Source organism: Rhinatrema bivittatum, chromosome 16, assembly GCF_901001135.1.
Source record: "Rhinatrema bivittatum chromosome 16, aRhiBiv1.1, whole genome shotgun sequence".
Classification (NCBI taxonomy): Eukaryota; Metazoa; Chordata; class Amphibia; order Gymnophiona; family Rhinatrematidae; genus Rhinatrema; species Rhinatrema bivittatum.
In genome coordinates this window covers 24,285,823-24,525,494 of record NC_042630.1, presented here as the reverse complement: position 1 = coordinate 24,525,494, position 239,672 = coordinate 24,285,823, and the positions used below count along the sequence as shown (strand labels likewise).

Here is a 239,672-nt window from a genome sequence, read left to right as displayed (position 1 = left end):
GTTTACCACTCTAAGGTAGGCTCCCAACTTTGGCTTGAATGTAGCCACCTACGTTTTCAGCTGAAAATGCACATGCACTTCAGATCCTAGAACTCGGGAGCCTAACTTTCAGCCCCTGCTGTTCGTTTGCTTAGCTTCCTAGTTCTGAAAGTCTGTGCTAAAGCTCCTAGCTCTGTTTCCCCCACCCTCACTCTGCCCCTACTGTCACCCATTTTTTAGGTGCCTAGGTTTAGGAGCCCAGTGAATGTATGCACTCAGCTCTAGTAACACTTGTCATAAAGGCCCAATTTAAGAGCCTAACTCCCGAATTTAGAACCCTAAATCCTTTGAAAACTGACCCCCATAGTAAACAGCGGGAGGTGAAGAGCCGACAAACAGGCAGTTGGAGACCGTCGGGCCTACCCACTCTTTTTTTTTCCCTGTCCAGGAACATTAATGAAAGGCGGCGGCTAACGACTACCCAAGCTGCCCAGTTGAGGTTCTCCACTTTGCGCACGTGAATTCCCCTTATCCAGCTCAACCCCAGCTCCCAAATCTCTCCGCCCTATCACTGCAGCTGCCCTCCCGCCCTTGGCCCAAACATGCTCAGAAACGGTTACAGTGAAATGGTAGCACGAGTCGGGCCTTGTAAGAAACAAGCCCCCCAGGACTTCCTCTGTGTCTTATTTACCAGGTTTAATGATAAATTCCCAAAGTCATCATGGTAAGTGAGGGCTTGAGACTATTCTCAGGTTAGGCTTTAAGCATGGTCCCCTCCTCTCCAGGCCTCTTGGAAGCTCAATGCCGTTGAAGCGCTGCTGTGCGCAGGTGGCTCTCTCCTTAATCCTCCCAGTTAAGCATAAACGCCCAGATAGGGAAGCTTGCAGTCTGGAGACAAATGAATGACTGCGTAGAGGGTGTCGAGGTGAGTGTTTTTTTGGCTTTCTGGAGCATGGGATGATATTTCAAGGATTGCTGAGCAGAGATGGGATCCACTTCTCAAAGGAAGGGGATGCAGCGTCTTCCAACACAGAATGGCAAACCTAGCGAGGCGGGCTTTAAACTGGAATCATTGAGGATGGGTGAACGAAACCGAAGGTAGGTAAAAGATTAAATACTCATAAAGAAATGGGAAATATGGGGGGAAAAAAAGGCCACGTTTGGAAAGCTCTGTACACTAATGCTCATAGTAAGAGGAATAAGGTCCCAGATCTAGAGGCAGTCATGGAAGAAGCTGATTTAGATAGAGTGGATGTCATGGAGACCTGGTAGGTGGGAAACCATGGCTGGGATATAGTTATACCCGGCTACAATCTGTTCAGGAAGGAGAGGAGGAAGAGTGGAATTAATGTATAAAGAACAGTATTAAAGCAACAGCATTGCTGGGTTTACGAGGTAAGGAGGAGGCACTGTGGGTTAATCTGGAAAGAGGGAATGGAAAACTATTTATATTGGTGAAATATACAGACCTCCATCACAGACAGAGGAGATGGATAGAGATTTAATGGAGGATACTCAGAGATTTAATGGAGGATATTCACAAGGATTGCTGTGAAAGGGGAGGTGCGCCTGCTAAGGGATTTTAATCTTCCAGATGTTGATTGGGACAACCCAATGCAGTATCTTCTAGAAGTAGGGAGCTCCTGGATTCTCTGGGAGGAGAACTTTTCTGTCACCTGGTAACAGAACCCACACGGGAGGGGGCGATACTGGACCTGGTGCTTACCCACGGGGACAGTAATCCTGATGTTGTAGTGAATGATCATCAGGGAACCATTGACCACCGGATGGTGTGGTTCAATATTAGGACACAAGAGATGAAGGTTCATTCTAAGGCGAAGGTCAAAGTCTTCAGGAATACAAACTCTCTCATATTGGGGGAGCACCTCAAGGAGTTGTAAGCTGGATAGGAAAATCCAGGAGAAGTAGAAGAGCAGTAGGCAGTAGGCAAAACCAAAAGGAAACATCATAAGGGCAATTAATCTTTCTGTTAGGAAAGTAAATAAAGAGGAAAGAGACAGTTTATGTTTTTCTAAAGTAGCAGCTGAAAAGGTAAGGGAGAAAAGGTTCGCATTCATAAACTACAAGAGATCGCAGAGAGAGGGAGACAGGTGACAATATCTGGGAAAGTAGGAATGCGAAAATGTAAATAGAAAAAAAAAAATCCGGTAAGACAGGGAGACGACCTTTTTTTTTTTTTTTTAAGACATGTTAGTGATAGAAGAAGCACAAAAGTGGCAGTGTAAGACTCAAAAGTGAAGGGGAGGAATATGTAGGAGGCTGATGAGGAAAAAGCAAAAATTGCTTAATATTTGTTTGGTGTTCACTGTGGAAGGGCCTGGAACAGGACCACATAAAGCAAACACAAATAAGACTGGAAGTGAAGTAAACTTCAATCGATTTTCTGAACAGTGTGTTCGTTAGGAGTTAACTAAACTTATTGTAGATAAGGCGATGGGGCCGGATGGGATACATCAGAGGGTACTAAGGGAACTTAGAGATCTCCTGGCAGCTCCGCTGGCTGAACTTTTCAGTGCTTCTTTAGAGTGTGGAGTAGATCCGGAGGACTGGAAAAGGGCAGATGTGGTTCCTATTCATAAAAGTGGAAGTAAGGAGGAGGCTGGGAACTACAGGCCGATTAGTCCGACCTCTGTGTGAGCAAACTAATGGAATCGCTGCTAAAACAGAAGATAGTACAGTTTTTGGAAGCCAGATCCAAGGCAACCACAGGTAAATCTTGTCAGATGAATCTGATTAATTTCTTTTATTGGGTGACCAGAGAGTTGGATCAAGGGAGCGCGCTAGATGTAGTGCACTTTGATTTCAGCGAGGCCTTTGACACAGTTCCACACCGAAGACTTATAAATAAATTGTGCGCCCTTGGCATGGATCCTGGAGAGACTGACTGGGTGGGAGGCGACAAAGGGTAATGGTAAGTGGAGTTTTCTCTGAGGAGAGGAGGTATTACTAGCGGTGCGCCTCAGGGATCGGTCCTTGGACTGATTCTTTTCAACATTTTTGTGAACGACAAACGCTAGAATCCTGACGGAAGGATTGTCAGGAAAGGTTTCTCTTTGTGCCCATGATACCAGGGTGGACAGCCAGGAAGGAGTGGAAAACATGAGGGATCTAGTGAAGCTCGAGGAATGGTCTAAGGTCTGACAGGAAAGATTTAATGCTTAAAAAAAAAAAAAGCAACATAATACATTTATGATACAAAAAAAACTCACTGAAAGGTACAGTATTGGAGGTGAAATTATTCTAAGCACAAAGGAAAAACCATTTCTGGGGGTAAATGTATCTGATGATCTTAAGGTGGCCAAACAGGTGCATAAAGCAATAGTAAAGGTCAGAAAGATGCTTGGCTGCATAGGGAAATGAATGGTGAGCTGGAAAAAGGAGGTGATATTGCCCCTGAATAGGTTCCTGGTGAGACCTCACTGGGAATAATGTGTACAGTTCTGGAGACCGCACCTTCATAAGGATATAAACAGGATGGAGGCGGTCCTGAGGGAGGCTACTGAAATGGGCAGTGGTCTTCCTTCTAAAGTATAGGAGGATAGATTTCAAGATCTAAACCTATGTGCCCTAGAGGAAAGGTGAGATAGAAGAGGATATGACAGAGCCATTCAAATATCTCAAAGCTTTCCATGCACAGGAGCTGAGCTTTTTACAATGGAAAGGAGGCTCCAGAACGAGGGTCATGCGATGAGGATGAAAGGGGGTAGACTCAAGAAATATTTCTGTACAGGGAGGGTGGTGGATGTACAGAACAGCCTCCTAGTGGAAGTGGTGGAGATAAAAACAGTATCTGAATTCAAGAAAGCATGAGATAAATACAGGGGGATCTCTGAGGGAGTGATGGGAATTACAGTGCTAAATTAATTGGATGGATGAGCTTTATCTGTCCAGTTTCTGTGTTTAGGGCTGTAACAGCTGCTCCATGCAGGATAGTTCAATGCTATTAGAGAGCGCTGCCGTTTTGGGCTGAACCACACATGGCACTAACTGCGAGCACTCTGCCTGCCACCCCTTTTATCATTGGTAGAAGTACTGGAGTGCTAATCTGATGGCCCTTATCACCAATATGTTTATTGATCATAATGCTTCCTCCTCCCTCCAACTTCCCTGGCCTCTGCCTGGCCAGTCAGGCTGCCATCCATGGTTAGAACAAGCCTAGTGGGAGATTCAACCCCCGTTCCAGACTCTTGTCCACCACCTGAGAGAGGCAGAGCTGGCAAGCATCGTTCTGAGAGGCGGGGGGCTAGCGCGACGGCAGCGATTGTTGTAACCGGGCCACAGGATTATCATTAAGCCCAACAGCTGAAGATAGCCCCTCAGGTGAGGAGCGAGGTTCTAGCTCACCTAAAAAGGTAATGTAAAAAGCTCCTCCATTTCATTATAAAATGTAGCGCAGCTAGTGAGGTTCTAGGCTTCCACACAACCCTGACAGCGCCTAAAACCCTGCCCCCACCGATCTGCAAACAATTCATGCATTGATATCGCACATGCATACAAAAATCAGAAAGATTATGCACACAAATTTCCACATTGTACTTGTCTTTAATGCCGATTCCAGTGACTTCCACCCCACTGTCCTGCAGTTAGCAGCCTGTTCCCTCCTCCCCCTGCTTGTAAGGAGAGCTTTTGTCCTCTCCTGTCCCCAGGGCCTGCCTTTCATGAATCCGCATCTCTGCTCCTGTCCTGAAGAAACGTTGGTGGTCAGCAGCTTTATGGACTTTCGGCCTGATTCATTGTTGGCTTTTATCCTATGGACAGGGAAACTGCCTTCAGGCCCTCAGCACCTCCTTGTCTCCTCTCCTGTACTTAAACAGTAGTAGAGTAGTCTGGGCTTGGTTCACAAGGCTTTTTCCCTTTTTAGTGATATTGGGCTCTCCATCATCACATCAGCTTGTCTATTTTCGGTTTTATGCAAATTCTCTTTTCTGGAAACAGACCAAGAGCTCCTGCCATTTGTCTACAGTCCTTCCCCAAGCCCTTCCGGCACTTCTGCACGAAATGTTTTATGCAGATTTAAACACTTTGGCCCAGTACTGACCTGATTTAACAATGGGGTTTCTCATTCAACACCTCTAGAGCAGAAAGAAATGAGGCAGAAAGGAACGGTGCTGGCGGGTCAGGACAATATCTAATAACTCTACTCTGTCTTTGCAAAAAAACTGGTCGAACGGCAATCAACACATAGAAACGGGACAGCAGAGAAGGACCTTGGTGTGCCCATCCACCCAAGTAATGGCAGGGCTGATGCAAGAAAGTGCAAGCAGTTGGACGTGTGTTTTGGAGGCGCGAGGCTTACCCCTGCTGCTGTAAGTCCGAAACGTGCGTAGCTAACAGCGCTCATCATGTGTAAATGCCATGTAGATGAGGCTATTGGCTGGAACCCCTCCCAATTCAGGAAATCGCCGCTCGCCCAACGCGCCCTTGTCAATGCAGCAAACGTTTAACGCCAGCCCTGGAGCTGGCGTTAAGTCACCGCACGTTAAGGGGCCCGTTAGCCCAGCAGCGATTTCCTGCTTCCTCCTACCGACTGGCAAAACCCAAGCCCAGATTACCCCGGTGTTGCGTGAACTGCGCTGGCTTCCTGCTGTAAAAAAAAAAAAAAAAAAAAAGTTTACATTTTGCGAGCCTGCAAGGTTTACGTTTTGTGCGGCTGCTCTTTTGTTACCGCAGGGGATTTCGCACGCCAGCTTTTCTTTGGCGGGGCATGAAAACGGACGCTCGAATTGAGCGTCCGTTTTCCTAACCAGCGCACTGCCGCCTCCTGGGCGCACAATGGATCCCCAGCGCATCCTTTTTAGCGTGGCAGCTCATTATAATACGGCATTGAGTGCCCATTTTACCACCCGTCATATCTGCATTGACACCCCCCCCCCCTCGGATTTCCAAACCCTATCGCTCCCTCAGAGATCCCCCGTGTTCAGCCCATGCTTCCTTGTCTCCAGCATCTCCACAGGGGAGGCCGATCCATGCATCCACCACCCTCCCTGTAAGGAAATATTTCCTTACGTTACTCCTAAGTCTACCCCCCCCCCCCCCCCCAGAGCCTCCTGTGCCTGGGAACCTTGGAAGTATTTAACTGTCACCATCATCCCCATCTTCTAGGACAGAGGTTCCCCAAGCTGTCCCGGGGGGACCCCCCAGCCAGTCGGATTTTCAATATGCCTGAGAGAGACTTACACGCCTCGTGCATATTCACTGCAGATGTCCTGAAAACCCGACTGGCTGGGGGGCTCCCCGGGACAGCTTGGGGAACCACCGCTCTAGGATAAACATCTTTAGATGCTTTAGCATGAAGACCACTGCCCATTTCAGGAGCCTCCCTCTGGCCCGACTCCATTCTGTTTATATCTTTATGAAAGTGCGGCCTCCAGAACTGTACACAGTATTCCCAGTGAGGTCTCACCAGGGACCCATACAGGGGGCAGTATCACCTCCCTTTTCCTGCTGATGACCAGTCCTCTGCATTTTTAGCATTAAATCTTAGCTGACAAGCCCTAGAACCTTCCCTGAGCTTTGCTAGATCCCTCCTCGTCTTTTCCACACCTTCCTGGCTGTAAAGCTTGTTGCAGACTCTGCCAAACCTTCCCCAGTGCCGCTCAAAATACTGGAAAGAAATCAGTCGCCCCGTTAACCAACAGTCTCGCGCCTCCACCTCAGGGCGAGCTCCGTTCACCATGAGCCTTTGTCGTCTCCCACTCAACCAGTTTCTAACCCATCACTCACTCTATGATCCATACTCAAGGGCGCTCAATTTATTTAGGTCTCCACTGTGAACAGTTTCAAAGGAAACAACTCTCCGCCGATCCAATCCTCCGCTTACCCAAATCAAAGAAACTGAGCAGATTTGTCCGACAAGACCTCAGTGTCTACAGAGGGATTTCAGACAGGACATCTGAGGATTGGTTAAAAAAAGGTACCAAAAGTACAGTAGGGCTCATTATTACATGTGCAGTCACTGACCCAAGAACCAAAAAAAGCAGAGGCTCTTTAGAAGTAAGGGGATGTGACTGCTTCTATATAGTTTAAATAAATTGAACTTGGTTTAATAGTATTTTAGCAGATGACTACGGGGAAGATAATTGATTCTTTTACAATTGTTTTATTTTGGATTTTATGTAGTATTGGAATTTATGTATGTTTGTGTTTCATGAAAGGGTGATTGGTGGTCTAGAAATTTTTTTAAATAGAATAAGTAAAATGTCTGATCGGGTGGAAGAAAAGCATGGATCATGCACAAAGCGGAACAGCCGCAAGACTTCTGGGCAATATTTCAAAGGCACTTACCCACATCAATCACAGCCCTCCCTGCTGGAGCCTGGCAGCCCATAGCAGCATGGAATACATCAACACACGACGCCAAGCGTGGGGAGCACGTACCCCACATAAAGGCTCCACCTGTGCATGCTGGGTACAACTATCCTCTATCTTCAGCTATGCCAGGACTCAGGGACCTTGTAGATCATGTCAATCACCCAAATTGGAAAAGTGATCACACACACCCTTTGATAAATGGATCTGATGCTCTCCTGTAGGGGATAAGACTGCAGGATACCATGCTCCTGCTCATTGTCTGACAGCACAGGCCAGTAAAGATGTGCGTGTGATGTAAGGTTGCCACATGTTGCTGATGGGTCCAGCATGGTGGAAGGGTTAGAGGGAAAGGTAAGGGAGCCTGCGTAGTTTGCTGTGAACAAAGTGATGGTTTTTCTGACTGACCCACATCTGCTTTGGGCACCACACTGGAGCGCACCCTTGCTCATGGCGCTCAAGAAGGACCCGTTCATTAACTGGCAGGTGTCCCAATGCTCTTGGAGAGCTCTGAGGAACAGGAATGGGCCAGGATCCCTGCTGCAGCAGATTATGGACCTCCCTCCCAGAAGTATGGAGCTTGACAACACTCTGCTTGTTCGTACAGGGCTGGGAGAGTGCTTTCAGTGGCAGATGTGCCGTTATGCTTTTGGCACAAGCAATGAGCGTGCAGTCTATATCTCCCCTCTGTGCCTGTAGATACCGTTTCAATTTTGCACTTTACGTATGGTTGGATGTTGCACGGAAGGGTAGGTACTGGGCCTGTGAAGAGTGAGGCTCCCGTCTCGGGGTGGCCACAGTCTGACTTGTCTGTCATTTCACTCTCATCTTCCAGCTGTCCGTTTTCCATTTATGTTCCTTTTTGTAATGGTTGCGACCTACTTTCTGTTTTCGTTTGGCTCAGTAATTTGTTCCTGTGTAGTCTGCCTCTCATAAAGGACCCGAGTCCTCCAGTCCAGCTTTCCCCGCTAGTGGCTGCATGGCTGTATACCCTACAGATTTACCCCGGAGTGGGCGCGAGATGCTCTTTCAAAGCAGCCTCGCTCTGTATGGCTGCAGTTCCGCTGGGTTTGCGGCATATATTAATAAAGTCGAGAGATAATGCCCTGAGGAGAGACAGAGGAAATGCCTGCTCCCAGGAGGGAGCAGACTCCCTTGTGCCTGGACAGGGCAGCCAGAAAGAAAATGTATTTTCAGTAGCTGGATCTATCCATTTGTAAATCCCTTAGTGCAGGTTTCGTGGTTTGTGAGCACGACTGTAACAGCGTGCATGCAGGGGAGGAGGCCACGTGGGATATCGTGATTGTGCTGCTTTTTCCACAGGCAGGACAGCCAACGCAAACAAGAGAAGCAAAATGTTGTAACAGCCAGTGCTGTTTAGAAACCCTTTCTGTCCTGGCTGACCGATTACTGAAGGCGTTTTCTTTTTGACGCTGGTGCTAGCTTTCATGAATTATGGAAGGAGAAGTTTCCCTGCAGTATTTTGGTGGGAAGGGGGGGGGGGGGGGGGTTTATTGAAAAAAAAAGTTTAATTAGTTATTAGCAGTTGATTTTCGACAAAACATTCTTTTCGTGGCAGATGAAGGTAAAGGACAGATGATGTCCGATTTCCCCGCCTTTTCCATGGGAGCAAAAGAAAAGAAGTGCATGATGTCTCTTCGAGCCCGATGCACTGATTCTGGCCCCGCGCAGGAGCTGAGGTCTCCCTTATGGGCCGGAGCAGATAAGGACTTGGGGGTCTGCTGCAGGTCCCAAATATTTAATTCTCAGGTTGGGACGTGTGTAGCTTTGGCCGCCCCGAATGCCTCTCTGGCACAGACCTTTCTTGCAAGAGTTGTGATCCGCTCAGGAGCTGTCCTGAACAGCAGAGGCAGAGAGGAGGGTGAAATCCATCCCCTGGGGGTGGTGGGTTTTTTTTTAAAGGTTTTCTCTAAAAAGAACTACCCTTGACCTTTTAAAAACATTTAGTTAATAATTTAGTGGCCTGATGACCAGCACCGTGCAGAAGTTACTAATTAACCGGCAGCGCTTTCCTGCTTCCATGAGCCTGAAAGCCTTTTCTTGTTTTTTATTTTTTTTTTCCTGAAGGCTCGGGCTAACGTCTGCCGCACCACCCGCGCAAAACTGTCCGGCGATGCCTTCTGACCGAGGAATAGCCCCGCGCAGGAGGTGAAACTCGGGCGTTCCGCGGGGAGGGTTGATTACAAAAAAAAAAAAAAAAAAATCATCTTCCCAAGTTGCCAGCACTCCCGAGTTTCAAAAGAGTAAAAAAAATGTGCAGCCGCCTGAAGCTTTCTCAGTTCCTCAAAATGTTTTCCTGTTGCTAGAGCCTGCCTTGTTGTACGAGCGGGCGCCCTCTGCACGTGCGCCTCGCATAGTTCAGACTTGCGGCGGCAGGAGCCACTCCGGACTCTTTATCGGGAACCGATCTGAGGGCGCAGACGTCTCCCTGTGGTTCTCTGGGGGGGTCTCTCCGGCAGTGCGGACTATGGTTGAAAGCGGAGTCTGCAATCCAAGTCATGTGGGCTCCTTTGGCCGTTAGCCTGGCTGCTTCTCTGCTCCTGGCCCCAGAGGGCTTCCACCTGAGGCCGTGCCCCAAACCAGGTAAAAAAAACTGTGTCTGAATGTCTGGGCTGGCTGCTGAGAACGTTCTCCCGCTTCCTGGAGCCCATCCGTTTGCAGTCTCCAGAGCTGCGGGGGTCTGTTGAATGCACAGAAACAGTTTTGATAGTTTAGACATTAGGTCTAGGCTGAGAGAAGACCCAGGTTCTGTTAGCTCCAGTGGGGTTTCAGGGCTGCGACCGTCGCAGAGTAATCCAGGGGCAGGAGAAGAGACACTGCACTTGCAAGCAGTTCTGCAGCTTTCTTCCCCTGCTATAAAGCTGGTGAGGAGCTTAGAATCCCTTGGGTTTGCAGAGGGCCCTGGAGCGCAGCTGAACCCATCACTGTTCCTTGCCATGGGGGCGGCAATCGTAAATGCTTTCACCTCCGCGTATAAAAAGCTCTCCCACCGGAGGTGGTCCAGATCCAGGTCATGAGAAAAGGAGTTGGCTTTTGGACCTCTTTTTGGCTAAGAGCAAACGTTAAGTCTGAGGCTTAAGTTGAGGGCGGTCGCCGAGGCTGTGAACCTGCAGAATATCGGGGGATCACCGGCCTGCCACCTGACCCCATCGGGAGCACAAACCTTGACAGGATCAAACCTCTATTTGATCTTAAAGACCTCTATCTGGGCATCCAAATGGCAGATGAAATTTAATGTGGACAAGTGCAAGGAAAGGCTGAAGAGGTCAGGGCTGTTCAGCTTGGAGAAGAGACGGCTGAGGGGGGATTATGATAGAGGTCTTTAAGATCATGAGAGGTCTTGAACGAGTAGATATGAATCTGTTATTTACACTTTCGAATAATAGAAGGACTAGGGGGCATTCCATGAAGTTAGCAAGTAGCACATTTAAGACTAATCGGAGAAAATTGTTTTTCACTCAACGCACAATAAAGCTCTGGAATTTGTTGCCAGAGGATGTGGTTAGTGCAGTTAGTATAGCTGGGTTCAAAAAAGGTTTGGATAAGTTCTTGGAGGAGAAGTCCATTAACGGCTATTAATCAAGTTTACTTAGGGAATAGCCTCTACTATTAATTGCATCAGTAGCATGGGATCTTCTTGGTGTTTGGGTTCTTGCCAGGTTCTTATGGCCTGGTTTGGCATCTGTTGGAAACAGGATGCTGGGCTTGATGGACCCTTGGTCTGACCCAGCATGGCAATTTCTTATGTTCTTATGACACTTATTGGGCAGCGGAAGACTAAAATGAAACAGCTAGGACTGCAGATGGGGGATATCCAGCTGGCTCACTGCTGCTTTTATAGCATGGGAGGCTGTAAACACAGCAGATGCCATGCGCTCTTCCCAGTCACTGGAGTGTGGTTGATTCTCCAATTCTGATATTGCTTGAAAGGTGGATCCCACACGGAAAAACGTGCGTGAGCTCTCTGCCCGTCCCTTTCCAAGTAAGATTACAACTAGCATTCAGACTTCCAGGGCACAAATCAACAGGGTCCCAACGTTCAGACAAGAGCTATGGGCCAGGGAGAAGAAATAACTGCAGTTATTTAAGCAATAAATTTCTATTTCACAGTAATCTAAAGGAGTTGTGGCAACCCAATTAAATGAAAGAAACAGAGGGAAGGTGGTGAGCGATGAATCAGTGATATCAAGAACTGCTCAGCTCAGCAAAAAATCTGGAACAGAAACAAGGAAGGAAGAGGCTGGGGCTGATGAAATATTGCTGAGATTTAAATCCGAGAGTGGAAACAGAAGAGGCTGCACAATGTTCCAAGGTGGTACACACCGTGGGAGGAAGTGGTGAAAGCTGGGCCTCGCTTGCAACGTATCCATGCCATTCACCCCGCTTCCCCTCTGTGGGCCACTCTTGGGTTTCTTTCCAAAAGCACAGAACTTGCCAGTAACTTGCACAGATGGGGGTTCAGTTGCTTTAAGTGCATGAGTTCACGCTGCACCTCCATTTGGCCGCATATAAACAAGGTGTTCTGGATTTAAACGCACAAATATCCAACCCTTATTAGCACAGCGGCCCTGCCGATAAGGGGCTTAAGTTGACTAATCGCTTTACAATGGGTTAATTTGCAGACATTTAACAGCATAATCACCTGAGATTCTAACCCACTTTATGCTGACACCTTGAATTTATGCATGCTAATTAGATGGGCTCCTCTTTACAGCTCTAAGCACATGTGCACACATGGCGGTTCCTCTCGCACAGCAGCAGCAGTAGGTAGCTCTGCCCGTGCGCACACACAAGTCGGCGGGTCCTCGCACAGCAGCAGTAGGTAGCTCTGCCCGTGCAATCACACATGTCGGCGGGTCCTCGCACAGCAGCAGCAGGTAGCTCTGCCCGTGTGCACACGGCGGTTCCTCTCGCACAGCAGCAGTAGGTAGCTCTGCCCGTGCAATCACACATGTCGGCGGTTCCTCTCGCACAGCAGCAGCAGGTAGCTCTGCCCGTGCAATCACACATGTCAGCGGGTCCTCGCACAGCAGCAGCAGGTAGCTCTGCCCGTGCGCACACACAAGTCGGCAGGTCCTCTCGCACAGCAGCAGTAGGTAGCTCTGCCCGTGCGCACACACAAGTCGGCGGGTCCTCGCACAGCAGCAGCAGGTAGCTCTGCCCATGTACACACACTCACACAAGTCGGTGGGTCCTCGCACAGCAGCAGTAGGTAGCTCTGCCCGTGCACACACACAAGTCGGTGGGTCCTCGCACAGCAGCAGTAGGTAGCTCTGCCCGTGCGCACACACAAGTCGGTGGTTCCTCTCGCACAGCAGCAGTAGGTAGCTCTGCCTGTGTGTGTACACAAGTCGGCGGGTCCTCGCACAGCAGCAGCAGGTAGCTCTGCCCATGTACACACACTCACACAAGTCGGCGGGTCCTCACACAGCAGCAGCAGGTAGCTCTGCCCGTGTGCACACACAAGTTGGCGGGTCCTCGCACAGTAGCAGCAGGTAGCTCTGCCCGTGTGCACACACAAGTTGGCGGGTCCTCGCACAGTGCAGCAGGTAGCTCTGCCTGTGCACACACACAAGTTGGCGGGTCCTCGCACAGCAGCAGCAGGTAGCTCTGCCCGTGTGCACACACACACCCAAGTTGGCGGGTCCTCGCTCAGCAGCAGCAGGTAGCTCTGCCCATGCGCACACACAAGTCGGCGGGTCCTCGCACAGCAGCAGCAGGTAGCTCTGCCCGTGTGCACACACTCACCCAAGTCGGCGGTTCCTCTCGCACAGCAGCAGCAGGTAGCTCTGCCCGTGCAATCACACATGTCAGCGGGTCCTCGCACAGCAGCAGCAGGTAGCTCTGCCTGTGTGCGCACACAAGTCGGCGGTTCCTCTCGCACAGCAGCAGCAGTAGCTCTGCCCGTGTGTGCACACAAGTTGGCGGGTCCTTGCAGCAGCAGGTAGCTCTACACATGTACACGGGTTTTTGTGGCAGCTGCGTCTCCTCCCTGGTGTGTGCGAATGTGCTCACTTGGCTTGTTGCCTTCCTTCCTGTGTTACAGGAGCAGGGTGCTCCTAGCAGTATCGTACAGACAGGGAACCAATTTGTATATTTTACCTACCGGATAAAGTACTAATGTTCTCATTAGTGGGTCATTTTGTGCATGTTACACCAATTTTCAAAGTTTTGTGTGCAAAAATTCACTTTGAAAATTATCTGGGAAAACTCTGTCTGCACACACAGTTACAGCTGCTGTTTGGTGCCGAGAGAATGTATACGCATACTTTTTAAATCAAGAAGCGTGCACGTAATTCCATACCCACCCAGATTTCCCTCCCCGTGCACGGAAAAGGATGCATTCCACAGGGCGGCTGTGCATAATTTTACACACATGTGTGCAAATGTTGTGCAATTCTGCGGTCAAGCAAAGCAGCCCTTCTGAAGATTCCCTTCTAAGAGGTCTTTGGGCTTGGATGTCCAAAGGATGTTAAATCCCAGCCATAAAATGTTAACTTTTTTTTGTCTTTGGAACAAAATTTGTACTCGACATGAAAAAAAAAAAAATCAGTAAATTCTCCCTTTGCTTGGACTGAGAAAGAGCCGGCGTTTCATGCCAAAGAAAGGTGGTAAAGGGAATAGCTTTGGAAGCTGTGCAGAGGTTGATATCATTTGTGTCCCGCAGAGCCCTGGCCGGAGGGACTACAGGCGGCTAATCCCTGTTTAGCTCTCACTAGACCCGCTCCAAGGAAATGGTCTAGGCTACCTCCTTTATTTTATTGTCTCTTCAGTCTGCACAATGCATTTCTGCCTGTCTTACAACATCTGTCCATCTGTCCAGCCCTTCCTGCAGAGGCCTGGCTCAGGCACCTTGGGATGGATGTTAATCTGACATGCCTGAGCGAGAAGGCAGACAACTCCTCAGTTTCCTGGAAGCTGCAGAATCAAACCCTGCACCCGAAACAGTCTAACAGAGTGGTGACGAGAGGGCAGCTACTCCTGAAATCTGTGCAGCCCAGGGACTCTGGAAATTACAGCTGTTACAAGGACGGCCACTGGGTCCGGAGCATTCAGCTCCTGGTAGGAGGTGAGTGCAGGCTCAATGCCGTGAAACTCGAGTCTTCCACTGTTTCCATTCACAGGTGCCAGATGGCGACAGGTCCCCACCGCCATCCCTTATGGACAAAATGCACATCCTGGAACGTCAGAAATAATTTCTTGCTTATATGATTGGAAATGGCGTACAGGCAAAGGAGAAAAGGACTGTATTGTCAGTACTAGTGCCAGCTTGTCCTCTGCCATTCTGCAGACCCCAGCACAGGCTCCTCAAGGCCCCCAACCTCTAACAAGCTCCTTTGTTTTCAGAGGCCCTGGAGAAGCCTAAACTCTCCTGCTATCGGAGGTTTCCGGTCAGTAACATCAGGTGTGAATGGAGACCAGCTAAAAAACTGTCCTCTGCAACAAAGGCAGTTCTACAAGTGCAGAAGGGGTAAGTGTGAGAGAAACGTCAAAATGTTCACACCAGTCATTCTGGGGTCAGTTTTATAACTTCACGCTGAGATGAGACGTGCCCAAGGGATCCCCTACAGCTTTCCGCCGAGATGCGACGTGCCCGGGGATCTCGTGTACACACACACACACGCGTTCCCGTACAGCTTTCCGCCGAGATGCGACATGCCCGGGGATCTCGTACACACACACACACGTTCCCCCTACAGCTTCCCGCCGAGATGCGACATGCCAGGGGATCTTGTACACACACACACGTTCCTGTACAGCTTCCCGCCGAGATGCGACATACTCTGAGATCTCGTACACACACACACACACACACACACACGCACGTTCCCCTACAGCTTCCCGCCGAGATGCGACATGCCCGGGGATCTCGTACACACACACACACGTTCCCCTACAGCTTCCTGCCGAGATGCGACATGCCCGGGGATCTCGTACACACACAAACGTTCCCCTACAGCTTCCCGCAAAGATGCGACATGCCTGGGGATCTCGTACACACACACACGTTCCCCTACAGCTTCCCGCAAAGATGCAACATGCCCGGGGATCTTGTACACACACACATGTTCCCCCTACAGCTTCCTGCCGAGATGTGACGTGCTCGGGGATCTCGTACACACACACACACACACCCACACATTCCCCTACAGCTTCCCGCCGAGATGCGACATGCCCGGGGATCTGATACACACACACACACGTTCCCCTACAGCTTCCCGCAAAGATGCGACATGCCCGGGGATCTTGTACACACACACATGTTCCCCCTACAGCTTCCTGCCGAGATGTGACGTGCTCGGGGATCTCGTACACACACACACACACACACACACACACACACACACTCCCCTACAGCTTCCTGCCGAGATGCGACATGCCCGGGGATCTTGTGTACACACACACACACGTTCCCCTACAGCTTCCAGCCGAGATGCGACATGCCCAGGGATCTCGTACACACACACACGTTCCCCTACAGCTTCCCGCCGAGATGCGACTTACTGTGGGATCTCGTATGCATACATGAGAATTGCCATGGGTACAGAGTCCCTGACATGTTTGCACTTGTTTGCCTGTGAATATTTTTTAATGGATAACACCACAGATTTGACATTATAATTTTCTGATCCCATCCAAAACAGGCCCCCAGAAGACGAGCCCCCTAAATGCAGCTAAAAGTGTGCACCTTGTGGAGTAGCAACTTTTTCTTGGCATTTGATATTCCGCTTGTTACCATGAATGGCCTCAAAGTGGATTACAAGAAATGTAAAGGAGCTTACAACAGTGTTAGATCAATAGACAACACTGGTTGAAGAGCTGCGGATTTAAAGAAAGGGGCAGGAGGCAATTTATAAAAGCAGACAAAGATTTTTAGCCACATCCATGCTTTTGAAAACTGTCTGTGTGTAAAAGTCTGTGCTTTCTGCACACGTTTCAAGCACATAAAACAGGATTGCGCCTGCTCTACATAAAAGGCTCCCGGGAGCCGACGCTTCCTGGGGTGGAAGCGGCAGGGGAGTCCTCGCACTTGCCCGCCCTGTCGTCCTGCTGCTTGGGGTGGGGGTGAAGCTTTCTTGGAGCAGCTGGGCAGGGTGGGCTTGGCCTCTCCGCAGTGGTTGCCTTCAAGCTTTGCAGCCCCTGGGACGAGAACCCACGGCAGCAGGGTCTCCTTTATGGCGCTTGTTCCGATTTAAAACAAACCCCGGTTGCACCGGCTATGAAATCCGAATACGGAACAGGACCACTAGAAGACGTCCCAGAGGGCCGGGGGGAATCAGTAAGAAAGCTGCTTATAAGGAGGGAGACATTTCACACTACAGTTGTACAGTGCTTTGGGCATTTTTTTATTTTATTTTATTTAATTTTAATACCCGGAGAAGCAGCGTAAGAGTGTGGAAAGAAAGCAAACGAGGTGAACATATTGGGGGGATGTTCCCGCTGCTAGCGACGGGTTTGCATCCGGCACATGGGACAGCTGCCGAGGACTGGCTGGGCCCTGGAGCGATCGCTCGAGGACTTCACGCTCCCCCCAGCAGTGCGGATTTTCTGCCAAAAAAAACTTTCCCCACTGCGGCTGGAGTGGAAGGTGTGAAGGCAGCCTCTAGGCCCAATCGGTACTTTTATTTAAAAAAAAACAAAAAACGGAATAGAAAAATTACCACTGTTCCTTGAAAGAGTTTTGCTGCATTGGGGGGCAACCAACATGAGCCATGAAGACCCCAGCCAGGTTTGGTTTTTCCATGAGATACAGCTGCAGATGTTTCGTCAAAGAACCAAGTGAACTGGCATATCTGGTTATCCATGAAAACCAAACCTGCCTGTATCCCTCCAGGGCTGGAGATGGTCATCCCTGCCTTAAAGCCTCAGACGCTCAGGTGATCTCAGCCCCTTGCAGCGGCTTTGCCTTCAGACAGGAGTAGCAGGGAACTGCTTTCTCCGCTGCCTGGCACCAGATCTTGCACCGTTTTCACAACATTTCCTGTTGCCTGCCTAGAAGGACAAACTACACGGGAAGAGAACAGGAACGCGCCACCCTGAAGATTTAATGTTTCACCTTTTGGGTTTCTGCAGGTTTAATGGCGAGCTCTTCACGGAAGCGTGTGCTTATTACCAGAGCAAGCAGGTGTTCAGCTGCCGGCTGAGGCCCAGCGAGGACGACGCCACCACCTATGTGGTATCCATGTGTGTCACAAACAAGGTGGACAGCCAAGGCAGCAACGAGGAAGTGTTAACGGGAAACAATATCCGTACGTAATGCATGCAGACAGGGAGCACAATCGCGCACCCAGGCCTCTCCAGGGCGCACAAGGCAAAATGCAAATGGGCTGCCGCGGTAAAAAAAGGAGGCGCGGGGGGGGGGGGGGATTGCACGCCCCTAGCGCCCGGGAGAAGGTAAACGGACACTCGTTAATTGAGCATCTGTTTTCCTAGCCTGGCAGCCGGCACCTATTTTTTATTTTTTTTTTTCTGCTTTTCTGTACACTTTTTGGGCTCCTCCAAAATTAACCAATGCTGGGGGCAGGCGTTGATTTTGGCGAGTAAAAATGTGCACGTCGGGCACACTTTTTTTTTTTGCATCGGGAGGGAATAGATAATAGCCTCGTCGACACGCGCGTCCAATTGTGGGCCGAGCCATACGCTGCGGCCAGCGCACGGTATTGCATCGGCCTGACTGTCAGCTATGGAGCTCAACAGGCAAGGAACTGCCACGTCTCACAAACTTGAGAACGGATGGTAAGCAGAGGAGCCCTTCTGATAGAAGAAACTACAAACCCTTTCAGAGACAGGGCAGGACACTAGTGGACTGCAGTTTTGTGTTATAGAAACATAGAAACATAGAAATGACGGCAGAAGAAGACCAAATGGCCCATCCAGTCTGCCCAGCAAGCTTCACATTTTTTTCTCACACTTATCTGTTTCTCTTAGCTCTTGGTTCTAATTCCCTTCCACCCCCGCCATTAATGTAGAGAGCAGTGATGGAGCTGCATCCAAGTGAAATATCTAGCTTGATTAGTTAGAGGTAGTAGGGGTAGTAACCGCCGCAATAAGCAAGCTACACCCATGCTTATTTGTTTTTACCCAGATTATGTTATACAGCCCTTATTGGTTGTTTATCTTCTCCCCTGCCGTTGAAGCAGGGAGCTATGCTGGATATGCGTGAGGTATCAGTTTTTTTCTTCTCCCCTGCCGTTGAAGCAGAGAGCTATGCTGGATATGCATCAAAAGTGAAGTATCAGGCACATTTGGTTTGGGGTAGTAACCGCCGTAACAAGCCAGCTACTCCCCGCTTTGTGAGTGTGAATCCTTTTTTCTTCTCCCCTGCCGTTGAAGTTATGCTGGATATGCGTGAAGTATCAGTTTTTCTTTTCCCCTGCCGTTGAAGCAGAGAGCTATGCTGGAAATTCGTGATGTATCAGTCTTTCTCCCATGCCGTTGAAGCAGAGAGCCATGCTGGATATGCGTCGAGAGTGAAGTATCAGGTACATTTGGTTTGGGGTAGTAACCGCCGTAACAAGCCAGCTACTCCCCGCTTTGTGAGTGCGAACCCTTTTTTCTTCTCCCCTGCCGTTTAAGCAGAGAGCTCTGCTGGATGTGTGAAGTAACAGTTTTTCTTTTCCCCTGCTGTTGAAGCAGAGAACTATGCTGGATATGCATTGAAAGTGAAGTATAAGAATGGAGTGATCAAGCTAGTTGAAAGGCATCAGGAATAGAGGAAGGTGGAGGTAGTAATTTGGATATTTGGTTTGGGGTAGTAACCGCCGTAACAAGCCAGCTACTCCCGTCTTTGTGAGTGCAAATCCTTTTTTCCACATTTCCTCTTGCTGTTGAAGCTTAGAGCGATGTTGGAGTCACAGTAACCATGTGTATGTTTATTGACTAAGGGTATTGTCTCCAGGCAGTAGCCATCATTCTGGCGAGTCACCCACTCTTCATTGGCGGCCTCTTGACTTTATGGATCCACAGTGTTTATCCCACGCCCCTTATGGAGGACAACCAGCTGTATATGCTAGATCTTTGCCGCCTGCCTTGCTTCCATTCCTGCATCTCATCATGTTTCTATTACAGGATTACAGTAGGCCTAGAGCAGGGTTTATTATTCAGCGAGGTGACAATATCTCCTGGCTGAATGAGGGCTCTGCTGCTACTGGGAGCAGCCATTTTGTCCCGTTCCAGAGTCTGTGATGTCGCACTTCTCTACTTCCGTCACTGGGGGAGCAGGGCTTCCTGGTAGGCCGGCTGAGAGCCCTCCTCAAGCTACATTTTAGTTCTCAGCCTGCTTGACTTCAAAGAAACCTGATTGTTCTGGCCTGCACTTTTAAGCATTCAGCTTTCTTTGGGTGCAGCTGCCCTTGCCTTTGATTTCGGAGATGTCTTTCCTTAGGATGCAAGCAGCATTAAAAGTCTTCAGGAAGGGCTGGCCCAGCGCAGCCCACATGCTGAGAAGTGGTCCCTCATTTATTTATTTAAAATGTTTTATACACCGTCATCCCGTGTTCATAACGGTTTACAGGAAAGACGTGTTCATAAATAAAGTTAGAGAGTTACAATGCGGATAGACCTTCACGGAAACGGAGCAAATGCAATGGTAGACGTCTAACGTAGGAGCAGGGCTAGGTTAAAGGGGTTAGCGAGGGCGGGAGGTTATTGTTGAAGGAATTAATTAGGTGGCAGCGGCAATGCCTGGCAGCCAGGCCCGTGACCTGCAGGACCCTTGGAGGGAGTCCTGGGGCGCGACTCTCTCTCCCAGATCTTTAGCCGCCGTGGCTGGGTTTTAAGTGAGTTGGGAGCGAGACGGAAACTAAGGGAAAATCCCCGGGGAAGTGTGAACGAAGGCGCAGCTTCAGGGTTCATTCAATGGAGCTGCAGAAAAAGGGCTGGGCCAAGAAAAAAAAAAAGACTTTAAGGACTAAAATGATCTATGGGAAGCTATGATCCAACCCTTTCTTTGAATGCATTATTCCTCCTTACATAACGGGCTCTAGGCGACTTAACACCTACAGCGATAAATGTTAAAATTACGAATCAGACCATTGCAACCTGTTGCATGCCTCTGACCACGATGAAGCAGATGCTAGAAGCTGGCAGAAAAAAACCTTACTTTCAGCCCTTAAAAGCAGCAGTGGGGCCCCATTTCACGGAGTCCGCCATCGCGCGGGCTTCTTTCGGCAGGGAATTCCCCTGGACTAAGACCGGGGCGAGAAGAGACTCTTAGTGTCCACCGGGATCTCACCTCTTTCCAAGGCAGGCAAATCCTGAAGCGAGCGGAAGGTCCTTGTTGGAATCTCTCCTAACAGAAGGTCAGGGCAATCCCCGATTCTGTACCCCCCAAAAGGGAAAACAGGGAGCCAGCCGGGGGGGGCAATCTGATCCCATCAAGGAAAGCGAGCTAGGATCACGCAGCAAGGCCTGCCTGACACGACATCCCCCCCCCCCTCTCTCTCCGCAGTCCAGCCCGACCCCCCGGCGAACGTCACGGTGAAAGCGGTGGAGAGGTCCCCCCAGAAGTTAACCGTGTCCTGGCAGTACCCGGTAACCTGGAGAAATTACTACTACAGGCTTAAGTTCAAGATCCGCTATCGGGCTGAGCACGCCACAGCGTTTACTTTGGTGAGTTTATCCCTCCTCAGGTTTTGTGTCGCTGTTTCCCCCCCCCCCCCCCCTCGCTCTCATCTTTCCTCGTTATACCACAAAGATCGCGGAAGTCAGTGAAAGGGGACCTGGGCCAGCATTTGGGTTTAGAAGGGCCCGTGGATATTCTTTGTGGGAGGTTGGGGGGGGTGCTCCCAGCACTTATAATCATTTCTCTTCTAGGTTTACAGTCAAGAAACCTCGATCTTGATTGCGGACGCCTGGATGGGTAAAAAGAGCGTGGTGCAGGTGCAGGCGCGGGAGGAGTTTGATCACGGCCTCTGGAGCACGTGGAGCCCGGAGGTCACGGGTACTCCTTGGGCAGGTAGCATGGGCCAGTGGCGTCTCACCCTGGGCATCAGTGCCTGCTGTCGGGGCTGCTTAGGGCGAGGATGGGCTGTGTTGGTGTTCAGTTTCGGGGTACGGATGGGGCAGTATTTCAGATATTTTGGGCGGCGCTTGGCTGGTGAGGGTTGGTGCGTTACACGAGTGATGGGTTCCGTTGGAGGTGGTCTTGGACTACGTTTCGGTTTTCACGCACTTACAGGCCCCGATGCAGTAATCGGCGCACAGGTTAAGCAGACGCTCACGACAGAGTGCCCGCTCTCTTAATATTTAAAAATCGGCTGCCACGGTAGAAAGGGGGCGCTAGGGAACGTTTTGCGTCCCTAGTGCCTCCTCGGCAGCGGGCGCCCAGGAGAGGTCGGCTGTCAGCGGGTTAGGAAAACGGACGTTCAATTTTACGAGCGTCCCTTTTCCTAACCTGGCACACTTTTTTATTTAAATTTTGTTTTTTAGGGTTCTCCTTTTCTGTAGTTCCTCCGACTTAATGTCACCATGATATGAATTCAGAGGCATTACAGAAAAGCAGTATTTTCTGTAAACATGGCTAACAGCCTCATCGACGTGAATTTACATGGGATGAGCGCGCCGTTAGCTATGCACGTACCCCCGTTTTGCATCGGGGGGGGGGGGGGTGGTTATGGACGCGCGGCCAGCGCACGGTATTGCATCGGCCCATTTATGAACCGAGAAAGGAGTTTAGGGGATGTTTAGGGGTATTGATGAGTAGTAAACGTTACTTTGTAGTAGGGATTGCTTGATAAGTAGTAACGTTGCTGCGTGGGTCTTGTAATTCCAGGGAATCAAGATCAAGGAGACCTAGAGATGGAGTCGACCCCAACGCTGGTAAGTCAGACTCGAATATCTGAGCAGGATCCTTCACAAAATCTTCTTCAGACCATTTGCACGCAGCAGGAGGCTGAACGACGGCAGCTGTAGTATCGTGTCTTGTCCCTTCTTTCTTCATGCAGCCGCACGCACATCCAGGTAACACACATCCTGCACAGAGAGAGGTTAAAGACACCCACAATGTGCTCCTCGGACAAAGGAAGGGAAAGGAGGAATAGACAGAAGCATTCAAATATTTAGCAGGCCGCAGGAAAAAGTACAGAAAGGCGCAATTTTCCATAAAAAAAAGAAATCTGCAGCCAAGGAGTCATGACATGAAGTTGGAGTGAGGAATTCCTTCTTTACTGAGAGGGTGACAGATGCCTGGGGAAGCAGAGGAGGTAGCAAGCGAGACGCGAGGCAATAAGGGGGCCTGGTACCTTACAAACGAGGTGCATGTCTCGGGTATCCGAGCGGTGGCGAGGCTCAGTGGTAGAGCACAGGCCGTGGTGGCTCGTTCAAAGGCGAGGGTCCTGGACTTCAGGAAAAGTAACTTTGGGGGGGGGGGGGGAGGAGGAAGATCGAGGGGAAGTAGAAGAGCAGTGGGCAAAAGTACAAGGAGAGATTGTAAGGGCAACAGACTTTTTTGTTAAGAAAGTAAATAAAGGTTAAGGGGAAAGGCACTGCGTTTTTCTGTAGCAGTAGTTGAAAAGGTTAAACGTTCATAAACCACAAGAGATCGCAGGAAGTGGAAGATGGGCGACAATATCTGGAAAAGCTAAGAGAAGCTGGGAAAGCAGTCAGGAGAGCAAAGACAAATAACTCGTACAGTAAAAGAGGGGACAGGACACTTTCTTAGATAAATTAGTGATGGGGACGGGTAGAAATGGGATTGTAAAACTCAAAGATGAACAGAGAGAATAGGTAGAGGCTGATGAGCACAAAGCAGAATAGCTTAACAAAGATAAGGGCATGGAAAAAGACCACCGGAAACTGCCACAAACAGGAATGGAAGTGTTCAGAAAAATGTTTGCAAGCAGCTTGCAAAGCTAAACGTAGATTAAGCAATGGGGCCAGATGGGTATTAAGGGACTTTATGGAGGTTTTGGCAGCTCCGCTGTCTGACCTCTTTAGAGCTGGGAGCAGTTAGAAGTCAGAGGTGTTTCCTCATCACAAAAAGTGGGAGCAAAGAGGAGTGAGAGAACTACGGGCTGGTTCACCTGACCTTGGTGACGAGAAAGTTAATGGAAACGCTGCTCAACAAAGGCTAGCGCAGTTTCCAGAATCCAGTGGATTACAGGACATGAGGCAGCCTGGCTTTATTTATTTAAAAAAAAAAAATCATTTATTTATCGCCCGACAGATTATATCTTCCTAAGTGATTTACAACATGTATTAAAACAATTAAATACACAATTTCTTCAAGAATAAGTGAAAACCCCCCATAAATCCATTAACCTTGCTGAATAATATCGTCCATCAGGCAGGTTTTTCGAGCCTTCCGAGGTTTTAATGCATCCACCTCCTCTCTCTCCCAGGCAGAGGAAGGTGCACTGGGTGTTGATTTAAGTTTGAGAACTTCTATTCTCATCGACCCAGGACAGCAGAGGATTAACGAGGGGAGGGAACAAAACTGCAATCGCCCGCAGGCCATCAAGCATGACACGGGAACAGCTGGGAGATGTCCTCAGCCAGAGAGGAGGAATAGCCTAAAGGTTACAGCAGCCGGGCCGAGGTTCAAATCCCACTACCGCTTCCTTGTAACCTTGGTCAAGTCACTTCACCCTCCGCTGCCTCAGGTGGAAACTCTGATGGTGGTGAGCCCTCTGGGGACAGCGCCTGCTTGTAACTCACCTCCAGCTGCCGAGGAACAGGTGTGGGCTAAGGGTGAATCAATAAAAAGACACGGAGTAGCAGAGACCGGAACCAGGAGTCATTGGGTCCCTATCTGCCGTGATGTTCTGTGTTGCCACGTTAAGCGACGCAGTTTTACATTGTTGTAGTCTACTTGTGTCAGGGGACAGCACTCCCCCTAATGGTATCTCCATGGCTGAAGTTAGACAGGTCTGTGTAATTTCTGAGATCCTTGGGCCATGCCACTACACCTGCTCTCCTCCACTGCCGTGTAACCTCCCTGTCTCCAAAGACGAGGGGAACGGAGCAATCAGCACTCCCTTGACCTCTTTCGGTACCCCCTTGGGTCCGATTACCCTATCCACTTATGCTGCCTTCATAAGTAGAAAAATGTAAGGGTTTGCATCATATCACCATAAAACCAACAGCGGACAGATTTTATTAATAGTCAGACCACTTGCAGAGCAATTTTACGGTCTAACAACATTTGTGTGGTGGTCTTTCTCCCCTTTCTAGCCCACTGTATTTGATCCCCCAAATCCTACAGGAAGCAGGGGAGCTAGGGCAGCGTCCCAAATCCTCAGTAGCACAGGGCTACCAGCCTCCTGTCCTCTCTATACCTGGGCCTGTGTGCGTGACCTCCATCCCAGCCGTGATGGACAGGGCACACAAACCTGGACCACCAGTGCCTAAGCCATAGGATCGGACCCCTCCCAAAACAAAAAACACAACACTCATTGTCAGTGCATTAATGCATAATCACAGCAAACCAGCATCCTTCAAACAGAAGAGCAAGCGGTTCAGGGAGCCTGACAGGGGCACTTTTTCATGTTATCATACAAAATGAGCGCGCATTTAATTGGTCGTGCGAGTAAACGAAATAAGAGAATGGACCGAATACCGCACGCAACAAAAAATAAACAAATCTGCTTTTTCGTAACGCTTTAAAGAGCTTCAGTGCAAGCCTGGCCCTGGCCAGAAAGCCCCTCAGCCGAGGAGGATAAATCTCTCCCAATCGGCGTGAGCTCGGCTTTCTGTCCAAGGCTTGTGCACCAAAGGTCAGAAAAGCAACGTTACCGGCTGCCATGGAGTGAGGGCCAGCACCTCAGGGCGCCTCGGTCCTACCTCGCAGCAGCGCATGGTAAGTCTCGCTTCTTCTTCTCTTTCAGTTTTCCGACGAAGCTTACGCCGAGGACGTGACCCGCAGTCCCTTCGACGAGTACTACAACGCGCACACAGAGGAGTGGGGTGAGAGCTCCCCTCGTACCCACCCCACCGCTTGAAAACTCCCGCGAAAACCCCGCGAGCCGCCGCGTGGGCTTCCCGTTACCATGGAAGCCTTGCTGGGGGGGGGGGGGGGGAACAAAGTGGGGTAAAGTTAGCACAAAGGACAGGGTGCTGGGCCCATACCTGGAAACCCCACGACTCCAGCTTTTGATGGAATCTCCAGGCCAAACCCCTAAAATTACAGATACAGCAAAGAAAAGCCTGTGCAGGCCCCAGAAGAAGAAATCATTTGGGCCTGTGCAGGCAGAAGGGAGGAGGAGGAGTATCGACCGTGTGGGTGGGCCGGCTGAAGAGGGTGCCTGACTGCTGTGAAGGCCAAAGAGGAAGCTTGTGCAGCTGGTGGGTTCAGGCTGGGAGAGATGAATGCGCATGAGAGAGTGAGGATATGTATGCGAGAGTGAACCTGTGTGTGTGTGTGTGAAAGAGGAAGAAGTTTATGCGCATACTGCCCAGATCTGCCCCCTGCTAATCAAGGAAAATCTGAATGATTCGACCTCCTCCCTACCTCAAAGCTCTTGTGGGGAGGAGAAGTGTTGTGCTGGGGGCCACCAAGTTCCCCTTGTTTTTCTTGTGGGAGCAGTGGTGTACCACGGATGGGCCATAGCCCACCCACTTGGGGCTCAGGCCCAGGGCTGCCCAACACCAGAAGAAGAGGTCTGCAAAATGGCTGCCACGGGACCCCATGCTGCAGCAGCCAAAGGAGAGGGCCGACCCAGGACCCTATTCCACAGTGGCCGAAGGAGGAGGTGTCTGATATGGGACCCCATCCTGCAGTGACTAAAGAAGAGACCCTGTGTGTATGTGTGTGTGGGGGAGTCTGTGAGTCTGAGAGCCTGTGTGTGTGAGCATGTGAGAGAGTGCGTGTGGGAGAACCTGTGTATGTGAAGGAGGAGAGAGGAAACAGATTCAGCAATTAGCAAAAGACTGGAACCAGCAGCTTAGAAAAAATAAGTTCAGACAACAGAAGATTAAAAAAAAAAATTAATAAAAAAAAAAAAAAATATATATATATATATATATATATATTTGGAGGTTTTAGTGATTGGAATGTGCATTTCTTGTATTTTGCTCTTTGTTGAGCATTTTACCGTGAGTCTGGTTTCCTGTTTTGGCTTTGTCTGCCGCGGATTGTTTCTAATTTGTAGTCCCTTATGTGTCTGTATTAGGTCTGTGTTCTGCCTGTGTGACTGAGGAGCAGTATTTCTGCTAGCTTGCAGTTTCTCTGTAGGGATTTGTAGCAGTCGGGCTTGTTCTGATACTCCAGCAGGTGGTGCATTAGTGTTCTAGGGCCTGATGTAATATTTGCATTGCTGTCTTTTCATAGATAAGTGCTATTATTTGATCCTAAAATATAGTGCTGTGATCGAATGAAATGGCAAGGGTCTGGTGCAGACGTTTCTAGTGATAATTAAACTTGAACAACAATCAAACTGTATATATATATGATGTATAATCCTTGCAAAAATTCAAAACATCATCATATTTGTCATAGCTACATATAGCTGATACCGTGTAGTCTTAGTTAGGAAAGCAGAGAAACCTCATACAAAATGGTGGGCTTTGTCAGTGATAGCCCAGGAATGCCACATATGTAATTGTGCAGTCACAGCTCGATTGCCGACTGTCACTATCATATAATCATCGGTTTCTCCACTAAAGAATTCAGAAGCAATTTTTTTAGAATTTTAAATTTTAGTCATTTCACCAACTTAGAGGCAGTATAAATGCACTTATCGTAGCAGAACTTGTGCAGCGAATACATCAGCCTGGCCCGACACGGCTCGTGTTTCTGTCGGCTTTATCAGGGGCCGACAGTGTGCCAAATCTATAATTGAAAACAACATCGATTCCTAAGTCTGCCCAGAGGTCTGATCTGCTACTCGGTCGCAGCTTTAAGCTACACGGTATCAGCTAGATGTAGCGATGACGAATATGATGATGTTTTGGGTTTCTAGCGATAAGGCATTTAGCAAAAGTTAATAAAACAAGTCATATAAAAAGGACCCTTGCAACACTTTGGACTCCCCGCATCCAAATGTTTGGAATTTGAAGTTGAAAGCTGGGAACCGTAGCAGGATTGGGAAGGGAGCGGCAGCGCTGTGCCCCGTGTGTACGAGAGCCCCCTTCCCCCAAGGCACCAATCTTCCATTTCCTAGCTATACTCGCGCCACCACGAAACAACACGATTCCTGGCAACTCCCGTGAATTTCCTTCCATAGGAGTTGGCAGAGGTACGGGGGGAAGGCAGGTGGGGGTTACTTACCCTAAATCCGCAGCGATTACCATCAGGGTAAGATGGCTAGGTGGGAGGCAGGTCCCACGGGCTGGCATTTGCAGATTCTGTTCCGAGCACATTCAGAGACGTTGTGCTTCCTGTTTTTTATTACGTGACTGATGTGCCTATGTCTTCTCCCTCACAGCAGAAGATACATTAAGCAGACACGAGCCCCTGGTCCCTCGCTACGTATTTTTCCTAGCTGGAGCCAGTCTGGCCCTTGGTGTTATCTTCTTCATGGGAATAGTCATCAGGTGAGTGCTGTGGGCACTATTCACTGCCAACAGCAAGCAGGTGAACTAGTGATAAGTGCAATGGGAGTAAAGGTGCATTTGATTTAACCAAGAAGCAAAATGCTTTTTTTTTATCCATGAGCCATCCATTCTTCTAAAGTACAATCACTCTTTCTGGAGATACTGAGAAAACTCTCAATGTTCTTGGCCTAAATGCCTTAAGAGCAGTTAATGCTCTGATTTCTGGATAGTTTGTGTACCAAAAGAGCGACCCTGAAGCCAAACTCTGCTATAAACTTCATTAACATACTAGAAATATTTGGATGGGCACAGCCTCTTAAGTAGGCCCCTGCATGCACGATGGCTGAGAGGAGTCATGGGTGCGAGCTGTTCACAGTACAAATTGAAATTTTGCTAAGATCTTATATTTTGTTTTTCAAGGTATAACAAAAAATGGAAGAGAACTCTCAAGGGAGGAAAGCTGAGCATTTTCTTTCACTATTCCCCCGTTCATTTGGTCCCTAAAGGATTGAAGCTGAATTCAAATGCTACAGCCATCTTCTTTGCTCCTTCAGCGCCAGCCCTCAGCGACATCGCTCCCAACTCTCCACCAGCACTAGCCCTCACGGACACCGCTCCTGTCTCAGCACCCGCCTTCCATGACAGCCCCTGTGTTTCAGCCCCAGTACTAGCCCTCAGTGTCTCTCTGTCCAGTCTGCTCATCAGTGCTAGCACTGCATATACAAAAAGCTGCTGCGGCGAGGACCCCGTCAACTCCAGTTTGTATGATGTTAGCAATATGGATTATTTTGCTAAAGGCACAGAACTAGCACCTTAGAAAGAAGCGAGGTTTTATAAGCTTCTCTCTTAAGCTAGCAGGCAGGCAGGCAGTGCAAATAGGAAAGGGAATCTAGACTTAAACACCAGCTCCATAATAACTGTGCCTTATGGGGGTAGTGTCCCCTTTTCTCATTATCACAATAGCTGTTCGTTAGGAGTGGTAACCTGCATTCCTGCAATGTCCTGGGGTAGCCACAGTCTTTGCACAAATTTTCAAAGTGAAAGTGCATGCATTATTTTTACTTTGAAAAGCAGCTGCAGAAGATTTACACCGGCCTTTTCTGTAGATACACTACAGGTTTGAAATTCCTAAAACTATACCCATCTTCCCCCCACGTCTACCCCTTCCACCTCAGTGCAAATAAAGGTGCAGGTATTGTGGAACAATGGGCGTAACTTTGCCTGCATTCAGGATGGGCAAAGATCTCTCTCCCAGGGAAATAGCGTTGAGCCTAAAGCAGACTATCATAATGCTCTGGTATAGATCCATGGTGCTACTGCAGCTTCAGTATTAGGTACAGTTTTGATTGCTTCAAAAAGGACAGAGAAGGGCAACAAAAATGATAAAAGGGGATGGAAAACTGCTAAACAGGTTAGAGCTTTTTAACTTAGCAATCCAATTGAGTGGGATGGATCGGCAGTAAGAGCAGGGGACACTCCATGAAACTAGCAATCAACGGATTTAAAACAAAGCGCAGGGAAGAACCAACTTTTCCTAATTTTCATGCCTGAAATAGCACGGATCAGCCCAGACAAGTAGGTTTTGCCTCCCTACCAGCAGACGGAGGCAGAGAAACTTTTCAGATACTGTGCCCTAAGAGGGCCACCTGCAGCCCTTCAGTAGGGACTTGTACCCAAGCCAAGATGAACCCTGGCAACTTTTAACTGTCCAGCTATCAACTGTAACTTAAATTCCCCCTCCAAGGCGAGCAGGGCAAACAAAGGCTGGGAACTCCTAAACTGCAGCAAGAAAGGAACCTGAAAACCCCTCTTAAACTCTGCCTTATTTACAAAAAAAAAAAAAAAAAAAGAAAGGAACCTGAAAACCCCTCTTAAACTCTGCCTTATTTACAAAAAAAAAAAACCAAAAAAAGAAAAAAGGGGCACCTTAGGGAGCACAATCTTCCTCTCTTTTTTTTAAGTCCAGGCTGCAGGTTTGCACCTCTGCCATCTGCTGGAGACAGAGAAATACTGAGGGACTGCAGGTGGCACTCTCTGTAGCAGTGTCTGAAAAGTTTTTTCTTTGCCTCCATCTGCTGGTAGGGATGCAAAACTCACTTGTCTGGACTGATCCGGGGTATGTGTAGGAACATAGAAAGAATTGTCACGTGATGACTTGGGAATTCAAAACAGGAGGGGACAACTTCCTGAAGGAAAAATTCATAAACAGTTATTAGCCAGGTAGACATCCCTGGGAGTGAGATATAAGAAATAGATTAACTAATGGGGATACGCAGACTGGTCACTGTTAAGAGACAGGAAGCTGGGCTCAGTTGACCTTGATCTACCGCAGCGGTGGCACTTCTTACGCCTCGTATTATATCACATAATATTTAGCATAAGAGAGGGATTTGGTCTACTGAGCAGAACACCTTGGGGAAAGAAGTGTTCAAATCCTGCCTTTGCCAGATAATCCTTATGATTTTGGGCAATTCTTGCGTGGTCTCAGTACTCACTTAAACAATAAGCTTCTGGGGGCAGTGACTCAAGGTACCTGTACATCATTTATTGTAAAGCAACTTTGGGACAATGCCTACATAACATTGTACATAAACCCAAATTCCAGTGTCCTCACTGAGTGTAAATTGAAACAAAGAATGATGCTTGTACATCATTATAATAAAGATGTGAACTAAGTATTCTGGATGTACATACTTTTGAATATATGCACATTTTAAATGTCCCACAGCTGTTCATGCAAGAAAAATATATTAAAGTCATTACAAATGTTGACTAATTTGGAATATCTTTTTCGGTTATGGTACTACGCGAGTCTGCCTGTGGTTTTCTGGCTGTGTAGGAGCGTCGGTCGGCAAGTGATGGTGTACTTGTGTGCGTGCCTGCATACACACATAGGGGAGGAGCTGCTCATGTACCCGTGTGCTACTTTGGGTGGAGATGATGTATACAGAGATGTGATTCTGCCAGGGCCCAGACAACGGATACCAATTATGCACAAGGGACTTCATTACACCAACGTTACCTTTAGCTGCTGGGAAGGCCGGAGATTAGAATGGGCTTTGAAAAGCTGCAGGCAGGAACCATTTTGGTCCTCCCTCGCCTCCATATCCTTTGACATATTTCCATAGCTGTGGAATTCCAGTACGAATGGTGAACAAGGACAAGCAAAACAAATTCAGAGGGGTGCATGACGTCACACACTGAGACGGCAGCTTGATCTGAGCGCTCCCGCCGACTCCTTCCCAATCTTCAGCAATCTGCGTCCTTTCCAACCAGCTAGCTTCTAAAATTGAACAGAGCGTCTGCACCAATACGGAGACATGGCAAATAGAAAAAAAAATTCGGACTTTCAGCGCTTTTCTTATCATAAAGAAGGTAATAGAGATTTGCCCGATCGCGAGGCCGGAGATCAAGATGGCGCTGGCTCACGCTCTGAGAGCCCCGAGCCACCCAAAATATGCCCCAAACCTCCCGATACCCAATCTTCCGAACACCTGACTCGGGATGAATTTAGGGAATGGTTTGCCATTCTCAGGGCTGATATCAAAGCGTATAGACAGGAGCTTTTAGTTCATGTCGAGGAAATGCGGGAAGATCTTACGTCCCTTCGCCACCGAGTAGATGAACTTGATGTGTGTCTGGAAGGTCAAGCCAAACTATCTAATCTAAATAAAAGCTCCTGCGACGTTCTTCGCACGGACAATGCCTAACTCTATGCAAAAGTTGTCGACCTCGAAAACAGAGCACATCGGAGCAATCTTAGATTTAGGGGCTTTTCTGAGGGGTCGGCGCCAAAAGACTGCCACGCGCTCATTAAGAACTTTTGCCTGTTTATGCTGCAGGAGACACGCAGAACCGACAGCTCCAATAACCCTGCAATTCAACTGGATCGTGCGCATCGGGCTCTGCGTGCACCCCAGACAAATCGACCACGAGATATTATTGTGTGTTTCACTGATTTCACTACAAAAGAAAATATCGCAGCAGCAGCTAGGGAGCGAAGCACATGGACATGGGAGGGTCACAACATTACCATCTTTCCAGACCTCTCTCTTGCAACCCTACAAAGTAGGCAATCCTTCAGAGAAATCACCTCTTTCTGAGCAGTAAGAACATCAAATATAGATGGTTGCACCCCTTCAGGCTCTCTTACTCCTTGGAAGGCACTACTCAAATGTCTAACCCCTGAGGAGGCCTTTCCCAGTCTGTCAGCCAGCGGTTTTACTGCCTCACAGATCCCACAGAAAAAACCCAGGACCACACACTGCCCGTCCTTCATATCCTGCCTGGCAACGGGTCAGACAGCGAAACAGCCGTCTTCACTGGCATGCAGGAGGCTCTTCTGCCAGCCAAGGCCCTGGCTGATTCTTTTCCCTCTACCGTTGGAAACAACTAAGTGGTTGGAAGATTACGGGACACTAAGTCTATATTTCCAATTGGACACATTATTTGGACTCGATAGTTAAAAAGTTTCACAAATGTGTTAGAAGCAGTTATGATGGTTATTACTGTTATATCTTAAGTTCTGAGGGTTGGGGGGAGTTAGTGGAGTAATAACTCTCTCACCTGTGACACATCTCTACCCCCACTCTGGGATGGTAGTTAGCCTGCATGGAGGGTTTTGCAGGCAGTTTCTTGGGGTAAGGAGGGCTGATATAGTCCTCATGGGGATCATGCTATTCTTGATATTTCAACATATGTCAGACCAGTCTTTTCCTATGTTCACTTTCTCAATAGCAGGAGGTTGATTCTTATTCCCGTCTTTTTATTGCCCTTACAGAACCTATGCTCCAGACCATTACCAACTTATTAAGGGATACCATTGTTGGTATTATTAGTCCCTCTCCCGGAGGTGACGTACCTAGAATTTACATAGTACCTTATTTCCCAACACGATCAGGGCAAAGCTAAAAATTCTCTCCATCCATGCTAAGGGTCTTAAATTCCTCTCAAAAACATTCCCTTTTCTATAAAGAACTGACAGTCTCCTTCCCAGACATTGTCCTTGTGCAGGAGGCACATCTCACCCACAGATATGCATCTCTCATGAAATCATCTAAATTTAATAACTAATTCTATTCAGCAGCTACCAAAATTGCTAAATATGCGGGAGTGGGAATCCTATTTCCATCTCACCTGGTTTTTGAAAGTAAAAAAATGTATTACAGATCCCCCAAGGGCGCTTTCTTATGCTTTGCTTTACAATGTATGATTCTGATTTTACTATTCTCAACGTGTACACCCCTAAAGGGGAACAGGCTGTTTTCTTTAAAAACATATCCACCATACCCTATTGCAACATGCGGATGGCCATTTGATCCTGGGAGGTGATTTCAATGTTACACTCTCTCCCTCTATAGACACCTCAAGGGGTCACTCTCATACAGCCATGGTCCATACGAGAGCTCTTAGAGCCCTACTGAATGAACATAACTTGCTAGATCCTTGGAGAATGACCTATCCACATTCACGCTCCTACACTTTCTACTCCAAAGCACATGACTCATATTCCAGAATTGATTACCTCTTGCTGGATAAATTACTCTCTCATTCAGTCCAACAACCAGAGGTGGGAATAGTTTCCTGGTCAGACCATGCTCTGATTCTTATTACGCTCCACATACCAGGGGGAGATCATGGCTGTAAATTCTGGAGGCTTAATGACTCTATACTACATGACCTTTCTTTCATTAGTACCTCCACACAGACAATTTGTGACTTCTTTCAAATAAATGAAAACTCAGTCACCTCACCGATAATACTATGGGATTGCTTCAAATCCTTCATTAGAGGTCATTTTATTTCTCATTCCGCTTTTCTCAAAAAACCGAAGGAAGCGGCCTGTTCCCTACTTCGTGATAAGATTTTGTCTTTAACTCACCAACATGTTCAAACAGGCTCCAAGAAAGTGCTTACTCAACTTTCTAAGGCTAGGGACGACCTACACAGACTAGAGTTGGATCATATTGCTCATGTGTTAAATCTTACTAGACAAACCTTCTTTGAGGGGGGAAATAAAGCTGGAAGGATCCTAGCCCACCAATTAAAAAAGCAAACCTTTCAAAATCATATCCTCAAAATTAAAACTGAGCAGGGTCAAATTGAGTCTACCTACTCGGCTATTACTCAACAATTTCTTAAATTTTATCAAGCCCTATACTCGGCTGAATCCCACATCCAGACTATAGATATTAATCATTATCTACAGTCTACTGAATTGCCCCATCTCACACCAGAGATGACAGACTTACTCAATGCAGAAATTACAACACCAGAAATTCTAACAGCCATAAAAAACCTTAAGCTGGGAAAGGCCCCGGGCCCAGATGGTCTAACCGCCAAATTTTACAAAACCTTCGGTCCCACTTTAGCACCATACATCCAACGTCATTTTAATTTCTTGTGTGGGGGAGAAACATTGAACCCTGATTCTAACAAAGCCGGAATTACTATCATAGCCAAACTGGGCAGAGATCCTACTCTTTGCACCTCATATCGCCCAATCTCTTTGATAAATCTTGATCTTCTTGCCAAGATTTTAGCTGACAGGCTTAATTGCTTTATAGCACAAATTATTTATCCAGACCAGGCAGGTTTCATTCCGGGCCTCATGGCTAGCGATAATGTCTGCAAAATTATTATTATTATCTGGGGCACCGCTAAACAGAAGACGGATCATCTCCTACTGGCCATAGATGCAGAAAAGGCCTTTGACATGGTACATTGGCCCTTTCTATTCCAAACCCTTCACTATATGAAATCTGGTACCTCCTTTCATAATTGGATTAGAGCCCTGAACCATTCACCTTCGGCCTGTCTTAAAATTAATGGTAGATATACAGCTCCATTTTCTGTTTGCCGAGGTACCAGACAGGAATGCCCTCTTTCCCCTCTCTTATTTGCCATCTTTCTTGAACCTCTGGCCATTCATATATGAAACAACCCACAGGTACCAGGCTTCTCCCTTAACTCCCATCAATTTAAAATGTCGTTATTTGCGGACGACATCATATTCACAATGAGCAATCCCGTTACTTCTTTACCAGCAATAGAACATGAACTAGCACATTTTAGTGCTATCTCTGGCTTCAAAATTAACTGGGACAAGTCAAAGATTTTAAACATCTCATGTCCATCAGATATGGTGCAATCTCTACAGTCCTCACACACTTAAATGGGCACACACTAAACTTAAATATCTTGGGGTTTATCTCAGCAATAACATCTTGGATCTGTTCCAGCTTAATTATACCCCCCTTATAGAGAAGATAGATAAAGATTTTGATAAATGGAACTCTCTTCCCTTCAACTGGTTGGGCAGATTGGCAATAATTAAGATGAACATACTCCCCAGATTTTTATATCTTTTTCAAACCCTGCCTGTCTCACAGTCAGTAAAGCTACATTGATTCAATGGCAAAGAAAACTACTTCGATTTCTATGGCATCATCGCCCGCCTCAAGTTGCACGAATGATTCTTTATCAGCTTAAGACGTCAAGAGGCTTAAGTCTACCTAATCTGGAATGGTATTATGCAGCAGCCCAACTTCGTCCAGTCGTGGAATGGCATCATGTTGACGATCCTAGACCCTGGGTGACATTGGAACAGGAATGGCTAGCTGCCATGCCGCTTTTCTCTCTAACTTGGCAACCTGGAAAGACTTGGCATCCAGATCTTGTCTTGACCCCTTCTACATGGCATACTTTAAATATGTGGAATAGCTGGAAAACCAAATTAATGGGCAGTGCAGACTATTTTTTTTACAGACTTCTCTATTCCACAATACTTCCTTTACTCCAGGTCTACCCAGTTCAGCCTTTAACAACTGGAAATCTAGAGGCATCACATGTATATCTCATCTTCTACAACAAGGATCCATCATCCCATTCTCAACTCTTATTGAGAAACACCAATTGCCTCACTCAGAATTCCTCTCCTATATGCAACTCAGACATTTTATCCTCCAGATACAAACACAGGGCTTGTCGTCACTGACGCGTTCCTTGTTTGAAGGCTACTGCATGACTCCCAAAATGCCTGGCGGCCTACTATCCAACCTTTACAAAATTCTGGCTTCCCGACAGTTTACTAAATATGCACATATGACAGCATGGGAACGCGATCCGGCAAGGTCCATTTCTGAAGAGGAATGGCTAACAATCTTTTCAAGAATTACCCAAGGCAACATATCTGCCTGAATTATTGAAGCTAATTACAAAACACTGTATCGCTGGCATCTCACCCCGGTCAGGTTGCATCACTACTATCCTAATTTGGATCCACAGTGCTGGCGCAATTGCCAACTAGATACTCATCTACATCTTTGGTGGGACTGTATTTATATCCACAGCCAGTGTGGACATACATCTCAGAGGTGATATCAGAAATACTTAATATTCATCATGTCGTTTCTAAAGACCAGGCACTCCTCTTTATATTCAATGATAATTTACTGCCAAATACCCAAACTTTCATACAACAGGTCTGTACTGCCACTAGGATGGAGATTGCGTTCCATTGGAAGCGGCCCCATCCACCCACTTCAGATGACATTCTGCGACGATTGGACAGAACTTGCACTCTTTACCGACTAACTGCACTGAAATATCATCGTCTTTCAAAATTTAATTCAGTCTGGGAACCTTACATCCTCTGGAGATTGACCTTCATCTCTCAATCCTGAATTGTTTGGCTATCAACTCCTTCACTGATTCTATACAAGAACCAGCCTCTATGATGTTTCAACAGACTGGTTATTACTACTACTTTTTCCTATAGCATGATGGGGGGGTAGGGGGACACTGTATGTATGTATGTATGTTTTCATACTTTATTTGTAATATGCTGTTTGCCTCTACATATATTAATAATACTGTTTATATCTGTTAATGATCAACAGCAATAAAAATTGCAAATAAAAAAACAAAACAAAAAACAAATTCAAGGCAAGAAAAGTAAACAGACCTCCAGAAAGCCTGGAACAATCGCAGAAAAATCCTCCGTGCTGTGATGGGAAAGGCAGTGATCAACCTCTGGCACTGGTACATTATAAGGGAAGCAGGGCAGATGCGATAGGCCTTCTTAAAGAGTTCTTATTCCGGGTAAGGATTTCATTACAGAAATACAAAGTCATGCCAAAATCCATGCAAAGATGTATGATTGGGCTATTTTCAAATCTGAGCAGGTAAATAAACTGCTTCTGTTCCTTTACAGAAATGCACGCAAGTTACAAACATGCAAGTTCTAGAGCACTGCGGTAGTAATTTGCTAGTTCACCCCTTCTGCAGTGATCCTGGCATGGCAGGACTATTCCAGGTGGAACCTGGAGGTCTGGCCCTCGTGTGCCAGAGGGGAGAGGAAGAATATTAGTGCAATAGCTAGCACAGTTTTTTTTTTTTTATGTTTTTATTAACAGCATTTGTTATGACAATTACTTTCCTGCATCCTTCAGCCTATAAAACATTTTAAGATACATTTGTCATGTAAAATTATAGTCTCCCCTTACAGCGATATCTCATAGGCAGCCAATACACATCACATGTTAGAGAGGTGGGATAGTGCTCCACGAGCAGAAAGATTTATTAAAATAAAGGACTCATTTACACAGGCAAACTGGGAAAATATATATCTGACTTATCCCAAGATTCTGCATTGTGCTTGTGTCATACACAATCATATTTGATGTGGCCCGCTGGCATGGAAGATGCCACATCGCAGAAGGCACTATGGGCTCAATGCTACTCATTTCTTCAGGGGCACGGAGATGGCTGGGCCTAGTTCTCCCCCATGTTTCTTTAAATCTGTTACACAGAGTTGAGGCGCTTGCTTACAGTACAAAATTGCCCAAAGCCCCGGCTATGAACTAATTTGCAATATTAAAATAAGACACAAAACGGTTTTCTAATTCGCTCTTTGATTTGTGTTGGGAAGGGGGGGGGGGGGGGTCATGGCCAGCGCTCACACCATCAGTCACTCTGCCAGAGGCCTACAGGAAACTGGTTCTTCACTCAAAGTGTTGTGTAATAGACACGGGGGGGGGGGGGGGGCATTTATTCCCAAGGCGCCTGTCGGGGCACAGGAAAACCACAGGCTGAGAACTGTGCAACTGCTTTTCCCCTTTTGGAGACGCGTATTACCATCGGGAGCACACCGGACACAGATGGCCTCAGAGGATGGTCTCCGAAGGGGGGAGGAGCTCGCAAAGAAATCTGATCAATTCACAGCAGCAGCAGCTGCTGCTGCTCCCCTTCCCGGTTACCCTGCTAAAGTAGTGCAATTACGTGTTAGTCCAACATAAAAAAATACATCACAGCTGCTCTCTCCTCTCCGGAGCAGCCCTCGAGAGCTTTCCCAGTCACGAGCAGGCATCGTTGTGGGATAGGAGAAGACAGGTTACAGAAAGCAAGAGGCGGCACAGGTTGGCAATCTGGTTTCTCGCCAGAGCTAGCAAGCCCCTGAAGGACTCGTAGCCTTAAGTATCATGAAGGCCAGAGCAGCACACCAGCACCACTGCAAATGGGTCTCCTCCCAGCCGTGGCCATCTCATTACCTCTGCTACAGCACTGAGTCACCAGCTTCCTTTCTGACACCAAAACAGTTTTAGGTGAAAACCCCAAAAGGCAATTAAACACAGACAGAGAACAGAGAAAGTATGTTTGCAAGGTAAAGTTCCCAGAACTAGTGCACAGCTAGCACAACAGATCTCTTCCTAAATTATGCTTATAGCTGCGTTTCGCCAAGTGAAGAATGCTAGTCAAACCGGCCATGCAGCACCGGCCTTTACCAAACGGTTGCTTTCTACTGCTACAGCGGGTCCTCATTTCGTGTTAATCGTATGCTCCCTGATTTCAATTAGCAACGTCTACTTTACATGTTTGGGGCTCTGAAACAACAAGACCCAAGCTTTGCATAGTGGGGAGGTGACTGGTGCACTCATTCATGCTATGTTTCACGGCTTCTGGCTCTCTTCCGTCCTTGCTTTCTCTCTCTGTGACTGACCCGCCACCTCCTAAAAGACTTGGGAGGACACACATTAGTGAACAAAGACCGCATCTACAGCCTAAAGCTGAGAGACTAGGGGCCCAGATTTAATTCCACCTCCGTCACATGCTACAGAGGATTATTAAATCATCAGACATTACTCTACTCTTCCCCCTCCAATTCAAAATCCTACACGGAAATATTCAGAACGAACAGGCTCCTTTTTTTTACGGCATAAACAGACTGCTAGTGATTTGTGAGTTGAAGCATCTGTATACTTGTCTTTCACACATCCCTTTCAGGGGCCAGAGTGACTACACTTACTGCATTAAGCCTGTCAGGGAAGAAGGGGGGCTAGGCCAGTAGCTTGGACCATGGTATTGCTCCTGCCCAGGTCCAAGCTACTGGACATCAGACCTGGCAGGAAAGGAGGGTGGCTGCTGCGCCTACGAAGGACCCAGCCACCAAACCAGTGAGCACAGAGCTGCCCCTAGATGCCATCAAGGAAGGGGAGATCAACCATGGGCAGCAAAAAGGGAGGGAGGGGGGGGGGGGGGGAGTAAAAAACTAGAGCCGTTACTTGTTATCTGTGAGGAGAGCATTCCTGTGCGGAAGCTTCTCAACATGCAAAGCTCCTCTCCACATCGGGGAAGCAGCACAAAGCTAACTCGTGGCTAGAGGGGTGCGGGATAAACTGCACCAAGCTCTGAAATGCACATTTTTACCCTAAGCAACCTTCCGAAAGCCTGGAAGACAAATTTAATTAAATTAGGTTAAATCTGGTACAGTGAGAAATGGCAATCACCAGCACCATCTTGTGGTTACTTCGCTCAAAGGCAGTGAAGTGAGTAGGATTAAATATTTGATCTGCACACGGTACACTAGTAATTAATAGGGATGTGGATTCATTACTTCATTCGTTTTGGCGGTAAACGAATCTCACATGAATGGATGGTAGGCACGCAAAACTCATGTTTCTTAAGTGTCCAGTCAGATGAATCCAAAACAAGTGGGTTATGCACCTCTACCTGCAGATGGAGTAAACTGATGTTGCAGTGACATCAGCCTGCCAGTATTCTCCATCTCCAGCAGATGGTGGATGTGCATCTCCCTAATGGGGATTGTTTCATTTTAAAGAAAAGGAGAATTAAGGAAATAAATTCAACCTGCTCTCCTGCGGTGATACTAAATGGCCCCTCCCAAGGTTGAGAATTCCTGAGGTGATTTTCGTGGTCCCTCAGATGAGTACCTTGGTCCGGTTGCTGGTTTTTCAGCCAGCGAGGACTTAGCTGCTTAAATGGCTGAGCACGGCGGCGGCAGCATATGCCCTCTCCCCCCATAGCCGGAGACTACCTCTGTACTCAGCCAGGTAAGTTTAAAAAAAAAAATAGAGACTTAAAAGGAGGCTTTTTTGTAGCATATGGCTCTCTCCTTTTCCCAATCTCCGTGCTCGGTGCACCGTTCCAACGTTCATTCCGCTCCGTGGGAAGTCGAGGGACATGGGCAACCTGGTGGGTTGAACGGCCTTTTTAGGCTAGGCCCTGCTCTGAGGCTTTTCGCTACGTGCCGGAACGTAGGCCACAAAGGCTTTTCGCATACTTTTCTTAAGCTGCCCTCTACAGGATTGTCAGTTTGGGTTGTGCATCCAGTCTTGGACGCTTAGTTGGGCCTTGTATACCATGTGTCTAAGTTAAGTGGCGCTTTAAGTGGCCATACGCTTGCCCGTGCGCCAGAGTTTCCTTGTGCGCTTAAGCTTATGGCACTTAAGTTTTGGAACACCTAAGTGTTGGATGCCCAAATTTTTGGACACCTAGTATTTTTGGATGTACAAAAAAAAAAAAGCTAGACAAATGCCTCCGGCTGCTGCTAAAGTGCACTGTCAGGCATAATGGCGCCTAAACCTAAGCGCCTTTCTCTTTGCGCTGCCTGTCATATTCAGGCATCTCAGCCAGGAGTGCTCGCTAACTTGTGACAGCGCTGTTTGGAGGTTCAGGGAGAATTGCCTCCTCCTGATTTCGCTAAGCCTGGTTCTTCCCAGCCGGATACAGGCCCGAGTACAGACGGCTCAGGTGGGACACCTGATTTTGGAACTCCCCTAACCGGTTCCTCAGCAAGGGATGGTAGCTCAGTATGTACGCCCCACGTACCTCCTGGATTGGATGCGTCTACCTTTTCGTGGGTAGAATTTTTTTTCACAGTTTGCAATCCTGTCTCCAGGCACAATCTTCACTCATGCTCCCAGGATGGAACCTTGCCGGGACCTACTGTTAAGTGGAGTACTTCGAGTGGCAGTGGGACTTCCCCATGGAGCTCCTGATGGCACGGATGACGACACCGATCCTACTCCCTTGAGGATGGTGAAATTCCTCCAGGATTAGAACCATATAGAACTAGGCCAACTCTGATTTCACAGACCTTGAAAATGCTCGGGGTTCCTGGGACAGACACTGTGACTGAGCCAAAGAAAAATCCCATTTTAGTTTCCTTGCATAAAGCCTCTTGTTTTCCCCCCATTATAGAAGCCATTCAAGAACTGATCTAGTTTCAAAGCGGGTCGGATTTTGGAAGACATGTACATCCAGTGGCAAGAGAGCATTTACATTTTCCCAAGGTGGATGAACTTGTGTGTGCAGTCTCCAAGCAGATCACTATTCCCATGGAAGGAGGAGTGGCCTTGAAGGATGCTCATGATAGTCTCAGTCCTTCTATCCTTAAGTAAGCATCTGATGCTGTGGCAATGACCTTGCAGCTTGCTTCTTGTTGTTCCCTGGTGGCTCGATCTTGCTTGCTTCTCTCCCAGGAGGTCGATGATTCTGGGGTGAACTCCAGGGAATTATGGAGCCAGCTGCTGTTTTTTTTTGGTGGATACGGGCTGTGATTTGATCTGCTCTTCAGCCAGAGAGGTGGCTTCCATAGTAGCAGCCAGACGTCAGTTATGGCTGAGAAATTGGTTGGCAGATGCGACTTCCAAGGCTAACTTTACCAAATTGCCCTTTAAAGGCTGGCTATTATTTGGGATAGACCATGCTCTTAACATGAGGGGGCATACTAGAAGATCCAGGCGTTTTCATCCCTCTAGAGGAACGACCCTTCAGAGAACTCGATCTTTTGGTAAGTCTCAGTCCTTTCATCGACAGCCAAGAAGGGACACGGGTTTGGGTAATGGACCCTCCCGATCCACCCCCAGCAACAGGAGATAGAGAGGAGTCTCCCTATCAGAGGTGGGTCAAGATAAAAATTGGATCAATGGGTCCTGGAAGTGATATGAGAAGGATATATGCTGGAGTTTTGCAGTGTTCCTCGGGACGTTTTCATGGTGTCTCCCTGCCACTCACCACTGAAGAAGTAGGCAGTAGAAACTACATTGGCAAGGCTTCTCACTGAGGGCTGTGGTACCAGTGCCCACTTCAAGAAAATATGGGTCGATATTCCATTTATTTCATTGTGCCCAAGAAGTTGGATTCTTTTTGTCCCATCCTAGATCTCAGAGGTGTCAGTCATCTGTGGGTGTCTCATTTTTGCATGGAAAGTTTGCGCTTGGTAATAATAGCCGTGCAGTTGGGGAATTTCTGACCTCCTTGGATCTGTCCGAGGCGTACCTTCACATTCCCATCCAACTGGAGCATCAACCCTTTCTGCAGTTCGCAGTTCTGGGATGCCATTATCAGTTTCGGGCCTTTCCCTGTGGTCTGCCCACCACCCCATGGACCTTTTCCAAGAGAATGGTAGTAGTGGCAGCAGCATTGAGAAAAGTTGGGATCCTCATACATCCATATTTGGACAATTGGCTAATTCGAGCCAAGTCACTGGAAAAGAGCTGCAGAGTGACCTGCAAGGTGATCTCCCTGTTGCAGGAGCTCGGCTGGGTGGTGAACCTGGCCAAGAACAGTCTTCAGCCTGCTCAGTCGTTGAAATGCCTCGGAGTTTGGTTTGACACGAGGCAAGGCAAGGTTTTCCTGTTGGAAACGTGCATTCAGAAGCTGATGACATAGCTCTGTCTGTTATTGAACACTCTGCGCTCGACTGTATTGTCTTACCTGCACACGTGCTTGGCTTAATGGTGGTGACCCCAGGGTCAGTGGTCCCATGGGCAAGGGCGCATGTGTGTCCTCTTCAGCATTTCCTGTTGTCTTTGTGGAACACGCATTCTCAGGACTATTCGAATCAGCTCCACCTGCTTATGGAAGTCTCCTACCAACTGCAGTGCTGGCTGCAGGTGGATCATCTACAGAAGGGAGTTTCCTCAATGCCACCGGACTGGATAGCATTGACAACATATATGAGCCTCCTAGGTTGGGGAGCTCACTGTAAGGAGTGACGGCACTGGAATACAGAAGTCTCGCTGGAACATCAATCCGGTCCGGTTGGCATGTTTGCAGTTCAGCGACGGCTGAAGGGTCGGTCGGTCTGGATAATGTCGGACAATGCAACAGCAGAGAGGAACCAAGAGCCAGGAAATAGATCAGCTTATGGAATGGACAAAAGTGCATCTCTGGATGATCTCAGCCTCACACAACACAGGAAAAGACAAACAATGTAAGAGCAGACTTTCTCAGTAGAGAGAGTTTGGACCTAGGAGAATGGGCTTTGTCAGATGAGGCATTTCAGCTGATTCTGGATCTCTGGGGTACCCCATTCCTACACCTGACAACTTCTCGCAATGCAAAAGTTCCACGATTCTTCAGTCGCAGAAAAGATCTGAAGTTGTTGGGGATTGATGCCCTGGTGCAAGAGTGGCCTCTCTATTGCAGGCCCCTCTCTCTGGAATTCCCTCCCTGTACACATGCGCCTCGAACCATGTTTATTCAAATTTAAAAAGAAACTAAAACCGCTACTATTCAAACAAGCCTATCCAGAATAGATTCCCCATCCACCCCATCTCTACACCGCCTCATGGTGATAGCAACTTCCTTATATTAAGGAACTAATTATACTGTTAACTTATGCTTGTTCCTGTTACGTTAATCTTTCTTTCCACGCTGCTCCTTGTTATCCCCCTCCCGGTTCACTTTCCTTTTGTTCAAATGTAAACCGGTATGATGTCCCCACTAATACCGGTATATAAAAGGTTCTAAATAAATAAATAAGACAAGTTGTTGTATGCCTTTCCTCCATGGCCCGTGTTGGGCAGATTGATCCAAAGAATCGAGCACCACAGAGGGATGGTGTTCTTGGTTGCTCCAGATTGGCCCAGGAAGCCGCGGAACGCGGATTTGTAGCAGCTCCTGGGGGACTCACCCCTTCAACTTCCAGCACACAGGAAGCTAATTCAGGGTCCAGTTCTTCACCAGGACCAGACTATTTTTGTCTTACGCTATGGCCCTTGAGAGGGCTCAACTGCTGAAACATGAATACTCTGGGGCAGTGATTTCCACCTTGCTTAGAGCTAGAAAGTTCCTTGACCTATGTGTGAGTTTGGTGAGTGTTTGAGGCCTGGTGTGAGGAGCTCATTCTGGAATTTTTACAGGTTTGGTCCTTAATTCCTTAAAGGTACAAGCTCTCGCCAGTTTCAGGGGCCTGGTGAATGGTGGCTCCTTGTCAGCTCATCCCGATGTGGCTCGTTTCCTGAAAGGAGGAGTGAAACAGCTTAGTCCTCCTTTGCAGTCTCCAGTACCCTTTAGGGAGTCTAAATTTGGTCTTTGATTTCTTAGCGATTCCTATGTTTAGACCGATGCATACCCTGTCCTTGTGGTTACTGACCGTGAAGGTGATTCTTGTAGCAATTTGTTCAACCTTTTACTTTTTTTGAATAAACTAACTTGATCCAACCTTAACAGAAAAACACAGAGAGAAACAATTGAAGGAACTAGTCTTCATGCAGGGGAAGCTCCAGGTTCCCCTACTCCTATCTGCTGGAGTCAGAAAGATACTGAGGACTCATGGAGGGTGCACTGGTTTATATGGCAGCACCCTCCGAAGCCTTGTCTGACTCCATCTGCTGGACGGGGGACATAACCCACCGTCTGGACTGATCCTGGTACGTACAGGGAACATCCGGTATCTGGAGGTTACCGAGCCCTTACGAAAAACAGATTGCCTGTTTGTCCTTCATGGCGGTACTAGAGAGGGAGAACCAGCCTCGCGGGCTACGGATAGCTCGCTGGATTAAGGAGGTAGTCACGGCAGCACACGTTGATTCTGGCAAGCAGTTACCTAATCAGGTTAGGGCTCATTCCATTAGAGCTCAGGCAGTGTGCTCCTTACACACCTTTTCCAGGTTTTATCATCTGGTTGTGCAGGCCGGGGAGGACGCAGCCTTTGCACGTGTGGTTTTGACTGGACCGCGGGCAGCCTCCAGCCTTGTTAGGGAGTAGCTTGGGTACATTCCACTTGTTCTGGATTCATCTGACTGGACGCTAAGAAATGAGAAGTTACTGCTTACTTGATAATTTCCTTTTATAGATATATATATATATATATATATATATATATATAGTGATGTCAGTTTGCTCTGTCTCCATCTGCTGGTAGAGGTGCATAACCCACAGCTTGCAAAGGATCCAATTGAAGGACTACACCTTCATGCCTGGAATGCCCTTCCGGAGGAGGTGGTGAAGACGAAACAGTGAAAGAATTCAAAAGGGCATGGGATATAAACAGTGTGGATCCCTAAAGGCCAGAGGATGGGAATGAATAAAAAGGGTGCATGGAGTAACCTGCTGGTGCGGCACTTACTACCCTAAACCAATATACCTTGATGCTTTTGAGGAGAGGCTTTGCGAGGACAACATTTTGATTGTAAAGCTCTTTCTCCGACGTTACTTACACCTGTATTGTGTCACTCAGTCCCTGGCTGCAGCCTCAAGCATTGATTAAGAGCAGGGGCTATCGACTACGTCAGCAGATTTATCAGATATGGAAGCAGCCGACAGCCGAAGAGACCAGGAAGTTCAGATCGAAACTAGGGACCGAGTTCTTCACTTTCTGGCAGAGACCCAACACCTGCACATCATGCAACGTTAATGCCCTACCATCCAACTCCACTGGGGACACAAACACATTAGGACCATGACCAATCCAGGAGGATTAAGCTTCCTATTTAAAAAAAAAAATGTTTTTCAGATACACTGCTGCGTCCCCTCCCTCCACCAGGTGCTGGTATTCTGTTCAGTACAAGCCAGAGGCCCTGTCAAAACGCACTACTGCAGCTTGTTGTGCAAGGGAAAGAGTAAAGTCATGTGTTCGGCCCCTTTGAAGGGCAGCTTCTCACTGGAGTAGTAATGCACCACCTCAGGAATGCTGCAGAACACGGCACTTGGCTGGTTCAGAGTGAACTTGTTGTCTTTGGTCTGGGCCACAATAATGTGGACACATCCTTGACTTGTTCTGGGAAAGAAAAAAAAAAAAAAAGAGTCACTGTGAACAAGAGAAGCCAGAGAATCCCGACACTGCAGGAAAGGGCCTGCTGGCAGTGTTTTACACATTGCACACTTCTATACATCAATGTTATAAAGCTAAACGCAGTGTAACAGATCTGCATAGAGTTTCAGCCAAACAGCAACACACGTACAGAGAGAGCCATGCACTCACCCCCAGGGGAGCCAGAGCGTGTCCCAGCCAGACAGCGACACACGTACAGAGAGAGCCATGCACTCACCCCCAGGGGAGCCAGAGCGTGTCCCAGCCAGACAGCGACACACGTACAGAGAGCCATGCACTCACCCCCAGGGGAGCCAGAGCGTTTCCCAGCCAGACAGCGACACACGTACAGAGAGCCATGCACTCACCCCCAGGGGAGCCAGAGCGTGTCCCAGCCAGACACATACAGAGAGCCATGCACTCACCCCCAGGGGAGCCAGAGCGTGTCCCAGCCAGACAGCGACACACGTACAGAGAGCCATGCACTCACCCCCAGGGGAGCCAGAGCGTGTCCCAGCCAGACACATACAGAGAGCCATGCACTCACCCCCAGGGGAGCCAGAGCGTGTCCCAGCCAGACAGCGACACACGTACAGAGAGCCATGCACTCACCCCCCAGGGGAGCCAGAGCGTGTCCCAGCCAGACACATACAGAGAGCCATGCACTCACCCCCAGGGGAGCCAGAGCGTGTCCCAGCCAGACAGCGACACACGTACAGAGAGCCATGCACTCACCCCCAGGGGAGCCAGAGCGTGTCCCAGCCAGACACATACAGAGAGCCGTGCACTCACCCCCAGGGGAGCCAGAGCGCTGTCCCAGCCAGACAGCGACACACGTACAGAGAGCCATGCACTCACCCCCAGGGGAGCCAGAGCGTGTCCCAGCCAGACACATACAGAGAGCCATGCACTCACCCCCAGGGGAGCCAGAGCGTGTCCCAGCCAGACAGCGACACACGTACAGAGAGCCATGCACTCACCCCCAGGGGAGCCAGAGCGCGTCCCAGCCAGACAGCGACACACGTACAGAGAGCCATGCACTCACCCCCAGGGGAGCCAGAGCGCGTCCCAGCCAGACAGCGACACACGTACAGAGAGCCATGCACTCACCCCCAGGGGAGCCAGAGCGCGTCCCAGCCAGACAGCGACACACGTACAGAGAGCCATGCACTCACCCCCAGGGGAGCCAGAGCGTGTCCCAGCCAGACAGCGACACACGTACAGAGAGCCATGCACTCACCCCCAGGGGAGCCAGAGCGCGTCCCAGCCAGACAGCGACACACGTACAGAGAGCCATGCACTCACCCCCAGGGGAGCCAGAGCGTGTCCCAGCCAGACAGCGACACACGTACAGAGAGCCATGCACTCACCCCCAGGGGAGCCAGAGCGTGTCCCAGCCAGACAGCGACACACGTACAGAGAGCCATGCACTCACCCCCAGGGGAGCCAGAGCGTGAGATGAGATCATTGCTACTTGAGGAGAGGCAGCTAAACTGAGGCAATTAGTCACAGAACTGTGGTTCTTTGCTTTCCTTTCGACCCATCAGTTTCCTTTGTTCCTTTGGACCTTCAACTTGAGTGGAACCAAGGCAGGGCTCTGGCACCATGAGCATCCACTCACAAGGAGCTCGGCGTTTTTCTCCCTTTTTGTATAACTTCCTAACCTGCCCTGAGTGTCCTAGGCCAGAGGTCATGAAGCAGGGATCACAGGCCCGGATCCAACCACAAGGAACAGGGGGGCTGTGAACGCTGCATTTTTTAACATCTCATTGGTACTCGACTTACTTCAGAGCTATGGAGTACTTGCTGTTTCCCGACTCGCTGTTCCGTACAAGGTAACTCGCCTCCTTACACGACTGGAGACGGCTCTCGGCCTCCGCTCGGGAAATGGCGCCATGATACCAACTGCAAAGAGGAGGAGGAGGAGATTCCCATTATCGGCAAAGTGGCAATTCCAGCTGGAGGAATCACAGAGCCTATGAGCGCCGAACAGCAGTTACAGACACTGTGGCCAACGCCGGTCATTCAAGTGACACAAACAGGACTGGTCTTCAGGGTATGCAGGATGAATGTGTACGAGACAGATGTGTACACACTGGGGCATGCAAATCTGGCTCATGCATATTCATTATAACTGTAGTGAAAAGCAGACTTGTTTGTGGCTCTTGAGGACCAGAATTGGCCACCACTAGACTACATAATGAACACAGGCTTCTGTCAATTTAATTCAACTCCTGTCTGCCTGACTTAGCCTTGAACTGTATCCCCACATCTATCACCCTCTCCTGTATCTGAGCCCTGGAAGGAAAATGGGTTCTTCCCTGCTGATTTTTGTTCCTGTAAATGACAGATCAGTCCATTGTGACAAGTGGGTTTTGCATCCCCACCAGCAGCTGGAGGCAGACAACTAAAAGCTTTGAGGCTCTGCTACATAACCGAGTGCGCCACCTGCAGTCCCCTCAGTACTGACCTGTACCCAAGCTAAAGAGCAGAGATCATCCCCCTTTTTTTGGGCGAACAGAAAACTCAGGGTTGGGACCCCTCGACCTGAAGCCTCCCAAACTTCCAGGAAAAAAAAAACCAAACAAAAACCCCAAACCACACACACTGATAACCACATAACTCAAAGCTCATCAACTTATTCACAGTTTGTAAACGTTCTGCAATTAATTCCAGGGCATGGAGTCTTTCCGAAGCAAAAAAAAACAGAGTCGGATCTCTGGACTGATCTGTGGTATTACAGGAATGAAAATTAGCAAGTAAGAACCAATTTTTCCTTTCCTGTTCAAATCCATAATCAGTCCAGACAAGAGGGACGTACCAAAGCACCCATAAACTGGACGGGACCCCGAAAGACCTGCGCGCAGAACCCTCGCGCCAAAAGTTGCATCTTCCTGCCCCCAAACGTCCAATCAGTGACGCTTGGTGAAAACATGAAGCGCTGACCCACGCCGCTGCCCTACAAATCTCCTGACCCTCGGCCCAGGAGGCCGCCCGCAGCCTTCCAGAACGCACTCGCAGGTCTGCCAGAACCTCCCCACCTTTACAAAACAAACGTAGGAAATGGTTTCTTTCAACAAACGAGAGATTGTAGCTTTTGAGGCTTTATCTTCCCTTCTTCACACCCCGGAACAAAAAAAAAAAAAAAAAAGAGGTGATCCGACTGCCAGAAACTGTTAGCGACCTTAAGGTAACACAAGAGTCCTGAGCACATCCAAAAGAGGAAGCTCCCTCTCCTGCGGAGACTTCCCCTAGACCTCGCTGGAAAATCCAGAAGTTGCACTCTCCGATTCAAATGAAGAGAGGAAACCACCTTCGGTAAAAGGGGGACAACCATTCGCAGAGTCACCCTGTCGTTATCAGCCGCAGCCCCCCAATGACCTAGGATCCCTCCCCTTTCACCAGCTGCGCGGCTGGCACAGAGGGAGTGTGAACTAAGCCTCGAAGACCAGAGGCCACACACGCCCTTACACACACCGCCATTCCCCAGGAGGCACAAGCTGCAGCGCTGAGGGGAAAGATTTGAAACTGGCGCGCGCCAATCAAAAAAAAGAACAGGCCGCACACGCGGTCAGCAAGTCAAGCCGCGTGGCCGCGGGGCTCCAGACAGCGCACAGGAAACCTCTTCCAGACCCCGGGACCCTCCCAGTGGTAAAAAGAAAAAAAAAGGCGGGCTTCCAAATCACTCCCTGCTACCACCACCGAGCCACCGCAACTGAAGGTCCTGGCTTCACATACATTTTTTTTTTTTAAACTTAAACAAAAAAACAACCAGAAATATTTCCCTGTCCGGGGAAGACGGCTCGAGGGAGGAGACCTCTGAGGCAATGAGGGAGCCAGACCCCTGGCTATCAGGGCCTCCAGGGACAGCAGGCTACAGACAGGGGTTACCAACACCCCCAGTCGTCCGGCTCCACCTGAGGGATGGGCCACAAAGGTACCTAACACCTCAGGGAGCCTCAGTCCAATCTCGGACTTTCCATTAACACTAAATGCTCCTTTTCTTTTTTTTTGTCAGACTGCAGGTTTGCACCTCTACCATCTGCTGGAGACAGAGAAATACTGAGGGACTACATGTGGCACACTGGGTTATATGGCAGTGTCAGTGAAACTCTCTCTGTTTCCATCTGCTGGCAGGGAGGCAAAACCCAGGAGTCTGGACTGATCTGGATATGAACCGGAACCGTAGCCCCAAATTCCTCACCTTTCCTCTCAAGGCTGTGACACAGCCCGATCATAGGTGCCACGTCTGTGGGTCATGAAAGTCCTTGAGCACATCCAACACCCAGGAAAATCCTGCACTGTGTCCAGGGTGAGGTTATTTTATTTTTGTGTTGTGTAACATCTCCAATCGTTTTAAAAGCTGGCTCAGCCCTGTAATTCATCTTCATATCCACTCTCCCCTCCTGTACCTCAGCCCTAACACACCTCCCCATACCCACTCACCCCTTTATCCATTCATCCCCTCTCTTCTGTATCTCGGGGGTGTCAGACTTGGTCCTTTCGCCATCAGGACAGGGCAGGAGTAAGACAGGACAGGGTCTGCATGGCAATGCTAGCTGGTAGCAGGGAGGAGATTGTGTAACATAAGAACATAAGAAAATGCCATACTGGGTCAGACCAAGGGTCCATCAAGCCCAGCATCCTGTTTCCAACAGTGGCCAATCCAGGCCATAAGAACCTGGCAAGTACCCAAAAACTAAGTCTATTCCATGTAACCATTGCTAATGGCAGTGGCTATTCTCTAAGTGAACTTAATAGCAGGTAATGGACTTCTCCTCCAAGAACTTATCCAATCCTTTTTTAAACACAGCTATACTAACTGCACTAACCACATCCTCTGGCAACAAATTCCAGAGTTTAATTGTGCGTTGAGTAAAAAAGAACTTTCTCCGATTAGTTTTAAATGTGCCCCATGCTAACTTCATGGAGTGTCCCCTAGTCTATTATCCGAAAGAGTAAATAACCGATTCACATCTACCCGTTCTAGACCTCTCATGATTTTAAACACCTCTATCATATCCCCCCTCAGTCGTCTCTTCTCCAAGCTGAAAAGTCCTAACCTCTTTAGTCTTTCCTCATAGGGGAGTTGTTCCATTCCCCTTATCATTTGGTAGCCCTTCTCTGTACCTTCTCCATCGCAATTATATCTTTTTTGAGATGCGGCGACCAGAATTGTACACAGTATTCAAGGTGCGGTCTCACCATGGAGCGATACAGAGGCATTATGACATTTTCCGTTTTATTCATCATTCCTTTTCTAATAATTCCCAACATTCTGTTTGCTTTTTTGACTGCCGCAGCACACTGAACCGACGATTTCAATGTGTTATCCACTATGACACCTAGATCTCTTTCTTGGGTTGTAGCACCTAATATGGAACCCAACATCGTGTAATTATAGCATGGGTTATTTTTCCCTATATGCATCACCTTGCACTTATCCACATTAAATTTCATCTGCCATTTGGATGCCCAATTTTCCAGTCTCACAAGGTCTTCCTGCAATTTATCACAATCTGCTTGTGATTTAACTACTCTGAACAATTTTGTGTCATCTGCAAATTTGATTATCTCACTCGTCGTATTTCTTTCCAGATCATTTATAAATATATTGAACAGTAAGGTTCCCAATACAGATCCCTGAGGCACTCCACTGTCCACTCCCTTCCACTGAGAATATTGTCCATTTAACCCTACTCTCTGTTTCCTGTCTTTTAGCCAGTTTGCAATCCAAGAAATGACATCGCCACCTATCTCATGACTTTTTACTTTTCCTAGAAGCCTCTCATGAGGAACTTTGTCAAACGCCTTCTGAAAATCCAAGTATACTACATCTACCGGTTCACCTTTATCCACATGTTTATTAACTCCTTCAAAAAAGTGAAGCAGATTTGTGAGGCAAGACTTGCCCTGGGTAAAGCCAAGCTGACTTTGTTCCATGTAGCACAATAAAAATGTTGCGTGGTAGTAATAGTATTAGTAGTACTTACGGCTGTTTTTCCAGGGGTATGCTGGGCTCCACCTTCTCACTGTCATTGTGCTCAGACACTGCTTGCTTCAAGATTTTCTGTGTCCAGCTCTTCTGCCGCTGGTGCTGTCTCCCTGTCTCTTCCTTGGTGGATCCCTCAAACTGAACTGCAAGAAATCAGTGTTTTATTTCTGCCTTTCCAGTTAGCTAGCAGTTTCTTATTCATTCCACTCCTCCCTCAAATTTTCTCCATAAGCCTCTCCTTACCAGCTCAACTTAAAAGCCCAAAGGCTCAAACTGTCCCCCCAAGGCACCCCCCGCGTCTCTGTCATCCTTACCTGCCCTGTGGAGCCTCTGGGCTCACCTGTCCTGACAGCGCCTCTGACATTTCACAGCCTACTTACCTGCCCTGGGGAGACTCGGCGCGCTCTCTCTCTGTCCCACTTTGCTTTTCTCCACCCTCTGCTCCCTGGGTGTCTCCTCACCTGACAAGGCTTTCACAATGTGCTCCTTCTTCCACTCCCACGGCTGTTCATACTCCCCCGCCGGCCGCTGGTCGTTCTCCGGCATTCTGCCGTCTGCAGCGCGCCCCTTCCTCTCGGGCGCGCAGTTTGGCGGCTCCTCCAGCCTGGGGTCTTCTCCCACTTTTGGGGGCTCGTAGGGCGTGTCATAGAGCTGTGGGCCTTTTCCCGGCAGCTCTTTGGAGCCTGCTCTCTTCGCGGGAGGCACATCCGACTTGGGCTCACAGGGGCTGCCCAGCTCCAGCAGGATGATGGCTTTCACCAGAGGATCCTTGGAGCCTCGCCTTCGAATTTCTAGGAAAACCAAAAGCAAACGAACGTAAACTAACCAGGTTAAAGAAAAGTGTGCGAGTGTGTTAGGAGGGGTGGCAGCAGAAGGGAAGAGGTAGAGGAGCTCCACCTACGATCCTTCCTGGGACACAAAAAAAAGTCCCTTCCCCTACCTGACAGTTATAGTACAAATATACATAACTTATTTCATACACTCACATGCCTAGGACCTTACAGGAGAAGTTTTCTGACCTGTTAATTTCCTTTGAGTCCTGCTACACCAGACTAGACAAGTGGGTTGTTTCCCCCTCCTACCAGCAGATGGAGGCAGAGAACAGTTTTCTCTGTCATCATCACCACGGCCACTTGTATCAGGGCCTGTGCTAGCTTTTCTGCTGCCCTCCCCCCAATTCATTCATTGTCTCAGGCCCACCAAAAAAAACCCAGCTCCCTTCAGTGATACAAACTTTAAAAACTGACACCATTAGGCATTATGTGTATGTGTGTGTGTATGTATGTATGTATATATATAATCTTTTTTTTCTTTTCTCAATGCATAATTAAGCTCTGGAATTCATTGCCAGAGGATGTGGTGAAAGCTGTTTCTGTAGTTCCGTTTAAAAAAAGGTTTGGACAAGTTCCTGGAGGAAAAGTCCATTAACCATTATTAAGGGAGAGTTGCAGAAATCCACTGCTTATTTCTGGGATAAGCAGCTTGGGATTTATCTACCCCTTGTGATCCTGCTGACCTGGCTTGGCCACTGCTGGAAACAGAATATTGGGCTTGATGGACCTTTGGTCTGACCCAGAATGGCAAGTCTTATGGTTTTACCTTTAAACTTGGAAAAAAAACAAACCCCATTCATAATTGGATCCTGAGAGAACCACCTCTCTATTTGAATTGGCAAACACTGCACACCAGGGCTGCAGTGAGCATGTCCCCACAGAAGTGTGGGGGACATGTAACACTTAATATCCCACCTTGTTGGTCCCATAGGAAGTCAAAGTGGTTTCATATATATAAAATACAAACTCAAATCTACATTATATAAATACATCATTCAAGAGACAAATTCAAACAACTCAAACACAAGTTCAAACAAAAAAAATTCTAAATAGTTCAGCATGAAGGTTCCTGTCGCTCAACTACCATGTCAGTGAGTGGATTAGATTGTGGAGCAATGGAACTCTCCCGGACAGGAGTTGCATAAGTGCCATTGAACTGGACGTATGAGTAGGCATGCCAGAGGGATAAAATGCACCATGGATGTCAAGAAACGCAGCAGTTGAAGACGACTCTTGGCAATCATCTATGGTCTGGTCGCAAATTATGTTCTTCAGACTGACTCTCGTCTGCAGCGGAAGGTACGCTCTTCCGTTTTTCATATTGTGAAACATCTCGAACTCTGGCTGCTGGACACAAATGACTGGACACAAACTTATGGAATGAATATCAAATGCTAGACACAAACTTATCGAAGTTTACCACAAAACCCAACTGATGCATGGTATGCACTATGAGAGCTGCATCAATATTATCCAGTCATTCAGAAATGGAAAGACCAGCACGTTCCCTCATTGTAAATGCGCTATTACTGCCAGACATTTCATGAATACTCTGGGGGCTGATGAGATACCAAAAAGAAAATTATTCCTTACCTGCTAATTTTCATTCCTGTAGTACCACGGATCAGTTCAGACAGTGGGTTATTTCCCCCTTCCAGCAGGTGGAGTCAGAGCAAAACGCGAAGGCTGGCCTCTTATAAGCTGGAACGTCCTCTCTGTCCCTTCAGTATTAAGAATATCAAAGCAAGAGAAAAACGTTTGGATGGATCAAGGAATCGGTATAAAATACTTAACGTATGAACCGCGTCAAAATTTTGGAAGAAACATGCCAACAGGCAAAAACTTGCAACGTGAACCAACTGGTAAGAACAATAATAACAGCAAAGAGCAGATAGGAAAACAGATGCTGGTAAGGAGAGCCACTATCCCAAACCCATGATTCTGAGGGTGGGAGTCTGGATTGATCCGTGGTACTACAGGAATGAAAATTATCAAGTAAGGAATAATTTTTTTTTCCTTGTATGTACCCAGATCAGTCCAGACAGTGGGATGTAGCAAAGCTTCCCTACATAGGGTGGGCCCCGTATAGCCCGGCTTGAAGGACCTGGTCGCCAAAGGAGCCAAACCCAGGAGGTTGCAGATTCAAGCGATAGTGTCGTGCAAAGGTATGCCCAATGTAAAAAGTTACCGCACGCTGGACGCGCACTTTTACACAGGACGTGCAAAAATTGACGCACAAGTTACACAGCGGGGAGCTAAGTTTATTTTACGTTTCCCTTGTAGATGTATTGTTCTCTATCAAAACAATAGATATATTTTTAATCAGGTTGACCAGCTACGAGCTTTCCTGGACTCCTAGTCCTATAGTATCTCCTAGTATAATATGGGGGATTAAGAAAGATATGGATCAGACACATTATCTTTGAGATTTTTCTTTGGTATAGCCTGCTCAAATTTCTGTCCAGGACTGACACTTTAAGCCATGCATCTGTTCAAGATTCCCATGGCTGAAGCTAGAGATGCAGTATCAAAACTGTCGTATGTGGACCTGGTCCTATATTTGGTGCAATCCCTGACATCAGTTATTACTTTTTGCACCTCAGATTGGACATCAGAACTAAGACGAGTTAGGTCTTCCAATCTCTGAATGGTGTTACACATAGATTACGCCATCTGCATTTTAGGTGCGACAATATAGGATACGAGAGTGGCCAATTGAAAGATTTTCTTGCCAGTAAAATCCAGTAATTTGGGGTCTTTTCCCACATGAGTAGACATTTGCACTGTAGTCCTCTTTGCTCTTCGTGGAGCGGTTTCCACAATTATGGAAGAATCTGGACTTTTGAATGACCTGGGCAATTCTGTTATCTTGTACTTAGGATCTACAGATTTTGATACTGCAGAGATGGATTAAGGAGTTGTCCACATCTTTCTTTGAATGTCCAGGAGGGTTTTGTGCATTTGGGGTGGCTGAAGAAACTGACAGATGCCGTCATGGCCCTTAGCAACTGCATTTTCACCCATGATACTGAAGTTAACTTCTGATATCCTAGTAAGAAAAGCAGAATACGTTGAATCTTCTGGCAGGGTTGATCCATCTGATGGTTCTGGTGATGGTGAAGAAGAAACGTCCAAGGAAGACGGTATATCTGAATAAACAGGGAACTAGAAAGAAACTAATGACTTTTCAGAATGAGAGTGTCTGACGAGAAGTCACAGGCCTAGTTATCATCTTGATAGTGTCACATCCAGAAGATATCCTATCTTCTAATCAAGTTGACCTAGTGCCTTTAAACGTAACATCCGATATATAATTGTTACAAAACGGCTTCCCATAGTTTCCGTAAAGTCGGATCGTATGTAGTGGAGGCGGGGAACCTCTTCAATCCCCTGTGAATATCCAACTGGGATCAGAAGAGAATGGTGGAGAATATATAGGGCTACCTATATGGTTGCAGCTTCGAGATATTTCTAAAAAAGAGAATGAGGTTTAACGGGCCACTGAGGAAGAGATGTGGATCCCATTGTCACATGTGTTTCAACTCTGAATGCAGATGCTTTCTCTGTGCTGAAGGTTCCTTCTGCACCAGCATCATGACAGATTAACTCTTCATGGATCCTCTGCGCTGTGTCGTCAGTGCCTCAGTATAGCATGGTGCATCAACTCCGTGGTATTAGCGCGATGCATCAACACTATTTGCGGCGCATGGAGCATAAGAACATAGCAGCCTTTAGTGCAGGTAGCTTTGTGCTGTATTTCAGGAAGCCAGAGTCACTTTCTGCGCCATATCCTGGAGCTGACGAGGAACTGCATCTACATATAGCGCTATTTTCCTTGTGTCGTGTTAGGTCTACTACAGGAGACAAAATAGGCGATCAGCTAGAAGCAGCGCTGCCCTTGCTACCCGAGCTGTGGGATTTACAGCATGTATACAAGTTTCCAGGAAAGGATGGCCATTTCCTTTTCTGAGAGTTAGACTTAAGTGATTCATATTTCATTTTGGATCCCTATAGCAGTGGGCCCGAAGCGACAGGCTTCCGCACGGTCAGCAGAATCATGGTCAGGACCTAAGTAGAAGGTATGCTGGTCTGTGCGCTAAGCCCTGCGCCAGATTCCAACCCCACCCCACCTATGGCCTCCGCGACAACCTCTCCTACCCAACCTACCCATGGTGTGCGACCCACCTTCTCCAACCCCAATCCGCCAAGGGCATACATGCTGCCTTCGCCAACCACGAACTTGCTTATGGCACGTTTGCCGCCTTCTTTGGAAGTATCCATGCGTCTACACACAGTTTACTGTAACTATTTTAAGTAGCAACAAAATGTGCGGCAAATAATTATACTGGGCAATAACAGTTTAACAAAGAAAATAGTTTTTTTTATTCTGTTTGTGCACAAGTGTTCAATACCACAGTAGACCAATGCTTACAATTGGAAGACCCCTGACACGACCGTGTTTCGCGTCAGGCTGCGTCAGGGGGACAAGAGTTTTCAAGATTTGAGATTTAAGAGAGCGGACGGATGTCAGCTGATTACTTAATGATAAAGGGGATGGAACAGCTCCCCTATGAGGAAAGGCTGAAGAGGTTAGGGCTGTTCAGCTTGGAGAAGAGACGGCTGAAGGGGGATATGATAGAGGTCTTTAAGATCATGAGAGGTCTTGAATGAGTAGATGTGAATCGTTTATTTACACTTTCGAATAATAGAAGGACTAGGGGGCATTCCATGAAGTTAGCAAGTAGCACATTTAAGACTAATCGGAGAAAGTTCTTTTTCACTCAACGCACAATAAAGCTCTGGAATTTGTTGCCAGAGGATGTGGTTCGTGCAGTTAGTGTAGCTGGGTTCAAAAAAGGTTTGGATAAGTTCTTGGAGGAGAAGTCCACATTAATGGCTATTAATCAATTTTAATTCAGGAATAGCCACTGCTATTAATTGCATCAGTAGCATGGGATCTTCTTAGTGTTTGGGTAATTGCCAGGCTCTTGTGGCCTGGTTTTGGCCTCTGTTGGAAACAGGATGCTGGGCTTGATGGACCCTTGGTCTGACCCAGCATAGCAATTTCTTATGTTCTTAGGTGTGCAGTTCAAATCACGGCAGTGACTAACACCAAGGCGTTGAGGAAATCGAAAACACTTCGAAATGTGAAGTCCACAGGGACTCTCTCATGTGTTAATAATTCTGCACAACTGGAAGAGTGCCATCGCTGGGACCATCGCGGGACAAAATCTACTTACAGCAAACTGTGAGCCGGACTCGAAGGTCTCCTATATCGTAGCTTATAGGTTTGAAGATATTCTCATGTTTGACCGGCGGGTTATGACCGCCCCGGGAAATTATCAGAGAGGTGACTTTAAACAGACCGAGAGGTCTTACGAATCTGTAGACGTGGTACCTAAATGTGTGTGCTTTCTACTCCGCTCTCTCTTTGTGCTTTCGCCCACTATTTTAAGTAGTACACCCATAGGGCTCAACAATTATTTTATCATCAATCATCATTAGGGATTTTATGTTATTTAAAACTCAGAGGAAGGCCGTAGAAAAATAAAGTTCACATTAAGGAGGGTGTGGATAGACAGACTAGATGGGTCTTTGTCTACCATCATGTTTCTAAGTTAGCAGGTTCCATGGACAATTCAGTTTCTTATTTCATCCTATTCTGAACATGAATTTAGTTTAAAGTGGAAAGATAAAAGCCGGCTGTGATGCACGCGTACAGATAACAGAGTCCTGGAACAAGCCATAACATTTAGCCATGAAGCCAGCGCTTTCTTACAGGATATCCCAGAGCAGTCGTTAGTCATCTGTTCCAACCGTTTACTCTTCTTCTATAAAAATAATAATAAAAAAAATAATAAAGTTTCCCCCCCCCCCAGCAAATTTATGGAGAGTTCACAATCTCTGCTTCAAGCCACCTCACTCTAAAGCGAGCCGACGTGCTGGCCCCCTACCCCCACCTGTCTTAAGTGGAGTTTGCCACCCGAGGCACCAGAGAAACAGGCTTGAGACGGTAAACAGCCCCTTCCTGCCAGGAGACGAGGCCCTGGACGCAGAGCCAGCTCCGACAGGAAACAGGGCCGAGGAGAAGGAAGTGCAGAGGAAGCTACACCCAAGCTAGCTGATAGGACCCATTCAGCAGGACACAGAAGGCAGTCGGCAATCTGTGAAGGACTAGCAGCTCTCGGGGGCAGGAGCACAGGGGCTCTGGGTTTGCTACCCCTGCTCGTCATCAGCGTCGTTCTGGTGGAGCAAATCAGATGCCCCAGGTTACTACTCTACGTCCCTCTTTCCAGCTAAGGGATGGGGGTTAAGCGTTCCACAACATTGAACTGAAATCCTGGGCTCTTATCCCGCCTCTCACCCGATTCCAATATATAACCCCTTCCCGTCCCACAAAAAAAAAAAAAAAAAAGGGGGACACTTCAGCGTTAGGTCCAAGCCGAAACCCTGATCTCATCCTCCCAGCAGTGACAACAGTCCAACGCTTGTCACATCATCACGGAACAACTTGGCAGCAAGAAGGCGAATTACAAGAAATGTCTGTGCCTCTGTGCATCCACCTTCTTTTGGCAGGAACAGGGAAGGAAACCAAAAGGAGTTTGGGAAAGGAAGCAGGCAGAAAACAATGAGCATTTATTTGATTTAGATTCTGCCTTCAAAGCAGATTACATTCGGGTGCTGTAGGGTTTTTTTTTTTTTTTCCCTCCCGTCCCCAGAGGGCTCACAATCTCAGTTTGCACGCGAGGCAGAGAGGGTGAAGTGACCTGCCCGAGGTCACGAGGAGCCGGGGTGGGATTTGAACTCCGGGTTCTCAACCACTTCCAAGGAGACCCAGCACTAGGGGCTTCACTCTGCCCAGCGAGAGCAAGGAAAACAGTCCATGAAACTCTCATAAAAATCTGAACAACATTAATGCTTCAGGACTTGTACCAAGCCACGCACTAAGCAGGAAAGTTCCTCTCCTCTACCTCTGGCAGCACAGTCTCAAAGACAGCGAAGCCGAGGAATCTCGCTCATCTCCCTTGTTCATGCGGGGGGGGGGGGGGAGGACGTTTTCGCTCGCAAGGGACAAATAAAAGCTTCCCAAACGGAACGCTTCTGGTCAGAAACGCTCAGAACGTCACCCCCCCCTCCCCCGCAAGGTTTCTCTTTAGAGCTAGCTCGATCTGATGACCCCTGACAGGTTAATTGGGCCCAACCTCAGCTCCCTGGCTGGTGAATGGCTAAGAGGAAGCAGGCGATAGCATCCAATCCGTAAGAAGAGCGAGGACATGTCGGCCCCTGCAGCAGGCACCCACCAGAGCTCAGCTTCACAGGTGCTCACCCCACCCTCAAAAGGATCTCTTAACTCTTTTATGTGCTGGTCACTTGGTGTGTCCCGCTCAATAAAATGTCTCAGCCGCTCCCTTTTCGGGGCAGTCTTTAGGGTGTACACTTCAGTATCCCACCCAAAACTAGGCCTGAATTGTGTTAACTGAAGACAAAAAGGCAACAAAAAAAACCCGATTTCCTTACAGGCCGAAGAGATGGCAATTTTCTGCACGCCACACACTGAAAACAGCATCCTGATCGCTGGCCAGCCTGCGTGTGGGGACCCGACTCCAGAAAATGTTATCTATCGAAACATGACAGACCCTGGTGCTAAATGTAAATTGGGTGTATGCACAGATAAACATTAGGATAATTTACTCCAGCCAGGGAAAGGCAGTAGAGGCAGGAAGGTCGCCCGCCTGCTTCCTGTAGTGAAGGGAGAGAGAGAGAAAGAGAAAAGCTTAGGAGAGAGAAACATGGGTCAAACTCCCACCCCCAGAGTCATGAACTCTGACCTCAGATACACTCCATGCATGAGGAGGAGGCAGCAGGAGCTGCGGGGACAGTCGAGCGAAGAGAGCATGATTTTTAAAATTTCCACACCATAAAGTATCAGCTCAGTTTTGGGGTTCCAGACTGACCCATCAGATGACGAGACATCATAAGGACTCCCTCTAACCACGTGGAACAGAACCTGGCTGCAGGTGAGCACTGGGGAAGCTCATCTACTCTGCTCACCACGGCCGCAAAGTTGTCTCCATTTTTTTTATTTTTTAAAGAGCGGGAGCACCGGCCGTTACCCGTTATCATCTGCTGTGCATCGTACGGCTCCATGTAGCCATCATTTTCCTCAATCCGCTCTGCATCACGCTGGCACTTCGTGCTTTTGGCATCATAGGGGTCGGCATAGTCCTCGAGGATAATGATCTGTAGTAATCAAATGAAAAAAAACAAACCACCTCATAAAACCCATTGTTCATTTACATAAAATTGTCAAAGCGTGTAGCTGGAAGTATGTGGCAGTTCCATACATTGCCGGGCTACGTGCTTTTTTTTTTTGTACAGGAAGTCGTGTCGGGGAAAATCAGAGGGATGGCAGGCAAGGAAGAGAGCCCAGCAAACGCAGAGTAAGACGGGACAAAAACCTTTGTGCATCCGCGAGCAGATTTAGTGCAGATCCTGTTGCTAAAAGGAGGAGAACCGTTATGCTGGGGCAGCGCTGGGCACTTAAGGGGAAGATCCCCAGTTCCAACCCCCAGCTGGGTCTTGCACACTCTGGGTCGGGAGAAGCTGGGGGTCACACCCCTGGGTTGCGAGGAGGTGGGGGGCAGGGGAGTTGTGCTCATTATTAAAGGGTGATGCCTGATGCCCACGTTTTACAGCCACGGGCTCTGGAAGGAGCTGTGGCCACCAGACTGGGAGCAGTGGAAGGGCTTATTAAATCCCCAGGAAGCTGGTGCCATCAGCATCCCAGCCCCGGCTCTGACTGAGCTGGAAGAAAAGCATCTCCTGATGCTGTCAGAATGATTTTGTAAACTGCAGACAAGGAAAGTTATTTCCTAGAGGGCACATTCTCTAGCGCTTCTTGTGACTGTCAGCACCTATAGGAGATCTATGGCTCCTTCCACTTCCCTACAGTAGAAACAGAGAAACATGAGGGCAGTGTGGCCGGTCTGCCCATCCACACCAACTGCTCAGCTCTACGGCAGAGAGGTCTCTCCCCTCCCAGAGACACTTTTACACAGTACAGAGACCTCTCCCCCTCCCCTCCATTCCCACAGGCACTTCTATACAGAGCAGAGCCTTCTCTCCCTCCCTCCCCTCCATTCCCACAAGCACTTTTACACAGTACAGAGACCTCTCCCCCTCCCCTCCATTCCCACAGGCACTTCTATACAGAGCAGAGCCTTCTCTCCCTCCCTCCCCTCCATTCCCACAGGCACTTTTACACAGTACAGAGACCTCTCCCCCTCCCCTCCATTCCCACAGGCACTTCTATACGGTGCGGAGCCTTCTCTCCCTCCCCTCCATTCCCAGATGCACTCTTACACAGTGCGGAGCCTTCTCTCTCTCCCCTCCATTCCCAGATGTAATTTTACACAGTACCGAGACCTCTCCCCCTCCCCTCCATTCCCACAAGCACTTTTATACAACTCTTCTCTCCCTGTTCTACCTCCCGCGGTGCACTTGTATATGCAAAGGTCCCTCTCCCACCTCCTCAGATACACTTTTTTTTGGGCGGTCCTGGGGCCCCTTCTTACCGTGTCCTGTTGCTGCTGCTTAGGGCTCTTCCCCTTCTCATGCTCGGGCCCTGGTGCCGAGGCCCCCCCAGGGCACTTGCTTTTCTCCTGCAAGCTGGGATCCACCTTGATGAGGCGGCTGATGTACGTATTGCTGTTGGAGCCCCGGGGGCCCTGGGTGGCCCCAGGTTCCTCCTGCAGTCCTGCCCCAGTCCGTGAGTTCTTGCGTCCCTTGCTTCCAGGTGCAGACAGCAACAGCCCCGGCAGACTCTCGCGGGACAGGCGGCCCTCCCTGCCGGAGCTCTGGCGAGAAGCTTTGGGGTGACTCTTCCCCGCCGAGGCCCCCAGGCCGCTGGACCGTGCCCGCTCCGACGCTGCCTTCAGACTCAGGGGGAACTCCTTAAACCACTTAGCCATGGTCAGGGACCAGGACCCATGAAGGGTCGCAATCTGAGGGCCGGGCCAGACTTCTGCAGCTCCTCCCGAGGGGCCCTGGCTCCTGCTCTAGGGGCCCCTCACATTGCTCCTCTTTAGGGCACCTCGCCGCTGGTCACTCTGGGTCCGGTGCGGTCCCCGCCTGCCCACCCCCTTCTCTCGATCTCCGTCGCTCAGCATCCGCTGATCCCGGCGCTGTCCCCTGCTCTCTGGCAGCGAGTCGCGGCTGCAGGCTGCACGTGGGCGGCGCCGGAGCGCGAGGGCGTGGCCGTCACTGCCCTGCCGAGGCCGCCAGGCGGCGCAGGAGCTCTGCGGGGCGGAAGCCAAGCCCTAGGCAACACAGCGGGGCGGAAAGCGCGGGAAATTCAGAGAGGCACTGCGGCTGTATACATTCACTTTGGGGGGGTACATGGGCTTTTAAGTATCTTGCACAAGACACTAAAGGATAGGTTAGCATAATATTGAACGATAAGGGAAATAGTGTAGTAAAGAATATTGCTCTTATAGTGGCATCTACTGGGCAAGGGCACCGAACCCAGGAATTTTTTCCCCCTATTTTACATCCCTTCCCACGATACTTAATCCATTCATTGCAACAGTCCCCAGCCAAGGGTCATGTACTAGGACTCCTTCTGGAACTCTGTCTGTAAGTGTTACAAATGAGCAATGACTTGGACCTCCTGCCCCTCTGCAGCAGCCCCCAGATCTGACTGGCACCATGACCATAGTCCTGACCTCAATGTGCACTGGCAATCTGGTACAATTCCTACAGCTGTGACATCTTGGTTTCCTCATTTTTACATATGCATCAATGCATAGGAGAATGGAATGATGCAAAATGAATTTCTCCAGAAGGAAACACACCCTTTATTAATAATCCACACTTTATTTTTCTAGCGAAAATAAACCGGTACCAATTTGGTAACTAGCGTACAGCTGATGCTGAAAAGCATCCTCTTAATTTTTCCCTTTGGATTGTACACACCAATACCAACCCCCGCCCCCCCCCTAGTTATTTCTAGTGCTATGGCTCATGTTTGCCCCCACTGCAAGTAAAGATCATCCTCAATATTCCTTCCATGTTCTGCACAAGACTGGAAGCGTGGTAAGCGCTGCCAACAATTTCCAGCTACCATTACAATCCATGCTCTCTGTCAGCACAGCACAGATCATCATCGCCATAGTTTAAGGCTGGGGGGGAGCTGGAGGAGAGGATAAAAAATGAAGCCTTGCCCCTAAAATGCAATTTAGTGGTTACGGGTACTGCTGGAGCTTTCTTCCACACAACCAAATTTTGTTATTCTTTAAAATCAAGGTTTAATGAAAAGGTTGATGTGCATCTTCTCAGTAGGCTGTGAGGTTGCCAAGCAATCATGAAAATATCGGTGCTGTGTTCAGGGAAAAATCACAAACTCAGCACCAGCATTTAACTAAGGCTGAGAGACCTGCCTTTTAAACCCTTGAACAGGCACTGCACAAACAAGGACAAGGATCCAAGGTCTTCAAATTAACAAGTTGTAATTTTCCAAAGGTACTTTTTCCAATACACATCCATCATACATTGTAACAAAAAAGAAAAAAAAAAACAAAACAAAACAGCATACATGAAAATAAAAGAAAATAAATTAAAAATCTGTAGCACAGGTGGCAAAGATGTTCTTTGTGATAAGAACCTTAGAGGAGAGTAAAACACATCCAGCGCTGTAAGAGGCTCAAAAGTTTCTTTTCAAAGAAGAATGCCTTTTGGCAAGGATCTCCAAGGAGACTCAAGTCAATGTTGAAGGTTTGTTTTTTTTTTACTTTTTTTTTTTTTTATATATATAAGTTTAATAGCCATTATTGTCCTGAAACAGGCTGAGCTATTGTGTCCCAAGAAAGAATGATAGAGGAAGGACAAAAAGTTGAGGCGCATCTTTAAAACTGGTGTACTGTGGAGTCACTGATCCTGAGGAACGCTGAAGCTGCTCTCTGCTAGCCGTCTTCCTTGGGGGGTGTGTACCATCCTGAAAGATAAGAGGGGAAAGCAGGGTTCAGACTGAGATCATCCGTGTCTTAAGAACATAACATAAGACTTGCCATATTGGGACAGACCAAAGGTCCATCAAGCCCAATAGCCTGTTTCCAACAGTGGCCAATCCTGGTGACAAGTACCTGGCAGGCTCCCTGAAGGCTGTTGGATTCCAAGCTGCTTATCCCCAAGTCCACCTTAAAATTATTTTATGGAATTTTCCTCCAGGAACTTGTCCAAACTCTTTTTAACTCAGCTACACTAACATCTTTCACCACATCCTCTGGCAATGAATTCCAGAGTTTAATTATGCATAGAGTAAAAAAAACCATTTTCTACGATTTGGTTTAAATGTCTCATCTAATAACTTCCCTGTGTGTCCCCTAGTCTTTATACTTTTTGAAAGAGTTAACTGATTTCCGTTTACCCATTCCAGTCTGCTCATATTTTATGGAACTCTATATCTTCCCCTCAGCTGTCTCTTCTCCAAGCTGAAGAAGGTTAAAGAGGTTAGGACTTCTTCATAGGGGAATTGTTCCATCCCCTTTATTATTTTAGACTTCTTTCTCTGTACCTTTTCTAATTCTTTCTTGAGATGAGGTGAGCAGAACTGACCACAATACTGAAGATGAGGTCGAACCATGCAGCACTACAGAGGCATTATGATATTCTGTTTTATTCTCCATTCCTTTCCTAATAATCCCTAGCATTCCATTTGCTTTCTTGGCCGCCGCACACTGAGCAAATGATTTCAACATATTGACGATGACACCTAGATCCTTTTCCTGAGTGGTGACTCCTAATGTGGAACCTTGCATTATGCAGCTTTATTTTAGATTGCTCTTCCCTAAGTGCATCATTTTGCACTTGTCCACATTAAACGTCATCTGCTATTTGCATGCTCAGTCTCCCAGTCTTGCAAGATCCTCTTGCAATTTCTCACAATCCTCTTGTGATTTGCCAATTTTGAATAATTGTGTGTCATCTGCAGATTTGATCACCTCTTCGTTTTCGTTTCCAGGTCACTTATACATATGTTTAAAGGCAGTGGTCCCAAAACAGATCCCTGGGGTACTCCTAGTCACCTTTCTCCAATAAGAAAATTGACTGCGTAACCCTACTCTGTTTTCTATCTTTTAATCAGATCCCAATCCACAATCGGATATTACCTCTTATCCCATGACTTTTTAATTTCCTGAGAAGTCTCCCTTGAGGGCCTCTGAACCCTTTTCAAAAAGTTTGCATTACACTGGCAACCTTCCAATCTTCAGGTACCGTGGATGATTTTTATGATAGTTTACAAATGACTAATAGTAGGTCTGCAGTTTCATTTTTTCAGTTATTTCAGCACAGTGCGATGCATACCATCTGGTTCAGGTAATTTACTACTCAGTTGGTCAATTTTCCTTAGGACATCTTCCAGGTTCGCTGAGATTTGTTTCGGCTCCTCTGAATCATCACCTTTAAATATCTTTTCTGGCATGGGTATCTCCCTTAGTAAAGAGTGAAGCAAATTTAGGCTTTCTGCTATGGCCTTGTCTTCTCTAAGTGCCTCTTTTACCCCATAATCGTCTAATAGTCCAACCTGCTCCCTCGCAGGCCTTTTGCTTGAAATGTACCTGAAAACTACAGGTAAGTTTCTACACCATTGCTTATTCTCAGATCGGGGTCCTTATTACAATACTGTACAATTTAAAGTCATTACAATTCATTATAAGCAGTACACAATTTCCTATTTTTATAGGAGGACGTATTAGTGAAAATAGAGAATCCAAACTTATTATTGGCTTTCAAAAAGATCATTTTCATGCAATAAAAATAGCTTTGCAAACAAAAGTGAAGAGCCCAGATGGCGTGTATTTGGTGTTGGAAAGGATTCAGGTTTTATATACCATTAAAGGAGTTCTCAGGATTCAGTTCTCAAAGAGAATGGGAGTATATTTCACCTAAAACATAAACCTGGATACATTTAAGTCAGTGTTGCTGTTCATTAAATTATTGGAATGGAGAAATTGCTTGCCTGATTTTTTCGTTTTCCTTAGTGTAGACAGATCGACCAGGACCAATGGGTTATGCACCCCTGCCAGCACATGGAGACGGAGTCAGGTTTCAAAGATGACATCACCCTAGATACACCCCTGCAGTGACCTCAGCCCTCCAGTATTCTCTTCAAAAGCCACTGTGAATTTACTAGTGGACCCACTAGTGAAAAAGCTTGATTAAAAACGGATAACCAAAACTGTACTCAACCAATCATAAACACTGAACCCCAGTAAGAATACAGGTGCCCTGATCTAGGGACAGGATGACGGCTTACCCGTAATCTCTTGGAATCGATATCCACTCCACAGGTAAATTCTTGGCACCGTTCTTGGGCAGCGGTGGGTGGGATGCTGAGTCCATCTGTCTACACTAAGGAAAATGAAATTATCAGGTAAGTATTTTCTTCATTTCCTAGCATGTAGCCAGATGGACTCAGAACCAATGGGATGTACAAAAGCTACTCCCAATTGGGATGGGCGGCTGCCCACGGTCTGGTTAACACCACCCTTGGAAAGGCTGCATCCTCTCGGGCCTGAACGTCCAGGTGATAGAAATGGAGAAGGTGTGCAAGGAGGACCCCGTCACCGCTCAGCAGATATCGACGGGGGACAGCAGTCTAGCTTCTGCCGACGAAACTGTCTGAACCCTGGTGGAATGAGCTTTAACCTGAGAAGGTAATGGCTTTCCTACCTCCACAAAGGCTCCTGTGACCACCTCCTTAATCCAGCGAGCTAAGGTAGCCTGCGAATCTGGTTCACCCTGCTTCCTTCCATTATGAAGGACAAACAGGTGGTCCATCTTTCGGACCGGTTCTGAAACTTCCAGATACCGCACCAAAAGTCTACTGAATTCAAATGACGGAGGAGGCGGTACTCCTCCGCATCCTTGTGCTTATCCAAGGATTGCAACGAAATGGACTGATTCAAATGAAACTCTGAGACTACTTTGGGCAAGAAGGATGGAACAGTATGAAGCTGTAACACTCTTGGAGTCATTCAGAGGAACAGTTCCCAACCCAACAATGCCTGCAGTTCAGAGATGCAAAATGCCAAGCATATAGCCACCAGGAACAGAGTTTTCAAGGTAAATAAACGCAAGGAAAGACTGCGCAACAGCCAAAAGGAGTGCCCTGCCAAAATTCCAATACTAGATTAAGATTCCACAAGAGAATCGGCCCCTGTAGGGTGATCGATGGTGCTTCACTCCTTTCAGAAAACAGGCCATGTCTGGATGAGCCGATGGGGGGGGGGGGGGGGGGGGTTTGTTCACCTTGCCCCTGAAACAGGAGAGAGCTGCTATCTGCATCTTCAAGGAGTTAAGGGCCAAACCTTTATTCAGGCCGTACTGCAAAAATTGCAGAATTAGTGGGATTTTGACCACCTGAGGGGGGGGGACACTGCGTTCCTAACACAAGGCCTCAAATACTCTCTAGACCCGCACATACGCTAGCAACATAGAGAACTTCCGAGTGCGGAGTAAGGTGGCAATTACCGCTGCAGAATATCCTCGCTTCATCAAGTGGGCCCTCTCATGGACCAGACCATAAGACAGAATCGAATCAGTTCCCTATGCGATGGGAGGCACATGGGAGTCTCCACCAGGATTCTCCGCATGTCTGCATACCTTGGACGCCTGAGCCAATCTGGAGATACTAGTAGGACCCTGTGGTGCTCGATTCTGCGAATGACCCTGCCCAGCAGGGGGCACGGAGGGAAGGCATATAGCAACTGTTCTTCCGGCTAGGTCTGAATGAGAGCCTCGATCCCCAGGGACTCAGGATCTCTTCTACGACTGAAGAATCGGGGAACCTTTGCATTGTGAAATGCAGCCAGCAGATCAATGGATGGGAAGTCCCAGTGATAGTTGAAAGGCTTTGGCCGACAACACCCACTCTTCTGGATCCAGACTCTCCCTGCTTAGAAAGTCTGCTCTGATGTCTTTTCCTGAAATCATCTGTAGATGAATTTCCGCCAATTCTATGAGGAAGTCTATCTCCTGTGACACTTGCTGGCTCTTGGTTCCACTCTGGCAGTTGATGTAGGCTACAGTCATTGCATTGTCCGACATCTTGCGGACTTCTTGACCCTGGAGTCTGTGGCTGAACTGTAGACACGCCAATCTTACTGCTCAAGCTTCCAGGCAGTTTATGTTCCAGCGCGCCTCTTCGTTGGTCCAACGTCCCTGAGCCGTCAGTTCCTGACAGTGAGTCCCCCAACCTCAAAGGCTCGCATCTGTCATGAGAACTAATCAGTTCGGTGGGGACAGGCTTACACTTTTACCCAGGTGAGCTTCCTGTAGCCACCATTGAAGCAGAGAACATACTTCCAATCAGTAGGTGGAGGAGCATCAAATAGTCTTGAGAGAGTGGGTTCCAACGAGACAGCAGGGAGCACTGAAGTGGACGCATGTGTGGCCTTGCCCACAGTACTACCTCCAGGGTTGACCCCAAACTGAGGACCTGAAGATAGCTCCACACCTTGGCACGTATGGTGTTTGCCAACCGACGCATTTGGGACATCAACTTCCTTATCTGCAAGGCGGAAGGAAGACCTTGTTCTGCTTGGTGTCAAACCGGACTCCCAGATATTCTAAGGATTGGGAGGGCTTGAGACTGCTTTTGTCCATGTTCACGACCCAACCAAGCTCCTGAAGCATCTGAAGACTCTCTTCTAATGACTTCGCCCGGATCAACCAGTTGTCCAAGTATGGGTAAACCAGGATACCTTCTTTCCTCAGTGGCGCCGCCACGACCACCATAATTTTGAAAAATGTTCTGAGGGCGGTGGCCAGGCCAAAGGGCAGTGCTCGGAACTGATAATGGCGGCCCAGCACCACAAAGCATAGGAAACACTGGTGATCTTGCCAGATTGGAATATGAAGGCAGGCCTCGGAAAGGTCCAGGGAGATTAAGAACTCTCCCAGTTGTACGACAATTATGATGGAGCACAGAGTTTCCACGCAGAAATGAATTACTAGTAGATGTCGGTTGACAATCTTGAGGTCCAGGATGGGACGAAAGGAACCCTCCTTCTTGGGTACGATGAAATAGATGGAGTAACTCCCCGTATTTTCTTGTGGGTACTGGAATTATAGCCCTCAATTTGAGGAGCCTTATCAAGGTAGATTCTACTGCAGCTTTTTGTGCTGGGAGTGGCACGGAGACATCATGAATATGTCCCGAGGAGTGCTGCAAAGCTCCAACCTGTAGCCTTCTCATATGATATCCAGTACCCATTTGTCCGAAGTGATCTCGACCCGCTGCTGGTAGAAGAGGGATAGTCAACCCCCTTATCTCCTCATTTCGAGGACGGATTGGCCAAACCTGAACCCAAACCAGCCCCTCTCTTGGGTTGTCGACTCCGAAAGGACTGAGACCTTCCCGTGGACCAAGACATCTGAAATGTCGAGCTCCTGTAGGGCCGAAAGGATTGGGAGCCCCTGGACTGACCCTTCTCATAGGCGAGGCGCACTGTAATCTCTTTTTCTTATCTTTCAGTTGCCGAGGCACTGGAGACTCACCCCACTTACTGGCCAGCTTTTCCAATTCACTTCCATATAGGAGTGATCCCTTAACCACTCCATACTCAATCAATATCAATTTGGTTTTAGATCCAACCACAGCACTTAAATGCTATTACTATCCAGTACCGACAATATTCATCGTGGTTTTGATCAAGGCACTTCATATATTTCGATCATCTTAGATCTATCCATTAACCATGAAATACTATTATTTAGATCATCGAACATCGGAATTTCAGGAACAGTGTATTCTTGGTTTTACTCATACTTGACTGATAGAACCCAACAAATCATACCACTTCCTCCCAATTTCCATTAAAGACTGGAGTACCTCAGGGCTCCACTCTTTCTGCTGTTTATTTAACTTCTATCTTATACCACTCTGTCAACTTCTCTCTACTTTAGGTGTCATTTACCGTCTATGCCGACGACATCCAATTTTACTTTCCTACCCGACACAGTTGGAAATGTGCTGCACAATTTATCCCATTATGTGTATCTACCATCAATTCATGGCTATCCCATAATAAACTCAGTCTCAACTTGTCAAAAACAGAAATTATGATTTTTGGACACCCTTCGTTTGAAGAAACCCCCCCAAATTTCTCTTTCGACAATTTAACAATTAATATATCAAAAATATTTGAAATTTTGGTGTTATATTGGACCCTAAGCTAGACATGCAATCTCACATTAAATCAGTGGTAAAAATCATCATTTTACAAACTTTGTTGAAACATAAACCAATATTTGATGCGTCCGGTTTCCGCCCAGTTCTTCAATCACTAATATTAACCGGTATTGATAAGTGCAACTCACTTTACGATGGACTTCCTTTCTCAACTATACGCCCTCTACAATTAATACAAAACACAGCAGCTCAGCTACTATCCAATACAAAACTACATGACCATATTTCCCCAATTCTATTTTATTTACACTGGTCACCCATCAAATGGCGCATAAAATACAAAATTCTATCTTGCATAACCTTATCTACAATGATAAAACATTTCTGGCTGTCAGCCTTCATCTATATACCCTGGCTAGAAATTTAAGTTCCAAGAACCAGCTTCTTTGGCAAATCCCTTCCCCCAGAGCAACAAGATTAGTAACAACTCGTGAGTGTGTATTCTCTATCGCAAGTCTGATCCTTTGGAACTCAATACCTCTAACATTGAGAAGCTTAAGTGATCCAAAATAATTTAAAAACACTGTAACACACTACTTGTTCAAACAAGTTTTTGCAGACTTATGCGATCCCAAATAGATACAAATCCATTCTGTTAATTGATCTTTTCATAATAACTGATTTTATTTTCTTATTTATATTGTATTTTTACTTATTACACTTTTATGTTCTATTTTATTGATTTGACTTATTCAATTCTGTATTTTACGACAACTAATTATGAATGTATTGTTGTAACCCATCCCGAACCTTGTGGGCGTGGGATATAAATTCTTTTAAATACATAAAGGGCATCTTTGTGAGGTTTGCCTTACAGGTCGTGTCCGCTGACCAATTTTGCAGCCATAGCTTTCTGGCTGCTACCACTGAGGCCACTCTTCTAGCCGCAGTATAGACAAGGTCAGAGCTCACGTCAGCTAAAAAGGTAGCGGTGGGCTCCATAGCCTCTCTGGAATGCGCACCTGAGTTATCTGCCTCTCTAGAGAGAAGCAGGCATGAGCAGGCCACCAGGGTGAGACAAGGCGCATGTCTCGAGGCCTGCCGATAGGGCTGGGATAGGGAGGCCTTCCCAGCTGGGTTTCGGCCGGACAGGGGCAGGAGAAACAGACTGTGCCTGTACAAAGGCTTGAAGGCCTTGAAAAAAAAATTCTACCCAAGAAAAAGCTGCCAGGTCCATGCCTAGCCCAGGAGATACTGGGGTAGGTGCTGCTGAATTTCCTTCTCCCTTGGCAGTCCCAGCCCCAGGATTACTCAGATCCGGGGCACTTCCAATTAAGTTTATGGCAGACCCATCCTCTGAATGGGAGGCCAATTCTCCCTGGGCTTCCTCACAGTGCTGACATAGGTAAGCATCAAGGTCAGACTGTGTAACCCTTACGTGGCAGGCAGCACAAAGGGGATGGCGCTTATACTTCTTTGCAGCTGGAGCCATTAGGAACGGTAACCACGTGCTCAGCCAGCTAGCGCGCAGATTTTGAGCACCTCTGCGGTTCGCGGTGAGGTGCCTTGTGTACCTGTTACCTAAATTCTGTGCCTAAGGAGGAGTGCGCGTATGGACATTACACGCACAGCACGTGCGCAGAACCGGCACGCACCACGAGTACCGACCCTCTTTGGTGGGCAATGGAGACGCACAAAACCGTGCACAAGATGGCACCACCGTGGCCTACCACGTGGTGTGCCCACAGAGCCTGAAGCGGGGCCTATCCCAACAGGTGGTGGGGGGGGGGGGCACTCAAACCACTCAGAGCCCACTTCCCCTTACTCCAACAGGATCGGGAACATTGTCGTCGGAGGACTTACCGAAGCCCCTCCAATGTCTCTGAATCGGAAGGAATCCTCTTCTGTCTTTACTTACCTGGGCTCAGCACTTACCGACTGAGTACAGAGACGGTCTCCAGCTGTGGGGGGAGAGGGCTTTGGCCGTCACCGCTGTGCTCGGCTTCCTGCACCCGCTGCCTTTCAGCTGCTTCAGCAGCAAAGTCCACACCGGGAACCGGTTACCCAACCGAGGCTCGCCTCTGAGGGATCTCGGAAATCGCCTCAGAAATTCTCAACTGGGGGAGGGACCATTAGACATCACCACAGGAGAGCAGAGCTCAATCTTTCTCCAATTTAAAAGTAGAATTTCTTCTTCCAAAAGGTACAGCGATCTCCAGAGGGAAAGCACGTCTACATCTGCTGGAGACGGAGAAATACTGAAGGGCTGAGATCACTGCAGGGGAGTATCTAGGGTGACCTCAGCTTTGAAACCTGGAGCTTAAAGCCATTGGTCCTGAGTCCATCTGGCTACACGCTAGGAAATATCAATTTTTAGTTGCCCCCACCTTTCCTTCTGGGTACATGCAAGGACTCAATCAAAAGTAAAAGCAAGAAAGGCTAATGCTCTTTTCTAACCTTATATGCCCATTGCCCAAAACCCCCGCTGCCCTTTCAGCATTCTACCCCCCCACCTTCCTGACAGACATGTGGAAGAAAGCTTTTCCCCAGCGTTATGCCACAAACGCGTGGCACTTCTTAAGATGAATAAAGGGGGGAATGCGCACCATTCTTTTCATGGATCTGAACCAGAGACTTGTAGGACTGCTGTGCTCTCGTCAGGCTGTACTGAGACTGCAAGAGAGAAAACAAGAAAAAAAGCTTTCTAACAGTCATAGCACACATACATCAGCTAAAAAGGAGGATCCGTGTGACCTGAGGCAAATCTTTTCTGTCAATCTTTTAGAAGGTATCACAACCTTCTCTAGGAGTCACTGCAAATCCACAGAGTAAACAGAATGGTTTATTGAATTCATTGTCATAAACACAACAATTCTGCTTTTGATTTTGTCAACCTTTTTAGAAAGTAGTTTTTACTAGTTTTAACATTTTGGATGTATTGTTTATTTGATATATTATATTTGTTTTGTGTATTTTATTATGTATGTTTATATTTTTGTAAACCGCTTAGCCAGACAGATCCTGTTCAATTTGCGGTATATAAATTCTTTTAAATAAATAAATACAGGAACGAAAATTAGCAGTTAAGAACCAAATTTTCCTTTCCTATACATACCCAGATCAGTCCAGACAAGTGGGATGTACCCAATCACCCCTAAACCGGGCGGGAACCCGAAAGACCCGCGCGCAACGCACTCTCACCATAAGACGCATCCCGCTGCGCACGCAGAAGCAGCTGCGCAAATACACGCTCAAATTTAGGTCGCAGACGTACACGCTCAAATCTACGCGTGGCCTTACGTGCCCAGGTCCCAGCTCGTGCAACCGCCACACAGCGAGAATGCGCGCACACGCCCAAGCACACGAGAAAAGAATCGCTGCAGTGGCCTGCACCTTCAGGCCCAGATCCATTTAACATCCAGCACTGAAAATCATTGGCCTGAAGAAGCTTCAACAGCTCAGGCCTCTTGACTGGCCGAGAACCCATGCAGACTGGGGCCAAGAGCCAGCATCCCCGCTGAACACGCTTTACGCAAAGCCAAATTAAAAGCAGCAGGAAACCTCTGCTAGAACCAGAGACTCCTCCCTCAGTGCAAGTGCCTCTCTGCACCTCTGCAGGACAGAGAACCGCCGGCGATAGCCGAGGAAGGGACTCCCCTGCCTCTCCCACCGAAGCTGCTAGGGAATCGAAAATGGCCACCGTTTCCATGCTGATGGGAAAAGCCTCAGCGCTAGACCCCCGTCACCCGTGAGGCTTGTTCTTCAGGTGTGGGCATGCTTGACGCAGACCCCCCCCCCCCCCCCCCCCCCCCCGAACGCTTCTGCTGCACATGCACACTGTTCCTCCCCACACCCGCGGCACTACCAGCCCCTCAACGGCAAGCAGGGGAACAGTCAGTCAGCACCATTGCGCCAACACCTGGTCTCCTCCGCAGGCAGAGAAGCTGCTGAAAAACCCCATCGCTGAGCTCCTTGAGCTGCTATGATAGGTTCCCCCCCTGGAACCTCGCTGCTGCACAGACTCCTCTAACAAGCTCCTTGTTCTCTCTCTCTCTCTTTTTTTTTTTTTTTTTTACTGAGAACAAATATGGATGCATAGAAACCAATACTTTCTTTTGGTGCAGAGGCTCAGGTTCCAGGAGCGCAAGCCGCATGGCAGATTAGAAAAGAGCCAAACCACTGGCTATATCAGTCTCCTTTTCCCAAACTTTAGTGACCCAGCCCAGGACAAACCGTATGAAAGGGACACTTCCCTGCTCCACTGGGCTTGCAGGACAGATCTGGCAGCAGATTCCACTGCACTCGTGGGGGATGAGGGATCTGGACCACCAGATGTGCACCCCACGGACCTCCAGACCGAGCTATCAGAAGGGTCACCAACCCCCTGCTCGTCCGCCTCAAACCTGGAGGGATGGCCCCACCAGGACCTCACAACCCCCTGGAAGGATCCAGAAATTTTGTCTTTTAAATCTTTTTTTGTCTTTTTCTCCAGACTGCAGGTTTTACACCATCTACCATCTGCTGGAGAAAGAGAAATATTGAGAGACTGCAGGTAGCACACTTGGTTATGTACAGTGTCCGTGAAACTTTCTGTCTCCATCTGCTGGCAGGGAGGCAAAACACAGGAGTCTGGACTGATCTGGGTATGAACAGGGAACTATAATTGTCTTCATAACAAAAAGGATGGGAACCCAACCATTTTTATCAAAACATTTATTCAGTGGGACACAGCCTCGGTTTACTTGAGTGAGATAAGATATGGTCTAGCAAACCCTACATGCATGCAGAAACAGAAGTGCCGGGACCCCCATCTAACCACTCTGCGTATAGAACACACCCTACCTACACAGCCCCAGCTCAGGGACCCCAAGTGGAGTGGAAAACGTCAGCGAGTTACTTGTTTCAGGGATGATAAACCTTGCAGTTCAGCGCTAACAAGTGAAACAACATCAGGACTAGGTGGGATGGAGGAAACATCTCTCAGAAGAGTACACCGCAGACAGAATATATTTTTTGCAGAACTTACTTCTCTCTTCTCCACTTTCTAGGCAGCTGCAACGGCTCTGCTCACTATTAAACAAAATAAGTACCACTCACCCCCTTACCCAATCACCCCCTTACCCAATCCCCACAAATAAAACCAGGATCAGAAAGAAATCACTACATACACTGAAATTATTTAAAATATAAATTGTTTTTAGGGTCAATAACGTCTGTGGCATGGGTTTTTATAAAAGCCTGCCCTTAATTTACCTACTGAAAGTTCCTGATGGGAATCTTTTGTCCACAAGCTTATCTACTTGCTCATGAAGGAGAAATGTGTTCATACCTGATAATTTCCTTTCCTTGAGTCCAGCCAGACCCGTCCAGATGCTTGTGGGTTATGCTCTCCAAGCAGCAGATGGAGGCAGAGAATAGGTTTGCTGACATCACCCCTTATGGGGGTCCCATGCTGCACTCAGCCTGCCAGTATTCTCTGTCTCCAGCAGATGGTGGGAAAGAAAACATTCCTCTTCATCCAGTCAGATCAGTCTACATGCATGAGTTATGCTCCCCAGCCAGCAGATGGAGACAGAGAACAACAGGTTTACTGTAATCACCCCTTACGGGGTCCCATGCTGCACTCATATAATAAATATAAGAAACGTATAAGAAAAAGAGATAAAACAGTTTTTGCTCAAGCACTAGATCTCAGATAATAATCTCTTACTTTATTGGCTCCAAACTGCACCCGCGCTTTGCCCTTCACCAGTGTGGCGCTTATCTGCATGATGACAGACTCGATAGAGTAGGCACTGCTCCAGCCCTGCTGACAGCACAAGACAGATCCATGGATACTTGAAAAATCATGAGCACATATTCTGAATGGTGTGGTCCTTCCATGCCACACCTGCACACACACATCTAGACAGACCTAGTATACCAACAGCTGTCTCAAAACACTCAACTAAAAAGGTTATTTGGGGTTTTTTGCTAAGATTATTTGCTGGAGATAAGCCCTACAGTTATATATTGCTGTACATTACACCATGTTTTGTGTTAATTATTGGAGGGGATGCTTATCTAGTGTGGCTGCCCTGTTAAGTCTACTTGATTGTTCAGAAATAAAGATGATGCCTGTAACTGGACAGACTCTCCATCAGCAGACATAGTACCTGTATGTCCAGGTAACAGCATCCTCTGTCAGGACCTAACAAAGGGAATGTATCTTCCCAAAGCTAGCCAAGGAAAAAGAGATCGCCTTACATGATGTGTTTACTGGCCTTGATTTCCATTCATACACATCTAAAGTGGGTCTTTATTTTTTTTCCTTGGCATCCCTGAAGTTTGCTGCTGTTCTGACCATTTCAAGTAGAGCTCCTGGTACACACTCCTGCCCCCCTCTGATGGTATCTTAATCCCTAGCACGATATCATCATGCAGGAGTACTACGTGAGCTTAGGCAGCAACGAAAAGCAATTTTCTTTAAATATGTCATTTCTAGATGTGCAGCTGATTTTTCTCAAAAGGTCATCCTTACTTCATCCTTCCCTAATATTCTAGGTGATCTCCTTGAAATAAACCGGTTTTTTTTGGGTAACGTGAGAAGCATGGGATCATCCGTAACACGTGATACAACTGCACCTAGGCTCACCTGCTTGGTAAGAAGCTCCATACAGATGGCTCCTCCGCCTAACACATACCTACAAAAAATAAAAAAAATAGAAAAAAAACTCATGGCTTGCAGTTTACCCTAACACACATTTCTGTACAGTCTCTAGGATCTGTACTTTGCCGCTTGATTTCCAGCTCTCCTAACAGAAATACTGCAGGTTTCTTGTTATGAAGCTAGCAGCTCCATAAAGGGGAAGACAGGACCTACCCTGCTGGACACTTTACATTTCAGATTTATCAGGGAGCGCATGAACGTGTGGGGTTAACGACATCTGGAGTAAAATGGCAGAAAAAGACATGGCAAACTAACTTAAAACGTATTTAAGTGCTCCAAAAGGGAAATCCGGCAGAGACAATAATGCCCACTTAGTCCCAGCACAGTATCTACTGGCTGCAATGCTAGGCCTCAATACTATGTGGAAGAGCCTGAGAAAGGCAGACAACATGAGTTACTATGTGGCTGGCTACAGCTGAAAACTGCCAGGTACCTGTGTTAGCAATCACCTACCCCACATATTATAGATAACTTACCCCCCAGACAGCACTGGGCACACAACCCTTACAAAGGGCGGGTCAAAGGGAAAATTATCCTGAAAAACAAGCACAGAGTGCATCAGTCCAAAGCAGCCACTGTAAGCAAGCTTGGCTAGTAAGTGTACGAAGATAAAGAGCACAAGGGTTTACTTTAAAGGAGAAGTTTAATAAAATGAAGTCTGCGCCTTCTTTTTCTTTTAACATCTGGAGGTCATTATGCAAAGCGCTATCCTGGTCAACCCTGGAAGAGAAGAGGAGTGTATTAGCAGTTCCCCAGTCACAATGCACCCTGGCTGCTTGTATCCTTTTACGGTTCAATCCTGCCCTACCACACCAAGGGGGAACGATCACAGCTTTAACAAATTCAGCCGGGTCACTGCAGGAGAAAGCAGCGAAGTACCCGCTTATCCAGCGAGACTTAGGCTGCCACTGAACACACCTGACTGACACTACCCAGATAACCTTTAGCCATGCAACCCTGGGCCTCTTTATCTGGCTTTTAACCCAGGTAATGCCTTAGCCTGGGTAACACTTTGCAGGAGATGGGGGGGGGGGGGGGGGGATGGGGATTCAAATCTCTGGGTTTATCCAGCTAACGTTAAAGTTAGCCGGACAAGCCCTTTTGCATATCGATCTCAGTATCGGCAGTGCAGGGAAGGGGCAGGCCCACTCTGGAAAAAGAGGACTTGCAATTCTAACTTTTATCAGCGGCAGGCAAGCTACTAATAAACACAGGCTTCCCTATCAACCTAAGAGGCATCACACAAAAAGAAGCGTCCTAATAAAGCCTCCAGGTTTATAATCACAGCTCTGCCACCGACTTCTGATTCAGTTCACCCAGACAGGTAACAACAACTGCATTCCCTCCGTCCATCAAGAGCAATGCAAATGCTGATGCACAACATCTGTCAGCAGCAGGATCAGATGCCGCCCTGGGTTGGGGGCCTGCGCTTCTGGTTGCTTTAGCAACTAGATTATTGGAGCCTGCCACCGAAGGAGGACTGCCACCGTGGCCCAATGCAGCCCCCCCTGCTTTTAGGGCTGCCGATACAATGAAATCCCGTGGCCTGTCTCTCATGCAGAGCAGAAGCCAGCATCAGCGTGACCCAGCCAGGGGAATAAGAAGCAAAGAAAAGAAAAATATATATATTTATATATATATTTCCCAGTGGCTCCTAAACATTTCAGGTGGCCACGTTTTCAAACTGCATTTCGCTCTCCCCCCGCCCCGGGGCAGGATTTGGAACAATTCCCTACCGACCCCTTCCAGGAGGAGATTGCTGCACCAGCCCTGACGCTACTTACTTCAGCAGTTTCACATTCCAATCGTACAGGCTGTCGTTGACCAGTTCCACTGCATAGTTACCTGAAGGAGAGAGGACAGGCACCGAGGTGACATAAAGGCTACGCGCGCCCACCAGCACCATGGACCGCCCGGCTCAGCTTCACCCCACCCTTCAAAGCACAAAGCCTCACCGAGCTTGAAGCTGTCCGATCGGTAAATATCCCTGAGCTCCTTCATCAGCCGATCGGTGGCCTGCACCGAGCCAGACACCGCTCCCTAAAAAGACAGCAACAGAAGCAAGGCTCACGGGGAGGCCGTCCTAGCATGTCGCAGACATCTTTTTAGGTTGCTATTCTTAGAAGCAATTGCCAAATGCAGCCAAGGGTCTAAATCAGGATGAGAAGCATTTACCTGGGAAAGTGCCGACAATGGATTTTTAAAATGTCCCGAGGCTCGCAGGCATCAGCTTCCCTTTCCCCCCGCTGTTCACATACAGCCACGGATCTCATGTGCCCTTTACTAGCTGCGCACCTCAGGTTTCTACCTCCGCTTTTGCTCTGCTTCATCACCTCCCAACCAAAATGCTACCGTGCCCGCCGCATCGCCAGGGTTTTGTTTTCACGGGACACGTACATTTAAGTAATCTTGCCTACCGTGCCCGCCGCATCGCCAGGGTTTTGTTTTCACGGGACACGTACATTTAAGTAATCTTGCCTCTGGCTCTTTTTAATTTTCTCTAAAATCGCCAGGTTCTCCTTTCCAATGCCTTCATCCTCCGATTTCTTTGCCTCTGCTGGTTCCTCCTCTTTCATTTCATAATGATCCAAGTCTTCTGTGTCCTGCGAAAGGAGAAAAGAGCAGCCTGAGACAGACAGAAGGCTGCTCACTTTTCCTAAAAGAGCAGTGAACGAATTCACTCCATCATAAGCCTCTGACAGCTTACAGGTGACGAGGTATACAGGCGCCCAAATTTGTATCTTTCAACACATCCTATTCTGCCCCTTCACACACTGCTAGCCCAAGCCGGGGGCTCTTCTCCAAGGCCCCTTACACGAGAGAGAAAGCACAAGGGGAAGATTAATCCTAACTCCTTTCCCACCCCCTTCCATGAGAAGGCCAAATTATAATCCCCAGACCTACCTCTGGCATCTCCTCGTCTTCCTCCTCCGAGGATACATCCTCCTGAGTGCACTAAGGGAGGATAAAAGCAATGATCAGATTGCTTCCCCTTTGCACGTGAGCGATGAGGCTGCAGCAGCTTCTAAACAGATAAAGTAATGAGAAACAGAACTAGCTGCCTTCTAGGTTATCATCCCTCCCCAGCAGAATTCTGGCACAACGTTGTATGGAACTTCCAAGGATCGCCTGGCCTGGAAGCTTAACAGTGAGAAACTTCCAAAACTGTTTTGCAAAAAAAAAAAAAAAAAAGACCTTAATCTGAACACTGTCCTCTTATGTAGAAACTCGATTCAACTTTATATCTCGTAGCTACATTAGGCTGGGAGCAAACAAGGGCAAAAAGGCTCAGCAGCCATGCTGCGATTCGTTAGTTAAAACGAAGGATTCAGCCGCTTTCCCAACAGTTACCTGGTCTGCCGGCAGGGGCTGGTCCAACATCTCCATGTCAGGATGCTGGGGGAGGTTGTAGAGTTTACACAGGTCCGAAATGATTCGCTTCAAATGCTGCAGCAGCTAAAAAGACGATGACACCTGTCAGAAAGTGAAACTATTTTTTGTCCCTCAGTCAAACCTACCGGGACACACCATTGAGGTCAGAGAGACTTACACCCCTCAAACAAAGTGCAAAGATGAAAGAGGTCCTATCACTTGCTATTAGGGTTAAATGCAAGAAAAGGAGAAATGTTATCTTACATAGCTTCCTTTCCTTGAATCTTGCCATACCAGTGTGAGTTAGGCCTACCTTCCAGCAGGTGAAGCCAGAGAACAACAAGTTTTCCATGACATCCCTCTCAGTAGATGAGCGTGTGCAGCAGTAAACCTTGTCAGGTTGTCAAAGCTAATCAACTGAACAATCATCAGAACAGTAAATAAAGAAGAGCTTTTCTAAGTAACATTTTAGATACAGGAGCTACTCCAAGGCCTTCAATCTTATCCTCCTCCCCTTTGGGAAGAAACTAACAGATGCTAGTCCCTTCTGTTCTCCCAAATAATAAACCGCTGTAATTCCCGTACTTTCGCCAACCTAGACCAATATAGGAGGATTCTGGACTGGTACAGCAGGATTCAAGGAGAGGAAATCATCAATCTAGTTTAAAATTTCTCCTGATTATCCTGTCATACCAGTTCAGGCAAGTGGGATGTACCCAAGCTACCCTCATACTGGGTGGGAGGAGGTCCAAGCTGTTCCTAATATATACCCCAAAGGCAGCATCATTCCTAGCTCAGACATCTAAACAGTAATGCAAGAATGACTAAGTTGCCACCATGCAAATAACTTCTGGACAGGCCGCCCTAAATTGAGCCCAGGAAGTCATCTGGAACAGATAGTCCCCATCCAATCAATATCTGCTGCGCTAACAACTTTCTTATTCATCTAGCTATAGAGGACTTAGTGGCTGCCTCCTCCTGACGAGGCCTGCTAAACATGTCAGTTTGTCTTCCAAACAAAATTGGTCCCTTTAAAGTATCTCATAATAGTTCTACATATATCCAATTTATGTACATTTCTTTTCTCACCCTTATATTCCTTTGCTCTAAAATGTTGTAAGGAAAGTAACTAGTTAAGGTGAAAGCCTAAACCAATTTAGGCAAGGAAGAAGGCACGGGATAGATCACTGCTTTTTTCTCTGAAATAAACAAGTATGGTTCCCTGCAAGACAGGGGCCTGTAACTTCAAGAGGCATCTCACTAATCTTTGAGACTTGCCTGTTTGATGGACTCAAACCGAGCTCGAGATTCCAAGAAGGGATCACTGCGTGAAACGTCTAAGATGCTATACACCCTTCAAATAGCAAACTAGGTCCGGATGAGCTATCGAAAAATCTTGAATTCATCCTCCTTAATATAAGGTTGCCACCTGAATCTTCAGGGAACTGCGAGACAGCCCTTGTGTGAAACTATTCTGTAGGAAAGATGCCAATTGTTGACACCAACAGGTTAATATATATTCTGCTATTCTTTGGGTCTTTTTTCAGTTGTTGACACCAGGCATTTAACATCCTTCAGACCCATACATATCCAAAAGACATGGACCCTTCGCAGCCCTCAACATGGTCACAATCAATGGAGATGACAGACTTGTATAAGTGAGCCCTTTCAATGGCCTAACCATAAAAGAGTACAGAAGTGGTTCTTCCATGAAGATCAAGACCTGTCTAATCTCGCTCCCAGAAACTCTCAAGGATTTGAGTGGGATTCAATCCGCTCACCACCCCAAGTGAGCAACTACAAAATTTGGAATTATTCTGGCAGTTGCCGAGCAGTTTTCTTGTTCCAACTTGGCTCCAATACACCACTCTGCCCAATAAGGATGTACTAATACACCCTCTGTGCAAAACGTCCACCACTCTCACCCTGACCTCAGAAAACGTCTGCAGTGCAGTGGCCAGCCCGAATCCCAAGAGCTCCGAAATGAAAATGATTCTCCATCACTGCAAACCACAAGAATCTTTGATGTTTTCTTCTAATGGTAATGTGCAAATAAGCTACCGTGAGATCCAGGGATGAGACACTCTCCTTTTCTCACCACTATTATGATGAACCGTAAGGTCTCCATTATTTATCTGTTTACTTTAAAAAAATTATATTCCAAGGTTCACAGAGCTTCCATATGAAAGTGAAGGCATTTTGAGGTATCGACTGATCCCTCTGAGCTCCGAAATGGGTCTGAGAAGTGTCGTCTAGCCTCAAAAACCCAAAGTGGAGGGCCTTCCCCAGCCCCTCTTCACCAACCAGAAACACTGCTCCCAGCTGCAGCAACTTTTAGTTATAAAATTTATAGCATTGCATTATCAAGGTTAAATCTACTACTGACTCTTTTGCCAGTCAAAGAAGACATCTGAAAAGGGGAAAATCCAATTCCAAAGCAAAGCCATTTTGAACAGCATCTAGCTCCCACTGGTCTGTTGTAATCTGGGTCCCCTCTGGATAAAACCTGGCAAGCCTTCCACACTGGAATTACTACAAAGAGGACCTGCTGGTCCTCACTGAGCTGATGCCCTTGCTTCATCTCAAGAATTTCCTTTGCCTCGACGTATGGGCTATTTGTGGCCCCTCGGGTCTTGTAATGTTGGAAATTTCATCCAGGATGGTAACATCTTGATTCTTGAAATTGCTATTGCCAGGCAGGCCCTTTGGCTGCCTTGTAGTCCTTATATTCATCTAATCTCTGGGGCTTTAGCTCTCCCAGATATTTCATCAACTTCTCCAAGTTTGCCCCAAAAAGAAGTTTGCCTTTGAAGGGTAGTTTGCTCAAAAGAGATTTTGAGGTGTTATCAGCTGACCAGTGCCTCAACTATAGAAATATGATGGCAGAAGACTGTATGGCCTAGTTTGCCCATTTGCCCAATTATTTAGCTTAATTTAGTCTTCAACGTGTAACCATCAAGACCATGGTCTTGGTCAGGGCTTTTAATCACAAGGAAAGCTACACCCAGTTCCATCCAGGCCATCTCAATAGACTCAAACTAGCTCCAGTCCCATTCGGAGCACCTGGAAGCTGCTGTGACCATCTCAGTAGAGCCTGGGCCCTTATCCTTTATAAACTGAAGCTTGCAAGGCTAATGCCAATGTCTCAAAGGCATTTTTGAGCTGGGATTTGATTTTGTGATGTGTCCTCATTACCATACCCGCTTTTCACAAGTATTGTGGTCTTGCAAGTAATAGCAGCAACCACGACGTCTATCTTAGAGGCCCGAAATATACATTCTTGGTCCTAAGCCAGTAGGAAATAGAGCTTTCTCATCTTCCGATCAGCGTTGAGGACTTCTCATTCGATAGCGATCATATCTCCGAAAACCCTACATAAGGGAAAGGACTTTGGAAGTGTCCTGCAGCTCTCCAGAATGGGACCCCCTCTAATCTGGGATTCTCTATCTGGTGATCAGAAATGTTAAGGTATTTCAGCCCTTGGGATATGAGGAGCAGGAGGACAGAGGACTCCTCGGTATCTGCTAAGAGAATTTCCCCTTCCTCCTCTTCTAAGATGCCAGACTGTTCCTCTCCTCGTCCTGAGGTAAGGATCTCCTGGGGGAAGATCTCTCTCACAAATTTAAATATGTTATCTTCTGCATTTTGTGACTAGTCAGCTACTTCACGAAGATGGACATCTCTTTGTTGGAAGGGAGCCCTCCAATTCCCCAAGCAAAGTCTCTTAGAATCAACCACACTGTGTCCCCAAGGCCTGTCCTGCAGCAGAAAGGCCTTATATAAGATTAGAACAAACGCCAAGGAAAAAACAAAGCATCCGATCTTCAGCTCCCCACAGTAGGAGCCCCCAGGTCTTCAGGAGACAACCCCAGGTGGGGAGCGCCTTCTAAGGAAGCAGAAGCAGAGAGAGCTGGTGCCAGCCTCTCCCTCTCTTGCACCCAAAAAAAATAGCAGCAGAATCTCCTGCCAAACAAAATCACCAGCAGGCTGAATTCTGAACTCCCCCAGCCTTCTGCTTCTCCTTGCTACTGCAGCCTCCACGCGCACACAGTCTGGGCTCGGGGAAGCACGCTGGCAGTGGGTTCCCACACATGCGGCACTTTCTTTGGTCCTCCATGCTTCTCGTTCCTCTCCCAAAACAGCCACAGCAGCCACTGGAAGCCAAGCCAGTCTGTGCTGGTTTTTTCCCCTTTTAAATATGTTTACCTAAAAAGCTATTCTTCTCTACTACTTATCAACTGGATAGTGCTGCTTGACTTATGCAGCACTGCAGAAAAAGACAAAAAAGTCAGAGTCCCTTCTAAGGAGAGCGTACAATCTAATCAAAATAAGCCATATAGGGCAAAAGACTGAGAAATTCATTTATTAAGAAAATGGTTAAAAACAATAAGGCTGTGTGTGGAATAATCAGGGGATTTTAAACTGAATTTGATCGTCGTCAGACAGGAAGCATGAAGCCCCAAATCAGAGACTATTCTAAGCATACGGTGCAGCAAAGTGGAAAGCACAGAGTCGGCAGGGAACAAGGGCACATATCAGAGTGACTCGCCCGAGCAGCGGGAGAGAGAACAAAAAAGAACAGATAGGAAGGACCTGCAGAGTTAAGGCTCTTGTAGGTAAAAGGAGCTTGAACTGTATGTAGAAATGGTTAGCGGTTTGAGAAGAGGGGTTATATGGGTGTACCAACTTTGCTGAAAGAGTCGTGCAACTGAAATTTGGATAGATTGCAGCAGAGAAAGATGATTCATTGGGATACCTGCGAGAAGCAAGTAGCAGTAGTCTAAGTAGGATGTGATGAAAGAGTGGTTAAGCGTTCTGATAGAGTGTTTAGAAAAGGAGAGACAGTCTTTGGTGATATTATAGAAAAAGAAATGTTTTTTGCACTATTTTGGATATATGTGAAAGAGAGAGAGAGAGAGAGAGAGAGAGAGGAGTCGAAGATGACCCCTTAACCAGGGAGGGAATAGGACTAGAGCTCACAATATCAGAGGAGGCTGGGGGAGGAGGAAAGGGAGAAGGAGAAGAAACCAATAGGCCACAGCACCAAGGAGAAATTTTCAACCCCCAAGGTAGTTGGAGCACCTCATGGTCTCAGGAACCCTGAGGCTACCTGAGCTACTTCCTCACCCCTTTGGCTCTACCGGGACCTCCAAAGAATGGTCAACTAGGAGCCATCCAAATGCTGCACCAGTCCAAATTATGTCTGCACCTGCTGGAGACAGAGAAATACCGACTAGGTTTACTGCTGCACAACATCATGTACTGTGAGCGATGTCACGGAAAACTTCTAGTTCTCTGTCTCCACCTGCTGGCAGGAAGGCAGGAGTCAGGGATTCAGCTGCTGTTTATATGTTAATGACATCCAGGTCTTAGCATCCTTTAAATCAGATTTCAGGAAATGCATGCTTGGACAAAATAGCTTGCTGTTAGGAAACCATAAATTGAAGGTAAATCCATTAAATCAGAAGCTATTTGGTTTAGCAAGCCATCTATGGATGTCAAATTAAATGTTCAGTCAAACAAATATTTCTTTTGCAGAAGTGGTTAAGGTACTAGGGATGTATTTGGATAGGTTTTTTTTAATCTATGTCAAAACAGAACTCTAGTTTGAGTAAATCAGTTTTTATTTGCTTGGTTTGATTTGGAAATTAAAGCCTTTTTCTTATCACTCTGAGTTGTGCATTAACGCTATCAAATAGAGATTACTGTAATGCTCTGCATTTGAATATTACAGAAGTTTCCATGAAAAGGATGCGACTTTTTACAGAACACAGAGGCTAGGATTATTTTGGGGGCATCAAAATGTGATCATGTGACACCATTATTGCATGAACTTCACTGGCTGCCAGTACAGTACAAAATTTTGTTTAAAGTACTCTGTCTTACTTACAGTTGACAGAGGGTTTTCCATGTATCTGTCCAACCTAATGATTCCTTACAGACAGACCAGGACTCTCCAATTACCACCACTAGAACTGCTGGGATCAGAGATCACATTCCAATTTCAGGCTCCATTACTATGGAATGCACTTAAAGGAGAACAGAGACAAATTCTCTCAAATTTAGGAAGTTTCTTAAAACCTGGTTGTCAGATCAGGTTTTAACTAACTTAAATTTGATTTTATTTAATCAGGGTGATGGAATCTTTTTTTTTTTAGCCTAATTGGGCGGTTTTATGAAATACTTCCTTTCGGTTTTATATTGTTTTACTTCTGTGTTAATTTGATTCTGAGAGTATTTTGAGATTATTGCATTACTTTTTATATTTTTATTGTGCACCAGCTTGATTCTGCTTAGAAATATCAGTATATTAAAAGAAAATTACCATTACCATAACCCACTTGTCTGGACTGGTATGGCAGGATAAAGAACTGCACTTCCTTTCCAAGTTCAACCCCAGTTCTAAATGTCAATTGAGCCTGTGAGCCTTGGTGAAGGAGGAAAGGAGTCTTAGAAGCTGCTCACAAGGGATGCATTCTGGCCACCTTGGGGCAACACTGGAACAGGTGCAGAGGCTGCGGCAGCATCTGTACTGCTCAAGGTAGGCAGGCAGGGATTAGAAAGAGGAATAGTCTTTCTGTAATACCACATAGGAACCACTCCCCAGCCCATGTTTACCAGTGTATTTCCTTTCTTCATCTCCACAAGTCTCTCCAGGATGGCGGCCAAGCTTGGGTCATCCGACTCAACAGACCATATTGGGGGAACAGTAGGGTAAGACTCCTGGTGATGAGAGAAAATTCATCAATACACACAGTGTGTCCAATATACTGTGTGCTCTGGCACAATGGAGAGAATGCAAGCCCCTTTATTCACTGTTCCAACTCCTTCCCTGGTGTTTTCACTGACGTCACAAATCAAGTTATTTTCAACAGGGCTGCCTTAGCCGGGCTACTTCCACTAGCGGTAAGAAGTAACCCAGTCAGGGCAACCCTGTTTCCAGCACTTCTCCTGAATCTCCTCTGGCAATTATGGTCGTTTCTCTGCTAGTTTCTCATTACTGCTTCTGGAAAATTCTCTATTAGTTTTGGTTATTTTACAGTTTGTTCAAGCTTTAATCATGATCTGGGTTTTGAAGACAAATTTCCTCAGTTGACAGACCAGGAGTGAAAAAGAGTGGCAGAAACACAGGAATGCGGAAGCGTCTTTTTACCTAATCAGGGTTTGGGTAGAAGGATCCGGGGGTAGGATGAGAAGCCCCGGGACTGGGGAGGAAGAAGATGGTGGCGGCATTTTCAGTATTAATTGCGGCCCCAGGAAGGAAGGAGGCAGCACCAGGGCCTCAGAGGAGAGTGAAATGCCTGTGGGAGAGGATGAGAGAAAGTGCATGAGGGAAAGAAGAGGATGACTGTGGTGGGAGGAGAATGAGAAGACTGCAGAGGGATAGGGGAACAAAAGCAAGGAGAGGGGGCAACTAGTAGGAAAAAAAGAAGTGAGCATGCTGGTCTTTGTTGAAACTTCAATTCTGGCAGCTGTGCCTCTGGAAAGATATAGACAGAGTGGAGGTCGCCAGCGAAAGCTACCAAAATGCAGGGTCTGCACCAAAAGTCATAAGAGACTTGGGGATCTAAATATATCTTTGGGGCGGATATGACTTTGTAACATGCCAGGAGTCTAGCCCGGAGTGGGGAAGAAGGGCCTATAATCAATGTAAATAAATATACCCTAGAGGCCAGGCGAGACAGGAAGATATGACACAAGCATTTGAACACCTGAAAGATATTAACAGTCATTGTTCTGAGTATTTTTATGCTAATTATGTATCTTTTGCTGTAAGCCACCTAGAACTTTGGATAGTGCAGCCTATAAATATTTTAATAAATAAAAGTAAATCTATTTAACTAGAACAAAGTTCCAGAACCGCATTTTCAACCCTGTCCTTGAGTACCTTGTAGCCAGCCTGGTTTTCAGGATATCCACAATGAATATGCATGAGCTACATTTGCATACAATGGAGATAATGCATAAAAATCTATCTTGTGCATAGCCATTGTGGATATCCTGAAATCCAGACTGGCTGGGGTACTCGAGAACAGGGCTGTACACCCCTGCTCTAGAAGAAGGAATCATGCTATGAGATTCTAAAGGCGGTGGCTCAGGAGCAACATTAGAAAATATGTTTTCATGGAAAAGGTGGTGGATGCCTGGAACACCCTCCCAGAGTGGAAGATGGGGCTAAAACAGTATCAGCCTTTAAGAGGACATAGGACAAGCACGAAGGATCCTTAGCCTTAAAAGATGAAGAACAGCAGAAGAATTAATTAGCAGCTGTGTTTGTCTGGCAGCCTGCAAGTATATTAATAACTCTAACTAGAAGACCTAGCAAAAATTCAGGCACTCTTGTAGCCAGGTCTGTCTGGTTTATTTTATAAAATGTTTACTTTGTTGTACTCCACTTCAAAGTTTATTTGGAAAGGGTAAGCAGGTAATCAAGTGTAAATAAAGAAATCATTGACAAACTGCTGCAGCTGGCTGGCAGTGGTGGGAAGCCATTTGGAAAGGCCACAGGACCCTAAGAGGTTGGATGTTGGCGGGGTAACAGCCATACTGGTGGCTGTTTGAATTATTATGGGACCTTGTGGTTGGAAAGAGGTGGGGGAGAGGTGCTGGATGTAAATTAAAAAGGGGTTCTTGCATGCTTACCTACCCAGGAAGATGGAGTGCAATAGAACAGGAGATGACAAAACCTTGGATAAACAGTGATCTCACTATATGATTGGCAGCTGGGATACATCCTTAGAGTGAGGGCAGAAATAATTAGGGCAGACTGGATGGATCACATGGTCTTTTCTTCCATCATCAACTATGTTTCTATGTAGTTTCTCCCTATTTGCAATAAATTCTGTTAATTTTGGTATTTTGCAGTTGGTTCAAGCTGTGCTCAGATTATTTCTCTGGCAATTGTTTTCTTCCTCATCTTGATATACCATTACTGAGCTTCCCAATGTCTCCCTCAGCAATTTAGGCCTGCCCCTTTCCCACACACTATATTGTCATCCATCTAACATGGACGATGGTCATGAAACCTCTTGCACACAATATTTCTAGTTTCTCCTAGTACGTCAATTTAATTTTCCGTAAAGCAACAGTGGATTTGTCCTCCCAATGGTTTTTTTTCATTCGATATTCACAATAACACACAAAACAGCTTATTTCCACAGTTTTTGTTTTCATACTTACAAGGACACTAGAATGAATCTCGAACAATACTCTCAAGATTTGGATTATTATTTCTAGAATTTATTATTATATTAAAAAGTGTATTCTAGAGAAACCAGACATAGTACATTACTTGTGGTAATTCCTCTGATATTTCTAGGAATTATAACAACATGGATTTAAACATGAGCCTTCCTGGTATTTCTAGTTAATTCCTTCTGTTTTCAGGATGCATCATAATGAGGCAGTAGATCTGGTACCACAATATCATATTTACACAGTATAATTCCAAGTATGTCCATGGGCTCTGGACACACTTCTCCCAGTACTTCTTGTAATTCTCCTTGACATTGCAGAGGATACAAATCTGCAGCTCTTCAATATTTTCAGGTATGGAGCAGAGGATTTGGATCCAGACTCACTCCACTCCACTACTGCCCCCTGCGTTTTCATATATTTACTATGGGACAGTACGACTTGACTTACCATTTAAATGATGAATATAAATCAAATAAAGAAATATTCAATATTTACATCCCTAGAATGGCCCCATTCAAATTACATTGCACCTATCTATTCTTGTGCCCCATAGGTCCCAATAATTATCCACACTAACGCTCATCTGCCAGTTGTCTGCCCATTTGCGTAACTTCTTAAGAAAAATTCCAGAGTTTTGCTGTGCATAAGAACACAATTCCTGCCACACTGGTTCAGACCAAAGATCCATCAAGCCCAATATCTTCTTCCAACAGTGACCGATCCAGGTCACAAGTACCTGGTAGGACCCCAAAAGGTCACCTGCAAAAAGAGCAACATTTCTGTTCTGCTCGTTGTATTAAGTTACAATGGTACCAGCACAGACAGCTGTGAAACCCTCCTTTATTCAAATTAGGATCTTTTAGGCAGTTTCTATCCCACTTACATCAAAAGCTTTCACCAAACCCGAACTCCGCGGATCTTACTTCCCACATCCAAGCCCAGAACATTTTTCCCACTGTGTCCCTGGAATAAGCACACGGTGCACCTGGGCCACCGCCTGACAGCTCCTGTGAGGCTACTTCCTCTACCCCTTTCCCGGATCCATATCCGGTATTTCCGGTACGCACCGGATGTAACAGTAAGATCTGGCTTCCCTTTCCCGGTATTTCCGGTACGCACCGGATGTGAAAGTAGGATCTGGGTTCCCTTTCCCGGTATTTCCGGTACGCACCGGATGTGATAGTAGGATCTGGGTCCGCTCCCCCGGTATTTCCAGTACGTAGCGGATGTGACAACAGGATTTGGTTTCGCTCCCCCGGGATTTCCGGTATATACCGGATGTGACAGCGGGTTCTGGGTTCGCTCCCCCGGGATTTCCACTACGTACCGTGATATTACAATGGATCCGGACTCGCTCATCCCCGCGGGTCATGAACTCGCAGCTGATCTCATCCAGGCAGGCACTGGCGATGCGGAATCGCTCATGTCTCTTATGGAAAATGGACTCGAGCAGCTTCAGCTCCCGCCTGAGGGAGCAGCCCGAGCCCGACATCTTCCATGGAGAGTTCGGCCGGGGGTCTTTGGCCGCCGCCGCTTGTTTTGCGCTGCACTCCCCGCTCGCCAAGATGGCGGCGGCAGCTCCGGGCCTGTCTCTGAGGCTCAGCCTCCCCAGCGGAAGCCGCCACCGTTCACCCCGGAAGTGCTCGTCTCGCAGCTGTGAGGGAGCAGCGCGCCCCTGCTCTGCCCGGAAGTGCTCGACTCACAGCTGTGAAAGGAGCGCGCGCCCCTGCTCTGCCCGGAAGTGCTCGGCTCACAGCTGTGAAGTGAGCGCGCACCGCTGCTCAGCCCGGAAGTGCTCGGCTCACAGCTGTGAGGGCGCGCGACGCCATATTCTGAGCATTTTTTTTTTTTTATCGAAGCGATTCCTGAAAGAGAAAAGAAAGATGGAGCTTCCATATGTGCTCTGGCTCTGCTAGGTACTACCAGGTAGAGACCAGGGACTCCGGAAACTAGGGCTACAACCAGCCAATGACAGTGAAGGTGTCTGAGCCGGGTTATACTCAGCCATGTACCGTTGAGCCCTTAGGAAGGGGCACTGCCAGCTGTGTCCCAGCAGGTGAAACTGGATTTATATTAATAAAATTACGTAAGCAGGGCCTCGAGCCACCTCCTGCACATGGTAACGTACAGTATATGGGTTGCTAATACTAATAGGGTGCTGCCCCAAAGTCTGCATAGCGGGGGGAATCCTTTGCTTGAGCACAGTGCTCTTCCTTCAAGACTCTTTTGGCCAGTTCCTCTCAAACAGCACAAAGCCCCTGCTCTCCCAGGAAATGTGTAGGGAATAGGAGAAAGGATGGGATATTAGAGCAGGGCTTCCCAAACCTCTTCTGGGCACCCCACAGCCAGTCAGTTTGGTAGGGTGTCCACAATGAATAGCATGCGATGAGTATGCATATCATGGAAGCTCATGATATCCTGAAAATGCGACTGGCTGTGGGGTGTCCAGGACAGATTTGGGAAGTCCTAGAGTATACAGAATAAAGCAGAGGCACTCTGCTCCCTAATCCAGCCCTTCCCCTCTATAGGGAACAAAAGGAGGTGTGGGATGAGGCTGGAATAGGCAAGAATTTAGTTTTGTCTGTATATTTACATTTATAATTGATAGTCACTTCTGCATTTGGTGGGGGTTTTTGTGTGTTCTGTGTCTGTTACCAGCATGTGGTATTCTGTTAAAGTGTATTTTCTGTGTAGTACCTGAAAAGCTGAATATAAATAAATAAAATAGTCCAGCTTGTTCACTTTTTCCAATAGAGCTGTATTGCTAATAAGAATGTTACCATACTGAGTCAGAGCAAGGGTCCATCTAACCCAGCATCCTGTTTTCAATAGTGGCCAATCCAGGTTACAAGTACCTGGCAAGTATACAAACATTAAATAATTACATGCTTTTAAAGCCAGTAACAAGTAGTGGTTATTCCCTAAATCAATGTTTCCAGCCCTCTTCTGGAGGCTCATCTGACCAGTAGTGTTTTCTGAATTGCTACAATGAATATGCATGAGATAGATTTGCATATATTGAAGACCCAGGGTATACAAATCAATCTCATGCATATTCATTATGGATATCTTGAAAACCCAACTGGTTAATGTGCCTCCAGGAGAGGGTTGGGAAACACTCCCCTAATAGTTTATGGACTTTTGCTCCAGGAACTTCTCCAAACCTTTTTTAAACCCAGCTACACTAACGGGCAGATACAGTAAAAATCACGGGAGAGCGGGCGAGCTCCCAGGCCACTCTCCTGTGCGTGCAATTCAGTAACTTAATTTATTTACATTAGGGCCTGCGGTGAAAGGCACTAGGACCATTAGCACGTCCCTAGCGCCTCTTTTTTTTACAGGAACAGCGGCTGTCAGCGAGTTTGACAGCCGACGCTCAATTTTGCCGGCGTCGGTTCTCAAACCCGCTGACAGCCACGGGTTTGGAAACCGGATGCCGGCAAAATTGAGCGTTTGGTTTTCAAGCTGTGGGCCCATTTTACTTTTTTTTTTTTTACTTTTTAACTTTTTTTTAACTTTTGGGACTTCTGACTTAATATCGCCATGATATTAAGTCGGAGGGTGCACAGAAAAGCAGTTTTTACAGCTTTTCTGTGCACTTCCCCGGCGCCGGCAGAAATTAACGCCTACCTTTGGGTAGGCGCTAATTTCTTAAAGTAAAATGTGCGGCTTGGCTGCACATTTTACTTACTGTATCGCGCGGGAATGACTAATAGGGCCATCAACATGCATTTGCATGTTGCGAGCGCTATTAGTCTCGGGGGGGGGGGGGGGGGGGGGTTGGACCCGCGTTTTCGATGTGCTATTACCCCTTACTGAATAAGGGGTAAAGCTAGCACGTCGAAAATGCATGTCCAAATGCCAGTTAACTGTACTGTATCGGCCTGTAACTGCCTTTAGCACATCCTCTGGCAATGAATTCCAGAGCTTAATTGTGCATTGAGTGAAAAATAAATTTTTCCGATGTGCTACTTGCTAATTTCATGGAATGCCCCCTAGTACTTGTATTAACTGAAAAAGTAAATAACCAATTCACATTTATCCATTGTAGACCTCTCATGATTTTATAGGCCTCTATCATTTCCCCCCTTAGCCCTCTCCTCCCTAAGCTGAACAGCCGTAAACTCTTTAGCTTGTCCTCCTAGGGTAGCTGTTCCATCCCCTTTATCATTTTGGTTGCCCTTCTCTGTACCTTTTTCAGTGAAACTATATCTTTTTGGAGATGCGACGACCAGAATTAAACACAGAATTCAAGGTACGGTCTCATCATGGAGCGATACAGAGGCATTATGACATTCTCCATTTTATTCACTATTCCCTTCCGAATAATTCCTAACATTCTGTTTCCTTTTTTGCAATCTACCTCCAAAAATCACAGATGACACATCAGACACCGTACAAAGCAGGGAGGGTATGAATAAATAAATAGATAATATCCACTGTTTACAAAAGAATGCCCCTGAAGCAAACAGCTTTATTCCAGAGCTATATAATCAAAGTTCAATGAAGGATTGCCCAGTGTCATAGGAAAATTATCTCTCCCAGTCCCCAACATGAGTTGTGTTTCGCTGTAAAAAGCTTTATCAAGGGGAGAGCAACCAACTAGATAAGTTCCACTCTGACATGATTTCTGAAATGTGTTTGTAATATGGGTCTGTATGTATATGTATGTGTATACCGATATTCAGCAATGCCATCACGTCGGTTTACATATAACAATTTTAACTAAAAAATGGATACAATGTAATATAACAAATGAGGGGGAAAAATGGGATATGTATTACAAAATATAATTATCAAATATGTTAAAAATCAATGAAAGATTGAGGGTTGAGAAGAGGGAGAAACAAGAGAGGGATGGGAAAGAGTGTAGTGATTGATAAAATAGAAGGAAGGGGGATGGGAAAAAGGGGAGTAAAGGGGAAGGTATAATTGAAAGTGATAGAGGGATTATTGATCTTAAGACATTGTAAATGCTTTATTGAAAAGCCAAATTTTTTCTTGAAAGTTTTAGTAGCTTCTTCAAGTCTTATTTCTGTGGGTAACGTATTCCATAAAGCTGGTCCTGCAATGGAAAAATGGCGGGTGAAGTCATTCTTCAGGGTGTATTTACTGTGGATCTCCTACCATTGATGATTTCCCCAGTTAGTGGAAGTTCTAGCATTCTCATGTGTCTGTATGGAATCTTTCTCTTTCCAAAGGCTGAGGAATAAAAGTAAACTTCTTGCACTCCTACAAACTGTATAACTGAGTTAGTCTGGCTTATTAAAGTCAGACAAGATCAAACAATATGATTAACTTCCCATTAAAAGACTGGAAAATATTAATTTGGAGAAAATGAGATGCCAGAAGTTGTACTGTGATTTCAATAGCAAGTACACCTGTAAATATTAGAGGGAAGATGACAAGAAGAATTTGAATTCATATTTTAATAACGGGGAAAAAAGAGACTATCTGTGGAGAAAGAATATGTAGATATTTATTTGAATTTCTTCAAAATACTATTGAATTCAAAGCAATCTTTAGCTTGAAGCAAAAACTGTTTTTGTTGTAATGGCCAAATATCTATGGGACAGCCCCACAACCGTCTGACTCACCCCAGGATGCCGTTAAGTGTTACAGCAGTGGAGACACTGTCATGCTGTTCCCACTGTGCCTTCCTCCTCTAGGCACGTGTGCTGGCATGCTAAGTTTATTGAACCCACGGCGGGAAGAGAGTTGAGTCACTGCCTGATGAAATCAGCTGGGTATTTAAATCTAACACTTGCTCCCAACCAGCACCTCAGCAACAGATCCTCCTGCCGTGCTTTTGCCTGCAATGTGTGTTGCTCTAGTTCCTGTCTTATTGGTTCCTGCTTCTGCCCTGCGCATCCCTATTCCTGCCAGTCTGCTCTGTGATCCTGTCCTGCCTTCTACTAGTCCTTGCCTGCCTTGTCCGGTCCTGCGCCAACCCCTGCCTTGTCTCTGGCAGTGTTCCATTCCTTGACGTCTACCTTGTCTCGGTCCTGCCTGTCTGTTGTGTCCTGTTCGTCTTCTGCCTGACTTCTGGCTCTGACCTCTGCCTTTGATCTGCCTTTGCTTCTTGATTGCCAGCCTGGACCTTAACATTACCTGATTGCCGCCTGCCCCTATCTGAGCCTAGACCTTGATGTTGCCTAATTGCCACCTGCCCTGACCTTGGCCTGGACCTCACCTTCACTTATTCACGACCTACCCCAACCTTGGCCCACTTCCAGTCTGCACCTGACTGCTCCCTTGCAGGACCCCTGCCTAAGCCCTACCAGCTCCTGGAACCCAAGAGCTCAATGTACACAGAAGCCCAGTCTTCATCCCTGTTGAGCATGTCTACCAACTGTCGGCTTGGGTCTAGTGAGTTCTCCTGCCAAGTAGCATCTACTACGCCACAGCCAAAGGTTCACAAACCAATCCAGGCAATAAGGTTTAGAATGTTATCACCAATAGAAATATTCAACTTTTGCACAAGATTGAGAACGGAGCAGAAATATTTGTTAAGCAATTTTGTTTGATGAGGAAAAAGCAAAATTGCTTAACAAATATTTCTGTTCGTGTTCACTGTGGAAGGACCTGGAACAGGACCACATAAAACAAACACAAATAAGACTGGAAGTGAAGTAAACCGATTTTCAGAACAGTGTATTCTTGAGCTAACTAAACTTAAAGTAGATAAGGCGATGGGGCCGGATGGGATACATCAGAGGGTACTAAGGGATCTTAGAGATATCCTGGCAGCTCTGCTGGCTGAACTTTTCAATGCTTCTTTAGAGTGTAAGAATATATATTCTTAACCTTCACCTTTGAGTCTCAGAATGCCACTTTTCCTTTTAAGAACATAAGAACATGCCATACTGGGTCAGACCAAGGGTCCATCAAGCCCAGCATCCTGTTTCCAACAGTGGCCAATCCAGGCCATAAGAACTTGGCAAGTACCCAAAAACTAAGTCTATTCCATGTTACCGTTGCTAGTAATAGCGATGGTTATTATCTAAGTCAACGTAATTAATAGCAGGTAATGGACTTCTCCTCCAAGAACTTATCCAATCCTTTTTTAAACACAGCTATACTAACTGCACTAACCACATCTTCTGGCAACAAATTCCAGAGTTTAATTGTGCGTTGAGTGAAAAAGAACTTTCTCCGATTAGTTTTAAATGTGCCCCATGCTAACTTCATGGTGTGCCCCCTAGTCTTTCTATTATCTGAAAGAGTAAAAAATCGATTCACATCTACCTGTTCTAGACCTCTCATGATTTTAAGCACCTCTATCATATCCCCCCTCAACTGTCTCTTCTCCACATAACTTTAAAAAGTCTTATCCTGCCATTGTACCATATTTACTATTTCATCTTCCTTTTGAATTTTTGTATTCCTGACTATTTTCCCAGCTTCTCTTAACTTTTCCAGATATTGTCACCTGTCTTCCTCTTTCTGCGATCTCTGAGTTTATGAATGCTAACCTTTTTTCCCTTATCTTTTCAGCTACTTCTTTAGAAAACCATAATGGCCTCTTTTTTTTCTCTTCTCTTTATTAACATTCCTAACAAAAAAATATCTCCTTTTACTTTTGCCCACTGCCCTTCTCTTATTTATTTTTTTTTAATTGTTTGTATTCCACCAGTCCACAAATCTTGGTGGATCACAACAGGACATACACAGTCTTAAGTGCAAAGTACAGACAGATATAAATAAGGGCAAAAATAGACTAACAATGCAGACTGACATAATAAATAGACTAACAATGCAATTATAATAAATGACAGCACCACAACAACAATATCAAAGAGAAAAAAACCCAAACTAAGAGCAGACCTTTTACGTGGACTTCTCTGAATTGTGGTAGTTACCATGCGAGGACTCTTCCTTTGTTTCATTTTGGCTATGGTTTCCTCTTAATCAATTCAGAGGCTTCCGGAGTACTTTACAATTATTTTTTTTAGATTTTGCCATCCAACTAACAATTCCTTGAGGTACTCTTCCATTTTTTTTAAACTCTTCATTTTATATTTTTCAGCATACAAGCAGCAAACAGCAATATAAATAATTACAGACTTCCAGAAGAAGGAATTACAAATTCAATTACATTGCAAAATATTGCAAAATTGATGGTAGATGTCCCAGATTGTGTCATACTTAAAGGTCTCCCCTTTAAGATCATAATTTGGCTTCTGAGGATCAGACACAGTGCGTCCTTGATTACATCAATAATCCATCCTGGGATTGGATTTTCAAAATGTAGCAGTGGTGAAATGCACAGCTAATAATTGCCCCATCAGAGTGCTGTACTTTACTGGGACCATGGATCTGTTCCCCCTTGCACTAACTGAAGATGTGAGGTATATGGGGAAGCCTAGAATATTAGCTATTTCCTGTGCAACCTGTGATCAGAAGAATTGTACAGCCTGTAAGCATGTAAGTACCCACATCCCCTCCAACGGGTGGGATCAGCATCTGGACAAATCCAGGCATAAAAAGCAGGTATTGGATAGGTCCTGCATTAACCATTAACTTGACCCTCTTGATAGAGAGGTGAAAAGCTGATGTCCAAATATGCTTCCAGGCTTTGGTGTCTAGATCAAGGTCTACATCAAAATTCCAAGCATCTATGATTGACTCCGGGGTATGTATTATATATAACATAGAAATGACGGCAGAAAAAGACTAAACGGCCCATCCAGTCTGCCCAGCAAGCTCCCATTCTTATCAGTTTCCCCACACATCAGTTTCACAGACCGACAAGGTCAGGGCCCTTGTTGGTTACTGTTTGAGTCCAATTACCCGCCACCCCCTTCTGTTGAAGCAGAGAGTAATGATAGAGTTGCATCAAAAGTGAAGTATCAGGCTTATTGGTTAAGCATAGTAACCGCTGCATCAAGCAAGTTACCCCCATGCTTATTTGTTTTCCCAGACTGTACAGTTCAGTGTCCTTCTTGGCTGTCTGAATGTAACTCCTCTTTTCCACATTCCCCTTGCCGTTGGAGCAGAGAGCAATGTTGGATTGCATTAACCATGTGGATAAGGGTAGTAACCACCATTACAGCAAGCTATCCCCGTGCCTCTTTTCATTCATTCCCATCCTCTAGCCTTTAGGGATCCACAGTGTTTATCCCATGCCCCTTTGAAATCCTTCACAGTTTTGGTCTTCACTTCCTCCGGAACGGCATTCCAGGCATCCACCACCCCCTCCATGATGAAATATTTCCTGACATTGGTTCTAAGTCTTCCTCCCTGGAGTTTCAAATCATGACCCCTAGTTCTACTGATTTCTTTCCAACAGAAAAGGTTTGTTGTTGACCATGGATCATTAAAATCTTTCACGTATCTAAGAACATAAGAAATTGCCATGCTGGGTCAGACCAAGGGTCCATCAAGCCCAGCATCCTGTTTCCAACAGAGGCCAAAACCAGGCCACAAGAACCTGGCAATTACCCAAACACTAAGAAGATCCCATGCTTCTGATGCAATTAATAGCAGTGGCTAATCCCTAAGTAAAATTGATTAATAGCCATTAATGGACTTCTCCTCCAAGAGAAGGTCTGTATCTTATCACCCCATCTCCTCCTCTCCTCCAGGGTATACATATATTGTATTTAACTGCCAGTATGCCTTTGTAGAAAATTGTGATGTTTTTAGAAACAGCACCTGAAGCTATCAGAAAAGGCTATTGCATGCAGCGATCAAAGTGGTTTGGTTAAGCCACAGCCTGTCTCAGCCGCAAACGACATGCGAGGGAAGCTGGATCAAGCTCATACTCTTCACAGAGCTCCCGAACGAACATAAAACCATCGTCCTCGATCTCGGAGTTGTGCAATGAAAATCAGGCCCTTATTCCTCCGCTCTTTAAACATAGGGGGAAAAGGTGCACTCGGCCAGGGTAGCATTTTAAAATATGGGGAGCAAAATTTCCAATTTGTTCCCTAAAGATTTCAACAGTTTATTTATTTATTTAGTGCTTTTATATACCGACATTCATGATACAGATCATATCATATCGGTTTACATGGAACATAGGGGAAATAACATTAACATAACCAAGAATAAACGAAAGTTACAATATAAAAGGGGTACTCAAACTGGGAATAAGAGGAGCCAATGGCAGAGGAATTCTGAACTAAACCATATATGTACCATATAACTAAACCATATATGAACCATGTATGAACAACTTCAAAAAGAAATTAAAAACATGGTTATTCAACCAAGCCTACCCAGAATAAAAGCTATCCCTCCGTGCTAAAGTAGACCACAATACCTTACTCCTTTCCTCATCTTGAGGAACTATATTTTGTTATACTCCCTTTCCTCATCTTGAGGAACCACGTTTTGTTATTCTATCTCTTCTCGCCTACCTTTCACTATCCCCTCTCCCAGTTGACTTCCCTGTTATAATGTAATTTCCAAGCTTAACCTGTTTAATGTAAACCGACATGATGTCCACAACTAATGCCGGTATATAAAAATGTTTAAATAAATAAAATAAATATCAATACAACAATATTTACAAAAGCGGTAGAGGGGATGCGATGACTAGAGGGCCTTGGAGTGAGCCTGTAGCTGGGGAGGTCCCAGATTAAGGGAAGGCTTGTTGGAATAGCCAAGTCTTCACTTTTTTTCTGAAAGTCAATAGACAGGGTTCTTGTCTAAGGTCAGAGGGCATAGCATTCCAACAGTTGCCTCCTTATGTGTAACGTGTGTGCCAGGAAAGGACTTGGCCCTATAAATAGGACATGAGTGAGGCGAGGTTGCAGGCAGGAAAGGGAAAAACTGCCAAATTCACCACTTCAGCCTGCTCTTTTTCTAATGGTAGCCAGGAAGTATCTGAGATAGGAAGCCATGCCTTCAGGCTCACTAATCTATTAGCCCAATAATAACATTGAAGGTTTAAAAGGGCCATGTCTCCCTGGATTGTTGGTAGCCATAGTCCAAACATTTTTATCCTAGATTTCTTCTACAAAAACACTGGTTGGGAATACGCTGAAAAAAGTATAAACGTTTTGGGAGCAAATTCATTTTGAGAAGGTTAATCTAACATCCTGTTTTAGCTTAGCAATCAAAGGGCTAAACTTTTTTTTTTTTTTATAGAGATCTTTAAACTCTCTGGAAATGAAAACAAGATATTTAAACCACTCCCTTAGCACCTTCAATTTGGAGAAACAATTTGGTAAGTGACTTTAAAGCCCACTGAGAATATTTCAGATTTATCTAAATTAACTTTGTCGCTCCAAAGAGCCCCATATATGGTAATTAAACCCAATAATTCTAGTTCTGAAAAACATGTCAATTAAATGCTGTCATAGTAGATTTCTTTAGTGCGCTCCCTCCAAGAACAAGAACCAACAAGAGGGGAAACTATTTTAGACCTAGTCCTTATGGAACACAGGATTCAGTGCAAGAGATAAGTGTTGGAGCCATGTGGCAATAGAGATCACAACATTATCAAATTTGACTTAATAACTGGAGGGAGAGCACTAAAGAAATCTACTACGACAGCATTTAGGAGTAGATTTCCAAAAAATACGGGCCGCGTCCATGTGCGTGTGCTAACCGGCGCGCACACATGGATGCACAATTTTATAACGTGCGTGCTGGCACATGCATGTTATAAAACTCCAGGTCGGCGCACGCAAGGGGGTATAATTTAGCAAGTTCGCACGGCAACACATCGGGAACTTCCCAACCCCCCTATCGTAGCTCCCTCCCCCCCCCCCCCATTTTTTTAACTCGCGTTTTGCTCCTGCAAAGGAGCGGGAGCAAGCTGTGCATGCCGGCACGCAGCTGTACCGGGTGCCTCTAGCCCCACCCTCCCCCCGGTCTGAACAGCCCCCTTTTGAGGCTCCAGCACTTACACATGACCTGGGGTTTACGCGCGTGGCTGGGCCAGTTTGAGGCCTGGCCACGTGCGTAAATCCCAGGATTTATGCACGCCGGGGTTTTAAAATCCGGCCTTTAACTTTCAAAAAGGTGACTGATAAAATGAGGAAAATGGTTAGGAAAAAACTGAAAAGGTTAAGAGTTTAGCTCAGGCATGGATGTTGTTTAAAAATACCATCTTGGAAGCCCAGACCAGATGAATTCCATGCATTAGAAAAGGCTAAATAACTAGCATGGTTAAAAGATGAGCTGAGAGAGGCTATGATATCTAAAAGAACATCTTTCAAGAAATGGAAAAGTGATCCGAATGAAGAAAAGAGGAAATGGCATAAACACTGGCAACCCAGATGCAAAGCATTGATAAGGAAGGCAAAGAGAGAATTTGCCGTGGAAGCAAAAACTCTTCATCAAAACTTTTTCAGATACATTCAAGGTCAAAAGCCTGCGAGGAAGTCAGTTGGACCATTAGAAGATCAAGGGATAAAAGGGGCACTTAGGAATGACAGTTCTTCAATTCTTCCATCCCTCAGACTTCAGTTCTCCATGTCTCCTCATCTGCCACCTGTTCTGCTCCTTGCCTTCCTGCCCTGCCTTTCCCTTTGGACAGATACTTGGTATTGACGACTGCCTGCCTCCTGGACCTTCCTGAATGCCGCCTGTCACTGAGCACTGCCTGCCCCCCTAGACATTACTGAATGCCACCTGCCACTGACCCCAGCCTGCATCTGGATTCACCTGTACCACATCTACTCCAGCCCAGCAACCTCAATGGACCTTCTGACCATCAGCAAAGGCTTCACCTAAGACGTGCCAGCCCCGGTACTCTAAAGCTCAACCCTAGGGGAATGTGGGCTGATAAAGACGAAGCGCCAGTTTTGCCTCTGCCTCATCTGACTCTGCCTGCTCATGGCGGGGACCTGCAGGGCTCTCCCAGCAGGTTGTGCCAACTCCATCTCGGTCCAAGGGTCCATGAGTTCAGCACTTTGAGCTGCTTAGGGGTAAGAAATTTCCCTTGACCTTGCATCCAGATGATGTGAGATTCCTTAGAGGACTGAAACATTTGTGGTCCCCAGTGAGAGGGGTGGTCCCTCCATGGAACCTCAATTTAGAGTTGAAGGTTCTATGTAGACCACCTCTTGAGCCGTAGAGGAAAGCATGGTTGAAGGACCTCACATTTGAAGATGGTCTTCCTGGTGGTGATTTGTTTGGCTAGGCGTATTTTGGAAAGTTTTCAGGAAAGCTTAGGGCATGGTTTCATTTTAACTAAATAGTTGTGCTGTATATATATAATATTTCATGTGAATATTCAAAATTGTCAAAATAACATAAGGAGGCTGATTTTCAAAGGATTTAGGGCCATTTTGATGATTTACTAGGTCAGCGTTCTTAAATTAAGGCTAAAAAGGGGGTGGCTTTGGAGGTGGAGCTAACACTGACTTTCAACACTAGGCAACTCATTTAAATCCTTAAATCTAGGGAAATGACAAGGCTAAGCTTTCTGTACCTAAGTAAGGGCCTAAATTTAGGGGCTGGATTTTTTTTTTTTGATGTCAGGCTCTTATTTCTGCTGCTGTAATTCATGGACCTGGTGAAAATCATGTGCCACCATTTGGGGGGGGGGGGGGGGGATAAGGACTGGGCCATTTTGGCAAGGCCCTCGGGGCTTTTCTCCTGGGTCGATGTTTGTGCCTGCTGAATGCAATCCGGCACCAATGTGCAGAAGGCACATCCCAGCACGCCGAGGACTGCTGGAAAGCATTGTCCGTTCCCCCTGGCCACACTTTCTATCCACCCCCTTAATTGTGAAAAAAATCCGCAGCAGGTCCCCGACGCGGTGACAAAATCTGCCCTTGAATGTTCAGTCGGTAACTCTTCCGCGAGCCTCGGCCTTGGGATGCAGCGCAGCAGCAGCAGCAGGAGCGCGGACCCCCCCCCCCTCCCCCTCCCCCCCTCGCCGCGCGCGCTCCACGGCTGCGCAGGAGCCCCGGACCGGAGCAGTTCAGCACCGCGGACAGCTCAGCGCCTTCCCTTCCTCTCCCGCTCCGGGCTCCGGCCTTCCGCTCGAATCCCCCCCGGAGCACCTCCTCCTCCCCTGCAGCGCTACGGCCCGGCTCTCCAGCACAAGGCTCCAGGATCCGGGGGGGGCTGCCCTGGAGGGGTCCGGGCACGGGCAGGAAAGATGCGGCTCTGCCAGTAAAAAAAAAGGGCTCGCTGCTGACAGCAGAAATGGCTCTTCTGATGTCTTTTTTTCTCTTTGGATTCCTGAGCAGTAAGTGGAAATGTTTTCGGTTTTTTTTTTTTTTTTACAAATCTTCAGATTGTTCTTGTTCGTCTTTAGCTAGAAACAGTGTTCTTCAAAAACGAAGTAGCCTTTGTCATCGATCTTTTTTCTGTGTCAGATGGCTTTTTTTTTTTTTCCTGCTCTGAGTGCAAGTTTGTGCACCGCCACGCTTTTGTTGTTGGAATCCGTGTTTTTATTTTTGTTTAGCAGAAAAATGTAAAGAGTCTTGTAATATTAATTATGCTAATTACTATGGAGAAAATCAGTCCAACCTTGGGTTATTCTTTAAGAGCCTGATTTACTAAGCTTTTCCCCTACAGACAGGAATGAGAAAAAAGCCTCAGTAAATCGGGCCCTAAAAGCTAATCTTTTCATCCATGTAATTTTACAAAATCCAAATGAGCTAGATTTTACATTTTTTCCTATAAACACAAAATTGGAGAAATGTCAGTATATCTGGTCCCATTTAGTGTCCATGTCATTCTGTCATTGAATTGGATCATTTTAATAATATAGTTTTTAGAGTTATTTAGACACTTAACGTGTATAAGTTGTTTGTCTGACTTTGGTATAATGCGGGGCTAAACTGCAATTTTGTATTTGTGTCTTCCACTTAATAAGGAAGACACAAAAGCACAGAACTGGCACTTCAGACATTATTTTACAGTAATGAGAGATAAGCATGTGTCAGGCGTTTTGTACATCTGCAAGCATACTTTTTATTTAAAAGGATATTTTCAAAGCCATTGCATGGCCTTTTTACAAAATTGCCTGCTCAATGCGAAGTTAAATCTGACAGGCGCACATGTGCATGCATTTGTTGGCACATGCACACGGACATTGCGATTTTATAATGTACTTCCATGTGTTATAAAATTGGCTGTTCGCACATACATGTACGCACGATTTTATATTAATGCGCGCATAAGTGGGGGAGGGGGAATTTTACTAGCTACACGCCCTGACGCAATTACCTGTTTCCTCAGTTTGTTGCCAGTTCGGCCCAGAACAAGGAGAGGACTTTCTAAAACCCCCTTGCTAACTTGCCTCCTTTTTACACTGTTAGCCCCAAGCCTTAAAACCCCGCTGACTTGCCTAGTTTTATTTTGTTACACGACTTGCACGCCGTCCGTAGCAGAAGTAAAGTTACGCGGTAGAGTCCCCAGCCCACGCTTGTGCGCGTAAACACTTATGCGCAATACTTCATGGTGTAGCTCCAACCCGCCCATGGTCCCGCCCAGACCCCGCTCACGTCCATCCCTTTTGGTGAAGAAAATGTATGCGCGTACCCTCCTGGGTTTTTAAAATCCATGCGGTGCGCACTGGGCCGAGTCATGCGCGTATCTCGCGGCTTTGGCGCGCCTAGGGCTTTTAAAATCAACCAGTGTGCAGGTAAAAGTGTGCATGCAGGATCTGTATGCACGTTACTTTTCCCGTGGGCGGGGTTGGCACTTCTGCACCCAGTGCTGCCAGATAGTTATGAAAGAACAAACATGCTTTGCCAAAAAAAAAAAGCCCCAAACGTGCAAGGTTTAAATTACTTTTATTAGAAAGTATTTATACACAGAGAACACTTAAAAATTCCCTGGGGTTTTTTTTAAGAACAGAATGCTGTCTCTTATTTTATGTCCAAGGTGGATTAAGTGCAGTATTCTTGGGTATTGGATCATTGCAAAATCGAAATGACTATTTTTGTTTCCTCCTAAACATCTCGTAGACCAAAAGTTGTGATCATTCTCTCACTCGGTACAAAAATAAACTACTCTTTGTCCCTGATTTCTTTTCTTTTCTTTCATTCTTTTTTTTTTTTTTATTTTACATATGTATAGAATTTTTCTGCTCCTGATCATCCTGACTTGAGTTTCTTGGTTGTTCAATATATTGTTGTTGGTTTTCTGCCTGGCACATTTGCAGTATCCCTAGCTGCCCTTTCTTTCGCGTATGGAAAATAATATTCTGTAATGATGATGCGAGATCGTTATGCCTTCAAGTTGGCAAATATGGGGAGCATGCACTGAGGGCAGCATGGCCTGGATTTTAAAAGCCCCGTGCATCTAAAATCCGGGCTTTACGCCCGTGGCTGGGCCTTGCAAGCGCCGAACGAATTTTCAAAGGGGTCCGGGCTTCTTTGAAGGGGCAGACCGGGGGGGGGGGGGGGGGGGGGGGCGGGCCAGGATAGCGCCATTGTTTGCTGTCCCAAAGACTCGTGTGCTGGCAGCTGGTCGGTGCGCGCAACTTACTTCAGCTTCGGGAGCTGAAGTAAGTTGCAAAACAAAGAAAAAAAAAACATTTTAAAAAAAGGTACGGTTTAAGGGGTGGGGAATAGAGAGGGAATTTAGGCATGGGGGTAGAGAACTGGGGAAGGCCCGAATGCGTCGCCACGCGGAAATTGCAAAAGACCCCCTCCCTTGCGTGCGCGGCCCTTGGATTTTCTAATATGCGTGCACTGGCGTGCACATGTTAGAAAATCGGCGCGTACATGTGTTTGCCCCGGGAAGCTGGACCTTGTTGGGGCCACGTCTGGTCTCAGCTTGGCAATGAACAGCAGTAGCAGGTGATCCCTGCAATTTTATACATTGCGTGCCATTACTAGAGAAGTGCAGTAGAGCTATTTAAAATGACCACATCTGTTTTCGTATATATTTTCATTAAGAGGTTATGGCCCCTATTCACAGAGGTGCATTAAGGATTAATGTGCCAAAATGTGTGCTATTTACTGCAGTCCCCTGACTCTCATTGTGGCTTTTTCACTAATAATGCATGGCTTAATGTGTTAGCACGTCACACATCTCCGTGAATAAGGCTGCTAGTCAACACAGCAATGGCGGACAAAGAATGTTACAGTTTTCTTTTTATAACATCATTATGCCACGAAACGCTTTACACATACACCTGTCTGGATCCTATTAAAGATATGAAAAAAAAAGTCATCAAACAGATATTAAAAAGTTTTAACACAAAAAAAAAATATCAAAATGAAAAAAAATATAAGCAAGCTACAAAAAGTCAACTTTTGTTCCTTCTCTCTCCCTCCTCCTTTTCTGATCAGCAGCAGGAAAAGGCTCCTCGCTGCCACCTGGCCCACCTGCTGCTTTGAAATGTGTAATGATGCAGCGGTCGGGTATGGTGTATGGTTCAAAGCAGCAGGCGGGCCCAGAGTGCAGAGGTGGAGGACAGGACTGATGCACCATGCATTGCTGCTGCCTGTTTCTGGCCTCAGATCCCCAGAAGCAATTCTGCAGGAAGGGACAGATATTGGTCAGGCCATGGGCCCCGGGGTCCACCCTATTTTGATGCCTAGGCCCATTTCACTTCTCTTTTCCATCTCCTCAGTAATGCCTCTTTTCAGCCGGGGTAAACTTTACATGAGTGGACGATTGTCTACAAGCCCATTTTCGTGGGTAAAACACTGTTTTAGCCATGCAAATGCCTTTGAAAATTAGTGATCACTGCCCACAAAGCCTGAACATAAGTTTGAGGCAATCCTGAAAACAGTGTACACCTGAGTCGATCCCTAACACGTTTCATGCAGAACTTTGATTGCACCATTTTCATTTTATATCCTCGGTCTGGAGAGAGTATGGAGAAACTTTAGTCTTCCTCAGAATTAAAGATTAAAGAAAGCCTCTATTGCTGAGCCTCTCATTAAAACCTTCCACATCAATCTGAATTTTTAATTTTTTTACCTTACAACTTGGCGACATTAGAAACAATTTTAAAAAATCTTTTCTTCCATGGAAATTTTGAAAATACTTTAAAGAGAATAACCAATTATATCAGTTGTCCTCGCAAAAGTATCACATAATATTAGTCACTTCTTTAGGAATTGTTTTAAAAATTAAATCTGTCACGTAATGTCTTAATGGAGATACACGGAAATAACCTTTAATGATAATATCAAACAAGATTTAAAGTGCGCAAAAGTAAAAGCTTCTTATCCTGCTGGGAACTATCTATATCATCCCTAATTGAATTCCACATTGTGGAATATATTGGTCAGAAGACCAGGCTCATGGCATTAACCGTGTGTAAAAGAGATGAAGTATGAAGCCTATGGCTGCAAGCCAAGAAATGTTTTCAACCTCCCCCCAGGAATAAATTACAGAGACTATTCGAATAAGTCCTAGCATTACTCTGCAATTTATCACCTCTGCTAGAGTGTAAAGCCATTGTCACAGCATAGAGGCTAATTAAACTATTCTCCACATCCCAATTTATAAATTTAGTTACCCAAAACTCAGTCAATAGCTACCCTAAATTGGCCTGCCAAAACATATAATTTAGTATCCGGAGTCTGGCTACAGCCTTCTGAACTGAGATACTTAATCTACTAAAAGTAGCTATAGATCTCTTCTGTTGCCACATAAAAACAGAGATACACTCATGTAAGCTCTTCAGATTTGGATGACAGAACCTTTAAAGGCAGCATCTCTGGGATACAGTAATTTTGGAAGCAGAGTCACTTTAAGTAAGGCAACCCTGCTTAACAGGAAGAGGCCTCCAAATATCCATTTTATCTTAGAATTTATGAAATAAAAGTGTAATTTAGCTTATAAATGTTACTAAGGCCAGCAGGCTTGTTAATAGCTCTCCTAGCCTGCTTATGTGAAGGATCGTCTAGCCACCGTCTCTGGAGGGAATCAAGGACAGGCAAAGTTTCTGACTCAACCAAATCTGTAAGGCAACCTTGTTGATAGACTGAATGAGTCTTATCACCAGCTCGGCACCAGCTTAAGTCTGCCAAAAGGTTCTCAGCAAGAGGCCCAGTTTAATCCTGGCTTTGCCAAAAGCAGCTCCCTCGATAGAGCACCCCCTGTTTTTGTTCCCCATTCTAAGTGAATCCCCTGGGACTCGCTCTCGCAGAAGCATATAATGCCTTAATCCAATTACAAAAGTCTCAAAAATAATCTAATTTCCGCAAACCCCACAAAAAAAATAGCTCCCGTCTACAAAATCAAAAGCTTTTCCAGCATCCATACTGACTTTTCTCTTGTGTGTTTTGTGGCCTACTCACATATCTGACTGTGTGTCTGCCTCTCACATAGCCCTGCCTGATTGGGACAATCAATCCAGGCATGAAGTGCTTCAGACACTCTGAAATTAGTTTGGTCAAAGCGTTAACATCTACATTTTAAGAGGGATGTGAGCCGGACGCTTCGTTGTCTTGAACGTGAACATTGTAAGAGCAGAATTCAGGCATGGAGGAAGTTTTCCTTTAGCCAGTGGCTCATTAAACATTACAAGCAGCTATTTTCTGTTTGGGCTTAGGTGAAAGGCATACCGTGCTGCTGTTGTCATGTTTCTGAGAGGCGCGGGAAGAATGAGTGGCAGGGCTTCTCTCTTCAGGCTGTACAAGTGTCCATTCCTGTTCAGGTGTCATCTGCTGTATTCATGTATGGCTCCCTTACGAGAAAAGGCTAAAGAGGTTAGGACTTTTCAGCTTGGAGAACAGATGGCTGAAGGGGGATATTTGTAGAGGTCTATAAAATCGTAAGTGGAATAGAATGGATAAATATAAAGTGGTTATTTACTCTTTAAAAAAAAAATACAAAGACTAGTGGACACGCCCTGAAGTTATTAGGTAGCACATCAGGCCAATCCCCACAAGTGGGTTATGCACCTCTACCAGCAGATGGAGACGGAGTAAAAACTGAGGTCACGGATATATAGCCCTGACCCCACATCTGTCCACCATCTCCAGCAGATGGTAAACCTATATTTTCCTACTGGCAATTTCAGAAGAAAATAAGAAACTGGATAGCACCGCTTTGCTCCTGAGGTAATACCAGTAGGTCCCTCCCTCAGTTGAGCGCCTTGAGTTCGGTAGCCTTTTCAGGGGTGGACATAAAAAAAAAAAAAAAGCAGTTGCAGACCGAGAGAGGTTCGGAGGTGAAGGCTTTCGCCCCCCCCCCCCTCCCCCGGTAGTCAGAGACCCATTCCAGCTTTCAGCCAGGGAGGGCTGAGCTCAGGTAAAAAAAAAAAAAAGAATAAAGTCGAAAACAGCCTAGGGAGGTTTTCTGTTCCCTGTCTCTTCCTTCCTCTGCATTGGAGTTTGGCATTTTCCCGCTCACGTCTCTAGGGAGTTTGGTGAGGTGTGGAGGCGACACAGGCTCGGCGGGTTGAGAAGCCTTTGGCTAGGCCCCGCTCCCAGGCTTGGTATCTCAGGCCACGTGGTAGGCCATGGTGGCGCCCTCGCGTGCTTTTGTGTGCACCTTCTTGCCATGTGGTGGTGTAGTGACAGTGCACACGTGCATGCCTACTTGTACACATAAGGTTGTGGCCGCTGTTTATGTGTGTATTTCCTCGGTCTGACAGTCTGCGCTTTTTGAGCACATGGCTGAGCACGTATGCGCATAGCTGTATGCGTAGTTGGGCACCTTTTTTGTGCGTGCATATTCTGCACACAGCTGAGCGTGTACTTGAGCGCCTATCTTATTGAGGGTGCGATAAGCCAGTTCAGCATGGCGCCGGTGTCAAATAACTCTAAGTGCTTAGCGATTTGTGCTGCTAGCTATATAAGGGCGATGTCCTTTCATGGATTACAAACTGGTTAAAAGACAGGAAACAGAGAGTAGGATTAAATGGACAATTTTCTCAGTGGAAAAGGGTAAACAGTTGAGTGCCTCAGGGATCTGTACTTGGACCGGTACTTTTCAATATATCTGGAAAGGAATACGACAAGTGAGGTTATCAAATTTGCAGATAATACAAAATTATTCAGAGTAGTTAAATCACAAGCAGACTGTGATACCTTACAGGAGGACCTTGCAAGCCTGGAAGATTGGGCATCCAAATGGCAGATGAAATTTAATGTGGACAAGTGCAAGGTGATGCACAGAGGGAAAAATAACCCTTGCTGTAGTTACACGATGTTAGGTTCCATATTAGGAGCTACCACCCAGGAAAAAGATCTAGGTGTCATAGTGGATAATACTTTAAAATCGTCTGCTCAGTGTGCTGCAGCAGTCAAAAAAGCAAACAGAATGTTAGGAATTATTAGGAAGGGAGTGTTTAATAGAACGGAAAATGTCATAATGCCTCTGTATCGCTCCATGGTGAGACTGCACCTTGAATACTGTGTACAATTCTGGTCGCCGCATCTCAAAAAAGATATAGTTGCGATGGAGAAGGTACAGAGAAGGGCAACCAAAATGATAAAGGGGATGGAACAGCTCCCCTATGAGGAAAGACTAAAAGGAGGTTAGGACTGTTCAGCTTGGAGAAGAGACGGCTGAGGGGGATATGATAGAGGTGTTTAAAATCATGAGAGGTCTAGAACGGGTAAATGTGAATCGGTTATTTACACTTTTGAATAATAGAAGGACTAGGGGGCACTCCATGAAGTTAGCAAATAGCACATTTAAGACTAATCGGAGAAAATTATTTTTCACTCATCGCACAATTAAGCTCTGGAATTTGTTGCCAGAGGACGTGGTTAGTGCAGTTAGTGTAGCTGGGTTCAAAAAAGGATTGGATAAGTTCTTGGAGGAGAAGTCCATTAATGGCTATTAATCAAGTTGACTTAGGGAATGGCCTCTGCTATTAATTGCATCAGTAGCATGGGATCTTCTTAGTGTTTGGGTTCTTGCCAGGTTCCTGTGGCATGGTTTGGCCTCTGTTGGAAACAGGATGCTGGGCTTGATGGACCCTTGGTCTGACCCAGTATGGCAATTTCTTATGTTCTTATGTACCACTGGTGCTTTCTTCAAGTCTGTGTCAGCACTGCCTGGATGCTCGAGGTGATTTGCCTCCTACTGAGTTTGCCAATGCTGGTCCATCCCTTTGGTCAGAGGAAAGTGGGACTGTAGGCAACACAACAAGGTTGTCCCCTTCTTTGGTTGGTCCAATGGCAGAGACATCTTCAGGAGATACTCGCTCAGAGGGTATCAGGTTTGGGCCTATGGGGCCTGGTATGGACCCATCCTCTTTTCCTGGGTGGAATTTTTCCAGGGACCACAGAGCTTTCTATAGGGGCACCCTTCAGAGATGGTAATGCCTCCTAAATCAGGGTCACATACTTGGGGGTCCCCATTTGTTCACCACCGCGTGCAAACACTGCACTTAAGCAGTCCCTGATGTATTCGGGAGGATGCGGATCAAGATGACACTGACGATGATTTGGGTTTCTCTCTTCTTGAGGAAGGGCAAATTCATCCAGATTTAGAGCCACATAAAACTCTGCTCTGTTTCTTTCTTAGAGATGAGTTGCAGGTTTGTTGTCTCAGACTAGGAAGATGCATGGGGTGGTTGGGAATGATTCTACAAGTGCACGGAAGAAGGACCCCATATTGGTCACCTTACGCAAAGCTTCATTTCTTTCCCCTCCTGGACACGATTGACCTTGAACGGAATGTGCCAGAGGCAATCTTTAAAGGGGGGGGGGGGGGGGCACCATGGTGGGTTTGTATCCCTTGGATCTGAAAGCAAGAGAGCCGTTGCATTTCCCAAAGATGGATTTGCTGCTGTGTTCTGTTACTAAGCGAACCACCATACCAGTGGAAGGAGGGGCAGCTCTAGAGGATGCTCAGGATAGGAGGATTGAAACTATCTTTATCCAAGCTTTTGAGGCCATGGCAGTGAATTTACAAATTGCTTCCTGTTGCTCCCTAGTGGCTTGAGCTAGTCTGCGTCACTCTCAGGAGTCTGCGGGAGCGAGTTCAGATGGCAGAGTGGTAATGGAACCGGGGGCGGCCTTCTTAGCTGATGCAGGCTGTGACCTTGTTCGCACTGCTGCCAGAGGGGTGGCTCCTGCGATAGTGGCTAGACGTCGGCTGTAGCTGCGAAATTGGTCGGCAGGCGCTGTTTCTGAGTCCAGTCTCATTAGATTGTCCTTTAAGGGTTCTCTTTTATTTGGCAGTGGGTTGGAGAAAATGGCAAATAGATGGGAGAAAGCCCAGGTCCCTCGTTTGCTGGAGAATAAGAAGCTAGCTTCACATCCTTTTTTTTTTTGGGCAAGTGACTTCTCTCGAGACTACGGGCAATGTTGTCCTTATAGGGGGCGTGTCTTCTCAGAAACTTCGTCCCTTTTGGTAGGTCTCGGACCTTTCGCCCCAGAAGGCCTCAGAAGGATGTGGGCTCTGGGACTGGAACCTCTCCATCTTCTCCATGAAGGTTTGCAGACTCACCTGCCGGTGCAGGAGATAGGCAAGTGCCTATCTCGCTTTTACCAGAGGTGGGTCCTGATTATGTTGGACCAATAGGTGCTGGAAGTGATACGGGCCCGCTGTGTTTTACAATTCCTTCGCATTTCTCCAGATGCCTCCACACCTCACTGAACTCCCCTCAGAAGAGGGTGGCAGTGGAGGCTATTTTAAGGAGGCTATTGGGCTCGTAGCTGTAATTCCTGTTCCCGAATCGCAAAACATTGTGAACCACTATTCCATATATTTTGTAGTACCCAAGAAGGAGGGGTTTTTTTTTGGCCCATCCTGGATCTCAAAGGAGTCAATCGGCCAATCCCTGACCTGCCCTCAGCTGCTGATTTTTGCCTTTGGTTCGCTCTTTAGGTGTGGACGATGCAGAGTGTTGTTCCCACAGACCCTTGCACCCTCGGCAGACCAATGCAACCCCCACCCCCAACCCAACCTGAGTTGAGTTGCTCCTCGTACAGTGGGAGATATATATAGAGAGAGTGTCACGTTGTCTGCTAACAGAGGCTTTCTCTCTCTCTCTGTTTGGCCACAGGATGCTGGGCTTGATGGACCCTCAGTCTGACCCAGTATGGCAATTTCTTATGAAAACACAGGAGCTTTCATACATACAATTTCATTCCTAAAATACTAATGAGCCTCCTGCCTAGTGTAACAAAGCTGATTCGGTATATGCAGGCCTAAAACTCCATGTGTAGCACGTTTACTTGGGGTTCTGTGATTCAGGAGCCTCTTGGAAGCATTTTTCAAGTTCAAGACATGATCATTTTTCCAATTTTTTTTGAAGCCCCAAGTAGAAGTGAATTAACCTCATAAAGAATAAAGACAGGAGAGCAAGTTCTATAACGCAAGAATTAAGGATTTATTATCATGGAAATTACCTGTCGGACAGAACTCCCAATAAGCAGGATGCTTTCATGCTCTCCTGAATTTATTAAAAGTGATTGCAGGGTAAAATCAGCTGATTTTCAAAGCCCATTTCTCGGTTTACTTTGAAATGCTCAAATTAAACATGGCAAATTCAGTGAAGGAGACTGCAGTATATCTATCATAATGTTAGAGATACTGCAAAGTCTGGCTGGATACTTAACACACAAAAGATAAATCACCTGAAAAGAAGGCAACTCTAATGCTTTGTGCTAGAACATTGCAAAATCTTTAGACAACTTGCAGATTAAATTGCTTAAAAATTTCATAAATAAGACACTTTTGTTGTGCCTTTCAGTTTCATACCTAGTAAATATGGCTGCTGATTATAATCATCTTTTGAATGTCTACTAAGGGCATAGGAAATGGTTTTATTCCACATCACAAGTTCTGCTATCTACACTAAAGATGCCAATACTTGTCAGTTAGGTGAGTTTATTTCTAATAAATAAAAACATCTTTGTACCAGGTGAAAGCCTCCAGCACCATGCATTGTATCAGGAGGTATAGAACATAATCATTGACTTGTCAGATCTTGCAAACTTTCTCTACCGCCATTCACCTAGTGACTTCCTGGCTATCCTTTTTCTCTATCAAGCTTGACAAGTGACCTGGAAACACACTCTTAACAGTAAAGAAAATAAGAGCGTGTATAAAACAAATATTTCCTTCACTATAGAATCAAACTACCGGGTTATCCCTCCTTTATAGCAAATAAACATGCCAAGCTGGATCCTAGACCTCTGAATCTACTAGAATGGTTTTACCAGCGCCAAGAAGACACCAGATAATGGGAAAAATGATTCAAAAATCAAATGCATTAAAATGAGACTGAAAAATTGACCATATTTTATGGAAAATTCTGTTTATTGCATAAAACAATAACATCAGCTCAACAAAATAACAATCCATACATTTTAATATAATACTCCACTCATTATAAAAATTAGGTTTTTGGTTTTTTTTAATGTTTTGGTAGCGATGCAATCATAACAGTATGATCTTCCCTATGATTCTCAATGTAGATGTAAAACCCCATCTCTTGAGATATACCACCTGCTTTATAATTTTAGGGGTTTTTTTTTAGTTTTTAATATTCCGTTTTTCGCACTTTTTTTTTTCAGCGCTTCAAAGTGGATTACATTCTGGTACTGTAGGAATGTCCCTATCCCCAGAGGGCTTACAATCTAACAGGCCAATTCAGTAAAGTCTGCGGGAGAGCAGACAAACGCCCGCTCTCCCGGCGCACGCACACGGCCCCTCGCCGGTGCACGCGATTCACTATTCAAATTAGGTGGTGCGGTAGAAACGGGCAAAAGGAGGCGCTAGTGACACTAGCGCGTCCATAGCGCCTCCTTTCAGCCTGGAGCGGCGGCTGTCAGCGGGTTTGACAGCTGACGCTCAATTTTGCCGGCATTGGTTCTCGAGCCCGCTGACAGCCTGTAGGCCCACTAAAGCTGCACGGAGAGCGGCAGAAACGTACAAGGTGGAAAATCTGTAAGTCCAGCTTATACCATCAGGGAGCACGTGAATTATTTAGATTCTGAAGTGAAGTTCTGCCTTTGAGAATAAGAGATGCCTGCTCGCTTTTCCTGAAATGTCATCCAGCATGGGCTTGACTAGCTGAAAACACTGCATGTGGTCAGAAAGCTTTTCAAGAGCTTTTCAAGAGCTCCCGGCCCTTCCCCACCGGGTCCTTGGCAGTGGGCTAATTCTGCAGAGAAGGGGTGGCTGGGCTCTTCATTCTGCTGCTTCCAGCTTCCTAGCCGTATTGTGTAGTTTTCGCCCCCACCTTCTACAAACGTCAAACCAGCTCAGCCCTAAAGTGCAGAAGAGGGAAACAGAGAGGAACTTGCATGATTCACGGGCAGCTAACTGCCATGTCTGTCTCAGCCTCTGGCCCTTGAGAGTATGACTAAAAATACAACAGATCTGGTAGAAGGGAAGGAGCCCCTAACATTACGCATGAAGTACACGGTAACAAATACTAGAACTGCTGCAACGCCGGGAGTTTCAAATCCAGACTAATTCAACCTCTAACTTCTATCTAATGATTTAGATCTCTCCCTGTGAGATTCACTCTTGTAGGCCTAGTTATATTGCCTGGAGATGTTTGGAAACTACAAGAATGCAAACATTAGGCACTAGAAGGCCAGTACCAAGAGTTGGCATCTCCTGAGAGGGGCAGTCCCCCACCCTGACTCTTCCTGCTCCTGGCCCACAGCTTGTATACTAGACCTTCCTCCAGAAGGATATGGATAGAACCGAGGCAAGTCCAGAGAAGACTTCCAAAATAGTGTGTAATCGGTATCTCAGAAGCCCTGTGCACTGAGGCTTACACGTTTAAACATGGGTACATGGGTACATGGGGGTGATAGAGACATTCAAATACCTGGCAGATATTAGTGATGCTCAAGAAGCAAACTGGTTTCAAGCTCCGAAAGGGGAGACTGAGGAGAAATGTTAGGGAATAATTTTTTCATGGGAAGGGGGATAAGAACGTAAATGCAGAATGCCCTCCCAGATTGGGTGGGTGGCTGCTAAAACAATAACAGAGCTTAAGAGGCCATGGGACAAGCACAGAGGATCCCTAGTTGCTAAAAAGTAGAGAAAGCAAAAAGCATGACCTATTAACACACACGTTTAAGCATTCAAGGTGCCCTACTCGTCGGATTCAACAACAGGTGTTGGGCTGCCAGAACGTGTTGCTAATGGTTAATATGAAATATCAGAAGCCCTTAGTGCTAAGACAGACATCCACGTGGCCGGGTTTATCTGATAGGCCCCGAATGGTAGAATCGACTTGCAGCTGGATCTATAACTTTACTATTATTATTTTGTCTTTTTTTTTTCCTTTCTTCCTTTTTTTTTTTTTTAATTTTCTTCAATCTTTGACCACATATGTTTAAATTGTCGTGCCAATAAAGTTATCTGAATGTGGCTGGGAAGGCTTCAAGCTTTGTAATAACTTTAGAAGTCCTTAGCAGAAACGCAGGCACTCACGTTACCTTAATAGTTCCTCCGTCGTTAAAAGCACAGGGATCATGATTTGATGGAAATGGCAGGGACAGGTTCTGCTCCTCTTTCAATTCTCCTCCGCTGCCTCCTGGGGTCCTGGTGCTTCCACGTCACCGGCGGTTCTTTTTCTTTTTTGTTTTATGAAGGAAGTCTCACAACAGACACCGAGGAGAGGCTGGTGGAGCACTTGCTGGATCCTTCCCGCTACAACAAACTCATTCGTCCGGCGACCAATGGCTCTGAACTGGTGGTGGTGCAGCTGATGGTGTCACTGGCCCAGCTTATTAGCGTGGTGAGTGGATCGGATTGTGTACTTTATATAAGTGATCACATAGACTCTTCTCTCGTCTGAGGGACAGCTGGCTGTAACATCTGGGCCCGTACGCAGCTGCATATAAGAAAACCAGAGACCTGTTGAGTCCCGGCTCCTCCTGATTGTTTATCAGCTCTTTGCAGAGTAATCCAGGGGGGGAAGCCAAAGCAAAAACCCTTTACATGAATAAGCAGTTCTGCACCAGTGAAAAAAGATATTCCTTCTCGGACCTCAGATCTGATGACTGGCTCAGAATTGCTGAATTAACTTTTCCCTAGTGTGGCTGCATCATCGTACCTAACATAATTTTCCTTGAAAAAACTCCTTCAACGTACCTTTCAGTTGATTTAAGGTGGTTGTTATAAGGACTTCTACAGCAAAATGCTCCATAATTTTATTCCCCTTTCAGTAAAACAAATTTCCTTTCCTTTTGAAGGCTGAGAAATCTTTTCCCCTTTTAATCTCAAAGGATGAACTCTTGTTTGGTTTTTTTTATTTTGCAGCTGCCTGCAAAATTTCTGTATGTCTTTCATATATTCATCTAGTGTACTTTAATTTCCTGTTACATGCCTGAAAAGGACTTATAAGAATGGTTCAAGCCCACCATCAGTCCGTCCATGCAGAGTCCAGGATAACTTTCATTAAAGTAGATGGATCACATTCAGTCCTGGAATGTGCTCTGTTGGAATTCACCAGAACTGAATAAGTGACAAATTCAGGCAGATATGGGTCACAGCCTTGTTTCAAATGCAAATAGTCCCAATGTGGAGACTCTTGACCTAAGTAATTCCCTGTACCCTTTGTGCTTTTTCTAACTTTTGGAGATCCTGTGGAGGATGAGTGCCCAAAACTGCACCCCATACTGCAAACTGTACTGTGACAGATGCCATATACGGTAATTTCATATCCTTATTCTGTCTCCCATCCCACCTCCAGTTTAATACATACCAACATGCCCCCAGTTTTGTCTGCTGCCACTGGGCTTTTCTCACTTATGCCCAGCTTGAAATTAACTAATATCCCCAGGTTTTTTTTCCTGGTTAGTGTTACTGAGTATCTTCCCATTCAGAGTATATTATACCTGCCTCTTATTGTTCCTAAAGTGTATTACAATCTTCTTATCCACATTTAAATTTCATCTGCTAGATGGCTGCTTATGTGCCTAAAATGTATAAGTCCTCGTGTAAATTCAGTGTTTACAGTATCAGGGCCCAATGTGATAAGGGAAGCATTAAAACTGTGTGCCGAAATTCATTGCACAGTGTCATCACCCACCTTCGAGGCAGGAAGCTAATGCACTGTGCTGAGCTGCGCAATTCTGCACACAAGCCCAAGTTAAAATATGCACGCAGTCTTTTGCACACTTTTAACTCGGGAGAGTCTCTACAATGTGCAAAACTGAAAAATGAAAACAAGCACAAATCGTGTTTGTGCTTTGTGTGAGCATAAATCCCAGCATCCGAACTCCTGCTCCTGCCCATAGACTAACACTAACCCTGGAAACTTTAGTCTCTCTCAGATCGGGAGTAACATTTCCATCGCTAAGGAGATGCGAGTTAAGCCAGTGCACCTACCGCATGGGGGTATTTCAGTGCGAGGACCCAAAGCACTTTGCAGTTGGTTTTAAAGCTCCTTGCTGCAGGAGCGCATGTTATTACATCGGACGGAGTGGTTGGAATAAACATGCACTCTCATGAAACCTCAAACAATTGTAAATAATGTGCCTCAGGGAAGCAGAATCCCAAACAGCATTTCGGGTGACACTTGTGAAGCGCACGTGCTGGCCCTGATTCGTTATTATTCAGACAGGTTGGATCAGACGTCCGGACAATTGGGCCCTAAGGGGTTGATTTTAAAAGAAGCACACGTGCGTCCATGTGTGCACGGTTCTCGGCGCGCGCACATGGACGTGGCTATTTTATAACATGCGCGCGTCGGCACACGCATGTTACAAAATAAGGTTCCCGCGCACACATGCGCCAGATTTTAATATCCACGTGCCCGTGTGCGGACAGGTGTCCTCTAATGCGTGCAGCAGGGGGGGGGAAAGGGAATTAAAAAAACCACAAAAACATGCGGTGACGCAACAGGACCTTCCCCAGTTCCCTCCCAGTCAGCTCCAGAACTTTCCTATACCCCTTCCTACTCTTTCTCTCTTTTCCCCTCTCCTCCCCGACCTCTAAACTAACCCCAGCTATCCCCCAATTTTTTTGTTTTTATACTTGATGCTCCTTCTTCGGAGAAGTAACTTCTGCACGTTGGCTAGCTGCCGGCGCGTGCTCCCCCGGGACAGGGCATAATGGCCACCGTCCTGGCCGGCCCCCTCCCCCCCCACACACACCTCTACACCCAGATCCCGCACCTGGCCTGCACTTCTACGTGTATCGGGGTTTGCGCGCATGGCCAGGCCCTTTCTAAAATGCGGCGGCACGTAAGATACGCGCATGCCCCCCGAAAACCTGCCCCAAGTTCCCCCTGCGCGCGCCGAGCCTATGTTGAATAGGCTCGGTGGTGCGCGCAAGCCCCGGGATGCGCGTAAGTCCCGGGGCTTTCCTGGGGGGGGGGCGTGTCGGGGGCGTGTCGCAGCGGCGCATCATTCGGGGCAGGGCCTCGGGCGTGGTTCCGGCCTGGGGGCGTTTCGAGGGCGTGGTCGAGGCCTCCGAATCTGCAGCCGGGGAATTGCGCGGCCGGCGCGTGCGAGTATCGCCTGCCTCGGGCAGGCGTAACTTGTCAAACAAAGGTGGGGGGGTTTAGACAGGGCTGGGGGGTGGGTTAGGTAGGGGACAGGAGGGGAAGGTGCTGGGGGGTGGAGGAAACGGAGGCAGGCTGCGCGGCTCGGTGCACACTGGCTGCCGATTTTGCACAGCCCTGCGCGCGCCGACCCCGGATTTTAAAGGATATGCGCGGCTATGCACGTATCTATTAAAATCCAGCGTACTCTTGTTTGCGCCTGGTGCGGGAACAAAAGTACGCGCGGGCGTACTTTATTAAAATCTACCCCTCGGGCTTTTGTGCAGCTTATGTAGTTTTGTTTAATTTTTTGCTGCAAAACAGGCAGATTTTGCCAAAATACAAGCAGTGTCTGGACGTGTTTTTGAATATTTTCACGCAATTGTTTTAGCGATTAGGGTTTTTATCTAAAAAAAAAAAAGACATTCCAGACAGATCTAATGAAATCTGCTTTTCAGAATGCGCACGCGCCTGCCTGTGTGCCGCGCTCCAAAGCAAAAAAAAACAACCCTGACATGTCCTGAAAATTTCCACGCACACGCAGCAATCTCGTCCACCTCCTTCCCTAAAGCCAGACACTTTACAGGGGACGACTTTCGTTGTACTTGCAAGAGATCTTTTTAAGCCTTTTGGGTTTTGTTTTTTTGGTGAAGAACTCGTGCTGGCATGAATAACTATTCATACCAAACACTTTATTTTCTATTACTGACGTCAGGGGGTTATTTTCAGCGTATTTACAATGACCGAGTTTGATGACGTCAGCTGTAAATATGGCAATGTTTATTCTTTCCGTCAGATGGCTGATAACATATTAAATGACAGCACAGCTCCCTGAGGGACTCATTCCGACGGCACTGTATAAAGCACTTCCTGATTGCCAGTGCTGAAGGGTGGGAGCCGTGCACTTGGCAAGGAATACTGCCTGTCCGAGGCAATATGGCCCTCAGGCTCAGGTTTTGGGCACAGCAAACTTCCGGCAATTACTGTTTATTTTCTGAGGGGGAAAAGTCCATGTTGTATTTATTTATGCAGGCCTGACTGACTGCTTTTTGCTGTTCACCATAAGGCGATTAAGAAGAAGACACACGCAGTCATATACATTAAAATGAATGTACAATATAAAAACAAGCACAGATATAGCCACAAATGACAATTTGTTTTCTGGCTGATGATATGAGGTTTTTTTTAAACTAAAGGCTCACATTATATATATATTTCATTTAACTCTAATTTTTGGTCTGTAAACTTTCTGCCTGTTTCTGTTAATCCAATCTCCGCCCCTGCTGCACATTCTCCAGCTTAAAACTGCTTTCTTCCTTCGGGCGGTAGAAGTAAAACCCATGCACTCTTATCATCTGGTGCGCAGCCTGCCAAGATTCCTGTCTGGCTCCCCTGAACTCTGCGCTGCCACTGGCCAGTGATTCATGTCCGGCAGAAAAGGACAACCCAGGCAGAGGAAGCGGGACTGCCAAGGGAATTTTAAAAGGAGCGCGCGAGCGCCCACAAACGCGCTTGATTTTATATCGCGCCTGCAAGTACACATGAACCATTTAAAACTGAGAGAGACTGACTTTTAAAGAGACACTATATAGATATATCCCACTGTAAGAGGGGGAGAGGGGTGTTACAAGAGTCTGCAGACCCTGGCGCCCTAGGCAGACCAATGTAACCCCCAAAACCCATCCTGAACCACTTCTACACCATGCCCAGGTTTTCCAGCGTTTGCTCCAGTAACTCTCAGTTCTTTGGAATAATTTGTTTTGTACAAGTTTGTACAGCTTGTCTCTTGCTAAAGGTAAAAGGCTGAAGCCCCACTTAGTAAAAGGTTCATCTCGTATGCATGGCCCAATAATCATTTTGCCTTTTTTCAGATCTGCGAAGGTTGCAGGTTAGGCTTTTTTTTTTTTTTAAACATTTTGGCCTTTGGAAATGGGGACCTTTGAAAATTGCCCTCATTGTTTTGGAGGCATTCCTGGAGGGGCAGAGGGAGAGGTGGGGCTCTGCAGTAACGCAGGTAGCTTCCAATGGAAAAAAGTTACCCGCACAGAACGCAGGCGCAAATAAAACAAAGCCAGCACGCGGGCAAAACGTTTTGATTATTGCCTTCTAAAGGCACCAGCAACCAAGTCATGCTCGAGTGGGGGGGACAAAACCATACGCGGTGTTCAGACTAATCAACTAGTTGTACAATCTTTAAGTACGTTCCTTATTTATCCGTCAGTTAACATCTGTCCTGTTTCATTTGCAGCACGAAAGAGAGCAGATTATGACAACTAATGTCTGGCTAACTCAGGTAAGAGGCATTGCTGCTTTTGGCAGCTTTCGGTCACAGCTCCTGGATGTTTCGCCTTTCCCCTGCCATTTCTAAGCACCTGCTTTCTAGCCCTTCCATTACAGGAAATTTCTTCTGGCAGAGCTTCATGATCCGTGGCTCTCTCTGGAACGGAAGTTGTTTCTATCCATTTAAAAAAAACAAAAAAAACTTGCTGGGCAGAATTAGATGGACCACGTTGGTCTTTATCTGCCATCATTCACCATGGGGTAAATTTTGAAACGTTGGCGCGCGTGGCCAGGCCACAAGTGCGCCACGGGGATTTTTAAAAGGGCCCCAGCCACACGCGTATCTCCTGGCACACGCTGGTGCACCGGCTTCAGAAACAGGGGCGGAGAGGAGGCTGTCCCAGTGAAGCACGCGCTGGCCGGCATAAGCGTACTACCGCTCCGGAGAGCAGGTAGGCGTAAGAACAAAAATAAACTAGCTAGCTAGAGGGGTTTTAGGGGTCAGGGAGGATAGGGGAAAAGGCAGGCAGGGTAGGTAGGGGTTTTAGGAAGTTCCCTCTCAGTCCGCTACCTTTATTGGAACGAACTGGGAGGGAACTGGGGAAAGGCCCGATCACATTGCCGCGCGCTTTTCACAGAATTCCCTCCCGCACATGCGCTGATATAAAATCGGGCACGCACATAGCTGATTTTATAACATGCACGAGTCAATGTGTGCATATTATAAAATCGGCGCGTAGAACCGTGCACACATGGACGCCCACGCATTTCTTTTAATATCTACCTTTTAGTTAGGTGTAGCTTTTCTGCAGTAACTGGGTCTGGTTCCTGGGGGCGGAGAATGCTGAACTCTTGCCCTTTGCACTGCAGCCCTAGCACCAGTTCTATTATATGGAAATTTGGCAATTTGTGGAAAAAAAACCAAACTGCAAAGATTCTGCAACTGGATTAATTAAACCTGTCTGCAAAACATGGAGATTGCTACCAGGATCAAAAGTATTTCATTGCAGTTGCTTTTTTATTCACTTAGAAGCCACTTCACGAAAGATATTTCTCAAAGGTATACCATGGGAAACGCATGGATCTTGGAGCTGGATGTGTTGTGTTACGTGATGTATCATTTGTATGCCTCCTTCTTTAGCCATAGTCCAACCCAAAGCAGTTCACAACACAGAATACAATTAATAGCAATTAAAAAAAGCACTATTCAAATGTACAAATTAATAGCATTCATAAGACTATAGAACAAATCATGTATTTATTTAATGACTTGTAATCTGCAGCTTCCAAACACAAAATATGCAGTACAAAGAACAATAAAATATTCACTTCCAGTTATAAAATTGTAACACACAATACATTAAACTTACATCAATGCAGAATTTCTAAAAAAACCCCAAATGTTTAGAAATGACTGCCATTTTGTGATCAAGCCCTAGATGCCTCTGTAGACCATGTCTTGTGGCATAGTTTAGAAACTCCAAACTTGAAAATTTAGAATACATTATTGGGAGTAAAATACATTTAAATTCAATAGACGCTGTGCAGATAACCAGGGACTCCCTGTCTTTCAGGAGTGGCAAGATTACCGTCTCACCTGGAAACCTGAAGAATTTGACAACATGAAGAAAGTGAGGCTGCCATCTAAACACATCTGGTTACCAGATGTCGTCCTCTATAACAAGTATGTGCCCAGGCCTAGCCTCTAGCTGCCCTTCTTATTTACAGCAAATACAAATAGCAGACTCATCTAGCCTAGCTATTTTCACTATTGACTGCAGGAGCACAGGCCATACAAAATCTTTTCAAATCCCTAAACAGCCTTTGTTCCTCTCTTATGCCAGTTTGGGTTCCAAAATGATCATCCCATGCATCATAATTTCTGAGAAGTGCTGCCAGACAACTTCATAATATGAAACCATGTTCTAAAACCTCTTTTTCTACCTCAGAAATTAGAAATTTTGAGACGGATGCTAAAATCATGGCTGTTTAAAAGAGCTTATGGCACCATTGAATGAATTTTATTAAGCCTGTTCTTCTACTTTGCTCTTATCTATTTTATTGTTTTTAATTATTTGCTCTTATATTTTAGTGAATTTAGTTATTTGTCTAACAGTTTGTTTTATTGTATTTTAACGTAGATGTTATAAGAATTTTATTGAAAGATGTATTTATTTTCTAAAAAAAATGTAACCCGTTGTGAAAGGTTTTTTTTTTACTAAACGACGGTCTAGAAAACCTATTAAATAAATAAATGAGAGAGCCTCTTGCACACTCGTTGTCCCCTTTTGGAATTTGAATGACTCTGGCATGCCCCTTTTTAATCTTCTGTGTATACAAACAGAGGTGCTTGTGTCTCATCTGACAGAGCTTATGATGCACGCTATGTACTATTTAAGTAGCCCTGCTCTGATATGCATCTATGTTCCTGCAGCAATTTGGTCCAAGGACTGGATACAGTGCTTCAGATTTGCTAGAGGTATTATTGGCTCCCTTTTTCTGGCGATTATATCTTTAAATTTGCACCCTACCTTTCTACCGAGTCTCCCCATTCCCTTGTCGTATTATTTGGCAATTTTGAGCTCATCAGATGACATCAAGATCCTGCTCCTATTTGGGAATCACCAGTACCTCACCTGTAATTATTTCTGCTGTCTAAATGCCTAGCTTCACTTTTTGCATTACATCTTTAGAGTTCCCTTGGTTTAGAAGTTTAATTTGGGATCCTCACTCTAAATACAGTTAACAAAATTTAAGTTAATTGAGGACTCAGTACCAAAGAAAAGATCACCTGTAGGAGAACCTATTTCCAGTGAGCTTTCATCTTTCATCAATATGCCTCTCCTCCTCTGCTCTCTGCCAATTAATTTAAAGGGCAATTTTTAATGTCCCCATGGAGCCTGCAGCCTGCAAGCTCATTTATAAAGGGGAAAATCCTGCAGAGGTTTTCTTTGAAACTTTACGGCAAGTGGGGAATCCAGGTGCAATGAATGAGTATGTAAGTACATATGGAGATGTCAAAATGATATTTACCTAACTCCAGTCCTTTTTTCACGCAGGGAAAAGTAAGTGCATCTGCTTTTTCTGTGGATAAGCAGGGCTGAATTAGACATGAACTGTGGGTGACATCATCAGGCATCACTGAACAGAACTATCTCTCTAAGCTAGTATAGCTTTGAGCTCTACTGAGCATGTGCAGGAGTTCCTATGCGGGCGTGACCTCAGAGTCTCCTCAGTCTGTTTTTGTCCATGCTATCACACGGATGGTTAAAACAGTCTCTCTATGACTGACTCCTCAGTTACAAAAAAAAAATGGGGAAATCTTTCTCTTGCTACTTGTAGCGATCCCCAAGGAGTACTTTTCCGTACTACCAAAGAAAAAAAATGTCAAAAAAACTGACCAGAAGTTTTTAAGGCCTATCCTTGCAGTCGCCTTATGTCTAAGATAGATGGCCATGAGCTTTGCTATCGCTGCCTAGGTCCAGACCATTTCTAACCGAATTGTGCAGCCTATGGACAAATGTCCCCTCAATCCCAGAGAGCGAGAGCATCAAAGATAGCTTCCTCCACTAAATCTGCATCACAGAGTCATTATTCCTCCTCCTCTTCTCAAGGTCAGAGTCCTCAGATAGGGAAGAACAAAGTGAGTCGAGTCAGAAAAACTGTAGTCTTCAGCGATCTCTGTTATTGGACTCCAAAAAAGTGCCATCAAAATAAAAGCATTAAAAATCATTGATGCACTCAGTGCAAAAAGAAATAGTGTCTTAAAAAAAAAAGCAATCAAAGCAGCATCAGAAAATAGACACATAAGTATCGATGGCATCGAAGTGCACTGGCACCAAAAACACATAAATCCTCCACTGCATCCAAAAAGCACCAACAAAGAAAAGTTCCATGATGCACTGAAGCACCACTTGTTGCAAATACCATTGATGTATCCGATGCTCCTTGCATCGAGACACTCGACGCATGGGAACTGGACGCACACATTGATGGAAACATCACTGATGCACTCGACACAATCTGCATCGATATCCTTGGTGCAAAGTCATTGGCTCATCTAGCCAAACCTGCAATGGTGCAAACAACACAGCTTACCTCAATGCATGAACCATCCACATGATTGTTGCCCAAATCATCTGTCACACAGGAGCTGTGAGCCGTCGGGCTGCTGCTGAGTTGATGCTGCATAACTCATGTAAACACGAGCCAGGCCTCAACAGGCAGCAGCAGATATACCAGTAAGCTCGGTACAGAGGACAGGTGTCTTCACCTGTACCAGCCACCTCCTCGTCGGGTTGAGTCTTTGGGTTCTGGGGGCACCAGGCAGAGGCCGAGATGAGTTCAGACAGAGATTGAGGCAGCAGAGAACAAAAAGGGCAGAAGGCAGTCCGGGTCAGCAACAGAAGAATGTCTGAGGAAGGCAGACGAAAGAGGTAAGGCAAGTAGGACTGAACAAAAGCAGGAACACAGCAAAGTGAGGCAGGACAAGGCAGGAAGAAGGCAAGGCAATACACACTGCAGGCAAAGGGTAGCAGGAGACCCGTTGCTGAGGCATTGGGTGGTAATACTGGGTTTGCTTTTATAGTGAAGCTGTGATGACATCAGTCAGTCAGTGCCCACAGGAAATCCTGGCTGCATGACCTATAAAGGCCTTCAGGAAGTGCAGGTGGATTCAACCAGGCCCTAGGATTCAGCATGCTGCAGAAAGCTACACTGGGAGCGCTTGGAGGTAAGGAGAGTTACAGTATCAAAGGCACTACCATCCAGAACAGGTCTATTGACTCATCCATCGATATAAGTCATCCTGGAATAATTCATTTCCATGCAAGAGCTCTTCTCAGATGATGATCAGCACCTTTCACCAAAATCTAACCTCTCCAAAAAGACCAGGACAAACAGAGCAGCATCTTCTACTGCTGGCAGGTCATCCAAGGGAACGATATACCCAAGAGATTTTAAAAGAGGCACTACCAACACAATTCTATTCTGCTTATAGTGCTTCAACAACTGAGGCCAGCTTAGACTGCCATACATCATTACCACTTCCCTCCTAGTAAGACAGCTGTTATCACAGGGACTTTTGACTACAATTCCCCAAACCTCACTGCTCTGTTATGCAACTTTCTTCTAACCTATCTCCAAGAACAGGTAAACCTATCCTAGTTTCAGCGGTAGTTGGACCACCTCTTACACTAGCTCAAAAATAACACCAAGTCACGGAACAGATTTACAGATATTGTTAAAAACTTCTTTCCTTCCTTCATCCCGGTACCAGAAAAACTAATTTCCCACCTGCATATCCAATTATTCCTGCTTTGCCAGAGAGAATCATGTTGGGCACTCCTCCATTCCCGGCTTCTCATCGGGTCATAGGAGATCAATTTCTAGTGGCATTCCACCTGTCCACCTGAAATCTCCGGTAGGGATGAGTTCACCTTGATCTCACCAATCTTCTTGGTCTAGTCAACACTTACCCAGGGAGCTCCCCGGTATCTCCACAGACATTCCATCCAACCCGCCTCCAGGGCCACCGGACCATACTTCTCCACCTGAGGACTTAAATTCCAAATTTGTGGAAAAGGTAAGTACAGTTTTCAACGTTGCTGTTAAGAAACCAATTCTGCTCCTGCTTTATGAGAAGCCCAGGATGCATTTCTGATACTCTGTAACACAGACCTTCTGTATGCTTTTCCTCTGATACCACATATCACAAACAATGCAAAAATTAATGAGGGAACAAATCACAATGATTCTTGTCGCACAAGTGTGACCAAGACAACCATGGTATGTGTATCTCATTCAACTATCCTCGAAGTCACCAATTCCCCTAGAGGAAGAAGGAGGTGCACTCATGCATCTCATGCTACCTTCCCTACCTCTGACAGCATGGATGTTGAATGCACAGTCTTAGAAACATGGTCCCTTTCAGAATCAATCCTTCTGCAGAAAACCATCTACAATACATAGCTACTCCTTCAAATGGAAACGCTACGCCACTTGCTGACATTCTCATCATATAGACCCTTTCAATTGTGGCCCTAGACTTTTGTTGGCCTATTTCTATTCCCTAGCACAATCTGTTCTTGCAGTAGCATCAGTCCGTGTACATCCCAGTACTTACCATGCATCAGACAATGATAAACCAATCTCTCTGCATCCTCTCATATCCAGATTCATGAAAGGCTTGCTTCATATGCATCTTCCTTGGGACATTAACTTAGTCCTAACCACTCTTACATTACCTCACTTTGAACCGCAAGATATGGCTTATCTGAAATACCTGACATGGAAGAATCTATGCTTGGTAGCTATTACTTCCACTTGAAGGGTTAGTGAGTGCAAGCCCTAGTTCACTCTTCCCCCTACTTGCAATCTTTTCATAATAAAGTAGTACTAAGAACACATCCAAAATACCTGCCAAAAGTTGTTTCTGCATTCCATTTAAAAATCACACTCCCTTTTTTACCCAAAATCACATGCATATGAGGGAGAAAAGACATTTCACACATCGGACTGTAAGAGAGCATTGGCAAAATGCAAATGCTATACTCAGCCTCACAGGAAAGCATCACAATTCTTTATTTCATACAATCCCAACAAGCTGGGAGTAAGCATAACAAAGATAACTCTTTCTAACTGGATTACAAGCTGCATTTAGCATTGCTATTCTGCCACTGGATTTGATCTTCCAAGGCTCACCAGGTTTGAGCAGCTGCTACTTTCATTGCACACCTCAGAGACGTTCTAATCACAGATATCTGTAAAGTAGCTACCTGATCATCGGTGCATACTTTCACCTTCCATTACTGTCTGGACTGTAGCTTCTACATTCAGCATAGTGCTGCCCCCATCTCATTCACAAATAATCTGCTATTCAATCTGGAGTCTGAGTTGGTTAAGCAAAACTGCAATCCTCAACTTGGAGCTCCCCACAGATCATGACTAATTCAGCCCTGCTTATCCACAGAAAAGAGCAAATTTGCTTACTGTAAATGATGTTTTCTATAGATAGCAGCCTGAATTAGACATGAGATGGCCGCCCTTCTCCCTGGACAGCAAACTATCCTACTCTATCGGCTCTGAAACACACTGAGGAGACTCCGAGGCAATGCATGCACAGGAGTTCCCACACATGCTCAGTAGATCTCAAAGCTCTACTAGCTTGGAAAGACAGTTCCTTTCAGTGCTACCTGATGTCACCCACAGATCATGTCTAATTCATCCTGCGATCTACAGAAAAGACCACTTATGGTAAGCAAACTTGTTCTTACCTGCACTGAGGGGGAGACAGAGAGGGGTTAATTTTCAAAGGGTTTTTTAATGCAGGTAAACACCTGTATAAAATGTTCTGCACAACCCCCCTTGTTATATACTCAAGATGCATAACTCTATCATTATCCATTTATTTAAATTCTTGCAATTTGTTTCTCAACTAACTTGCAAACTGGTCATTTTCGGTTTGCTAATGCTCGTTTTCTAAACTGATTCACTTTTGCATCTCACGCCGTGCGCCATTATAATATCTAAGCTGCTTTTTATGTCTCTTTGCCTAGTGCTGATGGGATGTACGAGGTGTCCTTCTACTGTAATGCTGTGGTGTCCTACGATGGAAGTATCTTCTGGCTCCCTCCAGCTATTTACAAGAGTGCCTGTAAAATCGAGGTCAAGCACTTCCCCTTTGATCAGCAGAACTGTACAATGAAGTTCCGTTCCTGGACTTACGACCGTACCGAGATTGATCTTGTGCTCAAAAGCGAGGTGGCCAGTTTAGATGACTTTACACCAAGTGGCGAGTGGGACATCATAGCTTTGCCAGGGAGGAGGAATGAAAATCCAGACGACTACACGTATGTTGACATCACCTATGACTTTATCATTCGAAGAAAGCCACTGTTCTACACCATCAATCTTATTATCCCCTGCATCCTGATCACATCGTTAGCTATCTTGGTCTTCTATTTGCCTTCAGACTGTGGGGAGAAAATGACCCTTTGTATCTCCGTCCTGCTGGCTCTCACAGTTTTCTTGCTGCTTATCTCAAAGATAGTGCCTCCCACCTCCCTTGATGTCCCCTTGGTTGGCAAATACCTTATGTTCACAATGGTGTTGGTAACCTTCTCCATTGTGACCAGCGTCTGTGTGCTCAATGTCCACCATCGCTCCCCCACCACCCACACCATGCCGCCCTGGGTAAAGGTGGTCTTCCTGGACAAGCTTCCCACGCTGCTCTTTATGAAGCAGCCACGGCAGAACTGTGCACGCCAGCGACTGCGACAGCGCCGACAGGCTGAAGAGCGAGCGAGCGGGAGCTTTTATCTGAGAAATGGTGCCAAGTCCTGCACCTGTTTTGTGAACCAAGCTACAGTGAAGAAGTATGGTGGGCAGTTTCCAGAGTCCTCGGACACAACGAATGGCCATCGAGAGAGGCAGGCGAAGCAAGGCAAGCAGTGCTACTGTGTGCTGGAGAAGGCCGTGGATGGCGTTCGCTTCATTGCTGATCATATGAAAAGCGAGGATGACGACCAGAGTGTGAGTCCAAACAAATAGTTGCATGCTTTGTTAGGGCAGTGTTAGCAAAAGTAAGTCCCGCACTTCAGATGCTGCTGTCCAGCCTCCTAGACATAGACATTCCCAATATAATTCAAAAAAACATCTTTTGTTGAGCACAAAAAGTTTCACATTTTGAATCAGGCTCGAACTTTTCTGAATTGGCAGTTAGCTTTACTATAATTTAATTTTGAAAGTAATGCAAAGACTCCATTTGTTTGAAGCTTTTCAGATCAAGTCTTAGTATCTTTCTTCCTTTTAAACAACTTCAGCTTGCAGAAACCTGGACAGATGAAAAGAGAGCAGTTCCTTGCCCAAAGATCATATTGCTTAAATGAAAAAATAATCCAACTAACTGGGGAGATTGCATTTTAAAGGCTGCATCTCAGCTGTTGGTGCTTGAATCTGTTTCCAAGTCACTTTTTCTTTTCTTTCTCTTTGGTTCTCTGCTATCCTGAGTAGATGACCATACAAGTTCCTATCCTTAATTCCATGCGCAGTGCCTCTTTCCCCATCTCCTTCCACCAAGCTACCAAATACGTGCACATTATTCTCAGATCGCACAAACCCAGACGATTATCAAATACAGGGTACCTACCTCCATAATGTTTGAATATTGACTTATCCAGCTAAAAGGATGTGCATGCCTTTTAGCGTTTTAAACAATTTATTTATTACATTTATCTACCGCCACCCATCAGTGGCAAGCGTATATATTTTTGAAAATATAGTTTCCAAACATGCCTCTGTGCAGCCAGAAGTATTTGTGTACTTGCAGGCACCTAAAAATCCCCTTAGCCAGCTGTAGCTGATGTAGGGCGTGTAACGCTGTTTTCACCTGTTAAAAGGCACCTAAACCTTTAAAAATGTATGGCAGCTATCGCACATGGTCTGATCGTCTGATGTATTACTAGAGTGTTTATAAATTAAAGGCTTAATAAAAACAAAAGGAATATGCCTCCTTACAGCTGTGGGAGTTGCGTTCTTGTAGAGCTGCCAGACCAGTGAAAACACAGCAGTTGCAAGTGTCCCACCCTTCTCAAATCACATCGAGCACATTTTGCCTGTGATAAGGAGGCCACAGACAGAGGAATAGACACGTTGACTCCCTGAGGCATTCTTGCTATAGTTTGTGCAACAACACCTGAATCCAGATACGAGTTGCTTGCATTCATCCACGTTGAAACTTTTTGGTATCGCACTGTAACCTCGTGGATCTCCTCTGGCTTCTTGTTTTTGGCCTACTAAACATTTCCCTTCTCTCCCCTTTTCCCAGGTCAGCGAGGATTGGAAGTATGTTGCCATGGTGATTGACCGTCTCTTTCTTTGGGTCTTTGTCTTTGTCTGCGTCTTTGGCACCATCGGAATGTTCTTGCAGCCGCTCTTCCAGAACTACACTACCAACACTTTACTGCAGCTCAGCAACCCAGCACCAAACAGCAAATAGTTTTTTACAATGCAAGGGACGTCAATTTTGCTGTAGAGAAAATCAGCAAATCCAATACAAAAAAAAAATCTTAAAACAATTCTCGACCAACCACATTAATGTTAACACGGTAGATAGTCTGGTTCTAAAGATTCTTTTTAGCCAATCAGCTTCCTTGTGGTGGATCTAGAACATCTGACAAGTAAAGCAGTGCTTTAAATGGTAGAGGCTCTCACTTTCCAAGGGAACACATTGTATTTAACATACTTACGAGGGCAATACACTGTATCCTAGTTGTAGGGCTCGCATGTCATGCAAGCCTGCAGATGAATGGCTCCTGACAAAATGACACAGGAAAATACCAAAGAAAGAAAAGGAACGTGGGGTGAGCAGTGGCAGGATTTATATGCCTGGCTACTCTTGGGCTGTGGCCAGCTGGCTGCTCCCCCCCCCCCCGCACCCGCTTCTACAAGATGGTGCATCACCACAGCTGACGATGTAAAACAACTTTTACTGCAATGTAACTGCCCTAGGCTCCTGTTGGTAAACCCTCCCCGGGAGCGAGCAGCGACTCGGTGGCGGTTCGCCATGCTCTTCCTTTACGGTTAGGAACAGGACTGAGCTAAGGCTGCATTCATCCATCCTCCCACAACTTTGGGTGATGCTCGGAGAGGAAAAAGGAAGTCTTTTTAGCATCTTCCTATTCACAGGCAAATTTATTCACGTCGCACGGAAAAAAAGAAGAGCAAAATTGTTAGACGTAAATGTGTTTGGTATCTTGTAATCCTAATTCACAAGCAGAATTTCTAACATGGCTAAATTTGATTTTTAAACTTTAGTGCTCATGAAAGGTTGCCAACTGACAATCCTGAAAAGAGAAGGCCTCCATAGAAAAGTCAGAACAGGCAGCGACAAACCAAACCTCCCCATGTGCACTTGGAAAACAGGCCTTAGGGCACAGATTTCAGTGACTTGAGAAATGTTTTCTGAACCAGTACAGTTCCATGAAGAATCCTCTTCTATCATTGATAGAAAACAAGTACCAGAAGTGGAATGATCGTTTTAAGGCTAGTGATGGCTTACATGGATTTTTTTTTTCAGTGACACATTAAGCATTGCCCAACTGGCAGTCAGTCTCATTCATCTACAGATTTTTCCATCTTCTTTCACAGCAGAAGACAGTAAATATGGCAGAATTAGAATTAAAAAAAAAAAGTATGTTATACACAAGTGGCCCATAATCAAAATATTTATGTGGATACAACTGGCTACTTAAAAATAACCCCCTTTGTCCAGGTAACTTTTATGTGGACAAAGGAGAAATTTAGTCTTACCTGTTAATTAATATATATGATGGTATAGTGGAGGCAAAAGCCAAGTATCCTTATGTCAAAGCAATAGAAGGAAATACCACCCCAAAACTATTAAACCTCAAAAATATAGAAGAAAAAAATTATACATTGTACACAGGCTCTACTGTTTATGAGAAAACTTTCTGTAAAACCCAAGACTTTTAAACAAGGAGAACTGCACAATCACTGACTTCCCGGGTAGGTCCTGGACTGATGTAGCAGAATTCAAGAAAAGGAAGTTAACAGCTAAGACTAAATTCCTCCTTCATTATCATCCTGCTACACCAGTGCAGAACATATGAGAAATTACCCACATCCCAACACAGGTGGGAAGAAGTCAGTATAGCTTTGAGAATGCCTGGCCCAAAAGCTGCACCTCTTTTAATATGTACCTCCAATTTTTTAAAGAATTTTCAAAGATACAACCAAGAAAAATCTTGTACGGAATGATGTATTTAAAAAAAACAAATTACAGAATGCAATAAATAATCAATAGGCAATACATCTCAGTAGTCCACTAAATAAAGAAAGACCTACTCAGAATGAGAAGAAATCATCATAAAGTAATTAATGGTCCAGGTAGATTAGGACGACTATTCTATAACTATGAGCCAGTATCATTCTCCCACAGAGGATGGAGATCTATGAGTTGGAGACATTAAGCTGCATTTATCCCCGAGTTACAAGTAGCTGAGGGTCGAAGAATATATATTTCACCCCTGAAACTTAACCAAACACACCTACAGGGAAAATGTAACTACAACAGGGTCCCCAACTGTAGAACGCCAATAACAACAACATCAGGAAAAATACTAATAACAACATCAGGAAAAATACTAATCTTTAAATCCCAAAAAGGAGCCAATCTATTCGAAAAGAAAAACTTCATTACTAAGCCTGTAATCTGAGTCCATCAAAAACATAGCAGCCAAGTCAATAGAAAGATTTCATCAGCAGTAGATTTTTGCAAATATTCTCTTAGATTCAATATATCTAAAGAATCTTATAATGAGGAATTAGTGTGGTACTATTTTTAGCCATAAGCCTTAGATCTAGGAGGTAATAAATTCTCTGGGATCTTCAGGACTTCCAAAAATACCTCCTTAACATCTGTAAAGGAGGAACTGATCTCTGTGTAATGTTCTTAGACCTAACCACATTCTCCAAGGGTTCTGTTTTATTTTGAAAAACCAAATGACCCTTAAAGTCCCAAAATTATCCTGCGATAACAAAACCATCAAATAACAATTCCTCAGTTTTAACAGCAACACCAGAAAGATCTCATTGACAATTCTGTAGTGATTCAGATAACTTTGCCCCAGGTGAGACAACAATGCTATAGCTGCTCAGGTAGTATCTAAGGTAATAGAAGGTTTAGTAAGAGTGAATTTAAGCACAGACTCTTGGATTGGGGGACCTGCATGCCAATCACAGATTCCGAAGATAGCTCACTCAAAGCGCCCCTCCATAACAAAACAGCTCCGATTCTTTGCAGGGCAAGGAGTAAAGGGAAGTGTGCAGCAGACAACCCAGATGTTCTGAGTGAAGGTCAACCATGAAGTCATCTGGATGCAACCTCGACGCAGCAGAAGCTCTTTCCTGCTCCCCGATCCGAGGCTCCGACTGGGCAGGAGGGACATGATTTTCCAGAGTTAAGGATATTTCCTTGGCTGCAGAGTCCAACCTCAGTCCTTTGCCTGACTGAGCTCCCCAGGACACCTTCCTTTCAGATTCTGAGAGCTGTCCAAACTCCTCCAAGGTGTTCACCTGGAGATGGCATCTTGAGAGGTACATGCCTTCCCCTTGGAGAAGTTGTAAGAGGCAAAACTAATGAGGAAATCCAAGCTACAATAAAAAGCCCTCAGCATGGAAGAGAGCTAAAGGAGCCATTATGGTTTTCTAAAGAAGCTGAACAGGTAAGAGAAAAGGTTAGCGTTCACAAACTACAAGAGATTGCAAAAAGAGGAAGACAGGTGACAATATCCGGAAAAATTAAGAGAAGCTGGGAAAGTAATCAGGAATGCAAAAATTCAAATAGAAGAAAAACCAGCAAATATGGTAAAATGGGGGAACAAGTCTTTTTGATTTTTTTAGATATGTTAGTGTTAAAAGGAAGCACAAAAGTGGCATTGCAAGAGTCAGAGGTGAAGGGGAAGAATATGTAGAGGATGAGGAGGAAAAAGCAAAATTGCTTAACAAATATTTCTGTTCCGTGTTCACTGTGGAAGGGCCTGGAGCAGGACCACATAAAGCAAACACAAATAAGACTGGAAGTGAAGTAAACCTCAATCAATTTTCTGAACAGTGTATTCATGAGAAGCTAACTAAATTTAAAGTAAATAAGGCAATGGGGCCGGATGGGATACATCAGAGGGTACTAAGGGAACTTAGAGATATCCTGGCAGCTCCGCTGGCTGAACTTTTCAATGCTTCTTTAGAGTGTGGAGTAGATCCAGAGGACTGGAGACGGGCGGATGTGGTTCCTATTCATAAAAATGGAAGTAAGGAGGAAGCTGAGAACTACAGGCCGATTAGTCCAACCTCTGTGTGAGCAAACTAATGGAATCGCTGCTAAAACAAAATAGTGCAATTTTTGGAATCCAATAGATTGCAAGATCCGAGGTAGTTTGGGGCAGATTTTCAAAGGGTTACGCGCGTAACCCCGAAAACCCGCTCCTGCGCGCGCCGAGCCTATTTTGCATAGGCTCGGCGGCGCGCGCAAGCCCTGGGACACGCATATGTCCAGGGGCTTGAAAAAAGAGGCGGGGGCATGGCCAGAGGCAGGCACAACTTAAATAATAAAGGTAGGGGGGGGGCGGGTTAGATAGGGGAAGGGAGGGGAAGGTGCGGGGGGGAGGGCGAAAGGAAAGTTGCCTCAGAGGGAATGGGGAAAGCCATAGGGGCTCCCCTAGGGCTCGGCGCACGCAAGGTGCACAAGTGTGCACCCCCTTGTGTGTGCCGACCCGGGATTTTGTAACATGCGCGCAGCTGCGCGTGCATGTTATAAAATCGGGCGTAGATTTGTGTGCGCCGAGTTGCGAGCACAAATCTACGCCCGCGCATAGGTTAGAAAATCTGGCCCTATGGTTTTACCAGAAGTAAATCTTGTCAGACAAACCTGATCAATTTCTTTGACTGGATCACCAGAGTTGGATCAAGGGAGAGTGCTAGATGTAGTGTACTTGGATTTCAGCAAGGCCTTTGACACGGTTCCACACCAAAGACTTATAAATTGTGGTATGGATCCTGGAGTGACCCGCTGGGTTAGAAACTGGCTGAGTGGTAGGCGACAAAGGATAGCAGTAAATGGAGTTTTCTCTAAGGAGGGGAGGTGTTACTAGTGGTGTGCCTCAGGGATCGGTCCTTGGACTGGATCTTTTCAACATTTTTATAAGCGACATAATGGAATAATTGTCAGGAAAGGTTTGTCTTTTTGCAAAAATACCAAAATCTGTAACAGGGTGGTCAGGCAGGAAGGTGTGGAAAACTTGAGGAGGTATCTAGTGAAGCTCGAGGAATGGTCTAAGGGCTGGTAGCTAAGATTTTAATGTTAAAATATGCAGAGTAATGCACAAAGCAAGAGCGGGATCTGGGGGTGATTGTATCTAATGATCTTAAGGTGGCCAAACAGGTGGATAAACTGATAGTAAAAGCCAGAAAGATGCTTGGCTGCATAGGGAGAGGACTGGTCAGCATCAAAAGGGAGGCGATACTGCCCCTATATGGTCCCTGGTGAGACCTCACTGGGAATACTGTGTACAATTCTGGAGACCGCACCTTCATAAGGATATAAATTGGTTGGAGCCAGTCCAGAGAGTGGCTAGTAAAACAGTCAGTGGTCTTCGTTCTAAAGCATATGAGGACAGACTAAGATCTAATCATGTATATTACTATTAAGCATTTCTATGGCAATATTACATGTACACAGCCCTGTACAAGCAACACAAAAGAGACAGTCCCTGCTCAATAAAGTTTACAATCTAATCAAGATTAACATATGCAAAACATCAGTTGATTAAAAAAGTAACATAATTATAGAACAGTATGCTTCAAGGAATCATTCAGCAGATCATTTCTCAAGTCATTGGAGGCAACTAAGTTTATTCCAAAAGAACCTTTTCAGTTTTCTTACCTATGAAAATATCTTGAGTAGTGCAATAAACAAAGTTTCAAGATACTTTGTATATATGTCACATAGAAGAAGCTGGAATTATTTTTAGTAACCAAAAGTGATTTAAATTATAAAGAGGTGGTGTTCACAATAGTTGCTGAAGGAGCTAAGTCCCCCAACCCATACATGTTTCGCAGATGTGCTGCATCAGGAGGGACAAATTACTGCTTGTCAGAACGTGCCACTTGTCTAATGTTCTGTGTACAGTGTGACTACAAACAATTCCAGCTTCTTTCATGTGACACTTTTACAAGGTGCTTACTGCACTACTACTCATTGCTTTTACTGGTGTTTGTGGTGCAGCCCTCTTTCCACGTGTTCCACGATGAAAATATCTATACTAAAGATGCTAAAGAAATGTTCTGGGGATCTGATTATGGTACCAGTAAGAATTGTGGGGGTCATTTAGGGAAATTTTGAGCTGAACAGTCACGTAAAGTTAGAAGCCTTGATTGAGGCACCTTTCTTTCTCCATAGCTGTCCACTTTTTAGGTGCTTAAAGGGAAGCATTCAAGCCCTATCGATTTTCATAGGGGAGGATTTTAGGAACCTAAATGTTCCTTGTAAGCTGCACACCCACACACACGGGAAAACACAGCAATGGTTCAAAGAACACTTCACAAATGTGCATACCACGTTGCACATGAGAATTTCTGCACACACAGCCCACAAAAACAATTTGAGGGAGCACTGCACCTAAATCCTTTCGGTATTAACACCAATCTCTCCTCTCCCCCACTGCTCTTGGTATAGTGCACAAGACTTAAAAGAAGTCATCACGTGTAGCGGAAGTTTATTCCAGCAAAAAAAAAATCCAAACCCGGAATCTCTGCTGCATAACTGAGAAAATGTTCTCAGAGTCCCCCGTGTGAACTTTTAACCCTTCATTCATTCCTTGAATTTTACACTTTTAGAAGCCTGGCATCTAGCATTTTGTTTTGCTTGCCAAAAACTCCCTAAAATTGAACTACATGCATGCTAAACTCCAAAGAACTTAGAATGGGATGTGTACCTAGTGCCACTCCAAATCAAAGGATTGGGAGAGGGATATTGTACTTGTTCTACACTGTAATAAAATTCCTAATGGACTTAAGCTGTGTAACTTTTGAAATACTATCTACATGGACCCTGAAAAACAGAAAAGATATTTATAGCTGTATGCAAACGTTTAGGCACCCCATAGGCACATCGTATGTGTCAATGAATCTCTAAATGAACAGAAGCTAACACAACCTCTACATGATACAAAGTTAAACATTCACACACAAAAAAAGTCCCAATCCAACTCTGCTGAATAGATGCTATGAGAACTGAGACTGTGTCAAACAAAAGTACATGTTGGCATTATAAAAAAAGAAACCCTTGATGCAGTGTTTTCAAAACATGGTGCCATGTCGGGCCAGCAGTAGATTATGAGTATGATTAATGGGAAGTAATCTGCTTCCTGTACATTTTAAAGCAACAAAAATTTGAGGACCGATGATCAGAAGTGGAAGAAATGTTAAAATAACAGAGGATCTGCTGGGTGTTATGAAGGGCCCACAAAAGAAACAGATACACCAAATGATTGAAAAGTTTATAGCTTTATAATCAGATTTTTTTTAAATCAAAGTTAAACATTTTTATTTTTTATTTAGGCATTTTATATACCGTCATTCCAAAAGAAGATCATAACGGTTTACAAAAGCAACATTCATATTCTAGGTCAACACAACATCAAAAACATGTTAACCTTCACAGGACACTCTCCTGTGCACGCGATTCAGTAATTTAATTTATTTAAATTAGGGCCGGCGATAAAAAGAGGCGCTAGGGACGTCTTTTCGGACAGGAGCGGCAGCTGTCAGCAGGTTTGACAGTCGACGCTCAATTTTGCCGGCGTTGGTTCTCGAGCCCACTGACAGCCACGGGTTCGGAAACTGGACGCCGGCAAAATTGAGTGTTCGGTTTTCAACCTGCGAGCCGCGGGCCTATTTCAAAATTTTTTTTCTTTACTTTTTTTTAACTTTCAGGACCTCCGACTTAATATCGCCATGATATTAAGTCGGAGGGTGCACAGAAAAGCAGTTTTTACTGCTTTTCTGTGCACTTCCCCGGCGCCAGCAGAAATTAACATCTACCTTGGGGTAGGCGCTAATTTCTGAAAATAAAATGTGCGGCTTGGCTGCACATTTTACTTACTGAATCGCGCGGGAATACCTAATAGGGCCATCAACGTGCATTTGCATGTTGCGGGTGCTATTAGGTTCGGGGGGTTGGACGCGCATTTTTGACGCGTTATTACCCCTTACTGAATAAGGGGTAAAGCTAGCGTGTCGAAAATGCACGTCCAATTGTACTGTATCGGCCTGTTAGTGAGTTGTCTTAACACACCTTACATCTCTCTTTACTTGTCACTCATTTTTCTAACATGGTCTATGTTTCTGATATTGTAGTTCTCTGCATGTTGATATTTTAAGTTAGATTATATGCATTTTTGAAGAGCCAGGTTTTCAGCTCATGTTTGAATGTCTTTCTTTCTGTTATCAGACGTAACGTCTCTGGTATAGAATTCCATAACTTGAGGCCCACTATGGAAAACATTTGCTCTCTTATTTATGTTAGTTGAGTACTCCACTTGTAGGCAGTTAATAGTCCTTTGTTTTGGGATTTTAGTGTTCACTGCGATGTGTATGGTTGAAGTGTCACTCCTATCAGGCAGGGGTTTATGTCGTTGATGATATTAAAGATTAGTGTTAATACTTTATAATGGATTCTGGATTGTACTGGCAGCCAGGGCAGAGTTATCAGTGAGGACAATTTCCTTGTCCCTAATAAAAGTCTCACTGAGGCATTTTGTAATAACTGTAGTGGTTTTTAATAGACCAGAAGGTAGGCATAGTAATAGGGAGTTGCAGTAATCTGTGTTTGAAAAAGTGTTTGTAAAACAGTGAGGAAGTCCTGTTGGTAATGGTTGGTTTCAACCGATGTAATATGCTCAGGTTGGAGTATCCAGTTTTAATTTGCTTATGTGACTTTTCATTGTAAAGTTCTCATCAATCTGTATTACTAGGTCCCATACTTGGTCTGAGAGTGTAATGTGAAAATGACCCAGGTCTAGAGGTGGCGGTTTGACTATAGAGGAGTTTCTCCTTAACCACACCATTTCAGGATTGGGGTTTTTTTTGTGTTTAGTGTTAGTTTCAGCTGAGATAGTTCCTGTTGTATTGCCTTCATGCAGTTTTTTCAAATGGGATGTAGAATTGTATGTCATCTGCATCTAAGCAGAAGTTGATTCCTATTTCCGCTAGTAATGTACACAGAGGGAACATATAAATGGTGAATAGTGTTGCCGATAGTGCTGAACCCGGGGGACGGACACCTGTATCGATTGGGAAGGTGTCAAATATGTGGCTGCCCAGTTTGACTTGGAATGTCCTGTCTGCTAGGAAGGAAGAGAACCATTTTTTGAGAACATTTCCATCTATTCCAATTTTTCTAAACTGATGGCATAACAGGGTATGGTCCACAGTGTCGAAGGCTGCTGTAAATCAATTAGTACCAGGATATAAGATTTGTCATTGTCAAACCCCTGTAGTATAGGGTCCATTAAAGAAATGAGTAAAGTGTCTGTTGATCGATATTTTCTGAATCCGAATTGGTTTGGATATAGAATATTATTGTCTTCTAGGTGGTTTTTCTAATTGAGATAACACTGCTTTTTTTTTTTAGGACTTTTGCGATAAAAGGCAAGTTGGATGTTGGTCGATAATTGTCCCAGTCATCAATTCTGTCAGTTTTATTTTTTAGGATTGGTTTGATCACTGCTTATTTTGCCCCAGCAGGGACCAAGCCTTCTGATATTAAGTGGTTGATTTTGGTTGCAATTGTCGGAGTGATTACACTGTGCACTATTTTCAGGAAACTTGCAGGGATTGGGTCCAGTGGGTGAACAGCAGACTTAATTTTGGAAATGATTTGGTTAATTTTGAGTTTAGTTACTCTGTCAAATGTTTTTCTTTAGGTTCTTTTGTTGGCAAGCAAGTGAAGAATTGTGTTTTTAACCTATTGATTTTATCTAACAAAGAAGTGGTATATTCATTGTAGGCATTCTTTGAAAAGCAGTAGTTAATCGAGATGGAGGAAGATGGGTTCTTGATTAAGTTTTTGACAGTTTCAAAAAGTAATTTCGAATTAAATATTAAACCATGAATCTGTTTAGCATAGTCATCTTTTTTTGCTTTCTTGATCTGGGCATGGTCTTTTGTTAGGAGGAATCTGTATTTTCCTCGAGATTCTGTGGACAGGCATTTCCACCATTGTTTCTCTGTTTTTCTTAGTGCCTGATTAGTGCGTCTTAGCTCTTCGCTGTACCATGGTTTCTTTTGCTTAGAGGTATTCTTTTTTTTTTTTTTTTTGGAACATTTTTGTCTGGACTGGACTTGACTTAGGGTATCTGCTATCTCATTGATGATTTTATCCCAGGAGTCAAAAGCTGAGGAGGCATTAGCTTGATTAAAATCAATTAGCTTATTTTTAATTGATTCTTCAAGTACTTTCGGTTCTCTCTCTTTTCTGAAGGAGAAATTTTGATTATTCTTTAAATTTGTTTGCTTTATGTTGAGGAGGGTTATATCTGCTTTTATTAATTGATGGTTAGACCAGGACAATACATTGTGGGCTGTATTGATTAGACAATTATTATAATTGGCACATATTAGGTCAAGGTTATGCCCTGCTTTATGAGTGGGGTTGGTTGCAAACTGTGACCATCCCATTGCATCTAAAAAGATTTCACATGCTGTAGTTTTTGGTGTTCTAGCTACGTGTATGTTAAAGTCTCCTACATTTAGAGTGGTGTTAGGTGAAGGAAACACTTTAGTGAATAATTCAATTAGTGGTGAGCAGTCTTTCTGAAGTGTTCCAGGGGGGCAATAGTTGTGGTGATTTTAGTATTGGCACCTCATAGGGAGGGTTAATCTCTACCTTGGAAGATTTAAGTTTGAGTTTTTTATTATTAGTAGTAGACCTCCACCTTTACATTTAGGCCTAGGGAAGTGAATGACATCATAGTTGGATTGAGCAATTTGATTTAAGAGCACATTATTTTTGTCATTCAGCCAGGTTTAAAAAATGCAGAAGATAGTAGGATTTAATTCCTCTAACAGGTTATTTATCAATGGGATTTTTTTTTTTTTTAGATTGAACATTTAATAACAGGAGTGTAAACATTAATTAGGAAGAGATTACTTATCGTGGGGAAGATCAACTTTACATTTTCTTGCTTGTGTTTAGTGATTCTCCTTAGATTTCCATATAGTCCCTAGGGATGTGAATCGTTTTAGGACGATTAAAATTATCGTCCGATAATTTTAATATTGTCTTAAACCGTTATGGAACACAATACAATACAGATTCTAACGATTTATCGTTATAAATCGTTAGAATCGTGAGCCGGCACACTAAAACCCCCTAAAACCCACCCCCGACCCTTTAAATTAAATCCCCCACCCTCCCGAACCCCCCCCCAATAACTTAAATAACCTGCGGGTCCAGCGGCGGTCCGGAACGGCAGCGGTCCGGAACGGGCTCCTGCTCCTGAATCTTGTCGTCTTCAGCCGGCGCCATTTTCCAAAATGGCGCCGAAAAATGGCGGCGGCCATAGACGAAAAAGATTGGACGGCAGGAGGTCCTTCCGGACCCCCGCTGGACTTTTGGCAAGTCTCGTGGGGGTCAGGAGGCCCCCCACAAGCTGGCCAAAAGTTCCTGGAGGTCCAGCGGGGGTCAGGGAGCGATTTCCCGCCGCGAATCGTTTTCGTACGGAAAATGGCGCCGGCAGGAGATCGACTGCAGGAGGTCGTTCAGCGAGGCGCCGGAACCCTCGCTGAACGACCTCCTGCAGTCGATCTCCTGCCGGCGCCATTTTCCGTACGAAAACGATTCGCGGCGGGAAATCGCTCCCTGACCCCCGCTGGACCTCCAGGAACTTTTGGCCAGCTTGTGGGGGGCCTCCTGACCCCCACGAGACTTGCCAAAAGTCCAGCGGGGGTCCGGAAGGACCTCCTGCCGTCCAATCTTTTTCGTCTATGGCCGCCATTTTTCGGCGCCATTTTGGAAAATGGCGCCGGCTGAAGACGACAAGATTCAGGAGCAGGAGCCCGTTCCGGACCGCTGCCGTTCCGGACCGCCGCTGGACCCGCAGGTTATTTAAGTTATTTGGGTGGGGGATTTAATTTAAAGGGTCGGGGGTGGGTTTTAGGGGGTTTTAATGTGCCGGTTTTTCGATTTTTCGATTTTTAACGATTTTTAACGATTTTTCACGATATTTTACCCCCCAAACGGCAACAATACGATTCCCTCCCCCTCCCAGCCGAAATCGATCGTTAAGACGATCGAGGACACGATTCACATCCCTAATAGTCCCCGTCCTAGATAGGTTTCAATAGGGTGTGTCAGCTCCATTATTGAAGCTGCATGGTTAGAACGAGGTTAAATGCTCACTTAGGGCAGGCTCTTTTGTCGCGCTCCTTCGGACGCAAGCGCCTCTGGCATGGCTGCCGCGCTCTTGCTCCCTCGGTGATGGATGGGCGGGCACAGGCTCATTGGCATGTCTTCTTCCTGTCTCCAGAGGGGGGGAGAGCGCTCCTCAAACACCAGTCCCCACCAGTGCCTCAGCTCCGGTGACATTGTTCTGCAATTTTTAATTCAAAATAACTATTGGCTGATTTTAAGATTGAAAATAAATCAGTGAATATGGTATGTGTAAAAGTTTGGACAACTTTTCATTTGGTATTTTGTAATGCCTCCTTGGGCAGAAATAGCTTCCATGCATTAGCTGCAGCCAGCTTTTGGGAATTTTTCACACTCTTCCTTGCAGTACTGTTGTAGATGAGAAATATTTTTATGTCTCCTTGAATATTCTGTGTTTCCGAGCTCCCCAAGGAGTCAGTACTATATGAGTCTTGGTATGATGAAGGCTATTGCAAAATCATGATACTCTTTTCTGTAAATACCGGTATGTTATGTTTAATTTTAAGGTATGGTTTGGATTGTTGTCTTGCTGAAATATCCAACCTCTTTTCAGTTTCAATTTCTGCAGTATTGACATGTAAGATGTGCTGATATTTGGTTGAATCCATTCTTTTTACCTGCAAAATACTTCTTGTGCCACTGGCTGCCACACAACCCCCAAACATAACAGATCTATCCTATGCTTAACAGTTGGCAAGGTGTTTTCATCAAATGTTTCACCCTTTTTTCTTACAGTGTATGATGTGGTTGTGGCTAGACAGTTCAAGTTTTAATTCATCAGTCCAATGCCCTTCGTTCCAAAATGTTTCAGGCTTATCAAGGTTTTCTTTCGCATATTTTATACTATGGTTTGTGATGTCGTCATAAAACGTTTTTTGTTTTTTTTCCTGACAACTCCCCCAGGCAGCTCATTGTTGTATATGCCACATTGAAAGGAAAATTGGTTCTTACCTGTTAAGTTTTATTCCTGTAGTACCACAGCTCAGCTAAAATATGCCATTTTTCAAATTTACTTGAGGTGTGCATGGCCTTTTAGAAAGCTTTGATTTGCCTGAGGCAGGCAATGATTGCTGAGACATTGTCAACATCAGGAAGGGATAAATACTGAGCAGTTGGGAAAGTTGTTTGATGTGGAAAGAGCAGGTTGTTTTTGTTTAAACAGATAAAACTACTTATTAAACATATAGAAATAGAGAAATTTTTTTTGTAAGTAAGGTAGTTCAAAAGAACATAGGAAATGGGAATAAGTAAGTGATATGCAAACAGTGTGGTCAGTTAGATGATGCTGGTTGAAGTCCATTGAGGTCAAGAGCCTGTAGATTATATTTTTTGAGCACTATTTTATCTGATACCTATTCCCTTTATAGTAGTTGGCGGCTACAGTTAACATTTTTTCTTTGATAATCCAAACGTGAGGCTTGGTTTGCATTTGGATTTGTACCACAGATCCGTCCAGATTCCTGCGTTTTGGGTCCCTGCCCGCAGATGGAGACAGAGAAAGTTTCACCGATACTGTACATAACCCAGCATGCCACCTGCAGTCCCTTAGTATTGACCTGTACGCAAGTGAAGAGGACAGCAACACTATAAACTTCTAAGCAAACTCCCTCTCCTCCAATGTGCCAGAAGGTGAAGCTGCCCAACAAGACAATGGAAAATTTGTTTCCAAAATTTTACATAAGCGTTCAGCATTAAAAACCTCCAACAACTTTGCACTATATACAAAGCAACAGTATGAGCAGCAGACTCTTCCCCTCTGTAAATGAGCAGGTTTTTGGACTTATTTGTGGTTCTACAGGAACGAAAATTAACAGGTAAGAACCAATTTTCCTTTCCCTATATGTACCCAGAGCAGTATAGATTCCTGGGATGGACCTAAGCTCCCCTTAACTTGGGTAGGGGCCCTAGAGAATTCCACTTGTAGAACACACTCACCAAAGCAGATGGAAGCCGGAGCCCCAACATTCAAGCAATAACACCTAGCAGAAATGTGCAACGACTTCCCAGTAGCCGCGCAGCAAATTTCATGTGGAGACACGTTGTGACTCAGTCCAGGAAGGCACCTGAGAACACATTGAGTGCACCCCTAAACCCCTCAGCAGCAGGTGCCCTTTACACTTGTAAGTCAAAGCAATTGCTTCCTTCAGCCACTGCACAACTGTAGCCTTAGACACCTTACTTTCATGTTATTAGCAATGGTAACATGAAATAGACTTAGGTGTTGGGTACTTTCCAGGTTCTTATGGCCTGGATTGGCCACTGTTGGAAACAGGATGCTGGGCTTGATGGACCCTTGGTCTGACCCAGTATGGCATGTTCTTAGGTACTTCCCTTCTTTGGCCCGCCCAACAGTACAAAGAGGTGATCCGATCTATGGAAATCATAAGTGACCTTTAGATACCTCAATAATGCATGTCTCCAATCTAAGTGCCTAAGCTCCCCATCAGAGACGTAGAGGAATCCAAATCCAGAAAAGCTGGAAGCTTCACTGTCTAAGATGGAATGCTAAGACTATTTCAGGCAGAAAAGGCACCATATATAAAGATACCCCCAAATCAGACAGCTGTAGGAAAGGATCTCAACATGGCAGCATGTGGAGCTCAGAAATTCTCGTGGCTGAACAAATAGCTACTAAGAAAACCACTTTAAGAGTAAAGTCCTTAACCAAAGTTTTCTTTAATGGTTCAAACCGAGCCTCATACAGTCCTCTGAGGACTAGATTTAGATTCCAAGAAAGACAAATGTTCCACATCTGAGCAAGTTCTTAGCTCTCTGAAGGAACCATATAACATCCGGATGTGGACAGAGGATACCCTTGCACCTTACCCCTTGAGACAATCCAATGTCACTACCTGGACTCTCTCAAAGAGTTAAAGGCCAGCCCCTTGACCAGAACCTTTCTGTAGAAAAGCCAAAATATGCAACACCATAGCCTGAACAGGCTGAGGCTTCACTCCATCAACAGCAGACCAGGACTCGAAGATCCTCCAAATTCACACATACATCAAGGATGTAGAAGATCACCTAGCTTGCAATAAGGTGGAAATAATCGCTTCAGAATATCTCCTCCATCTCAGTCATCTCCTCTCACAAGTGAAGCTGCAACGCAGAAGTTAGCCATCTGTCCCAAAAATATTGGGCCCTGGTGGAAAAGTTGACCGATGGCCGAAGCTCAGGGGCTCATCTATGACCATGTTGATCAGATCTGGGAAGCATGGTTGATGTGGCCACTCTGGAGCTACCAGGATAACATTGCCTGGATGTTTTTCTATACACTGTAATCCCTTGCCCACTAGAGGCAATGGAGGGAAAACCAAGAAGAATCCCTTGAGTCCACGGCAGTCCCAGAGCTCAGATTCCTTCCATACCATGTTCTGTTCAGCAGCTGTAAAACCAAGATGCCTTGGTGTTCTCTTTGGTCAGGATACCCCCCATCTTCCGTTAATGAGACACATCACTGCCTCCAATAGCTCCCATTCCCCGTGGTCTTTCTCCAACTGAGAAAATCTGCCTGAATGTTGTTCACTCCAGTGATGTGAGACACTGCCAGCTATTCAAAATGCTGCTCTGCCCAATCAACTCCCGGGCCTCAAGCCACTGCCTGATTCTTGGTTCTGCCTTGATGGTTGATGTAGGCCACCATAGTGTAACCGTCTCTTTTAGTCAGTAAGGAGGTCCAGACAACTGATCCGTAAAGATAGACTTTTATTGCCAGCAAGATGCAGCTAAGACAAAGGCTCAGTACAACTGCATGCCCCTCCCCTTCAGGAGCAGACTCTTATGCACTTTACAGTTCTTATCTTTTTACACACACCAATGCCACCCAGGCGTACACGCACACCCCTCTAAAGAAGCATGCAAATGCGTGCTCAAGCCTAGGTTGCAGTCATACACACGCACAGTACATGCACAAATACACACTCGTACAAGATGTGGACATACACGCACAAGTACTTAAGCAAATATGCGCTCAAGTTTAGATTGTAGTCTTATGCGCACAAGTACCCATGCAAATGCGTGCTCCATCTAGGTCGCAGCCTTATGTGCACAAGTACCTACGCAAATACACGTTCAAGTACCTGCACAAACATGCACTCAAGTCTAGACTGCAGATGTATGCGCTCAAATCTAGGCCACAGCCTTACGCGCACAGGTGCCTGTGCATGTAATCTCCATGTGGAGAGAATATGCGCACGCACCTACACACGTGGGAAAAGAAGCACTGCCTACCACATGGCTAAGCAAAGCCTGCCTGCACCCGTTCAACATTCAGCACCGAAAATCATTGAAGGCCTGACTAGCTTCTCAACAGTTCAGGCCTCTTGACTTGCCATTAGAGCCAGCATTCCTCACTGCCTGTTCCACTAAACGAGCTTTGTGCATAAGCAAATTAAAACTGGCAGAAGACACCTCTATCAGAACCAGACAACTTCTCAGGGTGCCTTTCTGCAACTCCACAGGATAGGGAACTGTCAGCAATAGTTGAGGAGGGATTCCTCTCTCTCTCCTGCCAGGGAATCGAAAGTGGCAGCCACTTCTGCACTGACAGGGAAAGCCTCAGCACTAGACCGTCACCCACAAGGCTCATTGTACCAGTGCAGCCATGCTCGACACAGACCCATGAACGCCATGCTGCTTTGCTGCACACGCACGCTGGTCCTCACCACACCCACGGTATCACCAGAACCTCAACAGCAAGCAGAACAGTCCCTCAGCATCAAGAAGCCAACATCCAGGCAGAGAAGCTGCTGACAAACCCCATTGCTGAGTTCCCCGAGTTGCTAAGGTAGCTCCCTCCACCCCAGAACTCTGCTGCTGCACAGATTCCTCAAACTAGTTCCTTGTTTTTTTTCTTTTATACTGAGAACAAATAAGGATGCAAAGAAACCAATATTTTCCTTTGGTGCAGAGGTTTCAGCTCCAGGAGCACAGGCTGCATGGCAGATCCGAAAAGAGCCAAATCACTGGCTATATATCAGTCTTTCACCAATCTTTAGCAAGCCAGCCCAGGAAAAAGCCATATAAAAGGGATACTTCTCTGCTCCATTGGGCTTGCAGTGCAGAAGGTTCCACCATTGTCTCGTGGGGGATGAGGGATCTGGACAACCTGATGTCCACCCCAAAGACCTCTGGACTGAGCTATCAGAAGGGTCACAAACCCCCTGCTCATCCATCTCAAACCTCTGGGGATAGCCCCACCAGGACCTCACAACACCCTGGGAGGATCCAGAAATTTAGTCTTTTAATCTTTTTTTTTTTTTTTTACTCTCTCTCCCAGACTGTGGGTTTTACACCATCTGTCATCTGCTGGAGACAGAGAAATACTGCAAGACTGCAGGTGGCACACTGGGTTATTATGTACAGTGTCTGTGAAACATTGTCTCCATTTGCTAGCACTTCTTGCTTTTCTAGATCTTGCCTTGACAAGAGTGTTTGAGAAGTTGAAATAACAAGCTGGAAGCATTTGGAGATTTTATTTTATTTTTTTTAATAGTCTTCTCCTGCTTTGTAAGAGTGAATTATCTTCATTTTCAAATGCTCACACACTATTTGAGGAACTCACGGTTGTTGAAAGTAGACAGATCACAATGCAAGAGATCAGAAGGATTCAAGTAACTTGTTTAACTATGACATTTTTTACATGACTCATTGAAGGCTTGAGTCAACCAATGCTTTGGGCCTTAACAAAAAAAAAAAGTAATAAGGTGTCCAAATGTGCACATGCCATATTCTCTTTTTTATTCTTATCAGTCTATTACTATTGATTTTGTGGTTGGATGTTTTATAGACTTGTTTTAATTTTGTACCAGGTAGAGGTCGTGTTAGCTTCTGTTCACTTCGAGATTTCCTGAAACATACAATTTGACCAAGGATCCCCCTAAACATTTACATACAAGTGGATGTAGCCCCATGCAGCTGGAGGCCTCCCTTGTCCTTCCATAGCATAGAAAATGGTTTCAGACTGAGATGTGTGTGAGCACTTTACAAGTTCCAACTACTCTACTATGCTTTACTTCTAGTGCAAAATCTAATCTAAAATCAAAAGGGACTCAGACAGGTACCTGCTAAGGAAGAGAAGCTCAGCTCAAGTCAGCAGGCAGCTGGGTCATAAGGATAACCTAATCAGCTTTTATTCTGTAAATGGGTAAGGACCAACTCCATGTCTTACATTGGGTAGAGAGAGAGTCTTTTCCTGTGGAACACTTGCTCATTTTTACTGAAATATTAAAGGGGCTGGAATGGCTCCTTTCTGAAGGAAGGTAAGACAGGCTTATGCTGAAGAGATGACGGAGAGGGGGCTAGGATGGACGTTTATAAAATCATGAGTGGAAGAGATAAATCATACTGTTTGAAAGAGGAAATAACTGTTCCCTACACTAGGGCACATGGCCTGAAACTAACTGGTAACATATTTAAAGCAAATTTAAGAAAGCTTTTTTTTTTTTTCCAATGCACAATTAAGCTGTGGAATTTGTGGCTGGAGGATGCAATTATAGGTAGTAGTATAGCTGGCAAAAAGAACCCAGTTTTAGAGGACAGATATATTAACAGCTATTACTCAGGAATTTGTTGCCGGAGGCTGTATTCAAAGCATCTAACACAGCTTGCTTTAAAACCAGTCTGGTCACGTTCCTGGAGGAAAAGACCACAAATAATTAGCTGAGTGGACATGGGGAAAACCACCGTTTATTCCTGGGAATGAGCAATAAGGAATTGGATCTACTAATGAGCCAGATTGCTGGGCTTTTGCACTCTAGTATCATGGCTGGGTCAGACACCATAGGCAGGCTTGTGGGAATGCCACATTACTGCCAGCAGCCACCCCCTGAGGATCTGTGAGGCACATCTTCCAAGTGACCCTGACTGGCCATAGGCAGAGGAAAGATGGGGAACTTGGACGAGTGGTCTGCTTCACTAGGGCATATTCTGAAAAGTAGCCCTTGATAATTGGAGGGAGCTTATAATATTAAAAAAAAAAAAAGTAATATTCTCATACCACACAGAACAAAAAAAAAAAGTTGATGCAACTACAATATAATCTGCTTTAAACTGACTGACCAGTCACAAAAGGAAGAATGTGAATTAAAAAAAAAAAAACCAAACAAAATCTAATTTAGTGTTTGTTGCTAGTACTTTTGCTTTAAAGGAGAATAAATGGCAACAAGCTGTTGGAATGCATGGTGGTCATCGTTAAAGAAGAAATCATAGCTCACGAGGATGCCAAATCCTATGGTCCAGACAATATTTCATTTTATGCAGCAAACAAAAAATATAATTCACACAAGTACATCTAACAGTACAGATAAAACCTAGCTGGAAATTATTATTTTAATCTTCCATAACTAAGGGCTACTTATGTAGACTTTAAAAGGTGTCGGTTCCACTATGTGCACATGGTAAAACTTTTCCTAGGTTTAAAGGTTACCAAAATTAGCATCATCCGCAGGGAAACTGCTGAAGTGCTATAAATGGCAATAATGGTTTTGTTGGGGTGCCTTCCCAATCAGCCTGGCCATCACTACACTGATCCAGGGCAGGAAAAGCTCACAATGAATCCAGGCATAGTTCCTTTCAACACAGCGCAAGAAATGCTTGCAAGAGAGCCAGGTTACAGCAGAGTTTATTTAAATTTCCTCCTTTTTAAAATGAAAGGGCTGTTCTCCTCTAGTCTAGGTACAGCTACCTATAACAAAATAAAATGATTGGCTGTATGTCCAGTTTTGAGACCTGGAACTCACACTCCTGAAAGAGTGACCCCTAGTGCTTAAAGCTAAGGGACACACTTTGTGATCCAGCCCAACTCACTTTCTCCCTGTTGCTTCAGGTACCTGCTAAGGTTTTAAGCACTCCGGAGCAGGGATTGATCACATGTCCAGCTGTGCTATAACAATGCTAAGAATTATTATAAGTACTTTTCTTCCATGAAATCTGTGAGGACAGACATTAAATCAGATTTAATGCATTTATTACAGCTAGTGCAAGAGGCAGCAGCGACAGTGGTGAAAATTAACAAATAAGGCTTATTCTGGAAGAAGCTGCAGCTCTGGGCCCTGATCAACGATTGTTGCTGTGATGGCTAAGCAGAGTTGGGAGGGAGATATATATATATATATTAAAAACCAACAAAACAAACCAGGAGAAAAACCCCTGGCTAGCTGCAAATGGAGACTCAGGGCTGCCGTAGCATAGTCAAATCTGGATGCATCCAGACAGGAAGCCCAGAAGAACAGGAGGCAACTGCTGAAGTGGGAGGAAACCTTTATCACATAATGTAAACCTCAACCAGGAAAGAGGGCCTTCCAATGCAATCACAGCGATTACAAACTCTGAGACCAGTGCTCTGCTGAATGGCTGCATGGTAGCAGGGATACCACGTTAGTCCACAGGAATACACAGAAAAAGACCATCAGAAAAAGTAATACGTTAAGACGATTTAAAAAACATATTTCTTGACTGGCTTTTGGGAGTTGCTCCCTTTATCAGATCAAGGCAAAAAGATGTTTACCTGAATATACAAATGAATTATAGATGATGGTGTAATATGTCAGGTAACATTGTCCTTTTAACATGACCTGTTCATTTTGTTTACACTGCATAAAGTTTAACTCCCAAAAGCTAGCCAAGAAATACATTAAGCACATTTTCCAGTTTTGGTTTGTTGCACTTCGTTTCTGCACATAAATGGCTGTAAAATTGGCTCTCTCTCACGCCTGGCTGACTAATCTACAGGACGACAATTTCTTTATAGAATGCACATGAAGATGGTCCAAGGGATGACAGATCCCCATCCACCTCTAGGACACGGGCCACGTGTGTACGCTGCTCCACTGCAAGAGCATTCGAGGTGCCAAACGTAGGAAGCGTCAGGGAGAAAACCCAAGTCTACTGCTCTAACACACAAGTAACTTATACAGAGCCTGGCTTCTGCTTCAGACAGGTCTTTAACATTACAGAGCTCATTTCCAGAAGGACTAACGATCCCACAAATTTATTTCTAAGAATTAACATAACATATATCAACATTATCTTTTTAATAGTATTGGATAAATTCCCAAATTTATGTTTAAAATGCATGCACGTTTGCTACCAGTCCTGATCATGGGCTAAGGTTCTGGAGTTGGAGAGCAGCTGTAGCAATGAAAATGCTAATGTAGCTCCATTCCAAAATGTATTTGTGCTAATCAAACAATTGGAAATTATAATATACAGTTTAATGTTAAGGAGATTTGGCCTCTAGGCCGGAACTATTCAATGTTTAAAACTTAAAAGGAAAAACACATTTCATAACAAAAATTACTGAGATAAAAAAAAGACCTTAAAAAAAAAAAATAAAAACAAACAAACACACAAACACAAAATCCCTCTTAAAAATACCTAAAATCTGAACTGCATCTTTTGTTTGGACTCCCGCTTCACCAATGACTTTGGGCCTCTATGGACATTTGATAAAAGGGGAATGGTGAGGTGGAGGAGGGAGTGTCCCAGAAACATAAAAGGGGTGCAGTGCAGAATCCGGAGAAGGGGCACATGTGAAAGTAACAGACCCTTCCCCTCCCGCACACACTGCTCCTTCAAGCCTAAACAACATGTCTAGTTCCATTAAGAACAAACTTTTACACACAAAAACTGTATTATTCATTAGCAAGAGAAAAACTCTTCTCTTCCTGCGGCTTGCATATCCAGCTCCCATAACCCATCTCCTCTACTGCCTTGAAGAAGCGTTCTTTAGCAGTCTGGTAGTCCAGGGCTGCCTGCTTGACGTCACTGTAGGTGGCATGCTCCAGCAAGTCACGCCTGCCTGTATATTCACACAGCCCTCTGAACAGGGCGAATATGCTCTGCTTGGACAATCTGGAAACATCAAGCTTTGGTCTAGAAAAAAAAAAAACCCAACAAAACAGGTTAGGCTTGATATCCCTGCGTCAGCTGTCGCTCTTAACATCTTGAATTTCAAGAACCGAACCTGCAGTCGTCATGCCTACGTTCAACGTTTTGCCTTGCTCGTTGCTCTACCTTTATAACTTAAAAAGATTTATCACAGAATAAGCTCAACGCCGAATCTTCAACCCACAGTAGTTCATACCAACGCGTCTACGACGTGGCACGTGCACTACCCAAAAGTAAAGTCTGAGGAAGACGTGACGTGTCAAAGACAAGAACACGCGCATGGTATTCCTCGCTATCCAGGTGATGTCTGTTAGCAAAGCACCTCCCCTCCCTTGCATTACAGTGCAACAAGTGAAAAAGACTTAATCCATACCTACACTACCTGTACGTAATCCACTTTGAAGTGCCAAAAAGGAGAATATAAATAAAACACATTCTGACCCATCTATTTTGCCCTTGGTTCCATCCAAGACTTCTACAGTGACGTCATCAGCAAAACACCAGTTCACGCTGGATTCCTTGGTCTTGCCAGTCTGCCTGGTAGAATCGTACACGCTCACTCGACCAACCTACATAAAGAGAAGATTGGCGCAAACAAAAAGGGTTGTAGCAAGAGATTCTGCCACTCTAGATAAAAAGTGAGAAGCAAAGTTCTGATTTATAATCACAAGGGCAGAAAATACTAGTTCAAGTGTCCACCGGCACCGAGAAAATCATTTATAACCATTCAAGAAGAGAAGACAATTCTCACAGCAACATAATCAGTTTACACATGCTAATCAGCCATCTGAAAATTAAATCCCCCTCCCTAAAACTGGTGGAAAGTCTGCATTCGTTCACGAGTGTACTTCTAGCCGCAATGAGAGGTCAGGGGGGAAAAAAAAAAAAGTGTGCATGCGGATGGCTTTTTCAACTTTATGCATGTTCTTTTCTACCTGTAGAAAAAGGAAAATTGGTTCTTACCTTCTAATTTTCGTTGCTGTAATACCACAGATCAGTCCAAATAAGAGGGTTTTGCATCCCTACCGGCAGATGGAGTCAGAGAAACAAATCTTTGAGGCACTGCTACATAACAGAAAGTGCCATCTGCAGCCTCTTCGGTATTGACCTGTACGCAAGCCAAGATGTATCCCCCAAAACCTCTCTTTCAGGCGAACAGGGAAACCGAAAGGGTTGGAAACCCCCAAAAAACTAAATCTGAAAAATCCAAACCCCTGAGTCTTACATTCGTGGTGACCACTGCCTAGTCCAGGGGTTCCAGGTCCATTCTGTTAATTTCGAGTGATGAGACGGCAGGCAGCTTGTAATCTGAAACCGAACTTTTTATTAGAGACAGAGCAGGAAACAATAAAAAAAAGGGGGGGGGGGGGGGAACAAACTATTTGCTCCTTGGAGTAGCACAGGTTTTTTACAACAATCGTGTTAACACACAGCTACTCAGCTCCTTCAGCAGTGTGCATAGCATTATAAACCCTTCAATTCCCTTCCTCAGATTGCACCGAGACAGCCACCAAGAGAGAGTGGACCTGGATTCTCGCAGCAGGGGCAACGGCAGATGATATTGTTCTGACCACAGAGCAAACCGAAGAGGGCTCACGGAACCAAATCCAACATGGATGCCAGGGACCCGAGCACTTGCAAGTAATCCCAAGCCGTTGGTAACGCCAGACGAAGCAGCCATGCAAGGTGTTCATCACCTGTTGAAGTGACCTCTTGCACTCCTCTGACTTTGCTCGAATGAGCCAAATCATCCAGGTACGGATGAACCAGAACTCTCTCCTTGCATAGAGCTGCAGCCACTCTGGTGAAGGTTCGTGGTGCCATCGCCAGGCTAAAAGGAAGAGCCCGAAACTGAAAATGCTGACCCAGCACCATGAAGCGAAGAAACTTCTGATGGCCCAGTCAAATCAGGATATGAAAATATGCCTCTGTCAAGTCCTGCAGACTGCTGCTACCACCGTGCACACTGTCTCCATACAAAAACGCAGCCCTGTTCACCTTCTACAGGTCATGAATGGGAAGAAATGCACCCTGCACCTGCCCATGATCCTCCCACGGTATGGGCACTATGGCATGCAAATCTAGTAGCTTTTGCAGCGTCCCCCACATAACCTTCCGCTTGCTTCAAGAAACCACAAGAGACTCGAGAAAGGCCTCCCTGACTGGGCACAAAAACTCAAGCGTGTAGCTGTCTCTTATGACCTCCAGTACCCAACGGTCCGAGGTAATGTTGGCCCACTCCTTATAAAGGCTGGACAATCTGCCCCTACGGCTTCTACGCAGGAGTGGGGGGCCCTGGCTTCATTGCTGTTGACTTTCCACCACTGGCCTCTTGACTGGGACCATCTCTAGAACCTCTGCAGCCTCCACAAAAGGACTTTTAGCGACCGCTGGCTGACTTCGAAGGAGCGTTGGAAGTGGTTCTGCCTGAGCGAAACGGCCACGAATCCCTAAACCTCAACTGAGGGGGGAAGGGCCTTCTTACTGGTCCACTTATCCTCAGACAACTTGTTATCCTTCGATTCTCCCAATGTCTTCATCAACTTATCCAAATCCTCCCCAACAGGAGCTTCCCTCTAAAGGGCAGGTTACCCAGCTGAGCCTTAGACCACATGTCCACTAACTGCACAACCAGGGAAGCCTGCGGGCCGCCACCACCGAAACTATACTCCTGGCCGATGTCCAAACCAAAACTTAGAGCATCCGCTATATAAGCGACTCTGTCCTCTAAACGGGCTGCCTGCAAAGGGCTATTCCTCGCGGAAGTCTGCTCTTGGGCCTTCTGCACCCAATACAGGCAGACCCTCTGCACCAGGCTGGCACACACCACCACCCATAGACTTAGCACAGAAACCTCAAACATGCGCTTGAGTTGAATATCCAACTTGCAGTCCTGCACATCCTTCAAAGCAATTGCACCCGCCACCGTGATGGTAGTCTCTTAGTGACCGCCGAAACCACAGCATCCACCTTCGGTACCTGAAGGATCTCCAAACTCTCCTCCATCAGGGTGTATAGTTTCGCCATAGCTCTGGCCACCTTGAGGCCTGCCTCTGGGAAGTCCCACTCCCAGTTAACCAACTTCTGGATCTTCTTAGGCAATGGAAAAGTACTTAGAAGGCCCTGTGGTCCATCCAGAACTGGATTAACGCTCTCATTATCCGACTCCTCTTGAGTCACCTTAACCTCCAATTCCTCCAACACCTGGGGGACTAAGAGGGCACAGTTCCTCCTTCTTAAATAAATGAACCACTCTGGGATCATCTCCCTCTGGAACCGGGAAATGATCCTGATCCGGGTTGTCCTTTACCACATCAGGATCTGTCCTGGGTGCTACCACCCCATCAGCATCTGGATCCACCCGCTTGACAGGCCAAATGGTTATCTTGTGGATCATCGGAATCCTCCCTGTCATTGAAGTCCAATGCCGGCTCCGCACGACACAGACCCAAGTGCTGTAGCAAATCCCCGGTCCCTCCTATACCTCTTCGGCACGGGGGGGTGTGGGGGGACGACGACGACAACCGACACACGGACATCACACGAACCTCTTATCCTTCACTCCTTTCCTTGCTAGGAAGGCTTTATGCATCAGAAGCACAAAATCTGGTAAAAAAATTCTGTCCTCAGAGCCCTCCTCTCTACCCGGACTCTCCTGAAACACCAGAGGCAGAGGAAGGGGAAGAGTCTCTAGGCTCCCCCGCTGAAGAGGACGCAACCCAGCCCCAGCCCCCCCGACTCCTTGGCCGTCGCAGACACCACCCTCGGTTGTCGGGGGAGACGCTCAGATGCTTAACACCCACTGAGGAACCCTCCTCTCCTGAAGCGCAGCCCGTGCAAAGGAAATGGTAGTTTAAGCGCGCTGCCTACAGGCCACACGAGCGGCAGGCCACCTTCTGCGGTTTTGGCGCCATTGCGCGTGCACCTGCACCGAACGCAACGCAGACTCCCAATCGGCTGGCCTTAAGCGCTCACCCGAGCCGGACCTCTCGCACCCTCCGTGCCAACTAACGAGCGGGAAAAAAAAAAAAAAATCGGCCACCGCAAGGAGACTCGATCGCAGGCCCAGTGGCGAGCAGGAAACCAAACGCGACCACATCAAAGCCGCTGCACTGCCGAACACCTCAGAGCCAATCCCCAGCACAACTCCTTCTCGGGACCCCCAGGTGCGAGTCGTACCTGCCCCCCAGCCAGCAGTTCCCGCTGCTTAAAGGCTCCTGCACCGCTGCAAGCCGTGCTGTCCGCCCCCCAGCTCTCAAGCTGTTTGCCTCCCCCCCCCCAAAAATAAATTTTACCTGCAGGCAAAAACAACCAAAAACCAAGCAGGGATACTTTCCTGGATCTGGGCAGTCTTGAGGGAGCCAGTCACCTGGCTATCAAGATCAACGGCAGAACGCGGGCAAGCAACTGACAAGGTGTTCCCAACTCTCCCCCCCCCCCCCCCCGGCTCGACCTGAGGGGTGGTCCAACAAGGAGCCTAACACCTCAGGGAGCTTCTTCTGAATCTTCTACTAGCCTTCTCTTCTTTATATATATTTCTTTCTTTCAGACTGCAGGATTGTACCTCTACCATCTGCTGGAGTCAGAGAAATACTGAAGAGGCTGCAGATGGCACTTTCTCTTATGTAGCAGTGCCTCACTTTGTTTCTCTGACTCCATCTGCTGGTAGGGATGCAAAACCCACTTGTTTGGACCGATCTGGGTATGTTCAGGAAAGCAAGTTTCCGCAGATACTTGGTATCCACAACATGTTTCAAAGCAAAAGTACACACATACTTTTGTTGTCAAAACTGGTGTAACGGCTGCAGTTAAAATGTAAGCGCATTCTTTGTCCCACTGAGTACAAAGCAATCTTTCTCCACAATGAATATGGATTAGATATTTGCATACAACAGAAACGGCATGCAAACTCAACTAGCTGGGTGGTCCTCGACAGCCAGCAGCTGGCAAAGTGCACATGGCACAGGGTTTCCACAGTACCTCAGGGTGGTTGACAGTGAATGATGGAGGAAGACCCTGCTGGAAAACATCTCCATCTCTTGACATGCGACAGCAAATTGCACGTGTAAGATGACCCTGGCTGTACAGATAACCTGCAAGTAAAAAAATAAATTGGTAAAAAAAAATATATATTATATATATAAGTGAATAATGGAGAAATTACTTACCTGATAATTTTGTTTTCCTTAGTGTAGACAGATGGGACTCAGAACCAATGGGTTATGCACCCCTGCCAGCAGATGGAGACGGAGTCAGGTTTCAAAGCTGATGTCACCCTACATACACCCCCCTGCAGTGACCTCAGCCCTCCAGTATTCTCTTCAAAAGTCACTGAGGACCTACTAGTGAAAAAACGATTAAAAACAGATAACCATGACTGTAACTCAACCAAACACTGAACTGATTATAGGTGCCCTAATCTAGGGACTGGATGTCTGCTTACCTGTAATCTCTTGGAAACGATATCTACTTCAGGGGCGAATCCTTGGCACCATTCTTGGGCAGCCGAGGGCGGGAAGCTGAGTCCATCTGTCTACACTAAGGAAAACGAAATTATCAGGTAAGTAATTTCTCCATTTCCTAGCGTGCAGCCAGATGGACTCAGGACCAATGGGATGTACAAAAGCTACTCCCGATCGGGGCGGGAGGCTGCCCACGGTCTGGTTAGCACCACCCTTGCAAAGGCTGCGTCCTCTCGGGCCTGAACGTCCAGGCGATAGAACCTGCAGAAGGTGTGCAAGGAGGACCAGGTCACCGCTCGGCAGATATAGACGGGGGACAGCAGTCTAGCTTCCACCCATGAGACTGCCTGAGACCTAGTGGAATGACCTTTAACCTGAAAAGGTAATGGCTTTCCTGCCTCCACATAGGCTCCCATGACCACCTCCCTAATCCAGCGAGCTATGGTAGCCCGTGAAGCTGATTCGCCCTGCTTCCTTCCACCGTGAAGGACAAACAGGTGGTTCCGTCTTTCGGACCGGTTCTGAGACTTCCAGATACTGCACCAAAAGCCTACTGACATTCAAATGACGGAGGAGGCTCCTGGAGCCATCTGGAGGAATAGTTCCAGGCACAAGGCCTGTAGTTCAAAAGATGCAATGTACGGAAAATCTAGCCACCAGGAACAGAGTTTTCGAGGTAAATAAAAGCAAGGAAAGACTGCACAGAGGCCGAAAGGAGGGCGCTGCCAAAAACTCCAATACTAGATTAAGATTCCACAAAGGAACAGGTTACTGTAGGGCTGGCCGGAGGTGCTTCACCTCTTTCAGAAAAGGGGCCATGTCCGGATGAGCCGACAGGCGGATTCTGTGCACCTCGCCCCTGAAACAGGAGAGCGCCGCTACCTGGACCTTCAAGGAGTTAAGGGTCAAACCTTGATTCAAGCCGTCCTGCAAAAATTCCAGCATTAGTGGGATTTTAACCATCCGAGGGGAAACACCATGTTCCTTGTACCAGGCCTCAAATACTCTCCAGACCCACATACACAAGGGACGTAGAGAACTTCTGCACACGAAATAAGGTGGAAATTACTTCTGTCGAATATCCTTGCTTCATCAGGCGAGCTGACTCACTAGAGCCAGACCATAAGACGAATCGAGTCAGATCCTCATGAAGAAACCGATCCCTGCTGTAGCAGGTCCCTGTGCGGTGGAAGGCACAGTGGGGTCTCCACCAGGAGCCTCCGCATGTCCTCATACTACGTCACCTGGGCCAAACTGGAGCTACTATTAGGACTAACCCCCTGAGATGCTCGATTCTGCAAATGACCCTGCCCAGCAGAGGCCACAGAGGGACTCTTCCAGCCAGGTCTAAACGAGAGCCTCGATCCCCAGGGATCACGGAGCTCTTCTACAACTGAAGAATCAGGGAAGCTTCGCATTGGGAGATGCGGAGAGCAGGTCAATGGATGGGAGACCCCAGTGATCTACTAACAGCTGAAAGGCTTTAGCAGGCAACGCCCACTCTCCTGGAACCAGACTCTCCCTGCTTAGAAAGTCTGCTCTGACGTTGTCTTTTCCTGTGACGTGGGAGGCTGAGATCATCTGATGTATTTCTGCCCATTCCATAAGCAGATCTATCTCCTGTGACACTTGCTGGCTTTTGGTTCCACCTCGGCAGTTGATGTAGGCTACGGTCGTTGCGTTGTCCGACAGGACGTCGGTACAGTGCATGGAGCAAAGAGACTGGAGGAAATCTTACAGAAACCTCTCCAAAACATCTCTGAATCAAGAGGTAAACCCTCTTCTCTCTTTTTTTTTTTCTCAAACTTACCTGGGCTCAGCGCTTACCGGCTGATTACAGAGACGGTCTTCGTCTGCGAGGGGGAAAAGGGCTTTGGCAGTCACCGCCGCGCTCAGCCTCCTGCACCCACAGCTGCTTCAGCAGCAAAGTCCACACTGGGAACCGGCTACCGGACCAAGGCACACCTCTGAGGGATCTCGGAAATCACCTCAGAAATTCTCAACTCGGGGAGGGACCTTTAGGAATCACCGCAGGAGAGCGGGGCTCAATCTTTTCTCCAATTTACAAGTAGAATTTCTTCTTCCAAAAAGTACAGCGATCCCCATAGGGAAAGCACGTCCACCATCTGCTGGAGACAGAGAAATACTGAAGGGCAGAGGTCTCTGCAGGGGTGTATTTAGGGTGATGGTCAGCTTTGAAACCTTACTAGCAGGAGAGCTTAACCCATTGTTCCTGAGTCCATCTGGCTACATGCTAGGAAATATGATTTTTCAAGCAATAAGGATGAATATACTTGATCAATGAAACCCAACTGATAGCTTCTGAAGGACCAAGACACAGAATAACAGATTTTCCTCCATTGCTTTTACATAATGTACCCGTCTGGACTAAGAAGTGTAAGGATGGCCATACCGAGAGTGACAGAATGGAGATAGACAGGTTGCAGGAAGTGCGTCAGAAGCGCTCCTTGTAAGCCTAAGACATTCCAGCGCATAATTTTGTCACTGCAGGACATGGTACGCAGCCTCTCTCCATGCTGGATGCCATCCCATGTTGGCAGAATGTCACTGGATTCCACTGGAATAGTGCCCTCGCCTGTTAACAGATAACAAGGCACGTTAAGAGAACACTAGCTTTCCTGGCTCATCTTTTCAAAAGACAAGTGCACGGGAAAAGGATGCTTCCCCGTACCAAACGGTACGAGATGCTGGCCTAGAACTCACCGTTCTCCACTTTGGTGCGCAGTTTTCCCTGCTTGGGGTTCTCAAAGAGCGGGTGGTGAGCGACATCTCCTTCTGTGGTTGGTGGGTCACTGCAAGACTTATCGAAAAGAGCACCATCGCCACAAGGGGCCGTACTAGAAGACAAAGCCAGAAATCTGTCAGCAGGGTGGTGCCCACTGCCAGGGCATTTACACTGTAATCGATTGCATCGGATTTTTACACGTTGGTGCAAAGAGCTAAACAGAAGAACCAATTCCTTCAAATAGGAGAAAGAATTTTGTGTCTTAAAAACAAAATGTAAACTATTCACTGACACTTTTTTTTTTTTTAAACTCTGGCACGCTTGTTCTTCCTTTAAGAACAAGCGTGCCAGTATATATTTTTATAAATTTACATGTATAAAAATATATACAGAAGAAAGTAAACCATCAATTCAATGTTTTTATCCAGAAAAATGGAAAATCCGGAAGATAATCATAATTACTTGGCATTAAGCAACAGCAGTAGTCTGACTAACGGGCAGAACTCCATTCCTGTTACAAGTAAAGATCACTTCAGCAAATCTCAATACAGACCTGACATACAGGTGGAAGGTTACGCCAGCTTTCACCATTAGCCTACCATCCGGTGCAGCTTCAAATATGCTGTCCTCACAGGCAGATGAGTCAAACTTCATCAACTCACTGTAAAGGAACCTGAAAATCAAACAAGAGCAGTTATACAAGGTGCCGTATGAGTCAGAACAGCCCTTTCTATCCTGGCTGGTATATATGATTTGTAAAAGCCCCAATGTACGTATATATGAGTTGGAACATTAGAGTACATGGATTTTATGTATACATGTGTATATGCATGTGTGCGCACGCATGGACATGTGATCTTTACTTGTTTGTTCTGTTTTTCAAGTCATCATATTTGATGGTTTACTTAAAACATTTTCTTGTAATTGATACAGTCACATACTAAATGTTGGCAGAAAAAGACCAAAGTGCATCATTAAAAGCTTTCTGAAGGTCTGTATCATATCACCTCTGCTCCTCCTCTCCTCCAGGGTGTGCATATTTAGATTCTTCAATCTCTCCTCATAAGTCATTCGATGAAGACCCTCCACCTTTTTGGTCGCCCTTCTCTGGACCACCTCCATCCTTTCTCTGTCCCTTCGGAGATACGGTCTCCAGAACTGAACACAGTACTCCAGGTGAGGCCTCACCAAGGACCTGTACAAGGGGATAATCACTTCCCTTTTCTTACTCTATATTCCTCTCTCGATGCAGCCCAGCATTCTTCTGGTTTAGCTATCGCCTTGTCACATTGCTTCGCCATCTTCAGATCGCTAGACACTATCACCCCAAGGTCCCTCTCTTGCTCCGTGCACAACCACCTTTCACCTCCCCCTCCCCCATCACATACAGCTCTTTTGGATTACCGCATCTCGGATGCATGACTCTGGGCTTCTTGGCATTGAATCCCAGCTGCCACATCTTCGACCACTCTTCCAGCTTCCTTAAATCACGTCTCATTCTTTCTACTCCATCACGGGTGTTCACTCTGCTGCAGATCTTCGTATCATCCACTGGCTCCTCCCGCTGGAACAAGCGCAGAATCCGTGGGTCGTCACCCTCAACCAGCGGATTCTGATTCAAAGCATCTACATCCGGGTCGGAGTCTGGAAGCTGAGGTGGAAGGATAGGAGGAGCTGGAGGATCCGGGACTCCCGGCACGGTCCGACCCAAATCGGCCCCTGAGGATCAGGAAGTTGGGGTCAGAGATCTGTAGACACCCTAGGCACCTTTGCAGGGGGGGGGTCTGAGGAAGGTTCATCCTGTTGATGTAAGCTGGCTACATAAGCCTCACAAAGATATTGAACAGAGCTGGTCCCAACACCGATCCTTGCGGCACTTCACTTATCACAGTTCTCTCTTCAGAACCATCACCCGTTGTCTTCTATCCGTCAATCAGTTTGTAATCCATGCCACCACTTTGGCGCTCACTCCTAAGCTTCTCATTTTATTCACAAGTCTCCTATGCAGGACCATATCAAACATTTTGCTGAAATCAAAGTAGATCACATCGAGTTCTCTTCCTCGATCTAATTCTTTAGTCACCCAATCAAAAAAATCAATCATATTTGTCTGACAGGACCTTCCCCCTGGTAAACCCATGCTGCCTTGGGTCCAGCAATCCTCCTGACTGTAGACAGTTCGCTAGCCTTTCCTTCAGCCGAGTCTTCATTCATTTTCCCTTCACCGAGGTGAGGCTAACTGGCCTGTAGTTTCCAGCTTCTTCTCTGCTACCACCGCACTTCTCCAATCACTCGGCACCACTCCCGTTTCCAGGGATCTACTGAACAGGACCCTCAGCGAATCCGCCAGCACATCTCTGAGCTCCCTCAGTATCCTGGGATGAGCCTCATCCGGCCCCATGACCTTGTTCACTTTCGGTTTGCCTAGCTCCTCCCATACATTCTCTTCCATAAAAGGAGTTTCATCTACCCCATCCCCCATCTAAGATCTTGTCAACCAGCAACGGTCCTTCTCCAGGGTCTTCTTTAGTGAACACCAAACTGAAGTATTTGTTTAATATTTCTGCCATTTCTTCATCTCTCTCCATATTGTGCTGCTTATCACCTTTCAGTTTCACTATACCTCTGCAGGCCTCCTTTCTTTCTCAGATATATCTAAAAAAATTTTGTCTGCTCTTAACCTCTGACAATCCTTTCTTCCGCTTGACTTTTTGCTTTCCTGATTTCTTTCTTCATCTCCCTCACTTTTAACAGATATTCTTGTGTCCCTTTATACTTCCTGAATGCTGTTCTTTTTGCCTTAATTTTTTCAGCCACCTCTTTAGAGAACCAGATTGGTTTCTTTTTCCTCTTTCTCTTGTTTACTTTCCTAACTTACAGATATGTTGCTTTTGTAACAGCTCCTTTTAATTTGACCCACTGTTGTTCCACCTCACGTGTTTTCTCCCAGTCTTCCAGTTCTTCCTCCAGGTACATTCCTATTTTGACAAACTCTGTATTTGTGAAACTCAAAACTCGGGTCTTTGTGACTTCTCTGTATCCTATTTGAGATATCGAACCATACCATCTGATGATCACTGGTGCTCAGGTGAGCCCCCTACCTGAACATCAGACACTGTCCCCATTAGTGAGCACCTGATCAAGGATCACACCTTCCCTTGTGGGTTCCATTACCATTTGTTTGAGCAGAGCACCTTGAAGGGTATCCCACTCTTTCTATTTTTTTTTTTTTTAGATTCCACAGAAAGGATGCTCCAATCCACATCTGGAAGATTAAAATCTTCAATGAACACCACTTTTCCCTTCTTTCCCACCTTTTGGATGTCCTCTATCAGGTCTCTGTCCAGTTAAGAACATAAGAACATGCCATACTGGGTCAGACCAAGGGTCCATCAAGCCCAGCATCCTGTCTCCAACAGTGGCCAATCTAGGCCATAAGAACCTGGCAAGTACCCAAAAACTAAGTCTATTCCATGTAACCATTGCTAATGGCAGTGGCTATTCTCTAAGTGAACTTAATAGCAGGTAATGGACTTCTCCTCCAAGAACTTATCCAATCCTTTTTTAAAACAACTACACTAACCACATTCTCTGGCAACAAATTCCAGAGTTTAATTGTGCGTTGAGTAAAAAAGAACTTTCTCCGAATAGTTTTAAATGTGCCCCATGCTAACTTCATGGAGTGCCCCCTAGTCTTTCTACTATCCGAAAGAGTAAATAACCGATTCACATCTACCCGTTCTAGACTTCTCATGATTTTAAACACCTCTATCATATCCCCCCTCAGCCATCTCTTCTCCAAGCTGAAAAGTCCTAACCTCTTCAGCCTTTCCTCATAGGGGAGTTGTTCCATTCCCCTTATCATTTTGGTTGCCCTTCTCTTTACCTTCTCCATCGCAATTATATCTTTTTTGAGATGTGGCGACCAGAATTGTACACAGTATTCAAGGTGCGGTCTCACCATGGAGCGATACAGAGGCATTATGACATTTTCCGTTTTATTCACCATTCCCTTTCTAATAATTCCCACATTCTGTTTGCTTTTTTGACTGCCGCAGCACACTGAACAGACGATTTCAATGTGTTATCCACTATGACACCTAGATCTCTTTCTTGGGTTGTAGCACCTAATATGGAACCCAACATTGTGTAACTATAGCATGGGTTATTTTTCCCTATATGCATCACCTTGCACTTATCCACATTAAATTTCATCTGCCATTTGGATGCCCAATTTTCCAGTCTCACAAGGTCTTCCTGCAATTTATCACAATCTGCTTGTGATTTAACTACTCTGAATAATTTTGTGTCATCTGAAAATTTGATTCTCTCACTCATTGTATTTCTTTCCAGATCATTTATAAATATATTGAAAAGTAAGGTTCCCAATACAGATCCCTGAGGCACTCCACTGCCCACTCCCTTCCACTGAGAATATTGTCCATTTAATCCTACTCTGTTTCCTGTCTTTTAGCCAGTTTGCAATCCACGAAAGGACATCGCCACCTATCCCATGACTTTTTACTTTTCCTAGAAGCCTCTCATGAGGAACTTTGTCAAACGCCTTCTGAAAATCCAAGTATACTACATCTACCGGTTCACCTTTATCCACATGCTTATTAACTCCTTCAAAAAAGTGAAGATTTGTGAGGCAAGTCTTGCCTTGGGTAAAGCTATCCTGACTTTGTTCCATTAAACCATGTCTTTCTATATGTTCTGTGATTTTGATCTTGAGAATAGTTTCCACTATTTTTCCTGGCACTGAAGTCAGGCTAACCGGTCTGTAGTTTACCGGATCGCCCCTGGAGCCCTTTTTAAATATTGGGGTTACATTTGCTATCCTCCAGTCTTCAGGTACAATGGATGATTTTAATGATAGGTTACAAATTTTTACTAATATGTCTGAAATTTCATTTTTTAGTTCCTTCAGAACTCTGGGGGTATATACCATCCGGTCCAGGTGATTTACTACTCTTCAGTTTGTCAATCAGGTCTACCACATCTTCTAGGTTCACCATGATTTGATTCAGTCCATCTGAATCATTATTCATGAAAACCTTCTCCAGTACGGGTACCTCCCCAACATCCTCTTCAGTAAACACTGAAGCAAAGAAATCATTTAATCTTTCCGCGATGGCCTTTTCTTCTCTAAGTGCCCCTTTAACCCCTCGATCATCTAACGGTCCAACTGACTCCCTCACAGGCTTTCTGCTTCGGATATATTTAAAAATGTTTTTACTGTGAGTTTTTGCCTCTACGGCCAGTTCATCCATTTGGGTTGGAGGCCTGTATATAACACCAGTAAAAAATGGAAGCACCATCTTCTCTTTTTAGGACTGTCCATAATGCTTCTTCTTTACCCCACGTCCCTTGCAGTTCAGTTGCTTGGATATTGTTTTTGACATAACGAGCTACTCATCCCCCTTTTCTGTCCTCTCTGTCCTTCCTTAACAAGTTATAGCCCAGGATAGCTGCATCCCAATCATGAGACTCAGTGAACCACGTCTCCGTAACAGCAACGATGTCCAATTCTTCCTTCACCATTAGGGCTTGCAGGTCTGGGATTTTAATTACTCAAACAATGAGCATTTTATTTATTTAAAAACTGTATATACCGCAAATTGAGAATTTCTAAGTGGTTTACAAGAAACATACATAAAATTTGGTTTAACATAGACATAAATCAGGATAAATATTGACAAACAACAACAAATCTGCTTACAGTCATACCCTGAAGAATTCAAGTGCTCACTCAATATCATACACCATCAGATGCCTGAGTAAACAAGTAGGTTTTGAACAATTTCCTGAATTTTAACAAAGAAATCTCTTCCTTTAATATAAGCGGAAGGGCATGCCAGAGGAGAGGGCCCTGAACGTAAAATAATCTCTCACGTGATTTATCTAAATGAATGATTTTTGGAGAAGGTACGGTAAGTAAAGCCTGACTCCACACTAGGTGGAGTAATTCCTTTTAAACTTTTGAAAACTAACAATTATTTTGAAATAAATTCTCCATTTAATTGGTAGAAGATGCAAATTAACAGAGGTGGGAGAAATATGCTCACGTGGAGATAATCCTGATATGACCCTAGCTGCCAAATCCTGCACTAGTCGTAAAGCACTTAATGTTTTATGGGGAAGTCCTAAATAAAGGGCAATACAGTAATCCAGTGGTGATAACACCAAAGAATGAACAGTAGTTCTCAAATCAGAATCTCATAAGAATGGTCGAAGTCAGCGCATTAAATGAAGTTTACAGAAAGCGCTTTTGGTGTCTTTTGATATCTGTGGTTTTAACGATAAAGTAGTATCCATTATGAAAGCAAGGTTTCTAACTTCATTTGTGGTCACAGCTTTCCAGCTGCTCTTCCTAGTCACTTTTTCTGGAGGGGGGGGGTGTTTAACTGATTGATTTTGTTACTCTCTCTTTCCACTTCCTGTATATTGCTTGGGGGGGTGACATTCTCATTTCACTAGGTATCTTCTGCCACCCCCCACTCCCTAGTTTAAATTGGACAGGTTGATCCAGTCCTGCTTTAACTCACCTACATGCAGGTTCTTATAGTCTTGGCTTTTCTTAGTGAATGCAATAGGGAAATCGGAATAAATCCCAGCATGCAGTGGGGATTGGATCAAACTGCCCTGAAAATCTGGAGCTAGCTGGCAACCCTAGTTTAAATACCTGTTACTATATGATCTGAATTTTTCCTCCCTTTGCATCGGCTTCCATCAATTTTAATTTCCCTCCCAAAGACGCAAGGACCAGCTATCCTTCAGAGTTCATTCATTGGCCTAAACAGGACACAGACATGTACTGTGAGCGATGTCCCAGAAAATTTGTGGTTCTCAGTCTCCATCTGCTGGGGCAGGGAAGCATAACCCACCTGTCTGGACTGGCATGGCAGTATAAGAAGGACGCTGATCTCTGGTGGTCCACACAGCCTGCATGTCATCCTGCCCCATGCATCACACCATCTGTCAGCTGTGAACCTTCTACACACTCCCTGATCCCCTGAGGGCACCGCCTGTACCCCACCCAGCTCCACAGGCACACAATGCTGCACTGGTTTGCAAAAGCTCTCTACAACTGCATATAACTTGTGGGATATTTTCTTACCTTATGAAGCCTCTGCGAGAAATGATTTCTGCATGACAATCATTAACCGTTTCTCCTTTTAGACTCAGCTCTTCTCCCTTCACGCAGCGATTACCTGAATGTAAAAGAATACAAAATGGAAGTGTAAAATCGAAATATTTTAGCTTCAAGAACAGGGAAAGCATCACTGGAGCTAATCTTTTCTGCATCCATCTTCCTCATAGTAATGGATTCCTGCAGGAAGTTAATGAGACAAACATTTCAACTTTAAAAGCAGCGATAGTCCAGGCAGTCAGTGAACATAACGTCTGCTCACTATTGTTTACTCTGGGAAGTGCCAGCTGTCAGCTAATGCAACTATTCAAATTTGGGTATTAAAAGTGAAAGTAGTTTTTAGAGGTTTAAAAGCTTGAATACTCTGGAGAAACTGATACTATCTATATCTCTATATAGATTCACTATCATACAGGAGAGCAAATTGCAGAGGCCATAGTGGCGCACAGAAAAGTAGTTGAATTAACAGAAGCATTGCCATTAAGGCTTTGTCTCTTATCACTGTGCAGTTCCCACAATCAGATTACAAGATGAGTTAAGGTAATAATACTTCTGTTAGCCCCATCGGAGAGTCATCTCAAGGAGTCTTCTCTATCACAGCACACCATGCGATAACCTGCACTACAGGGCCAATCCCATCTAATTCTATTTAATTAAAACTTAAGAAAAGCAACACATTTTTGGGTGAAAGGCATATGAAGCTATCAACATGGCACTCACCCCAGGCCGGCCCAGTGGCTCATGCTTTTATATGTAGGGCTTTGGTTTGATTACCATTATCTATTTCCCTGGCTCGGCCAGGGACCCTGCCACAGGACGATTTACAGTTCCTCGGGATGGGGATCTCAGCCATTGCGCAGTAGCCACACCTAACAGCTGGACTCAGAGTTCACATTAATCAAGTTTCAGAGACCACTGCGGCTTGTGCCTCCTGGTCAAGGACTATTGTTGCAATGGCTGGGCTGAGTTGTAAAGAGATATAAAATGGGAGGGGCTCTAGTTACAAATGAAGGTTCATGATGCTGTAGCCCAAGAGAGGCTGATTACATCTGAGCAGAACAAAGGAGGAAACTGCCTGGATAACCCCCACCAGCACACATCCCACATCCCACGTATAGGCAGCCAAGGATAAGTGAAAGAATCAACTATTTATTCATACCTGTGCCAATGCTAACCACTGTGCCCAGGTCCTCTGGTCCTTTCTTCATGATGATGGCGGCCAGGATCTTCCTGCCAAGTAAGCTCTGCTGAATGCATGCAGTCAGAGAGTTGTAACGCTGGTGGCTCAGCATAGCCATCTGATCATGGACTGTGCTGCCAGACACAGGAAGCTGAGAACAGAAGGCAGCTTTATATTTCCAGATCACAGCAGAGTGTGCAAAATAAATATCCAAACACCACTACGGAATGCTGTCCAAGATAACTCTCATGGTTACAAGATCTATTCCCCAAAGGGTTTACAAAATAAAGAGAAAGTGGTGCGCACAGGCGGACATGCTCTCTCTCAGAGAAGGAACTTCAGTTTCCCCGAGGACAAGCAGGGTGGCAGTCCTCACACATGGGTGACATCGGATAGAGCCTGGCATGGAAAACCTGTGTCAAAGTTTCCAGAACTTTGAACGAGCTTCACTGAGCCTGCTCACCCATGCATTATAACCATGTGTCCATGCGGGGGACCCTCCGTCTCTTCTTTTCCCACAGAGCCTCACGTCGCGCGGTTGGTCGCCCGGTTCTCCCATTAGCGTCCTAGATAGGTTTCTCAATGTTTTTGGGTACATTTATTTTTGTTGTCTATCCCTCGGGGCGGCAGAGCGCTCAGGGCCCACCGGCTATCAATGACCACCGCCATCGATTTCGATCTAGTGTCCCCCTTTTGTTTCGAGACATGTCCAATTCTGATTTTAAGCGAGGCTCGAGGCGTATCAGAACCATGGCTATCATGGATCCATTAGAAATGACTTATCTGGATGTCAATAAAACTTTTGAATGGCTGGAAATGAAGATTATTTATCCACACAGGGCCGCTCTGTCAGATGGGTTGTTGGGGGGGGGGGGGGGGGGGGGAATGGTGCCACTGGGAGCTCTGGTTGAGGACCCAGGGGTTGATTAGATGGGAAGCTGTGCTGAGAAGGGACTGTTAGGTGTTTCTGTATTGTGCTGAATATGTCAAGCAGTACTGTAGAAATAAAGCACTAGCAGTCAACCATAAACTGCCAGAAGGAAACGTTTTCTCTCAAGGACAGGAAGAGAGGGAAAGCTCAAATCAATTTAGGAAAATAATTTTTCATTGAGAGGGTGGTGGACATTTGGAGAGAGATCCTGCAGAGGTAACAGGAGCCAAAAGTGTGGCAGAATCCCCAGGATTGCTGGGGACAAACACAAACATTAGTGGCAGGGGAAAGAGAGGGACTCACAAGCTCCGATGGACAAACTGGGTGGGGACCGAGTGATCCTAATCGGTCTGGATTGTGTCTGTCTGTCTCATTTCCACTCTTGTATCTAACCCCAGCAGATACTGGTCCCTCTGGGTTTCTTTATTCCTACCCCCAAAGTGCAGCACTACATATCTTTGCAGAAAATATTAGCTGTCACGAGTCACTAGTCCTCCAGCACAACCATTCTCATTTTTCTACCACACTGTGTGTTCCCTGCAGACCCACCTCGTCGAACACCTCCCAGCTCCAGCTAGCCCAGGACTCATCTTTGCAGAAGTCTGTTGCCCATCACTAGGGGGACTTTCATTTTCAGTTTTTATTTTATTTTTCTCCAGGAATTTCAGTGTTTTAACAAAAAAAAAATAATCAGTGGAAAAATGACTGTGATAACACACAGGAAAATCCTCAGTGGAAAAGTCTTTTTCCCCACTGATATTTTTGTTATGACATTGAAATTCCCAGGTAAAGTAAAATAAAAACTGAAAATGAAAGTCCCTACCCATCATTCAACCAGTTTTGCAGCCCAGGCTGCCCAGCTTGTTAATAAGGGACGAGCTCTTCTTACCTCAGCGGGGCTCTCTCCAGTGCGAGCTGCTTTCTCTGCTTCACCAATTAGAACTCTAAGCGCTGCATCTGCCGCTTCCTGTTTCGCCTGCTTTTTGTTATGTGCACTAACAGCTGGGAACCAGCGGCCCCCGACCTTGGCTTGAAAGATAAATCTGGGGAGAAGAACATAGGGACATAAGATTTGTCATATTGGGGCAGACCGAGGGTTCATCAAGCCGGGCCAATCCAGGTCACAAGCACCTGGCAGGATCTCATAGATTCCATGCTGCAGGGCCAGGCTTACATATTTGGCACCTATATGCACCGGGGAGGGTCGTCAATGCCAGTCCCCCACCACAGCAAAGTCCTCTCCCTCATCTTTGAGCTACAGATGCAGGTCCGGTTAGAGGCATGGAAGCAAGCAATGCTCTGGCACCTACTGAAATGTGGTGCCTATGCCTAAATCCAGGTCTGCCGTGCTGTTTACCCCAGGGAGAAGCAATAGATATCTCCAAGTCCACGTTTACGGATTTTTCTTCCAGGAACTTGTCCAAACATTTTTAAACCCAGCTATACTAACAGCTTTTAACAAATCCTCTGGCAATGAATTCTAGAGTTTAATTATGCATAGAGTAAAAAATTATTTTGAAAGCATTTAACCCATTCCACTCATTATTTTGTAGACCTCCATCATACCTCCCCCCTCAGCTGTCTCTTCTCCAAGCTGAAGAGTCCTAACCTCTTTAGCCTTTCCTCACAGGGGGAAATGTTCCATCCCCTTTATCGTTTTAGTTGCCCTTCTCTGTACCTTTTCTAATTCTGCTATATCATCTCTTTTGAGATGTGGTGACCAGAATTGCACACAATACTCAAGATGAGGTCGTACCATGCAGTGATACAGAGGCATTATGATATTCTCTGTTTTATTCTTCATTCCTTTCCTGATAATTCCTAGCATTCTGTTTGTTTTCTTGGCTGGGTGATGACTCCCAATGTAGAACCTTGTATTGTGTAGCTACCACCTAAGCAATATCTTATAACAATTTTCAGCTAATGGAGTGTATTGGAATCATTTCTTAGTAGCTGCGAAAATACTGTCCCAGATAACCTCAGTGGCCAATTTACCAATATCGGCCTTGGAGGTCGGCGCTGCCAGATATAGGAAAAGATCTTCTGATGCCATTTTTTAAGAATCGCATTGGGTACAGGTATGAGAAGAGATTGAAACAAGTATCCCAGCCTGGGTAGGACATTCATTTTGATTGAGGATATGTGACCAAACCAGGATAAACAGAGACCTGACCAGCGGTCTCAATCTTGAAATATCTTGTTTACAAGTGGTGGGTAGTTCAACCGAAAACGTTCACTGGTGTCTTTGCTGATATATACCCCCAAATATTTAAATTTTCTTGTTGCCCATTGAAAAGGGAACTGAGACTTCAATCTGTGGAGTTCATCCTCGGGTATTGAGATGTTTAAAATCTCAGATTTTTCCACATTTAATTTAAAGCCAGATACCTCACTGAAAGTCTGCAATTCTAATAACGTTTCGGCCAGTGTAGAGGCCGGGTTGGTTAGGGAAAACAGAACATTGTCCGCAAACATTGACATCTTAATTTCCTTATCCCCAAGTGTAATTCCCTGAATTTTAGTGTTCTTGCGAACTTTGGTACCTAGAGGTTCTAAGAATATTGCAAACAATAGCGGAGACAGGGGGCACCCCTGTCTTGTGCCTCGTCGTATGGTGAAGGCCTGAGTAGGTTCCATTAACTTTCACTCGAGCCTTAGGTTCAGTATACAATTGCTGTAAACCATTTAAAAACTTCGGGCCGAAATTTACTTTCCTTAATGTGCTGAAAAGAAATGGCCAGTGGACCATGTCGAAGGCCTTCTCTGCATCGACTGACAGTAGGACAGTTGGTATATCCTGGTCTCGTACCCACCAAATCAGGTCTACGATCTTACTGATGTCAGCTGCATTCTATCGGGGATAAAGCCCACTTGATCTGTATGTACTAGACGGCCCAGGATCTTGTTAAGGTGGGATGCCATTATTTTGGCAAGCAGCATAAGGTCAATATTAATGAGGGAAATCGGTCTATACGACCCTCAGTTAGTAAGGTCATGCCCCAGTTTACCTAGAATAGTAATTCCGGCTGTGTTAGCTCCCTTTCCCAATAATAAGTAATTAAAAAACTCATGTAATGGGGTTATCAGGACTGAAGCAAGCTTTTTATAAAATAAAGGGGTAAAACCATCTAGTCCTGGAGCTTTATTTGCCTTAAGACCAAACCAAATAAGCCTGATACTTCACCTTCAATGCATATACAGCATAGTTCTCTGCTTCAACGACAGGGGAGAAGAAAAAAGGGTTCGCACTCACAAAGCGGGGAGTAGCTGGCTTGTTACGGCGGTTACTACCCCAACCAAATGTGTCTGATACTTCACTTTCGATGCATATCCAGCATGGCTCTCTGCTTCAACGGCATGGGAGAAGACTGATACATCACGCATTTCCAGCATAGCTCCCTGCTTCAACAGCAGGGGAGAAGAAAAACAACCAATAAGGACTGTATAACATAGTCTGGGTAAAACAAATAAGCATGGGTGTAGCTTGCTTATTGCGGCGGTTACTACCCCTACTACCCCTAACTAATCAAGCTAGATATTTCAATGGTGGGGGAGGAAGGTAAATAGAACCAAGAGCTAAGAGAAACAGATAAGTATGAGAGAAAAAATGTGTGAAGCTTGCTGGGCAGACTGGATGGGCCGTTTGGTCTTCTTCTGCCGTCATTTCTATGTTTCTATGTTTCTAATAGCCTCGCTAATTTTGTCTGGTGAAATCTCTCGTTTTAGGAGCTCTCTTTCCTCCTCGCTCAAGCAGGGAAGATCTGTTTCATGCAGATAAGTTTCTATATGTTCAGTGTTGATAGAGGAGTTATCATTACATAAATCCCCGTAAAATATTTGGAATCTGTGCCTTATGTCAGGAGGAGAAGAGAGTAAGCTCCTATCCGAGCTACGGATCGCAGTAATCTGAGACTGGGACTGCTTTTTTTTTTTTTTTTCAAATATCTAGCTAGTAGTCTCCCTGACCTGTTACCCCATTCAAATTTTTCTTGGGTTATTAAGGTCAGTTTAGCCCTCAATTCTGAATCGGCCATTGTTTGTAGCTCTTCCCTTGCTTTCTGTAGTTGTGCATATATAGTCTTGGCCAGTGTTCTATGTCTCTCTGACAGCTTTGCGATGTCATCTAGCAGGGTTTGTTTCACCTGCTGCTTTTGTTTTTTGACATGCGATCCCCTGGAAATCACAAGTCCCCGCATTACACCCTTCATGCAGTCTCATATAACCCCAGGATCTCCCTCATTAATAGTTAGGAAGAATGCAATTTCCCTTTCAAGTTTTTTACAAAAGATATCATCTCCTATAAGGGAATCATTTAGTTTCCATGGACGATATCCTTCCCCTGCTTCCAATTCCCCCAAGTCTAGGCCAACTGAGGCATGATCGGACCATGTTATGGAATTAATATACGCCCTCTGAACCCTCCTAAGCAATAGTTTGTCAATCAAAACGTAATCAATTCACGAGTATGATTTATGTGGTGATGAGAAAAAGGTATAATTTTTAGTATCTGGGTTCCTCTGTCGCCATACATCTTGTAGATCCCATTTGGTGATGAGTGACCGGAGCTTTTTCCTGGGCTTCCCAGTTCCCATAATGTTCCCTCCAGAGTTATCTACATGTGGGCAGAGTGTGAGGTTGAAGTCTCCCATGATTATTAAAGTCCCCTCCCCTTTCTTTGTAAGTAGCTGATCAAGTGAGTCAAAAAAGCTCAATTGATTAGTATTGGGGGCATAAATATTCAATAGGGAAATCAACTCCCCCTGGTACTCAAATTTAATTAGTAAATAGCGCTCATCTGTATCCTCAATATGAGATTTAATAACGTAGTCATACCCTTGTTTGAACAAGATGCATACCCCAGCATATTTGTTTGTTTTAGTCGCTGGTGAGAAGAATCGGTATGCGAACATTGGCCACATCAAAAGATGCTCATAGCGCCGCCTCAAATGAGTCTCTTGTAAGCAAATGATCCCTGCTGAGTGGGTATGAAAGTCTTGTTGTAAAAGATGGCGTTTGCGCGGGTTGTTGAGCCCTTTAACATTTAGAGATATGAATTGAAGTGCCATTAGTTACACTTATTATAGTTAAGAGATCAATTTTCAGGCCTTTTCAGAGACATAACGTTTCACAGAGGTCCCCGGGCCCCCCCTAAGGACTAATTAAAAACTCTTGCCATACACTCTGGTTCTGTCACATCACGTTCAAACTCGGTCCAACTGCCTGGCACGTAGCCACTCTAGCTTCGCAGAATTATTGCGTTCACCATAGATGTTGTTGAAGTGACTTCATGTTTAACCTGATATTTTTGTTAGACTTTACTATTATTTTATCTGGTATTACATGTTCCATGTTCCTTGTACTCGCCCCAAGGCGACAGTTCAGTTTTCATGTAAACCGGTGCTATATGTATCCTATACAGGAACATCGGTATATAAAAGTTAAAAATAAATAAATAAATGCACACTCTTCTCCTTTCTATTCCGTATATCTCCCCCCCCCAGGTTACCCCTCCCTCTGATTTAATGTAACCACCAATAAGAGTTCCTCTCCCCTTATATCCAAAGTTACCACAGGACTTATCCCTTGTGCTAGAAAACCCTCCCTCCCTGCCACCCCTTCCTGTTTGCGCCAGCTCATCGCGGCGTTCCTGCGTAAGCAGGTATGGGGCTCTATGCGGCCCTGGAGTGAAACAACCTCGCCCCTTTCACCATAAACATCTATACCCCTTCATCTCATTCCCCCACCCCCTTCGCAATATAAACTTTCCTTGCAACGTTTTCAACTGATGTAATTACTTATAACAAAACGTCTAACCAAAAAGAATATAAACCTCTGCAGAAATAGAGATACATCATCAATAATGATAATACAACATTCATGCGCATCTATGTCTCACAGGTGTCCTCCTTGGTCCGGTTCATCCCTCGCTTGCACGTGCACCAGCAATGTAGGATGCCTCCTGTCTTCTACCCCCTTTTTCCACTTGTTGCCAACGAGGGGGTTCCGGGCGTCCTTTGTTCTCCGCTGCTTGATAGGGATGCCTGCTGCTGTTAAGATGGCTGCCGCTTCATCCGGGGTAGCCGCTTGTGAAGTGACTCTTTGTGTAGTCACTGAAATCCCCGCCGGGAATAGCCATTTATACCTAAAGGTTTTCCTTCCTCAATACAGATGTAATCGGTATGTATGTCTGCCGGCGTTTCAAAGTTCCAGGTGACAAGTCCGGGAGAACTGAAACTGTCTGTTCTTTCCACTGCCATGCTTGTTTTTTCTGCGCCGCCATTAAGACCTGATCCTTTTCAGGATATCGCAGAAAGCTCCAGCTCTATCGGGTCCCTTCTCCTTGAGACAAAAAGAAATTGCATAGCGAGCGGACTACCTCGTGGCAGTCACTGTAGGCCTCCGTTTCGGGGGTCCCTCGGAACCGGAGATTGCTCCTTTTATTTCTATTTCTTCTCTTTGGCCATAGAATCACATTGAGATTTTAATTTCTCCAGTTTATTTTATGTGATTCTAATCTGATATCACAATCGTCCACTCTATGGCCTATCTCGCCCATCTCCTCACGCATTTCCACCATCTTTTCGAGTAGTTCTTTTTTATTGGCCTTCATATCTTGCCTTAGGTCACTAAACCATTGTCGGAACTCGTTCCGTGTAGGTACCTCTGATACCTGGCAACTAAGCTCACCACTTAGGGAATCCGAGTCCTCTGTGGACTGAGCCGTCATATCTGGATCCGTTCCAGTACCCTGAGCTTCCGATTCGTCTCTGAGTTTTAAAGTATGAATATTTACTCATCTGTCGCCTTTTTCTTAGTAAACATGAATGTAGGTTAGAAGGAAAGTATATCTCTGCAAATTTTCCACTTTTTGGGGGGGGATGGATGAAGATTATTCCTATTTATCGCTCATGGTGCTCTGGAGCTCTCCTCTCAAGCTGCCATTTCGCTCTGTGGCCAGACCACGCTCCCGTCTTTATAATATTTTCAACCATTTTTTCCTGGCACTGCATCAATCAACCAGACAAGAAAAAAACAAACTTTACAGTAAAATGGATTTACTGGAGAAAACCGACAGCATTGTATACCGCACGATAGCTAAAAAGGAGGTAGGGAGAGATGCAATTCTGGGCTGTAGGAACATCGCTCACCAGCTTTTGAAGGGTGGGCGAAAGGCAGCAAAGCTGGCACCATCTGGAAAAAAGAAATGCTTGGGTGGGGGGAAGGGATTTGAAGCGAGACTATTTAGAATTTCGCAACTTCTACTGGCTGTGCAATTTAATATTAAGGATTGCTAGAACTCAGCTAAACACATTAAAATGTCTGCACTAAGAAAAGGGCCTATTAGTGGCTTCTTTTAAAAAGAGTTTGGAAGTCAAGGATGAAGGAGCTTTGGAACGATGCAAACGCATCCATCATTTGGCTTTTTCCGTTTCGCTCGGCTCTTGTTGTTTGTTCACAATCCTTAGATCGGCAGAATGACGTGCAGGGCAGGACTGGCTTTGGTGCAAGTCTGCTGGATGAGTCCCCACATGAAAAGACAACTTTTTATTTCATGGATCTAAAACTTTACAATATTTTTCTTCTTACTTAAGTCTCCTATAATATAAATGTATGTCTTCGGATTACAAATTCAGAACAGCTACCTTTCATTGTTAATGGTAAGTACAATTTTCAAAAGGTATTTACCCAACTGAAACTTACCATCCTCAAACGTAACTTAAAGTCATGCGTTGTCCATGGTATAGACACTTCTAGCTCCGTTAGAGAGGCCTTCCTGTGGGTGTGTTTACATTCAGGTGAAAGTGCACGCGGGGTCCATGGTGTGTGCACTTCTAGCTCCGTTAGAGAGAAGCCTTCCTGCGGTGTGCACCTCTGATTTTCAAACATGCGTGCGTTATTTTGCCCCCACCCCCAACACCCACACATCAGCAGCTGTAAGGCACATGAACAATTAATATATCAGGAAACTGCACTGGGGTTTCAGAATCAAAGAAAAAAGGAACTGAATTCTGTAACAGCTGCACAGCCGTTCAGAACATAAGAACATGCCATACTGGGTCAGACCAAGGGTCCATCAAGCCCAGCATCCTGTTTCCAACAGTGGCCAATCCAGGCCATAAGAACCTGGCAAGTACCCAAAAACTAAGTCTATTCCATGTAACCATTGCTAATGTTAGTGGCTATTCTCTAAGTGAACTTAATAGCAGGTAATGGACTTCTCCTCCAAGAACTTATCCAATCCTTTTTTAAACACAGCTATACTAACTGCACGAACCACATTCTCTGGCAACAAATTCCAGAGTTTAATTGTGCGTTGAGTAAAAAAGAACTTTCTCCAATTAGTTTTAAATGTGCCCCATGCTAACTTCATGGAGTGTCCCCTAGTCCTTCTACTATCCGAAAGAGTAAATAACCGATTCACATCTACCCGTTCTAGACCTCTCATGATTTTAAACACCTCTATCATATCCCCCCTCAGTCATCTCTTCTCCAAGCTGAAAAGTCCTAACCTCTTTAGTCTTTCCTCATAGGGGAGTTGTTCCATTCCCCTTATCATTTTGGTAGCCCTTCTCTGTACCTTCTCCATCGCAATTATATCTTTTTTGAGATGCGGCGACCAGAATTGTACACAGTATTCAAGGTGCGGTCTCACCATGGAGGGATACAGAGGCATTATGACATTTTCCGTTTTATTCACCATTCCTTTTCTAATAATTCCCAACATTCTGTTTGCTTTTTTGACTGCCGCAGCACACTGAACCGACGATTTCAATGTGTTATCCACTATGACACCTAGATCTCTTTCTTGGGTTGTAGCACCTAATATGGAACCCAACATCGTGTAATTATAGCATGTGTTATTTTTCCCTATATGCATCACCTTGCACTTATCCACATTAAATTTCATCTGCCATTTGGATGCCCAATTTTCCAGTCTCACAAGGTCTTCCTGCAATTTATCACAATCTGCTTGTGATTTAACTACTCTGCACAATTTTGTGTCATCTGCAAATTTGATTATCTCACTCGTCGTATTTCTTTCCAGATCATTTATAAATATATTGAACAGTAAGGGTCCCAATACAGATCCCTGAGGCACTCCACTGTCCACTCCCTTCCACTGAGAAAATTGCCCATTTAATCCTACTCTCTGTTTCCTGTCTTTTAGCCAGTTTGCAATCCACGAAAGGACATCGCCACCTATCCCATGACTTTTTACTTTTCCTAGAAGCCTCTCATGAGGAACTTTGTCAAACGTCTTCTGAAAATCCAAGTATACTATATCTACCGGTTCACCTTTATCCACATGTTTATTAACTCCTTCAAAAAGTGAAGCAGATTTGTGAGGCAAGACTTGCCCTGGGTAAAGCCATGCTGACTTTGTTCCATTAAACCATGTCTTTCTATATGTTCTGTGATTTTGATGTTTAGAACACTTTCCACTATTTTTCCTGGCACTGAAGTCAGGCTAACCGGTCTGTAGTTTCCCGGATCGCCCCTGGAGCCCTTTTTAAATATTGGGGTTACACTTGCTATCCTCCAGTCTTCAGGTACAATGGATGATTTTAATGATAAGTTACAAATTTTTACTAATAGGTCTGAAATTTCATTTTTTAGTTCCTTCAGAACTCTGGGGTGTATACCATCCGGTCCAGGTGATTTACTACTCTTCAGTTTGTCAATCAGGCCTACCACATCTTCTAGGTTCACCGTGATTTGATTCAGTCCATCTGAATCATTACCCATGAAAACCTTCTCCATTACGGGTACCTCCCCAGCATCCTCTTCAGTAAACACCAAAGCAAAGAAATCATTTAATCTTTCTGCGATGGCCTTATCTTCTCTAAGTGCCCTTTTAACCCCTCGATCATCTAACGGTCCAACTGACTCCCTCACAGGCTTTCTGCTTCGGATATATTTTAAAAAGTTTTTACTGTGAGTTTTTGCCTCTACAGCCAACTTCTTTTCAAATTCTCTCTTAGCCTGTCTTATCAATGTCTTACATTTAACTTGCCAATGTTTATGCTTTATCCTATTTTCTTCTGTTGGATCCTTCTTCCAATTTTTGAATGAAGATCTTTTGGCTAAAATAGCTTCTTTCACCTCCCCTTTTAACCATGCCGGTAATCGTTTTGCCTTCTTTCCACCTTTCTTAATGTGTGGAATACATCTGGACTGTGCTTCTAGAATGGTATTTTTTTTAACAATGACCACGCCTCTTGGACATTTTTTACTTTTGTAGCTGCTCCTTTCAGTTTTTTTCTAACAATTTTTCTCATTTTATCAAAGTTTCCCTTTTGAAAGTTTAGCACGAGAGCCTTGGATTTGCACACTGTTCCTTTTCCAGTCATTAAATCAAATTTGATCATATTATGATCACTACTGCCAAGCGGCCCCACCACCGTTACCTCTCTCACCAAGTCCTGTGCTCCACTGAGAATTAGATCTAAAATTGCTCCCTCTCTCATCGGTTCCTGAACCAATTGCTCCATAAAGCTATCATTTATTCCATCCAGGAACGTTATCTCTCTAGCGTGACCCGATGATACATTTACCCAGTCTATATTGGGGTAATTGAAGTCTCCCATTATTACTGCACTACCAATTTGGTTAGCTTCCCTAATTTCTCTTAGCATTTCACTGTCCATCTCACCATCTTGACCAGGTGGACGGTAGTATACCCCTATCACTGTAGTCTTCCCTGATACACAAGGGATTTCTACCCATAAAGATTCAATTTTGTATTTAGTCTCATGCAGGATGTTTATCCTGTTGGACTCTATGCCATCCCGGACATAAAGCGCCACACCTCCTCCCGACTGCTCCTCTCTGTCATTGCGATATAATTTGTACCCCGGTATAGCACTGTCCCATTGGTTATCCTCTTTCCACCATGTCTCTGAGATGCCAATTAAGTCTATGTCATCAAGTACTGCTATACATTCTAATTCTCCCATCTTACTTCTTAGACTTCTGGCATTAGCATACAAACATTTCAAAGTTTGTTTTTTGATTGTATTTTTATTCTGCTTTTTAATTGATAGGGATAAGTTAGAATTTTTTAGCTCAGGTGAGTTTTTAGTTACAGGCACTTGGACTACTTTTCTAATTATTGGAACCTCACTGTCGGGATGCCCTAATTCTAATGCATCATTAGTATCCTTTAAAGATAGATCTCTCCGAACCATGCGCTGCTGAGCGACTGTCGGCTTTCCCCTTTGTTCTAGTTTAAAAGCTGCTCTATCTCCTTTTTAAAGGTTAGCGCCAGCAGTCTGGTTCCACCCTGGTTAAGGTGGAGCCCATCCCTTCGGAAGAGACTCCCCCTTCCCCAAAAGGTTCCCCAGTTCCTAACAAAACTGAATCCCTCTTCCTTGCACCATCGTCTCATCCACACATTGAGACTCTGGAGCTCTGCCTGCCTCTGGTGACCTGTGCGTGGAACAGGGAACATTTCAGAGAATGCTACCCTGGAGGTTCTGGATTTCAGCTTTCTACCTAAGAGCCTAAATTTGGCTTCCAGAACCTCCCTCCCACATTTTCCTATGTCGTTGGTGCCCACGTATACCACAACAGCCGGCTCCTCCCCAGCACTGTCTAAAATCCTATCTAGGTGACGCGTGAGGTCCGCCACCTTCGCACCAGGTAGGCATGTTACCAGGCGATCCTCACGCCCACCCGCCACCCAGCTATCTACATTCCTAATAATCGAATCACCAACTATGACGGCCGACCTAACCCTTCCCTCCTGGGCAGTAGGCCTTGGGGAGATATCCTCAGTGCGAAAGGATAATGCATCACCTGGAGAGCAGGTCCTTGCTACAGGATCCTTTCCTGCTACATCTGGTTGGTGCTCTCCCATTATGAGACCTTCTTCCTCCAAGGCAGCACCAGGGCTGCCAGTCTGAAGTTGGGACTGGACTACTATGTCCCTGAAGGTCTCATCTATATACCTCTCTGTCTGCCTCAGCTCCTCCAGGTCTGCCATTCCCAAAAGAAAGCACTTCAGGAGGAGCTACCGCATCTCACAGGTCCCTTCAATCAGGAAGCACCAAAGGAAATGCAGTGCCCCTCCAGCTCAGGACCTACACAGAATTCTACCAGGTTATGGCATCAGCACAGAGAGCGCTAAATCAAGCCAACAGCATTGTTAGAGAGCCTGCTCATGGTAGCACAAACTCACTTGGGATCGTGCGGTGGTCCAGACTGATCAATCAATTTGAACTCAGCAGCAAATCCGTTGGCACGAGAGTACTCCAGCAAGCCGCTCACGGGATTCGCATTCAGGTATTTGATTAAATCACCAACACTTGTTGCTTTTGCTGCGTTCAGTTCTTCCAGAGTCAGTTCAGGAACAGCAGGAATCAGGAGGGCGCTATCAGTGGACTGATGCTCTACAAGAGGCTATGGCAGAAAAAAAAATGTATAAACGAAATAAATAAATAGATAATCTTCTTGAAATTTCACCTAGAGCATCGCCAGCGAGGATTTCACCTAGAGTATCGCCAGCGAGGATATTCTACTAACAAAAATAGAAACATGATGTCAGACGAAGACCATACAGCCTATCTAATCTGCCCATCCACCCAACTAATTCAGCTTTACAATTCCTATCACTCCCTCAGAGATAGGAAAATGGGTTCTTACCTGCTAATTTTTGTTCCTGTAATACCAGATCAGTCCATAGAAGTGGCTTTTGCCTCCCTACCAGCAGATAGAGGCAGAGAACAAAACTTTCAGGCACTGCTACATAACAGAGTGCTGCCTGCAGTCCCTCAGTACTGACCTGTACCCAAGCCATAGAGCAGCTATCATTCCCCCTTTTCAGGGTTGGAAACCCCTGAACTGAAGCCTCTCATACTACCAGAACCTCGATTGAAAAAAAAAAAACCAACAACAAAAAAACATATTTACAGACTGCAAACATCTCTGATGCACAGTGTAAACCACCACTAGGAAATTCAGTCTTTCGGCAGCAAAGGGGACGGGTCTCTGGATTGATCTGTGTATTACAGGAACAAAAATTAGCAGGTAAGAACATTTTCCTTTCCTGTTCGTACCCAGATCAGTCCAGACAAGCGGGATGTACCCGAGCACCCCTAAGACTGGGCGGAAACCCGAAAGACCCGCTTGTAAAACACTTTCACCAAAAGTTGCATCTTCCTGCGCCTGAACGTCCAATCGGTAATGCTTGGTGAAAGTATGAAGTGAGGACCACACTGCGGCCCTGCATATCTCCTGAGGAGACACCAGCTGACACTCCGCCCTTCGACAAGAAAGAGAGGACCATAAGCAACATCACCGGCATTAGAAATACGCAAAGGATCTCTACAAGACAGAGCCTGAAGCTCTGAAATCCGCCTGGCCACCAGAAAAATGGTCTTCAAAGTCTGATCCTTCAAAGACGCTCAAATGGCGCCCCCACAGAGCACCCGCAAAACTAAGTTGACGTTCCAAATGCTTAACCCCTCTCCCTTCAAGAATCGAACCACATCGGGATGAGAGGCCAAAGACCTCTCCTGCAACTTGCCCCTGAAACCTGGATGCGGAGTGAACTATAGACCAGACCCTTAGACAGCCCCTGCTGTAGAAAGGTCAAAATGTGAGGAACGTTCAAGCCAGGGCACCCAGCTGCTGTTGAAGACACCAGGACTCAAACACTTTCCAGATCCTGACATACGCCATGGAAGTAGAAGATCTCCTAGCCCGGAGTAATGTGGAAATTACTGGTTCCGAATATCCTCTCGAGTGCAACCGCCGCCTCTCAAAAGCTAAGCCTCGAGACAAAAGCGATCCTCCTGATTCGAAAATATAGGTCCTTGTCGCAGCAACCCTGGCAGGTGAGCCAACCTGAGAGGCCTGTTCTCTGCAAGATACACTAGATCCGCGAACCACGGCCGATGTAGCCACTCTGGCGCCACCAGCACCACCTTCCCTGGATGTATCTCTATGTACCGCAAAACTTGACTGATGACTGGCCAAGGAGGAACATACAGAAGAACCCTCGTCAGCCATGGGCACACTAGAGCATCCGGCCTTTCCGAGCCGATCTCCCTTCTGTGACTGAAAAACCTTGCTGCCTTTGCGTTGGCACAGGTTACCATGAGGATCCAGCTGGGGAACACCCCACCTGGAGGAAATCTGATCCCAGACTTCCAGGGGCAACTTGCATTCCCTCGGATCTAGTTGTTGCCTGCTGAGGAAATCCACTTGCATGTTGTCCACGCCCACAACATGAGATGCTGCTATTCCCTCGAGGTGACATTCCACCCACACAAACAGTTGCTGAGCCTCCAGAGCCACTGCGGGACTCCTCGTCCCTCCTTGACGATTGATGTACGCCACCGTTGTTGCACTGTCCGAGAAAATATGAACCATCCGACCTTTGATCCAGAGGAGAACACTTCCAGGGCCCTGCAAACCGCCCTCGTCTCCAGACGATTGATAGACCAGGACACTTCCACGGTTGACAAAAGACCTTGGGCAGGCTATCCCGGGCACACTGCCCCCTAACCCTTGGGGCTAGCGTCTGTGGTCACCCACCACCCAGTCCAGGGCCTCCACATCCACTCCCTATTCCAGGTTATGCCGAAAGAGCCGCCACGAAAGACTAGGCATGGATTCTCTTAGATGAGGTAAAGGCAGATGATACTCCTCAGACAACGGATTCCATCTGGACAAGTGCGCCGTTTGCAAAGGTCGCATGTGAGCAAAGGCTAACGGAACCAAATCCAACGTCAAGGCCATGGAGCCCAGAACCTGCAAATAATCCCAGACCTTTGGGTACTGACAGGTGCAGCAGGTGCATCACCCGCGCCTGCAACTTCGATGATCTGTCCACTGTCAGATACACTCTGTCTTTCTGGGTATCGAAGCACGCTCCCAGATATTCTGACTAGGTCGGAACCAGGTGACTCTTTGCTACACTTATCATTCAACCCAGCAAATTCAAGGCATCCATCACTCGCTGGATGGAATGACCGCACTCTTCCTCCATCTTTGCCCAAATAAGTTAATCATTTAGATATGGATGGACTAAACTCCCCTCTCGTCTCAAGGCTGGCACCTTCTTTTTTTTTTTTTAACTTAATTTAAAAGAAACAAAAACGGATTACTTCCCTGAGCAGAAGATGGTGGCTCGCAGAAGACCTCGGAGGCAGAGAGGGAGCCAGTCCCCTTGGCTAGCAAGGCCTCCGGAAGCAGTAGACTACAGCAGTCAGAGGTTTCCAACCCTCCTGTTGCCCGGCTCAACCCAAGGGATGGTCCACAAAGGTACCTAACACCTCAGGGAGACTCAGCCCAACTTCCTGAAATCAAATCTTTTCTCTCGCTCTAGTTGTCTTCTTTTTTCGTCAGACTGCAGGTTTGCACCTCTACCATCTGCTGGAGACAAAGAAATACTAAGGGACTGCAGGCGGCACTCTGACAGACTTTCCCTGTAGAAGAGGTAAGAAAGCCTGTAACGCTAAGCGGACCCCTCTGGTCTCCAGGCGATTGATCAACCACCGAGCTTCTTCCGCCGACCACTGTTTCTGCACCGACTTCTCTTGACAAACCACTCCCCAACCGGATAGACTGACGTCCGTAACTACCACCATCCATTCGGGAACCTCCAAGGGCACCCCGCAGCTCAAATTGGATGTGAGGAGCCATCAATTGAGACTGAGCCGTGCCGAGTCTGTAAGAGGAAGCTGAAGGTGAAAACGCTCGGACACCGGATTCCAACGGGAGAGTAATGCTGATTGCAGAGGTCTCATATGCGCAAAGGCCCATGGGACTAACTCCAGAGTTGACGCCATTGACCCCAGGACTCGTAAATAATCGAAAACTCTGGGAGGATGTTTGGATAACAAATCTCGGACTTGCTCCTGTAGTTTGTCGATTCGATCCCTCGTCAGAAAAACTCTCCCTTGATGTGTGTCGAAGAGGGCCCCTAGGAACTCCAACAACTGGGAAGGGATCAGGTGACTCTTGGCAGGATTGACCACCCACCCAAGAGATCGCAACAGTTGAAGTACTCGTTGCACCGCCAACTGGCAGAGAGACTCTGATTTCGCTCGAATCAGCCAGTCGTCTAGATAAGGATGAACATACAGCCCTTCCCTCCGGTGCTGAGCTGCCACCACAATCATCACTTTCTTAAAGGGCCTGAGCGCTGTGGCCAGTCCAAACGGCAGGGCCCGAAACTGAAAATGCTTTCCCATGATGGAGAAGCGCAGAAACTTCTGGTGGTCAGCTCTGATGCCGATGTGCAGGTACGCTTCCGTGAGATCTAGCGATGCCAGGAATTCTCCCCTGTGAACTGATGCAATGACCGATCTGAGGGTCTCCATACGAAAACGCGGGACTCTAAGGCACCTGTTGACCCTTTTGAGATTGAGGATGGTCGAAAGGTGCCTTCCCTTCTTTGGTACCACGAAGTAAATGGAATAGTGTCCCCTGCGGCACTCCGCGGGAGGAACTGGACAAATTGCGCCCAGATTGAGGAGTCGCTGCAGGGTGTCCTGCACCGCTTTCCTGCGTATGAGCACAGGGAGACGAGAAAACGGTTGTAAGGGCGTCATACAAAATCTAACACGTAGCCTTGTCTTATGATGCTGAGGACCCACTGGTTGGAGGTTAATTTGACCCATTCCTCGTAAAATGGGGACAACCTGCCCCCTACTGACGGAACCAAGGAAGGGACCATCATGGCATCATTAGAAAGATTTAGGTCCTCCTGGTGTTTGGGGAGCACCTGCTCTTCCGAAGCATCACCCTCGAAAGGACTGTGACCAGGATAGTTGTCTGCCCGAGTCGAAATCTTCTATTCCCTTGCGAACATGACCTAGGGGAAAAGGAACGCCTTTGTTTTAGGCTTGTCCTCCGGAAGCTTATGGACCTTGTTTTCCCCTAAGGATGAATCATATTCTCTAAGTCCTTTCTGAAGAGGAGCTTGCCTTTAAAAGGCAGAGAACACAGCTGAGCCTTAGACGAAATGTCCGCTGCCCAGTTCCTAAGCCACAGCAATCTGCGAGCAGAGACCGCGGATACCATAGACCTGGCTGAGGTTCGTAAAAGATCATAAAGTGCATCTGCACTATAATCCATCTCCACCTTCAGACGACTGGCTTGGATGGCCTCCTCCTCCGAAAGCATGGAGCAACTCTGTAACTGCTGGACCCAGCGGAGACCTGCCCGCAAGGAAAAACTACTGCACATAGCAGCCCAGACTCCCAGAGCCGAAACCGCGAATATTTTCTTAAAGTGGACCTCCAGCTTACGATCTTGAAGGTCCTTGAGGGCTGTTTGCCCCGTAACAGGAATAGAGGTCTTCTTGGTGACGGCAGACCCAGCCGCATCCACCTTGGGGACCCGCAGGAGGTCCAGAGCCTCTTCTGGTAAGGGGTACAATTTGTCCATCGCCTTACTGACCTTAAGGCCCAAGTCTGGCATATCCCACTCTCTAAATAACAAATCCATCATGGAGAGGTGAAATGGAAAGGACTTTGGCAGACCACGGAGACCGACCATGTCTGGATCGATGGAGCCCATGCGGGAGTCCCCCGGAGGGGCCTCAATTCCCAACTCCTCCAAAATAGTGGGAATAAGAGGACCAAGCTCGTCTTTACTAAAGAGGCGTACCACCTTAGGATCATCTCCCTCCACCTGGGAGCCAGGTTAGATGAAAGACCCTGGACTTCCTCTGCAGCATCCTGAGGAGGCCGGGTCCCTGTCTCTGGGTCCTCCAGCTCCGAGGAATCGGAGGAAGAATCCGGTCCAGGAGCCTCCGTGGCCCTAGCTTGCTTGAGGGGAATGACCACTGCCCCGTGTGTTTCTTCGTGGACCTCCTGGCCTTGAAAGCCATATGTAGCAGGAGAATAAACTCCGAAGAAAATGAAGAGGAGTCAGAGGCCCCCTCGGAGCCTTCGTCTTCCATTTCAAAATTTCCAGCCCCCAGCACCACCCCCCTCGGGGGCAGAGGGCTTCGGGGATTCCCCCCTTCAATCTTAAGATTTCACCCCAGTGAATCAACACAAAACGAGAATGAGCAGCAAACTGCAGTATTTATTAAAAAGGGCACATCGCGCAGCTTCTGTGGCACCCAAACTCATCAGCTTAACACTCTAAAAAAAAGAGCACAATGTTGTTTCAGGTCCTGTACCATTGCAGTCTGCCTGTGCAGACACAGCACGGCCTTTGCCTCCACACTACCTTTTTGGGGTACTGGATTGTCGCAGAGTCACCAAGGAGCATCTTAACCGCTGCTTCTGCTGCCATCAGTTTTCCCAGCTTCTTGCTGTTTGCCACCACCGTGGGGAACATCTGGTCGCCCACTTTTACACAGTATGTGAACCTGGCAAAATAAAAGGACAGGATGGCATCAGAAAGGTCCGAGGGTGCTTATGATGCAGAATAGCCATCTCTCATTCGGCATTTTAGACGAAAAGCCTTCAGGGTCGCTGTCTTGCATGCTAGTTAAGAATAGAGCATGCCAATGTAAAACTGAAACAATCTTACCAGGCTTCCCCTTTTGCCATTCACAATATGTTACTCCCCCATTACCACAGAATTCAGGCTACGCAGTTTATACCAGTGTAACATTAACACAACAAATGTATTTTGCAGTAAACAGGGTTTAACTTCGTGTACAAGAGAGCATTCTTGAAGCCGAGGGGGCGTCATGGGGAAGGAGAGGCACATTAGCCTCTCAAAGTATTGCCCGGACATCTGGACATCCTTCTTTCCCAGTAACATAATCGGAAAGAGCATGGCGCACGGAGGAGGATGACTAATTCAGACACGAAGCACGGCCACAAGTGTACTTCCTAGAATTTCTGACCAGTGTACTCTTTACATTTGCTTAAAACCACAAAGAATGCCATACTTTGGATCGTGGGGAGGGCCTTCTTGAGATAAAAGCTGAAATTCGCACATGTTTCCTGATTTTTGGCTATGCTCCATTAGGATGCTGATGGGATTCTTCCCAGATGAAAGTGACAACTGCTGCACGCCAGTCTAAGGGAAAACGAAGCAGACAAGTTAAAATCGATAAGAGCAGCAACAGACTTCTGTGCATCAGCCTCTCCCCTCTGCTCCCTTATCCTGGAATTACTGCTGCCGTTGGGCCACCCAATCAGGAACAACGCCGATAAAAACGGAAAGGAATTAACTCACCGGCTCGGCTTCCACCTGAGGAGCTTCAGGCAGCTCTGCTTCCTCAGACTCGGTGCTGCCCTCCGCTTCCCGGAACAAGATTTTCAGGGCAATGGCCGCAGCATCCTTCTTGGCCGTTTTCTTACTGCTCGCTTCTGCTGCTGGGAACTTCCGTCCATTGACTACAGCCTGGATTTTAAACCTTCCCAGAAAAAAAAACAACCAAGCAAAGGAGTTTTGCAAGATTTGACTGAAAAATAACCAACCAGGCTTGTAAAATCAGCGCCTGCCTCAAACTGATGCCAGGAAATTCTATTCTGCTCCAAATTAAAATGGACATGAGCTTGCAGCAGGGAGGGACAAATCACTGCTATCTGGGAGGGGAGAGGGGATTGGAATGCTTTCAGTTTAAAGCCGGTGCTGGAAAACCCCAGGCCCCCCCCCAAACGGAAGAGCTGCGGTGCCAGGCCCTCCAGAGAATCAATGGCTGCTGCTTTTGAGTTGAAGGGAAGAAACTGTTCGGGGGGGGGGGGGGGGGGGGGGGGGGGTTTGAGGGCTGAGCAAAGGAAAGTAAAAAAAACAAAAAACAAACCAGAAATAAAGCAGGAAGGAGCTCCACACTCGCCTGGCTCCTAAACATTTTTTTGCCTTGTACCTTAAGTTGTAAAAATATTTTTCAGCCCCTATTTAAAATGCTATTTTCTTTTTGGAAATAAAATTCTCTCTAAAGCAATTTAAAAAAAAAATAAATTTTACTTTATTTAATAATTTCATCATCCACCGGCACATGACGGGTAAACCTCCTTTTGGAATAAGACGCAAAGCTAGAAAACGATTTTCACAGACCATTAGCCCAGGAAACTGCCTCCTGGGGACGGCTAAAGAGGACGCTTGGGGGGGGGGGTCAGAAGGCCAAACGAGAAAGGGGCAAACAGACTGCAAGTTTCAAATCTGAGTGTGTGGAGTTTTCCCTCCGCCCACATAAAAAGGAAGTACAAAGCCCACGGGGATTTTTTTTTAGCAGGCGGTAACCACAGCAGGCCATTAAAACTAGGCACATAATTTTGTTTGAAAACTACCAGCTTTCCGCCTCGGCAGGCTACTCAGAACTGCTAAATCTCCAGTGACCGCAAGCAGCAGGCAAAAACTGCGGGAGGCAGCTGACTGGCACCCTGCCAATGGAAACAACTGATCCACGAGGACCCATTTAAATAACAATTTTGCAGAAACTGCAGATCCTATTAGATCGGGTCGCAAATGCACTTTAAAGAAGGGCTCGGGGTAGAAATCATTTTGGAAGAAAAAAAAAAAACCTTAGGCGACTGCCATAATTCTTAGGGGCAGGGAGGGAAGGGAGCGAAGGAGTGCAGGAAATGCCTGTGGAAGCCGTGTTTATTTCACAGCCCTAGCCCTTCCTCCTGGTCTATGGTTGTCACTGCTCCTTACCATCCCCCTTCCAGCCTGGCCAGAGGCCTCCGAGTCTCCCCCCCAACCCAGGGGCTGCTGCTTCTTCCAGTCCCAGCCTGGTGCTACAAAATACTCCTACCACTGCCCCAGCAGCTGCTGCTCCACAGGCAGTAGGCATCAGACTGTGAATTTTATCTGCCCAGGTGTTTCCAGCCCTGGTATAGCTTTAGATACAATCTATTAAAATAGAAATGTCCTAATACATGAGTTTCTATCATAAACCGAGTTAAACTTCACTTCCTAAGAATAAAAAAAAAAAAAAAGCTATAACGGTTGAGAAGGTAAAGCTATAAAATAAATCACAATGGATCATGTAATTGTGCTATTGGACTCTGCTATTGAGTATAAGATTGGCAAATCAAGTCACTGTAGGCAATAAAACCATGATATTATGATTAAACACACAAGACGACAAGGACAGATTGACTCAGTATTCAAATTCAATCTGCGTTTCCACACAGCAGCTCACTGGAAAACCTCAACTTGCACAGTAACTGCCGGCTCTCATTTCCGGTTGGTCTGGCCATTTACAAGCAAACCACCAAGGAAATACACCTGCCTGCAAACCACTTTTCAAAAGGAAAATTCCCCATGGAGTCTCCTGCTGTAAATCCCTTCTCCGGTAGGAACCATAAGTGCCCTGCGGAGTTTGCAGATGCAAACCCCCCCACAGAGAGTATAAAACTAACCCCACCGTGTGTACTTTCCTGGGACAGGTGAGGTCCCACCCTTACTGGAAATACAAGAAGGGTAAGACTAACCCCAGCACACTGCTTTCCCGGGACAGCCATGACGCCACCCTTATTCTCCAGACTGCAATACATACACTTTCCTGGGACAGGCGTGGCTCCACCCCCGTGGTACGGGGAAGGGAAATGTGATTTTCATCCATAGACTCTTTCAAAACTGCTCCCTTCAATGTGTTTTACTTAATGAAAATGAATGTAAAAACTATTTTACATGTTTAAAATGCAAACATCCTAAAGCAGAGGAGTACATCAACCGTGAAATTAATTTAATGAATGTGTCAGCATTTACAGACCAATTAATAAATCTCCAAATACAGAGCTGTGCCATTTCTAAAATTACATACACAGGGGGTTAGGACACCTTCCAGGTTAGGTAAAGAAAGTCTAAACCATGCAGAATTTCCCACAAGATTAAGTTTTGCATGCACTTTTTCTACCCAGACTTCCATGCAAACAGGGCCTGGAGAAAAAGAGCGCACGGATTTTTGCTATGAACTTGGTTTCAGTGTTGCTACTATAACCTCTTATGACATTTCTCTAATCATCTACTGCACCGGTCAAATTATTTGTAAACCGATGTGATATGTAAATCCAACACCGGTATATAAAAACAAATAAATAAATAAAAAAAGTTTTTCAAAATCCAGTTTGTGGAAGTTATTTGTGTGTATAGTTTTACTATGCATTCATAGTTTATGAGATGCTGTGCAGAATTACTTATCACAGTCACTCATTAACTCTGAATTTAAATTTAAAATTTTGCATGCATAAATACATGTGAAAAATAGCTATTTGCAAAGCAAATAGCTAAATTTCACTCTCTAAAAAGGGCAAATAATGTGCACTATTTGCCTTTTTAGCATACGAAGCAGCCTTTGCACAATTTTGCAGTTTAGTGTGTCAGCATCCTAGCGTATATTCTGTTTTACTTGTAAATAGAGGAGTTTAAGGTTATATCAATGGCTATGCACCTTTTTTTAATTCAAATATTTTATTATATTTTTACTTTAAAAAAAAAAAGCTTATATCCCGCACATATCTGTATACTCAGGGCAGCTAACAATGGAGTTTCATAGGTTCAGTCAATTCTGCTGCTTCAATTTGCTGCTCTTTACTATTGTACCACTGTACAAAGTTAAAGAAAAAAAACCCAAACAAACCTGTGTAAGTAGTTCAATCACACTATCTTCCTTGTCAAGAAATAGAAACGCCTTTCCAAAAGTGAGCTCAAATGGAGTTACATTGATTAGCATGCAAGCTTCACTAAGAGCTTCTGAAGCTTTCTTACCTTGGGTCATGAGATGGTCCAGTTTGGTTCAGGAGGACAAATTCACAGTGCTGAGAAGAATACTGGGAAAATTCAATGAGACCGCTGACTGGGTTCTTCTCCAAACAAATCAGCAACTTATCCAAGACAGACATTTCAAATTGGTCAACAGGCAGGGCCCCCGAGGGGCCCTCCATAATCCTGTGCAGCTCATCGGTCTCTTTAGTTATGCTGTTCAAGTCCTCAGGAATGTCATCACTGGCCCACTTGCCATTTTCAAAGTTATCATAAGTTGAGTTCTTCAAAGCGAGAGTCTTGAGCGGCTCTGTATCTAGAATCCTGTTGTCGTCATTTAACTCTTCCTGCTCAGTGGCCAATTGTTGCCCATTTTCCACATTCAGCTCATCCTCCATCGCTTCACCGTGCTCAGCGACCGGCGATTCAGTGCAGACAGCTGCGCCCTCAATCTCCTCTTCCGCTTCTAGTCCTTCACTTGCTTTCTTTTTCATCTGCATCCTCTCGCGTTTCTTATCCGAGAGAGACCATTTGGGGGGAGTCGACTCCTCATGAGAGATGTCCCCCTGTTGTTCCAAGTTAAGCAGGACATGGATAATGTGTTTGGTATTAGTGTTGGCCAGTCCAATATTCTTGGCAATGCTATTTGCTGTTGACTCTGGACTATCAAACAAATAGTCACAGATTTTCTCCTTTATTGCAGCCATGTCAAAGTCAAGATTACCTTCCAAGCAGAATGAAGTTGTTTCTTCAGAGTCAAGCGAAGTGTAACGAAGCTTATTTTTCTCAGAATTGCTTTTTCCCCTCACAACTCCAGATGCCTTTCCTGAGACGTCTGCTCTCTCTCCAAGTCTCCAATAAGGGGGTTTATCACCTTCTTTAATTCTCCAATAAGGGGGTTTATCACCTTCTTTATATAACTTGTCTTCCTTATACAGTTTGTAAAGATGCCGATTAACAACTGCTTTTTGGATTTTAAGACTCTGAGCAATGGCTAAGGCTGGATATGATTCACCCCGATTAAATTGTTTTAAAAACTTTATAATTTCTTCCTCATGATCTCTCACTTCAAGGTTCTGAAAGTTTAAGGATAGGCTGTCCAAACGTTTTTCAGAATAATTATGGTAGCCTGAAGGCGAGTGATGGTAAACCAAAGTCTGGAATCGGTGATTCTTAAACGGTCCTCTATCTTTTGGCCAGTTGTTGTGACTGCTTCCCAATAGATTCTGTGTGGTATGCAGACGAACGTTTGTGATGTTTTGTGCTGCTGGTGGTCTCTGTAGTGGGGCTTGAGAAACTGGAAACTCTGTAGTCCGTCCTAAGAGAAACTGTGTTTGCTGGCTTTTCAGTCTGTCAAGGCTAAATCCCTGTGGAAGGAGAGGATTATTAGAAGAGGCTGGATAAAGACTGTGGCTGAAGTTATACTTGTTGTGCTTTTGCCATGAACCTCTGCCACCACTTGCACCTCTTTTCATAGCGCGTTTCTGGAATATAAGGTGCACACAGCCACCAGAAAAGGGGCAGCAGTAATTTGCTCTCCACTCTTAACCACTTGCCGCACAAAGGGCCTGCCAAAAGGAGAAAAATACAAGTTTAAACCACATATACACAAAATGTCCATTTTGGGCCAAACATTTCAAAAGTAAGAAATGTGATTTAGTGAAATATTTTTTAATACAACAATCGGTGTTCCCCTCACATATGTGCATAAATGTATGGCAACCTCACAAAAGGCTAGTGCTGAGCAATGAGCTGGTATAATCAGATCTTCCTTATTGGTTCCCCCCCCCAAAAAAAAGAAGAAAGAAAAAGCTACAGTGTGGCCCAAACACTGCAACAGGGAGCTCAGTATCCTTTAACACACCGCACTGAAATATTTACACATTTTTTTTAAAGAAAAATAATTAGCTTGGATTTGTTTAGTAGAGCAAAATATGTAGAGTTAAAATTCTACATAAAAATTGTAGCCACTATATACCATTAGGGTATTCTGAATTAAATTCTCACTTAGATATCTACAGGCTACAACAGAATAGCAATAAAGCTATTTACCTTTTATTTCTTCACATCAAAAAGCAGTGGTCATTTCACTGACAGTAATACAAAAAAAAAAAATTTGTTGCACTGAAAAAGTCTTATTTCTTCAATGCACCACCGAGGATTTCAGAGCAGCAGAGTCTTACAATTAAGCTTTTGCAAGACGGGAATGCAGAAATAGGGAAAAGCCTGGGTCAGGAGACCGAGCAGCAGCGGCAAAGATACCGGGAAATGGCCCCAGATAAGTTTCACTTTCTTTTCTCCCGTCTCCGGCTTCCCCAAGCAGGGGCTGACGTCACCGGCTGGAGGCGGGGACAGTGCGAACCTGTAAGCCAATCAGCACCTGCTCCTAAGTCAGAGCGAGGTCTCGCGAGCTGGAAGCTGAGCCGGGGATCCTCTCCTCACCTTTCCTTTGTGTTCTCTCTGCCGCTGCTGGGCTTTTTCCCCTCCCTCCGACACTTAATGCTACCTTCTCCCGATATAAAAAAAAAAAAAGGTGTTTGGGCCCACCTTGCCGGTTGGATACCTTCTCCTCCAGGTTATTTCCCCCTCCCCCACTTGGGGCACCTTTCTGAGGGCCAGAGCCAAGCTCACCTGCACCCCTGCCCTTGAGAATTCTAACTTCACTTGATCCGTTGCACAAGATCTCTTGATCCCATTGGGTTCCCCCTGAAGAGGGACTACAGCTCCCCACAAGGCATGGAGAAGCAGCCTGATTAGAGCAGCAGGCTACAAAAAAGAGAAGCCGGGTTCAAACCCCATTGCCACTCCTTCTGACCGTGGGCGAGTCACTTTACCCTTCTTTGCCATTTGTGGACAGGGAAATATTTTGAATATAATCCACTCTGAAGTGGCTGAAAGGCAAAAGATAAAATATAGATTTCATGAGGTAGGATTAGTGCAGAGACGGCATAGTGGCTGATCTCAGCGAGGAGCAGTTTCAGCGTTAGCTTCATTTCTTTTTCTCCCTGTGGCTGCACTGGAAAGGAGGCAGCAGCTTGAAGACACTGCATCCTGCCTCCTCCCAGCAGTGCACTTCAGGCCACAGGGCTGAAATAATGCTGCTGGGGGCAGGATAATTGCCTTTCTAAAGATGCCCCTGTGGGGAGGAGAGAGAGGAAGAGGGAAAGTCAACAAAGCTTCTTCAGTTCTGGGGCAAAAAGGATTACTTCAGACCAGGGGGCTTATAATGAAAGAGAGGAAGGGTCTCCACAGCAGCCGCATTGTGACAAAGCAGTAGTCTCCCCTAGCATATGGTACCCTGCGCAAGTCACCCCCCCCCCCCCCCCAAAAGGTCAGCCCTGCTGGGTGGAGCAGGGACAGCTGTGGGCTCCCGCTCTTCGCCTGGCGGAAGGGAGATTAACAGTTGAGGGGACGGCAGACTGATGCGCATGGACAGAAAGAGAGACCTCACGGTGATAGTATGTGATGATGTTACGGTAGTGCAGCAATGTGAAAAGGCGGCAACTTAGGGGCCAGAAGGATGCAGGGTTGTATATAGAGAGATGCATAAAAGCAGCAAGAAAAAAAGGAAATGATAAAACCCTTGTACCCAGTAACATACGGGTCGATACAGTAAGGCCGTGTTAGAAAGAGTGCGGCAGTGCCGGGCGCACCCTCATTTGCCCCACGCACTGTTCTGATCACATACTGCTCGATACTCTATTTAAATTGCTCGCAAATGCAAGCTGCGTCTGCGAAGCGTTAGGCCCATGCAACCCATTTTACTGTATAGGCGCTTAATACAGCCTATACAGCTTAATACAGCGCCTATACAGTAACCTGGGTGTGCTGGTACCTGTCATTTCAAATGACATTTGAAATGACAGGTACCAGGAAGTGGATCCCAACTTTAACCCATGAAAACCTAAAAACTGAAAATCCCCTCCTCCCGAAGCAGCTCGACATGTGCCAACTTACCTTTTGTTGCTTTTCAGCCCCTTCCCTTCTCTGCCGCCCTCCGGAGGGGGCAGCCGGCGGCGAAAGCGGCTCGCAGCGGTACCCCCCCGCGCAGGTCCCGGTTCTCCTGGCTCGGCAACAGCAGTACAACAACTAGAGCTCCATCTACCCCAATCCTTCCTAGCTCGGCCAAATTGTGAAGCAGCATTCCTCCCCCCCCGCGCAGGTCCTGGTTCTCCTGGCTCGGCATGAGGTGAGAGCCAGGAGAACCGGGACCTGCGCCGGGGGGGGGGGGGTGCGCGACACTGCAAGCCGCTTCACAATTTGGCCGAGCCAGGAAGGAAGGAAGGATTGGGGTGGATGGAGCCCTAGCTGTTGTACTGCTGTTGACGAGCCAGGAGAACCGGGACCTGCGCGCGGGGGGGGGGGGGGGGGGGGGGACACACAACCGCTGCGAGCCGCTTTCGCCGCCGGCTGCCCCCTCCGGAGGGCAGCAGAGAAGGGAAGGGGCTGAAAAGCAACAAAAGGTAAGAAAACAACAAAAAGTTATGTCGAGTCGCTAGGGGAGGAGGGGATTTTAGGTTGTTACAGGTTTCCTTTTTGGGGGAAAGTTTGCCGCCTACCACTACCCCTGCCTCTAACGCAGGGGTAAGGGTAGGCGGTAAGTTAGGTTAAACGCGGGGCAAAATGGCAGGGTAAAATATCGATAGTCGGGGCGCGCGTTACTGTATGGGAGGGAATAGCTAATTCGGTCGTTCACATCTGATATACATGCCGCGTGCGGAAGGGGTTACCCGGGGATTTAAAGAGGCGGTAAGGATGGGTTAAAGGGGATAGTGTATCGCAGGAAGGGCTAACGCGGCCGGAAAGTGAGTAGAAAGCGGGTTAGGAGCGGGGTAACCGCGGCCCCACTTTACTGTATCGGCCTGATAGTGATTGACAGAAAATAAAGACCAAAATGGTCCATCTAAGACTGCCCAACAAGTTTTTTTAAGATAGCGCACTGTGCAGGCCATCCCTTAGCGTTCTGGTAAGTGCAGTAGCAACTGTCGCTCCGTGCAAGCTAGCCCCAAGTAGAAATGTAAACTTTAAGTGTAATAGGAAAGTTACCTAATCGGAGTAGACACACTCCGAGGAGTGAGAGGAGCCCGTGGATGCATAGTCAGATGCCAGCTCATAATCAGAAAAAACAAGATCCACTGAGTTCCACAGCCGGAGGCAGTTTCTGGGAAGACTTCCCAGTCAAGGGGCTGAAGATGGGTGGATCCAGCTATCTACAGATGCTTTGTGCGTCGAGGTGCGCGGCATGGGCTGGCGTTGGCACCTGCGTCAATCCTGATGACTTTCGGCGCCCTTGCGCTTGGACTTCAACGCATGCATTGACAGTGCTTCACGCGTGTGGCACTTCATGCAATGTGGTACGTTGGCCAGCTGCGCTGGGGCTTCGACTCCGGACGCCGCCGATTGCCTCAGTGGTTGGGTCGGTGCATTCCCTGCACTTGGGATGGTCCAAGGCCGATGAGGGACAGATGGGGGCTTGCCCACCTGACCCCACTGTTTGTCTGGCAGGGCTTCAAAGCTCCGAGCTGGGGGCATAAGACACCGGGTTTCCCTCACGCAACGGGGTGATTTTGGCGGCGTTGGCACTGGGCCTAGGGGGGAAATGCGGCCACAGTCCCTGCAAGCCGCCTGGTCTGGGCCGAGGCATAAATATGTCCAGCGGTGGCGGACATAATCTCACCGAACTGGCAGAATTTAAAGCCAGGCGGTCTCTGAGGCATTTTCCTTCTTCATTTTTTTAAATGCAACTGGCTGAGAAGAAAAGCACAGCGTGCAGCCTGCAGCACGGAAAGAATAGACTGAGCAGAAAATGGAGCCGCGCAGGAAAGGCGGTGCAGCTGCACACAGAGCAAAGCTCTGTCATCTTTGAGAAGCTCCGCCTAGCCGCCCCCAGAGGGACGACCCCAGACAGACAGCATGGCTAATTCAGCCTGCTTATCTGCAGGAAAATATTTATTCATGGAAAGCATAGCCAATGCCTGGAATGCCCTGCCCAAAGACTAGAACGGTAACAATTCAAAAGGGTATGAGATATAGAAGCTCTCTAGTGGCCAGAGGATGGAAATGAAGAAGCGGGGTAACCTGTGGTAACTTATGGGGAAACATTTCTGCAGGAAGGTAACCTGCACGGAACAGCAGTTACAACCAACCATGAGCATTCATGACGTCCATCTGGGCAGATCTTACAGCGAAACACATGGTCTTGGCTCTCTGGCTGTTTACATTATCCCAACAAAGTCTGATCAAGGTCTCTCTTGATGGCGGTAGAGTAGGGGCAGTCCACTCCTGTGCAGGCCCTCTGTGCACCGCATGAAGAAGTGAATAAAATAAAGTTGGGAGAGGGCCTCCCTACGCTTAAGGCAACCTCCACGGAGTGGTAGTTACAATCATAAGCAGCTTGCTGGGCAGACTGGATGGACCATTTTGGTCTTCATCTGCTTTCCCGTTCCCCAGCCCCTTAGATCAAAAAAAGTTCGTAGGTTCCTGACTATAACTGCTTCCCAGATATCTCACCTCTTACCCCTCTCAGTTCTTTAGTAAAACCATTAGTTTGTCGTCGTCCCCACCTCAGATTTTTTTGCCATTTCCTCCTCCACTGATCTTTCTAGCTTAAACATGTTTCCTTTTTTTCTTACCCCTCAAATGAATTGTTCTTGCAGAGATTTTTTTCCACTTGTTTGAGTGTCTGACGCCAGCCATATTTCCCTTTCCCTCCCCTCGCCCTAAGGCACTCCCTGGCTGAAGTGCAAGTCAAATCTAGTGGAATCTTCCCCTCTCGCCCCTTCAGTTATTTGGTTGCTTGTCTTACACCCACTCCCCGTCCTGCAACCTGTACTACCTGTCTGCAGTTACAAGACAGAATCGGCTATTTCTTCTTTCCCCACGTGTCTCCCATATTCGTGTCCCACGTCCGCTGAATCACACATCCAGAAAAACATGGCCCACAAGGGGGAAAGACAGAGAAGTCTTAGATGCCTCGAAATTCTCTCGTAGGTGCTGCTCACGCCTTTGGTATCACTCAGCGCCCCACAGAGCTTCACCGGCAAAAGCTCTCTTGCCCCAGAAGCCCAAGCCATTACCTCCCAGACTAGAGAGAGATTGCTCCATTGGCCCTAAAAAGGACATATACTAGCTCCTCGGCCCAAGAGAGTCAACAATCCTTTCCTGTCTCTAGAAGGGTCTCAAGCACTTTAAGGGCCCACAGAGACACCAAGTACATTACTGGATCCCCAGCATCCAGTCACTGGGACTTTGACCCACTTACTTGGAGTGAAACCTCTGTTGCCAATTTGTATGTACAGTAGCCACCCAGGAAGGAACCCAAATGGCCTCAACAATGACTGTGTACAGCACCCAGAGGACACAGGGAGGAACCTCTATTCTCAGGACAGCACCGACAAATCCCAGGAAAGCAACTTTTCTACTCCCAGAGGGGTCCACTACACTGTAATCACCACGAGACGGACCTCTTTGAACTCCCAAGGATGCACTACACCTGCCCTGGAAAGGACCCAGAGTGCCTGCTATAAGACACCCAGGCAGTGCCACTCTTACCCAGAGAGCAACCTTAGTTACCCTAATGGCACCAGGTGCACTGTGATCTGTACCCAAGGGAGCACTGTATGTGCCCAGGAAGGGATCCTAGTTGCCTTAATAGCCCTGGGAGGAACTACTCCAATTCCCAAGGCAAGTGCCATAACTGCCCTGGCAGGGGCCACTAGGTCTACCCAAGGGGATGCCATATCTAAACAAGGATGGATCTTAGCTATCCCAATGGCCCTGGGAGGGTCTGCCAAGCATACTCAGAGAGCGCTGTATCTACCCAAGAGGGACCCTTGTTGCTTCAATAGCTTAAAGAGGGATTGCTCTATTCTCCAGGGGAGCACTATATCGGCACTAGGAGGGAACCTAGTTACCCCAAAGGTCCCAAAAGGGACTGCCGCATAGATCCAGAAGAGCACCATGCCTACCCTAGGAGGGATCCTAGTTATTCCAGGGAGGGACAATTATAAATTCCCAATATTGAACCGTCCCTATGCTGGGAGGGACCCTAGTTGCCCTGATGCCTTTGGGACAGCTATGAATGTCCAGGGGAACGCCATATCTGCCCCAGGCGGGAATCAAGCTTACCCAATAGACCAAGAAGGAATCTTACCTGTCACTGCTCCAATGGAGATGCCAATCACAGCAGGGTGCTCTCTATTAAAAATAGATTTACTGGGTAAGACCACTAGTTGTTGACCCTAACATAACGTCAAGTGGCATCCCTGCCAACGTAGCCTGAACTCCACCCAAGAAGGGAGGAGCCCCCCCAAAGAGGATGGAGAAAAAATAGGGGTTACGCTAGCGCTAACTCAGTGGGTGGCATGCTTCCATACTCCAGCTCGGTGGTAAAAACTGCAGCCAACTCAAACATTTTAGTGATAGCTGGAGGTCACTTCCCATCAAAAAATGTCACAATACATATCAGAACCATTGGGCAAAAGCCTGTGTATTAAGCATTGTGTCCACTAAGAATGCTCCCAGAAAAAGATATCCACAACCGTTCAACTGTGCCATCACTGATGCTAGGACCTAAGAGGCAAAACGTGCTGCAAAACCATGCCCTTTTTGGCATTGCTAGCTGTGACCCAACGGTGGTCACAGACAGAAAGTGGGAGAGGTATTCCATTCCTTGGAGACTTTTGATGTGTTTGGGACATTGATAATTCTCTTAGATGTGCCATCCTCTCTTACAGACAGGGCACCTGGGTTGCATCTGCATGCCTAGGAAAGCTGGTGTCACCTTTCTTAGTAATATCTATGGGGCAAAAAGACTGTGCTCTGAGGCACATGTCCTACTGCCGCAGGTGCTAGTTAGACTCAGGTGGAGGAATGGTTTGCCATTCCCCAGGAGGAACACGTGTACAGGGTTTTGCAAGAGGACCTTGCAGAAATGAGAGACTGGGCATGCAAATGCCAAATTAAATTTAATGTGGATAAGTGCAAAGTGATGCACTTAGAGAAGCGTAACCCAAATTATAACTACACAATGCACATTAGGAGTTACCATTCAGGAAAAGGATCTAGGCATCATCGTTGATAATACATTGAAATCTTCTGCTAGTGTGCAGCAGCAGCAGCAGCCGCCAAGAAAGCAAATAGAATACTAGGAATTATTAGGATAAGAATGGAGAATGTAACAGAAAATATCATAATGCTTCCGTATTGCTCCATGATGCGACCTCAATCTTGAGTACTGTGTGTAGTTCTGGTCACATCATCATCTCAAAAAAAGATATAAAGAATTAGAAAAGGTACAGAGAAGGGCAACCAAAATGATAAAAGGAATGGAACAATTCCACTATGAGGAAATGATAAAAAGACATTAAGACTCTTCAGCCTGGAGGTGTCATTCATGCAGTAGACTTAGATTGAAAAAAGCCCCTGGGGTAAGTCTGTCACACATGCACTGTGATCCCAAGAAGTAATTCCCTTTTCCAGCTAATGCTGTATGCTCCAAATTATTTCTGTGTTATTAGCGAGAAAGAATTAACATTGACACTGCTTACTCCTTATGACTTGTCCTTGTGTTTCAGATACAGAATAAGATAATGAACCAGTAACTCCAACGCACCTGATTTACACAGGAATTTCTGTTGGTATAAACAGATGACTTTAGTGGATTGATCTGCATTATTTATTCTTTAATTTTATAGTTATCTTCTTTGTTTGACATCAATAATTTGGAGTCACTATATTTAGCAAAAGGATAAAACTGCAAAACAATTACAAAAAAAGCAATTAAAGAGATGGAACTATGCATGAGGATCAAGCAATTAAGCCAGCACTGCATGCCATGTAATTAGCTCAAACTTTTTTTTTAATTTTTGTAAATGGGCTCATTTATGATTGCTATTAATGTTAGTTTGCAATACTCAGTGGCTCTGCCTGTCTCATTTTAATGCTAGATAATAAATTAATCCAGTGGTAAAATATTCATATTAGTGAAAAACAGCACAAGCCAAAACTATTCTTAATTTGCACTGTGCCAACCTGATAAATATCCAACTGAAAAACAAGAGGTCAAGATTGAGAAAAAGAGTGAGAGTCATGATAACTTAGTTGTTGAAGCCCGTCTTTCTTCCCTACAAAATAAGGCATTACAACAGTACTACAATATTCCAGGCCAGAAGGTCACAGCAGAGTCGATAGAAAGTGCTGGCCAAACAGTCCCCTTCTGAATGCAAGGAAAAACAGAAGCTTAGTTTGCAAGAATGGAAAGTATCCATCAATGTGAAGCATTCTTTATACCCTCAACATTATTAACCAATATTGTAAAGAAGCAAAAATACTATACAATGCAAAAAGTTAACAAATATTTAAACATGTAGTAGTCGAAAATTCCCAGAACACTATAAACTTTACAAATTTCCTCACCATTTTCCATCCATGCGCCTCTGAAAGGCTATCCAAAGAGGAGTCCAATCAGATCATGAAGACTCGTGTATAGATTGCAATTCTTATATTGGTCCAAAGAAACAAACCGGAAACTGAAATAATATGCAAGTAGCGACCAAACGAAGAAGATCGGTAAACATCAATTGAGCGACATTCGGCCTGAGTCGGGCAATTCATATCAATAAAGTTTACTTGGTGTTTTCCAATTCTTATATTGGCCCATAGCTTGCAAAGAAGCAAGTTCTCTGTAGGACCAACCCAGCTACTAGAATTCTGCATTTCCCAGTGCTTAAAACTTTTAAAAGTTAAAAGTCTGATTTACACCTTTATTCTGAATAGGATCATACCATGTTGTTGGCTTACCTTTATAATCTTTAACTTTTTATTTTATATCTTTGATTTCTCAGTATCTGTAGCAGGGCATTTTTTCCCATTTTCCCTGGGATTTATGTTAGTTTCTTTGTTCACAGTGGCTCTTGCGTATGCTCTCTAGATTCTAACACTTCAATGCCGCTTTAAAAATGCACCATTAAATTATTTGTGCTCACAAATAGTCAGTATCGCTAAAATAACTGCTTCCGCCAAACTCATCAATGCTGATGTAATAAGACCTGCGCAGAAATCCGCACTGATTTTTCTGCACGCGCGGCAAAAACAAGCACAGGATGTAATAACGGCCGCATATGCTAATTAGATACGCACATAAAATACACACACACCAAATATACATGCCATAATATGCGCAGTAATGCACGCTAATGGCCCTATGAAGTAAAACATGCAAACATCCATGCAGACACCCATTGGCGTGTGAATGCCTGAGATTGATTCTTGGAGCTAAAGACTTTCTTTTTAAAAAAAAATGAATAAAATTAGTGCTCCAAAAGTTGATATGAAGATGGGTAGAGCAATATCTAACCCCTTCATGACTGGACTCCAACTGCTGGCGAGAACATGAAATACAGATCAGCAATTATGCCTCATTGAGAAGCTGCCTTCTCTCTACCTGTTCCATCTGCCACTTAGCTGACCCTTAAAAGCATCAAAAAATCCGGTCTCCACACCAGCGCTTTCAATTAACTCCTGCCCTGACCCAGGCACTAAAAACTTGCATTAAAAAATCTGCACTAACCCGATCTCCCTGCTAGCATGGTTTCTTGCATTGCCCATGATTAGATAATTGCCTCCTTTGTATGCCATTAGCATGCACTTGCACAGAAAAATTGCGGGTCAAGAAGCATGCTTGTACACGCTCCCCCCCCCCCCAAAAAAAAACAACAACAACAAAAACCCCCCTTATTACACATCCATATAGGGCTTTGCGTGGGAAAACACGAGTACAAACCCACAGCAGCTTCAGCGCACCTTATTACATCGCCCCCATTGTTATTAGACCTAGCAATGCTCTTATTTAACAATGCAGCATCAGCAGGACCCTGATGTCACAGACAGATGCATTTTGGGATGCATCATAGAACCAGTAGAGAAAAGCCAGATGGCTAGAAGTGTGCTAAGCCCCAAAGTAAAGAAACCACGTACAAATTAAAAAGCACCAAATGCAGCTCTTTCTAAAGGTAAGCAGTGTAATATGGCCATTACTAACGGAAGAGGGCAGCTTTGCTTCTCATTTCTGAACATTCAGGGTTCCAGGTCCAACTCCCAACAAACCCCCAAGGCTCAATTTCTAGCCAGCAATGCGCGGTACTCGTTTCCACCTCACAGCTCCCTAAGCTGGCGCATCATTTGAAACAACAGCACCAAACCAAGAAACCCGCCGACTTTCCCAAGCGCCAGCAAGCCTTGTGATGGGTCTCCCCCTCCCGGCAGACTTACAAACGGACGGATTCATCGGTAACGGCTTACGATTCAGCAGGGCGGCGCTCAGAGCCGGGAGCGCTGCTCGGAGGGAGGCACAAAGGCGCCCACTGTAAGGTGCCGCGCGAAGGCCCCGGATCCGCCGCCTTCGGGCGGGAAGCGGGCTGCGAGGGCGCGCGGCTGGCACCCGGTCTCCCCGGCCCTTGGGGGGCGGGCTCAGCTCTACCGACGGAGCCTCGGGCCTGCGCTTACCGTGCCCGGGGCTGCAGGAGCTCCCGCCGCCCTCTCTCCACTCCGGTGCCGCGTGCAGGCCGCACTCAGCGCTCCTTCTCCGTCACCGCGCAGAGACTGGGCGCCGGCTGATGACGTCGCTTGGCGCAGCGAGGGCGGGAAAGGATGTGGGAAGAGGGATGAGCGAGGATGCGTGTGAGGAGGGAGGGATATGTGTAAGATGCGGGGAGGAAGAGAGAAGGATGCGTGCAGTGTGAGGGGAGGGAGAGATGTGCGTAAAGAGGATAGCTGAGGATGTGTGTAAGGTGCGGGGAGGGAGAAATAAGGATGTATTTGAAGTGTGGGGATGTGTGTGAAGAGGAAGAGAGGAATGCATATAATGTGAGAGGAGAGCTGAGGATATGTAAGGAAGGAGAGAGGATGTATGTATCCCATTGGCTCTTGCACTGTGGTTGGGGCACATTATAAAACAAGCTGGAAGTCATTTTACACTCCTCTGCTGTGTTTTTACAGGATCCTTCTGAGAAGAAGGACTGTTAAAAGCTCGGGTGATCTTTTTTAAGTAGCTAGCAATGATTCCATAGATAAGAAAAGAGGTATTACAATTAACATTGTAATATCAATTTTATTTATTTATTTATTTATTTAACTTTTTTTATATACCAACATTCAAGACGGTGGTCCCATCATGCTGGTTCACAAGAAACAGGGGTGTAATTATAATAAACTATATAATAAATACTATATAATAAATACTATAATAAATTTAACAGTAACCCCCCCCCCCCCCTCCCCTGGGCCTCAGGTTTGATGGGTGTCCAGTTACAATCCATGGAAGAATTGCAATAAATACAATGCAGTGAATTTTCAAAAGTATATATACTTGTTAAATACCATTTTACACACACATATATAGGCCTCTTAAAATTACCCCGGGAATTGTACATATAAAAGTATGTGAGTAAATGTATGTATGAACATTTACATTTACTCCCATGCAAGTATAAACATGCATGTATGACATACAAGGGTTGCGTATACTCTTTGAAAATTATGGTTAAAGTCCATGTGTACTTGGTTACATGGACTTCAGCTGTAAGCACTATAAAATTGGGCTCCTTAAGTCCAAAAAAGGAAGAAAAATAGTGAACCACAAACTGGTAGAGCCTCCTAAGTACAAATATAGATTTTTTTACCTTAAAAGTGAAAAAATTAAAGGATCATAATGTTGAGCCGGTCACACAATAGCATAGTGACAGTTTAAATGATTAATCATAGGACCATGCACATCATTCAAAATGTAATGTGCCCTAGTGTAATAATTAATTTTTTCTTCTTTTTATGAATTGCACATAAAATTCTGCTTAGCTTAAAGTTTTGGCAGGCGTTAATTTCTGAGAGTATTGCGGATGACTAATTAATAGGCTCATCAACATGCATTTTCATGTGATGAGCGCTATTAGTTTCAGGAGGGGTTGGCAGAGCGTTTTCCACCCGCTATTACCCCTTACAGTATAAGGGGTAACAATAGCGTGTCAAAAACACGTGGCCAAATGGGGCACATGGGGCACGTGGAAAAATGGGGCACATGGCCAAGCGCACCAAATGGTGCGCTTGGCCATGTGCACCGTTCTGTATTGGCCTGCTAGTGCATAAGGGGGTACTGGGGGGGTGTCAAAATATGGTTTTGCATGGGGGGGGCAGAGGCCACCATATAGAATAATATTAAATAGGTATGTATGGAGACTGTAATGGTTGAATCTGACGTTAGCATGGATGTTCATTTGTTGACTATGTCATACTAGGTAACAGACATATAGTCAGCCAGATTTACATGGAATGATTGAAGCCTTATATGCACAAGTATAATAATACTGTAAGGAAGTGATACTACTAACTTTCTAAGTGATAAGACATTTTTAATGCTAATATCTATAGCAATTCCTCTCAAGCCAGTCTTCAGGGGACACCTAGGCAGTCAGGTTTTCAGGATATCCACAATGAATATGCATGAGACAGTCTGACATGCACTGCTGCCATTTTCTTCAAATCTGTGTCATGCATGTTCCTGGAGGATCTCCTGAAAACCTGCCTGCTTTGGTGTGCCCCAATGACTGGCTTGAGATGCACTGACTATAGGATAGCCAAACACTTAGAAGGCATAGATTAGGAGCAGTTGCAGATTTCTTGGTAATTCACAAGGATATTCCCACTAGTTGCACTGCACACCTATGCAACTAGTGACCTGGGGCATCACGGCCCTTCATGGAGGCTATGTGTTCAGGTATATAGGTGCAGGTGCCCTTCTGTGTGCATTAAGGGATTGGCAAGAGCCGCTACTCAAATCACATAATAGTAGCTTATTTTTGTCAGATACCAGTATGGAGGTGATATTACAGCTACAGAGCACACTTAGTGTTCTCATCCTATTTATCTCCTATAGACTGAGGACCTGAAGAAGGCGGCCCCCGTGGCTGCGCCTCCGTAAGAGGAGGTGGCTAGATTGGCTGCTTGCTCAGCGGGATGGAGCTGGTGGTAAGTAAATCTTCAAGCCTACAGGGCACTGTCCCCATAAAAAGAAAATGTCTTTGTGTACCTATTGGACATCATTCTCTCACACTCTTTTGTCTCAAGGTGCTGATGAAGAGGTGGAAAGGCCAGATGATGGCGAGGAGGAAGCAACAACTCTACCCGCTGCAAAAGCAGCAGCCGCTGGTGGGGGTGGGGTGGAAGATGCTCCTCCCCCCCCTCCGGAACCATCTATGGAGGAAGCAGTGATGATCAAGCCACCCTTCTAAGAAGAGGGGCACTCCAGGCCTTCAGCTGGTTCTCACTCCTTTCCCATTCCCGTAGGGCCTCCTTCCTGTTTTGCCCCGGGAGTTAGGGAAACAGAGACCCAGACTGGTCCAGCCTTTGCTGGCTGAGGAAGATATGCAAATACTCCCAATGATGAGCCTCTCACTAGGCGAGAATTTGCGGCTTTTCTGAGGGGGATGGCAGCGGAGCACAGAGCTTTGCATGCCTACCAAATGAGGGTGCTTAGAACATTGGGTGCCCACCTATGGGCTTTGCAACTCCTTGGGGCAGTAATAAGAGTCCTGGGCAACAGGATGTCACCGTCCTGAGCACCTTCCTACCTCCCTCCAGGGATTTTTTATGTTTTACAGTTCTGTACAATCTTTAGTCCCTAGATGTCCCCTTCCCTGTTCATTTTTTGTTTTTGCCAGTTTACGTGTAAATACATTTTTAAACTTTTAAAAAGAAATATTTGTGGAACATTCAAGTGCCTATGTACCTAGTGAGAGGAGGAATGGGGGAGAGGGGGGAAGGTGGGTTGGGACAGGGAGTAGCTAGCTAGGGAGAGGGAGTAAGTGTTGAGAAACAAATAAGTAGAAAATGAAAAACAGACCATAAAAAAAGAAACTCCAGACGTGTATTATCAGTTCATGTAGTTTATTTCACCTTAAAGAAACATGCCAACAATTGAGGAGGGAGAGGCATCTGCAAAGAGATGATTGATGCTGGCGTGAAATGCATCTGCGCTGGAAGGAAGTGCTGGAGTGCAATTACCATCTCCACATACAGCAGTGATAAGCCATGACATTGACATCGACCTGAAAAAAAGAAAATAAAATTAAATACATTTGCATGGCAACCATCACACATTTCTGCATACCCCAGGGAAGAGTAGTGAAGGTGCATGGTGGGACAGGCAATGGGTGAGTTCAGGAGGGAGGGCGAGGCATCTACAAAGAGTTGAGGTGTGCATGTGCTGGTATCCTTTCTTTAGTAGCAACTAGGGCCTAATTTGTGGGCACCTGGCCAGAATTGCTGTTCCACAACCTCATCAGGCTTAAGAAAACAACCTGCAGAGTTGTTCTCTAGGCTCTCCAGTCTTCATCCCCCTTCCCATTGCTCTCACCCTGTATTGCTGGGAGAAGAAGAGGAAGGGTCATAGTGTGGCTTGCACAGAATACACACAAAGGGAGCAATTCAGCATTAGTCAGAAACAGTTGAGCATATGAATGCCGCTCTGGGCCACTGCTTTACACACTCCTGGGTGTGTTGCCTTCCAACTTCTGAGCTATAACCCCAGGCCTTGCTGCCTCTGCGGGTGATGACCGCACAAATTAGGGTAAAAGGGGGAAGAGAGTAAGTCAGGGAATGGGGAAAGGAGAATGATGATGAAGGGTCAGAGTAACCAGTGCAGAGAAGACCAGGTCTTATGAAGAGAGACAGCCCCATTCTCCTCTTCAGACCTGTGAACCAGCATTTCCATTCTGCTGCGCTTCTCCTACCAGGGCTCATGGAACATGTAAAGAGTGTGAACAATAGTGTAATAGTATTCTAAATAGTCCTCTTAACATTTCTCCTTGGCCCATGGACATAAGATGTAAAAGAAAATAAATGCTAGAGTTCAGTTCCTAAACACATACAATGCTATGCCTACCTGTTTTAAAAAAGCTGTTTTAATTATGAGCTTTACCTAGTTTTCGCCATGCTCACAAGTGTTAGCTGGTAATCCCCTGCTAATCAGCTGAAGGATGACCTAAGGACATCTCTTCCAAGAACACCCAAAAAAATACTTCTGTAAAACCTACCTGTGTCTATCCCACAGCATCTTTGAAAAGTAGGACATGCAAGCTCCTGTGCATTTGTCTGACTCAAACACCCAAGCTCACAGATAGACAATCATGCACTCCACTGCTACCTCTTCCTTATATGGTAAATGCTCAGGATTAGCAGAGTGACCTCTATTCGCACTATGTGCCTTTGCAGGCATAAAAAGGAGCCAGTCTGGTCCTTCTTTCTTTGCGCCATTAAGTCTCAGAGCCAGCCAGGACACATGCAAGCCTAATTTCCTGCCCAGGGAAGTGACCTCCTTGTAAAGGAAGTGATGAAGGCTTACAGTGTTCTCTATGGTAAGAATAGTTTGCTGGGCAGTAGGGATGTGAATCGTTTTTTGACAATTTAAAATATCGTCCGATATATTTTAAATCGTCAAAAATCGTTAGAGCCGCGATACAATAACAATTCCCCCGATTTATCGTCAAAAAATCGTAAATCGGGGGGAGGGGAAGGGGGAGGGCAGGAAAACCGGCACACTAAAACAACCCTAAAACCCACCCCGACCCTTTAAAATAAATCCCCCACCCTCCCGAACCCCCCCAAAATGCCTTAAATTACCTGGGGTCCAGAGGAAGGGTCCTGGTGTGATCTTTTACTCTCGGACCTCCGAGGCTCAGGGGCAGTGTTGTAAGTCTTGCCTTCAACCCTTTTCGCACGCTCAGCTCCAACTGTTCAGAGACATGCAAAGGCTGGAGGGCAGAGCTCTAGTCTGCTGATTTGAGGCCAGCCAGGGCTTTTTTTGCCATGACACAAGGATATCTATGATCAAAGCAGCCAGTTTTCTGTGTCAGCTCACCAGTAGATTCTGTGGCAAGAGGTAGAAAATGCTGCCTTGCAGTTTTTAAGATTCTGTAGCAATTCCATGGCACATTTGTATAAATTAGCATATACTTTTATGTTGCTTAAAGTGTATAAAAGCAAAGGGGCGGATTTTAACAAGGCCCGGCGATGCGCTTAAAGCCCCGGGGCGTGTGTTAAGTCCTGGGGCTTTACAAAAAGGGCAGTCCGGGGGGGCAGGGCGGGGCCAGAAGCCTCCGACAGAGTGGCCATTGCTGCTGTGTTGGAGGATTGCGTGCCGGCAGGCTGCCAGCGCGCGCAACTTGCCCCTGGTGGAAGCAGGCACAAAAGGTAGGATAAACATTTTGGGGGGGGGGGGGGGTTTAGAGTAGGGCTAGAGGGGGAAGGTTAGGTAAGGGGGAAGGGAACGGAGGAAGGCAGCGCAGCTTGGCGCGCACAAGGTGCACAATTATGCACCCATTTGATGCGCCGACCCTGGATTTTATAACATTTGCACGTCTGCGCCCGCATGTTATAAAATCGGGCGTACACGTGCAAGTGCTGGGTAACTCGCGCACACATGTACGCCCGCGCGCAACCTTTTAAAATCTACCCCAAATTTTATTAAAAATCTGTGGGCCAGATATTTAAAGTGCGTTCAGTGCTTTTAACTGGATAAGCGAGACTTTCGCGGCTAAGTAGCAGCCGATGAATACGCGCCTATGTTCAGTGGCCACTGCTTTGCCGTTATAAGCCCCTTATGCGGCTAAAAGTTACACGCACAAGAAGTAGGCATGTACAGGGTGGAGCGAGTTAGCTGTATAACATATTTGGAGTTAGCCGGATAATTATACGTGTAAGTTTAGATGCGCCATAGAGCAGGTCTAAACTTATTCAGCTAAGTGCGCATATGTTCAGTGGCGTCGCCATGCCGCTGAATATACATTATAACTTAGCTGGATAAGTTCAGCTTTGAATATCTACCCCTGTGTATTTACATTTCTTTAACAACATCTTCATTTAAAAAAAAAAAAAAAAAGGTACATTTTCTTACCTTCAATTCTGTATGTTGGTTAATTTCTTTCTTTTTTTTTTTTTCAGTTTTTTACTAAGTCTCTTTTCTATTTTTTTTTTTAATCTCTGCCTACCATCTTCCATGACTCCACAGCGTCACTTGTCTCCAGCTCGAACTCTAGTTGGGTGGGAGACTCGGTGCAGTTCAGCTGGAGACAGGCGTCCTCCCCAAAGTCTGACGAGCAGGGAGACTCTTCTACCCATGAGATGCCGTAGGGAGGTGGAACTGTACCTTCTAGCCTGGGGTGGATTTCTCCGTCCTGTGGAGCACTGCTGCTCCTGGTCCACTGGGGCTTCTAAGTGATGACAGACATTGGGGGCAGGGCTGACTTCCCTCTCTGACAGGTAAGAGGCAAAAAAACCCACCTTTTTTTTTTGCCTCTTACCTTTGTTGTCTTTAAGCTTTAAGGGGCAGGGAAGTATTGGTGTCATGGAGTCCAGTGGTGGCCGGAGTTAGTGATGTGGCTAAGGAGGGCAGAAGATGGCAGTGTAGTACAGCAGGTAAGGCACTGCCAGCAGCTGAGGACCCAAGGAGCAAATTCTGCAGCAGTTGCCACGGCCACAGAATCATGCGAGATTACGGGCCCCATCAATATCAACATATAGAGTGAAATAGCCAAGGACAGGAAAATCGATCTTGTGTGAGTACTACAGGATTTATTGCAACTTTAGGAACCAACCTGTAAACTAAGAATTCAAAGTCGTGTCCTCCAAAAATGATTTTGCACAGTAGTTTGCCTTCCGTGTACAATCTGTTTTATAAATCCTCTTTAAAAGTTATACAACTGTTTCTCAGCCTGCTTGAAAGATCAGTCAGCATCTTCCCCTAACAAGCAAAAAAAAAAAAAAAAAAGAAAGCAGTAGTGGAAATGATACAACAGAAATTGCAAGCTGGTCAGTAAAACTGGATGGCATCGAGTACATATATCCACGGTCCTTTGCTGGCCCAGTTCAGAATGTAATCTTTTTTTTTCCTTTCGCTATTAAAAAGCCTGGGACAGAACTTTGTTGGGCAGCGGAGGCCTCTCAAAGACCAGGACAAGAGCTGCGTCCTCTCACCTGCCGCGTCCTTCCAGCTCCTCAGGTTGATTCGCCTGAGTTTCACTCCCCCCCCCCGGCGTCTCTCCGTGGCCAAGGCCTGCGGCACCTGCCTCCACACGGTGGCAGTCTGGGCCCAGGCTAGCAGCCGCCCTCGCAGAGGAGCTCTACTCGACTTTTCACACGGACGACATCTTTTCCGTTCAGACGCTGCACATTTCCCCCTTCCCTAACGCTGCCCGTCCCGTGGCGGCAGCAGAGGTCAGGGGTGACGTGACGTCACGGGCGCGTTCTGCTCAGGGCGCCAGAGAGGTTGGCAGTGGCGCAAATGGCGCTGTTGTGAGCAGGGCAGCCGGCTCAGGCAGACATCCGGGTATTCACGTGATAATTCCGAATGGAACCATACAGGGTACTTATTTAGGGAAATAGAGAGCGTGACGTAGCGCAGAGCAGCTTCTCGGAGTGAGAGCTGAGGCGACTGAGCAGCTTCGGTACTAGCATGATTTATAGTCTAGTGAAGTCCACCTGCGAATGGCCGGACATTTACAGTTGTTTGCAGTGTGATCCAGTGTCTGGTTTGGGTGGCCACAATCCCAAACCCGATCTTTTCCACTCGTGAGACAGATGTTTGCAGCTGAGGTTCTAAAGCAATGCCCGACATACTAATGGAATGATAATGGCATTAATATTGGATAGAAATCATGCAGAACTACACAAACCTCCAGAAGCAATTGCATGGGGCTGCAATTCATGAAACCTGCCTTGGATGCAAAATACCCAGTCATGCCAGTCTTTTAAGAGTTTCTCCTAAGAACATGTCATACTGGGTCAGACCAAGGGTCCATCAAGCCCAGCATCCTGTTTCCAACAGTGGCCAAACCAGGTTACAAGTATCCCTTCCACTGAGAAAATTGCCCATTTAATCCTACTCTCTGTTTCCTGTCTTTTAGCCAGTTTGCAATCCATGAAAGGACATCGCCACCTATCCCATGACTTTTTACTTTTCCTAGAAGCCTCTCATGAGGAACTTTGTCAAATGCCTTCTGAAAATCCAAGTATACTATATCTACCGGTTCACCTTTATCCACATGTTTATTAACTCCTTCAAAAAAGTGAAGCAGATTTGTGAGGCAAGACTTGCCCTGGGTAAAGCCATGCTGACTTTGTTCCATTAAACCATGTCTTTCTATATATTCTGTGATTTTGATGTTTAGAACACTTTCCACTATTTTTCCTGGCACTGAAGTCAGGCTAACCGGTCTGTAGTTTCCCGGATCGCCCCTGGAGCCCTTTTTAAATATTGGGGTTACATTTGCTATCCTCCAGTCTTCAGGTACAATGGATGATTTTAATGATAAGTTACAAATTTTTACTAATAGGTCTGAAATTTCATTTTTTAGTTCCTTCAGAACTCTGGGGTGTATACCATCCGGTCCAGGTGATTTACTACTCTTCAGTTTGTCAATCAGCCCTACCACATCTTCTAGATTCACCGTGATTTGATTCAGTCCATCTGAATCATTACCCATGAAAACCTTCTCCATTACGGGTACCTCCCCAACATCCTCTTCAGTAAACACCGAAGCAAAGAAATCATTTAATCTTTCCGCGATGGCCTTATCTTCACTAAGTGCCCCTTTAACCCCTCGATCATCTAACGGTCCAACTGACTCCCTCACAGGCTTTCTGCTTCGGATATATTTTAAAAAGTTTTTACTGTGAGTTTTTGCCTCTATAGCCAACTTCTTTTCAAATTCTCTCTTAGCCTGTCTTATCAATGTCTTACATTTAACTTGCCAATGTTTATGCTTTATCCTATTTTCTTCTGTTGGATCCTTCTTCCAATTTTTGAATGAAGATCTTTTGGCTAAAATAGCTTCTTTCACCTCCCCTTTTAACCATGCCGGTAATCGTTTTGCCTTCTTTCCACCTTTCTTAATGTGTGGAATACATCTGGACTGTGCTTCTAGAATGGTATTTTTTAGCAATGACCACGCCTCTTGGACATTTTTTACTTTTGTAGCTGCTCTTTTCAGTTTTTTTTAACAATTTTTCTCATTTTATCAAAGTTTCCCTTTTGAAAGTTTAGCACGAGAGCCTTGGATTTGCACACTGTTCCTTTTCCAGTCATTAAATCAAATTTGATCATATTATGATCACTATTGCCAAGCGGCCCCACCACCGTTACCTCTCTCACCAAGTCCTGTGCTCCACTGAGAATTAGATCTAAAATTGCTCCCTCTCTCGTCGGTTCCTGAACCAATTGCTCCATAAAGCTATCATTTATTCCATCCAGGAACGTTATCTCTCTAGCGTGACCCGTTTAGTAATCCTTTGTTTATTAAATATGTTCAATGTATTTGACTTAGGAAACCTATTTTCCTGCATACTCTGTTTTTAATGTAAACCAGTATGATTTGTATCTGATACAAGAATGTCGGTATATAAAAATGCAAAATAAATAAATACATATGTGCACACCATCTGTTTTGAAGTGCTTTCTATCCATTCAATAGACATGCATGTATCGCTGAAATGAATGAAGCAAATGGAGCAACGAATGTACATTCCTAATATCCCCCCACTTTTTAGTGAAACTAGACTCCTAAATTTAGGTGCTCAGCCCTAATCAGTTTTCAGTTTGTTTGATTTAGGCTTCTAACTCCCAGAGTTTGGCTCTTGAACCCTTAGAACATTGACCCTATAGACCTGAATGGCAGGTTTCAGCTATAACTTGTTTGTTTGACCTTTATTTCTACGTCTCCAAGTGGACTTCTGGCAGCCTTGCCATTGTTCCATTTAAAAATCATCTCAGACAAGGAAGTAGATAAAAGAAAATTCAAACTCCCCTCTCATTGCTGCTAAGCCCACGGGTACTTTCTACCTGTACACGTTGCACTAGTTTTCAATAAAAAATGTGCACAGACTTTCACTTTGAAAACTGACTAAGGAAAAAGTTCCCACAGAGATGTGCAGCTCTATTTTTCTGTGGATACTTTTTCTGACCAAAACTCCGCACGTAGCTTTCCCCCTGGGAATGGCTCTTCTTCAGTGAAGGTAAATTATATGCCTTATGGGACTAAACGCCTTCTTTACCTCACATACAGGGGTGCAGTTCTCAGATAGACAGTTCAGTCTGGCAAAACACTTTTTACGTACATAAAGGCTTTTGAAAATTGCCCTCGTATGTGTGATGATAAAATGGGGTTTAGGACAGCATAATGATCTGTTTAGGGCTACTCTATGCACTTAGGAAGTTGCATGCTTGGATTTAATTCCCAGGCGACTAATGCTGGATGGGGACTGAGAGAGATGAGTTAGCATTTCTGATGTAGACTTCTGTACCTTAACTCTGCCATTTCCAGACAGCCAATCTGTTAAATTAATGGACCATTCCCAAATCCAAGTGTTCACTCAGTTTGCCAGTAGCTGTCACTTAGGATGTATTAATATTCCTTTGTAGATTTATTCTTGGCTCTTAACTCTTCCCTTTGGTCCTGTAGGCCCATCTCCGACATTAAAATTAAGTCTGGTTTTTTGGCAAGATGCTTCATTTGCTCTCCGTATTGTCGAAGTGAAAAGAAGTAATTGTATCAGATATGCAAACGTGAGCTTTTCCCCGAGTTCTCACAGTGTCGCAGGGTGCGTCGTTGTTCACATTTCTTTCTTTATGCAGATACATTTTCCTGAAAAGTATCTGTGCAGAAATGACCAGGGATAAATGTGTGTGGGTAGATTTGGTGAAATAATTTTCACTTACGTGTATGTGAGGAGTCATGCCATGGGGTTATGTTTTAACTACTGGAGCTTGGACCTTTAATACTCCAGCTGCGGACTTGGACCGATTCCCTGAGGACATTTCCTCCTATTAATCAGCTTTCCTTTTGGGATTCTGTCCTGAAATCTGCTTTTAATAATACCGCCCCCTCTTGAATAGCCGACTAATGATTCCAGGCTCACTTTTCCTTTAGTTCCAGTCAGGTCTGAGAGTACTGGAAAGACAAACTCTCCATCATGAGCAAAAATGGCAAAAAAAAGGCAAATCGGATTAGAATCGATTATCGTGTAGAAATCGCCTTGAATATTATCTCTCTGAAATAATAAAAAAAAACCAGACAAAAGGTAGGGATCTTTCTAAGCAGATAGCAACTGCGGAAAATCATCCCAGATGCTTGTTTCAATTAATTACAAACTTTTCAAAGAGAACCAATGATTCTTTATCCAAGATGCTAACCTTTAGGGCACGTGCATTTGCAACGTTTTTTAGGGTTTTTTTTAAGGAAAAAGTTGCCAAAATTTGCACTGAATTTCCTCCTGCTTGGCTGTCATTGCTTGCAGAGCTGGTGTCCAAAGAAACAAAGGAATCTCATGGTTACCAATTTAGTTCCTGTCTGCAGATTTTTGCTTTTGATAAAATTCTGCACTCCGTGGGGGAGAAGCACCCTCACCCTTAGATCCAATGCCCTCAAACCTGGTGAAAACAAACAGAAGGCACGGCTCACCCATTATTTAACCCATAGAGTGAACTGTAGCCTTGAACAAAGCTATTTGCTACCATGGTTGAAGAGAGCTGGGATATGGCTGCGATTAAAAAAAAAAGATTCATTAGAACTCAATTATTATCAACCTATCCCAAACCTCCCATTTGTTATGAACGTGATTGGGAAAGTAGTAGCAAGTCAGTTGAAAAAACCTTATATAAATGCTTTTCATGCTAAGCAATCTGGATTCTGTCCTAAGCATAGCATGGAATCTTCCCTTATTGCCCTTACTAATGAAATTAATAATAAACTGGATGGCGGCAAAGAGGCAGTGATATCATCGTTCATATATCAGCAGCATTTGACACTATTGACCATCAGCTTTTACTGCATTGCCTTATAGATCTTGGCTTGGACAGATCTTGGCTGGTTCAAGTATTTTTTTTTGCTGGGTCATAGATGTCAAGAATTGTCAGAATCCAAAACACTCCACCATGGAGTCCCTCAGGACACCGTTTGTCCCCTGTTTTATTTAACCTCTGTGGAGCCCTATTGGTGATATTAATTCAGGCCGCAGGCTCCAGTGGCTTTTATTCACTGATGACATTCTGGTAGAAGCTTATGTTAATCTCAGTTGTACAGATGAACTGGCAAGTTTAATATGTTTTTTAGACCAAATGGCTGATTGGCTATATTTGCATAAACTGAAGGTTGATTCTACCAAATTGGAAGCATTGTAGATCAGCAGGAAAAAGAAATAGTGTGAAGCCTCATCCCCAGCTAGCAGGTTCAGCTATCCCCCTCATAGAGATAGTTACATCATTTGGTGTCGAAACTGATAACATTTTTACTATGACAGACCAATTATCTTCTTTAATACAGTCATCTTTCTTCTTCTTGATATATATGATACCTTAAGCTCTTCTTAGAGACCCTGGATCTGCAAACCTTTGTTCAGGCTCTTGCTGAATCAAGATTCAGCTAATGCCAAGGTCTTCCCAGAGCTGCATTAAAACATTTACAGCTACTTCAGAAAACCACTGCAAGAGTGATATTTAGTTGTAAGAAATAGGTCCATATATCAACATCATTAGAAAAGCTACATTGGCTCCCCATACTTTGCTAAAATCTATGTGATTGGCCAATATCGTAGTACTTCCTAAAGAGAACAAACACCCTCTGGTTTGTTCATCTTATAGACCTTATCCTCGTGGGTAAATTTTAAAAGAAGCATGCCGGTTCCCGTCGCGTGCACTTGGTTGCGCCAATTTTATAGCATGCGCGCCGACGCACTCATGTCATAAAACCTGATACCCACGTGCGTGTTTGATTTTATATTGGTGCACGGGTGGCGCCTAAGGGGGGAGATTTTCTTAAAAAGCGCGCAGCGATGCAATCGGGACATCCCCAGTTCCCTATCCCCTTACCTACTATTTCTCCCTTTTCCCCTCTCCTCCCAAACTATTAGAATTTTGTTTTGTTTTGCAACTTCATCTTCCGAGGTGAAGTAGGCCGGCGTGCGAGTCACTGGGACAGCGCAAAATGGTGCTGTCCCGCCCTGCCCCCCCAGCCTGCCCCTTTTTGCTCTGCTGGCACATCTGCGCCTACCGGCAGCTACGCATGTGGCCAGGCCATTTTGAAAATGCACTCAGCGCGTGCTTGGCCTGGCCACGCACGTATCTGGCGGGATTTCCTCGCGCCGGCATTTTAAAATCGATATTTTATTGAATAATGACATAAAGGTACTGGCAAAAGTTTTGGCAAACAGGCTCAGGGACATTATGCCCTTGATGACCAGGAGTAGATAGCATAGGAAGTAGATAGCATAGGAAGAACTATTATCCTTATTAACGATGTGAAGGATACTTCCCAGGATGCTATACTTCTGGCTTTAGATGCAGAAAAAGCCTTTGATCTTGTGGAATGGGCAATGCTTGTTCTATATTTAACTAGATTTGGATTTGGAGATCATTTTATATCCTGGGTTAAATGTTTGTATTTCCAGCCTGAAGCAGAAATAAGGGTTAATGGCTGTAAGTCAGGCAGAGGAGCCTGTATATAAATCTATAAAACATACAGAAATAGTCAGGGCTGTCTACTCTCCCCTCCTCTCTCTGCGCGTGCTATAGCTGCCAACATTAGAGCAAATGCCAGCATTACGGTTTTTCATGGTTCCGCAGGGAGTGAGCGTAAGATTACGTTGCATGTGGACGACGATTCCTTATCATATGTTAGAGAGCCATCATCTTTCTTGCAAGCCATACTAAAAACTATCCATGATTTTAGTAGCGTCTCAGAATATAAACTTAATATGTCTGAAATACTAAAATAAAAAAATTCGGAGAGAGGTGAAAGAAGCCTTGTTTCAGAAATATCTGTTTAGATGGTCAAAGGGTATCTAGGAGTTCATAACCCTGCAAATCCGGAGAGTTTGTATTGCTTGAATTGTGCTCCTCTTTTATACCAGCTGAATAAAAAAGATCTGGTCTCCTTACTCCACCTCATAGATGGGGAGGATAAGCTTCTGTCACAATGAATGTTCTGCCTAAGGTATTATTTTTATTAGATGTGTTACCTAGAAAAATCCCACAGACCGTTTTCTCTGCTTTAAATTCAATGGTATCAAGGTTCTCATGAAAAGGTAAAAAGCCTAAGTTTCTAGGAGAGCGTTATCCACTCTGAGAGGAAAAGGAGGTCTCAGGTCCCTGATTTTAAGCTATGTTATTGGGTAAAATGTTTAAAAAGTCTAATCATGTATGGAATACCAATCAAACTGACAAACAGTGGGTGACTTTGCATGTAGCTTGGGCTAGGAAACAGGGTCAATTATTATCTCCCTGGATAAGCCCCGACTTTTATTGGCCCTATTTTAGCACCTGGCAGATGAAATGTAATGTGCACATGTGCAGAGTGAACAGAGGAGAAAGAAATAAAAAAAACCGCAGGTGCACAATGCCGTGTTTGGAGTCCACCTAGGAAAAGGATCCTGAAGTCATTGTACTCAGGACATCGAAATCCTCAGCTCAATGTGCGCTGGTAGTCAACAAAAATCAAATACATTATTATAAATGAATCTGAAAGGCATGGAGAATATCCGAATGCTTCCGTATCAATCCATGATGAGACAGTACATCGAGGATTATATGCAATTCTAGTTGCCCTGTCTCCAAAATGATCGAGCAAAACTAGAAAATATACAGAGAAGAGCAACAAAAATGGTAAAAGGGGATATAACAATTCCCTTAGGAAGAAAGGTTAAACAGGTTAGGTCTCTTTCGCTTGGAGAAGATGTGATTGAAAGGGAATATCATAGATGTTCATAAAATTGTGAGTGGGTTTGAAAAGGTAAATAGTGGACAGTTATTGACCCTCTTAAATTAGGGGACACTCCATGAAACTAACTGGTAGCAGATTTAAAGTAACTCGGAGAAAGTAGTTTTTCTCTCAACACCCAATCAAGCTGTAGAATTTGCTGTACAAGATGGAGTCGACATACCCGGCGTAGCGGGGTTAATAAAAAGGGATTGAACAAGTTCCTGAAGGAAAAGTCCATAAACCATTATTGGCCAGGCAGAGTTGGGAAACCCACCGCTTATCCCTGGAAGTCAGCAACAAGAAATGGCTCTACCCTTTGGGATCTGCTGGATAAGTGTGACCCAGATTGGCCACTGTCGGAGACAGGATGCTGGTCTTACTCTGCGTGCCATATCTTAGGTTCGTATTTTATACAATGAGATTACCATGTGAAGGTACTCAGCAAGACTTGGTGAGAGAAATGTACTCTGTTCATTAACTCTCTCCCCCTGTTATGCCTTTGCAGTACATTTAATTGTATATGTATATATGTATCTTTGTTACATTGCTGCCTGCACCAATTTATGTCATTGCTTAGCTCAGGTTCTTTTCATGTTGTAGATCTAAACTCTCCATGGATCGGGAGGCAATGATTCAGGAATACTATTACTAGCTCTTTCATTACCAGGTATTACTACTTCTCATTGGGGGGGGGGGGGGGGGAGACATTCCTTTAGTGATACATCTGATTGTTGCAGTGAGGTGTACAGTAGCTAGATTTTGGAAGTTACCAGTTAAACCTTTTGAAGGGTGGATCCAAGCATGTTGGTCTGTATTTTTAATGGAATCAATTACATTTCTTGTGCGAGATACATGCTACAATGTCCCTAGAATCTGGGATCTGTTGCGACCATCACTCCCGACGTCTCCACTCCGCCCTCCTTACCTCCTCGGCGACTCCCTCTTGCTCAAGTGGAAGGTTGGCTGCCATGGCGTCTTCTGCCGACTCCCTCCGGCGTCCCCGGAACGGCTTGACGCTTCAATCCTCCATGATTCACAAGAGCGTAAGGGCGCGCGTGCGGCCCCGACTGATGTATCAGCAATGGCGCGAACCTCAGGGGCATCCCCCTGAGGTGACATCATCTTCTCCGGATACTTAAGGTCTCTGAAAATGCTAACGTATCGAGTTAGCATGGAGTTGGATACATTCAAGGGTTCTCTCCTAGCTACTCTGCCTCCTTGGACTTACCAGGGGTACCCGCTCCTCGGGGGCCTCGCTTTCTCTTTGCTTTTCAGATCACAGTCTGGAACCGGTACTCGCTCCTCGAGGGCTCTCGTTCCCTGACTCGCTACTGAATACCTCTTCTGCCAGGAAATCATCGCTGCCTACAACACTAGTGAGTTACCTCTCTCTCTCAGAGCTTTCCCTGGAACCAGGTACTTGCTCCTCGAGGGCCTAATCCATTCCAGCTCCTGGGCTGCCTCAAGAGACTATTGTGTGAGTGTTACCATCAAGGTTCTGTTCCTGAACTCTGCATTCCCTGCCTACTCACTATCTTCAGTTTCTCTTCAGCTCAGTTATCGGGGATCGCTGTTCCAGTATCTGAGGGACTACAGCCCAGCCGGGCATTACCAGCTCACTACTGCCACCTCTGGTGGTTCCATATACTGTCTAATAAAAGAACTAGTGTGTGTCTGTCTCAATACTCTGAGCCTGACCGGTCGTCCCTCTCGGGATCTTCCCCCGGGGGTGTGGTCATCTGCCACCGGCCCAAGGATCCACCCACAACTACCATGAACATCAACAGGATCCTTTTTTTGAAACTTGCTGATAAAGAAGTGGGATCTGTTTCCACTGTATCAAATGTTACCTAGAGGGATTGTGATATTATACTATGTTATGTATATTCTACCTTTTTTTGCTGAACAATGTAATTCATATTTTGGGTGGTATGTTGCTCCTGTTTAACTTCTTATTGTATTGTCTTTCACTATTCCAATAAAGCCTGTTTGAAAATTAAATGTTGCTAAGCTTCCGATTGGATCTGTTTCTGTTTGCTCCCCCTGTGTCTAGGTTCTCTCGCTTTTTCCTATTGGTCTTTTGCCGCTCGGAACCCCTGGCAGACCCTGCTGAATGTTCCATTTGGAACTGGCTCTGGACAAGCTTGCAGCTCTCCTGGATCCTCTGCAGGTTCCTAGAAGCATTGCTTTTTCACCTTGCTTCTGGTTGCTGCTAACTGCTGGCAGTCATAACTTCCTTTACCGCTGCAATCATCTGCCTTTACCTGAACTCTCAGAGTCCTTCATCACAGCTGTATCAGTTCTGCCATCTGTGCAGCTATCTTCAATCCCATACCATTCACAGTGAGTGTTAAACTGTTTGTCATTCAGTAAATGTTTTGGTATTAAGATCTGCAACCTCTCTGACTTTGGAAGCTAAAAAAGGAAGGAGGTTTAACTTTCTGTATAGGCTCCCAAGCTAGGATAATCGGAAGCTGAGAACAGAATAACTCCCACACACACACACCCACACCCACACCCCCCCAGACCTATTTTTCTCAGGTATCTTCAAATGGGTTTATTTTGTGCGCACCAAAACAGAGGTAAACCTTACTTGTAAGCTAGGGCATGTTGAGTATGATTTCAATCTCAGATTTATTGCTAATGCTTTTTTAATGCTTGAATTATGCCAAAGAGAACTCTCTTCTGGAGTTGAGATGCGGTGACCAGAATTGTACACGGTACTCAAGGTGCGGTCTCCATATATCAAGGTGAGCTTGGATGTTCTTTTTAATCAAGTTAGTGATGCCCAAGACAATTGGACTATTTTTGTATTTTTTCCCCCCACATTTTCCTGGTCTCTGATTTCATCTCTTGGTACTTGTTGATCTTCTGTCTCTCCATAAGCAGTACAAAATAGTCCTTGGTTTCTGACATATCTGTTAGCAATGCTAGCCTTTTGCATCTTTCTCCTTCACCAAAGAATTGTGATTTTACTGACCTGATGAAGACAGGGTAACTTTCCAAAGTTAGTGATTGATTTATTGCTAGTGCAAGAAAAAAGTATCACTACAGCTTGTTTAATGGCCCTTTATTCTCCTTTACCATTATATTTGGTTTCCTAGCAACAAGATTTGTATTGGTTGGAACGGTAATGTCTTACGTTATCGCTGCTACTTTAACACCTGTAATTCTCACATCCCAGTGTTTTTCTGATACAGCACAGTTTCCAGTGGATGAGCTGTACCACTTTATTGTGCCTTTCCGTACACAGGTCTTCTGACATCAGCACGCTACACCCAGCGATAAAATGCGTAGCTGTTTCCAGTTCCGTTTGATAGAATCTGCATTTGTGTTTTATCAATTTTTTTCTGTGCTTGCTCTGAACCATCTTGTCCATAGCCCACTGTTGGGTGCTGCAGCTGTCAATTTCTCATCTTTAGATTTACGTTCACTTCTCTGTAGCCATTCCTCTGAGGAACTGCAGAAAGACTGAACTTGTAAGTCTGGAAAACTGGGCATCTAAATGGCAGATGAAATGTAATGTGGACAAGTGCAAAGTGATGCACATAAAGAACAATCTCAGTTTAACATGCACAATGGGTATAACCACCCAGGAAAAGGCTCTTGGAGTCATTGTGGACCATACGTTGAAATCCTCAGCTCGGTGTGCAGGAGCAGCCAAGAAAGCTAACAATGCTTGGAATTATTTGGAAAGGAATGGTGAATAAAATGGAGAATATCTTAATGCCTCTGTATAGGTCCGTGGTGCGACCGCACCTTAAGTATTGTACGCAGTTGTGGACATCCCATCTCAAAAAAGATATAGCGGAATTAGAAAAGTTACAGAGAAGAGTAACAAAAATGGTGAAGGGGATGGAACAGCGCCCTTATGAAGAAAAGCTAAACAGACTAAGGGCTCTTCAGCTTGGGGAAGAGGCAACTGAGAGGGGATATGACTGGAATTTATAACATCATGAATGGGTGGACAAGATAAATGGGAAAGAGTTATTTACGTTTTCAATTAACATTAGAACTAGGAGATAGTCCTTGAAGCCAACAGGTGATAGATTTAAAACAAATTGGTAAAAGTATTTTTTCACCCAATGCACAAAGTGGAGTTTGTTGCCAGAGGATGTGGTCACAGCTACAAATATAGCTGGGTTTGAAAACAGTTTGGACAGTTTTTGTGATGGCCTGCTTTCAGAGACAGGATGCTGGGCTCGATGAACCTTGATCTTACCTGGCTGGACACCTCTTATATCATTAGGTTTTGGTCAACATGTGACGGCGGACTTGGCCCTCCGTATTTGTGCATTTGCCGATTCTGTTTTCCTTGTTTGATTCTATAGAGAGATTTATTCTCGTGTTTTGCAAATTCTGTTGCCTCTTTCGCCTTGCGGGCTGGTGGATTCCCATTCATTCCTTCTGTTTGTCAGGTCGCCTCTCCAGGTTTAAAGATGGAGACCGACTGTGGCCATTCACTTTCCTCCTTCATCACTTTTTGAGTGTTTGGGGTTGTTGATGCTACAGAGTATGATAGTAGCTCTATATGTCTAATCTGTCTCTGTAAGATCCTGCTGCTAGTGCTCCGTGGAAGCTGAACAAATGTGCCTGGGGCTTACCCACATCGCTTTAAGCAAGGCTATGCCTGCATTCTTTTGTGATGCTGCTGACCCTACTCCCACTTTCACGCATCTTTACCATATCTTCATTTGGAAAACAACACCATTTTGTCACCACATTCCAGATCTACAACCAAGAGAAACCTTTCACATGCACGCACAATCTCAGGACAGTTCACAAGTTTATTTTACATTAATCTTTTTAATAAAAATTTAAAAAAGGAAATACAATAGTAAATTGCTGTGATGATTGGTTTCCTTCTAGGTGAATTAACCTAACATTGGAAGGAAGGAAACAAACGAACAGCACATAGCAATGTCATAGAATAATTATGAAGCCTTTATCCATAGCTAAGTATTATACATAAGTGTGTGTCTATATATTATATACATTCATGGTTTTATAGATATATAACCACACACATATGTACATAGAATATATATTGACCTCAGTAGATTGAAGTCTAAGGCACTTTTTACAGGTAACAGGGTAACGCTATTGATTTCAATCATGCCTGTTTCTGGATACAAAATCAGCTCATAAAAAGATGACACCGAGATTCTCCATTCTTTTTAGCATTGGTGGGGATAGGAAGCATCAACTGTGGCACCATCATGCCACGTTAAAGAGGCCAAGCCTACAGATTAATGGCTATTAGCAGAAATATTACTGTGCATCAAACAACCAGGAGAGGCAAGCAAGGAACCAATAGGAATAGTGGTAAGAGATCAAGAGTTAATAAATGAATGTAGGCTGTTTATAGGTGCAATTTGTGTGGCATCAACTGGCAAGCCTCACTGAGTGGCATGTACTTAAACTATTTTTGATAGGGTACTTATTAAGTAATAATACACAACAGAGTGTGCATTAAGTGGGTAATTTTCAAAAGCCGTTTACAAACCGAGAAAGCCCCCTTTCCCCCAGTGCTGAGAAAAGTACACATGCTGTCTACAAGAGGAAAAGGGGTGGCACGGGGGGTGAATTTAGGGTAGGCTGGGTCACGTACATGGGGTAACCCCCCCCCCCTGTGGCATGGCAGTCATGGGATCTTTAAAGGGAATCTCTGTGGGGGGGTTCTCTTTGTACATCAGCCTGCAGGCCCCATGGATATTCTGAAAATCAGCTTCTGAATGTGCAATACAAACGCTGGGTGCTTTCATTTACTACGCAATTAGTTTACTCTGGGCTTTCTCCCATTTTGTATCTCCGGGGAAAGTATACGGAACATGTGGCCAATAAAATAAATGATGTTTTTACACCCGCTTGGCACTCCCCGCTCTCCATCTAAGCAGGCAGTTTTCCATATTTTACAATTGTCCAATAATGTCATAAGGAGGAAGAAAATAGTTAAAATCTCCCAAAAATACCCGCACTGTCTGTCAGCACAGTTAAAGCAAGTGACTCTGACTGTTACCCTGAGCAAGGATTCCTCCCGCATGCAGAGACAAGCCAAACGTCAACCGCACAAAGTAACCGAAGAAACTCTTGGTTGGGAAAGTCTATCAGAAGCCATCGGGATAGTGTTTCAGCTCTCCTAAGGGTGATCAGTCACCCAGTTCGCTCAGCAGGTGGAGTCTACTTCCTACCCTTCCTTGGACCCTCTGCCAAACTGAATTCTGTTGCCAACTGTAGCAGGAAACAGGCAAGAACGGGCTGCCACCTTTACATGCCAAAAACGAATCTGATACAAAGCCTCACCGAAAAAGCTACAATACCCTTTATATTTCATAGTGAAAATAAATTATTAGCTTGCCTTCTATTATTGAATAAAGCAGTCAGTACAGAGGCAAGATGCAAGTTCGTATTTAAGCTTACTTTCAACGTTTTTGAACAAGAACGTAGTGGCTCTGGTGATTTGTTCTGCAACTTCCCCATTCCTCTTTAACCGTTGTTTGATTCTCATCCTTTTGACCAACAGAATCCTAAACATAAATTTTAAGATTGCCCGAGAAACTAAGCTTGGCCGGGGACAGGGAAACGTCCCTTTCAGTCTGGACATGTTGCCATCGCGCAGGAATGAGGCTGGATTTTTGAGGGTAATTCTCAGTAGTATGCATAAGTTGGTGTGTCTAAAGGCAGAGGTGTGATTTATGTGACAGATGAAAAAGAGTAAATACTAATTGTAATAATTCACTGAAGCAGGGACTGGAGAAGGACTGCAGATTGTTGGCAGGGGTACATATAGCAGTGGGGTAGATGCATCACCATTTACAGAAGAATGCAAAACTGTAAGTGGGCCAGATGGGATACATCCTAGAACGGTCATTAAAAGACCTGTTTAATAGATCTTTGGAAGTGGGTGCGGACCTTTAACATAGGAGATGTTCTCTTCTTAAAAGTGGTCACAGACAGGAGATTGGAAACTGCAGGCTGGTTATTTTTACCTTGGTGGTAGTGGGAGACTCTTCTGAAGGAAAGGATAGTAAAGTATCTACACTCCTAAAGGTTTCAGGATCCGAGCCAGAATGGTTTTACCAGAAAAAGATGGTGTCATGCAGATCTGATCAAGAGCATTAGATGAAGGGTGCATGCTGGCTATGATTTATGATTTACTTGGAGCTCACTGAAGCCTTTGAGCTGAAACAGATTGAGAGATGGACCCTAGCGGGTATTGGTGAATGGAATTTACTGTGGAGAAAGAAAAGTGATCAATGGGGCGCGCAGGAATCAGTCCTAGGGCTAGCTCTGTTCAATATCTTTGTGAGTGATATTGCAGGGGGATTACAAGCAAACGTTTGCCTTTTGAAGACAACGCTAAGATCTGCACTAGAGTGGACACCCCTGAGAAAGTAGACAGAATGAGAAGCGGTCAGGTGCTTGGCAGCTAAGATTCAATACAAAAGAAACGCACAGTCATTTAACTGAGGTGCAGAAATCCAAGGAAGTGGTACATGGTAGGAAGTGAGACACTGATATGCACCAAGCAGAAGAGAGACCTTGGGGTAATCGTGCATGATGACCTCAAGGTAGCAAAACAGTGTGATAAGGCTGTGGCCAAGGGGATGCTTTGGTGCATAGGGAGAGGATATAACCAGCAGAAAATAAAGAGGATTAATGCATCTGTATAGGTTGTTGGTGAGACTTGACCTAGAATATTGTGTCCAGTATTGGAGGCTGTACATCTGAAAGGACATAGAAAGACTGGGAGTGGTCCAGAGAAAACTGCCAAATTGGTGCAGGGTCTGCACCCAACGTCATATGAGATGGGACCTGACCTAAATATATTTAGCCTGAAAGGAGAGATGGGGGACTATGATAGAGACAAATACCTCAAAAGTTTAAATCAAGCACAAGAAATAAAGAGGAAAGAATGCTAGAGAACAAGAAGTCAAAGTACGAGAAGCAACATCAGAAAATATTTTTGTGGAAAAGGAGATGGATGCATGGAGTGCATTCCCCAGTGGAGCTGGTGAAGAGAAAAATGGTAACGGCATTAAAAAAAAAAAGGCACGAGGTAAGCACAGAGGATCCCTAGCAGTGAGGAGGCGAAGGGGAGACTTAGGATGGACCGGGACCTGCTTTCCCTTCAGGAATGAGCTGGGGATGGATTGCTCTTTTTCTGATGTTATATTCTGTGACAGTGCTAGGAACAGGGCTGGGACAACCCACTCCTCACCCCCTCTAGGATCTAGGCCTTGGGAAAAGTGGTAAGCAAAACAAAAGACAGATAAAGAAAGTATGACGTAACGGTTCTTCAGTCCATGGGGTAGCCGGGTTGACTCTAGCATGCTACAACCCTCCAGGATCCCAGGTAAGTCCCAGCAGGTTGGTGTGGTGGCTGGGCACTGTCCGGCAAGGGCCACAGGGACCCAGGAGGCCGGATGTATGGGTAACAGCCTTGTTTTTGAAAATTGCCCTCTTAATTTTTCAAACATGTATGCACATAGTAGGTGGTCATTCAGCATCATTCAGCACGGCTCATGTGTACCTGCCTTGCAGGCTGATATTCAAACACGGTGTACATGGGTCTGAACCTCAGCCGGGCTGAGAAGGGCGCACTTACTTCTGAAGTTCAGTACTCTATTGAGCACTGACTCCATTAAGTGCCCCTAATGTTCCAGGATACCTTCAAGCATGTGTCACAGAATCAATACTACAACCAAATGGCAGGTTGCCCTCATCCATTATCTATCACTGCAGTAATATTCTCTGCTAGATTTCCAGAGACACTGTGCTTGCTAGCAGCTTCAGGGAACTATTTCAAATAACAGTTTAGCAATTGCAAATGTAGTAAAAATAAACCACAGTTACTAATGGAGGCTATCAAAACACAGGTATAAATGTTCTATTAGAAAAGTCCATTGCAGAGCAGGACTCATCACATAACTAAAGTATTTGAAAACTATGTATTGTAAGTAGTATTATCTATGCTGATTTGAATAAAAATGCTCTTTTACATTATTTTTCAGAACCTTTAAGTATTTCTTCTGCAAATCCAAATGCACTAGGTGCAAAGCTAGACTTAATATGAGGATAGCTTTTGGCCAATAATTTGGGAGTTTTATCCATGTTTCCAATAATACAAGTAAACTTGCTTTTTTTTAATCAAGAAATGTGCATCACTGTTCATTTTGTTTCGCTTCCACTGAAGAGGAGCTGTCATGATTGAAAGTTTGATTGAAGGCCACATTATATGGAGGACGAGTACAGATCTCACTGTGGCGCCTGACGTCACGCACGTTCCTTATACTGTCACGCAAGTTTAAAAAAAAAAAAAAAAAAGGCTAGAATTTCAATTCCTAGACTCCTTAATGGCAGATTCTGAAAATCAGACCCATTAAATTAAGGACCAGTGGCGTTAGTGTATCTTCCTTATACACAGGAGACTCTTTCAAAGGGGCATGGAATAGAGGCAGAGTTAGTAAGTCTAGCAAAGGATAAGGGAACATCTTGGATTGAACTTGTAACATTAAGGGCTTGATTCTTAGTAACACAGAAGTAAACACTGAAAAGGGTTTGTCCTGATAGCATTTAAGTTACCTGGATGAACCCCGAGATTAACTTTTTCTGCCCTGCTGACCAGTAAGCATTTTATCCAGGTACAATGTAGCTGGATAAAAAGAGCGAGCAGGGAGATGTGTATTCAGTGCTATCGGGGATAAATGTAGGCTGGTCAGAGAAAGCTCAGGTAACTGCAGGTGGGTATATTCAGCGGCAGACTTACCTGGGAGAGTTTTTGCTGAATATCCTGGCTTGGTTACCCGAAGGGTAAGCTTCCGCTCACCACACTGCTCAATATGAACCTCATTGTAATCGGCAGATAAAAAAAAAAAACAACAACACTGGCCTATCCAGCTTGCTAAGACTGAGATTTTCTTTCTGGCTTTCTATCACACGGGTAGATGAGAACACAAATTATGATTGCCTGCACCAACACCAGCTTCCTTTCTCATGTCCCTGCCAACCTCTCACCCCAGCTCCCATCCTCGTGCTCCATAACTGTTCCAAGTATGTCACCCTTTTTTCATATCTTCTACCCGTTCTCCCCCAACAGGCTTCACCATTATGCTCTGTGCCTGACCCCGGGCGTTGTAAAATTCCATCCTGATTTTGATTGCCACTACCTTGCTGTTGCAGGCATCATTCGACCTCTCAGCAAAGAAGGATCTTCTCATGTTTCCTCTCCCCCCTTCCACCCTGCAACTTCATATCATCATCACCCCTTTGCCTTTGAATTTCCTTTTCCATGGAAGAACTCACCTTCCTATACTTTACTGAATGAAGTCTGTCAAACATGTGGAAGTTTCGATCTTGTCCCTCCATCCCTTCTTCCCTCTAGCAAGTTCTGTTTTGGGGTGGCCAACTCGGGTCCTCGAGTGCCACCAGCAGGCCAGGCTTTCAGGACAGCAACGATGAATATGCATGAGATAGATGGAGGCAGTGCATGCAAATCTATCCTCCCTGCATATTCAGGCCTGTTGGTGGTGCTCGAGGACCCGAGTTGGCCGCCCCTGATTTAAGTGTATTAAGCCCTTATTTTTAGGGTTTGTGGTGCAGGCTCACTAAAATGTTAGTGGCCCTTTTCCAAACTACCTCCATTCTCTCGATAGCCATAAGAAGGTGCAGCCCTGAGAACTGAACATGGTTTCATACATATGACCCATACAGAGCCAATGTTACTTCCTTTTTCATGATAATACTACCTCTTACCTCTTCGTCCCCAGATCAGTCCAGGTAAGTGTTTTTTCCTCCCCTATCAGCAGACAGAGATGGAGAACATAAGCTTCGCTGTACCATGGTACACAAACCGCTGTGCCCCCTGCAGTTGCTCAGTATTCTCTGTCTCCAGCAGATGGTTGTGGTGAAAGCACCTGCAGTTGAGTTGAGACATTATTAGAAGCCAGAGTGCTCCCAGTAATGTTAGGTGGGACAGGGTCAAGCTGGGGGGAGGGAGGGGTGACCCTTGGACTGGCTTTGCTTTGGTATCTGGGGGGATCTGGCTCCCTCAGTGTTTCTGCCCTTCTCACGCCCTCTCTCGTGGAGGTTCAGCCTTCATTGAAGGCAGTTTTCAGGGAAGAATACTCTTTTTCTCTTCTTCCATTTTTGCTTTTTGGCTCAAGTGGAGCAGTACCTTTAAGATAAGAAAAACAAAAGGAGGATCGTGTTTGGGAGCAGCGAGGCCTGCCGCATTAGTTGAGGGGAGTTTGGGCCCAGGAGCAGCTCGCGACTACGGCAGAGTCGATCGGGGAGCCCAAGGTGTGTTTATTCTGCTGACCATGGCTACGACTGTGCACGGCTCCAGAAGGCAGCACGGGAAGAGCTGCAAGGCTTGTGAACCTTCCCGGGGTAAGTTGCAATCCTCAGACTATGCGCTTCACGCGTTGGCAGTGGAGAAGGCAGCTCTGGAGTTGCTGTTACCGCACCTGAGAGAGAAAAAGAGATGCCAGCAAGAAGCAGCCTCCTCGAGCAGCTGAAGCAGGAAGCTCTGCCTTTCCCTGCAGCGCAGGATCAGCGGCTGCTTTATCTTCTATTCTTGTGAGATGTCGGGGGGGGGGGGGGGGCCTCTCCTGCCTCTCCTCCTGAGCTGTCCCCTGCAGTGGATGAGACAGACAGTGCCTGGGAGGGTTCAGAGGAGGCAGAAGGTTCCCCAGAGGGGGAGTCTGATGCAGGGGAGAGTTTTTGCTGCCACTCCAAGGGGATGCCTCGTACCCCCAAGGTTCACAATGTGGCTCCTGTGTGTGTGTGTGTGGGGGGGGGGGCATTGAGGGTCTGCCTCATCCCTGTAAAAGGAAATGGCTTCCAGGATCAGATTTGGGTATGGAGTCACCAGGTTCAGGGGAGGATGAGGATGGGGATCCATCAGCTGATCTCCCTGGGGATGAGAATACAAACAGAGATCCCGTGGATGATGGGGAGATCCCTGTAGCGGAGAAAGATGACCCTGTTGGCCAGGTTGTTCCACAAGGATGAGTTGTTCTCTATGATCTCCCAGGTGCTGGAGGAGCTGGGGATTAAAGAAGTGGAGGTGGAATCGGAGCGAGAGGGGGAAGACCCCATCATGGAGGGGCTTAGAGGGTCCGCTAATGCATTTTCCTTCCACTGTACTGTCAAGAAGGTAGTCTTCAGGGGGTGGGATACCCTTGAGGCTGGCTTGAAGGTTGGAAGAGCCATGGCTTTTAAAGCTAGCTAAGGCAGATACCTTAGTCTGCGGTGACCAAGAAGACTAACATTCCGGTAGCTGGATGTGCGGCCCTAAAGGATTCCCAGGATCAGAAGCTGGAGATCCATCTTAGGAGGCTGTTTGAGGTCTCTGCTCTGGTCATACGAGCAGCTGTATGTAGCAGCTTCATGGCACGAGCTTGTCTGCACTGGCTCCAGCAAATCACAGTGTAGGGACAGGGAGCTTCTCTTTCGGTAAAGGAAGCAGATCGTTTGGAGGCAGAGTTAGCCCTTGATTGCAGATACTCTGTCTGATTTGTTTTGAACGTCGGCTAGGAATATGTCAGCCATCTCTGCCAGGAGGCTCCATTAGTTGAGTAATTGGGCAGACGGTGTTTGGTCCAAGTCACAGTTCGGCAGTCTCCCTTTTAAGGGCAAGTTGGTGTTTGGTGAAGGCTTCGAGCAACTGGTAAAGCACCTAGGGGAGTCCAAAGGGCAAACGTTGCCTGAGGAGAAGCCTTAGAGGAAACAAGAAGACTTTCCCAAGCAGAAAAAAATACAAAGATACCAGACATTACCGGCCAGGTAAAGGGCCCTTGGCACAGCAACAAGGTACTTCTCGGCTGCAGTCCTTTCGGGAAACCCATAAAACCATACAAGAAAGCTCTGGACCTAGTACCAGAGGTCCTAAGGGTTCACAATAAAACACCTTTGGTCCATTTTTTGGTTATCAGGGAGAGCTTAGCTCTCTTGTATGAAGAGTGAACCAAAATAACATCAAACCAATGGGTCTTCTCCATTATAAGAGACAGTTATGCCTAGAATTTGTGTAAAGCCATGCCGCAAAGTTGCCACTGTCCGATCCATGCTAGAGCAGCTAGGGGCCAAGATTCCTGTTTCCCAGGAAGAAAGGGGCAGGGCAGATACTCCATCTACTTTGTAGTCCCAAAGAAAGCGGGCATATTGTCCCATCCTAGACTTAAAGAAGCCTAGGATGTGCTGCAGGTGTTCCACTATCGGGTGGAGACTCTGCACTCAGTTATTGCAGTGGTCAGAAATGGAGAGTTCTTGGTGGCTCTTGAACTCACAGAGGTTTATCTGTACATTCCTAGCTGGGAGGCACACCAGAGATTCCTCAGATTTGCAATGCTAAGAGAGCATTTTCAGTTTCAGGCTCTTCCTTTTGGTCTTGCAAAGGCTCCATGCACATTTACCAAAATGATGGTAGCCATACCAATGATTCTCCCCAGGGAAGGCATTCTGTTTCACCCATATTTGGATGATTGACTTATTCGGGCAAAGTCATGGGAAGTTTGCCAGCAATCAGTCCAAAGGGTGATACCGATGTTGCAGTCCCTGGACTGGATCATGAATTTGGCAAAGAGCCACTAAATCTTTCTCAGACATAAGAATACCTGGTAGCATGCTTTGAAACAGAGGTGGGCAAGGTGTTTCTCACGTCAGAGAGGATCTTGAAACTACTGAATGGTTGTTGTGCCTTCGGACTCCCAGGGTCTGGGATTACTTGTAGGTCCTTGACTCAATGGCATCTATTCTGGTTCTCATTCCCTGGGCATTTGCTCATATGCATCCCCTTCAGAAGGTGCTGCTGTTGAGCAGGAGTTCTCAGTCAGAGGATTTCTAATGTCATCTGCCCCTTCTTGGGAATGCCAGGATAAGTCTGCATTGGTGACTTTCTCAGGCCAATTTGGACATGGTAGTTGGCCTGCACATTCCAGATTGGGTAGTGGTGACTATGGATGTCAGTTTGATGAAACAGGGTGCCATCTATTGGGAGCAAACAGTGACAGAGGCATCCTGGTCCATTTACCATTTTGAAACCAGAGCTGTTCGGTTGGTGCTGCTCACCTTCATTCCATTGATCCGCAATCAAGCAGTACGAGTTCTGTTGACAATACAATGTCAGTGGCATTCATCAACTGTCAAAGGGGCACCAGGAGCCAGACGGTGTCCCTAAAGTCCCAGGAGTTGTTTCTTTGCACAGAATGTCATTTCCTGATCCTGTTGGTGTCACATGCAGCAGGGGTGGAGAATGTGCATGCAAATTTTCTCAGCGGGCACACACTGGACCCAGGAGAATGGGAATTGTCGAATGAGGCAATGTCTCTTATTTGGTCAAAATGGGAAGTTCCTCACATGGATCTGATGGTGTCAAGGGGCAATGGAAAGGCTCAACGATTCTTCAGTCACAGAAGGAAAGTAGGAGCACAAGGTCTCGATGCTCTCATTTAGCCATGGCCATACAGGATACTGTTGTATGTATTTCCTCCATGGCCATTGATAGGTAGGGTTCTGCAGTGAATAAAAGATCATCATGGAAAGGTGATTCTGGTGGTGCTGGAGTGGCCATGGCACCTGTGGTTTGCAGATTGATAACCTTAGTGTTGGAAGGCTCACTGAGGCTCAGGCATCTTACTGGTTTGCTTCATCAAGGTCTAATTTGCTTGGATCAGGTGGATCAAATTTGTCTCACAGCCTGGCTTTTGAGTGGAAGCAGTTGAGATTGAAAGAATATTCAGATGAGGTGATTACCACCTTGCTTCAGAGGAGAGCGATCATTTCATTGGCATATGTATAAGTCTGGAAAGTGTTTGAGGAGTGGTGTCTCAAGCAGGGTGTCTCTCCAGATTGGGCATCTAATCCTCAGATTCTTCCCTTCTTGCAGAAGGGTCTAAAAACGGGTCCATCCTTAAATTCCCTTAGGGGGCAAGTAGTGATTTTGGCCAATTACGTAGGAAGAGCGTGTCATTTCCCTTTAGCCTCACATCTGGACATAGTTTGTTTCCTCAAAGGTATGAAGCACTTGCGTCCTCTGCTGCAGAGTGTATGTCCTCCGAGGAACCTTAATTTGGTCTTGCGAGCTTTGTATGAAGCGCTTTTTGAGCCCTTGAGAAGATCATCACTGAAGAATCTCACTTTAAAGACTTTTTCTGGTAGCTATTTGTTCAGCGAGGTGGATTTCACATTGTCGTGTCGGGAGCCTTTTCTTCAGTTCACAGATACAAGGGATATTTCTATGTACAATTCCTGCTTTCTTGCCCAAAGTGGTCTCCACTTTTCATTTTAGCCAATCGGTGGATTTACCTGGTTTTGGGAACTTGGAATCATCAAATCCTCATGCACAGGGAGCTGCATTTGTTGGATTCATGGATCCTCTTGTGCTATTTGAAGATTACCAATGGTTTTCACAAAACAGATCATCTGTTTGTGCTTTTTCAGGGGGGGGGGCATAATAAGGGGGAAAAGGCATCAAAGGCCACCGTTTCCCGATGGTTAAAAGAAACGATGGCTTCAGCTTACAAAGGCAAGGCACTGCCAATTTTTGAAGGACTTAAGGCTCATTCCACGAAGATGCAGGCTGCATCCTGGGCTAAATGTCAGTCTGTGTTGCCACAGGAGATCTGCTGAGCATCAGCTTGGTCTTCGTTACATATTTTTACTAATCATTACAGGCTGGATGTGTGAGCTCTGGATTAAATACAGCTGTTTTGGTGAAAGTGTGTTACGAGCGGGTCTTTCGCCACTTTAAGGGAGCTTGGATACATCCCAATTGTTTGGACTATTCTGGGGATGGAAAGGAACATTGGTTTTTACTTGCGGATTTTCATTCCTTAAGTCCCACAGATCAGTCCCCAGTTCCTCCCTGGATTTGTTGAAGACTGTTCTATTCTCTGTGTAATTAGTTCAGAGTTTTTGTTATTATTTTTGCTCTTCACTTTTTCTGTACGTACCAGAGTTTTTCCAGTTTGGTGGTTGACGTCCCCCTATTGCTTTGATAGTGTGGAGGAGCTTGTATTGTACCTTTGCATGGGTAATAGTTCACAGTGAGTGACTGCAGGTGGCACACTGGCTAAAGTACCACAAACACACTAAGTTAACGCATCAAGAGAGCAGGTGTGTTGCAAAAGTAGCTCGCATAATGTAGGTGAGCACAATTAAAAAAAAAAAATAGGCAATGTTGCCTTCAAAACGTGTACATAGCAAATTGTCAGGCTTATGGACCATATGCGAGTTACTTTTGCAACACACCTGCTCTCCTGACACTGGCTTAAGTTCCACAGTACAATGAAGCTTTTGTTCTCTATCTCCATCTGTTAGTTGGGGAGAAAAAACCCATTGTCTAGACTGATCTGTGGGACTTAAAATTAGCAGATAAGAACCAATTTTCCTTTGGGCAACCAAGCATTACTGTTACCTTTCCTAGTTGCTTTAATACATTGATTGATTATTACATTCTCTAAGGCTTTGCTCTCATCCTGTATTTGTGGGGGAAAAGACTTTGATGAATCAGGCCTGAAATTAACTCTTGATCTTGTCAACAACCAACTATGAGCCGAATTTCCCATATGCAAGAAATGGGAGACATCTTTGGTAAATCTGGCCTTTTGTTTTTAAGAGGATGACGCTGCTGTGCTGTCTCCTGATTCTATCCTATGGGATTCTGTGCAAGCTTTGTGCTAGAAGCAGCAGCAAAAGCACATTCCTTCCCCAGCCCCAGGCTGTCTGCCTGCAAGAAATGTTTCCAGGTCAGCCGAGGGTGGGAAGGGACCTATCAGCTCCTGACCCCTAAAGCTTCTCCACGGGCTGCTCCAATCTTCCTTTCCTTGTCAGGATCTGAGCACTA

The 239,672-nt window shown here is 45.6% G+C and overlaps 5 protein-coding genes and 1 long non-coding RNA gene across 16 annotated transcripts; 2 read left to right on the top strand and 4 right to left on the bottom strand.

Annotated features, from left to right (window-relative positions):
- Positions 1-9,380: 9,380 nt before the first annotated feature.
- IL6R (interleukin 6 receptor) lies at positions 9,381-30,573 on the top strand. Of its 5 annotated transcripts, none has more exons than XM_029581120.1 (10): positions 9,382-9,912; positions 14,153-14,398; positions 14,677-14,800; positions 17,404-17,579; positions 20,780-20,940; positions 21,145-21,286; positions 22,103-22,149; positions 25,155-25,233; positions 27,693-27,801; positions 28,222-30,573. In XM_029581120.1, the coding sequence occupies exons 1-10, from the start codon at positions 9,828-9,830 to the stop codon at positions 28,616-28,618; spliced, it is 1,566 nt and encodes a 521-aa protein (XP_029436980.1). In that variant the 5' UTR covers positions 9,382-9,827; the 3' UTR covers positions 28,619-30,573. The 5 variants fall into 5 exon arrangements, with proteins under 5 accessions (XP_029436984.1, XP_029436980.1, XP_029436985.1 ...); XM_029581121.1 differs by having other exon boundaries at positions 9,383-9,912; positions 27,696-27,801; XM_029581123.1 differs by lacking the exon at positions 9,382-9,912 and adding an exon at positions 11,458-11,641.
- Positions 30,574-45,162: 14,589 nt separating this feature from the next.
- SHE (Src homology 2 domain containing E) lies at positions 45,163-63,172 on the bottom strand. Its single transcript, XM_029580758.1, has 6 exons — positions 62,545-63,172; positions 61,084-61,210; positions 52,598-52,927; positions 52,135-52,279; positions 47,927-48,046; positions 45,163-46,108 (listed from the first exon to the last, which is right to left on the bottom strand). The coding sequence occupies exons 1-6, from the start codon at positions 62,938-62,940 to the stop codon at positions 45,922-45,924; spliced, it is 1,305 nt and encodes a 434-aa protein (XP_029436618.1). The 5' UTR covers positions 62,941-63,172; the 3' UTR covers positions 45,163-45,921.
- A 1,526-nt stretch (positions 63,173-64,698) lies between these two features.
- On the bottom strand, positions 64,699-92,086 carry UBE2Q1 (ubiquitin conjugating enzyme E2 Q1). 3 transcript variants are annotated; one of them, XM_029580288.1, is made up of 13 exons: positions 91,769-92,086; positions 87,862-87,966; positions 81,223-81,327; positions 80,776-80,826; positions 80,334-80,474; positions 79,827-79,911; positions 79,656-79,716; positions 78,501-78,591; positions 78,348-78,406; positions 77,797-77,845; positions 76,873-76,971; positions 73,769-73,835; positions 64,699-64,961 (listed from the first exon to the last, which is right to left on the bottom strand). In XM_029580288.1, the coding sequence occupies exons 1-13, from the start codon at positions 91,931-91,933 to the stop codon at positions 64,930-64,932; spliced, it is 1,110 nt and encodes a 369-aa protein (XP_029436148.1). In that variant the 5' UTR covers positions 91,934-92,086; the 3' UTR covers positions 64,699-64,929. The 3 variants fall into 3 exon arrangements, with proteins under 3 accessions (XP_029436148.1, XP_029436149.1, XP_029436150.1); XM_029580289.1 differs by having other exon boundaries at positions 76,873-76,968; XM_029580290.1 differs by lacking the exon at positions 87,862-87,966.
- A 150-nt stretch (positions 92,087-92,236) lies between these two features.
- On the top strand, positions 92,237-137,012 carry CHRNB2 (cholinergic receptor nicotinic beta 2 subunit). Of its 3 annotated transcripts, XM_029580286.1 has the most exons (7): positions 92,237-92,497; positions 101,539-101,617; positions 117,849-117,994; positions 122,994-123,038; positions 124,600-124,709; positions 130,582-131,557; positions 132,852-137,012. In XM_029580286.1, the coding sequence occupies exons 2-7, from the start codon at positions 101,560-101,562 to the stop codon at positions 133,020-133,022; spliced, it is 1,506 nt and encodes a 501-aa protein (XP_029436146.1). In that variant the 5' UTR covers positions 92,237-92,497; positions 101,539-101,559; the 3' UTR covers positions 133,023-137,012. The 3 variants fall into 3 exon arrangements, with proteins under 3 accessions (XP_029436146.1, XP_029436145.1, XP_029436147.1); XM_029580285.1 differs by lacking the exon at positions 101,539-101,617; XM_029580287.1 differs by lacking the exons at positions 92,237-92,497; positions 101,539-101,617 and adding an exon at positions 118,840-118,910 and having other exon boundaries at positions 117,867-117,994.
- Positions 137,013-152,260: 15,248 nt separating this feature from the next.
- On the bottom strand, positions 152,261-207,716 carry ADAR (adenosine deaminase RNA specific). 3 transcript variants are annotated; one of them, XM_029579468.1, is made up of 15 exons: positions 207,531-207,716; positions 195,033-196,393; positions 191,550-191,730; positions 191,260-191,390; positions 190,587-190,728; positions 184,576-184,796; positions 173,284-173,437; positions 171,443-171,614; positions 170,251-170,344; positions 163,684-163,803; positions 163,109-163,242; positions 162,798-162,980; positions 159,903-160,015; positions 155,364-155,491; positions 152,261-154,907 (listed from the first exon to the last, which is right to left on the bottom strand). In XM_029579468.1, the coding sequence occupies exons 2-15, from the start codon at positions 195,731-195,733 to the stop codon at positions 154,667-154,669; spliced, it is 2,715 nt and encodes a 904-aa protein (XP_029435328.1). In that variant the 5' UTR covers positions 195,734-196,393; positions 207,531-207,716; the 3' UTR covers positions 152,261-154,666. The 3 variants fall into 3 exon arrangements, with proteins under 3 accessions (XP_029435328.1, XP_029435326.1, XP_029435327.1); XM_029579466.1 differs by having other exon boundaries at positions 195,033-196,594; positions 207,531-207,665; XM_029579467.1 differs by lacking the exon at positions 207,531-207,716 and adding an exon at positions 197,079-197,099 and having other exon boundaries at positions 195,033-196,594.
- Positions 207,717-210,938: 3,222 nt separating this feature from the next.
- Positions 210,939-215,408, bottom strand: LOC115078674. Its single transcript, XR_003853133.1, has 4 exons — positions 215,049-215,408; positions 214,670-214,815; positions 212,697-212,943; positions 210,939-211,123 (listed from the first exon to the last, which is right to left on the bottom strand). It is a non-coding gene; the product is annotated as an uncharacterized LOC115078674 (long non-coding RNA).
- Between the last annotated feature and the right edge of the window lie 24,264 nt (positions 215,409-239,672).

Excerpts from the sequence above, each read along its gene's own strand:
- IL6R (XM_029581120.1), top strand. The coding sequence starts at position 9,828 with ATGTGGGCTCCTTTGGCCGTTAGCCTGGCTGCTTCTCTGCTCCTGGCC. Across the intron at positions 14,399-14,676 it reads CATTCAGCTCCTGGTAGGAG|AGGCCCTGGAGAAGCCTAAA; the intron begins GTGAGTGCAGGC and ends CTTTGTTTTCAG. Across the intron at positions 27,802-28,221 it reads TTCATGGGAATAGTCATCAG|GTATAACAAAAAATGGAAGA; the intron begins GTGAGTGCTGTG and ends TTGTTTTTCAAG.
- SHE (XM_029580758.1), bottom strand. The coding sequence starts at position 62,940 with ATGGCTAAGTGGTTTAAGGAGTTCCCCCTGAGTCTGAAGGCAGCGTCG. Across the intron at positions 52,280-52,597 it reads CATTGTGAAAGCCTTGTCAG|TTCAGTTTGAGGGATCCACC; the intron begins GTGAGGAGACAC and ends GATTTCTTGCAG. Across the intron at positions 48,047-52,134 it reads ATACCCCTGGAAAAACAGCC|TTGGTATCATGGCGCCATTT; the intron begins GTAAGTACTACT and ends TCCTCTTTGCAG.
- UBE2Q1 (XM_029580288.1), bottom strand. The coding sequence starts at position 91,933 with ATGTCGGGCTCGGGCTGCTCCCTCAGGCGGGAGCTGAAGCTGCTCGAG. Across the intron at positions 87,967-91,768 it reads GGATCCATTGTAATATCACG|GAGTCTTACCCTACTGTTCC; the intron begins GTACGTAGTGGA and ends TCTCATCACCAG. Across the intron at positions 81,328-87,861 it reads TGAAGAAAGGAAATACACTG|CTGCTGCAGCATTTGAAGCG; the intron begins GTAAACATGGGC and ends TCGTCTTTTTAG.
- CHRNB2 (XM_029580285.1), top strand. The coding sequence starts at position 92,410 with ATGACAGTGAAGGTGTCTGAGCCGGGTTATACTCAGCCATGTACCGTT. Across the intron at positions 124,710-130,581 it reads GATGTCGTCCTCTATAACAA|TGCTGATGGGATGTACGAGG; the intron begins GTATGTGCCCAG and ends CTCTTTGCCTAG. Across the intron at positions 131,558-132,851 it reads GCGAGGATGACGACCAGAGT|GTCAGCGAGGATTGGAAGTA; the intron begins GTGAGTCCAAAC and ends CCCTTTTCCCAG.
- ADAR (XM_029579466.1), bottom strand. The coding sequence starts at position 196,501 with ATGAAAAGAGGTGCAAGTGGTGGCAGAGGTTCATGGCAAAAGCACAAC. Across the intron at positions 173,438-184,575 it reads GGACCACCGCACGATCCCAA|ATTTATCTTTCAAGCCAAGG; the intron begins GTGAGTTTGTGC and ends TCTTCTCCCCAG. Across the intron at positions 162,981-163,108 it reads GCGCACCAAAGTGGAGAACG|GCGAGGGCACTATTCCAGTG; the intron begins GTGAGTTCTAGG and ends ATCTGTTAACAG.